At 36.8% G+C, this 230000-nt stretch overlaps 6 protein-coding genes across 8 annotated transcripts in view; 2 read left to right on the top strand and 4 right to left on the bottom strand.

The window, feature by feature from the left end:
- tbc1d12a (TBC1 domain family, member 12a) overlaps nt 1-17952 on the top strand; it is an 18182-nt gene extending 230 nt beyond the window's left edge. The window contains exons 1-13 of the mRNA XM_051133888.1: nt 1-1151; nt 3506-3632; nt 5516-5637; nt 8253-8335; nt 8489-8606; nt 8689-8795; nt 8988-9068; nt 12165-12259; nt 12369-12440; nt 12530-12658; nt 12963-13072; nt 16246-16504; nt 16632-17952. The exon at nt 1-1151 is cut by the window's left edge and continues 230 nt beyond it. Of these exons, the coding sequence (XP_050989845.1) occupies nt 70-1151; nt 3506-3632; nt 5516-5637; nt 8253-8335; nt 8489-8606; nt 8689-8795; nt 8988-9068; nt 12165-12259; nt 12369-12440; nt 12530-12658; nt 12963-13072; nt 16246-16504; nt 16632-16715 (2469 nt within the window). The 5' untranslated portion in view covers nt 1-69 and the 3' untranslated portion in view covers nt 16716-17952. The remainder of the gene's footprint in view (nt 1152-3505; nt 3633-5515; nt 5638-8252; nt 8336-8488; nt 8607-8688; nt 8796-8987; nt 9069-12164; nt 12260-12368; nt 12441-12529; nt 12659-12962; nt 13073-16245; nt 16505-16631) is intronic.
- A 2156-nt stretch (nt 17953-20108) lies between these two features.
- si:ch211-195b21.5 (serine/arginine repetitive matrix protein 2) lies at nt 20109-28576 on the bottom strand. The gene is made up of 8 exons (XM_051132669.1): nt 28244-28576; nt 27580-27725; nt 26065-26596; nt 24297-24900; nt 23031-23104; nt 22832-22931; nt 20983-21101; nt 20109-20854 (listed from the first exon to the last, which is right to left on the bottom strand). Exons 1-8 carry the CDS (start codon nt 28451-28453, stop codon nt 20483-20485), a joined length of 2157 nt encoding a protein of 718 aa, XP_050988626.1. The 5' UTR covers nt 28454-28576; the 3' UTR covers nt 20109-20482.
- A 783-nt stretch (nt 28577-29359) lies between these two features.
- fam98a (family with sequence similarity 98 member A) lies at nt 29360-36310 on the top strand. The gene is made up of 8 exons (XM_051132673.1): nt 29360-29558; nt 30329-30477; nt 30594-30728; nt 31081-31265; nt 34180-34260; nt 34352-34468; nt 34598-34765; nt 35484-36310. The coding sequence occupies exons 1-8, from the start codon at nt 29518-29520 to the stop codon at nt 36171-36173; spliced, it is 1566 nt and encodes a 521-aa protein (XP_050988630.1). The 5' UTR covers nt 29360-29517; the 3' UTR covers nt 36174-36310.
- A 933-nt stretch (nt 36311-37243) lies between these two features.
- rasgrp3 (RAS guanyl releasing protein 3 (calcium and DAG-regulated)) lies at nt 37244-81925 on the bottom strand. 3 transcript variants are annotated; one of them, XM_051132671.1, is made up of 18 exons: nt 81833-81925; nt 81650-81732; nt 60543-60765; nt 59853-59955; nt 59415-59477; nt 56554-56685; nt 55932-56079; nt 54557-54730; nt 53227-53343; nt 52486-52761; nt 52290-52370; nt 50915-51028; nt 50455-50570; nt 49506-49653; nt 46324-46360; nt 45906-46055; nt 44893-45278; nt 37244-41374 (listed from the first exon to the last, which is right to left on the bottom strand). In XM_051132671.1, exons 3-18 carry the CDS (start codon nt 60610-60612, stop codon nt 41366-41368), a joined length of 2124 nt encoding a protein of 707 aa, XP_050988628.1. In that variant the 5' UTR covers nt 60613-60765; nt 81650-81732; nt 81833-81925; the 3' UTR covers nt 37244-41365. The 3 variants fall into 3 exon arrangements, with proteins under 3 accessions (XP_050988628.1, XP_050988629.1, XP_050988627.1); XM_051132672.1 differs by lacking the exon at nt 81833-81925 and adding an exon at nt 67195-67342 and having other exon boundaries at nt 81650-81826; XM_051132670.1 differs by lacking the exon at nt 81833-81925 and having other exon boundaries at nt 81650-81826.
- A 2916-nt stretch (nt 81926-84841) lies between these two features.
- Nucleotides 84842-181742, bottom strand: ltbp1 (latent transforming growth factor beta binding protein 1). The gene is given in 35 exon segments (XM_051133550.1): nt 84842-85409; nt 88290-88439; nt 88535-88705; nt 89898-90065; nt 90809-90946; nt 93415-93481; nt 93483-93544; nt 94235-94327; nt 96797-96958; nt 98790-98930; nt 107484-107612; nt 108378-108509; nt 108620-108742; nt 109131-109259; nt 110578-110703; nt 110813-110935; nt 112024-112146; nt 112291-112410; nt 114269-114394; nt 115677-115802; nt 116663-116749; nt 117116-117218; nt 119887-119906; nt 120808-121023; nt 122450-122617; nt 123886-124008; nt 128320-128379; nt 132992-133094; nt 134021-134280; nt 135162-135365; nt 141228-141395; nt 147940-148094; nt 167479-167821; nt 179954-180024; nt 181107-181742. Coding segments are annotated over 35 exon segments (4998 nt in total). The 5' UTR covers nt 181442-181742; the 3' UTR covers nt 84842-85236.
- Nucleotides 181743-190084: 8342 nt separating this feature from the next.
- The window catches only part of ttc27 (tetratricopeptide repeat domain 27), a 111005-nt gene continuing 71089 nt past the window's right edge, over nt 190085-230000 (bottom strand). The window contains exons 12-21 of the mRNA XM_051133935.1: nt 223329-223424; nt 217177-217299; nt 211525-211752; nt 208956-209054; nt 208478-208530; nt 203128-203293; nt 196669-196866; nt 195060-195171; nt 191802-191902; nt 190085-190708 (exon numbers count right to left, since the gene is read on the bottom strand). Of these exons, the coding sequence (XP_050989892.1) occupies nt 190589-190708; nt 191802-191902; nt 195060-195171; nt 196669-196866; nt 203128-203293; nt 208478-208530; nt 208956-209054; nt 211525-211752; nt 217177-217299; nt 223329-223424 (1296 nt within the window). The 3' untranslated portion in view covers nt 190085-190588. The remainder of the gene's footprint in view (nt 190709-191801; nt 191903-195059; nt 195172-196668; nt 196867-203127; nt 203294-208477; nt 208531-208955; nt 209055-211524; nt 211753-217176; nt 217300-223328; nt 223425-230000) is intronic.

Genomic DNA, 230000 nt, shown 5'->3' with positions numbered 1-230000 from the left:
GGCGCCGCCGCCGCTGCTGCAGCAGCAGGGCTTTATCTGCCTTTCTGAACCGCCGACACCTCCAGTGAGATGGAAAGAGTGGAGGATGCTGCTGATGAGCCGGGACTCGCACCGTCCATCGATGTCAACGACAACCGGGAGGAGTACAAAGCACGCGTTTGCGGTTCAGACCCTGATAGAGCACGGGAGGGTCCTGTTTACAGTTCGGCGTATGCGAATCCGGGCGGTGCTGGACCGCCGTCTGTCTCCCCGGTGGTGGTGGGGTGCAGGGCCGGAGTATTAAACGGGTTTCCCGGAAAGCTGGAGGTGGATATGGTGTGTCCGGATGGAGAGGGGGTTACAGGGACTTCCGAAGCCGAGAGCTTGAATAAACCCGACAAAAGCTATTTAAATTCACAGCTGAGGTCTGCAGTGTCATTTATGGGTAAAAACTCGCCGGATATGAAGATGCCCAATGGAGATGTTACCCATGAGCACATGGATCATGATCAGACTCATTTAAGATGTTTGGATTATGCACGTGCAGAAGGATTCAACAGGAAGGTGCCTGCTTTAGACAGAGGTGTGAAAGTGGGCAATGGGGGGTTGTTGATTGTGAACAGTTATGACACCCTGTCTCAAGTCCCCTTTAGAGCCTTGGGTGGCCTTCCTGCTCCAGAAAGCCGTGTCTTTGTTCATCAAAGCGACGGTGTCCTCTCCACGGGGAGGTCATGTGAAAGGATCAGCCGTGCCAGCGCTGAGAGCTCAGAGGAGGCCCAGCCCTGTGACCCGGATCCCGCGGACACCCTGTCAGACCTCAGTGCCAAGCTGTCCTTGTCTCCCCTGGCTGAAAACACCAGCGATTATACAGAGACAGACCCGAGCCCGGAGGAGGATTTCAGCGACACGGGCCCTCCTCCGCTCAGGCCCCAGAACCTCCGGACTAACCCTGGTCACACAGTCTCCCTCAGCTGTGATGCCACTCCTCTGAGCCCCGGGGATGATGGGTATTTTGGAGCGGAGGGTGGTGTGGATGAATGTCTCGGCTCTGTGAAAGCATTCGAGGGCGGCCGGCGGCAAAGCGCTCCAGACAGGGTCACCGATGACACTGATGCCTCATCTGACCAGACACTTGGCACTAAGAGACATGGCATTGCTGAGTTCCTGACCAGGTAGAGACAGTTGTGTGCAAGTCCCTTGAGCTGCAGTAAACCTTGTTTTGACCTTTTTACCCCATTTAGATGTCTACAGTGTTACAACTTTCAGTGTCTTTTATTTATTTATTTATTTTTTGCTTATATTTATTTATATATAATCAGGATAATTTCAGGGAATTTTATCTTTACTTATTTTTTTTTTAAAATTTGTTTTTAAAAACAAAGGCTGCATTTATTTGACCAAAAATACAGTAAAAACAATAATATTGTGAAGTACTTATAACAGTTTTCTATTTTAAATATATTTTAAAATGTAATTTATTCCTGTGATCAAAGCTGAATTTTCAGCATCTTTACTCCAGTCACATGATCCTTCAGAAATCATTCTAATATGTTGATTTGCTGTTCAAGAAACAATTCTTCTTCTTCTTATTATTATCAATATTTAAAACAGTTGAGGTAGTTTTTTTTTCAGGATTCTTTGATGAATAGAAAGATTCAAAGATGAGCATTTATCTGAGACAAAAAGCTCTTGTAGCATTATACACCATACAATTCAAAAGCTTGGCGTCAGTATATATATTTTTTATTTTTGGGGGGGAAAGAGATTATAGAAATTAATAGTTTTATTTAGCAAGGATGTATTAAATTGATCAAAAATGATGATAAAGACATTTATAATGTTACAAAAGATTTCTATTTCAGATAAATGCTGTTCTTCTGAACTTTCTATTCATCAAAGAAACCTGAAAAAAAGCTGTTTTTAATGTCATAATAATAATAAATGTTTTTTGAGCAGCAAATCAGAATATTAGAATGATTTTTGAAGGATCATGTAACTGGAGTACATTTTTTCTAAAAATTCAGCTTTGAAATCACAGGAATAAATTACATTTTAAAATATTCAAGTTTTTTTTAAAAAAGTAAAAATATTTATATATTTTACTGTTTTTGCTGTACTTCGGATCAAATAAATGCAGGCTTGGTGAGTAAAACAAACTTCTTCAAAAAACATTAAAAATCTTACTGTCTGAAAACTTTTGACTGGTAAAAAATGAAAATTATTGGCTGCTCAGTATTGACGCATCCTTATAGAGCAAGGACATTGGAACATGATTTACCCACACATTTTATACAATCACCACATCTCCGACTACATCCTTAAAGCTTTTCTTGAGTCTTGAGTGCATTTTATTTTTAAATATTGCTTATATGCTTCATTTAAAGTGTTGAATTAGGAAGTGCTGTCAGGAAGCGCTTTATTGTTTTAGAGCAAAAGTCCCACTGTTGCATGCGTGACCAGCTAATGAATGACAAGCAATAACAGGTGCATTGACTGCCACTGGCTTGTGGCTTCTTTCTTCACAGACGTGCTTCACAGAAGGCCTGAAGTGTGCTGTTTACTTTGAACAGACTCCTTGTGTTATGTTTTCAGATGTTTGATGAAGAGAATCTGCTTTGCTTTATCAAAGTCAAATCCAAAAACAAAGTTTTGTCATCTCAGTCTTACATGAAGGCAAAAATTTTGCATCAGAAGCAAACCGCATGACATCAAACCGCATATCTGACTTGTTGCCGTTATGTTTGGGTTGAAATCCCCTTAATGCTCCAGTAATGCAGTACTGGAGTTCAGAGGGAGTCCTCTTCCCAGGAGCTTCGGTCTCTACAAAGACCTTCATAGACTTTTAGTCTGGAAAAAACACTCACACACTGAGGAATGTTAATGTCAGCTTTTATGAGTTGGGCTTCATGGCGTTCTGCTGCTGAGACCTTGTTTCTGCTCACTCCGTATCTTCAGTTCCCTTTTTTAAAAAAAAAAAAAAAAGAAAAACAGGAACAAACTTCTCTTTTCCAGCTGTACCGTACCATCTTTGTCCGTCTCCCTCACTATTGTGTCTGTCATTCCATCCGTACTGACCTGCCTCAATGGCTTTATTATGTAATTAAGACGGCATTAGATCGATTGTCCCGTCAGAAAACGCGTTCAGAGATTTAATGAGCTCATCTCCACAGCAGGGCCTGCTCATTATCTTTGTGTTTGTGTAAAGGGCACCTGTGACTGACTCAAGGCTTTATTTGTAGGATGCTGGTGCTGCTGTATCACTGAGCGCTTTAAAATCCCCTGTATTAAGCGCATTAAATCCTGAAACCTGCTCTGCTGAGCTGTCCAAGATGTTAATTCCCTATAGTCATAGTCTGAATTTAATGAGTTTAATGGTTGTCATATTTTGGCCTCTTTATATCGCAGGCTATGAGGACTTAAGTTACTGTTTGAGAATCTGTCTTTTTTTCTTATGATAAAATTATGTGGCATTTGTTTTTGAATAGTCTTTCTTTTGGTGTCTCTTCCTGTCTGACTGTCTTCAAAGGAGTTTGTTTTCCTGGAAGCCCAAAGAGTCAAGGGCCGCAGCATCCCACAGTGCTCAAGGATGGAAGCTGTTTGGGAAAATTCCACAGCGGGACAACCCTCCAAAAGACTCTAGAACCATACAGCAGGTAAGAGAAGTGGTTTAAAAAATGGCATTTCCAGAAATTAAAGTTCAGTTTTTATTTACGTACTCTCATGTTTCAAACCTGCCAAATTTGCTTTTCTGTGAAACATAAAATATACTAAAGTCTTTTAAAAAATATCAGTATGTGCTAGTGTTGGATAGAGTAAAATAGAGTGTGTGTGTCTGTATGTGTAAAGTTGGATTTATTTGAGCAAAAACAGAGAAAAAAAACAAATATTATGAAATATTATTGCAATTTGAAGTAGCAGTTTTATATTTTAATGAACTTTTTTTTAATGAATTTATTTCTGTGAATTTTTATCAGCCATTACTCCAGTTTTTTCAGGATTCTTTGATGAATAAAAATTTAAAAAGAACAGCATTTATTCAAAATATACATCTTGAAAAGAATCTTGAAAAAAGTATCACAGGTTCCAAAAAAATATTAAGCAGCACAACTGTTTCCAACACTGATAATAAATCAGAATTTTAGAATGATTTCTAAAGAATCATATGACACTGAAGATTTGCGTAATGATGCTGAAAATTCAGCTTTGCATCACAGGAAATAAATTCTATTTTAAAGTATATTAAAATATAAAAACACTATTTTAAATGGCAAAAATATATCACAATATTAGAGTTTTTTTCTGTATTTTTAATCAAATAAACGCAGCCTCGATGAGCAGAAAAGTCTTCTAAAAAGAAAACGTAAAAAATGGTACTGATCCTAAACTTTTGAAACAGCACTGTATATATAAAGTAAATGCACACGTATATAGATATTGACAGTTTTCCTATTTTAGGTGAATGTTTCCTTATAAAGAATAAGAATGTATGACCCAAGAAACTGTGCCACTGTTTCCATGACTAGAAACATTGAAGTTCATACCCTTATTTGTGCAGGGGAAAGATAGCAAGGGAAAGCAGTATTTGCAGAAGAAGGTTAGGGAGAGAGCGAGAAAGCAAAAGAGGAGGAAGAGAAACCAAGAGAGACAGAGTCAGTGAAATAAAGAAGGACTGAGATTACTGCTGGAAACTCTGTGTCATTTTGTGTGTCAGCCAGGAGAGTCAAGTGTGTGGGGCAAGTGTGGGCTTTATGTGTGTGTGTCTGTGTGCCTGCAGCTGTCTTTACTCTTCCCCTTCAGTAAGTGATGACTGAGCCTGCGTTGTTTTCAGCTCTGGATTTGCGCTCAATTCACCACACTTCACACTGTGCAGGTGTCTCTCTGTATTCCAGTGAGAGAGAGACCTCCAATAAGCTCACACACGGAGACTTGTGTCTCACAAATCTTAAAACGTTTGCAACAAATCCTCCTGTCCTTAATGTAAAGTTGTTTCTTACGCGTTTCAAAAGTACATAACATCTTAACATTTTCAACAGACAGAATTGCTTGCCGACCTTGTCTGTGTAGTTATATCCTTTAACCTTTTAACATCATGGCTATGTCATGTCTTTCAACATCATGGTCACATAAAACTGGAAATACTTCACATAAAATGTGCAAGGATGGCTTTTTTTTGTACAAAGTCTGACTAATAGACCTAGATAATGAATTTGTGGTTTTGATCATTATGTATACACAAATTGAACAACAGTTAGCCTTGGTGTTTATGAAATTGCTCTGTGAATGTAAACGTGTTATTTCACTGCTTGACCTTGTGTTGGAGTCATGCTGTTTGTGCTTCAGTGATAATATGGGTTTAACATTAAGGCCTTTGGGCCTTTCACTCGTAGCATGTGGGAATCTCATGACGGAATTCTTCCTCCCTTCACGTCTCCTCCGGATCCATGTGGCAGCTGAGAAATTGTTGACGCAGATTTGCTGTAATCTCATAATAACTACTCTTCGTTCCCTTTTTTTTTTTTTTTTTTTTTTTTTAAAGGAGAATGAGTCCAGGGCGGGACCTGCCACAGGACCACCCCCTCACCCTCAGCCAACGAGACGCAAGAACCTGGAGTTTGAGCCTTTATCCACCACCGCACTCATTCTGGAAGATAGACCTGCGTAAGTGTGAAACGTGAACTACAGCTCCCATAGTACTGTGCAGGTTTCCATTTAATCAAATATTTACCCAAATTCCCTGGGCACTGCTGGTGAAACACAAGCTGTCACACCAAATGTGTGCGTATAAACCTGAAGAGCAGGTTTTATTGTTACAGAACTCTTATAATGTGTAGCTGGACATTATATGCTTTGCTTATTTGTTAATAATCAGAAAAAATGGCAGGCAGATTTAACAGGCAGAGTGAAATCCGAGGTTGTAACTTGGCAACTTGTGGACTGAAACTAGCTGAAATGTAGTTACTTTGCATACCAGATAACATGCTCACAGAGAGGAAATGAATCTGCACCAAAGATGAATCACATATTCAGGATAACCAAAAATAATAATTTAAAGGGATAGTTCATCCAAAAATGAAAATTCTGTCATGAATTACTCACCTTCATGTCATTCCAAACCTGCAAGACCTTTGTTCATCTTCAGAACACAAATTAAGATATTTTTGATGAAATCCGAGAGCTTTCTGACCCTCCACAGATAGCAACACAACTGACACATTCAAGGCCCAGCAAGGTAGAAGAAACTGTTGGATAAAGTTGTCTTCTTTGTGCACAAAAAGTACTCTCATAGTTTTATAGTTACCGTTCAACCACTGATGTCACATTAGACTATTTTAAAGATGTTGTTACTACCTTTCTAGGGGTTGAACGTGGTAGTTGTTTTGCTGTCTAATTAATGAGAGAATTTTCATTTTTGGGTGAACTAACTCTTTTAAGAATGAACTATTGGAAAGCCCACATTACTATTCCGAATATTGGCTTAAATATGTAAGGTGGTTACGTTTCTACTCTGAAGGCTCTGTCCACAGAAAATGTACAAAGAATTTCATCCACAGAGTGAATTTAGTCCTTTGAAGGACTGTAGACTTTCCTCATAATGCATGTCTGTTTTAGTCTTTATATCATTCCTCTGAGTTAAGGATTTGGCCTAAATTTAAAACCCAAAAACAACTGACCGTACTGGAGTTGTACCAATGAAAACATGGACAAATCCTTTCTTGAAATCTTGAATGTGTTGCAGAAAGTTCCAGTTATTTATAACAGATGGTCCGTTTTTATGTGTAAAGCGGAGACTGTCTCCTGTATTTAGCTTCATGCAGCAGATTTGGTCTTGTGATTAGGTTCAAGCTGAATTATGTTATTTTCTTTCATGTTCAGAACACAAACTTTTATGTTTGACACAACGACACTAGCTCAAAGAAATGTTTCTTGAGCACCAGATCTGCATATAACAATTTCTGAAGAATCATGTGACATTGAAGCCTTTAGTAGGTCCAATGGCTGCTGAAAATTCAGCTTTGCTATCACAGGAATAAATTACAATTTAAAATTAAATTTTAGTAATATTTCACTTTTTTAGGGATGTAACGGTATTATCAATATCGTGATGTTGCGATAACAAAACTCTCTTGATATTATCGTGTTCGCATGACGATATGAAACGATAGGCCTTCCGAGCAAAAAGTGTAGTTTTTAAAATATATTTAAACTTCTTATTCTAACATAAAATGTCTTTAAAGTTGTGTTTTGGGTCATTATGGTTTGGCGCACAGTATCTGTCAAATGAACTAAAACCGAAAGCACAATATGGCTTTAACCCATTCATGAAGTTCGTTTTCGATGTGCGTTTCAAAGCGAAGCGTGCACTTCATTCAGGCAGTCAGCTTGTGATCCGTTTTTTTTTCCATGCGTTTACTCAGTTCACAGTAAATGCAGTGAACTAGTTTATTGCATGTGCTATGAGTTTAGCATGTGTTTGGGAATGCAACGGCCACTAGTTAAACTTTATTTTTTGGGGCGGATGATTACAGCATTTCACTAGATCTGTAGTGAGACGTGTTTTTGTAAGCCTGTTTTCACTAAAGCTGGAATTTTCCACCAAAATAAAAGCTCTACTCCCGTTTCCATCAAAATAAAAGCTTAAAAGTGCAGTATGAATTGCTGACAACTAGCGGTTTAAATGGGTCAAGTTACTGCAGTCCAAATTCAAAATATCTCTTTTAAGTGTAGAAATTGTGAAAGAAGTATTGTAATTTCCCTACTGTAGTGTAAAGCAAAAATAATATACCTATAGATATTGCTATAACTGTCATAGGAATAACAATAATATAAAATTGTTATTATTATTATTATTATTATATTCTAATTTGTTTTACTTCCTAAAACACCAGTATGAATGTAATTTAGACTGAGACAGTCTATCACAAATAAAAAGAAGGTTGAGTTCCCTCAACGTGCATTAGATAGAAAAAAAAATCAAATTTTTTTTTTTTCAATTCTTCATTTGTCTTTATTTATTTATTTATTTATTTTAAATATTGCAGTAATATTAACTTCATGTTGTGATATTATTGTATTGTGAGATTTTGATATTGTTACATCCCTACTTTTTATCAAATAAAAGCAGCCCTGGTGAGCATTTGTGACTTTTGAGAGATATTGAGAGATATTACAACGTAAAAAAATATCTCACTGACCCCAAACTTTTGAACAGTAGTGTATATTTTGGTAAAGGGTCTTTATGTTTGCGCACGTTCAAAGACTTGTTGTATTTTTAGGAACCTGCCGGCTAAATCAGAAGAGGAATCTCAGAGACACCGGCAGGAATACAGTGAGATGGTTGCAGGGGCCAAGAGAAGGGGTGAGTAACGTGTGTCTCTTTGAGCATTTGCAATGATAATGATGTTTGACACTTGATCTGTTGGCCCTACGCCCCTGTATTTTAGCACACAGCTGCCCCTCTCAATGCCTATCTACACACACACACACAAACACCTTTTCTTCTTTCACTTAGAGATGAAAGAGGCACAGAAGAAAAAACGTCAAATGAAGGAGCGATACAGACAGGAGGAGAACATCGCTAATGCCATGGTGATCTGGAACACCGAAGTCCTGCCTAATTGGGAAAGCATGTAAGTGTCCCATCCACATATCTGTCTGTTTTCCACAAAAAGTGGATTTATTTTAATGATGTGCTCTGTTGCCATAACTAAGGCGTAACACCCGGCGCGTACGTGACCTTTGGTGGCAGGGCGTCCCGCCCAGCGTCCGCGGGAAGGTCTGGAGCCTTGCCATCGGGAACGAGCTGAACATCACTCCAGGTAACTATGGCAACTGCTGCACTCCTCACATTTGGTTAGTCTTGATCATCTGTGGCCCCTCCGCCTCTGTGTAACATCAGTCTGACACAGACAAACACAGATTGTGTCCAGATGAACTGTGTTGACAAGGAAGCAGCTGTTGCTTTTGTCACAGCATTTGTGCTTGTGTTTTTGTGTGTGTGTGTGTTTTAGAGCTGTATGAGATCTTCCTGTCCAGAGCCAAAGAGAAGTGGAGGAGCTTCAGTGAGACGAGTTCAGTCAATGAAAATGAAGGTCTGTTTCTTCTTTTTTTTTTGTCCTTTACAAACTAGACTACATCAAAGAATAAAGTAAAGTAAAACTAAACAATCCTATCTTCAAAATTGAAAGTGAAGTCAGAATAAGGTGAAAAAGAGTGTGTTTACATTGTCAGTGTGTGTGGATGGTATCATGTGCATGGTTTCCCATTAACAGCTTCCTGAATTGCATCACATGAAATCAATAAACCAGATAAGAACTTTTCTTATCTACTCTGACATGTGACAGGATTATACAAAGAATATTTACAACATATCCATGATAATGCTGCTGTAAACTAAGAGGATACCATAAAGATTTTAATGTGCTCTTTGAGAGCCATTAAATAGTAAGTATCTAGTATGAGAGCACTAAGATAAATGTTTTAAAGGAGGTCCACTTCCAAAACAAAGATTCACATGTAATGTACTCACCCCATTGTCATCCAAGATGTTCATGTCTTTCTTTCTTCAGTCGTAAGGAAATTGTTTTTTAAAGGGAAAACATTTTAGCATTTTTCTTCAAATAATGGACTGCTATGGTGCCCTGATTTTCAACTTTCAAAAGGTAGTTTAAATGCGGTTGTAAATGATCCCAGGTGAGGAAGAAGGGTCTTATCTAGTGAAACGATCGGTTATTTTCATTAAAAAAAAATACTATTTCAATACAACTCGTTGAACTCTTTATATTCTGGCTCAAGACAGTTAAGGTATGTCGAAAAACTATGATCGTGTTTTCTCCCTCAACTTCAGAATCACTTCAAAATCATTTCAAAATCATCCTACATCGCTGAAGAAGTACCAACCCAGTCTTTGCAAAGTGAACATGCAAAGAAGATCAGACACCCTTAACAAAAAAGGTAAAACAGCGATACAGGGTGATTTTGAAGTTGAGGGAGAACATGAGATGGGAGGTTTTTTTTTGACATATCTCAAAAAAACATATCAACTGTCATATTAAATAAATTATTAAAATAATCGACCATTACACTAGATAAGGCCTTTCTTTCTCAGCTTCTTTCTCAAGGATCGTTTGAAGCTGCAATTAAACTGCATTTTGGAAATTCAAAATCAGCGCATTATATCAGTCCATTATATGAAGAAAAATGCTAAAATGTTTTCCTCAAAAAACATAATTTCTTTATGACTGAAGAAAGAAAGACATGAACATCTTGGATGACAATAGGGTGAGTAAATTATATGTGAATCTTTGTTTTGGAAGTGGACTTATCCTTTAAAGGTAGGGTAAGTGATTTCTGGTAGCCGATGTTTATATTTGAAATCACCAAAACAAACACACCCCTAACCCAAAAGGGTCTCGCACCTATTTTGATATCTCCGCCCCACACATACGTACACAACCCAGGCAACGATTATGGCGGAATCTGCTGTGCAATCACCAATTGCAGATGAACAAACAAGTGAACATGACACACGAGCATATTCAAGCATATATTAGTTCTGTGAAACAAAGCAAAACCAATGTTACTCACCTATTGAGAAGAAACAAAGCAACCTCATTGCCGATCTGAGGCTTTCCCACCCCTTTAGTTCTCTCCAGCGCTGGAAAAAAAAAATCTGATATTTACACGGGTCCTACTTCTTGCCTTATCGCAGTGTTTCCCAATCCCAGTCCTCGCGCCCCCCAGCTCCGCATATTTTGTATCTCTTATCACAAACAACGTTCGTTAACTAATGTTAACTAATGAACCTTATTTTAAAGTGTTTCCAGAAAATGTTTTTGGGCAACATTTAAGCATATTGGAATGATTTCGGAAGGATTGTGTGACACTGAAGACTATCGCAAGAATAAATTACAGTTTGACCTGTATATTAAAATAGAAAAGAATATTTTAAATTGTACAAATATTTAATAGTATTACTGTTCTTTTTTTTATTGTATTTTTGATTAAATAAATGCAGGATTGCTCAAAATAAGAGAATTATTAAAAAAAAAAAAAAATACACTACCAGTCAAAAGTTTTTGAACAGGAAGATTTTAAAGTCACCACCAAGCCTGCATTTATTTTATCCAAAGTACAGCAAAAAAACAATAACATTTTGAAATGTTTTTACTGTTTAAAATAATTTTCTATTTGAATGTATTTTAAAATGTAATTTATTGCTGTGATTTCAAAGCTGATTTTTGAGCATCATTACTCCAGTCACATGATCCTTCAGAAATCATTCTAATATTCTGATTTGCTGCTCAAAAACATTTATTTATTATTTGTTGTAATGTTGAAAACCGCTTAGTAGAATTGTTTTCAGGTTTCTTTGATTAATAAAAAGTTCAGAAGAACTGCATTTATCTGAAATAGAAATCTTTTGTAACATTATAAATGTCTTTATCATCACTTGTCAATTTAAAGCATCCTTGCAAAATAAAAGTTTCCCCCAGAAAAAAGAAATTATACTGACTCCAGGCTTTTAAATGGTATAGTGTATAACGTTATAAAAGCTTTTTGTTTCAGATAAATGCTGATCTTTGGATCTTTCTATTCATCAAAGAATCTTGAAAAAAATGTACTCAACTGTTTTAAATATTGATAATGATAATAAATGTTTCTTGAACAGCAAATCAACATATTAGAATGATTTCTGAAGGATCATGTGACACTGGAGTAATGATGCTGAAAATTTAGATTTGATCACAGGAATAAATTACATTTTAAAATAGAATAGAAAACAGTTTAAATTTTCACAGTTTTACTGTTTTTGCTCTACTTTGGATCAAATAAATGCAGGCTTGATGAGCAAAAGAGACTTGTTTAAAAAACGTTAAAATTCAAAAACTTTTGACTGGTAGTGTAAATCTTACCAAATCCAAGGTGCATGTAGCTAAATATTGCTATTTTGTAGCTTACGATTACTTATTAGGATCCACATGGCTATTTTGTTTCTCTGACTATGGAAAAACCATTTATTCATTACTCTATTCATGACTTCTGTCTCAAAAATATTCTTTAAGCTGTTGCAGAGCAAATTCATAAAGAATGAATTTTGTCAAAAGGGTGAAAAATATAGATTATTTTTTAGTTCTGTCAGCCAGCTGTAGCCTGACTGATGACTTCATCTGGTTTTAATTGATTAGACTGTGGAGTGTCGCTGGCAGACAGAGAGTCGAGTCTGGATTTAATCAAGCTGGATATTTCCAGAACTTTCCCCTCTCTCTACATATTCCAGAAGGTAAGAACAGGTGTTTGGTACTGCAGTTAATTATTTTTTTTTTGTTTTGGTTTGTCTCGTTTTATTTAGTTTCGCTTATGACTTATTTGTCCCTCTCTCTTTCCATCAGGGTGGACCATATCATGATATATTGCACAGTGTGTTGGGGGCGTACACCTGTTATAGACCTGATGTAGGCTATGTAAGTACCGTCCTGGATGACATGGATGAATCATCTCGGTTCTGGGATGTCCTTCACTGATGTTATGACTTGTATGTGGCCTGTTTTAGGTTCAGGGGATGTCCTTCATTGCTGCTGTTCTAATTCTGAATTTGGAGGAAGCCGATGCCTTCATTGCCTTTGCCAACCTCCTTAACAAACCATGCCAGATGGCCTTCTTCAGAGTGGACCATGACCTGGTACACATATGCACTCTCTCTTCATTAAACATATTTGTTACAGCACCTACATTTGCGCTTAAAATAGAGGGAGCGTTGTGTCTGCGCATGCAGTCAGCATTTATTCCAACCATCTGTTGACCCACTTATAGAGATTTCATTTGCCAGACAAACTTGGAGTAAAAAAAACTCGGAAGCAAGAACTCCCAAAAGTCACGATCTGCTGCCGAACATTCCTCACGCTCAGTGTTGTGTTTTTGATCATGCTTGTGTTTACGTAGGAGTCGTACTCTGTACTGAAGCGATACTTTGTCTTTCTCTCAAGATGCTGAAGTATTTTGCAGCATTTGAGGTGTTTTTTGAGGAGAACCTTCCCAAACTATTCCAGCACTTTCAGATGAACAGCTTGACGCCTGACTTTTACCTCATAGACTGGTAAATCTGCTCTTAAAATCTCTCTTCCTGCTGTTTGTTCATTCTTCTCCTGTATGTGCTCCTTTCCTTGTTTTGAAATCAGAGAGGATTCATGAGTAATGTTTTTCTGTGCTAGCTCTTTATCGCCCCCTAGGGTTGCTTTTATGTTCTCTCCTGTGATGGGGAAATTTATTCATGTTTCACTTAAGTAAAGGAAGCCTTAGGCAAGTTTGGGTGACTGAATCGAATTAATAGTGTTGGGAATCAAGAACCAGTTTCTTTTAATAGTTTTAATACTGGAAACAACCAGACAAGTGCAGACTGATTGGCAAACGAATGACTCTTATGATCTAATTCTTTAAGCAAATTAAACACACCTCATGAATGTTGTACTTCAAGTTAGTGCACATTATGAGTTTTTCGAGTAGTATTTTATAAAAATGAATGAAGTATGTCTAGTGTTTTTTTGAAAGAAGTCTTGTATGCTCATCAAGGTTACTTTTATTTAATTGAAAATACAGTAAAAACAGTAATATTGTATATAAATATTATAATTTAAAATGAGCCTTTGCCACAGCCATTGCTTTATTCTTCAGCATGATTCTTTATAAATCATTCTAATATGGTAGATATTCTTCTGACTGTATCACCAAAAATGAAAATTACCGCATTATTTACTCACCCTAAAGTCATCCGAGGTGTATATGACTTTGTTCTTTCAGACGAATACAATCAGAGTTGTGTCCTGGCTCTTCCAAGAGTTATAATGGCAGTGAATGGGTGTTGAGATTTTGAAGTCCAATAAAATGCATCCATCCATCATAAAAAGTACTCCACACAGCTCCAGGGAATTAATATAGGACTCCTAAAGTGAAACGATGTGTTTGTGTAAGAAAAATATCCATATTTAAAACTTCATTAATCATAATCTGTAGTTTCTGCTAACTGTAAAATAAAACCTCTTAGCTTATATTGAAATTCTCTGAGTTTGTATTTTTATTTATTTATTTATTTTTTTTTTTTTACAAATCCTCGTTTTGTACTTCTAATTCGTGACTGGTGTTTTACTTTGCTTGCTCCTCTGCGCTTCCACTTTGCCTACATCCTATGTAGGGTGACCAGATTTTTCATGGTGGAATATGGGACGAGTGGGCTATATGAGCACGATGTGTCATTTATTTTTTTGATTATCATGTTATGTACAAAATGAGCAAACAAGCAAATTACAAACCATATGACATACGATGGAGATACATTTAAACTTGTTTTTCAAATACAGTAGATATTTACTTTTGTTGTTTGATTAACATTAACACAGACAGGTATTTAATTAGGCTGCTGTCCCTTTAAGAATGAATCCATGGATGTAATATACTGACGTGTATCCGGCTTTCACCCACCTGTTTACATTCACTTAATTCGTAACTGAAAGTATTTACATGAGATACTCCACACTATGAACAATTTGGCACTTGGGTGTGTATTTGATAATTTAGGCACAGGAAGAACTGATCACACGCTATCTGAGAGAACTGGGATCGCGCCTTCTAGTGTGTCATTCCGTCTGTCCCGCCTTCACTAATTGCAAGTTAATAGATAACGCATTGTGATTGGATGGTAATTTTGTTATATGAGGAACCTTAGCTACCTTTGAAAAATGGGATGTCTGGTTAACCTAGTCCAACGTCATCTGCTGGAACGCCACTCTCTTGTGAATGTGTGTACAACTGTTAGTGGAAGCTAGAGATTACGGTTTATAAAGTTTTGAATATGGATATTTTTCATACATAAACGCATCGATTTGCTTCAGAAGGCCTTTGTTAACCCCACCGAAGCCGTGTGGAGTACTTTTTATGATGTATGGATGCACTTCATTGGACTTCGAAATCTTAACAGCCATTCATTGCCATTATAAAGCTTGGATGAGCACTTTTTTTAATATATAATTATGACTGTATTCATCTGAAAGAAGAAAGTCGTATACACCTAGGATGGCTTAAGGGTGAGTAAATCATGGGGTAATTTAAAATTTTCGAGGGAACTATCCCTTTAAGGCTAGTTACTGGATTACACGTATGCTGCCTCTAAAAACACTTAAAGGAGAAGTCCACTTCCAAAACAGTTTCACATTTAATGTAATTCACATTTAAAGCACTCACCCCCTTGTCATCCGAGATGTTCATGTCTTTCCTTCTTTAATCGTAAAGAAATTATATTTTTTGAGGAAAACATTTCTGCATTTTTCTCCATATAATGGACTGCTATGGTGACCCAATTTTGAACTTCCAAAAGGCAGTTTAAATGCGGCTTCAAACGATCCCAAATGCATATGTAAACAATCCCAGCCGAGGAAAAAGGGTCTTATCTAGTGAAACGATTGGTTATTTTCATTAAAAAATACAATTTAAATACTTTTTAATTTTAAACGCTCTCCCTGAACTCTGTGTATTCTGGTTCAAAATGTCAAAAAGTTAGGGTATGTCAAAAAACTCATTTTCTCCCTCAACTTCAAAAATCATTTTAAAATCACCCTACATCGCTGCAGAAGTACCGACCCAGTCTTTGCGAAGATCAAATACCCTTAAGAAAAAAGGTAAAACAGCGATATAGGGCTATTTTGAAGTTGAGGGAGAACATGAGATGGTATTTTTTTCGACATACCCTAAATGTCTTGAACCGGAAAAAAACAGTCAAGGCAGAGTAAGACGAAACGAGAGTTTGACATTAAAAAGTATATAAATTGTATTATTTTTATGAAAATAACCAATCGTTTTGCTAGATAAGACCCTTATTTCTCGGCTGAGATCGTTTATAACCACATTTGGGATCGTTTGAAGCCACATTTAAACTGCATTTTGGAAGTTCGGGGCATCATACCAGTCCATTATATGGAGAAAAATGCTGAAATGTTTTCCTCAAAATAAACAGTTTCTTTACATCTGAAGAAAGAAAGACATAAACATCTTGGATGGCAATGGGGTGAGTACATTATATGTGAATCTTAAATATATTTAATATATTTAATAATATATTTTTAATATTTCATCCTCAAAACTGTGAAATTAATTGTTAAAGGAACCTTTGAATAATTGTTAAATTACTTACAGTTCCCATTTGCAAAAACACAGATCTTATGAGCATTTGTACCACTTCAAGCTGAATTCTCTGACCACTTTTATCTGTGTGGCTCTCAGGATCTTTACTCTGTACAGCAAGTCATTACCGCTGGACGTGGCATGTCGTGTTTGGGATGTGTTTTGCCGAGATGGAGAGGAGGCGTTATTCCGGACAGGACTGGGAATTCTGAGGCTGTACCAGGATGTTCTACTGCAGATGGATTTCATCCATAGTGCACAGTTCCTTTCCCGGCTGCCTGAAAACACTCCTGCACACGCACTCTTCTCCTGCATCGCAAACACACAGATGATCAGTAACAACCGCCGGTGGAACCAGGTGAGAAATAAACACACTTACAACAGCGTTAGTTTTAATGTGATTTTCATATGAAAAAGAAAAAGCTTATTTTACTCAATGAACGACACCAACTTCATTTGGCTTCCTCTCTTTTTCGCCCCTGCAGGTCTTTTCTGCTCTGATGAAAGATGGACTCAAAGAAGCTGACAAAATCAGCAGCAGCAACAACAGTCCTGCCTTAAGAAGCTAACAGCTGACTCTGTCCCAGAGGAAGTGATGATGTTTCTGAGACTCTGAAGAAATGGCGGTCATCACTCAGCACTTTGACCTCTGCAGTGTGCCTGAGGGAGACCCGAACGTCTGAGGGACAGCTCAGGCTCTTCCTTGATGTGCTGATTGTCCTGTTTGAAGAAACTCCTAATGAACCCGTGTCCTGTGGAAGGGACATTTCTTCACTTGCGCTCGCGAGCGTGTTTATGCGTGTGTTTGTGTAAGAATGAGCCCGAGAATAAGAGAAATGTGAGTCAGGTGACTGTATAATGTGCCAACTTTGTCAATGTTACTTTTGTAATGTTGTGACTGTAAGAAAACAAACTAATCAGAAGCGTTTACACACACACACACACATATTCAGAGGTCAGTGCCACATTATTTGAACACTCCCTTGGTTGATGTGGTAGGCCCTCTGTTTTACACACAATATAAACCTGCAGTAGCCTTTCATTAGCACATACCAAATCTGTCGTTGATGTGTTTAAGCTGTTTCTCTCCATTTATCTGAATTCAGCTTGTTTGCTAACATATTTGCCTCTTACAGCAGACATAGAGCCATTCTGTGACCATTCATGTCCCAAAAACACAGACCAACAGACAAAATTAATAGAATAGCATATAACAATTTCTATAAGCACTCCAGATTTTATGCTTCACTTATAAAAACAATCAGCTATATTCATTTAAATAAAAGGTTTGAACAGAATTATATATCACATGTACACACTAACCAACCAGCAGCAGACAAGAGATCAGCTTTTAGCTTTTGCACCTTCTACTACACTCCAAATGAATGAACCTTGACATTTCCAGATTTTTTTTTTTGCAGTTATTTAATGTTGTTTTGTTTTTAATTTAAGGTTGCTTTTTCCTTTTTTTTGGTTTTGTTTTAATTTTCCTCACTGTTGTACAGTTTTCTTACGTAACGGTTGTTAATGTACATTTCTGGTTTGAGGGCTTTAGTGTAGAGCATCCCAGTATTGGAGACCTGCTGTCTTCCTGTCTTTTTTTAACATCTTGTAAAATTTAATGTTGCTTAGAAGTTTATTAGAAGGTGCAAACCAGATATGGGGTCAGCATGTCTTTGAAGAGTGCCATTTGCAGATCATTGGAAAATGTATTTTAAAATTTGCTGCTTGATGAGAGGTTTAATGGTCCACTGTGCCCCAAACTCATTGTTTTTAAACATTAAATATGAAATACTGCTAAAGAAATTGTACGTTCTGTTGCTAGCTCTGTATTAGGGGGGCTTTAGAACGCTGGCTTCTGCGTCAGCAGCACCACGTGCATGTGTTGTGGTGAATACTAACACGGAAAAGAAGACATTATTAAAAGTCAATATTTTTTTTCTTTTGCACAAAAAGTATTCTAGCTTCAAAAAATTATGGTTGAACCACTGATGTCACATGGACTGTTTGAATGATGTCCTTACAACTGTACTATTGTTTTAAAAAAATACGTAAATAATAAATCTAAAACAGCTATAGAAATGAATACAAAACACATTGATTAAAAGCTGTATGTAAAAATTAAAACAAAATAATATATAATAAAAGATGTATTTAAAAAAAATAAATAAAACTAGGAAATACTGTAATTAATTGAAATTAATACCAAAAACATTAAAAAGCTGTATAAAACTACCCTAAATCAATTAAAACACCCTACAAAAAAATTATTAAAAACCTAAACAAATAAATCTGAAACAGTTACAGAAATGAATACAAAAACATTGATAAAATGCTGTTATGCTGTATGTAGAAATTAAAATATTGATTAAAAAATACAAAAAAACATTGTCAATATAAAACTAACCTAAATAATAAAATTAAAACACCCTAATTCATAGAAATAAATGCAAAAAATAATAATAAATAAAATCTGTATTTAAAACCTATAACAGTTATAGAAATTAATACAAAAAAATTAATAGATGTATAAAAAACTAAAAACTAAGAAACACCGTAACTGATACAAAATGAATACCAAAAAAACCCATTAAAAAGCTGTATAAAATTACCCTAAATCATAAAATTAAAACACCCTAAATCAATTAAACTCAATCCCTACAATCCTAAACAAACAAATCTGAAACTGTTACAGAAATGAATACAAAAACATTTGTTAAAAGCTGTATTAAAAACCTAAACAATAAACCTAAAACACTGATTAAAATGAAAACAAAACATTGATAAAATGTTGTATGTAGAAATTAAAAACAAAAATAGATTAAAAGCTATATTTAAAAAAAAAGCTAAACAAAACTAAGAAACAAAAACTAAACTAAATAAAATTAAAACACCTTAATTCATAGAAATGAATACAGAGAAATCTATTAAAATCTGCATTTGAAACCTAAAAAAAAAAGTTATAGAAATGAATACAAAAACATTAATAGCTGTATAAAAACTAAATAAAACTAAGACACACCATAATTGATAGAAATGAATACCAAAAAAGAAGAAAAAAAAAAAAAATTAAAAAGCTGTATAAAAGTACCCTAAATAATACAATTGAGACACCCTAAAAGATAGAAATAGTTAGTACATAGTTAAATAGTTAATAATAGATCTAAAAAACAAAACAAAAAAAAAACACTGATTAAAAGCTGTACATAAAAAACAAAAACTAAGAAACACCATAATTAATAAAAATTAATACAAAATAACAGATAAAAAGCTGTATTAAAAAAACAAAAACAAAAAAACCCCTAAAAACTAAGCACTGTTATTGATAGAAATGAATACAAAAAAATAAAAAATAAAAACTGTATAAAACCTAAATAATAATATTAAAACACACTAATTGATAGAAATGATAGAAAAACTTAAGTAATTATAGAAATTATAGAGTTATAAAAATTAATACAAAAAGCATTGGTTAAAAAAAACAAATGAAAAATACTACAAATAACGACTCAAATAAATCACATGAACTATTTTAATGATGTCCTTACTACCTTTCTGGGCCTTGAACATGTCGATTGCGTTGCAGGGTCAGAATCAAAAATATCTTAAATTGTGTTCTAAAGATGAACAAAGGTCTTACAGGTTTGAAATGACACAATATTCATTTTTGGGTGAACTATCCATTCAAGGGAAGTGGAGGTTTTATTCTAGATAACATTTTATAAGAGGAGGATGGTGTAGAGAGCGCAATATTTTGTCTTTTTTTTTTAGAAGAGAACAACTATTTTAAATGGACATATCAGCTGAAAATACTTTTTATCAGCTTATACCAGCATATAGTCAGTGTGAAACCCAAAAAACCTACATTGAGCCAAGAACATGTAATAAACAGAAAAAAGGTCCTATCAACCAGGCATTAACATGAGGGTTCTAAAGCAAACACAAACCACTGACCACCAAACTCTAATCACAAAATCTTTTATTCCCGCACACAAACTTACAGTATGAATGTTTCAGAGCGAGAACGTTGCAGCACGTTTGGTTTGTGGAATACTGTTCACAGGACAGTGAGAAATGGGACAAACTTCAGATTGGGCTGGATATACAAGCAGACTGTCTGGACATTTATAGAAAGTTCTGGCTTTAGTTTTAGTCCGACAAGTGTCTCTATATAAGTGAACCGTCTCTGTACTACTGTCATCTACAGGATGCATTAACATTAACAATCACGTTTCAACCAGAGAAGATTCACCAATGACTGCTGACTGAAATGTAGTGCTGCTGCAAAAGCTCAAACATACAGCTGATGCTTTTAGAAGAAGAAAGATCTTAAACACTAAGGTGAATCTTTAGCCTCTGCTTTTTTCTTGTCCTTTTTCTTCTTCTTTTCTTTCTTTTTCATTTTCTTCTCTTTCTTCTTTTTCTTTTTCTCACTCTTTGTTGATTCTACATCGTCGTCATCTGTTTTTTCCTTTTTCACTTTGTATTTGTCTTTACTCTCATCCTTACTGTCTTTGCCCTCTGGCTCGTTTTTGAGTTTGCTATCCGTAGAATGAGGGCTTCTTTCGTCTTTGGTGCGCTTCCTGTCAGGACTGCGTTCCCTCTGGTCCTGGTAGGCCCGTGTGGACGTCGATTTCTCGGCCCTACTGTGTGGGCTATCCCGTCTGTGAGATGATGTGTGATGCTGGTCTTCATGTCTCTTAGCATCCTGTGACAAGACAAGACAAGACCAGACCGCTAATGTTTCTTTCTCACAATTCAGTGTTCTGTATAACAGATGCTGCGTAATGTAATTTGGAGTTAGTGATCCGTGGTAAATGGCATTTGTAATGTCACCTTGTTCCTGTCCTTGCGGCTGTGACTTTCTACATGTCTCTCTGCGCTGTTCAGATCGCCGAAGAACTCCTCACAGCGCTGGCAGAAGAAACCCATCACCGGGATCAAATCGCCCCTACCTATAATCAAAATACATGTTTACCCATACATATTTGCAAAGGAACATATTTGAACCAAGCCGTTCAATAATTATTTAAAGATTTATTTAAATTAAATCAGTACATAGTTGTATTGAGAAAAAAAAAAAAAAAAAGACGAATCCAAATAAAAACCATATAATAATAACGTTGGTTAGAGTAAATAAATGTTGTATTGAACAAATCCACAATAACAATCCAGTTATTGTGGTGCAAAATAAATAAATAAATAATTGAAGTCAACCCAAATAAAAACAAAATAACAGGGTTCATGTTTCAAAGAAGTAAACAAAAAAAAGTTGTATTGAACAAATAAAAACCGGCTCAAGGTTAAAATGTTTTTATAGAAAAAAACATGGTTCATGGATGAAATAACTTAAAAATAATATCATTACTGTGGACTGTGGTTCTAAATAAATGTTTGAAATCAATCCAAACAAAAACAAAATAACAGAGTTTGTGGTTCAAAGAAATAAAAATATTGTATTGAACAATAAAAACTATATTGTTATGTGGTTCAGAGTTGAAATAAAATATTTTTATAGGGGGAAAAAAACAACATTATATGGCTCATGGATGAAATAAATAGCTGAATGGAACAAATAAAAACTACTGTATATCTTTATTGTGGATGTGGTTCTAAAGAAATAAATACATAAATGGTTGAAGTCAACCTAAATAAAAACAAAATAACAGGGTTCATGGTTCAAAGAAGTAAAAAAAAAAATAAAAAAAAAAAAAAAAAAAAAAAAAAACCTACACTGTTATATGGCTCAAGGTTTAAACAAATATTTTTATAAGGAAAGAAAAACATTATATGGTTCATGGATGAAATAAATAGTTGAATTGAACAAATAACAAAAACTATCATTATTTGGGATTGTAGTTCTAAATGAATAAATAAATAAATGGTTGAAGTCAACCTAAATAAAAACAAAATTGTTATATGGCTCAAAAAAAAAAAAGATACGTTTTGCATATTTCTGTAGTGTGCGGGATTCGTTTTTGTTGTTTAACCCAAATAAAAACAAAATAACAGGGTTCATGGTTCAAAGTAGTAAAAAACAATTGTTTCAAATAAAAACTACATTGTTATATGGCTCAAGGTTGAAATGTTTTTACAGGGGAAAAAACAATATATGTTTCATGGATGAAATAAACAGCTGAATTAAACAAATAACAAATAATATAATCATATAATATAACAATATAAAAATAATATCATTTTTGTAGACTGTGATACTAAATAAATAAATAAATGGTTGAAGTCTACCCAAATAAAAACTACATTGTTATATGGCTCAAGGTTGAAATTAATATTTTTATAAGAAAAAAAACAACATTGTATGGTTCATGGACGAAATAAATAAATTGTTAAATTTAACTAATAAAAACAATATGATTATTCTGGACTGTGGTTCCAAATAAATAAATAAATAAATAGTTGAAGTCAACCCAAATTAAAAAAAATAACATGGTTCATGGTTCAAAGAAGTAAAACTGAGAGATCCAAGGATTGTGTGCCATTTTTAAGACGTGGTTCATGGTAATTATACTTTTTATAATGTATAATTTAAAAAATTATAAATATTCTCAAACAGCATTTGCTAATTTAGGTCCAGTGGACATTAGCAAGGCAACTGAGATTGCTAACAGCATCTTTAAGTAACCTTTATTGATATGTTGCTCCAGCTGAAGTGCTCATTTCATACCTTCCTGTTTCAGCAGACCCTCCAGTTCCTTCACCAGGTACTCTTTCCTTTTCTTCTGAATCTGCTTCTCTCTTCTGTCTCGCTCCTTCTCATCAGTCTTCTAAAACAGCCAAAGACGTTCACAGTTAGACTCTTGGGAGCATGACATAATACTGAGCTGACAAAGACTTTAAGAGTTGTGATTCAAGACTCCTCGTACCTTCTCACGCTTGGACTCTTGATTAGAATGGCTGCTTCCAGAGTGATTACTCCTACTGTCATCCGTTTTGGATGCTTAAAAAAAAAAGACACTAAAAGTTAAATGCATTATAAGCACAAGATTCTTGTGAAGTCTTCTAGGTCTTTTTATCATTTCTTTCCATTCACACTGTTTTGTAGATAATTGCAGCCTTTTTTGCTTTATACACTACCAGTCGAAAGTTTTTGAACAGTAAAATTTTTAATGTTTTTTTAAAGAAGTCTCCTTTGCTCACCAAGCCTGCATCTGTTTGATCCAAAGTACAGCAAAACAGTAAAATTTTGAAATATTTTTACTATTTAAAATAACGGTTTTCTTTTTGAATACATATTAAAATGTAATTTATTCCTGTGATTAAAGCTAAATTTTCAGCATCATTACTTTAGTCTTCAGTGTCACATGATCCTTCAGAAATCATTCTAATATGCTGCTTTGCTGTTCAAGAAATATATTTTATAATTATTACTATAAATATTTAAAACAGACAAGTGTATTTTTTCCAGGATTCTTTAATGAAAAGAAAGAAAAGATCAGCATTTATCTGAAATAAAAAGCTTTTGTAACATTATACACTACACTATTCGGAGTCAGTATCATTTATTTATTTATTATTTGGGGAAAAAAATTATAGAAATAAATTTATTTAGCAAGGGTGCTTTAAATTGTTCAAAAGTGATGATAAAGACATTACAAAATATTTCTATTTAAGATAAATGCTGTTCTTCTGAACTTTTTATTCATCAAAGAAACCTGAAAAAAAATCTTACTCAGCTGTTTTCAACATCAGAATATTAGAATGATTTCTGAAGGATCATGTGACTGGAGTAATGATGCTAAAACTTTAGCTATGAAATCACAGAATAAATTACATTTTAAAATACATTCAAACAGAAAACAGTTATTCTAAATAGTAAAAATATTTCAAAATTTTACTGTTTTGGATCAAATAAATGCAGGCTTGGTGAGCAGAAGAGACTTATTTTTTTTAAAAAAATCTTACTGTTCAAAAACTTTTGACTGGTAGTGTACATACTTAATCATTTTTGAAAAGACTTTTTTAAAAAAACTGAAAAATTCCACTGATATGAATAGAATGTTCAGTACTCATAATTCTAACTCGGGTGATGTTGTCATAATATTTGCATATTGAATATTGCTTGGTCTTTCTCAAACTTTCAAGTTTCACTTCGGATAAAAGTGCCAACTATAAAACATGCTGGTTCTGACCTCTGGACAGTGCTTGCAGCGCCTCCAGGGCTGGTTTAAACATCGGGAGCGAGGCAGGCGCTCCTTGTTCCTCCTTTTTTTCCTTCAGTCTGGCAGCCATTTTACAGATGTCAGCCATGCCTGGATTCAGGCCGATGGTCCTCAGAAGGTTTCTCACCTTCTCGCATTCTTCTGGGGTGACTTTCGTCGTGCCAGAAGCAGCGGGCTGCACGCTAGCAGGGACGGCATGTGTTTTGGGTTCCTGGAGACAGTGAGTCTGGTGTTCTTTACTGAGATGATGAACCGGAGACCTCACAGATCTCGTCTGGGCCAGTGGAACCGTCACAGCCTGAGGTTTGGATCGCTCCTCTTCCTCTCCATAAAGGAATTTTTCTTCATCTTCAACACTCTGGAACGCAGGCTTAGTTTCAGGCTGCTGGTTGGGTGTGTTCCAGGATAAGATATTGGAATAGCTGCTGCTGTCTCCTCCAGCTCTCTCGTGAGGAAGCAGGGAACCATAAGAGAGCTCAGCAGAGGTTTCAGGCTCTGACCTTAGTTCTGGGTTCTGAAAGCCTCGAACTGCAGACTGATTCGGCAGATACATTCCTCTTGTGTCATCAGTATTCTGTTTAGAAGACAAGGAGAATTTATATGTAGAGAAAATTAAGGGAGTTTACATGGTCTGAAAGTCTACGAGACAAAATAAATATCAAAAATAAGTATCAACAACAAAGAAAAAGAAAAAAAAAAATGGTATTGTGCCAAGTGAGTTTCATTATTTTTTGGTTTGTGGGTCAATGACATGATATTCACTGAAGGTATTAAGATACATAAGATATAAGATACATTGTATGGCTTAATATAACGTAAATTACATCTCTTACTGAAATATGTAGCGGAAAACCCATGAAAGACTTGGGTTATTTAAAAAATCCACATCGTTTTATACATATTTTTGACTATGGGGGGCACAATTATGTTGATGACGAAAAATGGTTGCACTCGGTGAGCTACTGGCACTAACTATCGCTATTTTTACCAAAACTCTGAAAATAAAATACTGATATGATGCCACATTGTGCAGCTTTTGGTTGTAATTTTCAGTCTAAGGGCAATAAAAAGAGGAGAAAAGAATGGGAAGATGCCTGTGGACGAATAAAACTTCCTAAAGACCTGCGTCTTTGTTCTCTCTACTTCAGGCCTGATGCCTTTGAGGCTTTTAGTAGACCACAGCTACTGAAAGAGCTTACAAACGGCAAAGACAAGAAATGCTAGATGCCATCCTGGCAGGATGTAAACATGCCGAAGCTTGTCATGACGCCACAGAAGGAGATTCTCAGCGTGGATTTCACTCAATATCTGGGGGTGATTAGACTCCTTGTGAGGAGGAACAACGGTACAGCATTTCGTTTAAGTCTACACTTATATCTACTCCCACCTGTAAGGTCTTTCAGTAGCTGTGGACATTGTATCAGTCTTTTATCTAGAGTGTTGTGTATTCTGAGGTGTGCAGAGGTAAAAATAGCAACAGGTAACGTCATTAGCTCACAGAGTGCAACCATTTCACGTCATCGAAATAATAGCATAGTTCAAAATATGTATAAAACGATGTGGATTTTTTACATAACGCAAGTCTTTCATGGGTTTTCCATTACGTTTCAGTACGAGACATCATTTATGTTATATACATACAAGTTTTAATACCCGAGGTTCCTTTTAATAAACATCATGTCGTTGACCTACAAACCAATATAGAAACTCAAACCTAAAACAAAATAGTGCTGCGCACCTGGCTTCTAAGGAGGGCATTCTTGACCAAAGGCAGGTGTTTGTCTAGATCTTTGTTCTGTAAGATCTGTCTTAGTCCATGAAACAGATCAGGCATGGCACTACCGCCAAGGCTCATTCCGCTGCTGGCGCTGCTCGAGCTGTGACTACCTTCAGTGGTCCCTCTAGAGGACTGTTTTGTCTGGCTGGGACTCAGGCGTGATTGACTCTTACTGCTTGTTCCGCTCTTCCCGTGACTGCGACTGCGGCTACGACTCCTTGCACGACTTTTGGCCCTTGTGCGGCTTTTACCTCGACTGCGACTACGGCTGCGTGTTCTGCTGCGAGCCCGACTCTTTCCTCGACTCCGAGCTCGACTGCGGCCACTGCTCCTTCCACGGCTCCTGCTGCGACTGCGTGGACGGCTCCTCCCTCTGCTCCGACTCCGCGTTTGGCTTGGATGCTTGTCTGCTGTAACATTGTCACTTTTATCTCCCGGCAGCTCTATCCGGTCACTTGCCTCCAGGATTCGGAGAAACTCTTCTGCCTTTTTTCTTTATTGAAACACATTTAGGGTTAATTTACAGTTTTATGTACAGTTGAGGTTAAAAGTTTACATACACCTTGCAGAATCTGAAAAATGTTAATTATTCTTCCAAAATAAGAGGGATCATATCAAATGAATGTTATTTTTTATTTAATACTGACCTGAAAAAGATATTTCACATAAAAGACGTTTACATATAGTCGACAAGAGAAAATACTAGCTGAATTTATAAAAATGACCTTGTTCAAAAGTTTACATACACTTGATTCTTAATACTGTGTTTCTACCTGAATGATCCACAGCTGTGTTTTTTTGTTTAGTGACAGTTGTTCATGAACCGCTAAATGAAAAAACAAAAAAAAAAAAAAAACATGGTATTTAGGCAAAATAAGAAAAACATACACATATTTATTCTGATCAAAAGTTTAAACCCCTGGCTCATAATGCATCGTTTTTCCTTCTGGAGCATCAGTAAACATTTAAACCTTCTGTAACAGTTGCATATGAGTCCCTCAGTTGTCCTCAGTATGAAAAGATGGATCTCAAAATCATTCAGTCATTGTTGGAAAGACTTCAAATACACAAAAATACTGAAAAAACAAAGAATTTGTGGAACCTAAAGGATTTTTTTAAAGAACAGCGGGCAGTTTAACTGTTCAGGACAAACAAGGGACTCATGAACAACTATCACTAAACAAAAACACAGCTGTGGATCATTCAGGTAACAACACAGTATTAAGAATCAGGTGTATGTAAACTTTTGAACAGGGGCATTTTTATAAATTCAACTATTATTTTCTCTTGTGGACTATATGTAAGCATATTTTTATGTAAATATTTTATTCAGGTCAGTACTAAATAAAAAATAACATGCATTTAGTATGATCCCTCTTATTTTGGTAAAATAATGAACATTTTGCAGATTCTCCAAGGTGTATATACTGTATATACATACAAACATATCCACAATATTAATCATAATAATCACACCTGACTTCTTGGTTTTGCTCATCTAGACTTTGGGTTGACCAGTTTTGTGACGAGTGACCAAGCTGATTCTGATTTGAAGGTGTGACCAGAGAGCTGATCAGCGTGGATCCACTTTGGTCAGCAGTGTGGCTAGTGAAGGGTCGGGTCTGCAGGAGAACACACGAAAGAAAAACAAAAATATCACTACACACTGACAAATAACATGTCCATACTCATATTAAGATGTAAGACTCATATAATATCCAGCACAAGAGTCTGGTATCACATTGAAAATCTGAGATTTCTGTCATTTAAATATAGAAAGATTTTTTAAAATCTTTTTTAAATCCTTAAACAAAGCATGACGTTAAATGACTTGTATTTATTTATGTATTTAAATATTTGCAGGCCACTAATAAATCAAACAAATTAGTACCACTGCTTAAAGTGGTTTTGAATTAAACATGACATGTCACACTACAGGATATTGCTTTAAACTGACTTTCAATTAACAACATGCTATACTTACTGCCCTGAAAATGCATTTCTTATATGGAATTTAAAGATAATGCACATATAATATTACATTAAATATATAAATTTGTCATTTTCATCAGGTGGATGTAGCCAATGCTGCGACAAGAAGATGCTGCCTGGGTTTAAGTCTAGACCCAAAAACACTCACCTCGTAAAATTCTCTGTTGTAGTTTTCATTCCCTGCTCCGTACGGGCGTCCCGGAGGAGGACCCGGCGGTGGAGCGCAGTATCGAGGCCCCGGAGGAACCCCAAAAGGAGGGCAGAACGGCAGAGGTCCAAAAGATGCTGCGGGGTGTCCGAACCCTGACGGGGGTACAGGTGGCCGGTGATAGTCCGGGTTCGATGTACCTCGGTACATTTTCGTGCATGAATATTTGATCAATACATGTGCAATTTCAACGAGTTTATTTTTTCATTCACTCTCGGAGCTCCTGCATGTCTACATGAGTCTGAGCGCAGCCACAGCGCCACCTGCAGGACTGGAAGAACAGCACAAATTACAAACGCCAGTCCAACCGATGCCAGTTCAAAATTGTTTCATTTACGAAATTATTTTTTATTATGCTTTAAACGACAAATACAGAACAATACAACCGACATTATGAAGCCAGGGGAACAATACCTTTTTTACAATCACATACATGCATGACGTTTACATTACTCAAAAATTTTGAAGACAACACAAACGGACAGTACAAAATAGTTTTTTTTTTATAAAACACAGTGACACAGTGGTTTTTGTTAGAAAATTTTCACTTATGAAAATGCAAAGATATAAACACAGTATTGACGTGTTGAACACGTTTTCCCTATTGTAACTTTGTTCACATCTTTTGGACTGAGGTACGCAAACAATGAATAACTGCACAACATGACTCAGTGTTACACGGGATATTGTGAACTAACCAACAACAAAGTGCAAAAATATTTAAGCAAAAATGCCTCCTTTTCTTTTTTTATTCAGTGAATAAAACAATTAGACATAGATAATACATAATACAATAATTAAAAATACACAAAATGCAAATTAAAAACATTATTTATGTTAAATAAAACCTTTGTACGTTTTTTATTATTATTTAAAAAGTTATAAACCCAGTATTCTCAGTATTCATAAGTGAAGTAAATTTATTTATATGGAATTTAGCGAATAATTTATATATATATATATATATATATATATATTAAAAAAACGAAATAATTAATGATTAAATCAAATAAATGTTTCATTTTGCAATTTAATGAATAATTATTTGAAATATATTGTTGTTTATTTTCTTCGAGATAATTTGTGAAGCCAAAAAGGAACGCAAGAACTGATAAAATGTATCCGGCATGTTTCTGGTCGCCTACAGGAGCTGTAAGGACCCCATTATGCCAACCCAGCATTGCAGTCTCGGCTGCTAGAGGGAGTAATTTACAATGGAGTTTACTGATATTCTTGATTCTTTAGAGGACCTGGGGTAGGTGAATCAAACCTCTCGTTGTTATATATTTTTGCTTCATCAGCCGTTTTGTTTTTTTCGGTTTAACGGCAAAAATTAGAGCTTGTGCTCGCATGTCCCGGCACGCCGGTGTTCTGCATGATCTGAGACACAGAACCGCTTTCCATATTTTGAACTGCTGCTGATTGTATAAACTTTAAGCAATTCATTATTAATTTGAAATGTTTTTACTCCTCAACCGCCGTGAGCTGTTATCTGTCATATTATATTAGAGCTGGGGACACTGGCACATGTATTTGACAGCATGATTTGTATAATCAATGAAGTGATTGGGCCGTGCTGCGTCAGCAGTGCTCAAATATCTCAAATATCTCCCCTGCCATAAATAGCCTGAATCATCATAGCCTAAACGAACACACCTCTGCCACCACATTCCCAGCTCCCGATGTGTCGGACGAGTTTACAAGATCATTAAGTCCATAGATTGTTCTAGAATCAGTGAAGAACTGGTGGGTCGTGTAAGAATAAAAGCCTTTAAATATAATAGGTAAGTTATGGTAATGCTGTTTGAGGATCAGAACTAATTGTAGTATAATGCCTTGTTTACTTAATTTTTTGCAAGATGTACCAGAGGTAAGCATGTTTAGAAATTGCACTGTTGCAACATCATTGGGTCACTTCACATTCTCCTATATAGCAGGGAGAGTGCAGAATGACCCAGGATCATCTCGAAATGCAAATATAAGCAAATAAACTGCTCAGAAAAGTGTGTATGTGTGTGTTTGCAGATACCAGGGTCCACTCCTAGAGGACGGAGCTCTTGAGGCGGCTGTGACTGGTGGTGCTGCATCTCCAGAGTTCACTAAACTGTGTGCCTGGCTTGTGTCTGAGCTGAAGCTCTACTGCAAACTAGAGGAGAATGTGCAGGCGACCAACTGTGAGTGTGATCCTGTATACACAATATAATCTACGAGAACCATAGAAGTGTCCGTCAGAAGGTGAATTCTGGGTTTTGTTTTTTTTTGTTTTTTTTTTTGGGTGTGGCTTGTGCAGGTCCGAGCGAGGCTGAAGGGTTTCAGCTGGAGATGAGTGGCCTTTTATCTGAGCTGTGCTGTCCATATCCTGCTCTCATCACTGGAGAGGTCACCAAACGTCTCCTGAATGCAAACAACTGCCTGTTACTGCTAAGTATGTAAACAAAACCATTTTCTCACTGCTGTAAATCTTGAAGCGTTTTAAAATGGAGCTGTTGGTGAATTTCGTTACTTGAAAAAAAGTTTACTGAAATAAATAAAAATATTAAATTAAACTTTTTCAGTTAGTTGGCAAATCAGCACTTGATTTACTAAAAAAAAAAAAAAGAACATCAAAATGAGATGAACTATAATACACGGAAAAACAACAAAAAATTACTACAATAAATGACTATAAAATGGAAAAAATAATTTTTAAACTATTATAGTATCTCAGTAGTACTAAAGTAACATAGGGTCAAAATCCTTTAACATCATACATATTTTTCATACTACCATTCTTCCAGGCTTCTTAATCTCCGAGCTTGAGTCATCTAGGATGATTCTGGTAAACCGGCCCCAGACAAAGGTGCAGGAGACGGGCGGCAGTAAAGTCTTCATGGAGCTGAAGGGCATCTGTATGGCTCTGGGCATGTCCAAACCTCCTGCCAACATCACCATGTTCCAGTTCTTCAGTGGTATTGAGAAAAAGGTGAGGTTTATTAGCAGGCAATTTATATTAATATATATTAAATGTGTGCACACACATTAGGTCACTAATGGATTTGTCCAGAAAACCTGTTATTTTAGTATTATTTATATACTATATTAGTTTGCAATTCAAATGTTTTAGGGTTCATTTTATGTCATTTTTGTCATTTTGTTTAGGTTTTTAAAAATATGATTTAGCTTTATTTTTAAATTTAGTACATCATATAAACTTCAGTTAGTAAGAAACCATGATTTTTGTTTGCTTTTCAGTTTTTCACATAATATTTATTTTATTTCATTTCAGCTTTCTTTAATTTAATGACAGCATTTTAATCGTTTTAGTGTTAGTTAAAAATAGTTAAAAACTGTATTTATATATATACAGTGGGTACAGAAAGTATTCAGACCCCCTTAAATTTTTCACTCTTTGTTATATTGCAGCCATTTGCTAAAATCATTTAAGTTCATTTTTTTTCCTCATGAATGTACACACAGCACCCCATATTGACAGAAAAACACAGAATTGTTGACATTTTTGCAGATTTATTAAAAAAGAAAAACTGAAATATCGCATGGTCCTAAGTATTCAGACCCTTTGCTGTGACACTCATATATTTAACTCAGGTACTGTCCATTTCTTCTGATCATCCTTGAGATGGTTCTACACCTTCATTTGAGTCCAACTGTGTTTGATTATACTGACTGGACTTGATTAGGAAAGCCACACACCTGTCTATATAAGACCTTACAGCTCACAGTGCATGTCAGAGCAAATGAGAATCATGAGGTCAAAGGAACTGCCTGAAGAGCTCAGAGACAGAATTGTGGCAAGGCACAGATCTGGCCAAGGTTACAAAAAATTTCTGCTGCACTTAAGGTTCCTAAGAGCACAGTGGCCTCCATAATCCTTAAATGGAAGACGTTTGGGACGACCAGAACCCTTCCTAGAGCTGGCCGTCCGGCCAAACTGAGCTATCGGGGCAGAAGAGCCTTGGTGAGAGAGGTAAAGAAGAACCCAAAGATCACTGTGGCTGAGCTCTAGAGATGTAGTCGGGAGATGGGAGAAAGTTGTAGAAAGTCAACCATCACTGCAGCCCTCCACCAGTCGGGGCTTTATGGCAGAGTGGCCCGATGGAAGCCTCTCCACATGGAGTTTGCTAAAAAAACACCCGAAGGACTCCAAGATGGTGAGAAATAAGATTCTCTGGTTTGATGAGACCAAGATAGAGCTTTTTGGCCTTAATTCTAAGCGGTATGTGTGGAGAAAACCAGGCACTGCTCATCACCTGTCCAATACAGTCCCAACAGTGAAGCATGGTGGTGGCAGCATCATGCTGTGGGGGTGTTTTTCAGCTGCAGGGACAGAACAACTGGTTGCAATCGAGGGAAAGATGAATGCGGCCAAGTACAGGGATATCCTGGACTAAAACCTTCTCCAGAGTGCTCAGGACCTCAGACTGGGCCGAAGGTTTACCTTCCAACAAGACAATGAACCTAAGCACACAGCTAAAATAACGAAGGAGTGGCTTCACAACAACTCCGTGACTGTTCTTGAATGGCCCAGCCAGAGCCCTGACTTAAACCCAATTGAGCATCTCTGGAGAGACCTAAAAATGGCTGTCCACCAACGTTTACCATCCAACCTGACAGAACTGGAGAGGATCTGCAAGGAGGAATGGCAGAGGATCCCCAAATCCAGGTGTGAAAAACTTGTTGCATCTTTCTCAAAAAGACTCATGGCTGTATTAGATCAAAAGGGTGCCTCTACTAAATATTGAGCAAAGGTTCTGAATACTTAGGACCATGTGATATTTCAGTTTTTCTTTTTTAATAAATTTGCAAAAATGTCAACAATTCTGTGTTTTTCTGTCAATATGGGGTGCTGTGTGTACATTAATGAGGAAAAAAAATGAACTTAAATGAGTTTAGCAAATGGCTGCAATATAACAAAAAGTGAAACATTTAAGGGGGTCTGAATACTTTCCGTACCCACTGTGTGTGTGTGTATATATATATATATATATATATATATATATATAATATATATATATTATATATATATATATATATATATATATATATATATATATATATATATTACACACACACACACACACACACACACACACACACACATGTGTGTGTGTATATATATATATATATATATATATATATATGTAATGCATAGCACACACAAAAAAAGCTTGCCACAGTACACCGGCAGATATAATAATTATGAATGTGTCAGAATAAAACAGCTAGGAGACCGCATTAACGTTTTAATAATTTATTGATAAAGTAGTGCTTTCTCCGTTTTCGGATTAAGAGATAAAGTCGGCAACACTGACTCGTCATCTCTGCAGTAGTGATGCACCTGTATGCGTGTTTCATACGGATTACGTAATCTTAGAATATTTTTCTTCTATTAGACATTTTACTCTTTTTTTTTTTTTTTTTCATGACTGTAGGCAAGGCGAGTATACACTTTCGAAGTTACACTTTTAAAGAGTTTTGAAGTTTCGCGCTCAGGATCACAGAGACCGAGACAGCAGAAAGCGCATCCTGTTTGCTTTCATTATTTTACAAAAGCACAACGTTTTGTTGTTATTGTTGGTGCACACAAATAAACAGAGAATTTTTATGTTTGAAAGATGTGTTACTCTTATCTGTATGACCAAAAGTTGAGTATTTTAAGAGCGAGTGTACTGGCAATCATACATATATAATTTATGATCATATTTAGAGATCATTTTAATTATTCCATTTAAAATCCAGATTAATCTAACATTAGAATTATACACCTGTTGTGAAGCTGCATAAAACTCTTTTCTGCTCATATAAGACCGAATGTACATGTTTATTGGTGAATAAGAGTAATTGTTTGTATGTTCTAATCAAATGCAATTTTCCTACAGCTAAAGGAGGCTTTGTCCAAGGTCCCTCCGTCTCATATAGGAGAACCTCTAATGAAGAAACCATTGGGCCCTGTACACTGGGTAAAAGCACTAAACCACCAATTGTAAATTTGCACATTAAGTTAAATTGCACATTTTAATTTGAAGTATTTATCTTTTTTTTCACTTACAGGAGAAAATTGAAGCAATAAACCAAGCACTTGTGAATGAGTATGAAGTCAGAAGGAAGATGTTGCTGAAACGACTTGATGTGACGGTGCAGTCCTTTGGCTGGTCAGAAAGAGCAAAGGTACAAGAATCTCTCTTTTAGTTTACGTATAACACAAAACAAGAAGTTTACACTGATTAAACTAATAGAATGACCAAAAATATGATGTGAATTGAATTTAAAATCACTTTGCTTTGTAATTCTATACAGACACATTCTGATAAACTTTCAAAAGTGTACCAACCTCTCCGAGTGGCGCTGGCTGCTAAAACCAGAGTGTCTGTGGCTCACCTGTTTGCTGCTAGAGAAGATTTATCAAAGATCTTGAGAACCAGCAGTGGTCACATCAGGGAGAAAACAGCCTGTGCCATTAACAAGGTGGGTTAGTTTTGAATGTACTTTCACTTTTCTTTATAATTTTAGCTGAACTGTTTCAGAAGTTAGGGGTTGGTAAGATTTTCAAATGCTTTCGAGGGAAGTCTTTTATGCTTGCTAAGGCTGCATTTATTTAATCAAAAATACAGTACAAACAGTAATATTGTGAAATATTAGTACAATTTAACCCTACAATATAACTGTTTTATATATTAATATATTTTGAAATGTAATTTCCCAAAGCCACATGATACTTCATAAGTCTTGTTACTACATAAGTCTTTACTGTCACATTTAATCAATTTAAAGGGATGGTTCATCCAGAAATGAAAATTCTGTCAATACACATGCCGTTCTAAACCCGTAACACAAATTAAGATATGTTTGATGAAATCTGAGACCATGCGTCATGGTAATCTCGTGAACACGCATTGAAGACACGGAAGAGAAGAAAAGGTAGTTATTTTTTGTTTTCCTTACTACCTTTCTGGGCCTTGAATGTGGTAGTACCGTTGGTGTCTATATTGGGTCAGAAAGCTCTCAGATATCAAAAATATCTTAATTTGTGTTCTGAAGATGAACAAAGGTCTTACGGGTTTGGCATGAGGGTGAGTAATTAATGACAGAATTTTCATTTTTGGGTGAACTATTCCTTTAATGCATCCTTACTGAATAAAAATATTAAGGCTAAGTGGAAATGTATAATTCTTGTGTTCATTAGGTCTTGATGGGTCGTGTTCCTGATCGAGGAGGGAGACCCAATGAGATCGAAGCTCCACCTCCAGAGATGCCCACATGGCAGAAACGACAAGATGGTCCACAAGGGGGCGGTGGAGGACAATACTACTCCGGTGGCGGAGGAGGAAGAGGTGGTGGACGAGGTGGCTACGACCAGCAGCAGGGTGGCCGTGGGGGTCATGAGAGAGGAGGTGGTGGTAGAGGTGGGAGAGGAGACCACCGTGGAGGTAAACCACAAGGAAACTGGCAGGACGGCTCTGGCGGAGGTGGATACCAGGGTCACTACCAGGATGGTGGATATCGAGGAGGATATGGCGGCGGAGGAGGAGGCGGTGGCTACCAAGGAGGCCAACAGGGATCGGGATACCAAGGAGGAGGCTACCAAGGAGGCCAGCAAGGACCGGGGTACCCAGGAGGAGGAGGATATCAGGGCGGAGGTGGGGGTTACCAGCACGAAGGCTACTATCAGGATGGTGGACGACACCAGGAGAGAGGAGGAAGAGGTGGACGTGGGGGTAGAGGAAGAGGAGGAGGAAGAGGGCAAGGAGGAGGATGGAGTGGAAGAGGAGGGCAGAATTTTAACCAAGGTGGGCAATTCGAGCAGTTCTTTCAGCAAGGTGGGCACCAGTATAACCAAGCCGGCTTTGGCCAGGGAAGACAGTTTACTAGCTGAAAAGAGACGATTACTGCGATCTACAGCTTCAAGGACGACCCACAATTCTCTGAGGGTAGGAGACAGAGAGAGACACAGGCCTCTGAATGAGCGGATAAGCATTACATCTCATCATTCCCATGGTGCCTCTGGAGTCTGCTTTACAGAGATCTCCCTGAATGAACAATGTGCTTTTGCATGTGTATGGTTGGTTTAAACGGTTCTACTTCAGCAGACCATTTAAACTACTTAGTTGGGTCGCCAAAAAAACTCATAGGATGAACTTTGGTGTGTTGCTGGGTTTGTTTTCTTCTTCCTTCCTAATTGATGATTGACATCGGTCCAGTCTACTGCCTGATCTCGCTGCCCCGACTCTGAATCTGACGAAGCCTTATACTAGGAAGTTATCAAACTTTTGTTATTCTAGTTTTATTTATGGAGCTGTTACTTTGAGTTCTCGATGTCCATCCTGTCATTTCAACGAGCAGCACTTGGAAATGTTTTTTTTTTTTTTTTCATCTCCCACAGTGAGATTTTGTTAACATGAATAAAGGTCAGCTGAGTTCTTGACGCTCACGTGTTAATGTTCATTTGCTGACTGTGTGGAAACCCTGAGATTGATTGACTGACGTGAGTGGGGAAAAAGTGTATACAGTTTACCTTTACAAGGTTTTTGAATGATTAAATGACCTATAAAGAAAAGAGCTCACTGTCTTGGTGAATTTTATTTACATTTTTTATCACAGAAAACTGATCAATTTCAAATAAAGATTCATTTTCTTCCATTATTATAGTGGCATTAAAATATCAGATGTTACATTGACAAAAACAACTACTAAATTAAATACAAGAATTGTACAGAAATTATACAGATCCCTATGATGCAGTGTGTTTGCAACATGCTTAGAAATACAGTAGCCACATGGGGGCGATAGACAGCAATTTATTTTAATATAACACCTGCAAAATGGCCTAAACACATTTCTAAACATTCAAAGTCACTTAATCACAGTTTTAAACCAGTCAGTAGGAAACATGAAACACAAAGTGTAATATTTTTTGTTTTAAAGCCAAAAAAAAGTTGTGAATAGTCTGCTTTCGGGTAGTGTGTTTATTGATGTTTTTTCATGAACAGCAAGTGAACTGTAACAGTGCAATGAAGGAATCATAGGATATTTCTACATATTCAATTACGCTCATTCTAGTTAAAGCTAAAGTTCAAATCTAAGTCCAGTTATTTTTTTATCCTCAAAAATACACTATAAATACATAATATAATACTTTTACAATGTCTTTTCCAGCTAAAGTCTCCAAATATTCCAGTCAAGATGGTAAAAGTCCCTTGATGTTTAATATTCAGTTGTATGGGTCAAGCTTATCTTCACTGGCAACCCTGAGATGCTAAAATGAACTGCTCGCTGCACACAACCTTATTTCAGCATTGGCAAAAACCTCATTTTTTTATAAAAAACTACATTTTTTTTTAATATATAGTGAAGTTTAGAAATTTAGTGAGGAAAAATAAGTGCAGCGAGAACCTTGGGAGTAAAGACGTCTGTATGTTTCACGTTCAAAATGTAGTAAGTGTACACCTTTTTCTCATGGCATCGACCAGAAACATGAGCAGAAACATTCATAAGACTATAATCAATACAGTAATGAAAAGGTTGATCATTTTACAGCAGTAATTATTGGCCATATCTTCCGGTGGCCCAGAAGTAGCAAGAGTCATCAGTTTTTCAATACACATCTCTTGATTTCGCAAAGCTTGTATTACATAACGGTGTTTGCACAAGAAATTGTGTTGATAAGGCTGCTGCTGCTCGTAAGTCAAATAATGTGCTTGAATGATCTTTAGCAATAATTCTCACTTATCAAGAAGTGAAAGACAACAGATGTACTAGAAATATCCCAAAGGAGGTTCTGATACTGTAAGGCTATGAAATTGTTAACTTTAAAGGGATAGTTATGCCAAAAATGAAAACTTAAAAAAGCAAATCATAGTAGCAAAAAATAATAGACCAAACAGTCTTGGTACCCACTGACATTCATTGTGTGGACTAAAAAAAAAAAGATTTGTCAAAATGTTGTTGGAAGGTGAATAAACGATGACAGAATCCTAATTTTTGGGTGAACTATCCCTTTCAGTAGTATGCTTTATACGCTGCATCAAATCAAAATTTAAATTAGCATGTGCCTTTAACACCTCTCTTCTGATATCTGACTGTTTGAATGCTAACTAGCACTACAGATACACATGCATCATATTAGACATAACAGATGAGAAGAGTCATTAGCACAGTTTTAGAATAATACTCTAATGACTATGGCAACAGATAAGCATTTTCAGCAGTACACATGAAGGCTTCAGATGACAGACATGTTTCTCAGCTGCTTCAGGATATCATTATTAGCAGCCACTGGTATTAATAACATTAATTCTGTAATCATTACTAATTCCTCCCATGTTGTTTCAAACCATATGACCTTTTTTTGAAGACTTCTTTTAAGCTGCTATCTACCATACAATGAAAGTGAATGGAAACCAAGTCGTAGGGCTGGGGGATAAGGCGATAAATGATAACGTCAATTATCGCGCTATAAGTCTGCGCTTTTCCCGCGGAATTGGGCTACTTTTACCGCGGAATCGGGCTACTTCAACACTGTTGCCTCGGGTTGAAGCGCCCCCAATAACGTGATTTTTACCAATTTTTTTTGTATTTTACCCCCCCGGAACACAATTTTTACTGGGGGACTCTCTCCAAAACGCGATTCGGCTAGTTTTAGGTAGCAATGGGGAAGATTTTGTTGTTAAAACTTGGCAACCCTGGTTGAGATCCAGTCAGTGTGAAGGGCTTGAATTCAGCAAAGAAAGCAAATGACTCGGTGATTTAAACTAGTTTAAAGATAGACGAAACATCGCTTCTAGCTATTTTTAACTGTACAAAACTGCTCGGTTTGCTGCTTGATTTCAAACTGGTGTGTCTAATGATATTATTTAGTATTATCCAAATTATGAGCACACTGGTTTGTAGCGCAAACAGTTTTACCGTTTACTGCACTTTGTTATTCTCCTGTTAGTGGCTAATGAACCAGAAGTCTTGCACTTTCACTGAAAACGGCTCATTTCTTCATTGAAAAATAAGGTGGATAGGATTTGTGTATTTATACTACATGTATTTAGACTACTGTTTTTTTCCCACACAAATACCATATAGTTACATTTTTACCATGGTATTGAGGCGCTATATGTGGTTTTAACCGTAGTCATGATCTAAACATGTGCTACTATGGAAAATCAAGTTAATTTTAATAAAACTTAAAATAATTACATTTCACCATATAAAAATGAGGTTATTACAATTTTTGCAGAGGTTACTGTTTTTGATAATGAACATAAAGTTACATTTGCATCCTAACTCAAGCTACTTCTACTGTCAACTCAATCTACTGTCAAATGTGCATTTCCAAGAGAGAAAAAAAGGGCAATATTATTAATATTGCAGACTGTGCTGAAGATATGCATCATGAAAGTCAGGGAACACAAACCTGTTCATGATTTGAAACAATATCACTCCTTAAAACATGCAGAAACTAAAAAAAAAAAAAAAATTCTATTAAGATATTTATTTTGTTAAGGAAAAACGGCTGGGAAAGTGTAAAGAATTCAGAACCATGACCATAAAGCGTAGCTTAAAACCACAATTAACAATCTGGTTTCTGTAGCTTTCTTTAACTTCTTTAAATCTGTCTTTAAACTTGAAAGAAATAAAGAGTTGAAATTTATTGTGATAATTATCGATATCGACTGATATAAAAAATATTAGCGTGATCATTTTTTTTTAATCCTTTCGCCCAGCCCTAGAACTAACGAGACCATAAGCTGACATGGTCACTATTCACTTTCACTGTATGAAAAAAGTGCAGACATTATGCTAAAAAATCCTTTTGTTTTCCACAATAAATACAAAAAATAAACTCATTTTAGATACAAAGAGGGTGAGTAAATACTGACAGAATGTTGTTGTTTTTTTGTTTTTTTTTGGGCAACTGTCTCTTTAAATCTGCATTTGTGGTGCCAGAAGAGCAACTAATCCTATAGGCTGAAAGACTCACTATAATCACTGTTTGTCTTAGTAGATCTATTGATCCACCTGTGTGGTTTCTGACCCCCTCTTTCTCTCTCTCTGTCACACACAGCATCTGCAAAACTGATTGTATGAGGCTCGTCTGAACCTGTTGGGCTCTAACTGAGCTGAGATGTCTGGGTGTCAAACTTATTTCAGAACATATGGCGCTGAAGGACGTGTGTGTTGCCTTGGCGACAGACTATCGATGGACTCATCTGCCGCTTAGCAACAGAGGCCATATAAACACCTGGTTGACGGCACACCTGTGTCGGCGGAACTGAAGTCTTTGAATTCATGTATATATGAAGATCATTTCAACCTTACATAGCTATCAATGTTGCTAAGCAGTGCTGATGTAATGATGCATAAGGTCAGAGGTTACTTCATGGACTTGTCTGCCGTTTCTCAAGCACAGGAGACACAACTGTGGTGCAAACCATTGGAGAAAAGAGCGTAGGTGGTTTTTTTTTATAATTATATTTGGGGTAAAGGGTTTTAAAACTCGACGTACCTTCCACTTCAGATCATAATGTGTTGCTGGGTAACACATAAATGAAGTTAGTGTTTTAATGTTCAATCATACACACATTCATCTTCATCTTTCCCTCCGTAACTTGTTCCAGTTCCACTTTCGACTTCAGACAACCTGAATATAACCTTCACATCCACTGTGTCCTTTCTGAGTAGTGTTTTTTGGAGAATGCAATTCAGAGCGTGCGTCGAAAACACGTCAACGGCATACCTTAAATACTCTTGCTCGCGCATCTATTATCACGCTGATGTATCCGTCACATCAGCTTCCAGTGATTCTCAGTTAGGTTTCCAACCTGTCTGTTACAGGACAGCACATCGCAGTCACTCCCTGTTTAGTCCGAGACCTTTCCATTGATGCAGCCCTTCCCCCAGTTCACTCAGCGGGTTGCCTGCCGCCCCTCTTTTACAGTGGCTGTAGAAATAGTAGCCCTATTCCTGATCCACTGGAGGCATGAGGCACCCCAGCACGCCCCCTAAAGCGGACAGCCCTCTGGGCCGAGGTCCTGACAGGCTCCAGGGTGTCCTGCATGGGCCCACAGAGCAGTCAAGTCAGCTGATCTGAAAACACACAGTGGAGGATCATGAGGACAGATGACTTATTTGTTTAGGGGAAATAATTAGTGCTGCTTGCTCAGGACAGTTTCGGTATGGATTTGGGATTTTTGAGGAAAGTCAGCGGATAGTAGGGATGGGTGGTTTTATTGCACAGTTTATCATGTTTTTTCTCTGATTGTGCCTTTATAAAAGTCAGAATGCACTGAACAGTTGCAGAGCCACTGCATTTTAATCACAGTCCAAACAACATACTACATATAGTATGAGCAATTTTTTAAAGTAAATTATAATTTTAAAAATTAAAGCAAAACAGAATTATCTGACCTTAGCTTTGTGAATTCAGCCACATAAAACACAAAACTAAATCAGCAGATGGGCTGAAATAAAACACAATTTAACACTCTGACAACAGGTGGCGCTTATGGAACAGCAGCGATAGAACGTTTCCTTGGTTACTGCTGTAAACAAAGCAGCGCTGAGCTTTTAAATACTACATTAATATGCATTACATGGAAGATGAAAAGAAAACACCATCTAAACTTTTCTTAAGACAGTCAGTTCCCCTCAGAAATAAATTCATATACACCCCCACCCCCAATTTAGTATTTAGGATTTTCTTCCAATATTTTGCACATGGTAAAGTGAGTTTGCTCTGGCTGCTAGAGTCTTCAGCATCTTTGGCTTCTGTTAACAGCTGTTTACAGTTGGTTTATTTGCCCAGTTAAAGGGGTCATCGGATGCTCATTTTCCACAAGCTGATATGATTCTTTAGGGTCTTAAAGCAAAAATCATCCTGTTCTGGTCGAGGCTGCTTTAAATGTTAATGAGCTCTGCTCACCCCGCCCCTCTCTTCTCTCCGTGGAGTGACGAGCCTGTTTACTTTAGCTGGATTTAGCCGTGTTTAACCGCCAAACTTGCTAACTACCACGTTATTAGGAAAGGTGATTGCAGAGATTAATTAAAAAAGAACCCTTATACACACTTCTGCTGTAAGTGAAGCTGGATCACAAATGATTTGCGCGAACATAGATGCATTTATGTAGATCGGGAGGTGCATTCCATTCACAAACAAACGTAATCCACTGCATCTTCAGCGGCTCAGATGACGGGAGTAAATGACGACCACTATGTTCATTATTACATCCAGCAACACAACACCTCAATCGTTCAATCGGAGGTATTCTTGTCTAACTTACATCCCTGCTCCGGCATCAAAACAATGGAGGTTGGACTATGACAGCTGATCTGAGGTAAGACACTCATGTCAATCAACTATCGTGGGAGCGGCCTGAGAATGGCTCGATTTGAAAAAGGGGATATTATTTTTACAGATTAATTAAAAACCACTGCATGGATTTTTATCATTATAGGGTAGATTTATACATACACTGCCAACGCACATTAATGTTCAAACAACATGAAAAAGTAAACTTTGCATCCGATGACCCCTTTAAAGAATTAGTTGTTTGTTATTAATAGTTTTCCAACCATTAGTCTGAAGTGAATGCAGTTAACAGGAATATCCTCTCAACTCATGACGGTGTTTATGTTGCTTAGCCACTTGTAGCAGCATGGCATTTTTTTTAAAATTCATACCGCCTACATAATTCAAACCGGTTTACTTGTTTGAACCGGTATATGGCCCAGCACTAGCAGATAGCAATATGCTAAAACCATATGCAACCATATGGCGACACCCTGGCAACTACTCAAAGCTATCACACTTTCTAAAGAAAAAGAAAAAACAACTAAATAAATAATTTGAATTACGGAGTGTTCCTTCAACTGTGAGAACTTTTGCCATAGTGGATCACCAGAAAATAAACTTCCTTATTTTCTTGTTTTATATTGTATATTGTCTGGTAAATATATCCATCAGTCAGTGTTGCCAAGTCTGCAGTTTTCCTGTGGAATTGAGCTACTTTAACGCTGTTGCCGCGGGTTGTTTTTCATGTCCGCAGGTTGAAGCGACCCCAAAAACATGATATTTGTCCCCTGGAATGCAAATTTTACCAGGGGGACCCTGCCAAAATATGTGTATTTTACCCCGACAAATCTCCCTCGAAACAGGATTGGGCTAGTTTTGAGTTTTTAGTTTTGAGTAGTTTTTATTCAGCAAGGATGCATGAAATTGATCCAACATAAGAGAGTAAAGATATTAATAATATTGCAAAAGAGTTCTGTTTCTGAATTGACGCTGTTCTTTTGTAATTCAATTCATCAAACTACCCTGAAAAATATTAAACAGCACAACTTTGATAACAAACAGCACTGATAAAAATTCAGCTTTGTCGTAATAGGAATAAAATACATTTTAAAATATATTAAAAAAAGAAATAACTTATTTTAAATGTAATTTTTTTTTTTTTTTTTTTTTTTTTTTTACAATATTACTGTTTTTACTGTAGTGTAATGCAGCATAATTACTTAACATAAAACTTATCCGAAACTTGTGAATGGTAGTGTAAATTTTTTGTTGTTTTCATTTTTTTCCCTGCAAGAAATCTACATCTGGGAAAATAAAAATGTATAAATATAATTATTACTATAATTATTATTATAAAATAGTGTGATTGTAGTATTGTGGTAATAACACTTTACAATAAGGTGTCATTTGTTAACATTAGTTAATGTATTAACTAAACTAACAAACAATAAACAATACATTTATTACACTATTAATCTTTGTTAGTGTTAATGAATAAAAATGCAGTTGTTCATTGTTTTGTTCATGTTAGTTCACAGTGCATTAACTAATGGTAACAAACACAACTTGCGATTTTAATAATGCATTAGTACATGCTGCAATTAACATTAACTAACATTAGTAAAAGCTGTAGAAGTATTGTTCATTCTTTGTTCATGTTAACTAATGCAGTTAACTAATGTTAATTAATGAACCTTATTGCAAAGAGTTACCATTGTGGTTTTATATTTCAACCTAAAACTTAACCATGCATATTCACAAGCTCCTCACCTAAAAAATTAATTTTGCATTGTAATGCTGACAGGTGCACCCACAGTTTAATCCCTGTGTGTCAAGTGACCCTGCCTTTTTAAAACCTGTTCTACAAATAACACAGAGATCTGAATTTAACAAACACGGCAACACAATCCTGGTCAGACATATGCTTTGCATTTTAACCCAAAACAAACTGTCTGCCAGGTCCTAAAATAACAGCCTAGAGCCTTACTCAGGTTAGTGCTACTCCATATTTAGGCCCATCAGCGTGAGTGCTGTGGCGCTCTCGGCTCTGCGGCCTCTGATGAAGATTATCTCTAGAGTGACTAGAGAAGAGGCCAGACCGTGGAACCTTGGCGTTTCCATGGCTACGGAGGAGCAAAGTTTCATAAAAAGATGTTTCAGGGCCTTGAGAGAGATGCAGGAATTAAAAGACGGTAAAACAAGAAGGCGGTTTGTGGGATGCACAAGGTCTTCCTGCACCAAACAAATTTGGGGACAACACGCCGCAGATTTAAAAACAGTCACAGGATCATTTCAAATGAGATGCTTTTCGTACCTCAGAGGTCCTGGTTTTGTTCAGATGTTGTTCTGCGAGTCCATTCTGCTGTGACTCTTCGCCATGCTCCTGTGAGTTCCTGCTGTTCCTCGTCGCTGCCGAATTCTGTGTGTCATTCTCCCATCGAGCAAAGCCTTTGCTCTTGGAAGGTTTGCGGTGTGGCCTGTACCTCATTTTGGGGAAGGTGTGCGACCCGCTGTCTGCGACGGCCACCCAGCCGTTTTCAGGCCACAGGGGTTCTGTCTGTGTGGCCTGACTGGTGGTGGCTCTCTGTAGCCGCACTGAGATGCGCTGGGCTGAACCGGTCATCAGGGTGATGGACTTTCCTTCCAGGTCAGATCCTGATGACGGCGACATGGCAGGGAACGTAAACACCTCATCGTCATCTGTGCAAAAACAAGACAAGAGAATGTTAGCAAAGGGAATACTTCTTCAATATTTTATTATGAGAAATGCCAAACAAAATTTGGTTCTCACAAGACTAGCATATTCTTACTGGAGTTTACGCTACACCTATGTCATCTGTTGGAACTCACAATTAGCAGAAGTTAGAGATTATGATGTATTATGTTTCAAATGGAAATGTTTCTTACACAAACGCTTCGAATTCACTTCAGAAGGCCTTTAATAACCACCTGCAGCCAGGTGGAGTACTTTTTATGATGGATGGATACACTTTATTGGACTTCAAAATCTCAACACCCATTCACTTCCATTATAAAGTTTGGAAGAGCCAGGACATTTTTCAGTGTAACTCCGATTGTATTCATCTGACAGAAGAATGTCATATACACCTAGGATGGCTTTATGGTAAGTAAATCATAATTCATCATTTTAATTTGTAATAATTTGTAACATAATTCGTAATCGTAATTTTAATTTTTGGGTGAACTATCCCTTTAAGTGTATGTTTGTCTTTGCCTGAGAGAGAGAGATTACACTTATCTATGCATTTCACCCTGTTTTACTCTTAGATAAGCAGATGTTAATGTACTGTACAGGTGTGTTTTCACCTTTACAGGTGGGCAGGTTGGGGCTGCTGGGTAAAGAGCTGTGTGTAAGCACTCCAGGAGACACATTGCCCAGTGATGTGGATCGAGGGAGACGTCGACACGCCAAAACCAGCAGCTCGCGACACTGTTTATGGCAGTTCACACCACAGTCTGAAAACGAACAACAGAAAATGTGCTTTTAACTGGATATATAAAAGTTTAAAAAAACGTATTCATCATTAACAAAATATATTCTGCACACAAGCATGTGACCGATTTCTATTCTTTTTAAAATGTGATAAACAGGATATCCAACAAACGACTAATATCAACTAAATAAATGTGAAAAAAATAAACCTTTTTTTTTTTTTTTACAAGATTAGCACCTTCTTCAAGCATCAACATCTTTTGTGATTTGCTCTATTTATTTATTTCCTACCTTTGCACTTGTATCCTTGTTTAATAATTCCCCAGAGCTGAAAACATGGACAGCGGGGTGAAGAGGAAGGGCATGAGAGAACAAAATGGAGAGAGAGAAGCATGTAAGTAAATATGAATTGGGAGCAGAAGCAGCAGGTTCATGATGTTTGAGTTTATGGTTTTCTGTACACAGACCCATGAGTAATAAACAGGATACTTCCACACGTTGCACCCTTCCTGTGCAGTTCAGTTTGACAAGGTGGATCTGTGTGTGTGTGTGCATGTCTGAAAGTCTGTTTAAAAGAATGTGTGTGTTAACTCAGCGGATTCCTGTCTAACCATCTGTGTAAATACAGAACAATTTGAGCAGCAGTGACTATGACTAAACACTCACTGTAGTGTATACTCTCACTCTATAGTTCATCAGCCCAGAATATTCAGTTCAATGGCAACAGGAAATCTGTTGGATTTACTAGGAAAGACATCATTTTGTACATAAATTCTGTCTAGAGCCATAGATTATTTTTATACAATGACCCCCAAATCGCATTGAATCGCATTTCATTATACTATATATATAGGGATTGTTTTCTGTTGCGCACTATATTTAAAATAAAATACAATAAAATAAATCCAAAAACATGTATAACCACTGTATCTCGTTGAAAAGTTTGGGGTCGGTAATAATTAGGGGTTCAAGTGTGTAGCACTAAAACCCTATTGTAATTTTTAGAATGGCCAAGAATCAGCAATCTCCATGTAAAACTGATTGTGCAGACCAAACCATAAGTCGTAGAGACTTGAAACTTGGAGGGATGGTAGCACTCACACCGCCGACAATGTCACCAATGCTCGCCCCAACTGACCTGAAAAGTACAAAATTGCTCACAAGTCCTAAACCATCAGTTGCAGGCTCCAGTGTCTTATGTCGCTGGAATCCTTGGCTCACGCCAGATAAAACGCATGCATTGTATTCGATTGTGAAATTTTCAGATATTTTGGATTTTTTGAAAAACCTTCTTTTGCTATGTAGTCCTAGGTTTTTTGCCCAATCAGAACCAAACCAGTGCAGGAAGATTCTCTGGAGAGTAAATATCAATAATTATCAAAAAAGTTGTACTTTCAACTCACCGTCGCACGGTGTGCACGGTCTTGGTCCAAAGTGCCACAAGTGTCTATAAGGACATTTGTGTATCTCAAAAAACATGCCTGCCATTGGCCGATGAAGTTTGAGCACCTATTAGGTTAACGTAGGCCAATCTGAACGAAGCTCAGTGGGGCTGTTTAATTCAAGGCCCCAAAGGTCTGTGAGAAATTTGAAAGAAATCGTCCACTTGGGGGAAATATTGCAATTTTCAAAGCTGTAAACGATTGTATACTGTGCGTTTTTTTTTGCACATACACCTGACATTTTGTATCATATGATTGAACTCCTCATTTTGGACAACGTCGCTTCTAGAACCATTACTGTCAATCGAATATTTTGTTAAATGATTGAGAAGATTTAAAAAATGTGCAAACTTGTCCTAGGTTTTACATTCCACTGCAGTAAAATTCTCTGGACTTTGTAGGTAAATAATTATCAAAAAAAGTGAAATTTATCCTTTGGTAAGCGATATTGAGGTTGTTTAGAAAAGGGGCCTGTCCAAATTTACCCAAAATCCTATAAAGCCTACGAAAACTTGACAAAACCTGGTGAGCACATGCGACATGATTCTAAATAAGCATGCAAAATTTTAAGGAGATCGGACCACAGATCTGGCGCTGTAACAGTCATAACCATTAAAAAACATAATATTTCTAAGGTAAATTACCTGGATTTGTCTTTTTTTTTTTTAAATCATTGATTTAGGTGGTTACAGGCTTGCTAAATAATGTGTTTTTTCATATGTGCTTAAATGCCTTTAAGCACTTGAACCTCTTGCTTGAAACAGTGCTGCTTAAAGGTGGTTTGATGCTCGAAAAAAAGATTCGTTCATTTTGCTGAACGAGACTCAAAGGTCCGAGTCGGTAAAATGATCCGAACTTCCCATCACTACTATGAATCACGTCTAAGTTCATCGTCTGTTTACTCCGGCTAAAAAAGGTAGAGTATGGTGAAAACTCCATGTTATTTTCTCCTACAACTTCAGAATCGTCCGACATTGTTGTACCTTCTTGTTTGTAAACAATGTTTGACTTACTTGCACTTTCTTAGTCTTTGCGCGTTCGCTTTGTAAACACCGGGTCTGTAGTTCCGCCTACGTTTGGCGTGACCTTTCGACATGATTCAATAGTACGTTGTGAACGCGCATACCAGAACCTGTGCTACACAAGCTTTTGTGCTTAAAAATATACACATTTTTATTTTCCGAAAAAAATGACCGATCGTTTCGCTAGATAAGACCCTTCTTCCTCGGCTGGGATCGTTTAGAGCCCTTTGAAGCTGCACTTTAACTACATTTTGGAAGTTCAAAATCGGGGCACCAATGAAGTCCATTATATGGAGAAAAATCCTGAAATGTTTTCTTCAAAAACCATAATTTCTTTACGACTGAAGACAGAAAGACATCAACATCTTGGATGACAAGGGGGTGAGAAAATTATTTGTGAATTGTTGTTCTGGAAGTGGACTTCTCCTTTAAAATTTTTGTACAAACTGTGATGAATAGAAAGTAAAAAATAACAGCATTAATTTGAAAACCTTTCGCAACATTGTAAATGTCTTTCTTGTTACTTTTGATCAATTTAAAGCATTCTTGCTAAATGAAAGTATTTTGTTTTTTTAAGAAAAATAAAAATGTTACTGACCCCAAACTTTTGAACGGTAGTGTATTTCATAATTTTTAACAGTCAGCCACTTGGCCTGCAATGAGAGGAACAGCAATAAAATTTGTAACTTAACAAGCCAGAAATCTTGGGAGTGAGAAACAGTTAGACACTGTGGTTTTAAGGTCGGATTTAACCTTTAAACACTGTCTGCCTTGGTTCAGTAATGTTGTGGTAAACTCTGCTCCTGCTAGGTATGCTTGTTTGCATACACCCATACACACACACTGCTGAAGCCCTCAGAAGACGTCTATTGCACTTTAGTCCTAGAGAGTATTCTGCATAAATGTTGCACAGCAGAAATCTCCCAAAATACATTCTCAGTTGTGCTGGTGTGAAAGGAAAGAAGTCAATGTAGTAGTTCTTTATGAACCAAATAAAATCAGTTCTTACAAATCCGGCGCAGTGTTCACAGAACGTTGGCTTCAGGTAAGTCATCTCCTGGAAGTTGTGAATAAATCCAGGCCCCATCTTACACTGCAGCAGCGGGTTGGCACGCAGGAAATACGCCATCATCTCATCCTTACTGATCAATCCATCCCTGCACAAAAACAGAGAGATCATCATAATGTCCTCCAGCTCATAAAGCATTATTTCTTTGCTTCCTGTTTCTGAACAGGTACGATATCTGAATAGAACCGTTCGTGTGAGTGCAAGAGCTCAGGATAAATGCATGCAGTCACACGCCAGTAATGTGGTTTGAGCAATGAACTGCTAAGATGAACCACAGAGGACGCCTGGGGAAATTGTGAGTGTGTGCGTGTCTGATGCTGTGCATCCTTCACCGGGAGTTATGACCTTCAGCCTTTTAACAGTGCAGCAGGTAACCCACACTGAGCAGCTGCACAGCCTGAAGTCACTAATGTTGCATTACACATGATGCATTTCCTCTAATCTTTAAAAATAAATATATAAATAAACTTTTACGTGTTCATCCAGTGGTACAGAAAGCATCAAGCTTAAAAATATGCTGTATTTTCCCGAAACTCATAAAACACTGCACGTCAGTGCTGTTTAAAAATGTATTATTGTTGTTTAAATATTACATAACGGTGTTGTTTAGTTGGCACGCCATGCTCTGCTCCACTTACAACGATAAAACAAGTTTAGCACGGTTGAGAAGAACCCTTTGAGGAATTTCCAGACACACTAAATTAACCCTGTCATAAATGAGATAATGTACCGAAAATGTGTCCCTTCCAATATTATCGAGCACTTCTGAATCTCTGCCCAGGCTTATAAAGGATCATTGAGCTGCTCTCGCCAAGAAACGCTATTAGCAGTTTGGCACAAGGGGCCTTTTACAAGAATCACACATTTTGTGTGTGTGTTTCCTACTTACTGGTCTTTATCAAGCACGCAGAAGGAATCAAGGAAAGGGAAATTTGCAGCGATACTCTCAAAGTCTTCCTGAGATATGTATCCGTCATGGTCGTGGTCGTAGTTACGAAAGACAGACTTCACATGCAATGAAAAACAGGATTACACAAGTTCAGTGAAGCAAAAGCCAAACATGCATTTGTTAAATGACTGGACTGTTCTCTGTATGTGGCATAAAAGTGTGCACTGATATAATCTACCATATAATCAAATTCATCTGATTAAACCATTCAGGATGTTTGGAGTCACTGAAATAGGCTTGACATAATCAGTCCCTTATATTCTGGTTTTACAGAACTGGAAAACAATTGCTGGCATTTATACATTTGACAACATATAAAAATCATTTTACAGTGTGTAAAACATGAACTACAATGTTTTCAATATCATAAACGTCTTTGAGTGTTGATGTTGAATCTTACATCCACGACTTTCCTGATGTGTTTGTTGACCAACGAGGGATCTGGTTTGGTGGTGACCCCAGAGGCCCAGTCCAGCGGAGCCAGAGGTTTGTTGGGTGTTGTGGGTGACGTGGGCTGCAGAAAAAAAATATGGATGTTATGAAATCAGTTCTGTTCTGCACTAATTTTTTTTGTTTACAAAAGAAACCCTTTCCAGCTAAATTTTCTTAGGAAAGAGGAAGAAACCGTATTACAGCTACAGTTGTGAACACAATATCAAATGGATTACAGTATAAGATCGAGAGAATTATGCAGTATAAGGATAATTTTAGGAAAATTTTCAACTAAATGACCAAAACATTAAATAACTAGCTATGAGTCATAACACCGCAGTTCATTGGTTTTGGGAAGGTAGGATTTACATTTCTTTCTTTTTAAAAGATTTTAATGTTCATCAAAGCTGCATTTATTTGATCAAAAACACACTAAAACTGTAATATTATTTTTTAAATAGACTTTTTATTTTATATTTTAATACTTTTTAAAACGTCATTTATTCTGATGGCAGTGCTGAATTTCCAGCACCCATTACTCTAGTCTTTAGTGTCACATGATACTTCAGAATTCATTCTAAATCGCTAACGAAAAATTTAAATAGATTTTTTTATTATTATTTATTATTTTAATTTATTATATAATTAAAGTTTTATATAATTAATTTATTATATAATTAAAGTATAAAGTTTTTTTTTTTTTTAAATATTTCAGGGTTTAAAAAAAGAACAGCATTTATTTTTTTAAACATTTTTTTGTGACACTGTCTTTACTGTCACTTCTACTCAATTTAATGCATCTATGCAATAAAAGCATATAAATAAATGTGACCCTGGACCACAAACTGGACCAGTCTTAAGTAGCACAGGTATATTTGTAGCAATAGCCAAAAATACATTGTACGGGTCAAAATATTTTTTTTATGCCAAAAATCATTAGGATATTAAGTAAAGCTCATGTTCCATGAAGATATTTTGTAAATTTCCAACCGTAAATACAGTATATCAAAATTTGATTAGAAATATGCACGGCTAACAACTTAATTTTGACGACTTTAAAAGTGATTTTCTCAGGAGTCCAGATTTTCAAATAGTTGTATCTCGACCAAATACTGTCCTATCTTAACCATATATCAGTTGAAGGCTTATTTATTCAGCTTTCAGATTATGTATAAATTTAATTTTTTTTTAAATGTACCCTTATGACTGGTTTGTTGGTCCTGAGTCACAAACAAATAAATAAATAAATAAATAAATAAAAGTAGTAATTTTATTTAAAAAAAAAAAGATTTTTGAATGCTAGTGATTGATCGGAACACACATGGACCGTACTGTCATCTTACCTGAGATTTGGGGTTACGCGGTTCTCTTAGAAGGGACAGCTCATAAATTTCATCCTCTGTGTAGTACAAATCCAAGGACAGCTTTACACAAACAGACATAAAACAAAATTAAAGCCAATCATTTTAATTAATAAATTAAAACCACTGTGATTCAGTGCTGGAGATTTACAAGCACAGACGTGTGAGCAGAACTCACAGTGAGCAGATAGATCAGGTCCATGTTGGGCTCCACCTGAGCCACGGCGCTCTGCAGAGACACCAGCTCATTAAAGGTGAGATACAGCTGCTGCATCTTCACGATGTTCACTTTCCCATCCTCCACCCAATCCGGGAAGACCACGTGCACGGCGATCAGATCCTTCAGATGAACACCTAGGATTGGGATCTTAAACCCTTCGCTTTCACTGAAGGCTTTGCGGTAAGCACAGTAATTGCCTTTTGACGAAACCAGCTCTGTCATTTCATTCCAGATCTGTCAATAGTATAGAAAATGACAGTTACTGAAATTAATCACCTCTTTCTGTTACACGCTCTGGATATCACACGTCTGACCACTTGCTTAGTTTTTTTTCTTTTTTTTAGTGCATTTAACATACACAGGGGCCTGAAATTGTATTTAGACACTTAAATTGAACATAAAATGTATTAATTTGCATTATACGACAAAATGTCAAACCAACTAACATTTGTAATGTGCGAACCCTTTTCGTACAACAAACTACGCTTTTCTAAGCCATTTTTTAAAAATACTTTTCTAAGGCCACTGTATGATTATGTCTTATAAAATGTTTCCAAGATGTAACATCCCATGAACTCCTTTAGAACTGGGAGCTGGCCTCCAGTGACAGCTTGGCTTTACGGACAAGGGAGTGAGTGAATAGTTTCTCAATAATTCTTGGAGAAAACTAAACAGCTGTTTTTGTAGTGACTGTTGCACCTTTGTGACCTCTGGGCTGAGGTGAGAATGAGTTTCCTTCAAGCGGGAAATAGAGCTGTGACTCAGACCCCCGACCACAGCCATCAGCGTGTTAAAGTTCTTTAGGTGGAGCAGTTTCTGAAAGAGACAGAAGAGACATATAGGCTGTCAAATAAATAGATGGCATATCTGATAATTCGACAGATGTAGGATGGCAAGATAGATAGACAGATAGATAGATAGATAGATAGATAGATAGATAGATAGATAGATAGACAGATAGATAGTAATATAGATAGATTCGATCCATTAGTTCACATATAATCTAGGGCTTTTCATTTGCAGCATAATTGCACAAGTGCTGGCTGATCTCATAAAAGCAGAGCTCTCCTTTATTACTGGAGCTCCAGCGACTCGACAGCTCGACACTTAACATCTATTAGCTGACACGGATCATGCCCAGCAGGCCTTAAAACAGATACTAAAAGCACAGGCTTTGTACTGAAGGGATGCCTGGGTGCTCTTCACAATAGAGGCGTTTCATACACCCCCGGCGGCGTGAGAGCAGGCAGGCGGCTCCCTCGCACTCTTTCGCTGGCAGACATTTACATATCAAAGGGCCTGGAAATGTCATCTAGCTGCTTTCAGAATGCACGGACAGAAACTGGTTTGCTGGGTGAAGGGTCTCACATTTGCGTAATCAACGGTACAGTTAGACAGTGTGTGTGTTACCCAGAATGCACGTTTATTTGTCAGAATACTGGCCTTTTACCATACATTTACCAGTCTTTCATAATGAGTAATTCAATCATTTCATGGGCTTCATTACCTTAAAGCTGCATTTCCTGTTTTTTTACTTTAATTTTACTTTTATTTTTAATTTCTTACCCCTGTATTATAAAACAATATATTAAAGGGATAGCTTACCCAAAATTGAAAATTCTGTCATTAATTACTCACCCCCATGTCATTCCAAACGCTTCAGACCTTCGTTCATCTTTGGAACATAAATTAAGACATTTTTGATTAAATCTGAGAGCTGTCTGACATTGCTGCATAGACAGCAATGTTATTACCACGTTCAAAGGCCAGAAAGGACTTGAAAAAATAGTCTACGTGACATCAGTGGTTCAACCAGGAAAGGGTCAGAAAGCTCTTGGATTTCATCAAAAATATCTTAATTTGTGTTTCGAAGATGAACAAAGGGCTTACGTGTTTGGAATGACATGAGGGTAAGTAATTAATGACAGAATTTGAATTTTTTGAAGGACCTATCTCTTTAATTTTTTAGGAATATTCTTATTCCTGAATATTTCTTTTAGGCAAGCTGAAGATATAAGCATGTTCTTACCTGTGCAACATGGATGTATTTATTGATGACCTCTGCTCTGTGCTGAGGGGTGAGTTTACTGAGGACCATCAGTTGAACCCACTGCGAGATCCCGTTAAACAGAGCGATGGAGCGCTCTAATGTGGGGTTATCTACTAGACAGCCATGAATCACATAACTCTGGTAATCTGTGAACTGAGAACAGAAACAGATACACATTCATACTAGTTCTAGAGAGAACCTAAGTCAAGGGTGTCAAAGTCAGTTCCTGGAGGGCCACAGTCCTGCAGTGTTTTGTTCCAACCCTGCTCCAACACACATACCATGCAGTTTTCAATTAAGCCTGAAGCACTTGATTAGCTGGATCAGGTGTGTTCCATTAGGGTTGCATCTAAACTCTGCAGGGCTGTGGCCCTCCAGGACTGGAGTTTGACACCCCTGACCTAAGTAGTTCAAACAGTAGGTCAACTGTTTTCAAAGTAACACAACTTTTCAGTAACAAACCACTGTGAATAAACATGCTAAATTACACTCTAAAAATGGTTGTTTTAACTCAATGTTATGATATGGACTAACCCAACTGTTGGGTTAAATTTTTCAATTAAATTTTAAACCCTGCAGTTCGGTTAGTCCATATCTAAGCCAACGTTGGGTTGAAACAACCCAGCATTTTTTAGTGTGTAAACAGCCAGTCTGAATGTAGCGTGGGAAGTAAATTGGTTCATTCAAATGGGTACTGTAAATAAGCAGACTGATTTGTTGTGGTAAATTAGTTTGCCCTAAACTCTCTTATATGTAGCTTCTAAAAAGTCCAGTTCACAGTGGATATAAGACTCGCATACACAATGTAATTTCACCCAAAAACGAAAATTTGCTGGACATTTACACTCCCTCAGGCCATCCAAGATACAGTTTATTTCTTCATTGGAACAGATTTGGAGAAATTTAGCATTACATAATTTGCTCACCAATAGATCCTTTAGAATGAGAGTGCAAACTATTACTACTGAGGGTGAGTACATTTTCTTCAAATTTTCATTTTTGGGTGAACTCATCCTTTAAAAGTCATGGCTTTCCAGAGCTTATTTTTCCAAAGTTTAGTACTGATTTAGAAGGAAGGAGTGGATAAAGGAAGGATGTTTGTTAACTAAAACAAATACTTGAGTGTTAGCTCCTAAGAATAACAATGCAGGTCAATGGAAAAAATCAGCAGAGCTGATAAGTAAACCAAAGTGTGTTCTCATATGCATAGTCTTTTTTTTCTTTCTATATCACAAAAACAAACACACACACACACACACACGCATTATCTTCACTGACGTAAGTCCTCTACAGCTGCCGGCCTTCCCAGATGAAGGAAACACTTTATTTTTCCATTTCTGCTGTGCACACTAACCGATATCCTCCTGATGGACTTGTACTCTAAGAAGGTGAGGTGTTCGGCCAACTCAATGGGTTCCAGATGATCAAACAGGAGTGACGCTTTACCCTTCTTCACCTGCTTCTTTCGCTGAGTCAGTTTACGCATCCAGTCATATGAGGGTCTGAAGAGACAAACGTATTCACTGCTTTATGTTCACACTACACAGTGTATTCAAATTGTTTCTTCCTCTACACAGTGTCACACTGTTGTCTCACACGCAGACTCATTAACTAAATATGACAAGACATCTGCCATAATTTCATAATTATGAAATGATTTCATGAATTATAATGTGAAATTTAAGATGCCACTCAGTGTTAATTAGTGACAAAGCCTAAGCGACAGGTGCGTAATGCTCTATGCAATCATTCCACATAATCTGAATCAGTGATTAAAACATGCTCATTAGTGTCAAGTTATGCCATAAAGGGCAACATTTGAATTTACAACAAAGTATTTTCATTTCAATCAAAACGATGCTCTGATTAAAGCCAAATAGGTCAATAGTAATGACACAGTCAATGATCAGCATGCTGTGAGCAGATGCATAACCATCAGACCTGTGCAAGTGTTTGTGTGTTGTAACAACACTCACATTGTAGAAATGTCAAGTAGTTTAATGTGCTCGTCACCACCCAGCTGAGCAGCTGCATCTCGAAATTCTTCAGTAAGACGGATCAAACCTAGATCCAGATCAAACTCTGCAGGGAATTCAGCTATCCAGTACCTACACACAAACACACAATGCACATTGGTTTGAAAACTGTAAATTACATTGAAATTGTATTGCTGTGGTTAAACACAAACCCAGCTGATATTGTTGCCCTTTACTTTTCAACAAAATGACGGAAAACTAAATGTTATAACTGCAGACTGACACCCAGTCAAACTGTAAATATCATCTTCCTCTCAGTACTGCTTCAGCTGCCATGTTTAATGCTGTTTGTTGTCAGGTAACAAGCCTTGAGAAAAAATTCAAACACATCATCACCGTACTTACTTGTGGGGAACTGTAACCTTGAAGCAGAGTTTTTCTAGACCACAAACGCGAAATATATAAACAGCTCACAACTCTGCATGTCTGCTTTGTTGGTTTTCTGTTTATGCTAATTAAACTCATCTTACAAAAATTATGGCGGCAACATGCTGGAGTGATGGTGCAAGATAATACTTTTAATCAAGAATTACCATATTTATACGCAGCAACACATTGTTTAGAATTTCTTGGTACTTTAAAGCTGTGGTTTTTAACTGGTATTTTATAACCAGAAATGATTTGCAGGTCTATTTTGCATTACAGACAACAAGGAAAAAAACAACAAATAAATGCATATAACTATGACTTCTAATAACAATAGTTATGACTTTTTTCATTTGTTGTTAATGTTAAAGGCTGTGCATCCAGTTGACTACAATATTTTGGCAAAACAGGCCAAAATTGTCTAATTGTGTAACCTTCTTAAAATAAAATGTTTCTTGTGCACTAAATCAGCATATAAGAATGATTTCTGCAGGATCATGTGACACATAAGACTGAAGTAATGGCTGCTGAAAACTCAGCTTCACTATCACAAAAGTCAGTTACATTTTAAAATATATTCAAATAGAAAACCTGTAATAATTTGTAATAATATTTCACAATATTATAGTTTACACTGTTTTTACTGCAGTGATCAAATAAATCCCTGGGAAGCATAACAAACCTCTTTTGTAAACATTAAAAAAACCTGACATGTATTACTATAATACTTGTTTTGTTAGAGTAGTTCTATCAGACATCCAGAGTTGATTTCCTGCGGACCTCCTGAAACACAGCAACAAATCTATCCAGATGGGATATAACCAGTAAATATCAAGGCTACATTTTAAATCAAGCAAGGTTACTTTTCCCTCCAACAGGATGCAGTTCTACAAAACACTGACCTCTTTCATTTTGTGTTGTTTTTGTTTTGGTGACTCTCACCAAGTCCCTGGAGAAAGGAACGGATGAAGTGTATTTATGTCAGATGCATGCCGTTTATCATTAATTATGTAGATGTTTTTGACTGCTGGACTCACTGAGGGCACTGAGACACAAAAACACATTCTTTTCTTGCTTTTCTGTTTTTTCGAGACATAACCATCAGCTGGAATGTGTGCCCAGTGTGAGTCAGAGTGACATCATGCAGCATTGTGTAACTGTGCATATTAGCGAGACCAATAAGAGTAGGGGTCAAAAGGTCATCAGACATACATCTTCACCGCAGTTTACACTGATAACTGACAAGTTACACTAACCTAAATGTCTTTACAAGACTTTGCATGGTCATGGTCAAATTTAACAGACTAGTGATCTAGAAATAGGGCAGAAAAATCTTAGATATCCTTATTCATTTTACATTTCATTGTCTGTTTTTTTCTTTAATTATAAAACACTGTTAATATACCTTTTTCATCACTTGTGGTGTTCCCAGTCAAAAATGTCTAACCTACAAGATACTGCTTATAAATTTCTTGTTATGCTACATTATTGCCAAATCTTAAAGGGTTAGTTCACCCAGAAATGAAAATTCTGTCATTAATTACTGACTGGAACAAGGCTGGAATCCACTACACAACCTTTTCCCCAATTTATTGTCTGGAGACAGTCTGCAGATTCAAGTTGACAGATTTCATAGAAAACTGCACAGTGTATGATGGCCACAGACTCAGATTTTTAGCTTCAGACTATGGTTCCATCCAGTCGGAGGATGTCAAACAAGTTTGACATTTTCAGATGATTTTAGAACACATATTGTTTGAATTTGTCACACGTTTCCTAGCAACAAGGTGCACGTTTCTGCCTGAGTTTGTTGTGATCAGAACAATTTTAAAGTTTGGTAGCTGGTAGTTTGACATGACCCTCAGTCATTTAGTGTATGATGTCTATTGTTTTAAAATCTGTTCAGATTTTAACAGTCATATAGTATGTTCCAACCTTTAGATTTTGATTTCCAGATCAATTTTTTGATTTATTCTCAAAACATATCCTGAAACCCTGAACAAAAGCCTGTGGTTTTGGAGAAGTGATAGATCTGAAAACTGGCAGGCAGATGTGAATATAGAAGAAAGGAAAGGTTGCCTGAGGAGATGTGCTGTGTGAATAATAGATGGATGAATTGCTGAATCATTCTTTGCTGTGCACTAAAACACAAAATGTCCACTGTGGACAAACGTCGATCTGATGGAGCGATGCATGTCCTTGTGACATCATCGCTTCTCATTCTGAGCGCAGGCGACAGTCACGCAGCCCCCGGAGAAAAAGTGGAAGAACAGAAGGGGAATAAAAAAACGAAAACACTATATAATAGCCTCCTCACGACATGCTCTGTTGTTGCCTAGCAATGCAAATAAACACCTTAAATCATTCAGAAGAGGAAACTCATGGGGAAATAAATGGGTTGTTTATCTTGTTAAACGGAAGCTGTTTTTATTTACCTCATTAAATAGCAGATCTTCAGTCGTGTCCGCTGGCAGTCATCTCCCCGACAGTCACGATACGTGATAGAGAGTCAAGGAGCACTGAACATGCTGGAGAATGAATGGTTGTATATGCACATGCAGTATGTAATGAATGAATGGCACTGCATTGCACAACATATTATTTCATGTGGCATTTATTTTACAAGAGAATTAGCAGAAGTACACTTTCAATTAAAACTTTTCACAAAAAGAAGTTTGTTAGGTTTAAAACAATTGCATAAATGACTAAGAAACGATAACTGAATTCTGAGAAAAGCTCAGACTAGCATGAATTTCTTGGAGATGCCACTTGGTATTTACTGAGATATAACACTGCGCACTCTATAAACAGATACCTACTGAAACATCACACAGAAACCACACATTCGCTCATACCCGACCGCCACAGGATATATAATGAGAAGTTTCCCAGCGAGCTCGGTGGAGGACACATACCAGCGGTGCATCAGCAGAAGGGTTCTGGGGAACTGATTTTCATGCAGCTCTCCTTCATCATCTATAACAGAGAAAGACAGTCACAGAAAAAAAGAGAAACATTATAAAAGAATAGATATTATATAACCATAATGTAAACATGACGTAAAAATAATATTATACGAAAAAGTAGTAAAGGAATAAAGGATATAATAAAGGATTATATTTTAGTCCATTGCAGAATTATGACTAGCAGTTCAAAAACACAGATATGATATGAGAGACAGTATGATGCATATATATATATAAAAAAAACTGAATATAAAGACTTAATGCAGGATATGTGTAAACAATCAAAAACATGGATCAGTAATTATAATGATCAATAAGAGCAGTAATAAATATTGATATTATTTTGATGATTTATAGTTATTAGCAACTATGATTAAGCTTAACAGGAGTCATTAATCATTCACAATCACAGCAATCCATTATGGCATCAACCCTGACCAATATCAGTGGTCAGTTATTGTGATTATCATGGTCAATCAATGAATTTGAACAAACAGCAACTGAGAAGTCTGAGATGAGGTGTGTGAATCTGTTAGAAACCTATAAAACATGGATAGCAGACAAAATAATTGTTTGAGTATGTGAGTGTTTACTCACCAAACGCATGAATGCAGGCTTCCAGCAGTAGCTCCAGAGAAGCAGCTTTCCCTAGCGTAGACGACCCCATGACCTCCCGTCCGACCTGACCTCACTGGGACATCCAGCTCTCTGCCATTAGGCAGGCCACCCTCTCTCTTTTCTTTTCTCCTCTCTTCCAGTTCTCTTCTTCTTTAAATGTGCTCAGTGTGCTCAGCAAAACAATGGTTGACTCTGTGCCTCACTGCAGAAACAAACAAAACACTGTCAATTATTAAAAAAAGGTTACAGAAATATTTTATGAAGCCTTTCACATGCTTGCACCAAGGGGCTTTATAGTGAATGAACTGATGGGGCTTTATAGTGAATGAACTGATGCTGTTCAGTAATCACCTCTTGCTATAGTTTGTCAGGCGATCTTCGTCTTTTTCACACTTTCAATGAATACAGTAAAAAATAGGCCCTGAAACTCTTTTAGTCTAAAATCTTTTTCAGCAAATGGTCAGTGAAAGGAAGTGCTTAATCTTCAGAAGATCATCAACCTCAGGTGGTCAAACTAAATTAGCAGTTTCATTTTCCATTCATTTTATGTGAGGTTAAACCATGGTTTAAAAAAAATCTATGCCAGAACTTTGTCTAAATTAAGCTATCACTTAGTAAGAGCTAGCTAGTTTGAGTTTAAAGCTACTGATAAACTTTCCATATCGTGCTGGACGAAATACAGGTTAAAACGGGTCATACCACATGCGGTATGAATTAAAAAAAAAAAAAGGCATCCAGTACAAGTGGCTAAGCAGTGTAGACAAAGTCTTGAATTAAGAGGAAATGGTTAGAGAACTATTAATAATACACAACTAATTCTTTAAGTGGGCAAATAAACCAACTGTAAATGGCAGTTAACAGAAGCCAGAGACGCTGAAGACGAACACAGAGGAGAAAATACTGTAGCAGGCAGAGCAAACTCACTTTACCATGTGCGAAATATTTAAGGAAAATCCTAAATACTGAACTGGGGATGGGGGTTTACATGAATCTCTGAAGGGAACTGACTGTCTTTAGAAAAGTTTAGATGGTATTTTCTTCTCATCTTACCTCCATTTAAAGCACATTAATGTAATGTTTAAAAACGCAGCTTCTGCTTTGTTTACAACAGTAACCAAGGAAACACTGTATCGCTGCTGTTCCATAAGCGCCACCTGCTGGCAGAGGGTGAATTTGCATTCTCATTCAGCCCATCTGCTGTTTTTGTTTTGTGCAGATACGTTTTATGTAACATAATTTCACAAAGCTTAGGTCAGACCATTCTCTTTTGGCTTTAAATTTTGAAATTATACAGTCTAATTCACATCCAAAACTGCTCATGCTACATGTAGCATGTGTGTTTGGATTGTGTCTTTGAAACGTGTTTAATACCCAAGCCTGATGAATGCGGTGAAATCAAATAAAAAAAATGCAGTCATAAAAAAAAAAAAAAAATCACTGCTGTTCCATAAGCATGTGAATTTGCATTCTCATTCAGTCCATTTGCTGTTTTTGTTTGGTGCAGTTATGTTTTATGTAACATTTTACAAAGCTTAGGTCAGACCATTCTGTTTTTGCTTCAGATTTTGAAATTACACAATCTGTATCTAATGTGTTTGAAATGCTTTGATTACTCAAACCTGACAAATGCAGTGAAATTAAATAAACGCAGTTATTAAAAAAAAAAAAATGCTGCTGTTCCATAAGCACCACCTGCTGGCAGAGAGTGAATTTGCATTCTCATTCAGCCCATCTGATGTTTTTTTGTGGAGATACGTTTATGGTAGCATAATTTCACAAAGCATAGGTCAGACCATTCTTTTTTTGCTTCAAATTTTGAAATTATACAGTCTAATTCACATCAAAAACTGCTCATGCTACATGTAGCATATGTGTTTGGATTGTGTCTTTGAAATGTGTTGAATACCCAAGCCTGATGAATGCGGTGAAATTAAATAAATAAAAAAATGCAGTCATAAAAAAAAAATCACTGCTGTTCCATAAGTGTGTAAATTTGCATTCTCATTCAGTCCATTTGCTGTTTTTGTTTTGTGCAGTTATGTTTTATGTAACATTTTACAAAGCTTAGGTCAGACCATTCTGTTTTTGCTTCAGATTTTGAAATTATACAATCTGTATCTAATGTGTTTGAAATGCTTTGATTACTCAAACCTGACAAATGCAGTGAAATTAAATAAACGCAGTTATTAAAAAAAAAATGCTGCTGTTCCATAAGCACCACCTGCTGGCAGAGAGTGAATTTGCATTCTCATTCAGCCCATCTGATGTTTTTTTGTGGAGATGTGTTTATGGTAGCATAATTTCACAAAGCATAGGTCAGAACATTCTTTTTTTGCTTCAAATTTTGAAATTATACAGTCTAATTCACATCAAAAACTGCTCATGCTACATGTAGCATATGTGTTTGGATTGTGTCTTTGAAACGTGTTGAATACCCAAGCCTGATGAATGCGGTGAAATTAAATAAATAAAAAAATGCAGTCATAAAAAAAAAATCACTGCTGTTCCATAAGCGTGTAAATTTGCATTCTCATTCAGTCCATTTGCTGTTTTTGTTTTGTGCAGTTATGTTTTATGTAACATTTTACAAAGCTTAGGTCAGAGCACTCTGTTTTTGCTTCATTTTTTGAAATTATACAATCTGTATCTAATGTGTTTGAAATGCTTTGATTACTCAAACCTGACAAATGCGGTGAAATTAAATAAATGCAGTCATTAAAAAAAAAAAATGCTGTTGTTCCATAAGCGCCACCTGCTGGCAGAGAGTGAATCTGCATTCTCATTCAGCCAATCTGATGATTTTTGTGCAGAAACGTTTATAGAAGCATAATTTCACAAGCATAGGTCAGACCATTCTGTTTTTGCTTACAATTTTAAAATTATACATTCTAATTTACATCTAATAAATGTTTTGAGTTTGGATTATGTGTTTGAAATACGTTGAATACTCAAACCTAATGAATGCAGTGTAATTAAATAAATAAAAAATATAAAAATGGGTTTAAAATATGAAAACGAATAAATTATTTTCTTCCCAATGTGTTCCCAAAATGATGTTTTTTTGTGCTTTTTGCATTTACAAGGTTGGGCATAAAAATAGTTTAATATAATAGTATTTAGTAATAAAAATTAGGACATTTTTGGTTAATGACAATAAGGTTTTACCAAAAATCATTTGCATATCAATTCAACAGATTATGCCTAAATTATTAATTGCTGAGTCTATACGACTTAATGATACAGACATTTGGCTTGCTAGGTTAATTTCAAACAGTTTGTATAACATATTTAATAGATTTCATAAGAACATGGTGTCCACTTTATGGTGCCCATAAAATGCTTTCTGTACTTCTTTCCATTCACCCTAACCCTTCTCTCCAAACCACATCAGCAGACAGACCTGCGTTAAGGTTGAATTGTTTGACTGCTTTATTCTTCTTTGAACTCCCTATGGCAGCTATCAATATTTCATCTCTCTTGCGGGAGCTCTGTTTGCATGACACTACATCACACATCACGATTTCACACAGATGGCATGACATCATTCTGGCCCACTGAGCTGGACGTACGCTACCTGATTAGAGCTTACATAATAGCGTCCAAACTCATTAACGCTTACGAACGTGTGCGTGTCCACACGTAAAGGATAACTGGCCCTTCACACTGCCACTAAATCTTCCTGCTCTTGTGTTGTTTTATTTCTGTCTTGTGCTGTGATGTGTACGTCAGTCTTCCGGATGACGTGTGTTTTTTCCTGAATCCTTTATCTATGTAATCAAAACGGGCAGGGTAAGTGTGTTCCTGTGCAAAAATAACTAATAGATTAATTTTAGATTAGGGTTTATTTTTATTGCAGTGAAGATCAGAAAAGGTGCAATCTGAAGGATCAACAACAAATTATCCCTCAAAATACAAACACTGGAAATCAACTCTAGCCATAACAACAACAACATATGTACACAGAGGTTAAGCAGCTGCTTGCGATGTGAGAAGACTCAGATAAATCTTGTGGGACCTTCAGTCGGCATCCTGATCTTTGAAGTAAAACAAGTCATGTGTGAGATGCAAGGGCGAATGAGGTACCTGTGCTACTGTCAATAACCCTGTTCAGAATTCATTGCCGTCGTCTTGGAGACGCCCTCTCATGATGTCATAAATGACCCCAGTAAGTGAGGGGGTGAAGGGAACAGCATATGACTTTAGATGATGGAATCTACGCGGGACGGCAAAATAACTGCAAAAACATCATACATTTCTATCCTCATCCACATGAAGTGCATTTTAAAGTACACCTGCACCCAAAACAGATCCCTGACCTCAGAGATGAAGGGACCAGCGCTGTGGTTATAAATATCTCAGTCTAATTTTCACCCCTCTCATCTGTGAGTTTGAGTGCTGACGGCTGGAACCTGTCCTGACTCGCTTCATCCAGACCAGCACACGGAGGGACATCGGTTACACAACCATCCCATGAAGCCAAATATATTAGATATTTATGACTCAAGCTCTATACAATCCTGCATGATCTAAAATGCAATGTAATAATAGTTAGTAGTGTAAACTATGTCAGCAATATTTAGTTCCTATATATGCCACAGTTCCTAAATTTCATAAATTAAGAAATAACACTGCATCACTGTGTTCCTGTGAGAACATGCATGCTAAATCTTTCTCATACCCTTTTGTAGTTGCAAAACTGACTCAATATTTTAAAAGATTTTCTCCCTACTGAATTATTTCTTATATTTCTGTGAAATGCTTTTAAAATAGATTTTGACCTTGGAAATGTTGATTTTTTTTTCTTTCTAACAACGTTAAACAAACCAGTCTTGTTCAGTTTTGACAGCATAGTGAAGGCATATACAAAATAAATGTCTTTTGTCTATATGCACTACCGTCCAAAAGTGATGAGAGAGTAACTAATACGTTTATTCAGCAAGGAGACATTAAATTGAACAAAAGTGGCAGTAAAGATATTTATATTGTTAACAGGACTAGCTAAAAAATACTGATTTGTAGATTTTAATCGATTCTCATTTTTATGAAACAATATTGGTTCATAAATCTCAAGAATCAGTTAGTCAGGCTCTGTGTTGCCAAGTCCCCGTTTTTCCAGCAGAACTGGGCTACTTTAACACTATTGCTGCGGGTTGTTTTTCATGTCTGTGGGTTGAAGCAACCTCGATAACATGAGATTTAGCCCATGGAGTGCTAATTTTACCAGGGGAATCCCACCAAAAAATGTTTGTTTTAAGCCCCGCAGCGTGATTTTTACTAGGGACCCCTTCGAAATGCAATTGGGCTAGTTTTGAACTAGTTTTGAGTAGCAATTGGCCGGGTTTTGCTATGAAAAACTGGCAACCCTGGTCTAGCCTGTTTTCAGTTAATGAACGTAACATTATAGGCACCTCCCATCCAATAATTTGCGATAAGCTTTGTGCTGTGTTACTTTTGATATGAAACAAAGTCTCAGATTTAAAATTCTGTCCATTTTATTACAGTATCCAAACAATAAATGCCATTTTGGCACTGTTTAATGTGGAGTTACAGATTGCTAAAGCGCCTCAGTTCAAGAGAGATATCAAAATAAGTTCAAAATAAGCATGAACGAAAGTCCGAAGGTATCTTAAAAGAAAGAGTAAAACTTACCGAAATCCTATCCTGTCTCGTGTAATCGCTCAAAAGCGGAAAGATGTCAACAGCTTGTAAACAATGTCACGTAACGTCACATGAATTGAATCAAATCAGAATTTGAATCAAGTCGAAAGCTTATGATTCAGAATTGAAATATGTCAAAACCCAGCCCTAACTGTTAAAGAGTATCATTGTTTCCACAAAAATATTAAGCAGCACATCTGCTTTTAACAGTAAATAAGAAGATATTAAGAAGATGAAATGTTTCTTAAGCACTAAATCAGCATATTAGAATGATTTTGCCAGGACTGGAGTAATGGTTGATGAAATTTCAGCTTTGCCATCACAGATATAATTTAGTTTTTTTTGTGTTTTTTTTTTTATCAAATGCACCTTTTAGGGGTAGTATATATACTAGTACACTTCTAAAAATCACAAATATATGCATTTAAAATGCACAATCTATCTCTTTATTAGAAAATGGTGCAGAAAATATGGATGACTCATCCTGCACTACAAAGGTTTTTATCCTATCAAATACTCTCTAGAATGTGAATGCCCCGCCCCCCAATCACCATGACTGAACTAAAGCATACTAGCACCCTATACGCCTCACCCAAACTTCTAATTTCAAAAGGAAGCACATCAGCATAGAAAAGAATAATGCGCTCATCAAGCTATTTAATTCTGTCTTTAAATCTGAGGTTAGAACAGCTGGAGTGCTACTTTTAATAGCACAAAACTGGAATAAACTGCCTCAGACAAGATCCAAATACCATTTAATATTCCCATAAATGCATAGGCACTGAAGAAGCTCTCGAAAATCAGAGCAAAACAGAGAGCGAGAGAATTACTCATTGAGAAAGCGCAAGGACTCAGAACTTGAATGTGATGAATATAATGATGTCAATAGCACAAAAAGTGAGTACAGACAGAGAGATGCTTTTCATAAATCTCACGCAAGAGCCAAAGACTCACATTTCTCTCATTCACTTACCCTAAATCTTCACAGTAAGTTCTGCGGTGTACATCTGAAGGGTCAAGTGTAACTTCCAAAAGCTGCTGCGGTTTGAGGAAAGGAGAACTCCTCTCTAGCAGAACAGACTGCGATCAGCTGACTGACACTATCCCACTGTCCTCCACGCCTGTTTGTAAACACCAACGCACATCAGACGGCCATATGACAGATCATCACAGCCAATCAGAATGACAGAAGGGCTCAGAACACGAACAGGGGACAAGATGAATACAAATGGGAGAGATGGAGTGAGAAAGAGATAATGAGAAAGAGAGAGTGAAGATGACATGTGAGAATTGAGCTAGAAGAGACAAAATGAATAATAATAAAGTGAAAAAGAGACCAAGAAAACAAAAAAGATACAGGCGTAGTACTTTCATATTACAGCACCGGGACAAGTTGGATATTTCTTATTGGCACTACACTACAGACAACAGAACTTCAAGCGAGAAAAATAATAAACACGATGTGAAATAAGGCAGGACAAGCAGGACAGAATGTCTGGGTGAAAAGCAGATGAGGCAGATGTCTGTGTCTCTGGCAGCGAGAGAGAAACAGCTGCCCTCTACATCTGTGTGCGCGTAGTGAAATGAAGTCATTGGGTTCTCAGTGAACTGGACAGCAGCTGTTCAAAACCCAGACTCCTCCTGCTGACCCTCAAGAGAGGTCACAGAAGTCAAACATATCAGCATTTCTGTATGACTTAAGACTGGGCTATTTCACCTGCAGTTATTTTTCTCTTCAATTTTTCCTGTTTTTTTTTTTTTATCACTTTTACCATTTATTTTTATAGTACAGGAGAAAAATAGCAAGAAATCATAGAGAGAAAGTTCCAAAAAGTCATTCCAAATTTTCTTACATGTGCATTAGTCAATATGTTGTATGGCTGCAGCATATATAATATCCCATACCAGATCTATACAGGTGGAGCTGGGGAGGTGGAGGGTTTCAGAGGATATCTGAAGGTGTGTTGCAAAATTTTCTAGTGCATGCTAACCAGCCATTTAAATGTAAAGCAGCCAGCTAATTGGAACCAATCAGCTTGTGCTAAATAGTTTGACGCTGTGAATGTCATCAGTTTGCATTAAAGGAGAAGTCCACTTTCAAAACAAAGATTCACATATAATGTACTCACCCCCTTGTCATCCAAGATGTTCATGTCTTTCTTTCTTCAGTTGTAAAGAAATTATGTTTTTTGAGGAAAACATTTCTGCATTTTTTTTCTTCATATAATGGACTGGTATGGTGCCCCGATTTTGAATTTTCAAAAGGCAGTTTAAATGCAGCTTCAAACGATCCCAAATGCGGTTGTAAATGATCCCAGCCGAGGAAGAAGGGTCTTATTTAGTGCAAGCAATCGGTTATTTTCATAAAAATAATACAATTTAAATACTTTTTAATCTCAAATGCTTGTCTTGCCTTTCTCTCCCTGAACTCTGTGTATTCTGACTCAAGACAGTTAGGGTATGTTGAAAAACTCTATATTATTTTCTCCCTCAACTTCAAAAATCATTTCAAAATCTACATCGCTGCAGAAGTACTGACCCAGTCTTTGCAAAGTGAACATGCAAAGAAGATCAAACACGCTTAACAAAAAAGGTAAAACAGTGATGTAGGACGATTTTGAAGTTGAGGGAGAACATAAGATGGGAGTTTTTCGACATACCCTAACTGTCATGAACTGGAACAAAAACAGTCCAGGCAGAGCAAGAAAAGACGAGCGTTTGACATTAAAAAGTATATACATTGTATTATTTTTATTAAAATAACCGATCGTTTCGCTAGATAAGACCCTTCTTTCTCGGCTGGGATCGTTTACAACTGCATTTGAGATCATTTGAAGCCACATTTCAACATTACATATGAATCTTTGTTTTAGATTTGGACTTCTCCTTTAACGACCCATCAGCCTGCGCCATCTAGAGTTTCATGACAGAACTTGGCATTTCTGCTTTGAAATGCACCTTTAGTATAACGCTAAATCTATATATTTAATGCTGCTTTGTGTCACCAGTTTTGTGTAGAGAAAATGCAATCTACAAAATCAGTAAGAGTTTTTATGTTTTTAAATGTGATTCACTTAAAAAATGAGAATTTCCATATAATTTACTCACCCCCATGTCATCCAAGATATTCATGTCTTTCTTTCTTTGGTCACAAAGAAATTGAGGTTTTTGAAGAAACATTCCAGGATTTTTCTCCATATCGTGGACTTCAATGGTGGTCAATGGACTAAAGGTCCAAATTGCAGTTTCAGTGCAGCTTCAAATGGTTTCAACATGATCCCAGCCGAGGAATAATGTTATCTAGTGAAATGATTAGTATTAAAAAAAATAAATAAATAAATATATATATATATATATATATATATATATATTTTTTTTTAAACACAAATGCTTGTCTTGCACCAGCTCTGGGATGCAAATTGCGTGATCACGCTGTAAATGTCACGTGTGGTTGGTTCTTCATCTGTGTACTTGGGTTCAAAAAGGTAGGGTAGAAAAACTCCATCTCATTTTCTCCTCCAACTTCAAAATTGTCTGATATCCTTGTTTTATCTTTTTTTGTAAAAGATGTTTGCCTTTTTGCCTTTGCTTTGTGTACACTGGGTTGGTACTTCTGGCTACATCGCATATGCATGATTATGTAATGCGTAAGGTTGAGTTAGAGGAAGACAAGCATTTGTGGTTAAGAAGTTTATAAATTTCTATTTTTTTCTTTAAAACGACCGATCGTTTCACTAGATAAGACACTTATTCCTCAGCTAGCGTTGTGTAGAGTCCTTTAAAGCTGTACTGAAACTGCAATTTGGACCTTCAACCCATTGCCCACCACTGAAGTCCACTATATAGACAAAAATCTTAAAATGTTTTTCTCAAAAAAAAAAAAAAAAAAAAATTTGATTTCTTTTTATTTATTCCTGTGATGGCAAAGCTGAATGTAGCTGAATCAGGCTTCAGTGTATTTTAATTTGCTTATTTGTTGCTTGAGTAACATTTCTTATCTTCTCCAAATTTTTGAATGCCACAGTATACTCTCAAAAATAAAGGTGCTTCACGATGCCATTGTCTAAATGGTTCCATAAAGAACCTTTAACATCTTTCTGTTTCACGAAAGATTCTTTGTGGTGTAAGAAGGTTCTTGAGATAATAAAAAGGTAAGAAAGAGACGGTTCTTTAAAGAACCTTTGACTAAACGGTTCTTTGTGGAACCAAAAATGGTTCTTCTATGGCATCGCTGTGAAGAACATTTTAAGCACCTTTATTTTTAAGAGTGTATATTATGAAAATGAAAGAAAATATTTACATCTAGATTGCTGCCTATTGAGCACTGGTTTTAGAGCTGATATCAAAAGCACAGTCATGCGACCTCCTTAGTCGGTATATATTTCCTCTTCATTATTGTGACAAATTACATCTTGAACAGCTTCTGAACTACCTTTTTTGGGCTGATTGTCAAGTTTAATTCAAATGTACAAGAGCGTTCTTACAAAACATTTAGCGACCTGACCACCACAACATTACAATAAGAATTTGATCTGTCTCTCTTATAGACAGTAGTGTAATGATGACCGCGTCACAATATTCACACATTTCAGTGCTTTCTCAGAGTTTCCACTGCTAACACAGTTGAGAAACAAATGAACACGCATGGATGCACGCAAATAAGAACATTCACACAAGCAGACAGAAAAGCTCTCATGCACATAAACACAAACACAAAGACTCAAACCCACCTTGTTCGAACCATTCACACAACGCCAGAGACCTGCAATCAGTAAATGAGTTACCTCCCCGCAACCTCATTATCAAACAGTCATCTAAAGCTTCAGCCCACAGAGACAACAGCCGATTATCTCTGACAGTCGCTCTATAAAGCCTGATTTACTACAGATGAACTCAGCAAACCCAAAACACAACACCACCAGCAGTTCTAAATCAGATCAGGGCCCCAACCTGTGTACTTTTGAGATTTACATCTTTTAGTCAAATTATCAACCATAAATCATCCTGTCAGTACATCAATGATAGGGTTTTGTCTAGATGAAGGGAAAAAGGTAGCAATGTTTACAAAGCTACTTTGAAACGTACTTCGCAAACTACAAGCTACTCATCATGCAAAGTGGAGAGTTCACCCCAAAAATGAAACTTTTTATCATCATTTATTCACCTTCATGTTGTTCTTAACCTGCATGACTTTCTGTGTAACACAAAACTGTGTTTCTGTGTTAACTGAACAGTTTTGGTTACCACTGACTTTCACTAATGTACAGGGAAAAAGAAAAAACTCAAACAATTTTGAAAAAGGTGCCACACAAGAAATAAAGTGCATTTTTGGGTGAACTATCCCTTTAAATAACAGTCAAACTAGCCTTTTAGCTACACTACGAACAAAATGTTCACTAACAGAAGCTATATAAGGATGTAATATGAAGTCATTTATTTTTACAACCACAGCAGTATTTATCTGGCAAAACAGTGTGGGTTTCAAATACCCTAATTTATACACATTTATGTAACTGTACGTCAAAAACAAAAACCATTTCACAAAATATTTTTCTACACTATTTTTCTAGTGTAACAGTGATCATGCTCCAGTGCTAAAAGTAGATTGTTACTGGAAAATCTAGACATTTATTGTTACATCTCTGCATTTGGAAGATGTTTTTACCCAAAGTGACATTGCATTCAAAGGTATAATTAATCTGAAGGCAAATATAACAACGACATTGGTGTTGCTAGGCCAGTGCTGTACTTCAGGAACGCTACAACTACAATATTTTGAAACTTTCACACTACTGAAAAAGGTAGTATCATTGCTGCTTTCAGGCAGGTACTCTCCAACACTGAAGGGAACAGCATCCGTGCGAGTGAAAAAGGAACAACACTAACAACCTTTTGACAACTTCGGGTTCAGTTTCTTTCTGAAACAGAGCTGCTAACATCCTGCCACACACTGCAAAGGGACTGAGCAGGAACTAGAGTCTGTGTGAAATTGCCATATAGAAAAGGGTAAAACAAAGAAATTATCCAGAGCAACAAAAGATGTGTATAATTCATAAAGCAGTGGCTGTCGCTTGGTCCTCACACTGAGCTGAAACTTCCCCAACACTATGCATTTTTAAAGAGCCATGCTGATGCTAACCCACTTAAAAGTTACATCTTAACTCGACTGGTCTGTTGTTCATTTTGACATTTAGAACAAGAGTAGGCGATGATTTGACCTGATGAGAAACTGGACCAGCTTAGATATTTCATGACACATTTGAAAAGTGCAAATATTATAACTCAGTCTAAAAGCCTGGGATGCATCTGGCCTGAGAGCAACAGCTTCACCTCACGATCAGAAATCTGGATGAAAGAGAGAATTCCATTACTGAATATATAGCTTTTGGCTATTGAGGCACATGACAGATGGGCTACTGAATACAGAATTACAGTTCGATTGAAAGGAACTATGAAACCAAAAATGAAAACTGTAGCATCTACTCACTGAAAATCTTAATGAAGATGAAAAAATTATGGCAAACACTACATGTGTACATATACGTACATATACTACCGTTCAAAAGTCTGGGTTTTTAATGTTTTTTTTTTTTAAAGAAGTCTCTCATGCTTATCAAAGTTGCATTTATTTGATCAAAAAAACAGAAAAACAGTAATACTGTGTAATATTTCACAGTATTACTGTTTCTCTGTATTTTTGATCAAATAAATACAACTTTGATAAGCATGAGAGACTTCTTTAAAAAAAAACATTAAAAATGTTTAAAAATTGCAATTTAAAATAACAGTTTTCTATGTAAATATGTTTTAAAATGTAAATCATTTCTGTGATGCAAAGCTGAATTTTCAGCATCATTACTCCATTCTTCAGTGTCACATGAGTCTTCAGAAATCATTCTAATATGCTGATTTACTATCAGTTTTGAAAACAGTTGTGCTGCTTAATATATTTTTGAAACCTGTGATACTTTTTTCAGGATTCTTTGATGAATAAAAAGTTCAAATGAACAGCATTTATTCAAGATAGTTTTTTTTCTAACAATATGAGTCTATTTATAGTCTATTTATCTAATTTACTATTACTTTTTATCAATTTAACACATCCTTGCTGAATAAAAGAATTAATTTTTTTTTTTTTTTTTTTTTTAAAAAAGGGTCCCACTTTATATTAAGTGGTCTTAACTACTATGTACTTGCATTGAAATTAATAATTTGATACAATGCACTTATTGTGTATATACATGTATTTACATTGTACTTAGATGTAAAAAATGCCTGCATGTAATTACATCTGTAATTAATTTCTGTAATTACATTTATAATTACACTGTTGACCCATCCCTTACACCTTAACCTACCCTTAAACCTACCCACACCATCAAACCTCTCCCTAACCTTACCCATATCCCACCTCAATAGCAGCAAAAGTGTTTTGCAATACAATATGACCCATTAAGTACATTGTACTTGTTTTTTGATGTAAGTACATAGTAGTTAAGGCCACTTAATATAAAGAATATAAAATAAAAAAAAGATATAAAAGATTTTTTTAGTGTATATTGTTAAAAAAGATTTCTATTTTAAATAAATGCTGTTCTAACATTTTATTAATCAAAGAATCCTGAAAAAAGTATAACAGTATCACACCACTACTGTTTTCAACACTGATAATAAATAAGCATTTTAGAATGATTTTTAAAGGATTGTGACAATGAAGACTGGAGTAATGATGCTGAAAATTCAGCTTTGCATCACAGAATAAATTACATTTAACAGTAAATTAAAATAGAAAACCATTATTATACCATTTCACAATATTACTGCTTTTTCTGTACTTTTAATCAAATAAACGCGTCCATGATGTGCAGAAAAGACAACTTTAAAAAACATTAAATATTTCACTGATCAAAAACTTTTGAACGGCAGTGTATACAGACGAAAAAATCCAATAAGTTATAATATCATGCTTTTTTTATTTAAAAATTGTTGACAATTAACATTTTTAACATTATATATGCAGAGAGAAAGGCGAAGTGAACGGTTTCTGTAATAATGAGACAGTGAATATCATGAGTTGGATCTCTGGACCCCAACATTGTGAAATTCAGCAAGAAGACCTGCGAACACCATGTGGCACCAGTGAATGTGAGAAATATTCATTCTCGTTCTCTCTCTCTCTCTCTCTCTCCCACAGTTCACTGATGCAGATGAAGGGATTGTTTGTCTAAAAGGCGAATGGACTTCCTTCTATTCTGGCCTTTTTCCTGTCTGTGTAACAGGCGTCCCTGTGCCAGGCTAAAAATACTCCAAAACACACCGTAAACTGAAGCCCGGCACACAGGAACCACGTCACAATACGCTCACGGGAGGGGTGGCGGTGACCACCAATCTGTCCTTTTGTGTGTGCAAAAGGGGGTGTGAGGGAAAGAAAAAGATCATGAGCGAAAGACAATAGTCAGGAGTGTTATCATTACTGTCTTTTTCTTTCTCCTCACCACCGTGGGTTAAATAAAGGCAGGTTGTTTTTTTCCAGTCAGTGGCTTTTGAACAGGATGTCATAGACACACTGTGGATCTGCGTCACGTGGTTTCCGCCTCCCCCAAAATAATCAAGCCAGAGTAACTATAGCTTCAATAAACAGCATGACCTTGATCTGCTCTCAAATGAGAGCGACAAAACAATTGCAAATACATCAAACTCTCAGCCCGAACAACAGCAAGGGACATTAACATTATGTTCAAACAATGGACAACCCCAGTTCTCAACTCTCTCTTTTGTTTCAGAGGCCCTCTATTCAAATGAGCGCCAGATATATTTAATATGACGACCACGTACAGAAGTTCAGAGCCTATTTTTCCAGCTTCCATTCTTTGAGGGGACGAGCCCCTCTGGTTACCATAGTGAGGAGAATTTATTCAGGACTTCCCACCCAGCAGGGTGTCATTCAATTGTCGATATTTACGGGCAGGAATTACTCACAGTTAGGATCACCCACCCTCAAGCCCCCAAAGAATGCCCTGCGAAAGCTTGCATCTTCCTATCTATCTGCTTGGCCTGTTTTAGTGGGTCTGGGTGAGGTGCGAGCTCTTCGATCAGAATGTGGTTTGTCTACGCAAGAGTACAGGGGTAAAGACAGGTTTCAGAACGGAAGAGCTTTGCACAAGTAATGGCTTGGTAACATTAAACATGCAACAGCTGAATTTAACTCCAATTTCAGGTGAGCCACTGAATGATCAAACCTCAGGACTGAAATACAGTGAGATGTATTTATAATTCTCACTCGTTCAGGACTGTTTTGGGTCATTTATATCGATTAATCCATCAACATATGCAAATAAATATTTAAATAACACATTATTATTATTATTATTATTTTATAAAATCAATTAATTGGAGCCGCTTTTAATTATTAAAATTTAATGGAACCATTAAAACGGAATCCAGAAAAGTAATGGAAAACACAGAATTTGGTAAAAATAAAACTGTAGAACTCAATTAATTAGACAGGCTTTTAGATTAATCCAAGTGAATTTAAACCAGAGTATAGAAAAAATGAATTTGGAAATAAAACAGATTTCATAGGGCCCTATAATTATAATAATTGTTTTGTGGTAATAAAAATAGATGTAAGTGAACAGTAGCCTATAAAATTACTCTAGAATACATATATAATAGCAGTGAGGCAATTATAATTAGTTTAAATAAAGTACCAAAAGCAAGATATCATATGGTTTTATTGAACAAAACTGTTAAAATACATAAAGTATTAGAAACAATAGAGCTAATGTACATTAACATACGGGGTGCCAACAGCCTGACAATTTTTACACTTTACTGTGTGATCTAATCCTGGTTTAATATTGATTAAACATCATTTAATTCAAATGTCCACTTAATCTTTAATATGTGGCCATTTCTTTACGAAAGAAATACTATAGCCACTGTAATTTAATGAATATGTGAACACCAAAACGTGTAAACTGATGGTGTGAATTTTTATTTTGAAATCTTGACAAACAGTTAGCATTTTGAGATATTGATGTATTTTCCGGAGTTTGCATAGGTTTATAAATGATTTACTTTACAAATCTGATGAAATGGCGCACGTTGCGTTCCCAGATGAACGTTATAATAAACCCAAACTCACAGCGACATGCAGAGATGGAGTTTGAAACGCTCCACACCAGTGTTGCCAAGTCCGCGGTTTTCCCGTAGAATTGGGCTACTTTTGTACTGTGGCCGCGGGTTGTTTTTGATGTCCGCGGGTTAAAGCGACCCCAACAATGTCATATTTAGCTCCTGAAATACGAATTTACCAGGGGTACCCAGACAAAAAACGTGTATTTTATCCCCCAGAACGCGATTTTTAATGGGGGATTCCCTCGAAATGCCATTAGGCTAGTTTTGAGTAGCAATTGGGTGGGTTTTGTTTTGAAAATCTGGCAACCCTGGTCCACACGTATAAATGATAACAGTTTGTGTAACAGCGTTTACTGTGTAAACCGTATGTAAATAAAGCACATAAATCAAACCTGCATGGCATATATTTAACTGAATAGCGTTTGTGAATTCACAAATATGCTTAATTCTGATTTTAACTGGGTTTTATATATAATACAGCCTTGGAAAACAGTCCAATAATGCGTTTCATGGATTCTCGTCCGTTAAACGCGCCACTTCTAGCATTTTGCCGGTTAATCGGCGCGGGCAAAATGAAATCGAGGATTTTTAAAAATGGAATAGTCGACTAGAATGGACAAATCGCGACAGCCCTTGAAGAGACATGTCACATTACTATAAGTTTACAAAAGATCTTAACAATGTTGCAAACTGCACTCAGATTTTCTCAGAAACTCACAGGTTTCTCATCAGATTCTTTGAAATGAATGTTATCAAAGCCCAAATCACGTTTCTCATCAGATTCTTTGAAATGAATGTTATCAAAGCCCCAAGATTTGGGCTTAAGATTTATCATAAACGGTATCTTAGTAGAAACATTTGAGACAAAAGTGATATTTATGAATCATATTTTACTTAATAACTTGATTAAGTGTCTTATTACTGCTGCTATGAAAAAGCTACCTGGTAGTGTACTTGTAGGTGGACTTGGTGCTATTTTGTTAGTAATCAGGTTAGTATCTCTGACCATTTATAAACTAACTGTATTATAAAATTTTGGCACAACACAACTTTAATTTCACATTATAATACGTGGACACTTTAGTGAATCATCATTAAATGACGAAGTAGGCCATAGCAACATTAAAAGACCCTTGTCCTTCCTCTTTCTCTTTTTTTCTTTAAACGCGCCTGTGTGTGTGTGTGTGACACTAGCAGCTGTTTTTCTGTCCTCCTTCCTGTTCATTCAAAAGGGATGCAGACCATCTTGTTTCGTCTCATCGAGTCTAAAAAAGAACCAGCTAAACACAAACAATGAGCACATATCCTGCTCCGCCAACACAGTTTGTTTCACACTCTCACAGTGTTTGTTTTAAACAGCGACGTGAACATTAGCATCAGGCTATTGTTAGTGATGTGTGCTGTGTCAGTACACAAGAACAAAACCTCTTCATAATGTACTGACATTCCATCAGCCTTCTGAAAAAGCTGTTTCAAAGTAAATGTATACATGCATCTTTCACTGATTGTTATGTGGCTGAGGTTTGTGTCACATGAAAAGCTGTGGAAGACTTGAGGTCGTATCTTTGATGAAACCATGACTCCCTTGTCTAAGAATCCCATTTACCAAACATTTACTTGGATTTCGCAGAAACATTCTTAGAAATTCCTTGAAACGTCCAACTGAAATGTTGAACTCCTCGGAGCCAGATTGTTTTGTTTTGTAATCATGACTAACAAATTTATCCAGGGCTTCACACTTATAAAACGTATGCATGTAACGTTTCTCGAATGCTATGAAGGCCTTGGGTAATATTACACAATGTAAAGACTTGATTTTTTTTTTCGCAGATGTAGATTGTGTTTAGGGTGTGTGACATTTTGTGGCTCTCATGAAAGCTGTAGCTAATGTGTGACTGAGAGAATTCATGCATGCTGTTTGAATATGAGGAAATGTTACAGGTGTACTTTACATAAATACATCACTGCACTGTACTTGTACAGAATGACACAAGCAGTAATTTTTGACTGAATCAATAACAGAGGACAGGTCACAGGAGCTACTGAAAGACTGATCCAGGATCAGAGATCAAATATTTCTGATATGAGGTCAGCAGGACAGGAAAGACTTCTGATGGGAGTTAAGTGCTTTTTTACTGTAATTCACTGCCATCTGGTTCACTTGTAGAAAGTGTGTGAATTTCTGTACCTGATTTATAGTAAGAAAGAGGAAGACTAAAGTGGAAGATTGAGGAAATTAAAATTGACACTATTTCCTCATATTGTAAACAATCATTGGTGCATGTCGTTCCAAAGAAAAAATTGTTTGTCCTCACCATCTTTATTCAAAATTAATTATTTATTAATAACTTCCTTTTTTAATGAAAATTACTTTCCTTTTCCTGCTGACATCACATAGGTTGTGTGGCTATTGGACCATTTTAACCAACAGCCAAATTGCAATTTAAGCACCATCTTAGGCTGAATATGGTTTGGCTTCATTTCACTTTCACCTATCATATACGTTCCTTATGGACAAAATCAAGTCATTACATTTTTTTCTAGTGGAAAAAAAGAAATACGACAAATTACTGAAATAAAACGGATTGCAAATGGCTTTAAAGGTATAGTTAACTCAAAAATGGAACAGATTTTGATCAATTTAGCATTACATCACTTGCTCACCAATGGATCCTCTGCAGTGAATGGGTGCCGTCAAAATGAGAGTCTCCTAGTCGAATCCTAGTCATTAAAGTACTGTAAAGTGGAAAGCTGCGTGTTTGCTGATAAAATACAAGGTCTCTAACCAAAATATTGCTTTCTCCTGTGAAAACTGTCTGAATCAGGTGAGAAATATTCACAGGTTAAGCACCATTTAAAAGCGTTGGTGGATTTTGACATGAGATACAACAGAGAATGGACTCTTTCACTGGAGAATGAGTTATTACGGATTATAAGCAACAGTTTACAGTTAAAAAGACCTTAATGATAGCTTTCTTTCTTACAAACTTCACAAAACATTAATTAATGAACTGGAGTCCTATGGTTTACTTCTGGATTATTGGTTTGTTTTTATCACCTTTTTGGAGTCTCGTTCTGACGGCACCCATTTACTGGATCTTTGGTGAGCAATTGATGCAGTGCTAAATTTCTTAATAATTCACTTTTAAAAATGCATGTATTGACTATATCAGCGAAGAAAAACATGGGCCGGTTACAGAGTCACTCCGATATGAACAGAAGATAGACATGCAAGCACATACGCAGCAGGGCGCAAAAACACATTGACACGCTCTATAAATAGTCTGCCATTTTACTGGCTCACAACTGTACTGCAAATAACACTGATAAGAGAAAGATGGTTTTGAAATAGAAACAGTAGGTAAAAAGACACTATGAAAAAAAAAATCTAATGAGACAGCATATGAGGAAGAGTATGTAACAGAGTGAGGCAGTGAGGAAAAACCATCTATGTTACAAACACCTGCCTACACATGCTGTTATAGACTCTGTGTAACTGTAGAAAAGACAGCTCTGTGAATGAGTGTTCAGCCAATACATGAGCGCTAGGGTGTTAACAGAGCTTAAATATTACTATCCGCTGATCTGACTCACAGATTATAAGCCCACAGAGTAAAGAGATGGAAAAAAAGAACAGAGAGGGTTGTTATTTACACCTTGATTACCAAGTTTTAATAGAAAGTTACTAAACATAGGTGACCCTGGACCACAAAACCAGCCATAACGGTCAATTTTTTAAATTAAGATTTATACACCAATAAATAAATACGCTTCCCACTGATGTATGGTTTGTTAGGATAGGACAATATTTGGTCGAGATACAACTATTTGAAAATCTGATATCTGAGTGTGTGAAAAAATCTAAATATTGAGAAGATCGCCTTAAGCTGTCCAAATGAAGTTCTTAGCAAAGCATATTACTAATCAAATAATAAGTTTTGATATAATTACGGTAGCATATTTACAAAATAATGATTTTTTTACATAAATGAAAACGATCATTTTGACCCATACAATGTATTGTTGGCTATTGCTACGAATGTACCTGTGCTTACATATGTTAATCATGATCCAAAAAGTACATTATTTCCCACTGTATACGTTAAAAATAAGGATTTACTCATCAATTAGTCCTTTGAGTCCCTGAATGTCAGAACTTCTGCTAAAAATGTTGTTCCCAAAAACAAAATGTTGCTTATTTGTCAAATAATAGCCTTTCGATTAAAGAGAGAAGCTATTGTACAACAGTGATTCAACATCCTGTCGCTCAAATTTGGGTGTTCACAAGTAAATATATGACTAATTACTGCACAGGAATACATACAACAGCTATTTAGAGATGTTAGACTTGTGGCCAACTCTAAATAGGATCCTAACAAGCCACAGGTCAACGCTGCGCTATACATGACCTCTTCTCAGCTTTATGGAAAACTTGATGAAACGATGATGCACAACTGTGATTTTTCCATTAATGCGTTAATGTGAAACACGGACATGGTTAATAACACCAGCGAAAGTGAGCTACTGAGATAAACTGAAAGAGACACAGAATGAGTTGGAAAGAAAGAGTCAGTGTGTCCATGTGTACGAGTGGGATTTAGAGAACGTAGATGTCCTTGGGCCACGATCGTCCCTGTGACTTACGAACAGAAGTTGAAACTACAACAACATTCGCAACATCTGAGCAGACTGCACTGTGAACCAACTAAAATTATGCATTATGTCACTCTAGTGCTTTGCAGGAAATTGTGTATGAGATACATATATATATATGTTGCTAAGTACACACAATTTTAGTATGCATGCACAAAATCACACCTGCATACAATATACACACTCTCTCACTCTCTGCACAACAGCACAACATGATGGTCAGACTGACCTAATATCTAACCGACCAAGAGTCCTGTGATCATCAGGACCGACAAATAGATACCAATGTTTCCCTCACTGGCTCTGATTATCACACAGACACACTGTAAGACGTCACAGCACAACAGACGACAAAACATGATACACCACCAGAAAAGTTTGTGACCTTGGAATTCCGCTGTCAAATCTCTCTGGCTGCAACATGTTTGCGTTGAGAGTGTAAAGTGGCCTTCTGTGCTCTTCAGATGATCACAGTAACACCATCTGACATTCTGATTGTGCATAGCGCATGAACTGTACGATCAAACCAATGTCCAACACGTCACCGTTTATCATTAGTTTGTGTATAACCACTAAACCACTGGCTTTAAAAAGGAGTGAGCATTTGTTATGCGATTAAATGAAAGAGATCTTACCTGCTTGTGCAGATCACTGGAGCTCTTTTGACTCAGCAACGGTGTGAATCATGCAGCGTATCTCTCTGCAAGTTCATGCTTCCCTTAACAAGAAAGAAACTACTGCATGTCAGATGCACCCAGATCAAAGCGCACACAATCAACAACAGTGTGGTGTGCAAGAGCCAAGCATGTGATACTGACCCCACACAGATGCATGCTGCCTCTCTCCTCCCTTTGCTTTCTCTGGCCCTCCCCCTTCACTTCCACTCCTCTTTCACTCAGTCCCACCCCTCACTTCCCTTCACTCTGTCTCTTTTTGCTCCATCAATCAATCATTTTGTACCTTTCTTCCCCCTCCACCTCTTTCTCTTGCTCTTTCTCTCTCTCTCTCTCTCCCACACACACGCACGCACACACAGTTCCAGTACATAAATTTAACAATAACAAGCAGAAAGTAAAGGCATTCTTGCTGGATTGTCAATGAGCTTGTCTTGGCAAATAATTATTAGCGAAAAATACTGTACAGTGAGGGTAATGAATTATGACAGCATGGTGGTTTGACAAATATAATATATGTGACCCTGGACCACAAAACCAGTCATAAGTAGCACAGGTATATTTGTAGTAATAGCCAAAAATATGTTGTATAGGTCTAAATTATCTTTTTTTATCTTTTACGCCAAAAATCATTAGGATATTAAGTAAAGATAGTGTTCTATAAAGATATTTAGTTAATTTCTTAGCGTAAATAAATTAAAACATAATCTTTGATAATTGCTAATAACTTCATTTGGACAACTTTAAAGGCAATTTTCTTAATATTTGGATTTTTTTGCACCCTCAAAAAATGTTTAAATAGCTGTGTCTCAGCCAAATATTGTCCTATCCTAACAATACACCAATGTATAAATCTCAATTTCAAAAAATGTACCCTTATGACTGTGGTCCAGGGTCACATATACTATATAAATACTATACTCATTTACCATGGTATTATGCGCAAATTGAATAAATGAATAAATCTCAGCTCGCCTGTTTTGTTATATGATTTTCAGTTGCTCTTTCAGGTCAGTTCAGTGCCTGGGTTTTGTGTGCTTTGAGAGAATATTTACAAACTGATTAAAGAAATGCAAATAAAGCACACAAATCTCATACTAAAATATTCTTTAGATCAGTGGAAATTAAATATTGATTTCATGACCAATTACAGTGTACAAAACAATCAACATAAGAGACCAATATTACAGTAATATAAAAGTTAAATTATAAAGGAAGGAAAAGGAAAGGATGTGACATGTGGCCAAGTATGGTGACCCATACTCAGAATTTGTGCTCTGCATTTAACCCATCCAAGTGAACACACACAGCAGTGAGAAGTGATCAAACACACACACACCCAGAGCAGTGGGTAGCCATATTGCTATCACTGTGGTGCCCAGGGAGCAGTTGGGGGATAGACTTTGTGGGCCTCGGTGCCTTGCTCAAAGGACTCACCTCAGTCGTAGTATTGAGGGTGGAGAAAGCACTGGTTATTCACTCCCACCACCTTCAATCCCTGCCAGACCTGGGACTCGAACCCACAACCTTTTTGGTTACAAGCCCAACTCCCTAACCATTAGGCCACAGCTACCCCGATGAAACATTTATGAAACGTTTTTGTTGGTAAACTACTTTATATCTTTTTGCAGATTAATATGAAGTGACAGCTATAAGAAAGCCATTCATAAGTTAACTTTCCCGAAAACTGTAAACATTTCTCCGCTTCTGTGAAAGTTTCGCTGCCTGTTTTGAGCGACCTCCTATCATAAACATTTACTTGATCAATGGCGTGGGTTGTGGGCGTGGTTATCGGTTTGTTCGACCAATGGCTGACGGGGTGTACTTGTGGAAATTATATTTATATATTTTCAGTTCCGTTTCTGTGACCATAACAGCGCTGAAATCAAATAATACAGCTTATAAGTAGCCTGAAGTAATTTTTACTACAATCCGCGTTGTGATACGAAAGAAATTAAATAAATACTATAGTCCGCGGTGTGATAAGGGAGATATTACAGTAACGGTCGGTTTCACTTACCCGGATGAGCGGTCGAATACGAAGACAGATCAATTAGACCTCTGTCTGGCGCAATTTACCAACATTGATGCAATATTCCGAAGAGCTGTACAATAGTAAGTCATTACAGCCCTTTTGAGGTCAAAGCCATTTCGTTTGTGCCATTGGTTTCTCATTGAAAAACAATTGATGTGAATCATAAATCACCTGATTCTCACACAAGATCATTTCTCAAGATAAACAGGTGAGACAAAGGACATGATTTCTATGGAACTATTGTGGGAACAGAACAATTTACTGTAAATCTATTTTTTGTTATTTCTATTGTATTTGTTATTTCAAACTATTTTTTTCTACTATTTAAGGTGATGTAATGTTATTCTGTGGCATGTCAGATTCCATCAATTGTATTAAACACTGTTTATTCTTTTCTTTCCCATTTTTGTTCACGACCTAGTCGGGAAGCACCGATATTTAAATGTAGACAACACAGCAAAGATAAATGTGTATAAACATCACCATCTCTGATTTATTTCAAGACTTTTAATACATTATATGGATATTCAGAAGATATTTATTCATGTACAAATTACAAATACATAGTTTTTAATCAACTCTTCAGTTTAAATGTACAAAAAAAAATTCAGAAAGAGAGTGAAAAAAAATCCCACGGCTGTTTAATAGCAGCTTTGCAACCTGGCAAGACATTTCGCCAACTCTATGAAATGCAGTAAAAGATTTTTGTTAAAAAAATATCTGAAAAAAATACATAAAGGCACTTCATTTTATTATTTTCTTTTCAAAGAAACAATAATTTCTAGAAGAAAGGTGAGGTTAAAGGTCATGCCTGCTCCACAGGGCAGACATGCGCAGTGGACTAATGTCCCAGACACAGAGAATTAGCTGGTGTCTGTCATTAATACAAAGCAGCTCATATAAAAAGCTTATTTTAAAGACTTGACACTGAAAACATTTTTGTGCTGTGTATCTTGCCTATGAATCTAGGTATTGAAGGTTTGTGTGTTTGTGGTGCGGTCTGCCTCACTACGACCTTAAGAAAAATGTGAAATATGGATAGAAAAGAAAGGGACAGATAAAGAAAAATCAGCCAATAAATGAATTCAAAACAGAAAGAAAAAAGTTAAAGGACACTGAAAAAAAAAAAAAAGAAATTAAAGGAGAGAGTCTGGCTTTTGCATTAGTAAAATATCCACACGCTCGGTGTCTTTGACTGGGTTAAAATAAAGCAGTCCCCCAGCTTAAGGTCATAGGGTTTGTCAATTTGCTGAAATATCACCTCTGCTATGTTCACACCTAAAAAGTCTGTCTACTTCCTAATACAGTAAAAATAATAAACTTACATAGACCAATAAAACAAATATTTTATACAGTTCTCTCATAGACACCATAAGATAGCACATTAAACTCTTCATCTCAAGTAGGATTTTTTTTTCTAGGTTTGATTTTGGGTGTTTGTTTTATACAGTGCAGAGTATATGGGCCTTGATTAAATAAGAGTGTTTTTAGTATATCTCGCGCCCCCTGCTGGTCACTCCGTGCTCGTGCTGGTTGCATTCTGTCTTTGGGGCACACAGTAGTTGTGCTGGGCGGAGTGGACAAATCCTGGCAGACACACACACTTATATGAGCCTTGCGTGTTGATGCACTTGCCGTTCTTGCAAAGAGACATCTTTGTGTTCAGCTCTGAGCATTCATTGATATCTGGAACACAAAACAAACAGAAAGAAGATAGTTTAGTTGCTTTTGTCTTGTTTGGGATACAGCTTCACCTCTAACAATTTGGATAATGATTCTTTTAGTAGACAGGGTAATAAATATATGTTAAAAAAAGAAATGCAATTTGCAAACATTTAATGACTTTTTAGACATAAGTGCAATCCAGTAATTGGAATTAAACAACAGCAATAAACACAAAAACGTGGTCACGTATTTCTTTCGTTTTTATAAAATACTACTGACAAACTCTTTAACTACAGGTTATAGTCCACAATTGAAATAATAGCTGAATTTATGAAAATGATCCCGTTCAAAAGTTTACATACACTTGATTTTTAATACTGTGTTGTTACCTAAATGTTCCACAGCTGTGTTTTTTTGTTTAGTGATAAATTTTCATAAGTCCATTGCTTGTCCTAAACAGTTAAACTGCCCACTGTTCTTTAGAAAAATGCTTCAGGTCCCACAAATTCTTTGGTTTTTCAGCATTTTTGTGTATTTGAACCCTTTCCATCAATGACTGTATGATTTCGAGATCTATCTTTTCACACTGAGGACAACTGAGGGACTACTCATGCAACTATTACAGAAGGTTCAAATGCTCACTGATGCTTCAGAAGGAAACAATGCATTAAGCGGTGAAAACTTTTTGAATTTTAAGATCAGAGTAAATTTAAGTTATTTTGTCTTCTGGGAAACATGTAAGTATCTTCTGTAGCTTCTGAAGGGCAGTACTAATAATAAAAAAAAAAAAAAAAAGATATTTAGGTGAAATAAGAAAAATGTACACATCTTCATTCTGTGCAAAAGTTTACACCCCTGGTTCTTAATGCATTGTTTTTAATGCTGGTCAAATGATTCATCGCAATTAATCACATCTTATATATATATATATATATATTTACATAATATATGTGCATATATTGTGTACATTTATTACGTATATATAAATACGCACACAAACAGTATATACTGCAAATATTTACATGTATTTTGTATATATTTATGTTCATATAAATTCATATAAATATTTTTAATATATAAACATATTTTTTTCTTAAATATATACATGCATGTGTGTATTTATATATACATAATAAATATACACAGTACGCGTATATTATGTCAACAAAAATTTTTATTTTGGATGGTAATAATCGCGATTAATCGTTTGACAGGACTAATCATTTTTCCTTCTGAAGCACCAGTGAGCATTTGAACCTTCTGTAGTAGTTGCATATGAGTCCCTCAGTTGTCCTCAGTGAGAAAAGATGAATCTCAAATCATACAGTCATTGTTGGTGAGGGTTCAAATACACAAAAATGCTGAAAAACCAATTAATTTGTTGGACCTGAAAGATTTTTCTGAAGAACAGCAGACAGTTTAACTGTTCAGGACAAACAAGGGACTCCTGAACAACTATCACTAAACAAAAAAAACACAGCTGTGGATCATTCAGGTAAAAACACAGTATTAAGAATCAAGCGTATGTAAACTTTTGAACTGGGTCTATCATTTCTCTCTTGTGGACTATATGTAAACTTCTTTTACGTAAAATATCTTATTAAGGTCAGTACTAAATAAAAAAATAACATGCATTTTCTATTATCCCTCTTATTTTGATAAAACATTTTGCAGAATTTGCAAGGTGTATGTAAACTTTTGACCTCAACTGTTATGTTTTTCGATTCACTACACTGGTTGTGCACTATGTTTCTGATTCATAAGAGTCATTCATATGGGAACCAGACTACTTTGGTTGCAGAGAGGTTGCATGTTTTGTATTCACTTTAAAGAACCGAGTCAATTCAGGAATCAAAATGCTCTGGTTGTGTGGTGTGTTTTTAATACACTAAACATAACTGACTCTTATGGTTTGGAAATTATACTACTCTGGTTGCACAGAATGTTTTTGCTTCACTAAAAAGAACCGTCCGAAAGAGTCGTTAGTTTAAGAATTGGACTACACTTGTTGCACAATATGTTTTTTAGTGGGTAAAAGTAACCAACTCATAGAGTCATTCATTTGGGAATGGGATTACACTAGCTTTGTTTTTCACACACACACAAACAAACCATGACAGATAGTAGTTTTTGGTTTGGGAAACTAGTTAGGCTGCACAGTATGTTTAGATTAACAAAATATATCTGACTCTGAATCATTTGTTTGTGAATTGGGTTTGTTTTTGATTCACTAAATAATCAGACTAAAAGAGTCATTTAGCTGTAGATTCTGTAACTGTTGCGGTGTCACTGAATAAGTACTGCAAGAAACTCTGTCAAAGTATTTTAGTATGGTATGTTAGAGGAAAAAATACATGTGCAAGAACCATTAACACAACTGAATGTCATTCTATTATTTAAAAAGAAAAATTGATACTGGTTCTGAATAAGAACCACTTCTCATTCCCAACTCTAATAGCCACTCTGTGCCTGGGCGTATATCATCTGCTCAGTCATGCCTCATTTCAGGAGATTAGTCATGATAATCACAATTCGTGACAATGTAAGAAAAACACACCCATTCGCTGGTAATGAGAATTTTAGAATTTTTTGAGATTTAAAGATTTTAAATCACTGCCGACCTTTAGAGGTTTTACACTTTAATAACACACACAAAAAATAAATCCAATCACATGTAAGTCTACATACTTTTTTTTTTTTTTATTATTCCTATTTTTGTTTTATTTATCTTTTTTGAAGCTCAGATACTTGTTGATTTATGGATGTTTGCACTGAGCGGCACCTAATTATTAATACATTTTTTTTTTAGAGAAACAAACTGAAATGTAAGCCTGAGCTAATCCCACCCACATACTAAAAAAACAGCCCGATCCCCTCATGTGACACTCTGTTGTTGCTCACCCACGCAGGCCATGCGGGACATGTCGAGTGTGTATCCATCGAAGCAGTCACATGTGTATCCTTCCTGCACCCGCACACACCGTCCATTCTCACACCCGTTCAACACTCCGCATTCCTCCGCTCGCAGTCCTTCAAATGCATCATATGGATCTGAGAGAGAGAGGATGTGAAAACATGAATATGAGTAAATAATGACAATGAATAATAATTTCGACTATTTTTTTAGGGTGTGTATTTGTACTCACTTCTTGGTTCTTCGTAATCTTCATAGAGGGGCAGTGTATCATCAGGGTTTAGAGGTCGAGAATCATATTCAGAGCCGTATTCAGCAACTGGGCCAGCGACCAAAGCATCCTGACCATACGGCCGACGGGGGCCACCAGATTGACGGATATTACACATAGTGGCATAGGCCTCTGGATGAGAATAAAAAAAGAAAGAGCTGTGTTTTGATTTTCTTTGTTTTTTTATATTTGCAGGTTCTTTGTGTCTCAGCGACTGTGCAAATATAGAATTACAGGGCAGCCAGATCTGTACGGTAGGTCTGCAATCATTTAAAAAAGAAGTATCACATACACTGCACAAAAGTTTGGGATCAGTAAGATTTCAGATGTTTTTTAAAGAAGTCTTTTCTGCTTGTAAAGGCTGCGTTTATTTGATTAAAACTACAGAAAAAACAGTAATATTGTGAAATATTTTTTTCAATTTAAAATAGTGGTTTTCTATTGTAATATACTTTAAAACAGAATTTATTGCTGTGATGCAGACCTGCATTTTCAGCATCACTTCACCAGTCCTCAGTGTGAAATGAACCTTCAGAAATCATTCTAATACGTTGATTTTTTATCAGTGCTGGAAACAATTGTGCCTTTTTTTTTTTTTTTTTTTTTTTTTTCAGGATTCCTTGATGAATGAAACGTTAAAAAGAACAGCATTTATTTAAAATGGAAATCTTTAATAACAATATACACTACCGTTTAAACACTGGGGTATGTACTTTTTTTTCTTTCTTTCTTTAAAAGAAATGAATACTTTTATTCAGCAAGAATGTGTTAAATTAAAAAAAAGTGATAGTAAAGACTTGAATTGTTAAAAAAGATTTATATTTTGAATAAATACTGTTCTTTTTAATGTTTTATTCATTAAAGAATCCTGGAAAAAAGTATCACAGGCTCCAAAAAATATTAAATCAGCTATTATAAATCATAATAAATGTATTAAATATAATAAATCAGCATATTACAATGATTTCTGAAGGATCATGTGACACTGAAGACTGGAGTAACGGCTGATAAAAATTTAGCTTTGCATCATAGAAATAAATTATATTTTAAAATTACAATAATATTTCATAATATTAATTTTTTCTGTATTTTTGATTAAATAAATGGAACTTTGACAAGCATAAGAGACTTCTTTCAAAAACATTAAAAATCTTACCGATCCCAAACTTTTGAACGACAAATTAACTTTGGGGATGAAACTCTATCCCTAATTATAAACTGTTTTCAATACCACATAGATTAACTTTCAAAACTGAGAGAAAGATTGTTTCAAAGCTGCTCTAGATTTTTCTCTGTGCTTTAATGTGTAGTTGTGTATTTATACCTGTATTTTTCTGGGGGCAGAGAGCACAATCCATGCCCCAGGCCTCTCCGTATAAACAGCAGCACTCTGTGAACGTGGTCTGTAGGCTGGCAATGGGCTTTGTGCAGGTCAGTCTTTCCGTTACTGTCTCCCAGCAAATACCTTGGTACACATCAGTTTCTCTTTGCCCTGTAAAAACACAAACACAGAAAATAGCATTTGAAGTGGTAATGAATAAGTGTCAACCAAATTAAATGTTAAGAAAAAAGGAAAACAAACTGCTTTACAGACATTTCCTTCAACATTAAAACACGAAACAATGCAAAGTATAATTCAAAATGCGTAAAACACCTGTGAAAAATCTATTTAAAAAATCATGCGTGGCAAGGCTTATTCTGACCACCCTCTAGATGGCAGTATGACACTGTTTGGAATTGTTTTGAGATCAAGACGAGCAATACAGGTCAGAGATGATCATGTAATGATATCAGAAACAACTGAGATAGATAATAGCACATTGAGGGGTGTAACATTTAAAATGTAAAATGTAGGGTTTTAGAGAATCAAGGGTTTATATTAAAGGATTTAGAGCTTTGATTCTCAATCCAGCTCCTTGAGGAACCCCAACAATGCAGATTTTAGGTGTCTCACTAATTTGACACGCTCTATTCAGGTCATAGAGAACTTGACTAATGATCTTATGAGATGAATAAGGAGAAGACATCCAAAATGTGGAGTGCTAAGGGATTCCAGGATTGGTTAACACAGATTTAGACAGTGGGATTTAGAGTTTAGGGTATGAGTTTTAAGTGTGATTGTAGTGGCTTTAAGGTGTGGGTTTTTGGACTGAAGGGCTTTAGAGAATAGGGATTTGACAGTGGCTTGTAGGGTTTTCAGGTGCATAATGCTTTACTATTGATGTAAGACTTTACCTGCTACAGCGGGCAAAATGCAGCGTGTGCTGTCAGGTGCAAGAACCATGGGCGGAGTGCAGAAACACTGATATGAACCATATGTGTTCATACATTTGCCATCTATACAGTTCGATTCATCTGCACATTCATCAGTGTCTGCAGAGTCCAGAGACAGAGAGAGAAACAGAACAAACAGACTCGATGAGCAAATTCAATATGTACAACAGAGATGCAAAAAGAACAGTTTCACCAGCATTCAGCATTTCAGCAATTTGCCATGTAACAAAATGCATTATTTCTACGATTATAATATTTATTAATATTTTGAATTCGATTGAATTTTTAGGTTTGCAGCTTTTATTTTAATTTTACTTTAAATTGTAGTAATTTTGTGCTAGTTATTATTTTTATTTATTTTATTTTTTTTTACATTTCTATGGAGATTTATTATTTATTTTTATTTCAGTTTAAGTACTTCAATTTATTTCAGTTAGTTGGTGATATTCTCATTTTCCTTTAGGTTTTTCATCGAATATAAATATTAGATGAAATTATGTTTTTTCAGCTTTACAGCAATTACCGAAAACGATTTTTAATTTTTAATTTTTTATTTTCATTTTATTTTTATTTAACAATAACAACACTGACATATTGACAAATTGCTCTAATCCAACCAAAGTGCATTTAAAGGGATAGTTACCCAAAAATGTCCTGGCTTTTCTAAGCTTCATAATGGCAGTGAATGGCTGCTTAGATTTTGAAGTCCAATAAAGTGCATCCATCCATCATAAAAAGTACTCCACACTGTTTCGGAGGGTTAATAAAGGGCCTCTGAAGTGAAAATATCCATATTTAAAACTGTACAAACCGCAATCTCTAGTTTCTTCTAACCATGATACACACGTTCACACGAGAGCTATGTTTTGGCGGATAATGTAGGATGTAAAACAAAACACCGGTCATGAATGAAAAGTATAAAACAAGGATTTGTAAAGATAAAGTTTCTTTATTTAGCTGTGTTGAGCACTTTTTATGTATATATATTGGACTTTAAAAAAATCAACAGCCATTCACTGCCATTATAAAGCTTGGAAAAGCCAGACATTTTTGTAATACAACTCCAATTGTGTTCCTCTGAAAGAGGAAAGTTATACACACCTAGGATGGGTTGAGGGTGAGTATATCAGAGGGTAGTTTTCATTTTTGGGTGTACTACCCTTTAAACACACTTAGTGTGTTTGTTTACATAAAACCGGATGAGCCCACGGTGTGTATGTAAAGTTTGCGGCCTAATTCAGAACATGCACCCACTGACCTGGTGTCAAAAAGACTGACACATATAGAAACGAAAGAGACATATTTGTATATGTGTGTGTGTTTGTGTGAAAAAGCATGGGTGTTCATATGTGTGTGTGTCAGTGTGGGTGTAGGAAATCAAATGATTGTGGCTGCACTGAATATGTGTGTTAAGGCAGTCAGGGGTGTGGCAGCTTTAAGGCAGTGCGGCCGGGCGAGACTCCATTGCCGTGGGTCTGTGGTTTGTGTGAGTGTGTGTATGTGTGTTTAGGCAGGCAGACAGCCTGCGGTGCACCATAGAGCTGCGGCCTGGATCGTAATGGCTGTGCCGCCCTGACCGGTCGCAAGATGTAGCCCTTTGACCCAAGCTTACAAACACATATAACTTGCTATCATGCTGCACGCATAATGTCGCCGCAAGCCACAAGCCGGCAGCTGCAGCAGGTTTAAAACTTAAATTTAAATCCAATTTAAATGTGTTGGCGTTACAGTGAGCCAAACTAGGCCAACACTTACACACGCTATCTACTCAGCATGTAAACTCGCACGCACCCACTCAAGAACACACACAAGTCTGTCATTCCGAACCGACAAAAGAACACAGTGACAATTCAAGGCCAAACATCACAAGCAATAAACGGCTAAAGCAGGATGTTATAAATAGCAAACCCTTCTAAGATTGCTTTCTAACCTTTCTAAGAATACTTAGACTAAAATAAAACACTTTCATGTCACTTTTTATGTTATGAAGCTACGAGAATACATTTTGTGCACAAAGAAAAGTAAAATAACAACTTGATGCAACAATTTCTTCTCTTCCGTGACAGTCTTTGCCACATGTTCACAAGAGTACCGCAAATTGTTGAATGAAGTTGTTATTTTTGTTTTATTTGCACACAAAAAGTATTCTCATAGCTTCCACTGATGTCACATGGACTATTTTAACAGTGTCCTTACTACCTTTCTGGGCTTAAATGTGTTAGTTTCATCTATACACGGTCAGAAAGCTATTGGATTTCATTAAAAATATCTTAAGTTGTGTTTCGGGGATGAACAAAGGTTTTAAGGGTTTGGGATGACATGAGGGTGAGTAATTAATGACAGAATTTTCATTTTTGGGTGAATTATCCAGTTAACAGTCAGCTTCGAAAGTTCTGTAGGTTGTTTGTTTGGTTTTGTTTGTTTGTTTCTTTGTGCTCTGCAGAAGACTTTGGAGCATCATGAGGTAATTACCATGAACTCTCCCTTTGAGAAAAAAAAAAACAGTTGAGACATAGTAATCCACAGTTGTTCGGGGATTACATGCAGATTGTGATTTTGGACCTTACCCACACACTGCAGTTTGCTCTCATCATAGTAGAGTCCGGCCTTGCAGTAACACTCATACCCACCGGGGGGTATTGAGACAAAAGCCGTCTTTGCAGATCTCTTTTTCAAAAAGCTTGCATTCATCTGCATCTGCAAATCACACACATCAACATTTTCATTATTTCATGATTTTCAACACGCAAAAATCTAGACCACACCTACAGATTAGCACGCATCTGGATGCGTCGCTCTGGTTAGTGTTCTTATTTGGGGATCTGCTACATGCGGAAATGTCATTTGACTGGAGACTGACAGGGAGGAAATGTCCTTACCATCCATAAGCATTCCATTCAAACACACACACATCCCGACCACATCGCATTCACTCGTGCTGCCACCAGCCAAAGAGAAACCACACTCTCGCTGCATTCATAAATTAAATCAGTGCATTAGACTGGCCCTGTGACTGAGGTTTCCCCACACTGGGAAGCAGGCTGCTGAGTGTGTGCGTTTCAGCATATGTAGGTCAGATGCTAAGCGATGTCTGCGGCTGTTTCTACACGTTACGAAGTCAAAAATATGTGCATTAAACAGGAGGGTAAAAGTGCAAGGCACATCAATGCTTAAACATAAAACCATACAAGCACAAAAATGCACAAAAGCACACGTAAACATCCAGACTTTAAAGGGGCAGTTCAACCAAAAATGAAATCAATGTCATCATTTTTTTAGTACATACCTGACTGACTTTCACTGTATAGACAAAAACAGGTTTTGGAGCATTGGATTTTTCATTTTTAGGTGAACTATCCCTTTAAAACTGCATATACATACAAATACCTTTAAAGCTTTCTGGTAAGCTGGTTGTAGGAACAACAGAATCCTCAGGAGGAATGTAACCCCGGCCCGCCAGACACATCTGTGAGAACTGATCTACATGGGAGAGAGTCAGGCGTTAATAAAGGAATCTATCTGCTGTATTTATTTTAAGAATGGTGATTATTGGAAATTAGTTGAAGAAAGATTTGTAGTTCTGAGCTGGTAATGCAAAATAAATATGAGTGATTGTCTATCATCTTATTGAAGTCCAGACATGATTTAATTGGCTTGTTTGTGAAGATTCTCAGTCATTTAGGTCATGATAGGACAGACAAGCTTTTACATGTATTGAACACCCTTCGTCAGGTATCATTTGAAGAAAGGTGGATATTGTTTTCGCACTAAATCTTTCCACAATCCACAGCCCTATCTGATTTGCCTGTCTGAAATTAAAAATGAGCAGATTCAAGACATGTCCTCTTCAAGCAATTTGCAGGGAGATTTGAAGGAAAAATGTTGTAGGAATCATTACAGTCTTAAATGATAATAGTTTAAAAACTTTTCTGTGTCTCTTTAATTACTTTTTCCTACTTTGAGATAAATTTCTCTAATTTTTAGCTTATCTTTTTAAGTTCCCCAGCATAAAAGTTTAAAATGAATAGTTTACCTAAAATGAACTAGGAAAATTGATTCACTGCAAGGAATCACTTCAAAAGAATGAATAATTCACTATCCTCAAGTTCAGCTTGCTGGCTTGATGCATGTTGCCTAAATAGCTTCTACTTTGAATTGAAAATCTGGGCTTTCACCACCATCATATTTTTTAAAAAAAAGATATGTTAAAGGGGTCATCGGATTCAAAGTTCACTTTTACATGTTGTTTGAACATTAATGTATGTTGGCAGTGTATGTACACGTCTACCCTATAATGATAAAAATCCATGCAGTGGTTTTTAATTAATCTGTAAAAATAATATCCCCTTTTTCAAATCGAGCCATTCTCAGATGCCTGTCGGTGTGGCGTCACACCCACAGAGGCTGCTCCCGCGATAGTTGATTGACATTAGCGTCTTATTTCAGGATGTAATAATGAACATAGTGGTCGTCATTTACTCCTGACATCTGAGCCGCTGAAGATGCAGTGGATTACGTTTGTTTGTAAATGGAATGCGCCTCCCGATCTACATATATCCGTCTATGATCGCACAAATCATTCGTAATCCAGCTTCACTTACAGCAGTATAAGGGTTACAAGAGTATAAGGGTTTTTTTTATGAATCTTTGCGATCACCTTTTCTAATAATGTGCTAGATAGCAAGTTTAGCGGCTGAACGTGGCTAAAGTAAACAGGCTCGTCAATCCACAGAGAGAAGAGAGGGGTGGGGCGAGCAGAGCTAATTAACATTTAAAGCAACCTCGACCAGAACAGGATGATTTTTGCAGAGCTGATTTTGACATGGTAAAAAGGGTGTTGTTTTACACAACCACTGAACATTTTTAACCAAAGTGTATTATAGACTTTTCATTGAGACCCTAAAGAATCATATCAACTTGTGGAAAATGGGCATCCGATGACCCCGTTAAAGGAGAAGTTCACTTCCAGAACAAAAATTTACAGATAATTTACTCACCCCCTTGTCATCCAAGATTTTCATGTCTTTCTTTCTTTAGTCGTTAAGAAATTATGTTTTTTGAGACGAACATTTTAGGATTTTTCTCCATATAGTGGACTTCATTGGTGCCTGTGAGTTTGAACTTCCAAAATGTAGTTTAAGTGCAGATTTAAGGGGCATCCCAGTCAAGGAAGAAGGGTCTTATCTAGTGAAACGATTGCTTATTTTTTAAAACAAAAAAAAAAAACAAACAAAAAAAAACATTACAATATATATACTTTTTAACCTCCAAATGCTCATCTTGTCTAGCTCTTGTGAACTCTGTGCATTCCAGTTCAATACAGTTAGGGTAGGTCAAAAAAATCCCATCTCATTTTCTCTAACTACAAAATCTTCAAAACACTTTAAAAATGGTAAAACAGCAGTGTAGGACGATTTAGAAGTTGGAAGAGAAAATGAGATCAGAGTTTTTCGACATACCCTAACTGTCAAGAACCGGAATGTTACACAAGACAACCATTTAAGGTAAAAAGTATATAAATTGTAATTTTTTTTAGAAAATAACCGATCGTTTCATTAGATTAGAGCCCTTTGAAGCTGCATTTTAACTGCATTTTGGAAGTTCAAACTCGTGGGGACCACAGAAGTCCACTATATGGAGAACATTCCTGAATTTTTTTCCTTATAAAACAGAATTTCTTAACGACCGAAAAAAGAAAGAAAGGAATATCTTGGATGACAAGGGTGTGAGCAAATTATCTGTAAATTTTGGTTATGGAAGTAAACTTCTCCTTTAAAACACAGAAAATTCTATTGTGCTTGAAGTTTAAAAGTAATAGTTTCATAGTTTCATCTGATTCATTCACTATCTTCAAGTTCAACTCACTGAATGAATGATTCACATTGTCTTAATATCTATACAAAAGTGTTGCCGTTCTTGTACTTTTTAGTGCGTGATGTAACCGAGTACCTGTTCCCGGTATGGGGCAGGGATGGACCTCACAGTTGTCCCCCCAGCCGGCTCCCAGCGTACAGCAGCACTCCTCTTTAGTCATGCTGCTGGCCAGCACATTATCACACAGGTTCTCATCATTCAAGTTGAAATAACACTCTTTCCTCTCCACTTCTGTGACTGTGGGGTACAAGACAGCAACACAACACAGATAAATCAGACCAGTTGGTTTGTCCTTTTAAAATATTCAGATATGAATTTTCAATCATGACTTGTCACAAAGCAACGAATCGAAAAAATATAATAATAATAATAATAAAAAATTAATAAAAAAATGTAAAATTTCACTGCAATACGGTAAACCACAAATGAAGAACACCTAAAGAACCAAGGTCAAAAACACAGCAGAAACTGTGCACGACATCAGCAAGCAGTTTTACAGGTCGGCCTTGCCTTTTGAGTCACTGAGTGCTCCTTTTTATTATTTCCACATAATTAATATTTTAAACTTTTGTGATTCCAGTTTTATGGTGTTCTTCCACTGTACTTATATGTAAAAAGCATGATTTACAGCTCTGGTAAAAGATACCGGAGTACTTTTTGTAAAAACAAAAAAATAATGTTTAAACTGAGGGACGGTTTTATGAGGATTAGACGGGTGGATTTGAACAAAACAGTTGGCTAAGATCTAAAAAAAAATGCTTCCTGTTACTTGATCTTCCAGGCACAGCTGGTGTGTAGCCACTCACACACACATATCCAATCAACGCTGTTCTTTCATTTCCCAGTTCCACCATGTTTTTTTAGCACTAGAGGAACAAATTGATTCCAATCTAGCCAGCGCCAACCCTTAAACCTTAAAGGCATAGTTCACCCAAAAATGAAAGTTCTGTTATTAATTACTCACCCTCACGTTGTTCCAAACCTGAAAGACCTTTATTCATTTTTGGATGAAAAATTAAGATATTTTTGATGAAATCTGAGAGCTTTCTGACCTGCACAGACAGCAATGCAACTACCATGTTCAAAGCCCAGAAAGGTAGTAAGGACATCCTTAAAATATAGTCCATGACATCAGTAGTTCAACCTTAATTTGACAAAGCTACAATGATACGTTTTGTGCGCAAAGAAAAAAAAAAAGTCTTCCTACCTTTCTGGGCCTAGAATATGGTAGTTGGGTTGCTATCTATGCAGGGTCAGAAAGCTCTCGAATTTCCTCAAAAATATCTTAATTTGTGTTCTGAAGATGAATGAAGGTCTTACAATTTTAGAACGACATGAGGGTGAGAAATTAATGACAGTATTTTCATTTTTGGGTGAACTATCTCTTTAATATAACACACATTCTACTGACTAAAGTAATAATAAGTGCATGTCAACTTATTCTATTAACCTTAACAGTCTACTAATACTCTAATGAGAGATAGTAGACTTATAGATAGTAGAAAGTCTAAAGTGGACTGTTAAAACCTAGCAATAAGTCAGTATCACAATTCCAATCAGAAAACCTGTCTAGACTTTCAAAAGCAGCCATCTCATTCTGATAGGTCTTCTTGTATATCTCTCTGTACTGGTCTTTTTTTTATCTTAGCGTGGGAGCTTCTTCTTGGCTCTTATGTGCTTTGGGGCCCATGGTGCATTGGTCCCTCTGTAATCCTCAGACTGAATCTCATTTCTCTCCTGCCAGATCGTTTACAACCCCCATTCATCATGCCTTGCCTCCCTCTGTTCTACTCAGAGCTGGACCCTGATGATATGAAGTTAATGTCCTGTTGCACTAGAGGATCTCCATGGCTGAGATTAAAACGTGAAGAGCTTCAGAATCGTTTCAGGTATACAGTGAAGCTGAGACGTTACGCACGGGGACAGGGGTCATCTGTCCAGATAAAAGGTAATCTGTGGGATAATGGTAGTCTTGTAGGTTTAAATTAAGGCAGTGTTTGTGGGATTTCTGTAGGACAATGAATTGGTCGATCACATTGTGGATGTTTACAGAAGGCTTCAACTTTACCTGGTGGTGTAGAGAAGCATTTGGCCGACATCGGATCAAATTCTTGCATCTCATCAGGACACAAACACAGGAAGGTGCCTTCACGATTCTCACAGGTGGCCTCGCCACACACATTACCGAGCAGCTCACACTCGTTCACATCTGCAGGCAAAAATGTGTTTTGTTATTGAGCTGAAGATGCAATCTGAACCACAGGAGGTTGTATTGTGCTGGATGAGATCATTTGTTGTTCTACCAAGTCAGGTCAAGTTAAGTCACCTTTATTTATATAGCACTTTATACAATACAGATTGCTTCAAAGCAGTTTTACAGGGATAAACAAGAGAATAATTATTCAATGATGCAAACAGAGATGAATTCTGTTGTAAAGCAGCTCTAAAAAAAATCAAGTGTCACTGTTTAGCTGAGGTCATTTCAGTGTTGACTCTGTTCTTCAGTTCAGTTCTCATCCAATATTGTCAGTACAGTCAGTTCACTAATATATACCACTAACAGGCTTCTAGTTTAAAAGGAATAGTTAATTCAAAATGGAACCAGTTCATCCGCTTCATTAAAAAAAAAAAAATCAGTTCAAAAGTATGATTCATTTACTTTTCTTGAGCTCGATTCACTCACTCAGTCTAGTCACAAGTGGTTCTTGAGATAACAGCTCATTGGAGTGGAAGATCAGTGAATAACTTTTGATCTGTTTCTCACAAAATGGTATCATATGGCTTTTTAAGATTTGAAAAATGTAGCACACAAGTCTATGGATGATTCAAGTTGTTTGAGATGTTAAGCGAATCGTGATTCTTTACAAAAGTTTAGATGGTATTTTCTTTTCATCTTGCCACTGTATAATGCATATTAACGTAGTATGTATTAGTATTCATAAGCACAGCACTGCTTTGTTTACATCGGTAACCAAGGAAACACTGTATTGCTGCTGTTCTATAAGCGCCACCTGCTGGCAGAGAGTGAGTTTGCATTTTCATTCAGCCCATCTGCTGTTTTTGGTTTCGTTCAGATAGGCTGTTTTATGTAGTACAGTTTGACAACACTAAATTCAGATCATTCCTTGAAATTTAAAAATTATACAGTCTAATTTACATGCTCATTTTGCATTCATGCTGCATCTTTAGCACATCTTTGTTGATTAAAATGCAGTGTTTGTCTCTAATTTTAAATGTTTGTTTATATGAAGAGATTTATTTTATTTGTATTACTTATTTATTTGATTTGGGATTTCAATTTTACAAACAAATGTGCAGCATTTTGCCTCAGAAATAATAAAAGGGCACTTTTCCATTTATATTTAAGTCTTAAATCATCATCTCATTTTGTTTCAAGAATTGCAAGAAAATCATATTGTGAAATTAGTATGGTGAATTGTATTGCATTGTTGAGTGAATTGTTACATCCCTACTTATAAAATACATTAATAACAACCAAAATTCTGAATGAAATTATTGTCAAAAAGTCTGAAAAAACAGTACAAGAAACTATTTTCACGACACGTCATCAATCGGTGGCACTAACTGTAAACAATGCCTCTGAACTGAACGGTTGTGAACTTGCAAATTTAGCTAATTATTGCTGCTGAAAATGGTCAATTATTGTCATATTTTGGGCTGTATTAATTGGTCAGATTGGGAAAAACCTTTGGAGTACTATAGACTGTCAAAAGTTATAACAAATCAAGGAGCAGAGTTGTAAAGCAGCTCTTCCAGCCAGGTAGGTGAAATATTAAGCTAATATCTTAATTAATAGTGCTCGTAACTACCTTTACCACCTATTAACTTAACATATTGTGCCCTTTCCTGCTTACTAAGTCCTTCTCTATATGATTTAGCAGCTTCCACATGGTTTTAACAGCATAAATTAGCAGAACAACGTATTCAGTAGTACATCAACCGTGCAATCCATGCTGTTGTTTACATCTCCAATATGGCCACGCATGTAGGTAACTGACCAAACCGTGACGTAAATGCAAACCCTCTATAGAAACATGAAGGAAACTGCTTCACCATATCACTGACCAGAGTTTTACAACCCTAAACTTATGTGAACTCATGAAATAAAGCTTGTGGAACACTAGTCATTATCTAGTCACAGTTTATCATTTCTATAGCTTTGTCCTGATTGGCTAAGAGCCTTCTGCAGAGTTTTCATTAATTTTCCTTATCAAAACTGTGGCTTTTGGGAACCTCATAGAGCAATGACAAACAGTGTGCACAGTTGACTTCAGTAAATAAAACAGGCCCATTTTTCTGCCGACTGTCTCTGACAGCTTGAATTTATGTCAACCAAAGTAGCACTATAATGCAAGTGTCTACTTCCTGCAACAAGGCTCTCTCCTCCCTTCTACTGTGTTCTCTCTCCACTCTTCTCAATGCTTCACACATCTGTGACTCTCATTCTCTTGCTTTTATCAATCATCTCAGAGCACCATATACAAAAGGATGCAATAAATCAACTTGTGCGGAGAGCCTTTATGTGCAATAGACTCTGAATGCTCTAATGGAGCCATCCCGCCAGACGCACGCACGTACACACTCCAGACCCTTTCAGTGATGGTGGGCCAGCCCGTCAATGAGCCTGGAAGTGTTAAACGGTCGTCTGGAGTCAGCAGCAGCGTGGGTGCTGGACCACTAGGGAATGATAAAAAGTTGGAAATGGACGTCAGTGCCAGATGAACAATGTAAAAGACAGATACGACCTCATAAGAACTGATATACACTAGTGTTTTTTCCATGCACTCCAGATTAGAGTAGGGTTTGGCGGGAACATTCTCTACACCCGAAAGAGTTTGGATGCTTTCTGAATTGTTGCTTAATATAGAGAGTCCTGACAACATAAATTATACTTTAACTGCGAGTTTGCAGTTTGAATTAAAAGTGATCAGATAAAAAGACTATTTTTGTTTACCACTTTCTTTTACACTGTCACTGATGGCTGAACTCAGAAACCACGCTGTCAATCAATAAAGATCGGCACACTGCCATTGCTGCTCTCAAAGTTAATTAAAAGAACGTTTTGACCAGAAAAGGTCTTCGTCAGGTCAGAAAGACTTTTTCGGTCAAAATGTTGTATTTTTAATAAACTTTGAGAGCGGCAATGGCAATGGCGATTTTTGTTGATTGACAGCGTGGTTTTTCTGGTGATCGAGCACCTCCTTTAAGTTTTTTGGATGTGTTTTCATGAACTCAGAAACAAAACATACAGCAAGTGTATTTTTGATTCACAATCAAAAGGCTCTTATGAGCTGGATCTTTAAATGATTCACTCAGAAAGACTCACAAACACACAGATTAAATCAGTCTGACAAATCCTTCACTGAATCTTGAATCTTCACTTACTGAACTGCAATCATTTACTACTCCTCAAAAAGAATCAGTTTCATGTACTTAAGGTTCATGAACTTTGAATCAGTGTCTTGCACTCCTCTGGGGCCAGATTGAATCAAGTCTTAAAAATGGGATTCTCAATTTAAATTAATCACAAAATCCAAATGTGGTTTTGATCTGGATTAAATCCTCAGTTTGTGTTGTTCAAAATGTTTTAGTAAGATTGGGATACCTTTAATCTAAAAAAACTGGACTATTCTGATCCCAGCAGAAGGGTGGATTTCAGGAAAAAAAAAAAAAGTAAAACTTTAAAACTGATAAAAACAAAAAACACAATTTTATCATGTAATATGTCCCCAATGTTTAATTTTTTTAAATCACCAAAATTGGATTGGATCACCCTGATACAGATACACACTTTTTCAGATTTCCAAAACTGAATTACTAGTGCTCTACGGAGCCCCTAAATGGATATGGAGATGAAAAAAAAAAATTAAATGGGAAAAAATGCCAATGTTTTGCATTCTAGCTTTGGTCAGAAGATGATTATGACAATGTAGTTTACAGTCAGTGATAAAAAAAACAACAACAACTTTAAATTAAATATAATATTTTTTGTTTCATAGTGACAGCTGTTTGGGGATTTGGGGATATACAGTCATGGCCAAAAATATCAGCACCCTTGCAATTTTGACAGAAAATGCAACACTTCTCTCAGAAAATTGTTCCAATTGCAAATGTTTTGGTATTCACATGCTCATTGTTTTTGTTTGCACTGCAACAACACAAAAAAAAAAGGAGAAGAAAAGTCAAACTTGATAAAATTTCACACAGAACTCAAAAACTGGACTGGACAAAATTATTGTCACCTTGTCAAAATTCTAAGAAATAATTGCTTTTCAAGCATGTGATGCTCCTGTAATTTGTATTTAGACACGCCTGTGGCAAGTAACAGGTGTGGGCAATATAGTAATCACACTTGCAACCAGTTAAAATGGGGAAAAGTTGACTCAAACTTTGTGTTGTCTCACACTGAGCATGCAGAAAAGAAAGTTCTGAAATGGCCAGCAATAAGTCCAGATCTGAATCCCAGAGAACACCTGTGGAGAGATCTCAAAACAGCAGCTGGGAGAAGACATCCTTCAAATCTGAATGACCTGGAGCAGTTTGCAAAAGAAGAGTGGTCCAATACTCCAGTAGGGAGGTGTAAGAAACTCATTCATGGTTACAGGAAGCGACTGATTTCAGTTATTTTTTCCAAAGGGGGTGCTACCAAATATTAAGTTAAGGGTGCCAATAATTTTTGTCCAGTGCATTTTTTGGGTTCTGTGTGGAATTGTATCAGATTTGACTTTTCTTCTCTGTTTTTTTGTGTTGTTCCAATGCATGTGACACAAACATGTGAGTACCAAAACATTTGCAACTGCAACAATTTTCTGAGAGAAGTGTTGCATTTTCTGACAGAACTGCAGGGGTGCCGATATTTTTGACCATGACTGTATTACATGATAAAATGTTGTATTTTTTGGACCAGTTTTAAAGTTTTATTACATTTTTGTTCCTGAAATCCCTGCATCTGCTGGGATCAGAATAATATTTTTTTTTTTGGATCAAAAATATCCCAAGCTTACTAAAACGTTTTGAACAACACAAACTGAGGATCAAAACCAAGACTGGACTGTGATCTAATCCAAATTCAGAATCCATTTTTTTCCTTTGAACAATTTTCAAGATCTGATCCAATCTGATAGCCCAAATCCGATCAGATTACTTCTGAACAACTGGCCCCAGGGAACATAAATTTGCTTTGAATTAAAAAAAAAAAGATTGGTTGTTTATATACACTTACATAACATTTTTTTGGTAATCAAATAATTTGTAAATCATTAAAAACATGTATTAAATTAATTAAATCAGAATCAAGTATGAAATAATTATTTGAAACATTAAAGTAAATGTATTTATAATGCTAAGTTTATGAAGAATTCTGGCAACAGAGCGAGAAGCTAACTTTTTGTAAGCAACAAATGTAACCAAGAAATTGATTCAGAATAGGTTTTCCATAAAGCTTTGATGCTTTTGTTTTTTTCAAATAGACATCTCAAATAAGTTGAGATGTTCAGTCTCTGGAAAGGGATTAGATGTTATCCTTTTGCTTCATTAAAACGTAGCTCAAGACACAGAGAAGCTGGTATAGAAGGGCTAAAACTAATCTTTAGAAATGTATACAGATAATATAACGCACAGGACAAGGAAAGCTGGCTTAGTGCTCACATGGGTGATGCAGGCTCGAATCTAGCTTGTTCCTCAACTATTTCTGTCACTAACTGGACAGAACATAAATAAAATAAAAAAAAAAAAAAAAAACCTATTGTGATTTTATTGCATTACACAAAATTTTTGCTTTTAATGTATAAAGAAAAAATTCTTTTTGCTAGAATCTTGTCGTGTAGCATTTCATTAGGCCTGAGCTCTTTGTCTGTCTAGGTAAATGGAGGACAAAAGAATATTAAAGAAAGAGAAAGCATAATGGATGGGGTAAGGAGAGAAACTGAGGAAGGAAATGGAAGAATGGATAAGGCTAGAAAGAGAAAGAGAGGGAAGTTGGAGGAAAAGAGGAATGCATGGCCTGACTGTATTAGTGTTTGTGTGTGTATTGCCGTGGGAAACCAGAAACGACGGAGGTTGTTTGTGGTCAGTTACATAAGCTGGCAAGACAAACAACCTCTGTTCAGAGATTGTAAGAGTGTGTGTGTTTTAAGAGTGAGTGTGTGTTTGTTTGCTAGTGTATTTATGAAAATTCTCTCCTCAGACTAAACACAAACTAAGAACAAACCAGAAGAACAATAGGCCTATATTGTATACATGGGTGGGCAATATAAATGTAATATTTAATATCATAGCAGATTTTCTTCTTGAACGAAATTAACTATTTTATTCAGCAAGGATAGATTAAATTGAGCAATTGAGCAAAACTGATAATAATAAGAAATATTTCTTAAGCACCAAATCAGCATATTAGAATGATTTATTAATGATTGATTCTGAATGAATGAGTGAAATTTTAAATTTGTTATCTGAATGTTTTATTTATTAAATAAATGTGAAATTGTATTAACGGTATTTCATCTCATTTAGTGATCATCTAATCTGTGATTCCTCATAACACAAATTAGCACTGTATGTACTGTCATACCACCCATTCCTACTCATATAATAAAACTGAAACTTCCTCTGTCTCTGCACTTACTCTTTTTTTCAGAAGGTGGGCTGCACAAGAACACTGTGTTATTTTAAAACAGCCACCAACTCCAGACCTCTAAACACCAGGCCACATAAATACATGTGGCTCCATCACTTTAATAGGACTTGACTCTGTGTCAGTGTATTAATGTGTCTATGTGTGTATGTGGGGGCCACTGATGTGTTTCACCCCGGTCGCTGTGTTTTAAACATTACCGGGGTCTGTGCCGTCCACCCTCAGACTGGAAGAAACTAAACACTCACATCAATCATGGCTCTAGCAAAGTGTCTGCCATCTTTTTTATGTTGTCTGAGAGGAAGTGGCAAAAAATCTCAGAGAGTGCTGGCCTCGGTTTTAAATCCAGCTCTGGTTTACCTGCCTGTCAGCACAAGAGCTTTACAAACAGACCATACCACATGTCTATTAGTTAATTTTTAGTCTTCAAGTGGACAAGACAGATTAGAGATTAGACGTCATGGTTGCATTAAATACTATATTTCTCCAGTTAAAAAATCTTTACGCCTAAAGAAATGAATAGTATTTTGACAAATATTTTTAAAATTGCGTATGAAGACTTTAATCTGTGGTCTAAAAAATGCTGTTTTATTCTACATTTTTGGTCAGATCACCAAAAAGGACAAAAATGTACTTCATACAACTTGTGCGCTATAGTTTATAAGTCTTTTATAAGTCTTACAGTTTATAAGTCAAACATTAGCATTGTACTTCAATGGGGATCAATGGGTTGAAGGTCCAAATTGCAGTTTCAACACAGCTTCAAAGGGCTCTACACAATCGCAGCCAAGGAATAAGGGTCTTATCTAAGCAGAACGATCAGTAATTTTCTTTTAAAAATTAAAAATTCCTTTACTTTTTGACCACAAATACATCAAGCGTGATCCTTTTCAACGTGAAATGTGTTGCAATGTGTAAAGTCGAGCTAGGTCACGCAGAACGTACACGGAACTACAGAACCAGTGTTTACAAAGCGAATGCGCAAAGACTAAGAAAGTGCAAGTAAGTCAAACGCTGTTTACAAACAAAAAGTTACAACGATGTCGGATGATTCTGAAGTTGTAGGAGAAAATAACATGGAGTTTTTCGACATACTCCACCTTTTTGAGCCAGAGTACTAAGAAGATAAACTTGTGGTGATTCGAAGACGTGATTCATAGAAGTGATGAGAAATTCAGATCATTTTACTCAGACCTTTGAGTCTTGTTCAGCAAAACGAACAAATCTTTTTTCGAGTCATTTCATTCATTTTAGCAAAATCAGCATCACGTGACGGCCCCATAAGATGAACGAACGACTCGAAAAACCCGAAGACTCGAAACAGGTGAACTAATTCCAGTACAGAACCTAATAGGATGTTGCGCATGTGAACGAATCACTCCCCGAGATGACTCGTTTCTTCAAAATGAATGAATCGTTCAAGAATGACATCCTAGAGCCTGTGCTACACAAGCTTTTGTGCTTAAGAAGTGTACTTCTCCTTTAACTACTATGTACTTACATTTAAATTAACCATTTGGTACAATGCACTTACTGTGTACACACGTTTTTATATTGTACTTATATTTTTAAAAATAACTATATGTAATTACATGTATAATTACACTGTTGACCTATCCCTTACACCTTAACCTACCCTTAAACCTACCCATACTACCAAACCCGTCGTTTCGCTAGGTAAGACCCTTATTATTTGGTTGGGATTGTGTAGAGCCCTTTTAAGCTGCATTGAAACTGCTTTTTGGACCTTCAACCCATTGAGCATCATTTGAAGTCCACTATATGGAGAAAAATCCTGGAATGTTTTCCTTTAAAAAAACCTTAATTTCTTTTCAACTGAAGCAATAAAGACATGAATATCTTGGATGACATGGAGGTGAGTAAATTATCAGGACATTTTAATTATGGAGTGAACTAATCCTTTAAATGACAGATAAAATTTTCCATTTTTGGATGATCTATCCCTTTAACAAGAAGCAACAACAACACCTTAGCTGTCAAGTTTACGTAAGGTTTCTAATAGTTATAATTCAATGAATAGTGTCAATTCTGAGTCTATTTTTAAACTCTGGAATGAAAATAACAGAGACTAGGGAGGAAAAAACGTACCCACACACCCCTGCCCATCCTGAGAGTCCTTGAATCCTGGGTCGCACTGGCAGCTGAAGGAGCCTATTGTATTCTGACAAACACCATGACTTCCACAGGTATTCTCATTCAGAGAACACTCATCCACATCTAGAACGAGAGAGGGAGAGACAATAAGACAGAAGGCGGGAGATGTTAGAGCTCTTTGTGTGCTGATCTGGACAGAGATGAATGGATGAAAGAAAGAACACAACAGTAGAGATCAAAAATCACATACACTACTATACAAAAGTTAGGGATCATTAAGTTTTTTTAAGTTTTTGAAAGAAGTCTCTTATGCTCACCAAGGCTGCACTTGATCAAAAATTCAGTAAAACAGCAAAAATGACTGCAATTTATGTTTTATATTTGAATATGTGACCTTGGACCACAAAACCAGTCATAGCCAACATAGCCAAAAATACACTGTATGGGTCAAAATTATTGATTTTTCTTTTAGGCCAAAAACCATTAGGATATTAAGTAAAGATCACATTCCATTAAGATATTTTGTAAATTTCCTACCGTAAATATATCAAAACGTAATTTTTGATTAGTTATATGCATTGCTAAGAACTTCATTTGGACATCTTATTCAGCTTTCAGATGATCTATAAATCCAAATTTCAAAAAATTCGGACCCCAAACTTGTCAAGCAGTAGTGTATATACACGAAAACAGTACCTGAATGAAGATGGAATGAGTATAAGTATGTCTGAGAACATAATTGCAATCTGCAGTGTTAATTAGCGAATGCTTAAGCCACACGAGACAAACAACAGAGCCAGAGTATGGAGATGTGCAGTACAATAATGCGAGCTGGGAGGGGCTAAGGCGGTGACATCACGGCTGAAGCTGGTGCCCGTGGGCGCTCACCAATGCAGACGCCATGTTCGTCTTGGGAAAGGCCAGGTGGGCAGGGCACCTCACATCGGTAAGAGCCCGGTGTGTTCTGACAGGCCCAAACCCCACAAATAGACGTCCCAAAGTCAGCACACTCATCAATATCTGACGGACAGCACAACCAACCAATCAGCACACTAACAAACCAATCAACACAGAGCTTCTAGGTGGAGGGCGATACAAAAAGTAAATTGTTTTGGATTATAGGTTTTTACCCTGGCACGTCTGATTGATTGGCTCCATGTGGTAGCCTGCTTCACAATGGCAGAGATACGAGCCCTCTGTGTTTGAACAGGCACCATTTTCACATCTGCTGCCATCCACACACTCATCTACATCTGAAAAAGCCCGCACACACATTGGTTTTGAGTAGGTCATTTTATGTAATATATTTCTCTTTGTCTAGACATTCAGCTCAAATGCCTCCTTCTCCCCATTTTACTGCAGGACGGGGCATTTAAAACAACTCTGGCACCTCACTGGGCCCCGGGAGCACATACACATGTCCCACCAGAGGAAAAATAACATTGGCTCATATGTGAAACCCATTAGACACACAATCGTTTTCTTTTTCTCGCTCTCTCTTGCGCTGCCAAAGACTGGGGCTTTTCAACAAAGCAGCAGATTAATTTTGCCTAAACATCAGATAAATATCAACACAGCACCGCTGAGAATCAGGACAAATCACAGCAGGATGCATCAATGAGAGAATGTGTGTGTACGTACCCTCACAGCCTGGTGGATCCCTGGTTGACACAAAGCCGGCATCACACACACACAGGAACGAACCCTCTGTGTTCAAACACTCTCCGTTGGGGACGCACAGCTGTGTCTCGTCCTCACACTCATCAACATCTACAAGAATCAAGGGATAAAGTCAGTGAAATCAGTAACAGTATTCCAAGCAGTGTGCTGCCTGCTATAAAAACCTGCTTGAACTAGTCTAAGTTGGTTTTCTGGTTTAAGCTGGTTTAAGATGATCACCCAGAATGGACAAACTGGTCTAGACAGACTCCTAGCAAGTTAGTCTGATCAACGAAAAAGTCTCCAAAGCGGGACATTTTTGGCAAATGTTGTTGTTCATCCAGGTGTTAAAGCACACAGAAAATTCACAAAAAGCACATTACACATACATACTGTAGAAACAGTAAGAGTATGCTATTCTAAAACACAGCTGCTTTACAGTTGAGGTCAAAAGTTTACATCCCCCTTTGAGAATCTGCAAAATGTTATGTATTTACCAAAGTAAAAGGGATCATACAACATGCATGTTATTGTATTTCACATGAAAGATGTTTACATATAGCCAACAAGAGAAAATAATAGTTAAATGACCCCATTCAAAAGTTTACATCCCCTTGATTCTTAATACTGTGTTGTTACCTGAATGATCCACAGCTGTGTTTTTTGCTTAGTGATAGTTGTTCATGAGTCCCTTGTTTGTCCTGAACAGTTAAACTGCCTGCTGTTCTTCAGAAAAAATCCTTCAGGTCCCACAAATTCTTTGGTTGTCCATCATTTTAGTGTATTTGAACCCTTTCCAACAATGACTGTATGATTTTGCGATCCATCTTTTCACACTGAGGACAACTGAGGGACTCATACACAACTATTACAGAAGGTTCAAATGCTCACTGATGCTCCAGAAGGAAAAACATTGCATTAAGAGCCAGGGAGTGAAAACTTTTGAATGAATGGAGACGCGTACGTTTGTCTTATTTTGCCTAAATATCATATTTTTTGATTTAGTACTGCTCATCAGAGGCTACAGAAGATACTTGCATGTTTCCCAGAAGACATAAATAAGTTAAACTTACCCTGATCTAAATTTAAAAAGTTTTCACCTCCTGCTCTTAATGCATTGTATTTCTGTCTGAAGCATCAGTGAGTGATGCCTTCTGTAATAGTTGTGTATGAGTCCCTCAGTTGTCCTCCGTGTGAAAAGATGGATCTCAAAATCATACAGTCATTGTTGGAAAGGGTTCAAATACACAAAAATGCTGGAAAACCAAAGAATTTGTAGGACCTGAAGGATTTTTTCTAAAGAACAGCAGGCAGTTTAACTGTTCATCCCTCTTATTTTGGTAAAACAATGAACATTTTGCAGATTCTGAAAGGGGGATGTAAACTTTTGACCTCAGCTGTATGTGTGCGTTTGGTTAGACTGTCTCACCATGGCAGCTGGTGCCATTAACTTGTCTATATCCCTGTGGGCAGTTACACTGGTAAGATCCCAAGATATTGACGCACTGCCCCACACCATCACAGGTCTGAGGTAACTCCAAACACTCATCCACATCTGTAAACATGAGAATATTTCAACACTGCACACTGAATCAATCCTAGATGCCCTTAAGATGAATAAATCATTACATTTCACACAAACACACACACACGCACTCTCGTACCATTACACTGGTCTCCTGTGGACGACAATATAAAGCCTGGCTCACAGTTGCAGATAAACGACCCCTCTGTGTTCTGACAGTGACCTTGGATGCACACGCTGTCATCCTGGCATTCATCAATGTCTGTGACACACACAAAGTTACAGTTTGCTCACTTGCATTTTATCTCTTTATAAAATTAGTTCAATTAGTTCCCGAATTAAAATTTCCTGAGAATTTACTCACCCCCATGTCATCCAAAATGTTCATGTCTTTCTTTCTTCAGCTGAATTAAGGTTTCTGAGGAAAACATTCCAGGATTTTTCTCCATATAGTGAACTTCAGTGGGGACCAGTGGGGTTAAAGGTCCAAATTGCAGTTTCAATGCAGCTTCAAAGGACTCTACACAATCCCAACTGAATAATAAGGGTCTTATCTAGTGAAACGGTTGGTCATTTTCTAAAAAATATCAAAATCGATATACTTTTTAACCACAAATGCTCATCTTGCACTAGCGTTACATAATCACGTTGAAAAGGTCACACGTGACATAGGTGGCAGTACTGACCTAGTGTTTACAAAGCGAATGTGCAAAGAAAGTCAAACATCCTTTACAAAAAAACAGTTGGAGAAGAAAATGAAATGGGGTTTTTCGTCCTACCCTACCTTTTTGAACCGAAGTACACAGACAAAGAACTAACTGCTCATGACCTTTCCAACGTGATTACGTAATGTGTGACGTCACAGACAAGCATAGCAGAGCTAGTGCAAGACGTGCAAGATTTGTGGTAAAAAGTATATACTTATATACTGCATTGAAACTGCAATTTGGACCTTCAACCCACTGGTCCCCATTGAAGTCCACTAAATGGAGAAAAATCCTGGAATATTTGCCTCCAAAACCTTAATTTCTTTTTGACTGAAGAAAGAAAGACATGAACATCTTGGAAGACATCAGGAAATTTTAATTCAGGAGGGAACTAATCATTTAACCTGATTGTTTAACAATCACAAAATTCAGAATACTGTCATAACGCACATGAAACGTGACAAATTTAAACGAATCATAAAAACTAAAGAAATTAAAGTAAAACACAAAATATGAAACCAACACACAACAAATGAAAAAAATCACTTGAAAGCTGGAGAGGCTTATTTGTCATTAGTTAGACGAGAGACAAACAAAATATTTGAAAAATACTAAAAGTTGCTGAACTGTAGATGCATAGTACCTATGCAGGCCTTGCCGTCAGGAGTGAGCGAGAACCCTTCATCACACGTGCAAATGAAATAGCCCTCCCGATTGGAGCATTGACCATGAGCACATGCGTTTTCATCCAGACACTCATTTATATCTGCACAGAGAAGGTCACGCACACAATACATCTGAAGAAAGACACTTCTGTGGATCACATTTACAAAGGCCCTCTCATTTATCAAAAAGCAGCTGTGCTAAACACACATCATTGCATAAAAGCAACCAAAAAAAGGCTTCTTACCAACACACTGGCCATTTCTCCCTTCAAACCCATCCGGACAAGGAGAACACATGAAAGAGCCCAGAGTGTTATAGCAGAGGCCGGACGGACACACTTTCCCATCCTCACATTCGTCAATATCTGCAGTACATGAAATAAACAGACTGATTCAAAATCACATATGAGTTCGTGATATCCATCCAGCCAGTGGAGAGTCTGCATGTGCCAGCTGTGAAGGTTTGATAGGAGGGTCTGTTGTTATAGATGGGTGTAATTGCTGTCCTACTGCGAGGAGATCAGGAAACATCAACTCAGGTGCAGGAAAGCTCATTTAGTTCAGTCACCTTTATTAATGAAGTTACTCAAACAAAAACATCTTAACTGTGAAACCACTCTGATAGCGAAGCCATGATGTACGACGGCGCCATGCCTTTTTCCTTCTACACGTTCAACCATCTATTCGCCTTTATTACTGCTTCCAACGGCTGCCAAAGACACTTCATCTCTACACTGAATGGATGTGTTACATTAAAGCAGTTAAAGTGTGAAAACATCACCTAATAACAACCACAACAGATTTTTTAAAGAGCTTTACATTTAAGCAGACAGCTGTATTTACGAGGACACATTTTCAACACTTAAAACAACGTTTTACAATATTCTCTGACTTACAAGGTCACATATTGAGGTATAAACTCCCATAAAAAATCTCCAACCTACCTAGAACTAGAATTCACTAACCCCAACTTTACAAAGAATGCTAGAGCTGTGGTTTAGCAGTGTTATGGACAAAGTGTGGTGCTCAATGGGAGATGTACAGCACCTGTGAAGCACAATGTTTTACACTGCCACTTGAAAAAGTCAAGCCACTTGTATTTATATAACTCTTTTAACAACACAGATTGTGTCTAAACAGCTTTACAGTATTAAATTAGAAAAATAGTGTGTATTTAGTAAACACTAAATTTGAATTTGATTCAGTGATGTTATCATCCAGCTTAGTTCAGTTAAAATGGTATTTGTGCAATCAAGTCGATGATATCAAAAAACGCGCATTCTTAAAGGCCACATCTGTAGATGCGAATCTGGCTTGTGATTGGATTTCTGCTTATAAAAAGCCATTATCATGCGTAATCAAAAAGTAAAATCAATCTCCCAGATTAAAAATTAAATCTTTCCTCTCATAGACTGGGCTTGAGCAAACAAGCAATGCATTAACGGCGCTCCCCATTCCGTAGCAGTTTCACAAATTCCGGATTGCGGAATTAAGGTGGGACACATTCCTAAATGTGTAACTGCTATGAAACTAAAAGAGGACATTACTGGAACCGTTAAACCAGTTAACCAGAGAAACCATAGTGCTGGCCATAATAGATTAAATGGATGTAATGAGTAACTCTGGGCAGAAGTTTCCGGATCTCTTGTACTCTGGATTTCCTAATGTGAGGAGAAGATGTGTTTTCCAAGTACGGTGAACATTTCCTCATCTGCAGCAGTGCTGAGGTATTTGGGTGACTTGGTTGAGGGTACGATAATACCTCTCTTCTTCCTCCGCAAACCTCAAAGTGTGTCACAGGGAGGTGTTTTCTACCTCGTCTGCAAACCCTGAAAACCAGCTAATGACACACACACACACACCGGATGTGTTTGGAGTTGAGAAAGAGACAGAGCTGTGCCTGTATTTAGACGACCACATTGCGGTTCAAGACCAAAAGCAGACTTCATATGACTGCTGATCTGTCTGGATCAAAATAAGAGCCAAGAAAGTGGAAGGAGAGAGGACTGGTAATGGCTCACGAGGAAAAATACAGACCTTCAAATTTCCAAACGAGACATGTTTCTTCTCTTCTAACATGTCCACAAAATAAATAATTGACAATAAAAGATTCTTAAAAGAAAGAGCGGAAGAAATTAAATAGTAAATCTATGTACCAGTCAAAGATTGTGAACCCTACTCTGTTAGTTTGTGAGAGCTTATATGGGACAGTCTCATAATTACCGGAGCAGCTGGTGCCCTTCTCGTTAGGCATGAAGCCAAGCTCACACACACACAGGAATCCGCCTGGAGTGTTCTGACAGCGACCATTAGCACACAAACTTGGGCTCTCTGCACACTCGTCGACATCTGTCAAAAATAATCATCAGGTAATCAATGGATCTGCCTTTGCAGGCAGTATAAGACACAAATTCCAATTTCAATCCAGTGTTTTCATAGCATATAATATACTGAGATATCATCTGGATTTAGAAGCATAGAAGTCTTACAGAGTAAGGCATAGACTAAACCTGGTGTCTAAAAATGAAGTGAAAATTGGTAAAAATTACATATATACAAACGATGACTTTGTTTCTATACAGAAACCAGCATTGTAGTCACTAAATGTTTGAAGCTCATTTTGATTTGTTGTAGATTAATAGACATTACAGTGACTAAGAAGATGCTTTCTTAAAGGGGTCATCGGATGCCCATATCCACAAGTTGATATGATTCTTTAGGGTCTTAATGAAAAGTCTATAATATACTTTGGTTAAAAATTCTCAATGGTAGTGTAAAACAACATCCTTTTTACCTTGCCAAAATCAGCTCTGCAAAAATCATCCTATTCTGGTCGAGGCTGCTTTAAATGTTAATTAGCTCTGCTCGCCCCACCCCTCTCTTCTCTCTGTGGAGTGACGAGCCTGTTTACTTTAGCCGTGTTTAGCAGCTAAGCTTGCTAACTAGCACATCATTAGGAAAGGCGATCACAAAGATTCATAAAAAAACTGTTACAACTGATCTGAGGTAAGACGCTCGTGTCAATCAACTATCATGGGAGCGGCCTCTGTCGGTGTGACGCCACAACGACAGGCATCTGAGAATGGCTCGATTTGAAAAAGGGAATTTCTTTTTACAGATTAATTAAAAACCACTGCATGAATTTTTATCATTATAGGGTAGATTTGTACATGCACTGCCAACACACATTAATGTTCAAACAACATGTAAAAGTTAACTTAGCATCCGATGACCCCTTTAAATGGAAAGTTTACCCAAAAATTCTGCATTCTATACACAGAGATTTGATAAGATTTTTGTTAATGTTGTTTTGTTTTCAACCCCATTGACTTTCATTGTGTGCACAAACTCATTTTGTCACTCATCAAAATGCCTTTTTGTGTTCCACAGAAGAAAATGATAAAATAATACACATTTGGAGCTAAATGTGGGTTTTCATTTTAGGGTGAACTAATGCTGCCTGTTTAATCAGTGACTGCCTGTATCAAATGGATGTACAGTATGATGGATTTATGAACCAGTTACATATGCAAAAGAACCACTGTAATGAATGAATAAGAGAGACAGTTATTGGTAATGGTAATGAATGTAGTGATCTACAGTATCAGTAGTTTAACTTTTGAACTCTCACCTACACATGTAGTGCCCTCACTGTCTATTCTATAGCCGTCATCACAGATGCACTTGTAGCTGTCAACAGTGTTATAACAGATTCCTGCACCACAGATATCAGGTCTCACTTGACACTCGTCAATCTCTGTGAAAAGAAAGAGAAAAATAAAAAGCGATGTAATTTTTTTACATTTTCACAGTATAGGAAATGCATTAAATAAATATCAGAGACTAATAAGGGTTACATGAACTTTTAAATCAACAAACAAGTCATGCATTCCATCAGTTATTAGAAGCAGACATTTATTGGCTTTGGTATGAATTTTTCTTTCTCTGAGGGAAGGAAAAAATGGCTGAAGCAAACATGTATCTGGAGAATGTGAATTGCATAAGTTTGCTTATTAACCCTGTGTCAATAGCTATGCAGAAAAGATCCTGGTTGACTTGGTGTTAACAAAAAATAATTAAGTACTTGAATAAATAAATAAATATATAGATAAATGTTAGAGTTTGTGATAGGTATCTGCTAAGAAACAAAGAACAAAAATATCTTTGCAACTTCCTAATTAATCCCTTGGTTGTTGTGGCCTGTTCTGACCTATGAAAGTGGAACATTCTGCTTACCACTTCCTGGATTAATAATGAAAATAAAGTTGAGAAGAAGAATCAACAAAAGGTGAAAGAGCACAAAAGATCTAATTAAGTTTCACTGGGCAGTCTGTTCAGTTTATTAATCCCCTGTCTGTTACATGCTTTAAAAGATGTGTTCGGAGCCTCCCTCCTTTAAAGACATGATCTTGAAATATGCCCATAGGAAAAGCGGAGATACTGGAAAAAGCAGTATAGATGGATTCTAGCATGGTCTTAGCTTAGCATTTGATGCCTCAACATTAAATTATTTATACAAAATGCTAATTTCCTGATTAGACCATTAATATAAGTATAGACTTATCAGTAATAATGTGCATCCCAAATATACATACATGCTTTGGATGGAGGACTCACCTGCCAGCTGTGTTGGGGAGATATCCTGACTTTCTATGGAGGGTGGAATTGCCACTGGAGCAGGTGGTGACACCTTCTCCACCACCTCTGGAGAGCGACACGAAATTAGGCAACACAGGAAGAAAAAGAAAAGAGATTTAGCACATTCCACAATCAGTCCGGTTACATGCCATAAACACAATTTTCCACAAAACAAATAATGAAGATTGCATGATCTCTCTCAATATGACAAACAAAAACTGAATATGTCCAACATCTGGCACCACAGTGGCAGATAACAGATCAACCATTCATTGTCAACATCAGGATGTGTTAGTTTAGGCCACTTATACACATCCCAGTTTGAACAGCATCAATCCAGTCACAAAGGCTTTAGAAATCTTTGCATAAACCAATGGGTCAACTATAAAAGAGGCGTTTATGGGGATATGCAAGTACAAGTGGGAATGAGACCTGGGAGGGCAGGTTCCATCCTGATTGTAGACACCCCGGGTGACAGCTGGGCCTGTCCGGGCTGTACTACTGACCTATCAACACTCATGTGGGTATAAATCTCCTTCAAACAGATAAGAAACAAATCACACACACAGTAATTGACTGATCCACAAAGAGATATAGCAAATTTATTGGCAACTAAAGCAAAGGAATAAGCAATTTAGTCTGCTTCTGCTCTGACTGCATGGGGCGTTAAAGTGGGCGGAGCTGTAAATATTTTAGGCCCTATCCCAAATGGCACATTTGATGCATAATTGTGGTCTTCCAATGTCTGTGAAATTCATGATACTATTTGTCACTTTAGCTTTCAAAATGAAGAGGGCCCCTGAGACAAGGTGGTTCTGATGAAGAACATTATGCTGAATTCAAAACTAAGTGTGAAAATGGACCACAAGAGCTAAAGGTGGCAATTGGGACAGAGTCTTTAAAGTTGAATGGATGAAAGCGAGATGCAATCTCTCCAACCCTGCCCTCTTCTTTTACACACACACACACACACACAAACAGTGCCTTGCGAAAGTATTCATTTTGTCACTTTTTGTTATATTGCTGCCTTAAGTTAAACTGCTTTAAATTACTTTCTTACACTCATCAATCTAAACTCCATACACCATGATGACAAAGCAAAAACAGAATGGTCGCAATAATAATAATAATAATAATAAAAAAAAGTACATTGCATAAGTATTCATACCCTTAACTCAGTACTTAGCTGAAGCACCTTTACAGCCTCATGTCTTTTTGGGTATGATGTGACAAGCTTTACACATCAGCATTTGGCAATTATATGCCATTCTTCTCCTCACCTCTTCACCTCTCAAGCTCTGTCAAGTTGGATGGGGGCAGATGCACAATTTCAGGTTTCTTCAGAAATATTTGATTGGGTTCAAGCCCGGCTCTGGTTGGTCCACCCAAGGACATTTACAGAGTTGTCTGTAAGCCTGTGTGCTTATGGTCATTGTCCTGTTGGAAGGTAAACCTTCTGCCCAAGTTCTGAATGATCTGGACTGGGTTTTCATTAACGCATTTTGGTGCACTGAGCTTTCATTCTACCCTGACGAGTCATTCAGTCCCTGCTTCTTAAAAACATCCCCACAACATGAGGCTGCTACTAGCTACTGCTACTGCTACTAACTGTTGGGATGCTACTGTGCAGGTGATGAGCAGTGCCTGGTCTCCTTCAAACATGAAGCTTAGAATTGAGGTTCATCAGACCAGAGAATCTTGTTTCTCACAGTCTGGGGGTCCTTTAGGTGCTTTTTTTTTTTTTTTTGCTAATTCCAAGTGTGTTTTCATGTGTCTTCACTGAGGAGAGAACTAAGTCTTGAACTCTCAGGTTCTTGGCCACCAGTCTAAGCAAAGCCCTTCTCCATCAATTCCTCACTTTGGAAGAGTCCTGGTTGTTCAAACGTCTTACATTAAGGGTAACGGAGACTACATGCTTCTGTGAACCTTCAATGCAGCTGAGGTCTACAGGCAGTTTGGTTGACCTCAGAGCTTGGTTTTAGCTCTAATATGCACTTTCAGCTGTTAGACCATTTATTAAGACGTGTGCTTTTCGAAATCATACCCATTGATAAGGGTAAGGGTATGAATACTTTTGCAATGAAAACATTTAAGTTTTTTATTTTTAATAAATGTACAAAATAAAAACTTTGCCATTATGGTGTATAGAGTGTAGATTGATGTGGGGAAAAAAGTTATTTAAAGCAGTTTAACATAAGGCAGCAACGTAACAAAACATAAAAAATGAAGGGGTTTGACTACTTTCGCAAGGCACTGTACTACACAACACAACACATACCCTCTTGATTTAGTTCTGAGAAGAGAGAGTAAAACCATAAAAATATAAATAATTGTGGAACAAACTGAGGTTCCTCAGATTGCCACACTGGCATAATACTTCATAGAACCTCTAGGCAACTTTTAAAGGTCCATCAAATATCCCTCAGTATATATTTTTAGGTGAATCAAAACCTTGCAGGGTTACTGAAAGAGCAACTAACAAACTCTGAAGTTCTTAAAGGAACTTTTGGATTCCACATTCATCAGCGCCTAGAGGTTCTTCATAGGGTTCTGCCACTTTGATAATCTGAGAAGCCAAGTATCTTTTCATTTTTAAATTATGCCACTGAAGGGTGAAATCAAATCCATTTTGTTCCACACATAGACCAGAAACACTAAAATAAGCATCCTTATCTCACCAGAAAGCCATGTTTTCCTAAACTGAGCTACTAAAAAATCTCAAAGACCTGATCACATAGAAAGATCTCCTTTAGTTACATCATTCGAGAGTGCTCTTGAAATAATAGTGTCTTTTAATCTCTATCTTCCATAAACTGAAGAGGCATTTCGGTGCAAACCAACTGAACACTGCGTGTCTAGACCAATCCTGAATGTAATAAAAGTTTTATACAACCAAATCATAAATCTTAAACTTGAGATCTTAAAAACGGCAATGCTTTTCTAAATGTTAATGTTGGCTAATTAAAAACATACACAATCACACACAAAGCAAAGGACACAGACTGACACATACACGCATCTGTAGGAGCAGAATGCTGAGCGCACAGAGCGGTCATGCAGTAGTGATGACATGATGATGTCATGCTTTGAATGTCTGCAGTTCCTGCACGCAAGTTTTGCTGTGCTGCATTGACGTGTGCATAAAAGCATCAGCTATGTAGCATATTTAGCTGATCTTTACTGCTGAATCAAACCCAACCTACCTGCCTGGGAGCTGTGGGCACTACAGCAGGCCATTATGTCATATAAAAACACAAAAATAAATTGCGTCACACAAAGCTATGAAACAATTAATCATACATTTGTAAATAGTGAAATGCAGCTATGCATCTGAATTCAAAAAAAAAAAAAAAAAAAAAAAAAATGGAGTCATGTAAAAAAGGGTGAACTTCAGTGGAGCAATTTTAGTTCCAGAGCAACTTTGAAACACGGTCTCCCAGCAACAGGACAAAACTTAATAAAGCCCAAGGACAAATACTTTCTCTCGGAACCTGGCCCACCTCCACCACACTTTTCAGCTGTGCAATGCTTTTATGGGCTGCTTTTGCAGAGAGGCTATAAAAATCTGTGCAGTTCATTTTGTGTGAGAGTAGTGAAAGGAGAAAATATGATGCGATGCACTGATCTTCTGGAATCCTTCATCAGCTTTGACATTGGTTTTGCAAGGTGGAAGCAATACTAATGACTCTCTGCCTCTGCCAAAGAGAGAACAGTCCTGTGTTCACTTTCTATAGGAACAACAGAGGCTTGGCTACATTTTGGATCTCAGTCTCCTCCAGACTGGTGCCAAGTCTCATTCCATTGCCTGGTGCCAAGCGTGCATGTGATGACATTTAAAAGAGAAGAAAAGAAGGACAGGGAAGAGGGTGAAAGAGTTCTTGCTGGTGTAGTCCTTCATAAAATGCATCCAGGCAGACCATCATGTAAATAAACTTTGCATCAAAAACCAAAATCTGGCAGGTTTCCTTAACACATGTTTGTAATATTCAGCATGAGGCAAATAAGACAAACAAAACACAATGTCTGCATATTCAGAGACATGATTTCAGACTGTTGGATAAATAGAGCAGCTTAAAGTCATTCATTGTTTCTGTCTTGTGTGGTTAATAACTCCTGTGACTCACCAGGTAGCTGCCTCTCTGTGATGCTGAGAGCTTCCACGGGCTGCTGTAGGGTGGGGAAGGGCATGGGAGGATCCACAGGCACTTGGTGTCTGATGGTGGGCTTGTTCTGCACGTGACTGTCTGTCTGGCTGTGTCCATTAGGAGGTTTGGGCTTGTAGATGTACGGTGTGGTGACATGATATCCCATTCCTCCAGGACAGATGTCTTTAAATGCAGCTATGAGAGAAAGAAAAATTCTCAAAAACATATTCACACACAATCTATCTATCTATCCATTTTTCCATCTCTCTGTCTATTCGTCTGTCCATCCGTCTATGTCCATCTGTCTATATGTCCATTTTTCCATTTCTATCCGTCCATTTTTCATCTATCCATCTATCTATCCATCTGTTTATCTGTCTAACTATCTATCTCTGTCTCTACGTCCATTTTTCCATCTCTCTATCCATCCGTCCATCTATCCATCCATCTGTCTGCCTCTGTCTATCTATCTATCTATCTATCTATCTTCCATTTCTCTGTCTATCCGTCTGTCCATCCGTCTATGTCCATCTGTTTATATGTCCATTTTTCCATTTCTATCTGTCCATTTTTTCATCTATCTACCATCTATCTATCCATCTATCTATCTATCTATCTATCTATCTATTTTTCCATCTCTGTCTATCCGTCTGTCCATCCGTCTGTCCATCTGTCTATACGTCCATTTTTCCATTTCTATCTGTCCATTTTTTCATCTATCCGTCCATCTATCCGTCCATCTATCTATCTATCTATCTATCTATCTATCTATCTATCTATCTATCTATCTATCAATTTTTCCATCTCTCTGTCCATCCGTCTATGTCCATCTGTCCATACATACATTTTTCCATTTCTATCTGTCCATTTTTTCATCTATCCGTCCATCTATCTATCTATCTATCTATCTATCTATCTATCTATCTATCTATCTATCTATCTCTGTCTCTACATCCATTTTTCCATCTCTCTATCTATCTGTCCATCTCCATCCATCCATCTGCCTCTGTCCATCTATCTATCTATCTATCTGTTTGTCTGTCTGTTTGTCTATCTATCTATCTATCTATCTATCTATCTATCTATCTATCTATCTATCTATCTGTCTGTTTGTCTATCTATCTATCTATCTGTTTGTCTGTCTGTTTGTCTGTCTGTCTATCTATCTATCTATCTATCTATCTATCTATCTATCTATCTATCTGTCTGTCTGTCCGTCCGCCCATTCATCTATCCATCTATCTGTCTGTGTCTATCTATCTATCTATCTATCTATCTATGTCCATCAGTCTGTCTGTCTAATCTATTTGACTGTTTATCTTTTCAGCCATCATCTATCGGACTTTAATTTAATTTCAAATCACTAACACAAGTACAAAAATCAACTAATTTAGTAAATTTGGCCTCACAGGAAGGCAAATACAAATGTAAGGTAAGAAGTGTATGTGAAAACGCCAAAATCTACAGCAGACCTAACAAAAACAGAGTGATGGCGTGTAAAAGCATCTATGTAGCAGAGCTGTGGAACACACATGCAAACCACAATGACGTGGAGGACAGAGAGGGAATGATACCAGTAGAACAGGTGAGGCTGATAGGGGGTGTGTCTCAGGTAGCTTACCTGTCCCAGGTAGGGGGCAGCGGTCACAATGAGGACCCCAGGCCTTGCCCACACTACAACAGCATAACTGTTTACTCAGCTGAGTGGGCACAGGGTGCAAGCACTGCTTCCCCGAACTGACCAATCGGAAGCAAGCACCTTTCTCCTCGCGAAGAGCAGGTGTTTCGGCTGGTTACCGTGGAGACGGAAGGAGGGAGGAAGGGGAGGAGTGTGCACGGTGTATGACACAAACATGGAAGAGAGAGAAAGAACAACAGAAGAGAAAAGAGATTCCCTTCACCTTGTGTTCCATCTATGCATGACTACAATGCCATAACAAAAGAACAACTGCCTCTATAACCACATTAAAACCAAGTGTAGGGGAAAGCATGACAGAGAATGTGTATGAAAAAAGTGATATTGTTTACAGATGCGCAATAGACAAGAACACGGGACAAGAATACAAACAAAGTGCAAAGAGGTCAGTTAAGCAGAAAGCATGTGAGAATGGGTATATACAAGGGTTAATACATCAGGAAGTACTTGATATCAGACACATTCTTATAGATGTACATGTGTTCAGACGTTTGGGGTAAAAAATGTTATTTTTTTTGTACAGCAATGATGGATTAAATTAATCAAAAGTGACTTTTTGATTGAGACTTTTACAATATTACAAAAAACATTTTGATGTGCAAACTGCTTTCTTGCATATTAATTTTTCACTTTAATAAAGGGCCAATTCTGAGTTTTTTTATAGAGATGTACAATTCAACATTTACGTATAGCAGATAACAGCAGATTTGTGTTGACAGACCTTTTACTGTCAGCCAAAACACACTGTATACATGAGCAAAAAACTGAAGACTAAAAGGAGGATTAAAAGAATGCTCTGATCTTCTCTGAACAAAAGGACACGACGGCGTGTTTCAGAGGTGTAATTTGGCAAGCGCTGGCTTCCAGGAGAAGGATCAGCCTCTATATTTATCACAATAACACAGACAGCACACTTAGGTTACCTCATTAAATCACAGAGAAAGCTTGAGTGTATTTGTGCCCCATTGACCGACTGCACAAATGATGCCAGCACATTTCAACCTTGTTGTTACATGTCCATGCCTGAACAGCAGAGAACCCTCCGCTCACGTGACAGCCACAGTTCGTGTTAGAAGCCAAGTTAAATCATGCTGCTAGCTAGACTAATCAGCAAGTCTTAATGCTACAAGCTGAAGTGATTAGCTGCACTAAATCCACTTAAAATTTTGTAAATATCTTTGAGTAGGTAAACATGGAGACAGCCGGGACATGCCAAAGACATCAGCCATCCAAGTTACACCAGATTTGAGAAAAGAAGAGAACTGAAGAGAACTGAAGAGAAGAGAAGAGAAGAGAAGAGAAGAGAAGAGAAGAGAAGAGAAGAGAAGAGAAGAGAAGAGAAGAGAAGAGAAGAGACTTACGGAAGCAGGTGGTCAAGGTTGGATCAGGCACAAAGCCTGGGTTGCAAATACATCTGTAGCTGCCCATAGTGTTTATGCAGTTTCCATTGGGACAAACTCCTTGAATCTGGCACTCATCAATATCTGAGGGTAATAACAGACATAAGGAACTCTCATATTTTTTCTGTTGAACATAAAATAAGATATTTTGAAGAATGTTTCAAGTGGTTAAGAGTCAAAAGTACATTGATCTTTAATGTATAGACAAAAAACAATGCATTAAGCATGCAAGTGATTTTTTTCACAGCTTTATTTGTGCTAATGTAAACCCATATGGTGTAATCCACCATCTCTGTAACAATCAGTCAGAAAGGAAACACACACACACACACACACAGAGCGAGAGTGAGAGCACGAGCACACTAATATCCCTCTAAGAGGCCACTGAGTGCGAGTTAAGGGCGTGGGCAGTCACCATTCCCAGTCACTTAGAGTGGGACACGGATCCAACACATTTCCTAATGCAATGCTAATGTGTTCATGATGACAGTGATGCTCATGGAGAGAGGGCATACACTCAATCCCTCAAGCATCCAAACATCTGCACCAGAACACAGTCTGGCCCAGAGGAGCTGTCACTCAAAGCAATGACGTCATAATGTCCTCATTACACTAGAAACCCTCACGTTTCTATACAAAATACACCTAATGACCTGCAAATCTGCAGGGTGGCTCAAGGGACATGGTTAGCTGCCTGCTAGCGGTAGCTTGTTACATTACAAACTTAACTAACCATATAAAGGCCATGTTCACACAGCAGCAGAATACAGTTGTCAGTCCTGTATTTGAGTCCTTAATACAGTTACGTTCACACACAGTACGGTTATTTACAGGCGTGACAACCACATTCTGTAACTGAACTCACACCCGTAAATTTTCAGGACTCACAACCGCATTATCGGAAAACACGCACTGTGTGAACGGAACAGGACTGGAACTGTCATACAGTGCAAGAGAGCCACTCTGCTGCACAAACGCGAGTCTACCATGTGTTGTGTCTTTTCATGTGTGGTTTTAGTAACTTATAGTGACAGAGATACGATCTGTCTGTCATCTTAAAGTTTTACATCCAGTCTTCATTGGAGCCACTCCCACTCCGCTCTCCACCCAAGTATAAAAACTGCTGTCGGTTACTAAAGATTTGAGGGATGAACTCGCGGCTCGATTGGACTCTTGTTGTGTCAGAAAGTGTTGAAACTTTAAGTTTTATCGATGTCGCCATTTTTGATATTACTTTGGTCACTGTTGCTACGGGTACTGGTAAGGAATACATGCTTGACTCCTGCTGCATGTTCATACAGACAGTATTCGAGACGCTACTGCTAACTGCTGTGTGAATGGGACATATCGAGACTCACACCTGTAAGTATAGTGGCTGTCAATCCCAAAAACTGAACTGTGAATGTGGCCAAATGCAGTAAGGACGATGGCAAATGATTTGATGATGATGAGATCCTGAGCATCAGTGACAAACATCTAATATTGTAGAATGTGTGGTAAGTGGTTGTATACACAAAGTGTGATCGCGAATCTTGAAAGTGAAAGTAAAAAGCCACTGTGCATTCAAAAGCAATTTCAGTGCCTCACATATTAATAATGGCTCCCTTATGCCCTCAGTTTATATATAGTATATTTACACAAAAAAAAACAACTGCGAGAGAAAGTACTGAAATATATTTTTTTCCTCCCTTCTCATATTTATTCCCTTTGGGTGTTCTGTAGTAAATGTAATTTTGTTTCCAAACACGGTATTCAAATTCAGGCACATCCAAAAAAAAAAAAAAAAAAAAAAAAAAAAAAAAAATTCAGGCACATCCCTAACTACACATTATAGAGTATTTTTTACAAAAACTCATCGGCCATATTGGTGGCACAGAATGTAATCAATGTTACTGAACCGAACGAAACTCACAGTTTTTGCTGATTATTGCTGCTGAAAATGGTCAGTTATTTTCGGGCTGTACTAATCGGTCAGACCTATGGACTACCAAAAGTTATAACAAATCAAGGAGAAGAGTGCAAAAAACTGTCTGAGGAACAAAAGGCGTTTGTTGTTGGCCAAACTGAACCAGGATTTCCAGGGCAAGAAATAGGTTAAATATTAGGCTAATATCTTAATTTATACTGCTCATGTGTATCTTTACCACCTATTTACTTTAGATTGTCAAAATATTGCACTTTCCTGCTAACTATGTCCTTCTCTATATGATTTGACAGCTTCCACATGTTTTTTTCTATGGTTTAGACAGCATAAATTAGCAGAACAATGCAATTTATGCTGTTGCTTACATATGAGTATCTCCAATATGGCCGCGCATCCAGGTAACTGACCAAACCGTGACGTAATTGCAAACCCTCTATTACCATTAAAATGTATAGCTTTTAATATAATTTAATGGAATATGAACGAACAAAAACAGCTGTTTTTATTAACTAATATAAACAAAGATTATTAAATACTATAACAAATGAATTGGTCATTGTTAATTAACACATCAATGTTGACTAATAGGACTTTATTGTAAAGTGTTACCAAGATTGCTAAACTATTTTAGCTTTGTTAAAAAAATAAAACAATGATTAAAGTACACTTATGAAACATAATATACAAAAACGATGATACAGAAAAGGCATAGAATTATAAGTAAAAAGAATAAGAAACAGGTAAAGTAGGTAAAAGTGACTAAGAAGTATGGAGACGAGGCTGATTATTCTCTGTCAGACATGTTTATGAAAGCATAAACCTGCCAATGAGGAGAGCAACATGACTAATGACAGGAAGAGAGAAGCGGGAGCATCAGAGCCTGACAAAACACCCAAACCACAGGAGACACGTCCACTTACGCAGTAAAATCTCTGGCCTGACGCAGGAGAGCGTCAAAGGTTTAGTGGGACCCTCAGGCCATGTTATCAGGACAGTGATTAAGTTCAAACTTTTACGGCACTCTGAGCGCTAAAGAAGTGTTGTAAACCGGCCTCAGAGAACGGCCCATGCTGAAATATTCATTATCATTTGGAGGTAAAGTAACCCCCTTAGTGCTTTAAGGCATGTTTATTAAATCTAAGATACATTTTAATCATCAAATCGGGGTATGTTCTACATAGCTCCTCATGTCTCCACACGCTACTGGTATGCGGAAATTAAAGCAGCACTAGACCTATAAAATTAAAAAGTACTGTAGTGATCGTAACATGGCGGTCATAATGATCACATGACCAGCTACTCTGCTTCTGCAGACCATAAACAAAACTTTGAAGCTTTAATAATGACAGCTCCTTACATAAAAACTATATTTGGCTTATTTGATAGTTCACTGGAGGCTAAATAACTTTTTATTTTTCTGCATTTCTATGTATGTCTCAATGTTGCCCAGATCTACCAGCCTCCAAACTCCCATCTCTCCTGACCCAGAGTGCCTGCGGCCAGAACACACTCTGGACACTTCCCCCCGAACACAGCCTGCTTCACTTTTAGCTGCGGTTCAGCTCTGGGTTTGGCAGACTGAGGTGGCTGTTGGTGGCTGCTAACAGCAGATGTGTTTGGCTGGAAGTGTGTGTGGAGAAATAGAGACAGAAAGACAAATAGGTACCAAAGGTTGCAAAGCCTTGATATGGAATAATACGGATGCTTAGACCGCAATGAAAAACACACACAAAACATTGACGTTCAAAAGCTAGGGGTCAAAGGGACTGATCAAAAGTGGCAGAAAAGATATTTATAATGGCTGTGTAATGAAGAGCAGCTTTAGCAATTTTATAGTTAATTATAGGAATACTGAGCTTGTTATATTGAGCTTTGCAATTAAACAATCTAGGCGCCCCCACTCCACATCTGTCTTCTATATAAAGAAGTATTATTAGCATGCTTAACAAAAGTTTACATTGCCAAGGCATACATTAACAATACATGACAGCATGAGCATTACTTCATTTTGTTTCTCAGGCTGCGGAAAAGCCCTGAAGTCTTTCTGGCTCCTGGCCCTGATGTGTTGGATCTCTTGCAATTACATCCAACTTCAACATAGATTAGAAAGATCTATCAAAGATGCCACCTGTCTCTCCTCGTAACTGTGAAAGAAAAAGTGTTCTCCGTGATAGATCTGGGACACTGTTTTAAAATGGCAATTTAATAAAAGGAACAGTAGATGGTGGCCGGTTGTGACATACAAAGGCCAGTGGAGGGCGAACTAAATTATATATATTGAGTATGTGAAAATGACATACACTCATGCATCTTATCAAAATCATCACAATCGATGCACAACTATACAAACGCTCAAACGTGTAGTACAACAAACACACACACGTTCACTGCATGAACAAAAGAACAAGATAAACATATATGCATGCATGAGCAATGAAGTAATACAAGCAGAAACAAGCCATGGCTCTTACCGATACAGCGAGTGGCATTCAGTCTCTTATAGCCTTGAGGACATTCAATCAAAGGAATCGCTATGGAGGAAAGAGAGAGAGAGGAGGTGGAGGACACAAAAAAAGCATATTTAGATACAGCTCTTAGACAAATATTCTTCTACAGCAAATTTAAGAAAATCTTTGGTGGTTAGGACACCAAAATTTGCATATAAAATAGCTTTAAGTGCTATTTTAGTGTCCACTGTTACTATTACAATAATGTATAATGATAACCAGCATATGTTCCAAAATACAACAGTTAATAATTAAAAAAACAAACAAAAAAAACTATATAATTAATATTTTAAAATAAAATAAAATAAAATAATAGAAAAAAATAAATAAATAAAAAATGTAAAACAGCTTGGGATGGGTAAGACTTTTTTGTTAGTTTATTTCTCAAAGAAATTTCAGTTTAAATAGTGCTGTTAAATCGATTACTCGTGATTAATCGCATCCAAAATAAAAGTTATATAAATACACACACATACATGTATATATCTAAGAAATATATGTAATATATATTTATATTCATATACAATATAAACCATATATATACACATACACAGACTTTTATTTTGGATGCGATTATAAGTAATTAATCGATTTCACAGCACAATTTAAACTGTAATAATATCTGACAGTATTACCGTAAATAAATGCAGCCTTGGTGATGATAACGAAACACAAACTTTTATTTCATATGCAATTAATCGCAATTAATTAATTTGACAGTACTAATCTTTAAAATATCAGTTCTATATATATATATATATATATATATATACACACACACATTTATATATATATATATGTGGCCCTGGACCACAAAACCAGTCTTAAGTCGCTGGGGTATATTTGTAGCAATAGCCAAAAACAGATTGTATGGGTCAAAATTATTGATTTTTCTTTTATGCCAAAAATCATTAGGAAATTAAGTAAAGATCATGTTCCATGAAGATATTTTGTAAAATTCCTACTGTAAATATATCAAAACTTAATTTTTGATTAGTAATATGCATTGCTAAGAACTTTATTTGGACAACTTTAAAGGTGATTTTCTCAATATTTCGATTTTTTTGCACCCTCAGACTCCAGGTTTTAAAATAGTTGTATTTCGACCAAATATTGTCCTGTCCTAACAAAACATACATCAATGGAAAGCTTTCAGATGATGTATAAATCTTAATTTTGAAAAACTGACCCTTATGAATGGTTTTGCAATCCAGGGTCACATATATATACCACTAAGTTAACAGTTTTCTTATGATGGCAAAGCTGAAAGCTCACATGATCCTTCACAAATCATTTTATATGCTGATTTGGTGAATCTAAAGTTTAAATGAACAATTTAGAATTTACAATTCAGCAAAACGCAAGAGTGAAAGTTAATACATCTGATCTGGTCACATTTTGCGCCATTTGTACCAGATCACTCAGGATTCAGAGTAAACACTGTTCTTACATGCTCTACACTAACACACAAACACAACCACACACAGATCATTAATCAATCTATATATTGTGTTGTTAAACACACAATTGTCTCTGAGCTCATAGATTAAAGATAGGAAGCCAGCAAAAACACTGTACACCGTTCTGTAGTGGTTAGTCTCAGGGGAGGCCTTGCGACTGGGAACTCGTAACAGGAACAGGGTTTACTTCCCTCCCATTCTCATGGGTAATGGCCGTAATAAATTACATAAATAGAACATAGAGAGAATGAGACAGAATGACTCATTTGGAAGAGAACAGAATGGCATCGGCACTTCCAGGGGTCATATTTTGAGCCTGCTTCAGAAATAAAGGGGGCTGAACTCCAGACTTGTTTACATCTTCATTACCCCAACACTTGTGTTCGGTTACTGCTGAGCACTTCTATTTCCGTTCGGTGCCTAGTAAGTGCTCGCCTACAGCTGCTGCGGACAGACCTCAGAGAGAGCGGTAATGTCACATCAACTTCACACCTCTCATGGCTATATTGAATCGCTGTGCCTCCAAAATGGAGTAAACATCCACATGGAATGAAACGAAAGAGTGTGAGATGAATAAACCACCCTGTTCGAGTAAAGAAATAACATTTTAATTGGCATTTGAAGATTAAAACAACAATCCTTAAATATTTTAGACACTCACCAAAGTTTGTTTTGGTGACGTCCGTAAGGTTTAAATCAGCGTTATGTCTGGGAATGCACAGAATGCAGGGATGCCCATATATGGGCAGAGAATTTCAGAAACATCTACAGACATACCGCGAAAAGAAAGAGAGCGAGAGGGGTGGTACGCTAACAGTTTTCTGTGGGGACTGACTTCAGAAAAGTGACTAAGCATGGAGGAATCACGACTGTATGAGTAAATGTGTGTGTGAGTGTATGTGAGGGACCATTACTAAAGCTGGAGTGAGTGCCAGGTGAGTCAGCATGTCAGTAAGTTCAACACAGCGCGTGTAACCAAATACTTTACAGCTTTCTCCTTCCTTTGCCCACTCATTACGCACTTGCCTTTTCTCTGTGGAATGCATCTCTTCCCTCTCGCTCTCGCTGTGATATTAGGACCATGTGTCTGTTGAGTCACAGCCACTTGGAGGTTTGACATCAAATGGTTTTCAAAAGAACTCCTCTTAGTCTCTTCTAGTTAGTAAGAAATCAAGGCTGGGCCTCTTGATGAATCATTGCTTTCCCGCTCTTTTCGTAGCGCACTACTGTGGAATACCGTGCACAATCATACTGCAAGTGCTTGATCTCAAATGAGGCCCAGACAGACTAATGTTTAACGTGTGTCTCACTCTGAACATACACTAGTTTGTTTCAGTCATCCTGGTTTTTCAATTAACCGACTAAAAGTGAAAATTTAAGACATATGCTTGAGTTTGTGCGTGAGGGAGAGACAGATGTTCGTGTGTGGTAAAGTAAAACAGATGTTTAAAAGAGAGACAAATGATTGTGTGAAAGTGAGACAGGTGTTTTTACTCATGAAAATGAGGTAGATGAAGGATTTTCTACATGAAGAAGACACTGTTGTCTTCATGTGTGTGGGTGAAACGGGTATTTTTGTTTTTGAAAATGTGACAGATGTTTGTCTGTGCGAGAAAGATGTTTCCATGTGTGAGGGTGAGATGCATTTTTGTTCATTAAAATAAGACAGATGTTTGTCTGTGTAAAAGTGAATGTGAAAGTATGTTTCAATTGTTTGCAGTCCGCTTTGGTTCAAGGATGTACAGTCAAAAACAAAGACCCTCCATCCACCCACAGGGTCAATAAAGTACAGTGGAGATCAAAATTAGAGAACAATCTATAATCACTTGATTTTTTTCTAAAATATTGTTAACCTTCATCACTCAAAAATTGAAGGAGTATTACCTGTGGGTATACCCAGGTGCGTAATTTTCACTGGGGACGGGGGACATGTCCCCTCCACTTTTTAAAATCCTGCCCCCAACACCCCCACATTGAAAAATTGAAAAATTTGGTCTCTATTTGCACTTTGAATATTGAGAGAGTAGCCTAGCCTACTTTGATTATGGCTGCACTTACTGTATGCACTTAATACGACTATTTTTTGTTTAGACTATTTTTTATTTATACTGTTTTTATTTATATTTGTGAAAAGATCTTCAGTTAGGAGGTCAAATGTTCTAGAAGCTCATAAATCATGTACAGTTCCAAGGTCTGAAAAGACTCACATGAAATCATACAGGAGAGAAGCCGGACAGTCGAGTTTATAATGTATGTAAATTTAGGAAATGGGATTCAAATCCTATTTTGTGCAACCACCCTTCTCAAACCAAATGTCTCAAACCAAAGAGGCTTGATCACTGGAGAGTATGCATTTAGTCTGACTTTTCTTAAACATGCCAAGACAGATCCTAAGCCTATTCAGCACTGAACTGACAAGCGCTTCCAGCTGCAGTGCTGAACCAATTCCTTATTGAGAGTCTTTGCATTATCCTGTCTTCTCATGCATTTGTCTTGATAGACGATCAGTGTTTCTGAGGGACTTGAATGGATTAGGGTCATTGTGAAGCTGCAATATTTAAGAAATCACCTATTTAGAACAGCCAGTTTCTCTTGCAGTGACTAAAAAGGTCATCCCTCCGGCCTTCATCTGGACAACCTGCTGTCGCAGAGTTTCAGTCACCTCAGAGCAGCCCACTATCTTGCAATCTCAGTAAAAATTAGAGAAATGCTGCTAGTTAAAAAGGGTTTGTCATATAATTAAGGAAATTTGCACAAAGTGTCAGATAACTCCAATAACCTGGAGGTATCTGTAAGTGTTCTCTAATTTTGATCAGAGTTCTTTTTCAAATATTTAATTTAAGTTTTTTATACTGTGCTTCAGAATACAGTCAATTTGAAATTTAAGAAATTGTAGGTTGTTCTGTAGAAATTTCCACAGAACGACCCGTTAATTTTAATTTGTAATCTCCACTGTGTATTTGAATGGCTTGTATACTCAATTATGTGCTAGAAGGGGCGGGAAACAAAAATGTAGCATACCCAGGCCTCGAGACCAATTTATGTTTGTGAGATGGTTGTTTTTGTTTGTGAAAGCTAGGTAGATGATTGCCTGACCAGCTAAAAATGAGTCAGATAATTGTCTGTGTGGGAGTGAGACAGAAGTTTTTGTTTGTGAGAGTGAGGCAGTAGCTTACATGTTTTCTTGGGGCATTTTTGGCATTTATGGAATCCCCATGATGTGCCCACCGTCCCACAACAGGCATCTTGTTTAGACAGGCCAGGCAGAGCTTTCCCACACTACAACAATAAAACACAATCAAATTCAGTAAGTTAATGAAAGAACTAAAGAATGAGAGAAAAATAAGGAGATACTTATCTACACCATTCACCACACACACATACATAATTCTGCTCACACACAGCTCTTGATCCCTGTTCTTTCTGATCAACACTGATATCTCTCCCCTGACTCAATCTAATCTGCTGAACCAGGCACGAAATGAACAACAATCTGAGAGACGGCAATGATACACAACTCAAACAACCTGATAACACCCTCCTCTCTGCTGACACGAAAAGTTGCAAATTAAGTCTGAATGGTTGCAAAAACAGTCACGGCACTTTACGATTAGAGTAAACAAACAAGACTGAGGTGAACTTGATAATAATAACTTGATAGACTAGCAACTATAGGAATAGAAGACAACTGGATGTTCTTTTAAACTGGAGGCAAAACTCTTCTTAAGAGAAAGATGTTCCCTTGAGCACCACAATGTTCTGGTGGGAGTCTAATCTCACTATTCATTTTGTCTTATGCTCTACTTCTTGATCATCCAAAGATAGCTGAAAATGAGTTCGTTTAAAAGACATTAAAGTGAGAGACAGAGAGTAATAGCTGATGATTCACAGCTCACAGCAATGGGGAGACACAGAGATGAACAGAAAGGTAAAAGCTGGAGAAGATATTTTGAAGACTGCTTTTGTCCATACAATAAAATTCAAGCGGATCCGAAATAACACTAGAACCCATTGGACAAAAAACAAGACATTTTTCAAAATATCTCCTTTTGAAGAGAGAACAATGAAGAGTTATTGGAAGTTGTGGCCGAGCAATCATGACAGAATTTTCATTTTCGAGTGAAATATCTCCATGTAGTGTGAAAAGCAGAGGTACAGTACACATGAAAAGTAAAAGGCATACAAACACTCATTGTTTCTCTGACCTGCATTCCAGCAGTCTCCTGGAAGCAGCGTCCCAACTGGCTCTTGGACGTCACCGGCTGGTACTGGGGGTATGTTTGCTGGTTGGGGTAAATGACGCCGCTGTGAGTATGACCGTGTTGGATGCTCTGGCTGCTGCTGTGGTAGGTGAAGGAGTGGCTAGACTGCGTGTTCTTCACCTGCCCATTACTATCCACCGGAGACACCTGATGGATCTGGACAGAGGCTTCTGGGGGATGTTTCACATGGACATTCACCAAACCTACAGAAAAGTAACACTTTTATGGGGGCTTTCATTTCAAGTTCTTAAGGTTTCAATACAAATTTAAGCACAGTCAACAGCATTTTTTTTTTGGTGTAATGGTAATTACCAGAAAAAAATATTTTGACTTGGCCCTTTGACTTGTTTTCTCTAAAAAAGGAACAAAAATTGACACCAAAAAAAATTTAGACCAAAAACAATGGCTTCAATTCAACAATTTATCGACGTGCATTCACAAGAGTGCCGTTGTGGTACTCTCGTGAAAGCGTGTTTATTAAATTGTTGAATAAAGTTGTTTTTTTGTTTTCTTTGCGCACAAAAATTATTCTCGTAGCATCATAAAATTACAGTTGAACCACTGATGTCACATGGACTATTTTAATCATGTCCTTACTAACTTTCTGGGCCTTGAACGTGGTAGTTGTGTTGCTATCTATGCTGGGCCAAAAAGAATCAAAAATATGTTAATTTGTGCTCCAAAGATGAACAAAGTTCTTATGGGTTTGGAACAACTTGAGGATGAGTAATTAATGACAGAATTTTCATTTTTGGGTAAACTATCTCTTTAAAAGCAGTGAAATGTGATAATTTAATAAAAGCACTTGCATTAATTATTCTGTCAGAAAATGTGCATCACATTTTACATTACATTTTAGAGTTGTAGGGTTTATGGTTTACATTGTGTTGTAATGGCAATAAAGTTGTAAAACTGGATATTGTACAAATTGTAGTCATGCCGAGTTTTTTTCTTTTTTTTCTTTTTAATTTTCGTGGTAATTCTAAACCCTGATTATTCCTTTAATGACAGCAAATCCATGTATTTTTGAATAACAAGATTCAGACAGATTTTCTACAAGTAAAAGCACAAATAAATGCATTACCCTGGTTTTGTCCAGTGCCGTAGGTGAGGGGTAACGTGTGTGTTGAGTGGACATGTGTCTTCTGTCCGTTTCCGACAGTATGTTGCCCCTGGTGTCCGTTTGGATTTGCCATTTGGCAGAATTTTCCAGTAAAGTTCGGTGGGCACTGGCACTTGTCCCGAGCGCTGCATTTTCCTCCATTCATGCAGGGCAAATGGCAAACAACTAAAACACACACACAAACAGAGCGTGGTTAATCACAGCCCTATCGAGTGACATTTTTCAGTGTTTAGTTTAGTGACAACTTCCTGTTCAGAGACCCATCACATTTAAGGGACTGACAAACATATACACAGATGAACCAACAAAATTATCATGAAACTTTAGTTTTGTCATGTGTTTGAGCTGTGTGCATGTGTGCATGTGCTTAAACGCTCACAGAAAATCTGTTTAGGAACTTTTGTGGTGGCGTGTAATGAGAGTTCTACGTGACACATTTCCATTAAAACACGTCATTATGGTGATGGACCATTCTGCCATTAAACATCTTCGACTTTCTCTCTGCTTCGCTCACTTTTGGCCATTTTTCACATTGCTTAAAATCTCACTTGAGCTTTTAGATCACATTCGGCTCAGTAATAATACTAGCAAAATGATGTATGGGTTTAATTATCCCACAGCTGAGGTAAATAAACGTTTTGGGGCTTGATATTTTACAGCAATACATTTGTGTTGTGGTATAGGACATTATTCGAACATTTAAATGAGGTGAACCTCATTCTCCTGTCGTGATATTCTTTAAAAACATTCTCAAACCGAAAGCCACATGATGTAATTAACCATCATGAACTCATCACGCTAAATGTTCATTAAAACAGCACGGCTATCCTAACCACCACTCCAACGCAACATATGATGTCATTTCCTTTCAAACCACATATACCTCCTGTGGTCAGACGCACAGTGCACTGACTGCAGATACAACAAGTGAAGATTAAAGGGAGGATAGACTGTTTACTTGGCTATCTAAATTACTTTTTTTTTTATTCAGGAAGCATTATATTTTTCCAAATGAGGGCAACTGTCTTCCAGGGACAATATTGTCCCTGAAGTATAGTTAAAAACTTGACATTCACATACAAACAAATATATATGTATTTTCTCAGATACATTGGTCTATTTATATAAATATTTACATTCACTCTGACAAACCATGATTTATACACAACACGCACACACACTTTCATTATTTCTGCTCTAGTGGGAAATCTAGGACTATTCCACTGTACCTACAGTGAACCTCAGGCAATAACTTGACACACTCATGTATCAACATTGAATCACGCACACATACACACAATCATACACATAAGCACACATGCTTCCCTTCCCACCCAATAGTGAAATGGTAAGACAACTAGCCAGAAATGGTAGCAGGAAGAGAACGACAGAGCACACAATCATTAACGTTCACTCTTTCACACATAAATGACTATAACACGGTAAACTGTATAAAAAAGTTTGGGGTCAGTACATTTTTATTGTTTCTTTTTTTTTTTTTTTTTTTTTAAGAAATTAATACTTTTATTCACCAAGGATGTATTAAGTTAATAATTAAAAGTTTATTAAAAGTAAATAATAAATAATTTACATTGTTATAAAATATTTATATTCTGAATAAACACTGTACTTTTTAAACTTGTTATTCATGAAAAAGAAAAAAAAAAAAAAAAAAAAAAAATCACAGGTTCCAAAAAATATTTGGCAGCACAACTGTTGATATTATCCAACATTGATCATTCTAATAATAAATCCGCATATTAGAATGATTTCTGAAGGATCATGTGACACTTAAGACTGGAGTAACAGCTGATAAAAATTCAGCTTTTCATCACAGGAATAAATTCTATTTTAAAGTATGTTAAAATAAAAAACATTATTTTATATTGTAAAAACATTTTGCAATATTACTGTTTTTTTTCTATATTTTTAATCAAATAAATGCAGCCTGATGAGCATAAGAGACTTCTTTAAAGACTATTACAAGTCTTACTGACCCCAAACTTTTGAACGGTAGTGTATATATATAACTATATATATATATATATATATATATAAACATTACTGATGTGGCAGTTAGATGATTTTTGTTGTCAGAATCGGTTCATCTAAATCAACATGACAACTACAGAGATTCTCAGACATACACATAAGCAAACACACTGACTTTCAGATGAGCTGACCGCCAGCAGCAGCTCTAATGAGAGGCCTGGCGGGACAGTCTTGACTAGAGCAGACCGTAGTTGTTTTCACATCTCTGGTGGAACAAACATTATGTGAAAACCCAACTAGGTGCAAATGAAAAAGTCAAAACCCCATAGAGAAAACAAACAACAAAATATAGTATATATGCATAACAAAAGCTAGAGTGCCAACAATCCTCACTCATATATGATTTCTTATGTAATTGTACCCAGGCGGCATAATGCATCACTTTAATTAAAACAAAGGGGAGTATGAATATGGAGCTGCATTGAGACCCCCATATCTCTGGGACTGAATAATACAGGGCCTTGAAAATTAAGATTCCAAAAGAAAGTTTATTGAGAACTACAATCTAAAATCATATATCTTCAAAACTACTTAAATTACAAGCGCACAAACTTTGGAAAAAGAATATTTATGGCACTTAGACAGGTTTGTTCAATGCAGTTGTTTTGACAGAAGGAAACTAAATTAATTTCTAGTTTTAACATTATTGGTTCTTCAAACATTCCTCTTTAAAAGAAGAGAAGTATCATCTTTATGCAAAGCGACCCACCCACATTTGGTTTTTGAGCACTGAAAATCTGTACAACTGAACGGTTTACAGTTTACAATTTACATCCTTTTTAACCTCAAACGCTCGCCATGTCTAGTTTTGCATGAACTCTGTTCTGAACTGTTTTTTCCGGTTCAAAACAGTTAGGGTATGTCGAAAAACTCCCGAAAAACTTCAACATACCCTAACTGTATTGACCTGGATCACACACACTACGCATGCACATGGCAGAGATGAGACAAGACAAGCATTTGAGGTTAAAAAGTACATAAATTGTACATTTGTTTCGAAAATGACTGATCATTTCACTAGATAAGACCCTTCTTCCTCAGATGGGATCGTTTAGAGCCATTTGAAGCTGCATTTAAGCTGCATTTTGGAAGTTCAAACTTGGGGGCACCAGCTTAAAATAATTTGTTACCCTGCTGCCTTAAAATGTTAAGTTCAGTCAACTAAAATAAGTTTAGTCAACCTGAAATGTTAAGTTATACTAAGTAAAAGATATTTGTTGACTAAACTTAAAATTTTAAGGCAGCCAGGTTACAAATTATTTTAAGTTCACTCAACAAATAGTTTTTTTACAGTGTATATGGAAATGTTTTCCTCAAGAAACAATTTCTTTATGACTGAAGAAAGACATGAACATCTTGGATGACAAAGGGGTGAGTAAATTATCTGTAAATTATCCCTTACTTTATCCTTCTCTTCCACTCAAAGAATAAGTGGAACACAGCAAGCCATTAGAGCTTTATGTAATTGTCATTAGCCCACCTGGAATACCACTATTTCATTTGACAAAAAAGAACAGCCACCCACGGCCCTTAAACAGATGGAGTAAAAATTTCCTGTAAACCCCAACGCCCCTGCTAGTACAGACAGGTTCAGTGGCAGCTCCATGGGGATGACTGTCAAAACACCCAACACAACCACGTCCAACAACGTGCTCAAGTAAGACATATACACATAAACAGGCGCTGGGGATAAACATTTAGCTCCAGTTGGAGCAATCTGGACTACACTGAGGGTTTTCAGAAGGGCAATAATACATATCGATCAGCTGTGATAATGCTATAGTATTTCCATGAGACAGTCTATTGATCTATGTGACAGTCAAAACCTAGAGTTGATCAATACTTCACAGGTCTACATGACAGTCTCTATGTGTGCATGCAATACCAATAAAAAAATATACCAATAAAAAATTACCATGACACAATGTCATTTTGCCAATTTTGACAATATATGCTATATATGCATAGCTTAAAGATTCATGTAGTGTTATATGAAGCATAAAAGTTTATGCAGTGATATGTAAAACAAATTTAACATTAAAACATTCTAGTTTATTTTGTTACAAAAAAGTCTATTTTAAATAAATGCTGTTCTTTTGAACTGTCTATTCAGGCAGAAAAAAAGTAGGCTAAAAAAAGTATCCGGTTTCCACAAAAGTATCACATAGCACAGCTTTTTTGAGGACCAAATCAGCATATTAGAAAGATCACATGACACTGAAGACTGGAATAATAGCTGCTGAAACTTCATTTTTTGCTATCAGAGAAATAAACAAAATAATAAATTAATTAAAAACAAAAATCTTACAGACACCAAACTTTTCAGTGGTAATGTATGGAGAAAGGTGATTTAATTATTGCGCATTTGCTCTGAGATCAGTCAAATTACTAAATGTATTGACAGCTCTAGTTTCATTTATCATCCATCTGAGGTTGTTTATTTGTTGTTTAAATTATCGATTTAGCATCAGCACTAAGGTACAAGAGGTTGGTTCAGAGTACTGAAGCCAAAATCTTGGTATTGATCCAACTCTAATGTGTGTGCGTGTGTGTGTGTGTCTCCAATCTCCACGGTGCTGGAGCTCAGCCTGGGCTCTCTCCTCCCAGCTGCGTCTGGATCAGAGCTGACAGAACGCTCTGTGTTCCTTATAAGGCCGCACACACTCACCCACTCCAGACGTTCACCTCACTCAGACAAACAGTTTGCCGGAGAGAATGACATCTTAGCACCACGCACAACCTCTGCTTATTCTGAAGGTATCTGTCCGAACACTTACTCCTCTGAGCTTTCCTGACCCTCTTATATGGAATACAATTTCAGCCGCTCAACCTGCCGGGTACTGATTACAAAACCCACTGGTGAAAACAACCCCTAGCTGAATGCTACCCTTGTGTCCACAAAGTAATTGGATTCGAAAGTAACCCTTATGTAGTATAAATTGTGTCTATTGCTTCATTCTTGACCCTAATGCAAGTCACAAAGTAACTACTTGCTACCGTTCCCCAATACGGGACCTTAAAGAAGAGTGGACCAAGAAGTCAGTGTACTTTTTGACTTGTGTGTTTCCTAAACTTTTTTTGTCTTGTACTCCCAAAACCTCCTACTAATTCATAGCACTAATACTAAACTCAACTGAGTGGGTAAAAAAAAAAGGCTCACCAAGTAGCTTCCATTGTCTTTAAGAACTTGTCTTTCATAAGTTTTGACAGTTCTGGGGCAATCACACTTTCTCTGAGAGAAATGCTGAATTTACACATACATGAAATCCAGATGTTTAACAGCAGTAATTTGCATATTGTATACTGGAGTTCAAATACAACAGATGCTAAACAAGTAAAAACATGTCACAATTTGTGCAAATATTAATGAGAAGTAACAAAAGAGTGAAAAAGACTCCACAACAGCCAAATCAAATTCTTTCCAAACGCCCTGATTGGGAATCACCGGATTACGCAACTAAGAAGTGTATGAAGGACCCAGACTGCTCTGTTTGTACTCAGACGGCTGAGCTGGGCACTAACTGAACATGAACCGGCTGAGCCGGAGGGCAGAAGACATTCTGCTGTGTCATAACCACATGCTCTCGATTCATTCTGAGCCCTCATTGTGAAATATCACTGCTGGAAATGAACCTCAAAGAACTGAGGTCCAATTATGTAGGTTTTTCAGACACGGTCTAAAGCATCTTAAACTTTTCCACAATATCTGCCAGGCGAGTGAAAACTCCCCTCCGAACTGTGACTAGAAACACATCCAAACATCAGCCATAATTATAGACCTGTCTAAGGCTGGACATGATGTAACAGGCCCGCGGCCAGCTGTTCTCTGTTCAGTATACAGCAAACACAAGCATACACACATACATTAAACAAAGTCCAGTTCCTAAGGAATTAGATGTTGTACAAAGTCTTAGTTGAATGAAAACTTACAGCACTTCCCACAATACATTGAGAAGAGGCGCTGATGCCACTCACCGACTCGGAAGTTGGGGGCAGTGAGCGTGTCCGTAGCGTGCCCATTCTCACTGATGATAGTGGTGGTGTTGCCCTGCTGACAGCTGTTCTGACAGCGGCCGTTGGTGCAGGTCATCTTGCAGATAGTCGGGGTGAAGACCACCTTGATCCGGCCTGTGTGGTTCCCTACTGCAGCCCAGCAAAGCAGAGACATCAACAGAGAGAAGAGAGAAAAATCCATCAGTCTGGACGGCATGGCTTTCATAAACAACTCAGAACGACTCTCTCTCACTTTTGTAGGCAGTGTCTGGCAGAACAGCTCAGGAGTTCAGCTTTAAGAAAGTGAAACGAGAGAGGGAGCGAGAGGGAGAGAGGGCTGGAGAAAGGAAAAAACTCTTTCTGTTGTCTTGTCTTTTCTTAGTCTCCTGTACGTGTTCCCCTGTGACTGTCTGATTCCTTTTTCGTCCATTCCCTCCTTTTCTCTGTCCTTGGTCCAATATCTCAGTCTCTGGAACATGAGGAGGTGACTGGGGAAAAAATAGAAGCAAACGACCGAGGGAGAAAAAGAGAGAGAGAGACTAGCAAACAACTCTGGGACCAGACCCAGTTATTCTCGCAAGATTCGGACAAAGTGACCACAACTCCGAGCCTTATACAGAAATGAAAAGAGGGAATGACGGCTTTTCCCAACTAACTCGTCTCATTTCTAATGAAGGATACCACTACTATTTAAACATATCAATACTATTTACTAAGAAGAGCTCAGTTCAAACCTCTTTTTTTAGTGTTTGGCATTTTTGCCTTTATTTTTGATAGGACAGTGTTTTAGACAGGAAGCGAAATGGTAGAGGGGACGGGATTGGAAAAGGTCCACAAGTCAGGACTCGAACTTGGGACGCCCGAAGCGCAATGACACTACATGTCAGTGCGCTGCCCACAAGGCTCTCTTGTGCAGCTCCATCTCTTACCAGGATAAATAGACTTTAACACCTTCATCTGAAAACTGCAGGGAAAACAAATTTCCTAAAATAGTCTGTCCTGAATCCTTTCATTTAAATGATGTCATTTCCAAATGCATAAGTATGTGGAAAGGAATCTGTTCACATTCTCCTCTCCTCGCTTAGTTAATTAATTCATTGTATTAGTAAGTATGTTATTTAAATTGTGATCTGATAAACTCTTGTCATGACTGTCTCACTAAATATTTTCCAGTCAGGCATCTGGATATTTCTGGGCTGTTTTCTGCTCGATTACCTTCTGTTTTTCTGTCTGCTTCCTGTTGCTGTTGTTTCTTTGTCTCTATTTTTGACCCTTACACTATCATTCATCCTCCATCGATTTATTCAAAAGGGCATCTTGTTAGAGTATTTCACTAAAAAAATACTATGAATTACAAACAAACAAACAAAGACGTCATGACTTTTTTCTGTGGAACAAAAAAAAGGTAGTCCATCAATTGTGTGAGGAAATCTGAAGTTAATCTGGATTAGTGTGATTGTCATTTTTTAGATTTTTGTTTTCAGTTAGATGTAGTAAGTCACCAACATACGTCTCCTTTCTCTGTTATGTAAAGCAAATCCACCAGAAGCTAACATGTAACCTTTCCTCAAAGATCACACAATTTCTCCACAGACAAAAATGTAATCAGTTAGCTACTGTTGATGCTAACACACACTCCTACAGCTGTTATGAAGTGAGAGAGGAAAGTAAATTGAGGAAGACAAACTGAGAGTGTACAGCAACAGTAAGAAGTAGACGACAAGAGACGAATGGCTTTACCAGAGCACTACACACACACATACATACACACAGAGGGCTGCTGACAGGCCGTCTCTCGTGTGGGACAGACCTCACCGGGTGCCAGACGCCTAAGACATTGAGAAACTAGTCAGTCTGCTACATCTACCATTAACCACACACACACACTTTTAGTTGGAAAATCGAAATTACCATAGGAAATACCACAGACTTGTTTTGTTTTTATACAAAACTAATTATAAAACCTAACCTCAGGTTTGATGCTAGGATTTCAGTCCCCTACCTGAACATGAGCTAATGTGGCTTACAGGAATATTTATTGCCTTTGAAGCAAAAGATTGCAAATCTTCTCAAAGTTTCTTTTTTTTAATTAATATATCATCTGTTTTCACGATTTATTTCAGGATCTGACAAACTTATTTAAATGTTAACTCCTTAGTCTTTTTGGATGATTCTTTAAATCAAAAAAGGCATTTTTTCAGGAATCAGGAATCATAAAAAGATTAGTTTCATAAGATTAATTTGTTTGTGAATTAGACAGATTAATAGAAAAGTGTTTTCTTTTCATTATTTTGCAGTAAACAACCTTTTCATCTTGTTACTTTAAATTTGAGGCTGTAGATTCAGCAGTAATGATAAAAGATAATAGGATTTTAAGAATTTAGATGCCTAAATCAAGACTATAATTCAATATTTTTTTACCCAGCCCTACCTTTTTATGCCTATTGCTAACAGATTAGGTTAGTTTGTATTAGGGGTTGAACGATAGGTGTTTTTCAGGACTGATGCTGATAGTGATACCGATTATTACAGATCAAGTAGACTGATAACCGATATTTTGAACCAATATAAACAATATGTCTGGTGTAAAAATGCAAATAAATGTCAAAATTAAGAACAACAAGGGCTCTAAGAAAAACTTTCTTTAAATGCTTTTAAATTATTTTATCGGCAAATCGGTTTTGAAAATGACCGATACCAATAACCACCAAAATGCTTAAAGGAGAAGTTTACTTCTATTTTAGAAATTTACAGATAATTTACTCTCCCCCTTGTCTTCCAAGATGTTCATGTCTTTCTTCTTCAGTCATAAAGAAATTATGTTTCTTGAGGAAAACATTTCAGGATTTTTCTCCATATAGTGGATTTCTATGGTGCCCGCGAGTTTGAACTTCCAAAACTCAGTTTAAATGCAGTTTCAATGGGCTCTAAATGATCCCAGCCAAAGAAGAAGGGTCTTATCTAATAAAACGATTGGTTATTTTCCAAAAAATTTACAATGTATATACTTTTTTACCTGAAATGCTCATCTTTTCTAGCCTTGCATATACTCTGTGTATTTCGGTTCAATACTGTTAGGGTATGTCGAAAAACTCACATCTCATTTTCTTCTCCAATTTCAAAATCATCCTACATCGCTATTTTACCTTTTTTTGTAAAGGCTGTTTGATCTTCTTTGCACATTCACTTTATAAACACTGGGTCGGTACTTCTGCAGTGATGTAGGATGATTTTGAAGTTGGAGGAGAAAATGAAATGGGAGTTTTTCAACCTTCCCTAACTGTCTAGAACCGCAGAGTTCACACAAAGCTATAGATAAAATGAGCATTTCAGGTTAAAAAGCAACATGTAGCGCAAACTGTGCTGGCTGATTTGTGAACAAATGACTCTTTTGAACTGTTACTTGTCCCCAAAGTAATTCTAAGTAAACCAACAAACAAATGCAACATCTGTCTACCCTTGAAGGCACAATACGCAGAGGGCGCATATTCAAAATAAACAAAGAATCAAAGGCGTAGTTTAATGGCGTAGTGATTAAGTGTGAAATCATGGGAGTTGTTGTCTTAATTAAGGTCACTGTAGTATGAAGCAGGGTGGGGTTGAAAGTCATGGAAGCGAAACGGGGGTGCTGGAGCGATTGCTAATGAAGGATAAGCGCGATACAAGACTCGAAAGCAGTGGAGCATTTATTATGCCACATAATTACCTATGTATGTATAGATACATCTGAGTGTGCGTTCGTCACCTGTCTAATAAAACGCATAACATATTAAAGCTTCTTTCCATGTTTTCTACAAAATAAAACCATTACACTAGTAAAAATTGCTTATTTCTCTGGATTTAAACATTCTTCGCAACATTTGTGATAATGTTAGTACACAAGTCAGAAAAATATATAACACTGTTCTAGTGGTTTTTGGATATGTTAATTAAATTAAATCTGAAGTGTGCATTGTTGCAACAGTAACTTAGTCCCCCCCTCTTTCCCTTGATCCATAAATCCAATCAAAACTACAAATGATATAACATGAGGTCAACAGGAAGTCAGATAGATGCTTGTCTCTTACGACCTACAGACTAAATGTAATGTAATATGTAAAGGTCTGTCTCCCTCTGAGTGAACCCGGTCACTTCTGTACGATCCGACATCCAGTCAGAGTGCGGTTTGGCTGAGTTTCAAAGCAGCGAGAAACGGCATGTCAGACCACAACACCGTGCAAAAACAGTTACCCAATACCCCATGGGCTCCTCCTTGCATTAGTATTACAGCAGAGCTCTGGCTGCATTCGGCAGAGTTGTGTAACGCTGCCAGTCTGCAGGGCAGGAAGAGGGATAACAGATGTCATGCTACACATTAGTTCTGCCGCCCCATTGTCCCCTCATTCACATGCAGGACTACTGTATCTAATCCTCTCACCTGCCTCCTAAGAGCACTTCCCTCAATGACCGTTTATCGTAACGCTCTGTCATTTAATTTTCCCCTCCTCTCTCTCTTTCTTTTCTCCAGTTCTTGCCTTCCCTCATGGCCAGGCTTTTATCTAAAATTACCCGGAGAAAATGAGGCTAATAACTCACTTTAGACAGTGCAGCGCACAAGGCAATGCTTAAGTCTTTATATGATTTCAACCAGAGGATCCGCTTGGAAAAAAACAATGGGGCCATAACTTAAGGGCCAACCTGCAGCAATACAAAATTACAATAAATGAGGCGACAGCAGACGTGCAATAGAGAGAGAGGAAGCGAGAACGTGGGGTCTAAAAAGCACATGCCTGTGGTTGTGAACCATCTAACCACTAATTTGTACTGTGGATTCCCACACCTTTTGATCAATGAATTTCCTTACTTTTCCATGACTTTTCTTGTGGTTTGTGATGGATAAGGATGTTTAAAAATCATTTTATAGATATTGTACTCAAACGGAGCAATTCTAGCCAAGATTGGCTTGAAAAAGAAAAAAACGATACCTAATATAGACATTTCCACGGCTTTTCAATATTTCATACATTTCCATAACTCTTCTAGCCTTGGAAATTTTAATATTCGTCTTTAATATTGATGACTGTGGGAACACTGTTTTATCATCATCTTCAACTCAGCTGTATAACGGAATTGTACTGTCATCTAACAGCGTTGCAGACATAGAGCTAAACGTTTCTAAGCTAGTCAGACATGCTGTCACTCTCCTCACGGAATGTCTCACGGCGTGTGTGATCTGTCATTCCGTCAAACACCCAGGGCTTCGTGCAGAGTCAGCGAGACTTGTTGAAAAATAAAAACTGATACATGAAATAACATTTTGAGATGCTGATGTCACTCGTTCTCAGATTTCTTCAACAGGAGGAGATGCTTTGGGATTACATCAATGTGTCAAAATTATAGAGAGTGGCAGCCAAGATATATACACTACCTTTCAAAAGCTTGGAGTGGGTAAGACTTGTTTTTTAAGAAGCAGTCTATAATGTGCACCAAGGATGCATTTATTTAATCAAAAATGCAGTAAAAACAGTAATAATGTGAAATATTATTACAATTTAAAATAACTGTTTTCTCTTTGAATATATTTCAAAATGTAATTTATTCGTGTGGTGCCACAGCCAAATTTTCAGTAGCCATTATTCCAGTCTTCAGTCCCACATGAACGTCAAGTTCTTACTTCAAGTTCCAGAATAAAAATTTCCTTATAATTCACTCAACTCCATGTCATCCAAGATGTTCATATCATTCTTTCAGTCAAAAAGAAATTAAGGTTTTGGAGGAAAACATTTTTCTCCATATAGTGGACTTCAATGGGTGCAAAGGGGTTGAAGGTCCAAACTGCCATTTTAATGCAGCTTCAAAGGGCTCTATACAATCCCAGCTAAGGAATAGGGGTCTTATCTAGCAAAATGATCAGTCATTAAAAAAAAAAAAAAAAAAACATGCGTAACCACAATTGCTTGTTTTACACTAGCTTGACTTCATACATTACGTAATCATGTTGGAAAGGTCACGCGTGACAGGCAGAAGTACCGGCCCAGAGTTTACAAAGTGAACATGCAAAAAAAGTCAAACAGCCTTTACAAAACAAAGATTAAAGTTTGTGAAGGAGAAAATGAGATTTTCGCTCTATCCTACCTTTTTGAACAGAAGTACACAGAAGAAGAACTAATCATGCGTGACTTTTCCAACATTATTACGTAATGCGTTTTTTTTTTAGAAAATGACTGATCATTTTGCTAGATAAGACCCTTATTCCTCGGCTGGGATCGTGTAGAGCCCTTTGAAGCTGCACTGAAACTGAAATTTGGACCTTCAACTCATTTGCTCCCATTGAAGTCCACTACATGGAGAAAAATCCTGGAATGTTTTCCTCAAAAACCTTACTTTTTTTTAACTGAAGAAAGAAAGACATGAACATCTTGGATGACATGGGGGTAAGTAAATTATCAGGAATCTTTTATTCTGGAAAGGAACGGAAAAGTCTTATGAACTACTTTAGGAAGGAAAGGAAAAGAAAGGAAAGGAAATGTGTCACTCCCCCCACCTACTGCTTTACAGTCTCTCTAACCATTAGGCCACGACTGCTTTACAGTTTCTCTAACAAGTAGGCCACAACTGCTTTACAGTGCTTTTTAGGCGTTTTAACTGACAATGTTCTTCCATACTAATGTGCTGTGAAAAATCTAAGATCCAGCACTAGATGAATTGTACTTACCATTTAGTGGGTTGTGTCCCACTGAAAGTGGGATGGCCCGGTTCAGGGTGGGTCCGACTCCGTGCACCTGCGTGTGAGTGTGGTAGTTTTTCTGTTGAACCATGAACTTCTGGGTTTTGCTCTGGTGCATCGACATTGAAACTGGGTTTTGTACTCTGCAAAAAAATAAAAAAAAATTCAACACCTTACTTTTTAGATATTTTTTTTTCATTCTGTCACTCTCTCTTTTTGTTACAATGATTTATGTCCATATTGAAATATTCTTATATTTTATTTATTCATGTATTCATATTTTAATTTATGTGGTTTTCATTTTGATTAATTACCTGCTCAAGGCTATATGGAAAACGGCACCCTGAACATGCAGGCATGCTTCTGTTCACATGTAAATGAAACTATTTACATGCAACATACAAAGCATCAGCATACACATAAATCAAAGTTATTTTGTATTATGTTTATTACACATACAACTGAATACCATTTGTACAAACACATACTGCAAGCACACAAACAAAAATCAGTCATAACACATAACACTCTCTTTTATTTATTTCTGTAATAACCATATTAGTTTTTCTGTACAATCCTTTTTTCTGTTTATTTGTATATCAGAATAAAGTTAACTGGCCAAGTGAGCTCAATTAATGAATTTTATTCAGTTTGTTGCAGTGCATTCTGGAATTGCCTTCACCACTGGTGTTATTATTAACTAAAACTATTAAAAGCAATTTTGGTAACTGAAATATAACTGAAATAAATAAAATGAAAATATTACATATAAAACTTCAATTTGTTACCTTGGCAGCTAACTGAAATAAATATGTTTAAGTTAAAGCAATAAAACTAAAATTAAAACAAAAAAATTATATAGAAATAGAAAAACCTCGAATTAATTAAAAAACATGCTGAAATCACGTAACATCCATACAACTAAAATTAAAATGAAAACAGAAAAAAATTAATTAATTAATAAATGAATAACTACAAGCCAATCCAAATTATTAATAAATATTATAATAGTATATTAATAATCTTAAATAACACTGTTCTCCACAAATGCGAAAATTAGGAATCTTATAGGACAGCGTCATGTTGCGTTCTACCTGTTGGAAAGTTCCTTAAAATACTCTCTAGGTAGTCAGCTCACTAGCTTTTGGAACAGGAAAAATAAATAAATAAATAAATAAATAAATAAATAAATAAATAAATAAATAAATAAATAAATAAATAGGCTCATTAAAAAAATATTAAAATAAAATGAAAAAAAAAAAAAAAATCAAATGCAACCAAATTCCCTACAAGAATTCCTTACTAGAAAAGGGATAATGGGTTCTGATAATTATCAGTTACGTCTGTGTGAAAGTATTAAACATCTTGCTAATAAGGAGACAAAACACAGCACAGCTGTGAGGAAACGGATGTGAAATGTAATCCATCTTTTATACATCTATTAGGATGAAGAAAACACGGATGTGGTTGCTCGGAATCACAGCTGGGAATCTTCATAAGACGATGACGCACAGGACTAAATCAAGGTCGGCATCTCAGAATAATAGCACAGACCTCAGATCTGTCTGAATGGTGTCTGTACACCCAAAAATAAAAATGTATTCACCATCATGATGTTCCAAACCTCTATCTGACTTTCAAACAGTTTTGATTCTCATGGACTTGCATTGTATGGGCAAAAATACAATGTAAGTAAATGGGAATAGAAACTATTTGGTTACCAACATGTATACATGCTTTGGAACGACATGAGTGTGACACGAATTTTCAGTTTTGAGTGAACTGCACCTTTAAGGGCCATTCTTACTTAAATTAACTTGCAATTAAAATGTGACCAGACATTAGTACTGTTTAATGACTGACAAATACTGCAGAGTTTGACTTTATGCAAACAAGCAGTTACAACTACCAATGGGAGTGCAGGCAATGATCACCGCCTTTCAGTGCAACCAAGGCTTTAGACATAACAACATGCTTTTTATCCACAACAAACCCACAACAAAGCAAGAATTCAAGGACAAGTGTATAAACAATGTCTGATTTCTGATCAAATGTAAAGCAACGGAAGAAGCAGATACACAAAAACAAGCAAACAAAATGAGAATATTTACAGGGAAAGTGTAAACAGGGGTTTGTTTTTCCCCAGTGATCTCTCATCTTGTCTTTCACACTATTCAACTCTCGCTCCGTCTGTCTTTCATCTCTCGTTTGATGTTTCCAAAGAGGTCTCAATTTGAAATGTATGTTTGTACTGCTTTTTAACATCATGCAGTGCGTTGTAGTGCATCGTCTCTCATCCCTTTCTATCAGTCTGTACATATAATAGTTTATTTCTGTGCTGTGCATGTGCACCAACAGACAAAACGCAATTATTATGTATTCTAGTTTAGACACACAAGTCCAGGCCTAATCAAATTTATCTGGGAAAAGCATATAGCTTTGAGGAGTCGAGCTTGAGACTGTATGGTTCCCAGTACGGTTCTTACAGGTTTTGCTGCCGAGAAACATGGCCATGCTTTTTCACCAGCTAGACCAGCATAAAACACCCTGAACCAACATGAAAATTCAAATTGGTCTTTTCAAAAGTAAAACCAGTTACGACCCACAAACACAGAACATTACAGCTTACAAAGAGCAGACCACACACATAAACAGAAAGAGCGTAAAATGTTTAAGTCTGTTCTTGAACAGGTGAAAAGCAATGAGCTGTGTAAGTGCTTATAAACTCTCTGTCTCTTTCTCTCTCTCTCTCTCTCTCTCTCACACACACACACACACCATCACATTTCCTGGACAGCGGAAGCTTATATGTGGTGAAAACTACACTTGTTTTAAACATTTCCACATACAGTTGAAGTCAAAAGTCTACATACACCTTGCAAAATCTGCAAATTGTTAATTAGTTTACCTAAATAAGAGGGATCATACAAAATGTATGTTATTTTTTTATTTAATACTAACCTGAATAAGATATTATTTACATATAGTCCACAAAAGAAAATAATAGTTGAATTTATAAAAATGGCCCCGTGCAAAAGTTTACATACACTTGATTCTTAATACTGTGTTGTTACCTGAATGATCCACAGCTGTGTTTTTTTGTTTAGTGACAGTTGTTCATGAGTCCCTTGTTTGTCCTTGAACCCATTACAACAATGACTGTATAATTTTGAGATCCATCTTTTCATACTGAGGACAACTAAGGGACTCATATGTAACTATTACAGAAGGCTCAAACGCTCACTGATGCTCCAGAAGGAAACACAATGCATTAAGAGCCAGGGGGTGAAAACTTTTTGAATTTGAAGATCAGGTTAAATGTAACTTATTTTGTTTTCTGGGAAACATGCAAATATCTTCTGTTGCTTCTAAATGGCAGTGCTAAATGAAAAATATGATATATAGGCAAAATATGAAAAATATACACATCTTCAATCTGTTCAAAAGTTTACACCCTTGGCTCTTAATGCATCTTGTTTCCTTTTGAAGCATCAGAGAGCTTTGAACCTTCTGTAATAGTTGCATATGAGTCCCTCAGTTGTCCTCAGTGTGAAAAGATGGATCTTAAAATTATACACAGACACTGCTGGAAAAGGGATCAAATACACAAAAATGAAAGACCAAAGAATTTGTGGGACCTGAAGGATTTTTCTGAAGAACAGCGAGCAGTTTAACTGTTCAGGACAAACAAAGGACTCATGAACAACTATCACTAAAAAAAAAAAAAAACAGCTGTGAATCATTCAGGTAACAACACGGTATTAAGAATCAAGTGTATGTAAACTTTTGAACGGGGTCATTTTTTAAATAAATTCAACTATTTATTTTCTCTGTAAACATCTTTTATGTTAAACAACTTATTCAGGTCAGTACTAAATAAAAAATAACATGCACTTTGTATGATTCCCCTTATTTTGGTAAACTAACATTTTGCAGATACAAGGTGTATGTAAACTTTTGCCTTCAATCTTCATGCATGTATTGACATTTTCAATCCACCTTTAATATAGAACCAGTTTCACACATAAACACACACACACACTCTCAAGCAAGACTCCAAATTTTAAGGATGCATTTGCAGAAAGTGATGAATTGCTGCACAGGAGAGGCTGAATGAAAATCCCTTATATGGAGATGAATTGGGCATGTTTTATGCTAATTCGCAACTGCAGGTACGTGATCTTCATTCGAAATAATCCAGATTTATAAACATTAGAACGAGAGAATGAATAAATTTAATGCATGAGAATTTTGCGTGAGAACCGTCTCTGATCTAAGTAAGAACACTTGTGCGCAATTACTAATGAATGCAGCCCAACGCAGTGAGGCTGGGTGTTTGGGTGATTGTTTGGGCGTTGCCTAAGCAAGCACTATTACTAATAAAGCCAAGAGCATTAAAAGCCAGAATGGGTTTATAATTCTAAAGCCAGCACTCGAGAACTTCCTAATAAGCTTGCATTACCAGACCTGGTGTGGAAAGAGCTGTGGGTTTCCTGCACATGTAGACAGGAAAACTGAATTTTGGGTCTGTGTTTGTGAGGGAGGCCAGCTGGCTTGTTTTAATCTCCTCCAAGAGGACTATACTACACCATGACTGTCTCTCATGTTCTTATGCCAGCAGGCATCTCGTAGCTCTTCCTCAACAGGTGCACGAGCTGGCGGCCAGAGCGACGGCGAGGACATGTGTCTCTTTTATTGTCTCTCTTTCATGCCCAGTGCTCCCCGGCTTCTCGTCTGACAGGTGTCTGGACAGGTCTACCACACTAAACCCGAGGTGCTCCATGAATCCAGACTCTGGTTCACTGCCAGGCTGCATTTCAGCTTGAAACCAAACAACACAAGAAACCTGACCAGCCCAACACCTGTGGATCACGGTAACAGTTCAAGCACATACACACAAACACGCCACACCAACCACACGGACCCTCTCTAAATACATACACACATACTCAAGCCAAACCACACATGCACACCCACCCACACAAACCACACACATACACTCCTTCTAAATGCCTACACACTAACCGCACACCCACACACACAGTCTGTAAATACATTTAAACCCACACACAAACACACGGATCCTCCCTAAAACACCAGACCTACTTGAAACACTACACACATGCACATATAAATGAGGATAACATTTATAAAAATATCAATCCTTAAGATACTTAGGACTCTGACGTAAAGCCTAAACGCCCAGAACCGCAGCTGAGACAGACGGCGTAAGACTATCCCTGATGAAAACCCTCCCTGAAGGGCTGACTGGATGCTTTCAACGCCACATAACACACGTGTGTAAGATGTACGCAGCACATTTGATGTATGCGTGTGAAACACAGCATTCTCTTACACTTGTTATTGAATGTTCAGCAGACGGTGACATAAATCTGTGAATACATGTGTGCCGTAATGTAAATCATTGTAAGGAAACCACTGGGTTCGTGCCCAGATGTGCACTGTATCCCAGACCGTTTTTTCAACATGTTTTGCCCAGACAACTGAGCACTGTTTAAATTATAATTGTTTTCCTGCTTAACCATGGACCAATGAAAGCTATGGACATGGATGTACTAAAGTACTTTTCAGCGTCAACTCTAGGACAAACATCTCATTGTACCAGAGCTGCGCACTTTTATGTCGCTTTCACTAGATGTGTTCAAAACTACATGTTTTAAAAATCAATTAGTACTTTGGCTGAAAGACTAGTTGACTAATCATTCTTAAAAACACTGTTTTTTCATGCACCTGTCAAGTTTGAGATTTTGGGCTTTTTGGGGTTTCATAAAGTGATTTTTCAGACTAGTGGAAAGAAAACATCCAAAAGACACTGTTAAGTGTTTCTTTTATAGCACTTCATCTATTTTTGTCAATGGATTTCAATTACAATACATATTTTTAAAGGCTGTTTTCCCAAAATGAGCTTTTCTTTTACACTGAGCCATAAATCTCCACTTCAGCAACACATATACACTCCAGACTTTACATTTTTATTCTACTTAATATCCTGAAGGTTTTTACAGAGGGATTTGTTCATATATAATTTGTTTGATTATATACAACATTTTATTCCCCCAAAAATTGTGAAAAATATATTGTTTTCTGTCTGTTCGAAGTATTTTGGAGGAATTATGGAGTGACAAAATGAGATACCCAAAATTCCCTCTGTAAAAACATTTGACTCTAATGTCAAAAAAATGTAAACCTAACATTTTAGAAAACTTGTAATACAAAAAATGTTTGCAATTATCAACGTAATCAATCAACTGGGTATGTAAGGTGATAACTACTAGTTAATTTTTTTACCCTATTCATCTGCAGTGTCTCGCCGGAGAGTTCACCCCAAAATGAAAGGTCTGTCATAATTATTCACCCCCATTTCATTCAAATCTGTCTCAGTATTTTTTTTTATATTGTGGCACACCAAAGAAGACTTGAAAGAAGTATCTTAAGTGTCAAACTACAGTAAAAACAGTAATAATGTGAAATATTATCACAGTCAAAATTTACATTTTTATAAAATGTAAATTATTCCTGTAATGGAAAAGCTGAATTTTCAGCAGACATCATTCCAGTCTTTAGTGTCACGTGATCCTTCAGAAATCATTCTAATATGCTGATTTGCTGCTTAAAAACATTTCTTTTTATTATCAATGTTGAAAACTATTGTGCTGCTAAATTTTTTTGTGCAAACAGTGTTTTCAGGATCCTTTGATGAATAGAAAGTTTAACAGAACAGGATTTATGTAAAATCCATTTTTTTGTAACATTATGAATGTCTTTACTGCCAAAGTTAGGTCAATTTAAAGTGTCCCTTGCTGAATAAAAGTATTAATTTTTTGATTCCAGTGACCCCAAACTTTAGAATGGAAGTGTAGGGCACTATAAAACATTAGTTAGTGGGAAAATGTGTAATGTAATAAAATATTTATGATGCAGTCTTTTTATGATCATACAGAACACACTGACTATTTTTGAAGAGCTATCAAAGGAAAAGGCTCATATATTTTTATCCAGAATGCATCTAGCATAGCTCTCACACAAATCTGATCAAATCATTTGCCATTTGCCTAAACAGCACATTAAAGTGATGTGGCAATGAAAAACACTTTAAAAAGAAAGAAAGAAAAAGATACTCTAACAAAGGAACACAGCCCTTGTGAGAAATGAGTTTAATATGTTAGCACAAAACTACTTTAATATTTCATTTAATATAAAATGAGGTTTGCAGACGAGCAGTTAACTGAACAAACTGTGTGGTCTGCATTGAAATATCTCAATAAAAACCACAACAAAAGAACAGCAGGATCTTTTATGGTCTCCACACATCACCACAGCGGGCCAGTAATAGAAGTAGTTTACGGAGCACAAAGCCAGATCCATTTAGGTACTGTGATCCCAGCTGATTTCTGCCCACAGCGACTCTTCTGGTAGACAGGTTAGCTCAGCAGGGACGTCTGTTTACATATGCCGTCTCTGATGAAGAAGAACACGTCTGAGAGTGGAACTGAACCCGCTCGCTTCTGGATTCAGAAGGCGCACTAGAGAGCCAGTCAGCACTCAATGCTGCTCCTGTGGCCGTGAAGCCACATATTTTTCTTTTTTTTAAAAATTCACTAATGTTTATTTGCCCTAAGATTATTCTGCGCAAGGGGAGCAGAAGTATAATGAGCTGTTTATATTGAATTTTACGACACTGGGCTGAGATTCAGAGTAAATCCTGGTAATATGAATTGTAATTATGGTTTTTGGATCATAGTGGTTGAGCACATGTGATGCGGCTCCGCTCACTTCTTCTAATGTGTCTATTGCAGACCAGCAATATAATAACTTGGAATGTGCAAAACGACATATTTTTAAAATCAACCAGCCAGTGGGTTGCCTGAACGGTCTCAAAGAGCATGGTAATTAAAATAACCACATAAAAAAAAAATGAAATGAAACATATACAGTTTATGCTACCAGGTTGGGGTCGGTAAGATTAATGTTTCTGAAAGTCTCTTATGCTCAGCATGGTTGCATTTTTTGATCAAAACTTCAGTAAAACAATAATATTGTGAAGTAATGCTATGACTAACTCTTTTGTATTTAATTTGAATTTTTAGCAGACATTACTCCAGTCTTAAGTGTCACATGATCTTTCAGAAATCATTTTAATATGCTGATTTGCTGCTCAAAGAACATTTCTTATTATTATTAATGTTGAAAACTAAGGAAGCCTGTTTCTGCCACCGAATAAAAAAGGTAAAAGGTAAACCTTTTTTTTAGAATTGTGTGATATAAACAAGCAATTGCAAAAGATAAAGTCACAATTCTGAGAAATAAAGTCAGAATTGCAAGTCAGAATTTAGAATAATTTGCAAATCTTACTTTTTAACATGCAACTGTGAGTTAAGTCAGAATTTTGAGATAAAAAGACGCAATTTTGACAACATATCAGTCTTTTTCCCCTTCAGAATTGGAGTTTATAACTCACAATTGCGAGTTTATATCTCACAGTTCTCAGAACAAGTCAGAATTGTGAGTTTATACCACGCAGTTCTAAAAAAAAAAGGGAGAATTGCAAGATATTGCAATTGCGAGAAAAAAAAGTCAGAATTGTGACATACAAACTTGCATTTGCGAGAAAAAAGTCACAACTGCAATTTTTATATCTCACAATTGTGACTTTATTTCTCACAACCGGAGGTTTACATCCTACAATTCTGACTGTTCTGACTTTATAACTCAAAATTGTGAGTTTATATCTCACAATTCTGAGAAAAAAAGTCAGAATTGCAAGTTTGTCTCTCACAATTACGAGAAAGAAAGTCAGAATAGTGAGCTTGTATCATGCAGTTCTGAAAATAAAAGTCAGAAATGTGAGATGTAAACTCATAATTGCGAGAAAAAATGAATGAAATTGTGAGTGAAAAAGTTGCAATTGCCTTATTTTTTATTCAGTGGCGGAAACATTCTTCCATAGAAAGCAGTTGTGCTGCTTAACATTTGTGACCCTGAATCACAAAACCAGCCATAAGGGTCAGTTTTTTTAAATTGAAATTTATACATAATCTGAAAGCTGATAAATAAGCTTTCCAATGATGTATGGTTTGTTAGGATAGGAAAATATTGGCCGAGATACAACTATTTGAAAATCTAGAATCTGAGGGTGCAAAAAATCTAAATATTGAGAAAATCACCTTTAAAGTTGTGCAAATTAAGTTCTAAGCAATGCATATTAATAATCAAAATATCTTCATGGAACATGATCTTTACTTAATATCCTAATGATTTTTGGCATAAAAGAAAAATTGTATTGTTGACTATTGCTACAAATAGGGTCACATATGTCTGTGTGTGTGTGATGGCTGCTAATAACCAATTTTATAAGAGCAACAGGAGCAATTTTAACCAATTTGCTAATTTCTGAGTAGTGAGCAATTTTTGTTTTTACAGTCCACTAAATTTGAATAGCTTGAGAATGTGATGTATATGGAGGCAGAGCCATATGAAGCTTAGTTCTCAAATTTCACTTGTGGATGAACGTTTAACGTGAAATCAATACGTATGGACCATCCAGCTACTGCTGCTGAAGTCCACAGCTCCATCAGAGAGAAGATGAGAGTGAGAGGGGGATGTCAGAGAGGCCGAGAGGGAGAGGGAGAAAGAGAAAAAGTTATAAACATAAGCTCCAATTCCAGTCTCAACAAAATAGCTGGCGCGACCTCGTACGCTGGCAGACGTGCTGTAATTAAATCGAAAAAAAGATGCAGGGAGTTATTTTTTTACTCTCTCTCTCCCTCTCAATCAAAACTGAACGGCTACACAGGTCTGAACTCCAGTGATCTCCAGATGTTGCTTATTTCACACAAACAACTTAATTCTCTGTCTACCTCTTTCTTGTCTCTGTCCATCTCCATTTCTTTCTGTACCACTTTGCCCATCCTCCTCCTTTAATAATATCAGTACTTTGTCCATCTCGGTTTTCCATTTCCTTCTCCCACTTTTTTGACCACTTTGTCTATTCTTCTCCTTCCGCTCTTATCCTCTTGTTATTCTCAGAATCTGGCAGAATCCGCTGCAGTTCCTCCCTCGTGCTCGGCTAGACACTACACAGCTCTCTCTTCTAATGCACCCAGTGACCCACATCAGGATGCTTTGTCTCTCTTCTATACCTATAGACTCCAGGTGGATATACATTTATTAAATAAACACCAGCAGAACCGCGTTTCATCACTGACGCATAATGCCTAGACTACATGCAAATGCTGTTTAATACATTATAATGTCAATTATCTCATATTCGCTGCAGCTGTCTGAGATCACAGAATTTAACACAAAATCAAACATACTCCACATTTTTTGTGCCAGCTTGTATTTTTGTCTTATTCCCACAACTTTTCTACAAAACTGAGAGGGCAAAAAATACATAGTTCAGAGTCTGAACAAATGAATCAATATGTGTTCAAATGTCTTGGCGCTGTATTGCATTGAATACCATTGTAAAGTGAGCAGTGATGGACCACAGAGAACTTGGACATCTGGTTATATACAAGTGGTTAAAAAGGAAAGAAAATTTCCGATATCAAGCCCATATGAGTGACGGAGGCCCTGGAGAGGGTAATATTTAATATTTCCAAGCCATCTCTCCAAACCATTCTTTCATGACCTTCACTTGTCTATTATATTTTCAGCCAGTTTGCTTCCAAACTGAGATGCACTGAAAAACAATATTGCCACAATAGACAATATAATTGCTCAATTAAGATTAAATAATATTTTAAAACATTACAAATGTACAATAGGCCATGTGTCCACCAAAGCATTTTTAACCAGACAAAACCGGCAGGTGCTCTGCTAAAAAAGCCTAGCTGTGAGCACTTCAGAGCGCTTCTGAGGCACAGCATTTTTCAATTGAGAAAGCAACTATACTTGAATATATATATATATATATATATTTGAAAAAGCAACACTTGCAGAGCATCTTCCCTTCTAATGAAATGCAATGACAAGCCTTTCTAAACTTGTTGTCCAACAAAAGAGAACATCATAACTTATTTTTACTTCACAGCATCAGTCGCGTGTTTGAAATAACTTCCTTTTGTGATCTGATGTGGCTTCTTATCACAGAATGAGGCAGACAATATATTCTATAGTGTATGTCGATCAGCAATGGCTTACAAATATACTTACTCATTATGAAAATACCCAAGATGGCTTGAACACAGATAAACCATATGTTATTGCAGACAAGTGTTTATTGTCCTTACATTTCATCATTCAAAATGTTTATCGTTATATCTTATTTTTATTTAGTTACAGCAATAGCGATGCCATTATCCATATTAGAGATTTCCTGGCTGGAACGTCATCCGTGTTATCTCTTTGATGCATATGTGGATTTTCTGCACGAGGGCGCCCTCTGGCATCCAGTATGAATCAAATTTTGCGTAAAAATCTGAAAAATAATATTTCTCTCAAAAGATCCAAAGATTTGTATCCACCTTATTTTTCAATACGGAAGTAATCTGTTTTCTGGTAATGTGTTAGACTTCCTGTTCATAATCTGCCATAGAGAAATAATGAGAAGAATATTGAAGTGCCGTAAACGGTAAAACAGTTGGCACTACAAACTATTGTGTTCATAATTAAGATAATACATTAAAATAATATGGTAAGACACACCATTTTGCAATTGCAAGCAGCAAAACTAGCTGTTTTGTACAGATAAACATAGCTGGACGCAGATAAGACCAGAAGCCAGACACATCAAATTTACAAACGGTCGCTCTCACTCTTACAGCAAAAATAAGGTGGATACAGCGTGCGAGGTTTATGCGCATGTTCCAAGTCTTCTTCTCTGTTTTTAGTGTATCTCTGTGGCAGAATTGTTGCCCATCCTCCAATTACATTTTAACAAAATATTGCAGTTATCAATAATATCATTCCTAAAATGCTAAGAATGCTGAGCTTTAGCCAACAGCCACTACTATCATTAAAAAGAAACCATGGACCTCTCCCTTGTTTCTTATTCCCCATCAGCAGGATAGTCCACATTTATCCACATAGGGTGGTACCTCTCCATGGGTGTAACCTACAGTAGATGTGACTGACACTTCAAAGTCATTTCAGACGTGAGAGAAGCAGCAACGATGAACTCCAGACCTCAGTGAATGACAGGAGTTACAGAGCCAGGTGTGTGTTAACAGCACTGCTCTATTATGGGTGGGTTTTTGTCGCTGGAGGCTAGTGGTTACATCATGTAGTGGTGGAGTCGGTATGTGCTCCTCACAGGGCAGATTACACACATTCTAAGAAAAGTCTGTAAAATTTAGCCAATGTACCGTGTTAATATAAAGGAATTTTCCAGATTGATGTTTCACAGGTGTTTTACCTGTATTTCGAATTATACATTGCATCGTGCTGTGTTTTGGGGTTGAAGGAAATGTCCGTAATGCCTGTGTTTCTATGGATTTTGAATCCTATAGATTGTTTCTTTTGTCTTCAGCCCTATTCGGACGGTAATTATTTTTCATATGGACGTCAGTAAAAATAAATTTACATATCACCTCAGTGATAAAACTCATGGATTCGGATGGTGATTTATTCACAGCTCTGTTATCCTACGAACTTGGGAATGCACTGCACACGTGGCCAGTCATATGATTGTCTGCTATAAATAAAATTCTTTTAGTTACAAATTTATTCTTACTACTGTAAAAAATGTGTTTTAAACATACTTATTATTATGTAAAATGTACTCTTATTATTCCAAGCATATTTTATAACATATAATCTTAGCTATTATTTGATTATTTAAATTTCCTGTTTAAAAATAGGAAAACAAATGCGCTCAGCTATGTATATATCTGTATATAATACACATTTTAAAATTGTATTGCATACCTACTGCTTCCATAATAAGGACCGATTTCGAATGTTTACATGCTTTTCTTCTCTTTCTGCACCTACTTTTTTGTGGTGGAGCAGTTATGAAGTATTATTCTTTTTAATACTTTCCAGCATTTCAGAAATAAATATGCATGCAAATTGCAGCAAAGTACAACAGTTAACATACAGTGTTCGGTCGTGGTCAAAAAGGTATTTAACATTCAAGTTTAATCAGAGATGTGGATTCGGACGACAATTAAATTACCACACGACCCTGGTGTTTGTCAACAGTAGGTAATTCGGCCAGGGATTTTTACGTGGGTGGGAAGAGATAAACACCGACATTCTGTATTCAGACGGCTATAAAATCACAGACTACCCCCTGTAAATGGTGAAAATAACTTGCGTCCCCATGAGAAACAATTACCGTCTGAATAGAGGTTTTGATTCACCATTTACTTCTCCAGCTTCAGTTACTTTACTTACTAATTAATGAGGCATTTAATTCACCTTGTTAATGAATTATTTATAAAAATATGCTAACAAAATCCATAATTAATTGCATAAACATTCTACTGCATGTTTATTTCATGAAATGCAATAAAAATTCAAAAATTAATGATTAATTAATTAACATTTTAAATAGAGTACAACATGGTGCTCGCTAGACCAAGGTCATGAGTTCAAATCCAAGCAATACTTGAACCAATAAAATCTTAAAAAACAATGATTTTGCAAGAATTACGCATTAAAAAAACGTGAGAAAAATAACTTAATAGAAGATAAAACTTGAAAATAGACTTAAAGAAACTGAACCTTGTTTTAGGACCTTGATAATTAGATGATGCAATAATACCAAGTAAGTTTTACATACAACATACTGTAAGTGCCTTCATTCACTCTAACTTTCAAGTATTTTCAACCAAAATCTGATTTGATAAGATGTGAACAATACCTAAGCCAGCCATGTCATTTCCAACTTCTGGTTTTATCTGAGAACTTAAAGAACCAATGTCTCAACTCACCTAAAGGTCACCTAAACTGCCAGCAAAGGATTCATGAGTTTACTTGAGATCTGGATAAGTCAACACAGAAAAATCCTCAAAGCACAAACACTGCATGGCTTAATCATAACCTCCAACATTAAACACCAAATCACTTTAGTCAAACAATAGGTTTAGAGTAAATACAGTGTGCCACACAGCTTGAGCACAATGCTCGGAATTGATCCAGGCTCGGAAAATAAAGCGTCAACAGAAAACACTGGTATAAAATCTCTCCTAAAGCGGCCAGAGGCCAGTCTCTCTCGTTTCCATGACCAGTAGCGTTCATGTGGATCAGGTTTTCTAGACACACATCCACAAACTCATTCAGCTATAAATCTAAAGATTTTTTTCTATAATATTAATACAAGGCCTCTGCCTACGGTATAAAATTATCGTTTTTTCATTTTTAAATTTTTTAACCTGAAAAATCATGCCACAAGAAGTCAGCTTAAAAATGGTCCTTTTTTCTGACTGTTTCAGACATCGAAAACATTTGTTACATGGCTCATACTTGATTCTAATTGGTCAAATGTTTTTACATGTATTTGTTCCTAGATGCTTGTCCTCAATTAGCCAAAACATTTAGGTTCCCCCAGTGTTTGAAAACCCATTTCACTGACCTGATTTTGTGGTGATGACACCCAACCACAGCTTCACTACACTAAACCCACACTGATCACTCACAGCTGCCTGTCACACTCACACCAACAAATCATTTAATCTGCGCTTCAATAAACCTTTCACTCATGCAGTGGGTTTCAGAGGAAAATGCGGCCTAATAACTGTCATATTTTGACAGCTGCAAACATGCCATTTGAAGAGTAAAATAACAATGAAAGAACACGTGATGTTAAATGTTTTTGCATGTAAAATTTATGAATACATAACTCACTGCTTCCATGTGTAACCCTGGCCACCCTGAGACTGTAAAAAGCGGTCTAAGAGAACAAGCATAGTGACAATAACTCACTAGTTTTTTAAAGGGGTCATCGGATGCAAAGTTCACTTTTTCATGTTGTTTGAACATTAATGTGTGTTGGCAGTGTATGTACAAATCTACCCTATAATGATAAACAGAAACAGAGGCCGCTCCCACGATAGTTGATTGACATGAGCGTCTTACCCCAGACCAGCTGTCACAGTCCAGTAACCTCCATTGTTTCGATGCCGGAGCAGGGATGTAAGACAGATTATGCGATTGAGATGTTGTGTTGCTGGATGTAATAATGAACATATCGGTTGTCATTTACTCCCGACATCTGAGCCGCTGAAGATGCAGTGGATTACGCTTGTTTGTGAAGGGAATGTGCCTCCCGATCTACATATATTCGTCTATGTTCGCGCGAATCAGTCGTGATCCAGCTTCACCTACAGCAGAAGTGAGTATAAGGGTTTTTTATGAATCTCTGCGATCACATTTCTCTATAACATGGTAGTTAGGATGTTTAGTGGCTAAACGTGGCTAAATGTGGCTAAAGTAAACAGGCTCGTCACTCCACAGAGAGAAAAAAGGGGCGGGACGAGCAGAGCTCATTTACATTCAAAGGAACAACCCCATAGAATGAGATTTTTTTTGCAGAGCTCATTTTGGCAAGGTAAAAAGGGTGTTGTTTTACACTACCATTGAGAATGCTTAACCAAAGTATATTATAGACTTTTCATTAAGACCCTAAAGAATCATATCAACTTGTGGAAAATGGGCATCCGATGACCCCTTTAAAACTGCGACGAGTTGGAGTGGCAGGATCTTGAAAACAATAAAATCTTTTATTTTCTAAAATCCTTTGAAGCACATATGGGAGAAATCCCTATAGAGGTACAGTATATGTGTGCTTTATTGCTACTATGCATAGAGATGTCTGATTATTGACTGAATATTGATTATGGATGATTATTATAGATAATTAAAAACTGATTATTTTTCAATATTCTTTACTGACCTTTAAATATCTGGAATAACTCTTTAAAAATGTCACTGCACCTTCAACGTAAAATATAAAATAAAATATTAATGAAGAAAAATAAAATAAAATGAATAATGCACAGTTACCTAAAGGCTGCCTGACTGACTGTTGCAATAAAGCAGCCTTTGTGTACTTCTTGCCAAAACGTTTATCTTCACAAGATTTTAACATAAACAGAAAATTTAATGTAAATTCTGATATCCTGACAGCCCTACCTTTTAACACTCCGAGCCTTGTCTTTTCGGCTTTTGTAACCCAAATGTTATACTAATAATATAATTAAATATTGATTATGTATACTGATTACATTCAAAATAATCTAAATATCTAAAATGCAGGAAATTCCTCTCAAATATTGAGCAAGTGTGTCTGCAGCCAAGAGGAAGGGGAGTTCTGGAAAGAGGCCTACCTCCTCCATACACAATAAACCCTGTGGAAACCCACAGAAGCTTTCGAGGACAGGTCTGGTAGCAATTACCAAGCAGAAACGTCCAAACTCTGACTAAAAATGCACGTCAGTCCCAGCACATAAACTGCTTTCATTTATATTTGAAGTAGAATTCATCAATATCCTGCCTTGCCACATTATTACAGCTTTTCCTGGAACCAACATGGGGGCAGTTCTGTGGCTTTCCCCCACATCTTGAGATTTTGACTCAGCATGTGCAGTCAGTCCGATTCGCTCTGTTAGAAAGAAATAAAGAAAGCCCCACATCCGATATGATTGTGAACTTTCTAGTCGTCTATAGTCGTGGCAGTCAAAACAACCCCAAGTCAGACCCCCAGAACCCCTTTCAAGAAAACAGGTCACTAAAGAGCCTGCAGAGGTTTTAGTCAGTCACGGTTAAGGATTCTCATAAACCTGTATTTTGAGGGCAAACAAAAATTAAAGCGAAAACTAGGCTGACATCAGGAGTTCAGGAGTCACAATTTGGTGTAAGCCCAAGTGTAAGTCATGTAAAAAGATTTCAGTGAGTCAGCCTTACGAACAGTAGGTATTTCTGTAAAACAGACCCAGGGTGAGAAAGTAGTAGGGGGGCAAGAAATGGGCAGAAACAGTTAACATCTGTGGGTCTGATGTCTGGCCTTAATATCAAGCTATGGAATTCATTCTAAAATAACAAAATGACAAGTTTAGTGAACTAAGTGGCTGAGGAATCTAACGAGTCCAAAATACATTTACACAATTACTCCAGGCATTAGCTAAACTAGATTATATATCCTTCAATAAACAATCTGATTAGTATTCTTTAACGATATTCAAAATACCAGGTTTACTAATAAATGCTGCAGTTTGGTAAGTCTTTAAAAAATAGCATCCAACAGTGCCAATAAACCACTGTGCATTCAACAACTGTAAAGCAGGGGTGGGCGACCAAAATCTTATATTACGATAAGTGTCATTTGTTTTCACGGTAATGATATAGTGGCATGCAAAGTTTGGCAACCCCTTGCAGAATCTGTGAAAATGTTTTGTTAATTTTAACAAAATAAGAGAGATCATACAAAATGCATGTTATTTTTTATTTTGTACCATCCTGAGTAAGATATTTTACATAAAAGATGTTTACATATAGTCCACAAGACAAAAAAAATAGCTGAAATTATTAAAATAACCCTCTTCAAAAGTTTGGGAACCCTGTGTGAGGTTACCTGGATGATCTTTAACTGTTTTTTGGTTTTGTGATGGTTGTTCATGAGTCCCTTGTTTGTTCTGAACAGTTAAAATAAGCACTGTTCCTCAAAAAAATTCTCCAGGTCCTGCAGATTCTTCATTTTTCCAGCATCTTTTGCATATTCGAACCCTTTCAAGCACTGATTGTATGATTTTGAGATCCATCTTTTCACACTGGGGACAATTGAGGGACTCAAACGCAACTATTAAAAAAGGTTCAAATGCTCACTGATGCTCCAGAAGGAAACACGATGCATTAAGATCCGGGGTGGGGTGAAAACTTTTGAACAGGATGATGTCCAAATTTTTCTTTTTTTTTTTTATATATTTTTTTTTTCATTTAGTATATATCATATTTTTGCTTTAAATAAGGTCTTTATGATATCAACATTTTTGGTACCATAGAAATTTTATAACTCATGTCACCAGTGTCAATATCACAAAAACACTAATACTAGCCTAAATTAAAAATAAATAAATAAATAAAACTTACTGAAGACAAGTAAACAGTCAGCAATTAAAAAAGAATAATAAATTAATTACAAGCAATAGGATAAAAAAACGACAGTAGAACGAATGAATAAGAAATGCTACAAACATCGTATAAAATAATCAAATGTATAAAAACACTGCATATACTTCACAGTGTAAGTTACACAAGTGATTTAGTCAAGAGCAGTAAAGAGATTTTCTCTCTTTTATAGCTTTATTAACATGAATGACTGCTGTCACTTTAAGAGCTGCCTGGATTCAATATACTGTTACAGATATTTTTTTCTCTGCTGTTTGCTTTCACTTAAGAAAATATACTTGCAAAAACGGCCATTTCAAGGCAGTTCAAGGCCTATAAAGTGGCAAAAATAACTAAATTCTCATTCACTACTCCCACGCTCCATGAGCACCATCTTCATGTGCGCGCGCCTCTCTGACAGCACTGAGAAACAGTCTCTCAGACAGTGTGTGCATATAGTGAAATGAGTATATCAGATGAGTTTTCTTTCATTGCTGATTGCATTTTACGGCTTAAAATCACTTGTTTTTAAACCACAACGCTTAAAAACACATGCCAACGATATGTTTTCATGACCACGTAGCCAGCAACGTCATCATAAGCATGTAAACGCCATATAGACGACAGTCCAAAATCTCTGCCGGTTGACAACTTTCTAATGGTTAATCAAGTTTACAGTTTATGGTATATCTCCTGTAAAGTAACTTAAAAGTGCATTAAGCAATTTTGAAAAACACTTTTGACCACAATGTCGGACCTAGTTCAAAAACACACTTGCAGCCAATCAGCAGTAAGGGGCGTGTCTTGTAAGGATAGAGAGAAGAGAGTACTCCATAAATATCAGAGCAACTTTCCAACGGTGGAGAGAACTCAAGACATGGGAAAGCCTGGATTTGGACGCCAAGGTTGCATTGTTCGTTTTTGATAGGTGAATAATGTTGATTTTGCATTGTTTCACACAGCTCACCTGCGTTGGATTTTGTTTAATATGCTTGTGTGTCATCTTCACTTGTTTCCGCAATCGTCGTTATGCCAGGGTTGTGTACGTTTGTGTGGGGTGGAGATATCAAAATAGGGACAAGGTCCTGTTGGGCTATAGGCGAGTTTGTTTTGGTGCTTTCAAATGTCAACATTGTTTGGCAAAAATTGCTTAGTGCACTTTAAGTGCATACATTATTTGATTATTCAGCTGTGGTTGGACTTTTTGCACGTCAGCTGTTGAAGCAGCTAATTTATGACCTGAACCAGGCTTCATGTTGACCTGGTAATAAGAATTCTGAATTCTGCTCTGTCCCTTTATTAAAGTATAAACAACTATGTTTTGGGCTGTTTGATATGTATTTGCTGACTGAAATGACCCATAAATGAAAAAAAAAGCCAACCGTTATAACTTAAAATTCACTCAAATCTTGAACCATGACAGCAGGACGCTATAAACGACTGAATCATACTCACTGTGGTTGATAAGGAATGGGTCCGTTTTGTGACGGCTTCATGGAAAGGGTCAGATGTCCCATGCTGGTGCTGGGCAATGGTAACGGCACTTGACCTTGGCCTTGTGGGAAGATCTGCTGAGGAATAGGACGCTGGGGAATTACATTATGACCGTTGGGGTATCCATTCGCATGACCTCCGTTTGGATTTCCACCATTGGTGTGTCCGTTTAATGGTCCGGTTGGATGAGAGGATGGGGGGACGGTGGTCTGTTCACAGGACTTGCCTTTAGAGCCTGGCTTACACACACAAATGTGGGGCCGCAAGCACATCCCTCCATTTTTGCATGGGGGCGTACAGTTAGCTGTAACAAAGAAATGGAATGCAATACAATAAGAAAATGGCAATGAATATAAAAGAACTTTTAACAAAATGTCATAGTTTTTGTACACTTTTTATGTGGTGGGGAACAAAATCTATAAAAATGAAGGCCAGAACTGTTATCTGCACAGATCATGAAAAAAAGAACGAAAGAGAGGCTGACTAACAGAAAGAGCAAGAGAGAGGGAAAATGAGTGGATAACAGGGTGTTGACTTGTGGTCTGTAATTACATCATTGAAGAGCAGGAACAAAGCTGTCATTCAACTACAAAGAGCCTAGCAGCCTCTGTGGCCAACCTACATAGACTCTTTCACATACACACACAATCAGGGCAGCTTGCTGCTCCTCAGCAAATTTATAGTCAGTCATATTAAGCGATTGAGTGCTGTGGAGATTCCTAAATAGAAAATGGATAAGTGCCCAGCGCTCAAGGCAGATGTTAGGAAGGATGATCTCATCGACAGTTTCTATGACATCACAATGAACTGCAGCTGCTCTACACAAACTGCTACAGACAGGCATCTTATCATCCTCATATATACCTGCCACAGACCTGGTGCTCCAGATTTCAGAGTACACTGGATCATATGTGACCCTGGACCACAAAACCAGTCATAAGGGTCAATTTTTTAAAATTGAGATTTATACATCATCTGAAAGCTGAATAAATAAGCTTTCCATTGATGTATGGTTTGTTAGGTTTGATAAGACAATATTTGGCCGAGATACAACTATTTGAAAATCTATAATCTGAAGGTTAAAAAAATCATATCGCCTTTAAAGTTGTCCAAATGAAGTTCTTAGCAATGCATATTACTAATCAAAAAAAGTTTGGATATATTTATGGTAGGAAATTTACAAAATATCTTCATGGAACATGATATGTACTTAATATCCTAATGATCTTTGGCATAAAAGAAAAATCAATATTTTTGACCCATACAATGTATTGTTAGCTATTGCTGCAAATATACCCGTGCTATGGATTATGATTGGTTTTGTGGTGCAGGGTCACATTTGCTATATTCACAAATCACACACTTTTTACGTATATACAAGAAACATTATATACATTTAAATCAATATTAAATTAAGTTATAAACTATATAAATAAATTATACTTAATTTTTTTTTATAATAAAAATTATGCAGTTAATTTATAAATCTTTTTCCAGATGCTTCCTAAGGGAGATTTCATTAAATTTAGCTACTTTTGAAGACAAACTACATCCAAGCACATACACATACTTGTCAAAAAAAAACAAATTTTTCCTTACAAGCTGGATAAAAATGAGCATCTACTGACCACAAATTATTATACACGTCTTGTGACAGAGGTGAGAGCGATTACATCGAATATGACATCATGAAAACCACTACCCCTAGTTTGTAGTTTTTCATTTCACTTGACATGACCCACAGCAGGGGATTTCTGTTTTCTTTTCCACCCTCACTAGGTTTCCCTCCTTTTCCAATGTACCTCATTGGCCCTCTGGGGCTGAGGGTTACAAAGTGAGACAGCCCTTAGAAACGGAGTACACACACGAACACTGTTCTTGTTCATATCATGCCCTTGTATGCCTCCTCTCCCACATACACACAAAATGAACACACATGTGGGCGGAAATGTACACAGAATATCATTCTTTCAACTCAAGAACTCACCCCCACATATACATTTACATTCAGAAAAAGTGTTGTATGAGGTAAAGGGATAGTTCACCCAAAAATAAAAATTCTGTCATTAATTACTCACCATCATGTTGTTCCAAACACGTAAGACCTTCATTCATCTTTGGAACACACATTAAGATATTTTTGATGAAATCAGAGAGCTTTCTGACCTTGTACAGAGAGCAACACAACCACCGCGTTCAAGGCCTTGAAAGCTAGTAAGGACATTGTTAAAATAATCCATGTGACATCAGTGGTTCAACCGTAATGTTTTGAAGCTACGAGAATCATTTTTGTGTGCAATGAAAACTAAAACAACAACTTTATTTAACAATTTCTTCTCTTTACTGTCAGACTTTGATGTGCAGTCACATCAAAGTCCTCTTCAGAACAAACATGTCTACCACACATCAAAGCATCATGTCTCTCTCTATAAATTTAGATTGGAACTTGCACAGTGTGAAGCTGTAAGTCAGTATATCACAAGGGTAAATCAATGTATCACAAGATCGTCTCACCAACCCTCATGACTAATGCTGTGGGCTACTGTACAACGTGGAGGTTAAACTCCTCTTCAAACAAACCTTCCTGCTGACTAAACTGCACAGCACTAAAAAAAGAAAAAACGAGAGATAAAGTTAGGCCTCACAAAGACAGAGCAGGAAGGAAAGAAAGACTGATAAAGAGAGCGCGAGAGAGAAATAAGAGGGCGATGTTGCTGACTCAGATGACCGGGCTACGGGGAGCAGTGCTGGGTAATTCCGACACGTCCAGGTTCTTATTAGTTTTATCCCTCAAGTCAATATTGAAATCGGTGTTAAATGTGTTGCATTGTACCCTCAACGTGCTCAGCGGTGTAAGAGCTCACGCACAGCTGAATGCGCTAGACAGAATGGTCGATAAGCCCATTTCAGTCTGCTAGTATTTCACTGCAGACACAGAGCCAATTAAAGGTGGCTGCGGTCGGGCCATTTCTTCGCTGAGCTTTATACGTGTAACACATCTAAGAGCTCATTCAAGAGGATCTGTATGCTGCAGAGCACTCCCACAGCTCTACCTCCTTCAAACGTGTTGAATCTGAAAGGTACAACTTGGATTTGCTCGGACAAGAAGGTAACATGTGGGTTAGCACGCTAAGCTACTGCCTGAGGACTGAAAGCCTTGCAGTGTGGGCAGACAGGAGAGGCATTTCACAAGTTGTTGTGGAGATACTGACATGGCAAAATCCTCTCAAACAAGCCATGCTTTAATTACACTGGAAAAATACGCATTTTTATTAATCCTAAAGAAAAAGATAACTGTCATCATTCACTTTCCCTCATGTTGTTCTAAACCTCTATGACTTTTAATTATACTACTGCATTGCTGAATGCTTGATTTTGATTGGTTGAAGTTCCAATGTGTTAAAGGGATAGTTTGCCCTCATCACCCTCATGTTGTTCCAAACCCGTAAGACTTTTGTTCTTCTTCAGAACACATATTAAGATACATGGACCTCAATTTTTGTGGAAAGGTGGATAAACAAGCTTTCCATTGATGTATGGTTTGTTAGGATAGGACAATATTTGGCTGAGATACAACTATTTGAATACATGTAATCTGAGGGAGCAAAAAAATCAAAATATTAAGAAAATCACTTTTAAAGTTGTCCAAATGAAGCTCTTACTAATGCATATTACTAATCAAAAATTAAGTTTTGATATATTTACAGTAGGAATTTTACTAAATATCTTCATGAAACATGATCGTTACTTCCTAATTTCCTAAAGATTTTTGGCAAAAAAGAAAAATCAATAATTTTGACCCATACAATGTATTTTTGCATATTGCTACAAATATACCCCAGTGACTTAAGACTGGTTTTGTGGTCCAGGGTCACATATTTTATGAAATCCGAGTGCTTTCTGACCCTCCACAGACAGCAAATACCACATTCAAGGCCCAGAAAGGCAGTAAGTACATCAAAAAATAGTCCATGTGACATCAGTGGTTCAACTTAAATTTTTATTAAAGTATTCGGATAGCTTCATAAAATTATGGTTGAACCACTGATGTCACATGAACTTTTTTAACAATGTCCTTACTACCTTTCCGGACCCTGAACTTGGCAGTACCGTTGCTGTCTATGCAGGGTTAGAAAGCTCTTGGATTTCATTAAAAATATCTTAATTTGTGTTCCCGAAGATCAACAAAAGTCTTACAGGTTTAAAATGACATAAGGGTGAGTAATTAATGACAGAATTTTTATTTTCGGATGAACTATCCCATTAAGTTGCACAGCTATGAAGTAGTTCCAGGTTTTTTTGACCAGATTACATTACATCACTTTGTCATGTACTTTTCAAACTCCTAATGGTGGCTGTTTTAAGAACATTGTGGGTGGTTAATAAGACGCAGGTGTTTATACTGAATTACCACATGCAAATGTGGTGCAACAAGTGAATTCAGAAAAGCAACAGAACTGAGCTATTCTCTTTGGTTCAGGCTCATCCCAGCAGGTTCCTCAACCTAGTCACCTGTTCCTGCAGATCTAGGACACTTTTTCAGCACGGACGGCCAGGAAAAACGTATCCGTCTCTCTGCCGTGCTGTGGAGCCCAGGTGAAATATTTTCATGTTGTGTTTTATCTGGCGAGGGCCGTGAACGCTTGGGCCGTGTTCAGTTGAGGGACGAAATAGACTGAGCAGTCTTTCAGCGTTGAGCTGTGCACACATGCCTGAGCTCAGGAAAAACACTCAAACACTTCAGATGAGCAATATGAGAAATCCAGACTCAGAGGGAAGACATGAGCATTCACTGCATTTTACATGTTGTAAAACTTGTAAAACAAACTGTAAATTAGATGTAAATTATATAGTGGCATTAAATCGAAGCTGTCATCGATGCAAAGATCATTCTCTGGTCCTAAATTTTCATGATAGTTTTTACCATCTGCAAGCTCGTCGTTGCTACACAGTCTTCCATTGTGCAGACAAATTAAATCACCCATCAACCCACGTCAGTCTGAGAAACACAAAAATGCTCTGAATGCTTCCTGATGATCTCAATCCAATAAAAGAACTCTGAGAAGCTTCTGAATGCATATCACATGGTGAATGTACGAAAACTCCTCAGGGAAAGGAGGACAACAAAGCAGCAGTCATTCTGCAGACTGAACCTAGGCTCACTTCGTGACCTCCGTTCAAACAACTTTTAAACATGTTTGCTGGTTTTACACAATCACATTCAATTATGTTTCTTAAAAGTCTGTTAAAGGAGAAGTTCACTTCCAGAACAAAAATGTACAGATAGTGTACTCACCCCCTTGGATGACAAGGGGGTGAGTAACCTATCTGTACATTTTTGTACATATTATGAAGAAATTATGTTTTTTGAAAACAACTTTTCAGGATTTTTCTCTATATAGTGGACTTTAATGGTGCCACAGAGTTTGAACTTCCAAAATGCAGTTTAAATGCAGCTTCAAAGGGCTCTAAACGATCCCAGCCAAGAAAGAAGGGTCTTATCTAGCGAAACATGCAAAGAAGATCAATGCCCTTTACAAAAAAAAAAAAAGGTAAAACAGCAATGTAGGACGATTTTGAAGTTGGAGCAGAAAATGAGATGGGAGTTTTTCAACATACTAACTGTCTTGAACCAGACAAAAAAGACAGTTCATGCAGACGGAGGCGGAAAATGCAATTTTTTAAAGAAAATAACCAATCGTTTCACTAGATACGTACTTAGAGCCCTTTGAAGCTGCATTTAAACTGCATTTCGGAAGTTCAAACTCAGGGGCACCATTGAAGTCCACATCATGAAGAAAAATCCTGAAATGTTTTCCTCAAAAAACATAATTTCTTTACGACTGAAGAAAGAAAGACATGAACATCTTGGATGACAAGAGGGTGAGCTGTAAATTTTTGTTCTGGAAGTGAACTTCTCCTTTAAATAAGTCAAGCCATATTTTAACACTACTTCCTAACCGACAAGATTCCAGCAACAAGCCATTTTTCTGTCTGGACCCGGATTACCATGATGCTTTTATTGCTTGATGCTTACGTCCGGTTATGATAAGTACAATTCTCTGAAAAAAGGCCATTCATTCACAATTAATTTGTGTTCTGGAAAAAAAAAAATGTAAAGGGTCTTTAAAAAGTAGATCAGTGATGTTAGCTTAGTACTGTTCTTCAGCATAATGAAAATTCTATCAATAATTACTCATGTCGTTCCAAACCCGTAAGACCTTTTTCATCTTTGGAACAAAAAATAAGGACATTTTTGATGAAATTCAAGAGCTTTCTGACGCTCAAAGCCCAGGAAGATAGTAAGGACGTTGTTTAAATAGACCATGTGACGTGAGTGGTTCAACTGTAATGTTATGAAGCTACGAAAACACTTTTTGTGTGCAAAGAAAATAACTTTTCTGGTACTCTCGTGAATGCACGTTGAAGGCTGACACGGAAGAGAAGAAATGAATAAGGTCGTTATTTTGTATCTAAAAAAAAGCAGCAAATAAATTTAAAAAATAATATTTGTGTATGTGTGTTAAAACACTGGTATTCACAAATGACAGGGTAAAACGCTGGAAAAGATTGGTTTCATGTTGGAGGGGTGCTAAGAACTAATTTATTCACATAAAGTTCACTCTCTAAAAATATAAACAAGTGTAAATGTCAACATCATTTATCTGTCATTTAAAACATGAGCTCACTGATGCAATCCAATTGGTTTTCCAGTTTTTTCCAATTATTATTCTTGGTTGAAGGCTTCAGTAAATATTTAGTTTATATGTAGGGTTATGTTTCAACTAAGTTTAATAGTGCAATGCTCAAATATTTAGTAGTGCAAGTAAGTTAGTGCTGGAGCTGGTGCAGCCAGACCCTGGTCTGCGTTGTCATTTATTTATAGGATATGATGGGTCAAAAATGAACCAGGATTAGCACTCTTCCTGTTCTGTTAGAGATAAAGAACTGGAGTGCAATATCCTGGTTGTAAAATAGAAAGGCTAATATACCAGAGTCCCTCTGTACTGTACAATAATAGGATTCAATGTCAAAGACCAAAGCTACCTGGATGACTGACAGCTCCGGATAAAACACTTCACCTACTGTATGAAGTTCCATGTAGCTCGGTGGAACGAGCCAGGAAAAACAAAAGGCATTTCTATTTAGACGATTCTCTTTGTTTGCACTTTCTGAGTGAGGTGAGTGTTAAAAGCTAAAAAAATCAAACCCCATTAAACATTTAGCAGGAAAATTTACTATCAGGCCGAGACAAGAGAGGCGTAGAACGGAGACACAGTGATCCTAAAACACAAATGGAAAGGAAGATATATAGAGACAGGGGGACGTACTGACTACAACCTGGACTTTCTCATTTTCCCCCTATATATGAGCAATGAAACCGATGAAAAATGGTTGACCCATGATTAATATTTGCCACTATGTCCCAGTCACCATAAATTCAAACATCTAATGCTGCTGTCAGATGAACGAAAAAGGTCATGCGTCATTCTTAATTTACTTGAAAGCATGTGTACACAGCGGTGACCCCATCATAAGACACATGTTTATGGGTCGACTCCAGCGATCTGGCAGAAATACTGGATTCTGTACGTTTATGAGAATAACCTTTCACGAAAGCGCACCAAGGCTGGCAAAACATAAAAACAAATGGCTTAATGACAACATAGTGGTACTGTATAACAAAATAAAAACAATATAACCCCAAGATTTCCTGAGTCAGCAGAAAAATGGTCCTAGAGACATTCTCAGAGGTATTAAAGAGGTTTCCCTTCTCCACACTCAATTTTCCTGCAAGGTCTTCCATTAAAAACGTTCTGTTACATTTCAGCTCAAATTTAAGAGCTCTCAGGCCACTCACTGTGCGGCTGACATCAAACTATAGATGCTTCCATTGAAAATAAAAGGGATGGCTGAAGCAGGAATGTACTCTGGGTTTGCTCCAGATGGCCTGCAAAGTGATTCCTCTGCCCGTGTAAACAGGGAAACAGGGCCTCTTTCTGTAAACAGGGGGTTTTCTTTTTCTCCCTCTTTCTCTCTCTATTATATATAGTGGAAGATTTTAATAAACTAATATTAAAATAATATTATTAATTAGGGCTGTCAGTTCAACGCATTAACTTAATTAGATAAAAAACAAAAACAAAACGTGATTAAAATATGTTAACGCACTGGCCCTGCCCCCAGACCTGTACGTCATCTTATAATTCACATAGTTGACTGCTGACAAATATGATGCAGGGCAACAACTCCATAAATGCAGCTATGCCCTAAAATTCAATATATTGGTGCAAAAAAATACGTCTGTACAGTATGTGTTTTGTCTCATAATTATTTATATCCACATATCACACTGGCAGCAAGAGCAATATGACACCAGTGCTGATTTTGTCCCGATCTATCACAAGCTTAAATGTGATTTTATACAGTTCAGTAAATAAGAAGTTGATATTGTGTTATATTTTAAACAATATTATGTGTTTTTGCTTAATTTTACAGAGAACATATTACCTTTGAAGCCATGGCAGAATTGTTGTGCATCTCTGAGCAACACAGGGGTGTTTAGTTTCTAAATGAATCCACGTTTTGAACAAATTGTGTGAACCAATGATTCAAAAGCCTATTCATAAAAAGAGCAATTTAGTTAATTCCTGAATAAATCAGCTGTTTAAACGAATGACTCAAAGGCATTTACCTCCACCTGCTGGCGGATTTAGATTCTTATTTAGAGTATCAGTTCATTAATTTAATAATAATAATAATAATAATAATAATAATACAAATTTAATTTTGTCATAATTTTCTCACCCTCATCATTTCAAACCTTTCTTTTGTGGAACATAAAAGAAGGTATTTTGAAGACTGTTGGTAACAAAGCTGTTTTGGTTAACAATGAAATTCATCGTATGAACAAAAAATCTTGTTTTATGTTCTATGGTTTACGTTAGGCCGTTGCAGCTTAAATGTTTGTGTGTAATAATTTCTATAGTGAATCAAATAAAATATTTCTTTCTAAAGCTACAATTTGTAATGTCTACTTAAAACTTTCTCAGTTAACACAAAAAAAGCTTTAAATAATCTTTTGTGGGTATTTTCAGAGTCAAATTTATTTTGCAATTAATTAGATTAATTCATCGAAACATCATGTAATTCATTGGATAAAAAATTTTTAATCGACTGCCAGCCCTATTATTAATATATAAAATATATACACACCCACACATACATACACCATGTGTTCCATTACAGGCAGACTGTACTGTGTGATTTTTCAGTGGCTGTAGGTTATATCGTTATGCCAGTAGGTGGAGACAAGTACCTGTCTGATTCAATAATTCAACCAATTTGTTCAAAAAAGCTAATTTATTCAGGAATGCAACAAGCTACTTATTACTGAATGAATCATTGAATTATTCACTCAAACGATTTATTCAAAAACAATAAGTCAACAAAGTCAACAAAAATTCTGTCATTAATTACTCACCCTCATGCTGTTCCAAACCTGTAAGACCTTTGTTCATCTTTGGGACACAAACTAAGATATTTTTGATGAAATCCGGGTGCTTTCTGACCCATAGACAGCAACGCAACTACCATGTTCAAGGCCCAGAAAGGTATTAGGACGAGTGTTGTCAAAAATACCATCATTGAACTACTCTGTATTGAAAGTGTTTGAGCAGTTTGAGCACTGTTGAGTGAATTCTTAAACACCTCTGATTGGCCATTGTGTTCACGCTCTCAACAGATATGTCTATGAGTAGCTACAATGATCAAAGCTTCAAAAACTTGTTGTAAATACACATCTTTCAGGCTCTTCGCTGAGCACTTACACAGATACACACGAGAGCGTTTGAAAGCTTTGTCTTACAGCGGACACATGAAGCAATGATCACTGTAACCAATCAAAGACATATCTGTTGAACGTGTGAACACAATGGCCAATCAGAAGTATTTGCTCAACAGCACTCAAAATGCTAGTGGGAAATGCTAGTAGAGTCTTCTTTAAAGAACCATCTGTTTCTTACCTTTTTTATAATCTAAAGAACCTTCTTTGGCCACAAAGAACCTTTTGTGAAACAGAAAGATTCTTCAGATGTTACAGGTTCTTTATGGAACCATTTAAACAAAAAAGGTTCTTCTATGGCATAGTGAAGCACCTTTATTTTTAAGAGTGTAACATCACATTTTTTAAATTTCAGCACCGAAGACAGTACTTTTGACAACACTAGTAAGGGCATTGTTAAAATCCATGTCCATGTGACATAAGTGGTTCAACTGTGGTACTCACTTGACATATGCCGAAGACTGACACAGAAGAGAAGAAATTGTATTTGTGTAGATTCGGTTGAACCACTGATGTCACATGGACTATTTTAACAATGTCCTTACTACCCTTCTGGGCCTTGAACGTGGTAGTTGCGTTGCTGTCTATGCAGGGTCAGAAAGCTCTTGGATTTCATAAAAAATATCTTAACTTGTGTTCTGAAATTAAACGAAGATCTTGCGGGTTTGGAACATCATGAGGGCGAGTAATTAATGACAGAATTTTCATTTTTCGGTAAATTATCTCTTTAACGTGACTGAATGATTTACATACAGCTGTTGCTGCACATTAAGCTTCTGCCACTGAAAAATTAGAATAGAAAATATAACAAGCATTCTAACAATACAAGTCTTAGCTATGCAAAAAGCACTGCAAAAACCAAGACTCTCAACAGCTTAGTAGTTTGCAGACAAGCCCCTGAGAAACAAACCCATATCCATCAAATATAGACATCTAGAACCAAGACTGACTTTAATGTATGAGAAAGATCACTTGGATGAAATTGCCTGCATAGCCACTGTACATGAGTAAAATGTACACCTGATGTTCGACACAAGGCTCCAAGACAAAACACTTTGTCAAAATGCAGCAGACATCCAAGACACAATCTTGGAGGCGCCATAGACCCTATACACAAAAAAGTTAATTTATCATTCCTGAAAAACAAGGGGAAGGAAGGAGGAATGTCACTGGAGACACGGGATGTAGACACAATATTGATTGTCTAGGATATGTGTAAAAAGGTGGGTAAGAGGAATGTGTGCTTAAGGTAAGACTCAGACAGCTGGTGGAGGTGTAACTCCTGCTTTTCCCCAGTGGCCTCTTCCACACATACAGTGGCTGGTTCTTATATAACCTACTGGCAGAAACTCACAGGATGAGGAGAAACCGATCCAGCTCTTCCACTGGTTTATCATAGTCTCTGCAGCCTCAGAATTCCTCACCTTTTGCCCCTTATCACTGAGTCCTTCTCTTTTTGTTTTATATAATGTGTACTCTCTGTCCAACTGAAACTTCTGATTTCTGTCATGTCTTGCATTTCCTTCCTTTACAAACCCCATGTTGGTGCTCTGGGTTTTGTGTGCAATATCTAGCAGATTGCAGATTAGATTTGCTTGTAACTTGAGCATGTGGTGATATACTGAGTGTTAGCTAATATATGCTATCATGAACCATCCGCCGCCACCCACTTGAAATCTACACCTATGATAACAATACACACCCTCCTTCCAACCACCCCCATCCTTCCGCTTCAGATCTCACTGTGACCATTTTTACTCCACTCACAGGTGGGAACTGCAGCTGTCTGTCTGGATGTTTATGAAGGACACCATAAAAAGTCTCATCATATGTCATGTTTAAACCACAGCAACTGCTTGTGGCATTAAAGGACAGTTTACTCAAAAAAATGAAAATTCTGTCATTTAGTCACCCTCATGTATTTCCAAACCTATATGACTCACATTCTACTTTGGAACACAGAGTAAAATATTCTGCAAAATGCTTTGACTGTTTTTATTTTTTATTCAATGAAATGGGGTCAACACCTGAACCCTCTGATCTTTTTTGTGCATTTCACCGAACTAAACAGACTGTAAATATTGACAATTCTTCTTGCTTATATTTAGCACACATCTGCATCCAGAGGGAGATTCTAGACAGCATTTTATTCCAAGGAGACTATGGAGCAAGACATGGATGAATGTCTTGCTCAAAAGTCAAAAGCGCATAGTGGTTTTGAAGCCAAAGGGGCATAAGTGTAAATCCAAACCCTTAGTATGTGATCAGTAAACGATGTTGGGCAGGATTGTTAAGTCCTAGATGATCCCTAAACACGATTGAATCTGCAGTTTTTGTGTTAGCAGCCTAAACCCTTCCTAATCAGACTTTTCTACTCTGTTGAGTTTAAAGACTGGTTAGCTAATTGTGTTGGCATACTTAAGAGAAATGATTTCATGTGAAACCCTCAGGCTTTAGCAAAACTGCATTAAATTAAGCAAAGAAACCATTCCGGATTTGACTTCCAGGGTGATTCAAGTGTGGTATAGTGCAGAAGAAAGACCTGAGCGAACCCAAGCACATGCATGATTCAAAAGAATCGTCATAACTCACGTTTAGTGCAGCGCTGAGATCCCGGGGTCTTGCTCCAACCAACACAGCACTGCCCCCCACAGACGTTCACTCTGCAATGACATCAAGAGTCACACTCACACACAAACAGAATGGACCTACTAACCTTACTGTAACCCCCCCGGTCAATCTCCTCGCCCACCCAGAGCGATTTCTGACGTAAGTCTGCTCTCACTGAAGTGACATGAGGGCCCGGGGCCAAAGCTGGTTGAGGCTCCAACATAATCAGTCCTCTTATTCCCACTGTGCTATTTCATACTGTACTTCAGAGCAAAGCGAGAGGAACCGATCCAAAGCGCAGAAAATATGAAGAAATACAGGGCTGGGATACACTCAAAACTCTTCGTTATTGTAGGGAATGTGGAAAAATCTTTGTGAATGGCCTGCTGAAACTTTGAAAAGGGCATCGGGTTCATTGGTAGGGGAGCCGGTAGCCTACATTTAAACTGGCTCGCATGGCTTTTTAAAACAACAGATGTTATTGTGCTTTTTAGAACATTATGATCACTGCAGACTGGTTGCCTTATCAAATTTACCGCTCCGTAGTGACATCTGGCTTCAAACATCATTGGCAATCAAATGTAAGGTTGAAACCTCTAATGGAACACTTTCACATTCTTGATTGTTTCTGTTCAATAGTATTACACTGGTTAATTGCATAACACATTAGAATGAAAGCATCACTTCATTTTTAGAATCAAACTAAACTTTTACTTTTTAGAACCATCATATCACTTTCTTTCTTGTGGTTAATTTTTATATTTATTCTTATACCGTAAGCTACAGACAGTCCAATAATCGGTTTGATTTACCGATATTCATTATCAGCACCATTTGGTGGGTCTCTAAAGAAAAGCATTCAGTATTTTTATTCACTGATAAGTCACTTTAAACAACTTTGCATAAAAACACAATTATAAAAATAACACTACAAAAGCACAATATTCATAATTCAGATAATGTGTTCACTGTTGTAGCTGCCTAATGGCTATTTAGACATTATTCTGTCTAATAACCGGTATGGTATGGTAGACCAAAACAATTATAGTTCTATGAATAAGTAAACTCTATAGGCTACTGGTCGACATTTATTGTAAAGTTTTATGTACATGAACATATTGGGCTCTGATCTTACCCTGACATTTTCATATGATGGCTGGTTGTGTGTCGGCCAGGCTGCGCGTCCTGGCGTATCGGAATGCTCGGGTTCGGGTTCGACTGGTGACCCATTCTGCGGGTCCGGACCTGGCCGCCGAAGCTGGCTTTGAGCTCCACATTGTAGGAGTGCGGTTGTCCCGACGCTCCCGAGAGCGATGAAATGGAGCTCACGTGAACCCCGTCCGTACCGCTCGGTCCCGGCTGCAGCACGTACAGTTTCCTGAAGCCGCTCTTATCCGCCGACAGCAAAGCCGGAGAAATCAATATCGTTAGAGAAACAATGATGTCCCACATGAGCACAGCCATATCCATTGGAAGTGAAAGTGTTGGGAAAGTTTGAAAGAAGCCCTCTGTGCTATATATACACACTATAGATAGAAAGATACAAAAATACAACTATAGAAGTGCAGCTCCACTCTGTCGCGTGTGAAGCAGTTGTAAACCCTTGCGCGCTGTCATCTATTCGCCATAAGAAAACACTTAGAGGCAAACATAACTTAAAAGAGGGGAAAAATGCTTGGAGTGAAGGAAAGTTTCAAAGCACGAAACGGAAATCGGGGAAAACGGGAGTCAAGGCGGCGAGAGAGCTCGAGCAGAAGTTTGAAAACTCTTAGAAAAGTTTGAGCGCGTGTGTGTGCAAGGGTAGGAGTTTGTGCTCGGGCTCCATATAGCCAATCTCCTGCAGACATGACGTCAGGGATGGAGCTCTTATTGGAACACACATGTGGGGCTGAACCCTTAAACCAAAGGCAAAAAAACGGAGGAACTGTTTCAGACATTCGAATATGAAGAAGGTGGGGGTCGTCTGTAAAAATGTCAGATAAGAGCATCCATGATAAGTCAAGCCTGTCACACAGAGTGCAGGCATCAGCTCCACCGTTCCACACAAAAAGAAGATATTCCAGTGCTTGGTTCTCAGGATATTACATTGGGCATCAGCTGGGGACTGAATATTAATATACAAAAGTAACCAAAAATTCCATTAGAATCAAACACCGGCTATGCTTGCATGCACACTATAATGCGATTAAGCCAGTGCGGCGATTAAAACTGAAGCTCATGTAAACAGAATACCATAATTATGCACATAATTAGAGTAACCATAATCACAGTATATGCTTTAACCACATTTCTTCCAAAGTGTGCATGAGCGGAAGAGAAGACGACACATTTTGGGGGAGCTCGGGAAACAGGGTTAATACTTAAATTAAAAATGATAATAATTACAATAATATTGGTTGAAATCTAATGTAAGTGCAATATTCCACATATATTTGGCTCTTTTGACACTTTCATATGTTTGCTGTTTTATATGATAAGGACATATTGATCGTCAGAATCACTATGTGTGGAAATATTTTAGCAGATTATGTAATAGACAAGATGGTTAGGAATCCTAGAACTGGCCAACATTTTACATTTGAAACAGCCATGGCAGCAACAAAATGTCAGGAAAGACGCATGGCATTGGTAAGTAGCATGTAAACAATTTTCGTAAACATCTTAATCTTAATAATTCACATAAATTCTAATGGTTTCCACTAAACATGCCATTGCAAACATTACAAACTATCAATTTTTAACCATTAAAACCCATTAAAAAATGGTATTCAGTAGTGTGCTTTGGGACATATTTGCATTAGGAGTTAGTGGTTTTAACAAGCCACCAATAGAAGGCGAGCAATTACCAGTAGAAACCCACAGGGTCCATTACAATTTCCATTAAAACCAATAAAAGTCCCATTATAACCAGTAAAACCATTACAAATTTTGTGATTGTGTCTACTTTTTTTTATTTAGGTGGGCGTTGTAAATATATCTATTTAAATGTATTATTAGTGTGGTTTTTAAAGATAACCTGCCCACAGCTTACTTGTAGAACTTGTCCTAAAATACCATAGGATTTGATGGACATGCAGCGTTTCATATTAGCTACACAATAAAAATACCCTCAAAGCCAGTCTAAGCCTCGCCTACTCTTTGGCTGGATTTAGAAAACTTTCGGGCACTTTACAGATGGTCAGATTGGGACACCAGCTTGACAAAGTTAGGAGATCCTGTTGAAGGAGAAAAACGTCTTAAACTAGTTTTAGCTGGCCTTAGATGGTTTTGGAGGAAATGGTTTTTAGCTGACCAAGCTGGTAGACTGAACAGCTTCACCCTTAAAAAAAGAAAGGTTCTTTAGTGGCAGATTCTTCCATGAAGAATCTTAAAAAGGATTGTTCACCCAAAAATTAAAATTTTGTAATTATTTACTCACTCTAATGTCATTCGAAACCTGTAAGACATTTGTTCATTTTCAGAACACAAATTAAGATATTTTTTATGAAATCCAAGAGCTTTCTGACACTCCACAGACAGCAACGCAACTACCACGTTTAAGGCCCAGAAAGGTTGTAAGGACATTGTTAAAAATAGTCCATGTGACATCAGTGGTTCAACCTTAATTTTATGAAGCTACAAGAACATTTTTTTGTACTCCATGTCAGTTGTGGACATGGTAGTTGCATTGCTTTCTATGCGAGTTCTGAAAGTTCTTGGATTTCATCAAAAATATCTTAATTTGTGTTCCGAAGAAGAACAAAGGTCTTACAGGTTTGGAATGTGACAGAATTTTTGTTTTTGGGTGAACTAATCCTTTAACATCTATGAAAGCCTCCCATTGCACAAAAGGTTCTTTACAGTGTAAAAAAGTGTCAATTTTTTTTCAGATGCTTACCACACCAAACAAATTTGTACGTTTAACAATTGTTCACTGAAATGTTCCTTCGGAAACGCAAATTGGTTATGTCATCACTATGAAAACCCAATTTTGGAAGCCTTCTTTTTAAGAGGCTGTGAGACCATCTAAGACATTTTTTAAGATCTTTTGTCCCTGTCATTCACAACACTAACAGACCTGCAAAGCCATCAGAACCATTCATTTATTCTGCTTATTTATTTAATAAGCGACATTTATTAAGTAACAGCCAGAAACACTGAATCAAAGCAGTCCATGATGTTCTTGCAGTTATGTGATCCAAATGACTTTCTCCCTACAGCATGCCTGACTGCTTACCAGCTCTAAATCTGACTTTGAGAGCCTTCTGCCCATGAACGGGGACCCTATGGCCTCCCTACACGTCAAAAACCGGATCCTATTAATACATGGAGCATCCACACACACCCTCCTGTTTCGACACACAAATAGATGAACATGCCTCCATTCTTTCACACGCTCACAATTCCCTAAACTTAGCTGAAAGTCGCTGTCCTCCTACAGACGCTTGTTATCGGGATTACCAGAACATCTTTACAGCATTACTGAAAGGTGACTCAGAAACTTCCTTAGATCAAGACCATTTTAGGCCTAGACGGAGCTCAGCCCACTCCAGGATATGCGTGGGTGAGAGCCAAAAAGACAGATAGACATGGAATACCATTCCTCATAAGCTTTGGAGGAAGGAGATTTCAGACTGATTTATTGATCGCATGAGATCATCCTTGAGGAGAACCTAATGTCTTAAAATAAATTGTTTCTACACAACCTAACAGGTGCTTAACAGCCCATTCTTATAATGTACACGCACAAACACTCTCTTCTATAAAGAATATTGAAGAATTACAGTTGTTTACATCAATTGATTATCTCTAATTAAATAAAAGGACAGTTCCTGTTACATCTGCCAGGTCTAATGGCTAGAGCTGAAAAGGGATTCATTGAAGGAACAGAGAGACAGTACTGTCATAAAGCTATTCTTGGGTCGCAGCTATTTTTAGTTTAAAAATAATGACCATCATAACTAAAAAGGACGAACAAGAGAGAGAAGACAATGTTAATGGCAAGACTTTGGCACGCTTTAACAAAATAATTTACACCACACTCTCAAATCTTAGTTTGGCCTTTTTTTTTTTTTTTTTTTTTTTTTTACAACAACAGTAATAAAAGCAGAATGAGTGCAAATCTCTATTATAGATCAGTGGGTATTATTCATTTTTGTATTACAAACAGTCCCTTTCATTTTTGGATGAAGGTGAACGACCCCTTTAGGAGTCAAAATCCTTATTTTGTAAACTCACCTCTTGGGAATATCCAAATTGTTCGCCATTTCATCAGTACAGCAGTGCCTGGAATTTTAAAACATCAGTTGTTAAAGTCTGTGTAAAGACAATTCAGAGAACTGCTTCTAAATACATTATGAATGTTAGAGATACACTGCTTAAAAAAAAAAACATTACAAAGACTACGTAGTACTGAACTCATTAGCATCAGTGATTCGCCATGCTCAATCGCGAGTTACTGTCATTACCGTTAATTACTACAGCCTACAGTTAGCTAGCTAGCTACGCCTTCCTCATGTAAATGTATATTACCTGGTTGCGACAATTAAAAAAAAAAAACGGCTCGAAGTTGTAGGTAGGCTATTAGACAGCTGAAAGAGGCGGCAGCTTTCCAGCGAGTGGGCGTGGTTTCCGAGCCGACAGCGGACACGCCCCCAAGCTTTAGAGCAGAGAGCACTGCACATTTCTTAAAGATTTGGGTAACTTATTTTATTTATTTGGCGTTTTTTTATCATTCAGATTTCGCTGGGTAGTTAAAGGATAAGTTCACGTCCAGAACAATAATTTACAGATAATGTATTCACCTTGTCATCCAAGATGTTCATGTCTGTCTTTCTTCAGTCGTAAAGAAATTGTTTTTTGAGGAAAACATTTCAGGATTTTTCTCCATATAATAGACTGATACAGTGCACTGCCCCAAGTTTGAACTTTCAAAATGCAGTTTCAAGACAGTTAGGGTATGTCGAAAAACTCTGATCGTATTTTCCCCCTTAACTTCAAAAGTGTCCTATATCACTGTTTTACTTTTTTTGTTAAGGGTGTTTGATCTTCTTTGCATGTTCACTTTGCAAAGACTGGGCCAGAACTTCTGCAGCGATGTAGGATGATTTTAAAATGATTTTTTAAGTTAAGGGAGAAAATCCGATCAGAGTTTTTCGACATACCCTAACTGTCTTGAGTCAGAATACACAGAGTTCAGGGAGAGCAAGACAAGACGAGCGTTTGAGATTAAAACGTATTTAAATTGTATTTTTTTTTTTTAAAATGAAAAGACCCTTCTTCCTGGTCTGGGATCGTTTACAACCGCATTTGGGATCGTTTGAAGCCGCATTTAAACTGCATTTTGCAAGTTCAAACTCGGGACACCATTGAAGCCCATTATATTAAGAAAAATCCTTCAATGTTTTTCTCAAAAAAACACAATTTCTTTACGACTGAAGAAAGACAGACATGAACATCTTGGATGACAAGGGGGTGAGTACATTATCTGTAAATTGTTCTGGAAGTGTAAGTCTTATTTAATAAAAAATGTATGTGGTGTGACAAACTCAGTACGCATATTTAATATTGCTTTACACGGACTTTAAACACAATCAGCTTACGCCTATAGAAACTGTCAGTGATCGTGCGTGCGTGAGACGGCAGGGACGCAATTAAATGATTCACATATACAGCCCACAGAGGGAGGACAGGAACTTAACACTGTATCAGTGATACCACCACAGCCCTGCGGGAGGAAGGAGATCTGTGCTGGGGAATTAACAGTTTATGTAGCTAAAAATGTGCGTTGCGATTGTTGTCCCAGCCAGCAGGGCAGCCCCGGTGGGAGGAACGCAGATGTCTTCTGTCAGCAACTCTCTACTGTAATACAGGGTTTTCAAACACAACATTTTGGTTTTAGATACTACCTGAGCTACATTATTACCCATTTAGACAACTGCAACCTTTAGGACAGCTGAGGAGAGCTTAATGTTTATTTTAGGCACATCTTGCTAGCTTCCAAAAGCAGTGCTGCAGTGATTATGTATTTTCGTAAGCTTGTCACTTTTTAGTTATGACTGTATAGTGCGTTTTTACGACGCGTCATCAATCGGCTATATCAGCGGCGCTGTATGTAAACAATGCCACTGAACCTAACAGAACTGGCAAATTTAGCTGATTACTGCTGCTGAAAATGGTCAGTTATTGTCACGTTTTGGGCTGTACTAATCGGTTGGTTAGGGGAAAACATTTGAAGCACTACAGACTGCCAAAAGTTACTAGAAATCAAGGAGGAGAGTGCAAAAAACTATCTGAGGAACAAAAGGCGTTTGTGGTTGGCCAAACTGAACAAGGATTTCCAGGGCAAGAATATTAATAACATTCGTGCTTGTTCTTATTTCCGGTCAAGTAGGTGAAATATTAGGCTAATATCTTAATACTGCTCGTACCCATCTTTACCACCTATTAACTTTAGTTTGTCAAAATATTGCGCCCTTTTCTGCTTATTCAGTAGTATATTATCCGTGCAATCAATGCTGTTGTTTACATCCGAGTGTTGCCAATATGCCCGTGCATCCAGGTAACTTAGCAAACTCTGCCATAAATGCAAACCCTCCATTTAGGCTTTAAAATTTATAAAAGCTGTGTGTTGGCCTACATAAATACATCACTGCAGCACTCTATTCAGGAGAACAGATCAGACCAGCACTTTCTGCATAAATGTAGTGAGACATATCAAACATATGTGACATTGATTCTAAATAGCTCCACTACAGTGTGTTGACATTACTAATCTCTGGAAGTTGTTCACTTGGTGGTTCCCAGAACAGACACAGGATGTTTGCTTTGTGTCAGATTTATGTTTTTTAGCCCCTAGCTATCCTGTAGGTTCTCTGGGGCAACTTACTAGGCAATGTTATTGCATCATTTGTACATTAATAGCCGAATATGATGAATAACCAAACACTGCCAATTTCCTGGTTTCTTGCAACGGTCAAGCAAACAAAGAAATGTTCTCACAATGAAAGTTAATTACTTACAGATATTCTCTAATGCTCAAATACCATGCAGAAAAATAACTGGCATGATGTAATTCCTCTGAGGACGGTTGCAGAGAGATGTGCAAGCAGCGGGCGTCAGGATAGGAAAAGAACTTTGTGAGAAATCAGATGGGTAAATATAAAATCACAGAAGGCTTAGAAAGGCCCAGCTCTGCTAACTTTTAATGACATAATGACATAATCTGATACATACTTCGTATGCACTATTGTTGCAAAAGATTTCTATTCCAAGTGTTTATTGAACACCAAATCAGCATATTAGAATCATTTCTGAAAGATCATGTTGCACTGAACTACATTTTAAAATATAATCAAATAGAGTTATTTTGTAATATTATTTCACAATATTTCTGTTTTATTGTATTTGAAAAATGCAGCATTGTTTAGGAGATTTCTTTCAGAAACACTTACAAAATCTTACAGACCCCAAATATTTTAAACAATTTGTTCATGTAATATTTTTAAATTCAGGGTTCATACAAATACTGTAAAATCAAATTCCAGGACTTTCAAGGACTTTTCAAGCACTACTTTTTTGATTTTCTTCAATCAGAGATCTCACTTATCGAACAGTGTCTTCCATTTTAAATTCTAAGAAAAGAGAAATGGATAAATAAAAATATACTAATAAAAAATACCAAAAGTAAAGTGAAGCACATGCAAAGTATTACTACTAAAGTATTACAAAAAATACTATAGTAAAACCACTGTTAACTTAAGGAAAAATAACACTTTGTACTTGTATACACTTTGATTTTGCAACTGCATTAATGGTTTGATGTTTTGTAGTGTTTAAGAAAAAAAAAAGATTTGTGAAATCACTCCTAAAATTTTGATCTAAAACAAATGATTTGCGAACCCGCACTGAATCCCGACCTGAATCAAATGATTCACAATCCATGCTCTGAAGTCCAGACCTGAATAAAATAATTCACGATATGCAAAATTCCAATCTAATTCATTTGATTTGTGATACGCAATTTGAAGTCCTGAACTGAAACAAATGATTCTCAAACCCACACCGAAGTCCCGATCTGAATCAAATGATTCTTGATCAGCGTTTAAAGTTCCGATCTAAATTAAATGATTCACGATACGCAAAGTTCCAGTCTAAAACAAATGATTCGTGATATGTGATTTTAAGGCCTTAACTGAAACAAATGATTTGTGATACGCAGTCCGATTGGAGTGCTTCAAAACAGTGAATAATTTTGTGAAGCAATGGTTTAACCGATTCAAAGTTTCAACCATCACTACAAGCTTTTTAAAATTGTTAAAAGCAATGTCAAAATTCAAAAATGAATGGCTCTTTTACTTTGATCTGGTTTTTGCTAGTGAATCGCTTGAACGGAATGATCGAAGTCATGAGTTTGAATCAATGGGAGTAGTCCCAATGTTAATTACTCAGTTGGTTCCGTTTGTCAGTTCCTCCTTTTTTCGCCATGTTTACATGACACTGTCAGTACTAGTACTTGCTTAGCTCGATTGTTTTCTGACATTAACTGAAATAAGCGAAAAAGGTATGTTTTTTGAATTGAGATAATTTTGCGTTGTGCTAATTAAAATTTAACACTTATTTTGTTGATAGATTGTCTTTCAATAATTCAAGTACTTTTCAAGCACCTCTTCAGAAATATTGCTATTTTCAAGGGTTTTCTAGGTCTGAATTTCAAAAAGTCAAGTACTTCAAGCACCTTGTACAAACCCTGTAAATAATCAAAATAGGTGTTTTTTAAGCTTAAAATCGCAGTTTAAAATTTAAACGGCAAACTGCTGATTAACCCTCGGTTAAAAGTTGCCTTAAATAGATTAACCTGAGTCAAGTTTAGTGTGGATAAAGATTTCTGAAGTAAATTATAGCAAACATGGTCAGTGTTTACATTTTGTGTAAACAGTTTTTTAAATTAACTAACAGACCCAACAGAGACACATATCCAGAGGTAAACAGCAAGGAATCAAGATAGCAATCTCCCAGCACTCCCTTTGGCAGAGCACAAAACAAACAGTAGAGACAGGGTAATGAAGGTCAATGAGGAGTTATGCTTAATATGACAGCTGTAGAAAAATCTTCCAATTAAAATGATAATACACAATGGAGCGAGTCTGACTTTTTCACTTTTTATTTGTCTTGGTCTTGTCATAGTCTCGGGAGCATTCAGAATCCATCTGGACTCAAACACGACCCTCTTCTGACCCCAAATCCTTCAATATTAACTGATTAAATCATCATGTGCACAAGTTCAAAAAACAAGCACAAAGATTAAATATGTAAGAAAGTGATTGTACTATTTATTGGAACGAGGCACTGTTAAACACATCCAAGTTCATTGCCAGCCTCAGGGACCTTAAAAATCACATTGTGTGATCACAGGAGCTTTGATTCGGGCAAAGACAGCTGACCCTGGATCAGGTCATGATAACAAACATCTTGGATTCTGTCACTAAGTCTTTCTTTTAGTTTTTTTCCTGCTGAAGTGACAGTAGTCCTGTGGATTTCCAGATGGAAAGTTTTGTTTGTCTAAAACATAACTTTAAAAATGCACTGTTTAAACCAATCAACGAGGAAGAAAAGACAAGACAATAGAGCTATGGCTTCTCATTGGCTGCGTAGCTGCGCACTCAGGTCCTGCAGCTCTGTGATGAGCTGCTCGAGCTCTGTGACATCACCTCTGAGGTCATCATGGAGTTCACCTGTGGCAACATCAGTGTACAGTTGCTGTGAAGAGACAATAAAAAAGTGAGACCTACAAATAGCAGCAGACAAATGATAATTTACTTAAAATCAAATGATAAATGATTTCTGTTCTTCAGAAAAACCCTTCAGGTCCCAGAAATTCTTTGGCCTTTTTGTGTATTTGAACTCTTTCCAACAATGACTGTGATTTCAAACCATCTTTTGACACAGAGGACAACTGAAGAACTCATATGCAACAATTACAGAAGATTCAAACACTCACTGATGCTTCAGAAGGAAATACAATGCATTAAGAGCCAGGGGGTGAAAACGTCTGAACAGAATGAAGACATGTACATTTTTCAAAATGTAGTACTGGATCTCAAAATCATACAGTCATTGTTGGAAAGGGTTAAAATACACAAAAATGCTGAAAACCCAAAGAATTTGTGGGACCCAAAGGATTTTTCTAAAAACAGCAGGTTTAACTGTTCAGGACAAACAAGGGACTCATGAACAAACAAAAAAAAGCACAGCTGTGGATCATTCAGCTAACATCACTGTATTAAGCACTGTATTAAGAATCAAGTGTATGTAAATTTGAACAGGGCTATTTTTATAAATTCAACTATTATTGTCTCTTGTGGACTATATGTAAACATCTTTTATGTGAAATATCTTATTCAGGTCAGTACTTAATAAAAAAAATAACATGAATGTTGTATGATCCCTCTTCGGTAAAATAATTAACATTTTGCAGATTCTGCAAGGTGTATGTAAACTTTTGACTTTTTGCCTTTACAGTCACTTTTGATCAATTCAATGTATAATTTCTGAATACCTGCATTAACGTCATTAACGTAAAAACAAAGCTCTCAAACTTTCTAATAATATTGTATAAAATAAAGCCTTATTCCATTGTTGCTGTTGTCATTATCAAAGTAAAATGAGTTGAGTGAACACTATTTTATATTGAGTTGAGCGTAATAGCATTAAATATCCAGAAACCACCAAAAATGTCAACGTCTACAAAACAAATCTCACAAGAGGCCTGTTTTTAATCGACAGCTTTAAAAGACTTCAGCAAAACACTTAAAGCTAAAGACTTTAAGGGCTGAGTGTATGTGAAACTCACTTTGGCTTTGGTGACCAGGCTCTTCAAACTAAGTCGAGCTGAAGACAGCAACTGTAGAGCCTCTTGAGGATTGCGCTTAGACCTGCTACAGCTGATAGAGACTGAGACACAGAGAGAAGTAGACAAGAATTACTGAGGAGTTTTATCTCCAGCAGAGTCACGGCGGTTTAGAGAGGGCAGCGCTGGAACATTAAGCATCTGTATGCTACACAGCCAGCGAGGGGAGACACTGAGTGTGTCGGGCAGTCAAAGGTCAGTAGGGGTCAGGTGATGCAATATCAAGGTCTGTGGCCTAATACAAAGAGATGATCATTATTTTCTATATCGCATTTGTATGCGTGTGTGTGTAGTATTGTTCACATTAAGCGATGGATCACGACCTCTGAGCGACTCATGTTTAATCACTACAGCTATTAGTGGAACATCAAACACCATTAAAACAGTCATTCAACACACACACAGTGACTGCCAGCTACTCTACACCTTTTTTTCCACAATGAAACTGATAATATAGCAGAATATGATTATCAAACATGGCTAACGGAACTCTAAAAATAACATTGTGTACACACATTTTTATTTTCCTGAGAAGGTGCATTCCCAGCATGCATTTGTGTGCTATTTACCTGCTCTGTTTATCTTACAAATATGGAGGGAAGCAACATATCCATGAATATGCATATCTACCTCATCTACCCATCTTTGTCTTTCATTCCAGCATTGCATCTCCTTTCTACTTCCGTGAATTACCCTTCCTTAAAGGGATAGTTCACCCAAAAAAGAAAATTACCCCATGATTTACTCACCCTCAAGCCATCCTAGGTGTACATGACTTTCTTCTTTCAGACGAATACAATCAAAGTTATATTAAAAAAAATGTCCTGGCTTTTCCAAGCTTTATAATGGCAGTGAATGGGTGTTGAGTATTTGAAGTCCAATAAAGTGCATCCATCCATCATAAAAAGTACTCCACAGTCCACCAGTCTCCTCTTGAATGTTTCAACATTTTTTTTTTTTTTAACAAATGCTCATTTTGCATTTGTAATTCGTTCCCTGTGTTTTGTTTTGCTCTTTCCATTACACTTCCACATTCGTCACTTACTCGTTAGTCACTTCCGCATGTCGCAATTAACCCCCCCCCAGAGCCATGTGGAATACTTTTTATGATGGATGGATGCACTTTATTGGACTTCAAAATCTCAACAAATTCACTGCCATTATAAAGCTTGAAAGAGGCATGACAGATTTTAATTAGGGCTGGCAAACGATTAATCGCAATTAATTGCATACAAAATAAGTATGCATACATGAGTTTGTCTAATATATGTGTGTACTGTGTGTAATTATTATTTATATATAAATGCAAGCACATTCATGTATATATTTAAGAGAAATATGTTATGTTCAAAATATTTTATTTATATATAAACTTTATAAAAATTATAATAAATACATATACTTGTAAATATTTCTTAAATATATACATATGAATGTGCTTGTATTTAAATATACATAATAATTACACACAGTACACACACACATATATATTAGGAAAATTAAAACTTTTATTTCGTATGCAATAATCGCCCTAATTTTAAATATAACTCTGATTGTATTTGTCTGAAAGGAAAAAAAAGTCATATACACCCAGGATGCCTTGAGAGTGAGTAAATCATGGGGTGTTTTTCATTTTTGGGTGAACTATCCATTTAATTCTCTCCTACTGTACATTTTCCCCTCCTTTTCTTTCCAAAGTCCAAAATTCATGCTAAATTTTTTTATTCTTTTTTAATTCTAAATTCTCATTTTTTCTTTCTGAAACTTTTTAATTTATATTTAATTTATAAATTATTATTCTTTCTACATTTTTTAATCTTTTCAAAATTTTTCGTTTTCTGATTTTTTAAAAATGTATTCTTTCTAAATTATTTCTAAATTCTTCTGAAATTCTTGCTGTTTTTCCTTATAAATTCTTACTCAACTATTATTCATTCTTACTAAATGTTATTTTTCCCAAATCTTTCTAAATCCCTGCTTCTTTTCTTTCAAAATACTTAAATTATTTAAAAACCTTTTCATTTTCTCTAAATTCATTCTTGCTTTGTCTTTCTAAAATCTTGCTTTCTTTGTAAATTCTCTCTCTCTCTCTGTATTTTTTGCTTTTCCCCCAAATTCTTGTTAGTTCTTTCTAAAATATTTCTTGCTAAATTCTAGTCAATCCATCCATCCATCAATCCGAAATTCATTCCTTGATTCTTGCTGTCTCTACATCTCTCTTCTCCCATCTCATTCTCATATTTCTGCCTGAAGCCTGAAGCGGCGACAGCAGGAAAAGTGGTGTGATTAATAAGTGTGGAGCTCATTTACACAACACACACACACACAGCTTTACTGCACAGCAACACATACATGAATACAAACAAGATCTACACAAACGCACAAGGTAGCACACAACCTAGTGAAGAATGATCTCTTACGTATACTCACAGTTCCCTCACCCTTATATCGACCGATCCTCCCCAAACACACATGCGTGCACACACACACACACACACACACACACACACAGAAAGCAGGCCAGAGTAAGTGGGAAGGGATGGAGGCGTGTGAAGGGTTCTGCTACATTTGCTGTGCCGCCCCCTTTATAAATCATTAAGACCAACAAAAAACAGCCTGCATACTCAAGGACAAGCAGCTGATGAAGTGTGTGTAAGATGGAATAAAATGAGAGATGCTAAAAAGATGACAAACAAACATTTGAAACATTTTAGACAAGCTTGCTGAAAATAAAATGATGTGACAGTATGACTTTCAAGACAGAAATTCTGTTCAGAAAAACGGAGAAAGAATTGCTATTCAACCCAAAACCTGTGCTCTGTCCCAACTTATGTTTAATTCAACACACACTCGCTGACCAAACCCTCAACATCCCTCTTAATGAGACACACACAGATGGACAGACAAAAGCAAACCCATCTGGTAAACACACACAGGCGCACGTGCCCCCACACACAAACAGAAGTCTGTCTTTGGTGGAGGTCAGAGGGGTAAAAGGCTTGTTTGTCGTTCTTGCTCCTGCTTCTTGTTCTCAATCCATCAGCCCTTTCAGACTCTCGCTACGTTTACGCGCTGCCACATTAGCCATGATAGAGTGACTCACTCAATGAGTGCAGGACCACGATTCTCTATGTTCCTCTCAAATGGCCTTGTGAAAGAGAAAGGGAAAACATGGCCTTGTGTGCATGTGTGAAGTCTCACCATTAGCCATATCTCTGGCACTTTTCACCACAGATCTGAAGTTGCCCATGTCTTTCTCCCAGCCAGCTGCCTGCGTCTCACACCGATGCGCTTTACTCAGAAATTGTAGTGCCTACAAACACACACATCAAAACGCAGTTAGACTTCGTGACCAAACCAGATGTAAGGTAATAAAGCGACAAGCAATAAAAGCTGTGTCTTGCATATAAAACCGAGTTTGTCAAGATTAGTTTAAGTTTGTAAATCAAAATCCTGGAACGTTTTCCCCAAAAACCTTAATTTCTTTTTTAACTGAAGACAGACATGAACAGCTTGGATGACTTGGGGTCAGTAAATTATCAGGATTTTTTTATTCCTGGAAGTGAACTAATTCTTTAAATGTAGAAATATTTTCCACTCAGAAACTGCTAGTAGATTTCATAAACAATTACAAAGAAACCGCAAATAACACATTAAATTAACACTTTTTTTAAAAGTAGAAATACAGAAAAGAAACGTACTCTTCGTTTTTGTTTTATTTGCAAATTTATGTGAAAAAACATCATTAACAATCTAAAAGAAATGACAAAAACTGTTCAAATCAAACATACTTAGAGAGCAATTTTTACTTGAAAACCTTGGTCTACTGTTTTTGCTTGGGTTAGGTCACTGAGGCCCTGTTTACACTAGTGCGTTTTTGTTTTTAAATGCGCTTTAAAATGAAAAACAATCCTCGTCTACACTGCCGTTTTCACTCCGTTTCAGAAACGATCTCCATCCACACTTCACACGCATGTCACATGACCATTCATAATGAGCATGATGTTATTGTTTACACTATTGTCAAGGATATGCAGAGCGAATGTGGGTAGCCACATCATCTCCATTTTGGTCCGTTTACACTGAAACACAACCTGAGTTTTTAAACTAAAACAGGGTCTGCAGTGTTTTCAAAAGTCTGATTTTGTGAGTTGAAAATGCTGGGGCAGTGTAAACGACAGGCATAACCGTAGCAAAAGTTATGCGTTTTAAAACGAAAACACGCTAATGTAAACGTAGCCTGAATGTAGAAAAAATAACAGTTCAAAGCCCGTCTTGTAACAAAACCAATGAAACAAAGGCTGCATCCGAAAGCCTAGGTAGCTAACTTGCTGCCTTATTAGGTAATGACTTTGCAGGCAGCGTTTTTGCAAAGTCACCTCATGAAACTGATTTCGGACGCGCTTCTGAGGCACCATGATGGTTTAACAATCTACAACAACATAGAACCAGGTTTGATGATAACTGAATGAATATTTAATTACTATAATACTGATTTCTCGCCAGAAATAACATCAAAAGTGAAAAAAGTTAGCCATAAATATACATTTACACAAAAACTGACCACCAAGCGCAACTTTCAGACACCGTCTTTATTTTTTAGCTCAACCGTCATGGAATGGAACGCACAGGTTTGTGGGATATCAAACGCAGTGAAGGATACATCTATGCTGGCTTAAATACAATCAGAAGAATCAAATTTATCTTCCTCTGGAGAAAGGAAGTGGAGCAGAATTTGGATTCGGATGTGCCTTGATGCCTCTGAAGGCAGCATTTTAGAGCTTTCGGACGCAGCCAAAACAAAACTCACCTTTTCGTTGTCTTCTACATTGTTGCTGTGGCCGTCGCCATAGAGACGAGCATACTGCTTCCATATTTGGGTGTCTGTGCTACAGCGGGCAGAGATTCGACCAAAGAGTTCCTGCAGTTTGGCTTTAAGATTGGAGGACTGTTCGCCGCGGTGATCTGTCAGATTGTCCACAACCGCACGCACCAGGATTTCCAGCACCTGATGGAAAAAACGAAATTGGAGAAATATTCTTCTTAGCAGGGTAAAACTGACTGCTGTTTGAACTCAAGAACCATCATGAATATCCAATCTGAAAAGTAATCTAGTGTTGACATGTACCCTCCGCTGTGTGTGATCACAGCCCCTGACCTAACCTTAGCTTTAAGGTCAAAACACAAATCCCTAAACTTGACCCCTGCATTCTTAGATGTTCCTGGCTTGTGCATGACTTTATTTTTTAACTCTTACTTACATTTACACTCTAACAACTGTCTGTTGTTGTACTCTTTCCCCTCTTTCCACCCTCTGTTCCTTCACCTTTATTCAGTCCTGACCATGTGACAGCCCAACACTACTTAGATTTCATCTCACACAGTTTCTGAAGCATATCTCTGTTTGCCTGCCTCACTCTGACTGACGATTTTAATAAAATATGCTGCACACACTTACCTTGCTGACTGGCTGTGTGTTACAGTTTAGTTTAAACACTAAAGCAAATTGCAATTGCTTGATTGGTACACAATAAAACTTTAAGCCAAATCCTACCCTTATTAATATTATATAGAAAGATCGAAATAAAGACCTCAGAGATTTACCCCAGAGTATAGCCACAGATGCAACTTGATAAATTAAACAAGGAGCTCTTTGCATCTCAACACACACACACACACACACACACACACACACACACACACACACACACACACACTCACTCACTCACTCCCCTCTACATGCCACCAACAGAGCTGGGAGATTAGAGACACTGTTCTCACTCAACCACACAAACAAATGCAGACACTCCAGAGTCTGTACATGTGCCAGAGAAACTAGAAAGAGCCAAAAAGTTCAGACTTGACCCTGTCTGTCTGGAGAAGTGTTTTTATGACTCTCTCATACACTCACTTGAAAATTGCAGTTTATAGCTGAGCAGTATGTAACTGTGATTTGGGGTTTGATAATGTAAAATAAATAAATAATAATTATTATAATAAAAATGTGGTTACAAGTGTTGTTTAAATGTGTTTTGACTCTGTTTACACTTGCATTTAGCGCCATCTAATTCGGATCACCTGAAACGGATGTTAATAGCAGGGTCTATGAAACCTTCAGTGAGGTGTGACTAGTCAGAAGTGTCTGATTCCCTGGAGGGAAGCTGTTTAAGTGTGTGTGTGTGTGTGTGTGTGTGTGTGTGTGTGTGTGTGTGTCTCTCACACAGAGACAGAGAAGGCTTTCTCCTCAAACTCCAAAATCTAAACTAAACACACCACACCCTCAAACTTCACTAAACTACCAGAATACTTGACCTGAATGCTGGGCTCCACATTCCTGTGTGTGTGTGTGTGTGTAAGAGCTATTAATCACTGCCTTCACACACTGTTCCACATGTGTTTGTGTGTCTGTATGCTGCGTAACTAACAAGCTCCAAACTGCACTGTAATTACTAAAGCAGAACCAGAATTTGTGGTCATTAACTTTTTGTGTGTGTGAAAGCGAGAGTGGAGTTTTTGCTTATGCGCAAATTTGTCTAGTTCTACTACGAAGTACGTGATCATGAAAGGGTTATAATAAAAAATAAGTTATCTTTTAAAAAAAATCCTTAAGTGTATGAAATGATTTATTTATATTCTACCATTCAAAAGTTTGGGGTCGATACGATTTTTGTTTTTTGCTAACCAAAGCTTTATTTATTTGATCAAAAGTCCAGTAAAACAGTAATATTCTAAATTATTATTACAATTTAAAGTTTTCTACTTCAATACATTTTAATATGTAATATGATCCTTCTAATCATTCTAATATGCTGATTTGCTGCTTAAGAAACCTTTCTTAGTATGCTGAATGTTGAAAATTATGGAAGCCTGTTTCTGCCATGAATAAAAAAAGGTCATTGAGACTTTTTCTCTCACACTTCTGAGTTCTCACAACTGTGAGTTTACATCTCACAATTATGACTTTTTTTCTCAAAATTGCATGATACAAACTTGCAATTCGAGCTGTTAAACAAACTCGCAATTTTTTCCTCTCAAAACTGGACTTTTCACATCTCACAATTGAGAAAAATCTTTCAATTATAAATTATACAATTATTCACAATTATAATCTCACAACTGCAAGAAATGAAGTCAGAATTGCAAGATACAAACTCACAATTGTAAGGAAAAGGTCAAAATTTTTATCTTGCAATTCAGATTTTATTTCTCGCAGTTGAGAGTTGATATCTCAATTCTGACAAAAACAAAAGAATTGTGAGTTTGTATCGCACAATTCTGAACAAAACAAAAATCTGAATTATGACATGTAAATTCGCAACTGCAAAAAAAATCTGAATTGTGAGATAAAATGTAGCAATTACTTTTTTTTTTTTTAACCTTTGAACAGTAGTGTATTTTAATCCATAATTTTTAAATTCCTTTTTTATATTTGTACTTCATTTTCAGGAATAACGAGTTATCCAAAGTACAAAACTGGTTACTGCTATTAATGCAATTTGTATTTTATTGTGAAGTGTTTGCTAAGTCCATAAAGTACTGCAAATATGATAATGTGTTATGATTGACAGCTTCACCAAAGATGACTAATGATGTCACATTCTAAGCATTCCAGAGCACCTCAGTTCACTTTAGTCCCAGCGTTTTTTTTTTTTTTTCCACAAGATGAAAGGGAAAACTGACCCCAATTTACTTTACATGCTCCATATATTTCCTCTCATGTGTGCACTTGAGCGTCACAGTGACAAGGACGGTTCTTGGACACTCAGAGAGAGAAAGCCAGAGACATGCAGCGATGTGTGTGCGCGTAAATACACTCAGCCAAGACTAATGCTCACACTTTAACTGCAAAGACTGATAGAAAGCAACTTTATCCGAGCAAACAGTCTCCACACAGACCAGTGTGTGTGTTTTATGTGCACCACATGTTCTCATGACAGTGTGTCTGTGTGGTCACATCGTTCACGAAAGCATGAAAATATACAGCACATTCCTAAAGTAAAAGTTCATCCGTCATCGCCTTTCTCTTTCCTTACAGCTATCTCTTTTTCATCTTCACAACACCATCTCTCCTGATTCTTTCATTCACCTACGGACCCCTTCAGGCTGCTCAGCAGATGTGCTGAGATCTTTGTCACCCAAGTCAGCGGTGTAATATCTGTAAACTCTCCCCAGACTTTTCCTCTAGAGGCTTTGCCTCTAAAATCTTATTTTTCACCCTAGAGATCCTGATAACCACATTTCTGCCTTAAACTATTTGGTCATCATCTCAACACCACATGATAAACAATAAAAATAATTTTTAACAAAACCCTGGACCACAAAACCAGTAGTCTTGAGCAGCATTGGAATATTTGCAGCAATAGCCAATAATACATTGTATGCTTCAAAATTATTTATTGTTATTTTATGCATTTATGCAAAATCATTAGGATATTAAGTAAAGATCATGTTCCATGAAGATATTTTGTACATTTCCTACCATAAATATATCAAACTTAATTTTTTTTTTGGCACCCTCAGATTCCAGATTTTCAAATAGTTGTATCTCATCCAAATATTGTCCTCTCCTAACAAACCATACATCAATGGAAAGCTTATTTATTTAAAAAAAAAAAAAAAAAAAAAAATTGTGGTTTTGTGGTAGTTTTTATTAAGAAATTAATACTTTTATTAAGAAATTAATACTTTTATTCAGCAAGTGACAGTAAAGGGATTTATAATGCATTTTATAAAGGCAATTTTAATGCTGTTCTTTTGAACTTCTATTCATCAAATTGCCATCACAGGAATACATACATTTTAAAAATATGTACAGTAAAAACAGGAAATAGTTCTTTTGAATTGTAATAACATTTCACAATGTTAATGTTTTTAACTATTTTTGACGAAATACTGTAAATGTCACCTTGGTAAGAATGGGAGTCCTAGGGAGCATTTTATTTATTAATTTATGCATTACTTATTAATTAACGTATGTGTTATAAGGCAAGAAAGATATTTAGATAGTATTATATATTATTTTTATAACCCCATTTTGCACCCATTAACACAAATCTAAAATAAAAATAAAAAACAGTCAGTATGGTTATCTGTGACAGTCTGCTGGTGATGTGGAACATGTGAAATGACTAAATGGGCTAACTGGATAAAACTCCGCCCACTCATGATGGGGGAAGTGATACGTTAAAGGGGAAATTGAATGGGTGTCTGGGTGTAATTCCTGGACGATCCCCTTACAGCGTGAAATTAAGGAGAGAGGTAATATTCTCCTGGGAGAAACGAGGGAATGAAGAATGGTACTGAGAGAGAGAGAGAGAGAGAGAGAGATAAGAGGATACTTGATCCATCTAAATTCTTTTTTTAGCTCGGGATGAGGGAGGATGGTCTCTCTTTTCTCTGTCTCTGTGGAATGTGAATTAATGGGTGGAATCACTGACAGAGAGACTGGTCTTATGACTGTATACCAAGACGTTCGCACACATGCATAGCACTTTCCCTTATTAACAGATGTTCTCATCTAATTTCCCCCACTAACACGCATCTGAAGGGTTTCTGTATGGAGAGAGAGATGATGAAGGGAGTAAAATGAACAGTTGAAAGTGAGTGATGATTTTGAGTCCAGCCAAGCGCCCAGATCCCAATTACCGTCTGAAACTCTCACAGGGGCTGGAGGCGAATGCTAGCGATGACCTTTTCAACTTCTGTGCTTTCACATCACAACTTTTAATTGATGAGCTACCAGCCGCTCACCAGACGTAAACGAATAATCCGAAAAATTGATAACGGAGGGGAAAAACGGGAAGCAGAGTTAGAAGTGACAGTGTAAGGAGGGATAATGTATAAGCGTACAGCCTACTAATTTAAAACGTATTTAGAGGCGATCAAAGGGTTTCAAAACGTGGTTGCGTGCGTGTAAACAGCTGTGGGATGCCATCCTGAAATGGAATTATATCTGTGCCCATAAAAAAACAAACAAAAAAAAGTAACTGTTAAAAAGTTTGAAACAAGAACTAACGTCATACCAACACACAATTAACTGGTAGAAAATGGTCAACCAATAAAGATTTTGGACTAACATCTCTATCACGGTTACACGCTCATGTGACGTTGCTGTGCTACGTGGTTTTGAAAACGTGTTTTTAACCATTGTGATTTAACAAGTGATTTTAAGCCGCTGAAACTTATTTATACTGATTTCTGAAGGATCAGTATGTAATTCTTGCAAAACTACATAATGTATAATACAGACATGTAATTTTGCAAGAAATTGTGAAAAATTGTTTTTTATTATTTTTTTTTATACACACTACCGTTCAAAAATCTGCTTTCACAGGATGCCTCCTTTCAACATAATTGCCTCGAATTAGAGACTTCCTTGAAAATGATTAATATGCAGTTTCCCAGAGCATGTTTACACTAATTTTTCATTTTTCGCTCAAGCTAAACTAGAGCACGAAACTAATTTGCCACTTGCTCATACACAGCTAGAGTTTTCAGCTATTTTGCACCGTTCACAAAGTAGGAGGTAGGTGTTTAAAAATTAGAGATGCACAAAGCATTTTTTTTTTTTTTAAGGTACAGCCATAATTTCTGTGAAAAAAACAACAATTTACTGCCACTATGGTGACCCCGGAGCCGCTGTAAAGTGAAGGAGGTAAACAACTACCAGGCAATTTGACTACCAAATGATAAAACAAACGACGCATTTAATAGGATGTAACAGCTGGTGCATCAACCAGCCACAACGCAAATGTGTCTAATGGCGTAGAGCTTTAAGAGGTGTGTTATGACAGCGCTGCTATTAGATTCACAGCTGACGGAAGAGAGGTGTGATGGGGCCATGGATGCAGAGAGACATACAGGGTGCGTGTTTAAATCAGAGCTGTTTGGATGAATGTGAGCAGACAGAAGCCCATCGTTGTGCGTATGCATATATATTCGGGCAGATCAGGGTGAAATCATCTCTCACTTTTCTCACAAAAAAAAAATTTCACTCATCAAATCTCACTTACACAGCCTCTTACATGACTGTTTCATCTGTGCATGCAGTCGGGCAGCTGTTTGTGTGGTCGGAGCAGTGATGACAGCAGCACATGAGAAACAAATGAGACTCCAGCTGCTTTACACTGGTTACACAAACCAGAACAAAAAGTTCACGCTTAAGTACATTTAATCTGAAGAAACCTTTCTGGAAAGGTACAGAATGCAAAAAGAAAGAGTTTGGGGTTAACCTGAGAAAAAATAAACAAAAAACTGTGAGGTGACTCACCTCCACGTCCTTGTATTTGTCCTTGAGGTCCATGAGCCGATGGTAAGCTCTGATAGCCTCACTGAACTCGCCCAGGTCTATACACACGGCGATGAAATTCTCCCAGATCTGCCATCGCTCATAATTACACTTGAGCGCTTCCTGAAGGGTGCGGAACGCCTTCTCCCTACCACACACACAAAACAGAAAGATCAGTGTGTTTCGCAAAACTACTGTTAACAGAAGTTGCTTGTGGATGTACTGTAGTATTAAATGGTGTATGGCTAAACAAAACAGTTTTATGTTTTTCTTTCCAAAAACTGGTTTTGGCAAACTTGCAGTTAGAATGTGGCAATGTGTAATAGTTGTCTTCCAAAAACCTAGTAAGCAGTTGACAAAGAAAGCACTTTAGACACAAAGGCTGTTCTAAAAGGTACAGGTAGTAATAAAGATATAAAGAGAGAGCTCACAGCACACATGCACTTTGGCTAAATTGTGAATTTTTAATACGATGGAAGTATTTAAATAAGACTAAATTATTTATCAACATGAATAAAATATGTTTATAATCAACACTGATCCTACACAAACCTAGAATGCTTTGGGATGAGCTAAATAAAACAAGTGGCTCAGGACAGGGATGACTTGGGGATTTAAGAGAAACATCAATCATTAAAAAAAAAAAAAAAAAAGTTTTAAAAAAATTGAAAAAGTCTGGAAAAAAATTTGTGAAAGATCAAAAGGAAGAAAAAGAATTAAAGAGCAGAAGATAGAAAAAGTAAAAGAAAATGAAAAAAAGAAAAAAATGTAAAATAGCAACAATAAAAAAAAAAGCAAAATAACTGAAGAGAGCAAAAGAGAATGTGCCAAAAAAAAAAAAAAAAAAAAATTTAAGAGAGAAAAAAAAATGAGAAAGAGAGAGAGCTAAAGAATGGAAGCCCGTTTCCGCCACTGAATTAAAAATAAAATAAATAATTTTAAATAATTATTATTGCAAGTGTTTCTCACAATTTTTGACTTTTTTTCTTGCAATTACAAGATTTCCCCTCCAGAATTGCATGATATAATCTTGCAATTGTGAGTTACAAAGTCAGAATATATATAATATATAATTTTAATATATAATTTTGCAGTTGCAAGAGATAAATGCAAGTTTGTATCTGGCAATTCTGACTTTTTTCTTACAACTGTGGGATACAAACTTGCAACTGCGAGTTATAAAGTCCATTTCTGAGGGGGGGACTGATATGTTCTCAGAACAGTAAGTTTATATTTCACAATTCTGACTTAATTCACAATTTTGTATTATAAAGTCTTAATTGTGACTCGATATTCTAAGGGGAAAAAATAAATAAATAAATAAATAAAAATGAACTGCAAGACAAACTCAAAATGAGAAGATATAAACTACTCAGAATTGCGAGTTTAAATCTTGAAAATCTGAGTTTTTTTCTTCTCGCAATTCCGTGTTTATCTCATGCAATACTGACTTTTATAACTGCAACTTTATATGACACAATTATAAGAAAAAAGGTCAAAAATGCTAGTCTATATCTTGCAATTCTGACTTTATAATTTGCAATCACAAGTTCATATCAATTCTGCGAAAAAGAAAAAAAGAAAAAAAAGAATAATGAGATAAAGTTGCATTTACCTTTTTTTATTCAGTGGCTTCCATGTTAAAGTCAATGAAAGAGTGAAAGAAAAACAGAAAAAGAGAGCAGGAAAACAATAAGCAAAAGAACGAACGAAAGGAAGAAACCACAAAAGAGACAGTAGGTAAGTTTCCATTACACATTTGTGCAAAACTTTGGCGACATTTTATAAATGTTGATAAAGTGTTGTGAAATGACAACGTTTCCATTAACTGATGTTATGCGACTAAAGCGTAATTTGTTCGTCTCGCAATAAGTTATGGGAACGGATTTTGGTGGAATTTGGACGGATTTTGGCTTTATTTAATTGAAAGAGTCGTATGCATGCATTTTTACAGAAGCAGTGCAGAGAGCCACTTCAGAAACGTGTGGCGCTGCCGGTATAAACATAACATAAGCTCCGGTGACAGCGTCGGAGCTGTAGATGCATGCAGCGTACACAGTCTACGCATTAATATCAGGGAAAGCCCCTTATACTTGAGAACGGCTACATATGAAGAGTTTCTTGGAGTTTATGGTACATTGAAGAATGATCATATGATTTTTTACATGTGCCATGTGACCTGTAAATGCGAAAAAGCCGTTTCCATTGCAGTTTTGCAAAATATTCCCTTTTCGAATTGCCTGAAAAACCACCTCATGTGAGCGTAAAAACTTTTTTTGCGATGTATGGGAGTTTTTGCGAAACTGACGTGTTTCCATTAGGTGTATTTTCAATTTCAATTTAAATGTGCGCATCTTAAAGGGTAATGGAAATGCGTCAAAAAAAAAAAGCCAAGGGGAGAGAAACGAATGAAAGAGCCAAAGAAAGACAGTGAAAGAGCGACTAAGCAAAATAGAGAAATAAAGAGTGAAATACTCAAAGAAAGTGAGAAAAAGGGTGAAAGAAAGCAAAAGTGTATAAGAAAATATAACTTCAGTTAAATTTCATGTTAACTTCATGATGTTACTTGCTGTTTCATTGTAATTAATTGCAAATTTTACTACCAACTTCTATATGAAAATAGTTTCCACACCAAATTGTTTTTAAGAGTACTGGATCATTAGCTTAGAAAGATGCTAAGATCAAACTACATGGAAACCATCGTAAGTTAAGTCTTCAGTGCACTTCATGTGAAAAATGCTGTGTGTTGCACAGCGATCGCTAACAGAGCATTCCAAATCAATCACTGACAGAGCGAGCTTTCAGTTAGCACACTGCAGACAGAAAAACAGATCACTAGGTTTCAGAACAGAGCTGATATTTTTGTAAGTGCTGTCAACAAAAGCCTACGACACAGGGGTCGACACAAGGCAACATCTAAAGCCTAGTTTCCTTTGAACACATGCAGGTATGTGCATCTTTCCCAAACACGCACACATTCTTCCTCTGTATTGGATGGTCCCTAGGAGCGTTAATCAGGTTTTAATAGAAGATTCCAAAGACTCATCTCAGGGATGAGTGCACAGGGCTAATTGGCTGAGGGGCAAAGGAGTGGAGAGAAATCATTCCCAGAATCCCTCAGGTACATGCCGTTACAATGGAGTTCCTGGAAACATCTCCGGCCCTCGCAGGAAATCAGCAAAAATCTCCAATCATGTCAAGCAACAAATGTCCTAACTGGCATTTAGCTTCCAAATCTGGTTAATATTGGCCGGTTGGTAGTGGTGGTGAAGTGCTGGCTCCTGGGGTAGACACAGCAAGAGCCCTGAGGAGATTTATCTTTGCAATTACAGCTGCCAAAGTCATTCCTGCAGTAATTGAAAAGCAAGGAGGCCTCTGAGGGTCCCCAGCGGATGCAGGATGAAGGAAACACAGAAAAGCAGCATAAATCAGGTCAACTGGAACCTGAATAGGGGCTTATCTACAGTTTGAACATGGTGGCGATTTCAGTGAAAGATAAGTGTGTGAGAGGAGTGCTAGCTATTATTTAGAAATTCTCACACATGCCTAGTAGTCCATCACACTGTATCACAGGATGGGGAAAAAAGATCAATAAAAGCAATGCTAATATATCTATACACACTGCCGGTCAAAAGTTTGGGATCAGTAAGACTTTTCTGTGTTCAAAACTCAAAGTTCCAAAAAGTTAATATTACAAAATATTATTGCAATTTAAAATAACAGTTTTCTATTTTAATATACTTTAAAGTATAATTTATTTCTGTGATGCAAAGCTGAATTTTCAGCATCATTACTCCAGTCTTCAGTGTCACCTGATCCTTCAGAAATTATTATAATATGCTGATTTATTATCAGTCTTGGAAACAGTTGTGCTGCTTAATATTTTTTGGAACCTGTGAACCTTGGAACCTCAGGAACCTTTAATGAATAGAAAGTAAAAAATAACAGCATTTCTTCACAATAGAAATCATTTCTAACAATGTAAGTCTTTACGTCGCTTTTTAACAATTTAACACATCCTTGATAGATAGAAGTATTAATTTATTTCAAAGAAAGAAAGATTAAAAAGAAAAAAATAAAATAAAACGTACTGACCCCAAACTTTAAACAGTAGTGTAAGATTTCTATTTTAAATAAATACTGTTCTTTTTAACGTTTTATTAAAAAAATCCTGAAAAAGGTTTTTGCTCCAAAAAAATAAAAAATTAAGCAGCACAATTGTTCCCAACATTGATGATAAATCAGCAAATTAGAATTATTTCTGAAGGATCATTTGACACTGAAGACTGAAGTAACGATGCTGAAAATTCAGCTTTGCATCACAGGAATAAATTCTATTTTAAAGTATATTAAAATGGAAAATCACTATTTTAAATTGCAATAATATTTCACAATATTACTGTTTTTTTCTGTATTTTTAATCAAATAAATGCAGCCTTGATGAGCAGAAATGGCTTTAAAGAACATAAAAAATGTTTACGGATCCCAAACTTTTGAATGGCAATGTATGTATTATAAAAATGTATTTTATAGAAGCTCCCCTAGGTTGCATTTATTTAATAAAAAACAAAAATAAATAAATAAATAAATTTAAATATTGATTAAATATTTAATATTGTGATTTGTTCCTGTAATGGCAAAGCTGAATTTACAGCAGCCATTACTCCAGTCTTCAGCATCACATGATCCCTCAAAAATCATTCTAATATGCTGATTTGGTGCTCAAGAGAAAGTAGAAAATTTAAAAGAACAGCAATTATTTCAAAAAGAAATCTTTTAGAACATAAAACATGACTGTCACTTTCGATCAATTTAATGCATCCTTGCTGAATAAATTTATTTCCAAAAAAACCTTATTGACCCTAAATTATGAACGCCATTGCATGCAAAAAATAAAGAAAGAAATGAATAAAATAAATCATGATTACTTAATTATACATGGTCAGGAAAAGACAATATGGGCTGCGTGAGATAAACTTCAACAGACTGTAAAAACTGACGAAATTCAAAAACAGCCATGTATTGTGACAACATACTGACATACATTTTAAAAAAAGTTATCTTTTTCTGCCATATAGATGTGTTTTACTGATGCCTGGCTTTTTGTAGAGCTCTTAAAATCATAAAACGCACACATCACTTCTTGCCTGCTGCCTTTGAAATCACAGCTCATTCAAAATACCGAAGGAAAGCTTAACTGGCTGCTTATTAGTGTCTTTACTCCAAATACCACTGGCGAACAAAAAATAAATGCTCTTATTGGATTAAAACACCAGGAAAACAAAGCTGCTTTGATGTAGCCTTTATTCCTGGCGCTTACTCTTGTACTCACTTCATTCTGAGTCTGATGTAGGCCGTGGAGAGGTTGTTCCATGCTTCTGCGTTCTGAAAGGAAAAGAGTAACGATCAGAGTCAGGTCCACGGGTGAAAGTCATTTATCTAAATAAACTATTATAAATAAATAAGAAACCAGACATCTACAGAATATTTCCTAACAGCTTGTTTACTTGTTTCCTGGACGGAGTATTAAGCCTGCCTCTTGACTACATTTGAATTTTAAGTACACCATTAGGAGCATAAGAGGCTCCTGTACTACATATAATGTGGTTCTTGGTCTGCGCAACTTTATAGATGCATAAACGCAAGTACGAGCCTGAAAGAAGAAAAACAGGGAGGCATTCGCATACACAATCAATTGATTACCATAGACATAAATCAGACATGACAGCACAAGTACTGAATAACTAAGCACTAGCCCTTTCTTTATGGTCATATGACACTGATCTCCTTACAAGGACCGTGTGACTTACATCTGGTTCCAGTCCGACGCATCTCTGAAAAGCTTTGGCGGCCCCTTCGTAGCCTTCGAGTGCAAAATACGCACAGCCCAGAGAAAACCACACACCCAACTGTGGAGATAAAACATGGAGAAGAGAGCGTGAGAACGATGGAATATTACTGACGAGGGCAAATAGAAAATTGATGAGAGACTTCAAGTGCTTCACTCGTCTTTTAAAGGTGTTATTTGGCCCTAAAAATTAATGATGTCTTTTGAACCCATGAACCTCAAGGAGTCCATCTCTATCATATGTTTTAAATCATCGGTTTCTTCTCCCGAGTGCTCATCTTTGCATCTCTCTGGCCTTCGGCCATCCTTACTTCCAGTTCTAGCCCTGAAGGCAGTATTAGCTCCGCCAGGCCCTGCGGCAGCACTGCGAGGCGGTGTTAAAGATCACGCTAGGGTCATCAATGAGTCCCTCAGGAAAATTACTCTGTCTTATTGCTGCCTGTGCTTCTGCATTATGGATGAAGGGAGGAATGAAGAACGAGTAAAGGGGGGAAAAAAGAGAGAGCTGTGCAATTTTTTGGCTCTGTGGTGGATGAACCTGATGCCTCTCATCCACACACTGCTGTCTGACTTTTTTCTACCTCAGTGTTTCTCATGTTCTTTGTCAGCACTCTGCCAATCTTCTCTATAGGGCGCATCCATCCTTGTGATCTTCTAGTGCTTGCGCATGTGTGGTCAGCATGAAAACATAAGTTCATAAACACTGTGTTTGTTGAGACTAAGCTTTTTTTGCATTTCACTGTGTTGCTTTTACATTTTTATTCTATATATAGAAGTTTTTTAAACAGTAAGATTTCTAATGTTGTTTAAGAAGTCTCTTCTGCTCAGCAAGCCTGCATTTATTTGATTCGAAGTAGAGCAAAAATAGTACAATTTTGAAATATTTTTACTATTTAAAATAACTGTTTTGTATTTGAATACATTTTAAAATGTAATTTATTCCTGTGATCAAAACTAGATTTTCAGCATCGTTACCCCAGGCTTCATTGTCACATGATCCTTCAGAAATCATTCTAATATGCTGATTTGCTGCTCAAAAACATTTTATTATTATTGTTATTATTATCATCATCATCATCATCATCATCATCATCAATAGCAAGGATGCTTTAAATTGATCAAAAATAATGATAAAGACATTTATAATGTTACAGAAGATTTCCATTTCAGATAAATGCTGTTCTTCTGAACTTTCTATTCAAAAAACCCTGAAAAAATTCTAATGAGCGGTTTTCAACATAATAATGTATGTTTTTTGAGCAGCAAATCAGAATATTAGAATGATTTCTGAAGGATCATGTGATTGGAGTAATGATGCTAAAAATTCAGTTTTGAAATCACAGGAAAAAAAATTATATTTTAAATTATATTCAAAAAAAAAAAAAAACAGTTTTTAAATGGTGTAAATATTTCAAAATTGTCCTGTTTTTGCTGTACTTTGGATCAAACAAATGCAGGGTTGGTGAGCAGAAGCAGCAGTTTTTAAAAAAACCATTAAACATTTACTGTTTAAAAACTTTTGACTGGTAGTGTATGTTTGACAATTCCCATTACACCGTTTATTAGTAATAACTACAATCTTGTGTCAATAAAAGTATGTTGTGTTGCACAGCAGCTCCAGCAACTTTATTTCACCTGTTCACATAAAATAAAATTATATTTACACATATGTGAATTTTATGGCTTTACTGTATTAAATAACGGTTGACAATTATTGCAGAAGCACCATAAAAATACTTAATGAAATTACTATGAATGTTGAAATATGTTCTCACAATTCATTAATACCCAAACTTCAGCCATTTTATTACCTCCGTCTATCTAAAATAAAATACTAGGCTATTATTTACAAATACTGTACATAAGAACTGATTGAAGAATTTTATTAATTATTTTGATAGGTGTGTCAAAATGACATTGGATGTCATCTCGCTCAGTGAAAACTACATCGCGAAGCAAAGCAGAATCTGACAATGCACCGACATACAAGACAGAGCAGATTACTTTTGATTTCTCAGATTACTCAGATTACTCTCCCCTTTCAAATTTTGTCACTTTTTATAGAAATTCAAACAATAGATCACTTTAGCGCCTCAGTACAAGAGGGACGTGACCTGATAATCTCTTCTGCTTCAATAGTTATAGTATGAAGTAAACATGAATGGACATCAGAAGGTGTCTTGTTTAAACGCGGAAAGACATCAATACACACCATTTTTCAAGTTCAAGAACACCAACATCGGTCTGGTTTGTTTGCCAGATTGTGCATTACAACTGGTCAGATTACCCGTCAATCAAACTCCTTGCAAAGGGTCAGTTTTGGATGTTGAAAGAATTGTAAAAAGCTATTTTTATTAATGTTGTAACAGTCATGCCTTCATTCGGCTCTCAAGTCAAAGGAAACACTGGACAGTACTGACAAAACTTTATAGAATACCCAGCATACACCTGAATCATTTCAGGTGATTTATGTCTACCAGCATTTACACTTGGGTAAGGACTACAAAGTTACTCAAAAGTGCATGTCATACCTGCATGCTGTTGATTTGCAGTGAGCGTTCGAAACATTCCACGCACTGCTGTAATTCTTTGTGGCGCAGGTGATGCAGAGCTTTGGACCTTTGGGCACGTGCACTGCGGTGTTTGGAAAGCTCCCATGCTCGGTCATAATACTGCGGATCCTTCAGCACGTCACCTAACAAGCAGTAAAGCGACGGCGTCTCCTTTTTCTCCAGCTCACGCCTCAAAATCTCCTCCGCCTGAAAGAAAAAAAAAAGTACCACCAGATTAAAACAACTTTGACAGATTTAATCCTCATATTGGAAAATATGCAGACTGCCTTAAGTATGTGGAGACCTCTTTCTAATTATCAGGGTTGTATAGGCCCCTTAATTCCAGTTAATATTCCACTTCATATAAACATATTCTAGTGAATTATGTGCTAAAACTTTGTTTTGGGAGAGTCTTTTTTTATTACAGAATGAAAGGCAAAGAAATTATTTACTAAGGCTGCCCCCTAAAAGTCGACTAACCATTGTTCGACTAGAAGAGGCTTGGTCAACCGAAATGTTCATTGGTCGCTTAGTCGCAGAAATACAAAAAACACAAGCGATGCCACGCAGTCCGTGACAGACAGGTCGTTAACGGCTGGTCTGTGCGGTAATACTGTACATTGGACAGGACATCCAAATGCTCACCTACCACTCACAGACCTCAAATTTGGCATATCATCTGAAACATATTAGTGACAGCAACTTTACATGGCCACTCAATCTAATGTTATCCTAGAAAAACATGCGCTATTGAAGTGTCTGTGCGGAGTGTGGAAGCTGAATAGTTACTGCATGACAGACGGAGGCACAGGTGCATTCACATGCGCTTTCATTTTTGGTCATACAGGTAAGAGTAATACATCTTTTGAATCTGTAAAGACTCTACGTTTATTTGTGTGCACTCACCATAAAACAAAACCTTGCGCTTTTGTAAAATAATGAAGCAAGCAGGATTTTTGCAGGATTTTTTTCTGCCGTTTCAGTCTCCGTGAACTTGAGCGCGAAACTCCGAAACTCTGTGTATACTTGCCTTACGGACATGAAAACTATATCTATAGAGAGTGAAACGTCTACTTTTAAATGAACCAAATTAAATGGAAAAGATATATTCTCAGGTTTTGTAATAAAGTAACGTGCATACATGCGCATCTACTGCGGAGATGACAAGTCAGTGTCGTCGACTTCATCTTCAACAAAGAAAGTTTTACTAGTTTACCAATAAATTGTTAAAATTTCAGTGCATCTTCCTTACCGTTTTACCCCAACACATTCATAATCATTACTTCTGCCAGTGTGCTGTGGCAAGTTTTATGCATGCCCTTGAGTGCTTCATAGGCTATGTAGGCAATTAAAGGCGTATTATATTGATTTAAATGGTTTATTAATAAACATGTGATTAGTCGACTAATGCCTAAAATGAATGACTACTAGTCGACCAGAAAAATCTTTAGTCGAAGGCAGTTTAATTATTTACTCAACCACAAAGCTAGACCTGAACCCCACTGAACACAAATGGGATTAATTGGATCATTTCAATATTTTTGTCTGGGAACCCCAAAATTACTGAAATACACTGTAAAGACTTTACAGAATAATGAAAGTTCATGACAAACTCTTGCCAAACACCAATGATTTTGACATTGGGTGTGGTGTTTGAATTTCTACATATTTTCGGTCATATAGTGCGTAGTAGGGATGAAACTAAATGACATAAGCATGTTTTTACATTCTTTTTATATTATTAAAAACCACATACTAAAACAATTCCTAAAGAAAAAAAAAACATTTATAGAAATGGCAAGAGTTCAAAAATCAATAAAACCAAAATCAACAAAAGAAAATGTGTTCACAAACCCTTGTGAACCCTAGAACTTGAAATGGTAGGACTCACTACTATGCTATAGCCACAAATGGCTTCTCTAAATGTAAAAGCCCATGAACTCTTTCTCTAAATCTAGCTGGCAAAATTCTGCTGCCGTTAACACATACCCTTCCAGTCACTCTGAAATACACTGGACGCTGGGCTATATTACAGTGCATCTCTCATCGCCTCCTGCCCTTCCACCCCTGCTGGTACTCATGGGGACGGATGGATAAAGGGCTTTTTGCAAACACTCAGAACTGAAGCCGTAGTGGGAGAGAGGGGGTGGGCGGCAATAAAATTCACAGTGCTTGGCCAGCACTTCTATTTGGGTGCTTATTTATTTATTTTCGTGGGTACACATAATTTGAGAAGTGGGAACAATATCTCTCTTCGCATTTGACACAAGAGCTACATAAAAAAAGAAAGCTCAAAACCTGAAGGTCCAGACAGAGGATGAATAAGCTATTTACTCAAAAAAAAAAAAAAAAAAAAAAAAAAAAAAAAAAGGCTCATATTTCTGTTCTAGAAGAACAACACAGATAAGAGGAGGTAATACAGAAGAGAAAGAAAACCCCACGGTCTGACAGGACCTGAATGCTCCTTTGTACCTCGTGGCAGTTACAAACTGCACATTTCACAGTGCCCACAAACAACTAGGTGCCACTGGAGCCGACAAAGGTTTGTGTAGTCCAGTCAGACACAGTATGGCTGCAGTTTCCTCTGATGGATCTCATGACTGCCAACAACACAAATGGATGCTAATCTGGGGCTAGGTTATCAGGTTCACTGCTAATAACAAATTCTGGTGCCAGAAAGTGCCAAAATCGTAGGGCTGGGTAAAAAAAACAAAAAACAAAAAACAAAAAACTGATTTCTCAATTTTAATCGATTCTCATTTCTATTAAACAATACTGATTTTTAAATCCCAAGAAATCAACCAGTCTAGCCTGTCTTCAGTTAATGAACGGAGCACATCTAATAAATCGCAATAAGCTTTGTGCTTTTTTATTTTTGATATGAAAAAGTCTCAGATTTCAAATTCTGTCCATTTCGTTAGAATATTCAAACAATAAATGGCGTTTTGGCATGGTTTAATGTGGACTGACAGATCGTTGTAGTGCCTCAGTTCAAGAGAAGCGGCAATGCGTAGCGTACGTGAACTGATAACAGCTTGTAAACTATCACATAACGTCACATTTATAAACTTAATTGAGTGTAACTGAAGTGTTTGTATACAAATCATTTAATTTTAACTTTCAAAATTATAGTATTGAGTACCAACTGACACACATGTATATTTTACCACATTAGTTGAGAGATTTTTATTTCCATGAATTTGAAATTGGCATGTACTGTACCTGATAGCATATATATCCAAAATAATCAATATTAAATCGAATTGAGTGAGAAATCGAATCGACCTGCTAGCTTGTGAATCAGAATCAAATAGAACTGAATCTTGAGTATACCATTACAAACTTGCTCAGGTGCATGCAATCAATTTCCAGATTAAACACCAGGCTAATTGCCCCACCTAACATCAACAGTACTGGAGGTGATTACTTCAGAATAAAACGAGCTGTTTTTTTGAAGAATCCACTGTTAGTAGTGCATGGTACGGCAAAGAATTCACCATGTTTGGGAAAATGCTTTCAAAAGACCTCCGGGATAAAGTTGTAGAAAGGCACAAGTTAGGAGAAGGCTACAAAAACATTTCAGAGGCTTTAGCTATCCCTCGGAGTACTGTTCAGAGCATCATTAAGAAGTGGAGAGCGTATGGCACCACCAGCACACTGCCTAGATCAGGCCGTCCATCCAAAGTGGATGGCAGAGCCAGGAGGATATTGATAAGAGAAGCTACCAGAAGGCCAAAGGCAACTTTGAACAACTTACAAGGTTTTATGGCTGGGTCTGGTCAGTAAGTGCATGTGACAACTATCTTCCAAGCGTTACACAATGCTGGCCTGTATGGCAGGATGGCACGAAAGTCTCAGTCTCGTTTCCACTATGAAAAAACACATTTGGAAGAGTCCGATACCTTCTGGCAAAAGGTTCCATGGTCTGATGAGACCAAAATTGACCTTTTTGGACTGAAGCGCTATGTTTGGCGAAAAGCAAACAAAGCACACCACCCAAAACACACTATACCTGCTCTAAAGCATGGTGATAGCAGCATTATGTTTTGGGGGTGTTTCTCTTCAGCTGGGACTGGGCAATTGGTCAGGATTGAAGGGAAAATGGATGCTGCCAAGTACATCCAAATTCTTGAGGAAAACCTGCACCCCTTTGCTAGACAGCTGAAGATGAGCAGGTCATTCACCTTCCAACACGACATTGACCCTAAACATACTGCCAAAACAACAACAAAATGACTTAAGGTTAAGGAGGTGAATGTCCTTGAGTGGCCAAGTCAGAGCCCTGACTTAAATACAAACTAAAATCTGTGGAGGGATTTGAAGAAAAGCAGTCTATTGCTGCTCACCACAGAATTTGACTGAACTTGAGCAATTCTGCAAGGAAGAATGGGCAAATATTCCCCAATCAAGGGGTATGATGATTTTCTATAGGCACTGTAGGTAAAATACATCAAGGTCATGATGGTTGTTTTCAACAAAAGGTCATGAAAACACTCTCAGGAGGTCAAGCTAAATATTATGCGCCGTTTTATCTTTTATTCATTTCATATCTGGATACATTAAAATTTGGGATGTATCCAAAAACAGTTGCAACTCTGAACTGAGTGACTGTTGTTTTCTTGCATCAAAACTAAACAGACAATTTAGGAAAGTTAAGAAGTACAAAGTTCATTAGTTAACAATAACATTGTTTTGTCCTGTATTCATGGAAAGAGCCTCTAAACAGTAAATTCCAACAGTAATCTGCAACTACTCATGTTAGCTCTTGTGGGACAATAAATTTAACTCAAATCAAATAAACATCAGAACACGTCCCTCGTGCTCTGAAGATGTTCCCTCATTAAACGAACACGGAAACTCAAAGCAAAGCAAAACACTTCACCCCACTCCAGTCTTGCCGATTTATGTATGCGCTTTTTTTCTCAGCTCACTTTCTCTCTGCTTCAAATATTTCACTGATTTTCTCATTTCTTTCTTTTCATATGAAGCATCACTCCCTTTCGCCCGTCTCGGTATTCTGTCTTTTACTTTCTTTTTCTACGCATACCTGCAGTTTATGGCTTTAAGCTTTAATAAGAGTGCAGGGAAAGGTATATAAAGGGAAACAGGGAGAGGAAGAAAGTGAGAGTCAGTATATCAAGTACTACAGTGGAGAGGATGTCAGTACATTTTTATAATATTACATCTCAGATTGGGGGTGATTGGCTGGTTTTATTGACCTCAGATGTACCCTATAATCTGATTGGTACACAAAGTGGACGGTAACTTAATAAAGCTGTGAAATGGCTCCCAGAAATCTGCCCAGTGAGAGAGACGTGTTGTTAGAGCATGCTGACAGAAGCTCATATTGAAAGCAAAGAAGAAGAGAGCAGGAGGAGAGAACAAAGAGAAGAGATAGATTTGGCAAGAGGAAAAAGTAGCAATCAATCCATCTTCAAGATCTTTAACAGAAGTCACTTTCATTTATCCAAGCTTAATATGTAGAGACAACAATAAGAAAGGCATTTGTAGGCTGACTGCCCTTAAGAGTAAACACCGTGAAACTATCAAAATGATATTTGAACATACAGACCATCCCGACACAGGCGTGAATTTTGGAAAGGACTATTTCACAACATGTGAATAGTGTACCTTGCCATGCTGTCCCATCCTCTCCAGGCAGACGACCGCATCCTCCCAGAGTTCCAGTCGTTCGTAGATTAGCAGCGCAGAACTCGTCAGGCCCAAATCGGTCAACAGACTCGCCAGCTGCCTCTAAACACAAACATACACACAAACAGTGAGCCAAGATCTGTCAACACACGGCCCACCTGCCTCTAAATACACACAGCATGTGGGAGGACTCAAAAAAAATATATTTAGCATGTGGACAGAGCCAAAAATATCCTAAATAAACAAATAAACCGAGTGTGTTCAGTGATTCTCAGTTCACTGTGGTTTATTTTGGCACTACAGATATCACCAGAGGCCTTATTAAGCTCTTGCTTTTTATTTTATATTTTTTTAAATTTTTTGAGGGCACAACGGCAGCAGCTACCCCCTCCTGGCTCACTTTGTGACCTATCTGAAAGCACCAGTTTTTTTGACACTATTTTATTTTATTTTATTAATTTGTTTTTATATATTACTACTTTGCTAGCATGAATATGATTCAAATCATGATCTGGGATGCTTGTTATTTAAGATACATTATACGATGGATTAAATAAATTTACTTATGAAAGTATATATTATATACATCATTTTTATAATCAAAAGAGAAGTTTTGACATTTTGTTCCACCGAGGAAAAAAAAAAAAAAAAAAAAAAAGCTGTGATGAGTTTGGAATGACAATATGGATAATACAAATAAAAAAATAAATAAAAACAAATAAATAAAATAAAATAAAAAATAAAATTATTCTCATGGGAGGTTACCTACACATAAGAAGTGACACGAGTTTGAAGTGACATTAAGGGTGGTCACATGACAGTGACAGTGTTTTAAACAACACACCTTAAATAAAATAAAATATTCTTCTGGAGGTCACTTAAAGAAGTGACAGGAGTTTGAAGTGACATTAAGAGTGGTCACATGACAATTTTCATTTTTAAAAGTTACGACATACAGGGCTCCAGAGACTGCGACTAAAAAAAAATATTAATTTGTGAGTTAAGTTTTTGCTGAGGTCGCCAGTGGTGACTGCATAAATTTACGTTATTATTTTAAAATGTGCATGTAATGCCTTTTTTCCTGACTGTTAGGAAAACTTGATAAACTGAGATGATGTGCATCAAAGTTTTAGAGAAAAAATGTGTTTCAAGCAGTCCTCATCTCTGCCGGATTTAAGCGTTGACGGCACAACTGCTGAAAGCAGCTCCATTGCGCAGCATGAGAGAGGCTGAAAATGACGGAGATGTGCGAAGTGAAAGTGCGGAAAAGCAATGTCTAAACTTGAACTACATCAGCTGTGTAAAGCTGTCAGCTGTGTGGACACTAACAATATCGTTAACTCTAGTTTATAATCGATGCTATGGCTTCTTCTTATGAAGATTTTTAGTCTATATGCTGTTCTGTCAATGTGTAGTAATCGCAATAATGCTTTGTTACTTTTTAATAAACAATGTATCAATTTAACGAACATAACGAAATTCAAAGAATAAACACAGTTTTGGCGGTCAACGTGGCATGAATGACAGCTGTAGTTTAGCGCCTCAGTAAAAGTGGCATGTGAAACTATCATATCTTTACTACTATAGTACAAAATGAACATGAATGGACATCAAAAGGTGGGCTATATAGCCTCCAGCACAACTTATTGAAATGTCATACGTAATTGCTCATTCAGTGTTTCAACCTTTGGAAAACCTGTAAACAAACAATGCCACCTAACAATACATTTAACTCAGAATTTTCTCAGATTTTTTTCTTAACCTGCTGTTAAGAAACAATGCAAGGATCTAAAGCTAAAATTCAACACCTATAAAATGCCATGTTACTAATGAATTAAAGCAGACTGGATGAAAGACATATGACAACATTTAGGATGCACTGAGGAGGAGCCTAAACTACACTCCTAAGTGATGCTGATATAGTTATGGTCCATGATATTAGCACAGATTCTGTGTAATAAACAATTCTTTGTGAATGTATATAGTTCTCAAGTTCTCAAAAAGACATTCAGTTCCCAGGACATCTACACAATGGATTAAAATGCTAATGAAGACAGGAAAAGATGAGACATAAACATGACTGTATGACTGAAATGTTAAAGGGTTTAAAAAGAAAAAAACAAAACACACGTTTATTCTGTGGCACCTAAAAAATATAATTGGCGCCTAATTATTTCTCATAGGAGCCAATGGCTCCGGAATTAATTTTTTTGTCTGGAGCCCTGACATAAATTGACAGTGTTTTTTAACAAAACACCTTATAAATAAAATAAAATGTACAAATAAAATAAAATAAAATAAAATAAAATAAAATAAAATAAAATAAAATAAAATAAAATAAAATAAAAAAAAAAAAATCTTCTGGGGGTCAACCACACTTCTCTACACCCTACCAAGGATATACTGCATTTCTCTCTCATTTTCTCTGTCTTTTTCCTTTCTCTCTCACCCTCATTCTGAAAAGATGCATTCCACGGACGGCCATCTATCTCCACAATGTCATGCTTCACAGGCAGTCGCTATATATACATCTGCGCTATTAATGACCCTCGTCTGTCTCTGATGAATGCTACTGGTTAAACGTGTGTTTACACTCTTTCAACTCTTTCTGTCATTCACAGATCATTTAAGAACAGATGGATGAAGTGCCAAAAAGGATGAAGAGTCGTAAGCTTTGTCCACTGCAAGCCCATGTATTTCTGATAAAAAAAAAATAATATACTGAAATGTGCACTGCCTCCATTGAAAATCATCTACTGAAGTTTATGATGCTGATGTATAAAACTGCTGCATTTGTGGAGAATAAACACACACTGAACCGACGTCACCCTCGACCTCGGATATCAGCGAGACATCACAAACACATAGCTGCAAGCGGTTCAGCGCCAGGAAATACTCAATTCCTGCTCAATTTCTCCTTCACCTTTCGGTCCTGTGACAACCCCCCCGCACCTCCTCGCACGCCTTCAGTGGCATATCACGTCCCACAGGCATTATGGGTACCTATAAATCTAGATATACACACCAGTGAGGCTGCCGGTGATCATGTGACCTATCAGCAAGGAGACAAAACGTGATGCTACTAACTAATACAGAGAGAGAGAAACACACACACACACACACACACACACACACACACAGAAGCAAGAGAGAGCTCTGCTCAGTATAAACATTTTGAGTCTTAGTTTTCTTTATTCACCTTGCGTTTCTTTTTGTTCAGTGTTGCTTTTTAATACTTTATTTATTTTTAATTTGTTAAAGGATTAGTTCATTTCCAGAACAAAAATGTACAGATTATTTACCTCACACCCTTGTCATCCGAGATGTTCACGTTCATGTCAACGTCTTTATTTCTTCAAAAGTTTTTGAACAGTAAGATTTGTAATGTTTTTTGACGAATTCTCTTTTGCTCAACAAACCTGCATTTCATCCAAAGTACAGCAAAAACAGTAAAATTCCGAAATATGTTTACCATTTAAAATAACTTTTCCATTATATATATATATATATATATATATATTATATATATATATATATATATATATATATATATATATATATATATATATATATATACACTCCAGTTTTCAGTGTCACATGATCCCTCAGAAATCATTCTAATATGGTGATTTGCTGTTCAAGAAACATTTATTATCATTATTATTAATATTTAAAACAGTTCATTTTCTTCAGGATTCTTTGATGAACAAAAAGATCCAAAGATCGTCATTTATTTAAAATAAAAAGCTTTTGTAACATTATACACTATACCATTCAACATCTTGGAGTCAGTATTATTTATTTATTTAAGTAATTACTTAAGAATTATAAGGGAATTATAGAAATTAATACTCTTATTTAGCAAGGATGCTTTAAATTCAAAAGTGACGATAAAGACATTTAGTACATTATTTTATAATATTAGCAACAAAAAATTCCATTTTAGATAAATGCTGTTCTTCTGAACTTTCTACTCAAATAAACCTGAAAAAAAATCCACTCAGCTGTTTTTAACATCATCATAATAATAATAATAATGATAATAATAATAAATAAATAATAATAATAATAATAATAATAATAATAATAATATGAAGAAGAAGAAGAAGAATGATTAGAATTAGAATATTACAATGATTTCTGAAGGATCATGTGACTGGAGTAGGTATGCTAAAAATTCTGCTTTGAAATCACAGGAATAAATTATATTTTAAAACATTCAAATAGAAAACAGTTCTTTTACATAGTAAAAACACTGCAAATGTACTGTTTATGCTGTACTTTGGATCAAATAAATGCAGACTTGGTGAGCAGATAAGGCTTCTTTAAAAAAAAAAAAAAATTAAAAATCTTACTGTTCAATAACTTTTGACTGGTAGTGTATTTTTATATTTATTTTATATTTTAATATTTTATTTAAATTTTCTTTCTATTTAATAAGCTGCTACTTCAGATTAAATTAGTTACATTTATTTACTTTAAAGTACTGTTATTTTATTTTATTCATGCTGCCGTTTTAATTTACATGGTAAAATTTCTCATTTTACAACAGCAAATGTTTTAGCAAAACAAAAGGCACAGTTTGTCTTGTGCCAATAAAACACAAAATTTGCAAAACTGACATACAGAGAGAGAATAAAAGTAAAAGTGAGAGAGAAAGAAAGACTTTGCAAGGTGTTGGGAGCCAATTTGTGGAACTTTTCCATCTTTTCATTTCCTCATTCATTTCATCCCCAGCAAAACTGCCACAGTGAATGCTTTCCTGATTCATACACATGCCAAAATGATTCCGTCTGAAAGCAAATCCAACAATTTCTGAAATCTGTTCCCAAAAAAAACAAACAAAAAACCTTTACGCCCTCCAACGCTCTGCCATCTCTTTACCCTGACACACACACACACACAAACACACACACACTTTTCTCTGAATGCATGCTGCTCTTGTCGCTCTCTCTCGCTTGCAGTTTTGCAGCATTCTATTCCCCTGCCAGCAATAGAAGCGACTTCAATTCCAGCTTTATTGCTGTTCACTGTTATTACACAGAGCGCGAGCAATGTCATCCACAGGACTGATCACATCAGCCCTCCCTTCTTTTCATCTATCCATCCCTCCCTCCACCCACTCACTCTTTCTTTTTCTATTCAGTCATTCCATTCCTTTTCTTTCAAAACCCTTCATCCATACTGGCCTGTTACAATTCGCCAGTCTCCTCCATACATCTTTTTTGTTCTTCTGATTTATTTCACTTGTTTAACAACCTCTCTCTTCAGAAAACATTTGTTTGCTTTTCATTAGCTGCATTATTGCCCAATCAGGCAGGAACGGAGTGTTGCAGGTTGCTCTATTACCTGACAAACGCTGTCAAAAATGAACTCATCGTCTCATATCCCTGGATGCCCTCACCGTGTACGGGAAATGAATTTCATATTCTATCTGCCAAAGCTCTTATTGACGCGACACTGGCTGTATAACCCAGCTGTTGTGTTTACTGAAATGGGTTTTTGAGAAGTAGATAAATAAATAACGGCTGCCCACGCTCATTCGAGGTGATTAGCTCAATGCACTTTTGCGTCTGGTAATGAGAGAAAATATGCGAGCAAATCAATTTAGGCACCAACAAATGAGTCAATCATTTCCGTTTCAAATTAACTCAGGTAATCTGGCTTTATAATATGTGCATTATTTCCTACATGGGAATGAAGATGGGAAAACATAAAATAAAAAAAAAAATAATAAAACGATTTATGCGTGTGGTCAGCAGCACCACACGCATAAATCGTTTTTTGTTCTTTGCACACAAAAAGCATTATCGTAGCTTCATAACATTACAGCTGAACCACTTATGTCACGTGGACTATTTTAACAATGTCTTTACTACCTTTCTGGGCCTTGAATGTGGTAGTTGCTGTCTATGCAGAGTCAAAAAGCTCTTGGTTTTCATCAAAAATATCTTAATTTGTGTTCAGAAGATGAACAAAGGTCTTATGGGTTTGGAACAACATGAGGGTGAGTAATTAATGACACAGTTTTTATTTGGTGAACTGTCCCTTTAAGAACATAAGTGTTTTTAAAACATGACCATTTTGAAAAAAAACAGAAGACTCATAAACAAACAGGAACTTTAGCTCACCTGGAGATCCCAGAGAGGAGGTGCCCGGCAGGTGTAGAACATCTTGAGTCTCTCAGTGACGGGACAGTTCTTCTCACTAAAGTAGTCCACCAAGGTCTGAAAGAGAATGAAGTGACGTTTAGAACACTTATAGTCTTTTTTTTTTGTCCAACCACTTCTGCTTTCGCTAACAACATTTTTTTTCTGCCATAGCGATTATGTTGAAACTCCCTAGAGTTTGATACAAAAAAACAAGGTAGCTCATAGCTGAGCAGCTTCCTTTAAAGGGGTCATCGGATGCCCATTTTCCACAAGTTGATATGATTCTTTAGGGTCTTAATGAAACGTCTATAATATACTTTCGTTAAAAATTCTCAATGGTCGTGTAAAATAACACCCTTTTTACCTTGTCAAAATGAGCTCTGCAAAAATCATCCCATTCTGAGGGATTGTTCCTTTAAATGCAAATGAGCTCTGCTCGCCCCGTCCCTGCTTTTGGAGAGATTGTTTACTTTAGCCACAATTAGCTGTGAAACTTGCTAACTAGAATGTTATTAGGAAAGGTGATTGCAGAGATTCATAAAAAAAAAACCTTATATTCACTTCTGCTGTAAGTGAAGCTGGATCACGAATGATTTGCGCAAACATATACGCATTTATGTAGATCGGGAGGCGCATTCCCTTCACAAACAAATGTAATCCACTGCATCTTCAGCGGCTCAGATGTCGGGAGTAAATGACGACCACTATGTTCATTATTACATCCAGCAAAACAACACCTCAATCGCTCAATCTGAGATATTCTTTTCTAACTTACATCCCTGCTCTGTCATCGAAACAATGGAGGTTGGACTGATACAGCTAATTTATGGCGGGTCTGAGGTAAGAGCTCATGTCAATTAACTATCATGGGGGCCGCATCTGAGAATGGCTTGATTTGAAAAAGGCGATATTATTTTTACATATTAATTAAAAACCACTGCATGAATTTTTATCATTATAGGGTAGATGTGTACATACACTGCCAACACACATTAACGTTCAAACAACATGTAAAAGTGAAGTTTGTATCCGATGAACCCTTTATGAGGTCTCTCTGGAAGTATTACAGACTTCCCTGGACAACAAAGATTTTGATATAAAGAGCATTTTAAATGTGGTTAAGGTTAGGTATGATGTGTGAACAAAAAAAAAAAAAACACTGTTAAAAACACTTCCAAGCAATTAAAGTGAATTGTGGTTCAAGCAATTTAAAAACTATTCTAGTGACTCAACCAATCATATTAAGCTACTGCTCACCACAGACCTAAATATATTTTCCAATCAGCAACAAGATGATACAAAAAAAAGTGATCCAGAAGCATAAAAATCACAAATTCCAAGAACGATGGTAATAACAAATACATGTGCTAGCACATGCCAATATGACAGCATATTCAAATTTTTTAAAAGAGACGCCTCTATGCTCTCCACAGAGAAATGCTACAGGGTTTGACTGCTGCTGCGTAAAAACTTAGTTAAAGCATGTGCGGGCTTGCTGTTTCAGACTCTAGTGAGAAGATCAACACTCATTTTGTTTGATCATATTTCAATATTTCAAAAGCAATAAGCCAAAACAATAACACAACGCAGCTGTGCATCACATGCAAGCATGGCCGCAGATGCAAATTAGAAGCATCCTTGCCTGCAAAATAACAGACAGAAAATAATCGCACACAGAAGGTTGTCTTTGGTCATTATCCTAAAAATTTTTGACTGACAGCCCCAGCTGTCAATCATTATGAACATATGGACTGCATCCAGCACTAATATGAAAAGACGACAGGAAAATTGTGCCATACTGTACCAGCTTGAATATCATCCACAAAAGATGCTGTAAATAACTTCATGTGGAACTGATGTCTGCAACATTTGAGCTCCAGAACATTTCAGAATCAAGCAAAAGTAATGTTACATATTCCAGAAAATGCATTTCGCAAGCTGACGACAAAATGCAATAAAGATGTAATTTTCCAGCTCCAGTTGGGGGTTCACTTAGGAAGAAACTCATCTGGAAATAAAACTTCCGACTGAGTAGATACGATCAGTTTCTATGGAGGATGGCAAGGAGGATCTGCGGGTAGCAGATAACTAATTACTTATTTACCATGTCCATGGCTGGAAAATGCCTCAAATATATAAATGCTAATCTACCGATCAGGATGGGTTGAGGGAGCAGTTGAGAAATGAATCCTAATGTGGAAGGACACCACGACCACCCAGTAAACACATGCACATCGCTGAGACGTCTATTAGAAAGTGCATCACAATCTATTTTTTAGTTTAAATCTTTGACAATTCAAATATTTCCCTCAAAAATGAACGGTAAAACGAAATAAGTAATGACCTGAAAACTGAAATGCAAAGAAATAACTGAAAAATGCCTCAGAAACCGTGGATGTAGATATAGATATCCATTTATATCTATCATATCTATCTACCTATCTGTCTACATACATATAAAAAACAGGTTTATCATTGATTTCACATGACAGAAAATTCAAAAATGACTAACAAAAGGTATACTTCAGCTCTCTCTGCTCAATCCTTTTACAAAATGGGGCAAAGCAAAAACTCCCCCGCAGTTGACAATTTGGCAGTTTAGTCTGGATTACACGTAAACTTTTCCATGGAGGAACTCCAAGGGCCAAATGCAGTGACAGGAGGAAATGGCATCACTTAGCATACTTCATGACTCAGCATATTTTAAGAGGAGGAAAAGAATAACCCTTACGGAAAGTCAAAATCTATTCACAGTGTGTAATCTAGCATTAAAGAATAAGAACAATAACTGCTTTTCACTTTGCATTAGTAAAACTATAACATACAGTCATACCAAAATTTATTTGGACACCTTCGAAATTTCTCACATTATATAGTTTAGAAGATGGAAATAAAATACACCAAGAACTCAAGAGTTAAACTGTGTCAGAACAAATTCATCTTGATAATGTCTGATAACCTTGATAGAAAGGTATGTAATAAAACATGGGCAGGTCAAAGTGTCAAATCAAATACTTGGTTCCAAATTTCTATCAGTTTTACCGGTAGTCCACTGTATGAAGAATTTTTGGGTATAATAATGTCAGTTTACTTTATTTGCTATCCTCACTTACATGAATAAACTTCAGTGCCCTGCACCCACTAGTTATATAGATATATAGATATATTCAATTGAATTGTGAAATTTGTGTTAAAACCCAGTCCTATACAAATTATTCAGATACCATAATGGTATCTGAATAATTTGTATAGGATTTAACAATTTAATTCTGATTCACATATATACATATATCTACCTCTCTCTGTCTCAGGTGCAGTACATGCCAATTCTGTCAACCAATGCTGCAAAACATACATGAGAGTCAGTTGGTACTACATTACTACAATATTTAAGATTAAAATTAACTTACTGTATACAAATGCTTAAATTACACTCAATTAAATTCATATAATAATAATAATAATAATAATTATTATTATTATTATTATTATTAATATTATTACTACAATTACATAGTTACATTTCTATTCAATTTAGTTTTTGGAAATATAAACATTTAAATGGTGACTGTTAGAAAAAAAAAGACAGATTTATTCAAACTAAATACTGAAGAACAGTAAAAATAATAATGAATATTTTAAATGGTGCAAATATTTAGCAAAAAGCTCCTCTCTAGAGCTCATTTCTCTAGCTGACTAATGAGTTTATGGTCACCAAATTTGTTTTTTCCTGAGGTAAATGTGACATTATCTGGTATGGTTTACTAACTGTTATACTGACGTCTTTCCACAGTTGAAACACTAAGCGATTAACATGAGACAAAAACAGATTTCAGTAAGTGGAACCCTTTCGTCTAACATACCTTTGGATGTTCATTCATGTTTATTTCATGCTGAAACTGGTATTAAAGCGAAGGAGACCATCAGTTCTTGTGCACTTAGTGCATTTGCTTCTCTTGAACTAAGGCACTACAGCAATCGGTCACTCCACAGTGCCAAAACGGCATTTATTTTTTGAACACTGTAATAAAATGGGCAGAATTTGAAATCTGAAACTGTTTCTCATATCAAAAGAAACAAAAGCACAAAGCTTATTTTGATTTATTGGATGGGAGGCGCACTACAATGTCCCAGTACACTGGACAATTTCTGATAATAACCAAACTAAAAACAGACTTTCAGCCAAAATTAAGATGAAAATGATTTGTGTCTAGTCAGAGCCGCTTGTCATACATATATTGGAGTGTGCATCTGTTGTAGATTTAAAAAAAAATAAAAAAAATATTAAAAAAACATCTCTCCAATGAATTACTTCAACACAAAACTGTTTTTCTACTCCAAAAATACCTCACGTCTCATGCGGCAGAGTCAATTTTTCTTCAACGTTGCCATGAGAAGCCAAAATCCATACCAAAGACCCAAGCTGCCAACTTCTATTTCAGGGATATTATTGATTAAGCAGTGAAATTGAATTTTACGTTCAGAGAAATCTACTTCATCCAGGGCCTAATCGGAGTCTTAAATGAAAAATAAGAAGCCGGCAGTCGATAGCATGTGGTGTAAGCCCCGCACAGGCAAATTGTGCAGTCACAAAGAGCGCCACTAATCCAACAATGCACCAGACTCTGCCATTCTGAATATACAAAGGGAATAAAAACTTTTCTGAAGTCCTGGCCCACTCCGTGGCCTAGATACCGGCAGCTCTAAACTGTGAGAAAAATGCCGAGCACATAGGCGAAGTGCCTCTCTGCCATTTCTGAATACATACTTTGCGCTCTTGATCACAGAAGAAAGGCCAGAGGAGGCAGAGGAAATGAAGTTTGTCAAGTACCGCTGTGAAACTCGAACCACAGCGAGACGAGGAGGAGATAAAAGTCTGTGTGTGCGATATTCACAAAATGTCACAACTGTTCAGGATGGAAAGGAAATAATATTGAAGACAAAACAAAAATCTTTCTAAATAGATTACATCAGATGTGAAGTTGATGAGTATTTATGAATGATTCCGTACAAATGTTCAGTATGTTAATGGAATTCACCCAATCAAGAACTAGAAATTCTGCAATTAAAAGAAGGCCTGTGTGTGCAGACAAGTAAATGGCTCATTTCATTAAAAGGAATCCAAACAGCTAAACTTGGGATAAAATTAGGGGTTGCCTGAAGAAAGCCTTTATCCATTAAAGGGATAGCTCACCCAAACATGAAAAATACCCTACTCAAGTAGGGCTGGGCGATTTTTACGGTTTTATCGATTAATTCGAATTGAATGTTTTGCCACGATTTTATTTTTTAGAAATCGAGGTATTGTGATATTTGTTAGAATTAGATCATTTGAAAATATACCAGTGATAAGAGTTAAAAGAAAAGAATGATCCAACCGCATGTCGGCGCATGTGATTAACCGCTCACTGTGACGTGCTCATATCGCTAGGTGCCATTCACACAAAATGTGCTTTTGTGTTGATAAAGATGCTACGTAGGCAGTGGAACAGGAAAAACATGCAAGAAGATAGGAGTGAACTTCTAAATTCAGCGCCATGTTTCATGCAAGAGATGCAAGTGCAACAGTCAAAAGTGTCCATGTTTACAAATGTTTACGAAAAAAAAACAATCGAAACACAATCGAATAAAAAACTGTGAGGAACTACTACTGTATTTTAAAGCATTTTCTAATTATTTCTGAACATGTATAAGACAAGTTTGTACAAGATGTATCTTTTCTGCAAAGATATTTATTAAGTTATTTGTTTAATATTTACATCATGTTGACAACATGTGTAGTACACTTGGAATATAATTTTCTTTAACTAGAGGGTTAATAAAGAAAAATTACTTGAATCATGTTGTAGTTACATTTTCAAGCTGACTAGTTAAAAAAAATAAATAAATAATTAAAAAAAAAAAAAAAAAAACCTGAGATTTTTTTTGCCATATCACCCAGCCCTACCCTCAAGCCATCCTAGCGTCAGTGTAGCAAAGTCTGTGGTTTTCTTGCAGAATTGGGCTACTTTAACACAGTTTCTGCAGGTTGAAGCAACCCCAATAATGTAATATTTAGCCCCTGGAAAGCTACTTTTACCATGGGAAACCCACCCAAAAAACATGTATTTTACCATCCGGACTGTGATTTTTTTTTTTTTTACTGGGGGACCCCCTCAAAACGTGACTGGGCTAGTTTTGAGTAGCAGTTGGGCGGGTTTGGTTGGGAAAACCTGCCAACCCTGCCAAGTGTATATAACTCCCTTCTTTCAGACAATACAATCAGGGTTATATTAAAAAAAAAAGTCCTATGTTTTTCAAACTTTATAATGACAGTGAATGGGTGTTAAGATTTTGAAAGCCAAAAAAGTGCATCCATCCATCATAAAAAGAGCTCCGCATTTGTGTAAGAAAAATATCCATATTTAAAACTTTCTATAAACCGTAATCTCTAGCTTACACTAACTGTTGTACACATATTCATGAGAGAATGGCGTTCAAATTAGGAGTACAAATCAAGGATATTTAACGAAAATTTTTGAGGACTTCGATATAAGCCAAGAGAACATTGGTTTTGCTTTGATGTAAGCAAGACTTAGCATATTCGCATTGGTCTACATCCTACATCATCTGCTGGAACACCACTCATTTGTGAACATAATACAGTTAGCG

The sequence above is a fragment of the Labeo rohita genome, chromosome 17 (assembly GCF_022985175.1).
Source record: "Labeo rohita strain BAU-BD-2019 chromosome 17, IGBB_LRoh.1.0, whole genome shotgun sequence".
In the NCBI taxonomy this organism is placed as follows: Eukaryota; Metazoa; Chordata; class Actinopteri; order Cypriniformes; family Cyprinidae; genus Labeo; species Labeo rohita.
Note: the sequence above shows the minus strand (reverse complement) of the source record. Positions and strands in the feature narration are given on the sequence as shown.

Bases quoted from the DNA above. Each gene is read 5' to 3' on its own strand.
- rasgrp3 (XM_051132671.1), bottom strand. From the start codon at position 60,612: ATGGGGTCGTCTACGCTAGGGAAAGCTGCTTCTCTGGAGCTACTGCTG. The intron at 56,686-59,414 runs GTAAATAAAAAC...GTTTGTGTGTAG, and splicing joins AAGATCTGCTATTTAATGAG to GTACTGGATAGCTGAATTCC. The intron at 46,056-46,323 runs GTAGGAAATAAA...GTTCGTTTTCAG, and splicing joins ACAAGGATACAAGTGCAAAG to ACTGTGGTGTGAACTGCCAT.
- fam98a (XM_051132673.1), top strand. From the start codon at position 29,518: ATGGAGTTTACTGATATTCTTGATTCTTTAGAGGACCTGGG. The intron at 34,261-34,351 runs GTAAAAGCACTA...TTTCACTTACAG, and splicing joins CATTGGGCCCTGTACACTGG to GAGAAAATTGAAGCAATAAA. The intron at 34,469-34,597 runs GTACAAGAATCT...AATTCTATACAG, and splicing joins GCTGGTCAGAAAGAGCAAAG to ACACATTCTGATAAACTTTC.
- si:ch211-195b21.5 (XM_051132669.1), bottom strand. From the start codon at position 28,453: ATGTACCGAGGTACATCGAACCCGGACTATCACCGGCCACCTGTACCC. The intron at 26,597-27,579 runs GTGTGATTATTA...GTTTCAATAAAG, and splicing joins GAGCAAAACCAAGAAGTCAG to AAAAAAGGCAGAAGAGTTTC. The intron at 20,855-20,982 runs GTGACATTACAA...GTCTTGTCACAG, and splicing joins GCCGCAAGGACAGGAACAAG to GATGCTAAGAGACATGAAGA.